Raw genomic sequence first — 243,793 nt, 5'->3', positions numbered from 1 at the left:
TGCACTCGCTTCTGTTCCGATTTTCCCCCTCCCTCCCTCTACTCCCTCCCCCTAGATGGCAAGCAGTCCTATATATGTTAGGTATGTTGCAGTATATCCTAGATACAATATATGTTTGCAGAACTGAACAGTTCTCTTGTTGCACAGGGAGAATTGGATTCAGAAGATAAAAATAACCCGGGAAGAAAAACAAAAATGCAAATAGTTCACATTCGTTTCGCAGTGTTCTTTCTTTGGGTGTAGCTGCTTCTGTCCATCATTTATCAATTGAAACTCAGGTCTCTTTGTCAAAGAAATCCACTTCCATCAACATTCACTTTTATAAGATTTTGAGTTTCAAAAATTTCTCCCTTTATTCCTTATTCCTCTCTCTTCTCCCACCTCTCCAAGACAGCAAGCAATCTGAGGCTATATATATATATATATATATATATATATATATATATATATATATATATATGTAAAAATCATACTAATCATATTTCCAGTCGTGTTGTGAAAGAAGAATCAGAATAAAAAGCACGAGAAAGAAAACCAAAAAAGTGAAATTAGTATGCCTCAATCTGCATTCAGACTCCATAGTTCTTTCTCTAGATGTCGATGGCATTTTCCGTATTGAGTCTTTTGTTACTGTCTTGGAGTTTTGCATTGCTGAGACGAGCCAAGTTCATCATAGTTGATCATCACACAATGTTGCTATGATTTGTGTGTACCGTTCTCCTGGGTCTGCTCACTTCACTCAGCATCAGTTCATGTAATTCTTTTGAGGCTTTTCTGAAATCAGCCTCCTCCTCATTTCTTATGGAAAATAATAGTATTCCATTACATTCTTACACCACAGCTTGTTTAGCTATTCCCCAATTGATGGGCATTCACTCAATTTCCACGTCTTAGCCAATCCCACCACCAATGCATTAGTGTTCCATTTCCCCCTCTTCCTCAGCATTTATCATTTCCTTTTTCTGCTGTTAGCCAATCTGAGAGGTACCCAGGTGAATACCTGAGTTGTTTTAATTTGCGTTTCTCTAATCAAAAGAGATTTAGAGCAGTTTCTCATATGACTATTGACAATTTTAATTTCTTTATCGTTTGTTCATATCCAGTTGGGGAATCTACATAGTTTTGTGGGAGGATTGAGGAAAAACAGAGGGAGAGGAGAGCGGACAAGGATGGGACGGGGTGTGGGAGGCGCCCCTCCTCTCGTTCTCTCAGGCACGCCCCTTCGTCTTCTTGTAGGGCTGCGTCGCTAGACCACGGCCCCGACGCGGACCCGCCCCCTCCTCTCGCCCCACCTGCGCTCTCGGGGCGGGGCCCCGACTGCGCCGCGCTGCGTAGCGTAACGCTGCGCGTGCACGGAGTCCCGGCTCCTGCTGGCCCCTCCCCTCCCCGCCGTAGGTCGGTCGGTGCCGGAGCGGGGCAAAGATGGCGGCTCCGCTCATTCCGCTCTCCCAGCAGGTACGGGGCGGGAGGCGGCAGGGGCGGACCCCGGAACGCGCGAGGTTCGCGCTAGGCTGGGCCGGCTGAAGCGGAGGGCCTGGACTCCGTCCTGAGCCGGGCAGGGCCGGGGCGGGGAGCGCAGAGCAGGCCGGGGCCGTCTCAGGGGAGGTGTCTGGGGCGCGGGCCGGCAGTCTGCGGTGACCCTTTCGGGACCGGCTTGGGCCCTTCCCCTTAGAGGTGACAGACTCAGGGAGCGTGGGCCCGGGGAGCGGAGTGGTGGCCGAGCGCTTGGAGATTCCTTTCAGGCCCGACCAACGTGACATGTCATTCTGGGCGCTGGGGGAAGGAGGGAGGAGGAAGAGGAAGAGGAAGCAGGAGGAGGAGGAGGAGGAGGAGGAAGAGGATTCAGGCCCCCTGAGGAGGAATGCGGGCTGAGGACTCCCTGCTTAGTGAGGGGGGAGACAGTACTTGTATCAACCTGAATGTGAGTGTATGTGAGAGTGTGTGTGTATATGTGTGTGCGTGTATATAAGAACGGCGGCTGGGGCGGGAATGGAACCATTCATTCTCCCCGGGGCTGGAGAGCAGTCTGTCCGGGATAGCCCGGTACCGGTTCCGGCCGACTTTCCGTAGAGACGCGAGCTCGAGCAGCCCGAAGTCGGCCCCAGCTGCTGTGTGAGCCCCTGCCCGAGCTTAGCTGTTCGTTCATACGCTGTCCGAGCCCCGTTTTCGTGCCTCATTGTGACATGGAGGTGACTTGAAGACGGAGCCTGTGGAGCGTACTCTCTCGCAGGCCCCAGAGGGTTGGACAGGCTTCAAGTCTGGCCTCCGAGGGCCGGGAGGGCTGACTTTGCAGAGGCTCAGGCTCAGCGTGGCTCCCGAGAGATGAATTTGGGGACCCTTGCCTGAGTTGTGGAGGGGTTGCAGTCTGCATTGTTGGAAGGAGTTTCCGTTCTCAAACTCAAGTGCTGAAGTTTGCAGTACAGGATGAAGCTTTATTTCTGCGATTTAAACAAATGATAATCCTAGTCTAAAACGACTTCTTTGGACATAATGTCTTTTTTTTTTTTTTTTAAAACATAAAGGTCTTTGACCTTATGTCATGATTGGTTCGTTGTTATTTACCTAGTTTTGAGTCATTTTAATATATACAGAAGAGGTAATGGAAAGAATAGTGAACTGAGAATTAAAAGATCTATGTTTTGCCAGCTCTAAAGTCTCTAACTAATAGCCTAAATGTTCACACTTAATAGATGTAAAGATTGTAGTAAAAGATCTTTAGGGCATTTTCTCCCTCTAACATTAGATTATATTTAAAGTGCTTTAATTACTCTTGATGTGGTACTAGGCATCGTACAGAGAGAGCCATACATATAAACAAGTCCTGCTCACTAGAAGGTATAATCTCAAATACCATTGATAACTATATATATATATATCCAGGAAATAGATGACATTAAAGAGACATAAGTGCACAATAAGTCATAGTGTATAAAAGTGGTTAAAGTCCAGACAGTAGGTATAGTTAGCATGATTATTAAGTTTTAGCAGAACAGACAGATTTGGAAGATTTATCACTGAATTAGTATCATTCAAATTAGTTCTAGGCATTGTATGAGAGAGTATTGAAAATAAATAGGCTTAGATCCCTGCCTCTCTCAAGGAGGTTACAATTTAGTAGAAAGGATAAGAAATAATTAAAATAGTAATACAAAATAGAGAGCACTAAGAAATAACAATTCAGTGTTAGAACAGTTCAGAGGAGATTAATTATCATATGCTAAACTCAGTTTTCTGTGCTGTGTTTTTTAAATATGTGGGTAAAACCTCTAATTTGCTTAGTAATCAAAGCTTGATGATCTTTTCTGTTAGGCATAGGAGATTTAAGACTGGCTAGACAATTTTAACACTGTCTCAGATTTGTGCATTTGATTTTAACCTAACTTATTTGTCAAATACAAGTTCTGAGGAGGTGATTGGGGGTAAATAGGAAACTGGTGAATAACAAACAGTAGCTTGTATTTCCATGCCCAAGCCTCTGGCATCTGACGGTTTTATCTCCATGATCTTTTTAATTCTAATTCATATGGCCGATTTTTCTTTCTTATTTCTGTAGATGCTTATACCTATTGTAATATGGGGTTGTGAGAGAATAAGACGAAACACCTAAAATGCAGAATAACAGAATAATAGTCATTAGAGGCCTGAAAAATCATATGGTCCAATCCCCTACCTGTTGCATTAATATCCTCTGTAATATCTTTAGCAAATGGTTGTGAACACTTTCATAGATTGGGAAATCCCTACTTTTAAAGGCAACATTTTTATTTTTAGATAACTCAAGATTGTTCGGAAATTCTTTTATGTTAAAGGGAAATCTTAAGAAGCTTCCTTTATAGATGGTAGATTAAGTATGCACATCAGTAATGATAACTAAGTACTAAGTGTTTATTATATGGCAAACATTGTTAGGTATTAAGGAGATATACCTAAGGTGAGACTTGACCAAAACCCTGAAGGCCAGATTAAACTTGCAGGCTAACAGAGATACAGCATAGATATTAGTAAAGGCAGATGTGGGAAAAGATTGAGTAAGTCAATTTAAAGTGAGAGGGAAAATTGAGTTGTGAAAGAGATAAGAATTAACTTCACAATATTTCCTTGTCTTCTCCCTTCCCCCATAACTGCTCATTTGCTCTTTTCCTCTTATACAATCCCATGCTTTAGCTCTTGTCAAAGCCCCTTTCCACTGAATCTTCGATTTTCTTCTACCTGCAACTTTATCTTATGCTGAAAATAAATGTGTTATCAACAAACAATAAAGTACTTAATTCCATGCAGCACTGTCAATATAAAGTAGATGATCATGAAGACTTTAAGGTACTTTTGTTATCCATATGTAGGCAAAATTGTGGGTTTTTTTGGGGGGGGCTCATATTTTATTTTGATAATTAAATTGAACAGCTTTTGTTTTATACATATTTCTTGAATCATAGTATTTTATTTTTTTACAATATTTTCATGCCACCTTTCCTTTTTCTAAAATAATCTTTAACTCTGTTGATTTTTCCAAGGAATGCTTCTTGGAATGAAGTGGTGTTTTTTTGCTAGAGTACTGGCCTGGCCTGGGAATAAAGGAGATCTTTATCTTAGAATCAGATGCCTTAGTGTGACTTAAGGCATATCATTTAATAGCCTTACTTAATGTTCCTCTCCTGTTTCACAGGACATGAAAGACTAGTGAATGTGGTATAACACTTTGAGATCTTTAGAAAAAAGGTGTTACTGTAATAAATGCTTGATGGTAACTTCAGTTCACACTCAAGAAAGATCAGAAAGTTATAGATCTAATGGGAAAAGGGGGAGGGGAGAAGTAGATTATTTCACTTTAGTTGCTAACAAATATTTCAATTATGAGGTGAGAAACCTCTTAGATTTCTTGAAACCTGAGTCTCATGACCATTTTCTATCCAAAAGGATCCTATAATTATGTATCTGACTTACTGATAAATAATTCTTTGGCTTTTGATTAATATGGCATCTTTTCTGTATATCACCTAGATTAAACTTTAAAACTGCTTTCTTACATTTTATCCTTTATGCTAGTTAGCTAACAAGATAAAGGGATGTGAAGCTTCTGACTCTGGATGAGATGGTACTATTGATCTCAGAATCAGTTTACAGATTAAGATGCCTCTAATTATCTTGCTGTTCTCACAGACAGACATCTAGATGTCTCTTTGTCACTATTAGTATGAAAACATTTATCCCTATTGTCAAGCTATCTTAACCTTGTAGGGACCTAAGAAATTGTAATGCTTTTGTCAATATGGGGAAACTCTATCAAGTTCTTCATTGGCGTGAATTCCTTCAGCCTTAGTGCTATCACTATTCTATGTTTAGATCCTAAATCAGTTGTATTTAGTTACTCTTTGAGTGTGCATAGTATAGTGATTGATGCTTTGTTGTGACAGTGACAGTATCTGACTTTTAAAGATCTTAAAATCTAATGGACTGGATAACGTAAGGTCATTTTTAATGGACTGGTTTTTAAATTTATATTAAAGTTACTTATTCTTATAGTATCATAAAGGAAGAGAGAATGAGTATTCATCACTGACTGGGATTGCTATATCACCTTCAATAAACTTGTCCCCTTCACTTAATTAAAAAATAAGTGCTTATTTTCCAGGTACTATGATGGCTATTTGGGGGCAAAGACAAAAGAAAAAAGGTACCTACCTTCTGGAGTTTCTAATTAGTTGACAACATGCAGGTGTGTAATTATATACAAATCAAAAAAACTGGTTCTGCCTTTTGGAGGACTAGGAAAGACTTCCTAGAGAAAGCTGAGTCTTGAAGAGAACCATTGATTCCCAGAAGCAGAGATAAGATTGTGGGGGGGAGTATGTTCTAAGCATAGAGGGCTGCTAGTGAGACTGGGGAAGGGAGGTCTTGTGTAGTAAAGCAGGAAAAGGGAGATGATGTCAAAGGCAAAGAGCTTTAAATGACAAACTGGAGTTTATATATGATCTTGGGGTAATAGGGAGCCACTAGAACTTAGTGAAGTGTAGTGGGACAACATAGTATTGTGTTTTAGGAAGATCACAGCTGTGTAGAATATTGAATGAGGAGGTATTGGACTAAGGCTGGGAGATCAGTAAGAAGGTTTCTGTAATAATTCCTTCAAAGGTGAGGATCTGCCTGAAACTGATGTGTGAATGGAGGGAAGGGCATGAGTGAGAGAAACATGAGTGTGGATTTAGAATGAAGGGATAAGAATATAGTTTGAAAACTGGGAATTGTGAGACAATAATTCCTAGTATTTACCATCATATAGAAACACAGATTTGAGAGAATTTTTGTTAAGAAACAGGATGATATAGTGGGAAAAGCATTGTAGTTGGTGTCAGGAAAACTGTCATTGTTTCTTGGCTCCAACACTTAGTGGTTGTGGGACCCTAAACACATCATTTAATCACCCCCAAGCTTCAGTTTTCTTGTCTGTAGAATGTGCATCATTCCTGTTTTGTCTCCTGAAAATGCATCAGTCCTTTGGAGACGGAGGGAAAGAAATGAAACCAGTCTAATAGCCTTTGTATTCATAGCTAAGAGGCTAAATAAGTGGACAAGTTAAAAGATGGTTTTTTTTTTTTTTTGCACTATCTGTATTAGCCTTCTAATTGAACTCCTTATCTCCATATCTCCCCTATCTAAACCATCTTCTAATAGCTGCCAAAATTATATTCCTGAATTATAGGCCTGATCATGGTACTCTTTGATCAAGAAGCTTTACTGTCTCTCTATTGCCTGTAGGATAAAAAACAAACCCTTCTATTTGGCATATAAAAGAACCTTTTACAGTCTAGCTACAACCTGTCTTTTCAGGCTGGTCACACATTGTTCCTTCTCATATATTCCAAACTCTAGCCAGACTCACCTTGTTGATGTCCCCTATACATGATAATTTCATCTCCTGATTTTGTGTCTTTACCAAGCACAGTCGCCAAGCCTAGAATTTTCTCTTCCTCTTACCTCTGCCTTTTAAATCCCCTATGTCCCTTCAAGGCTTAATTCTAATACTTTTTCTTCAAGAAGGCTTTTCTGATTTCTTCTACAGTGTTAGTCCCTTTCCAGGCAAATATCTGTGCATTTATTTTGTATCTTTTTCCTTTATCTGTATATACAAATTGTATCTTCTCTCATCCTCTTTCTTCTTATGAAATTCTCCTTAGAATTTAAGGTCTTTAACAAGCAAAATACTGTTATGTTTCTTAATGTCTAACACTGTAACTAACCTGCTGACTAATTGTACAGAAGCTGATCTGTCATTTTTGTTAGGGGAAGGGAGAGGGCTCTCTGGGCAAGGAAGAATTCATAGGATCATTAAACACTAAATAAATGCTTGTTGATTTTAGGTCAAATACAAAGGGCAAATTTGGCAGTGGATTGAATATGGGAGTATGTGTGAATAAGGAATTGAGGATGACACTCAACTTGTGAACCTGAATACCTGGGAGTCTCCCAATGCCCTGGAATTGGGGGATTTTTTTTAGGGGTGAGAGATAATAAGTTTTGTTTTGGATTTGGCAGTTTGGGATGTTTCTAAGATAGCCAGTGTAAGGGGATAACCAAAAGATAAATGTGCAACTGAAGTGCTGGGAGGAATCATGTGCCTAGAACTGATACGATCACTATTAGTGAGATGGGCAGAGTATTCCAAAATTCTTGGCGCAAATTTATTTATTTATTTTTTATTTTTTCTTTTTTTTAAATAACTTTTTATTGACAGAATCCATGCAGCATTATCCCTTGCACTCACTTCTGTTTCGATTTTTCCCCTCCCTCCCTCCACCCCTTCCCCCAGATGGCAAGCAGTCCTTTACATGTTGAATAGGTTACAGTATATCCTAGATACAATATATGTGTGCAGAACCGAACAGTTTTCTTGTTGCACAGGGAGAATTGGATTCAGAAGGTATAAATAACCTGGGAAGAAAAACAAACATGCAAGCAGTTTATATTCATTTCCCAGTATTCTTTCTTTGGGTGTAGCTGCTTCTGTCCATCCTTGATCAATTGAAACTGAATTAGTTCTCTTTATCGAAGAGATCCACTTCCATCAGAATACATCCTCAAACAGTATCATTGTTGAGGTATATAATGATCTCCTGGTTCTGCCCATTTCACTTAGCATCAGTTCATGTAAACCTCGCCAGTCCTCTCTGTATTCATCCTGCTGGTCATTCCTTACAGAACAATAATATTCCATAACGTTCACATACCACAATTTACTCAACCATTCTCCAATTGATGGGCATCGATTCATTTTCCAGCTTCTAGCCACTACAAACAAGGCTACCACAAACATTTTGGCACATACAGGTCCCTTTCCCTTCTTTAGTATCTCTTTGGGGTATAAGCCCAGTAGAAACACTGTTGGATCAAAGGGTATGCACAGTTTGATAACTTTTTGAGCATAGTTCCAAATTGCTTTCCAGAATGGCTGGATGTGTTCACAATTCCTTGGTGCAAATTTAAGCTAACTTTTAGAAGTACTAAAGCTCCTACTTAAAAAAAATAACATTTTAAATCTTTAATCAAAATTTCAAAATTTCTAATTAAAATTCAACATTGTCACTGTCTGGTGCAGTATATCAGTTGTTCCAGTTGATTTTTAGACTTGGTAAAAAAAAAAAAAAAAAAAAAAAAAAAACTTTCCTCAGCTGCTATTAAATGACTGAAAAGGTAGCATTTGTAATCCTAGCCTTATGATTATCCAGAAGATGAGATATTGATGCAGAATGACAGTTTTGATATGATTCCATAAGAATATGTTTAATGGAGACAGATCAAATGATTGAGGTGGCCAAGCAAGAAGACCTCTGCTGATCCTGTTTGAGAAAGTGTCCTGCCAAAACTGTTAAAAGTCTGTGCATAACAGGATGATAAATTGCCATATTTTGTTAAAATTTAAAATTATATTTTATATAAATCAGTATTAAAATTGTTACTTATGTAAAAGAAACTTATTAAAATTTTTTTGTAAGTTTGTAGCATTCATAGTTTTTTTTTCCCTGAGGCAATTTGGGTTAAGTGACTTGCCCAGGGTCACACAGTGTTGTGTCTGAGATCAGATTTGAACTCAGGTTCTCCTGACTTCAGGACTGGTGCTCTACCTACTAAGCCACCTAGCTGCTCCTATGTTTTTGAAGTTAAAGTTTAAAACTACACTAAGATTTTTGGGACACTCTATATAGAGCTTTGGGAGATGCCCATAGATAGTGGACATGACCTAGATAAATAACTAGCAAAGGAGATGGAGTAGTCAGACAGATAAAATGGGAACCAGGAGAGAGCAGTGTCACAAAAAACTAGAGAAGAGGAAGGAGAAAGTGATTAACAATGTCAAATAAATGCTGAAGAGAAATCACGAAGGCTTAATAAAATGCCATTGGATTTCCTGACTGCATCATCATTGATAATTTTAGAGAGAGGTTTCATTTGAATAATGAGATCAGAAAAGGTCTTTAGAGTTAGAGGAGAAAGAATAATGGAAACATTAATTATAAATTACTTTTGCAAGGAAAAGGAAAGAGAAGTGTGGGATAATAGCTTACCTGGATGGAACTTTAGGCATCTGTGATTTCAATAGTGTGAGGACATATCCTTTACTTTACAGATCACCACTTTTGCCAAGTATTTCATCCCATGCAAAATTGATGATCATGTTTGACCTTAAATTTTCTATAGTGGACATTTGCATACTGGAGGGCTGCCTAGTTTTTCTTTTTACTTTGATATTTTAAAAGTATTTCAAATAATATGTTAAAACCTAAATATTTCTTTTTTTTTCTTTATTAAAGCTTTTTATTTTTCAAAACATATGTGTGGACAATTTTCATCATTAGTCCTTGCAAAATCTTGTGTTCCAATTTTTCCTCCCCCCACACCTTCCCCTAGATGGCAAGTTGTTCAATATATGTTAAACATGATAGAAATATATGTTAAATCCAATATATGCATACATATTTAAACAATTATGTTGCCACACAAGAAAAATCAAATCAAACGAGGGGAAAAAAAGGAAGCAAAATAAAATGCAAGCAAACAACAACAAAAAGATTGAAAATGCTATGTTGTGAACCACACTCAGTTCCCACAGTTCTCTCTGGGTGTAGATAGCCATCTTCATCACTAAACAATTGGAATTGATATGCCCAAAAAATTATCAAATTGTGCATACCCTTTGATCCAGCAGTGTTTCTATTGGGCTTATATCCCAAAGAAATACTAAAGAAGGGAAAGGGACCTGTATGTGCCAAAATGTTTGTAGCAGCCCTATTTGTAGTGGCTAGAAACTGGAAAATGAATGGATGCCCATCAATTGGAGAATGGCTGGGTAAATTGTGGTATATGAATGTTATGGAATATTATTGTTCTGTAAGAAATGACCAGCAGGATGAATACAGAGAGGCCTGGCGAGACTTAGATGAACTGATGCTAAGTGAAATGAGCAGAACCAGGAGATCATTATACACTTCGACAACGATATTGTATGAGGACATATTTTGATGGAAGTGGATTTCTTTGACAAAGAGACCTAACTAAATTTCAATTGATAAATGACGGACAAAAGCCAAAGAAAGAACACTGGGAAACGAATGTGAACTATCTGCATTTTTGTTTTTCTTCCCGGGTTATTTATATCTTCTGAATCCAGTTCTCCCTATGCAACAAGAGAACTGTTCGGTTCTGCAAACATATATTGTATCTAGGATATACTGCAACATATCCAAACATATAAAGGACTGCTTGCCATCTAGGGGAGGGGGTGGAGGGAGGAAGGGGAAAAAAATCGGAAAAGAAACGAGTGCAAGGGATAATGTTGTCAATATAAAGTAATCATTAAATAAAAATTTAAAAAAATAATAATAATTAAAAAAAAAACAATTGGAATTGAAAACCTAAATATTTCTAAAATTTTATGTTGGTATGTATTTTCCTGGCATATAAACTTTCTATATAAAGTAGACTTTTGAAATCATGAATTAGACCATCAATTAATCTTCTTGGAACAATTGCTGTATATTTATGCCTTAATCAAATGCTACTGTTGAAAATATTTTTTAAAAGTATAAAATATAGACCCTGCTCTTTCCTAATCTCTCTTACCTCTGACACCTACTTTCTGTTAATTATTTCCACTTATCATCTATATAACTTGTTTGTCCATATGTTTGCTTGTTTTTCTCATTAGATTGTCAGCTACTTCAAGGCCTGCGTTTTTGTCACTAGCACATAGTAGATACTTCATAAATGCTTATTGACTGAATGCTCTCAAACACGTTATGATCTTTCTGCAGAAAAATGACTGACACATTAATTAAAGGAAAAATGAGAGAAGATCGTTAATAACTAAATTGTGTGGTGCAGACAAGTACTGTATAAGTTCCCAGGAGAGAGCAATTCATAGGAATTGGTTTATAGTTTGGAATAGTTCAGTAGAAGAGATTGGGATTTATTTGTTTATTTTTGGCCTTTCTGTATATCTCTAGCATTATCATATGATCAGTGTAGGCTAAGTAGCACAGAGGTTAGAGCTTAGACCTGGAATTAAGAAAATTTGAGTTCAAATCCAGTATCAGACTTTTACTAGCTGTGTGAGCCTGGACGAGTCATTTCACTTTTATCTGCTTGTTTCCTCATTGGTAAAATGGGAATAAATAAAAATACATGCCTCCCAAGATTGTGAGGATTAAATGATTGTATGCACTAAGTGCTATATAAGTGGTAGTATTTTTTTTTTTTTTTTATTATGGACGGACTTAATAAAGGTTTGCTTTGAAGGAGATTATGGATTAAATTTTGACAAACAGAGGGGAGGTAAAATAACATTCCAAATGTCAGAGAATAAGAATGATCTGTTCTTTCACTGGACAGTGAATGGATTAGGAATAGTGAGAAATAAGGTTGAGTAATTGGTTAGGTACAGTAGGGTCAGATTATAAAAGACCTTGAAAGATCTTAGATTTTGAAATTTATTGATTGAATGAATATTAAAGAATTTAAAGTCTTGAACTGGGAAATGGCATATCAAAATCATTATTTTTTTTTAATTTTAATTTTATTTAATAATAACTTTGTATTGACAGAATCCATGCCAGGATAATTTTTTTACAACATTATCCCTTGCACTCGCTTATGTTTCGATTTTTCCCCTCCCTCCCTCCACCCCCCCCCAAGATGGCAAGCAGTCCTATATATGTTAAATATGTTGCAGTATATCCTAGATACAATACATATTTGCAGAACCGAACAGTTCTCCTGTTGCACAGGGAGACAAAATCATTCTTTCATCTGACAATATTATTATTAATGACTTGAATTAAGCTATTGGGAGTAAAATGAAATTCAAAGGATGAATTTAAAAAGCATTTAAAAAAAATGCTGAGTCTTAGATAATAGAGAAGGAGTAAAGGGGTCACATTTACTTGATACACACTTTCTCCTTGGATTGTCACATCTATTTTGTGAATTGACACTAAGGAAATTGTTATAACTAATTTTATCAATGAGAAAACCGAGGTATATATAAGTTAGGTGATTTGCTCTGGATTAATCACTTGTTGATTGAGTGGCAGGAGCCACATTCTGATCTGGATCTTTCACCTCTCAATTTGGGCCTTTATTCTCTGCTCTGCACGCCCCCAAATTGACACTTCAGGCTGGGAGAGCATTACAGGCAAAGGAATGGTAGGAGGAGTTGCGGCAAATCTGTGTAGGCATGATTCATTGAGGAGGTCAGCCCCAGTGGAGGGCAAAGTTTGTGTAAGCTGAAGTGGAAATAAGATACTGAGCATTTTGGGTGGAAGATCATTTAGTCCATCTCTTTGCATATGAGGAAACTGACCAAAAGAGGTGAAGTGATTTGTTCACAATTAGACTGGGAGTTAAATTGCAGAACCAGGATTTAAATCAAGATACATCAAAAGTTGTAATATTCTTCTCTAAAATGTAATGTTCTCTGGGAGCAGGTTTCTGGAGGGGCTTCTGGAGGCAGCCTTCATTTCAGTTTAGTGTAATCACCCCAAATGCAGCCAGGAGTTCAAGTCCAAATCCTTTCTTGTCTCCTTCAAAGTCTTGTCTCTTTTCCTGGGGCCCAGTTAGCTTTAATAGAGGCCTATCTCTCTCCTTGGTTCCGAGTCCTTTACCTCGGCCAGCTTCAGCCTCTAGCTTCCTCTGAATGTCTCCAAATCCAAAGGTTTGTGCTTCAGCCTCCAGCTACAACAAAGGTGGAAGATGGAATGAATCTGTCTCAGCCTCCAAGAGCTTCTAGTGCTCTTGGCCTTTCTGGCCCTGACAGCTCCTCCTTATATGTTCCACACTGAGTATACACCAATCATTATATCACTAGGAAACCATTATTTGTTGTAGGATTAAATCAGTGCTAAACTATATTTAACCACTGTCTCCTCAATTCCACTTACTTATTACCTTGTAAAAATCCTAACAAAAAGTCAGTGTACTTTGCACTTTAAACATACGATTAAAAAGAGTAGGGCCAAATAGTGAGCATTTTTGTCATTTTGTAGAAGACTCAGATTTGTACAGCATAATTCAACTCTTAAAAAATTATATTTAACATTCGTTTTTTAAAATGTTGAGTTCCCAATTCTCTTTTTCCATCTTTTCCCTCTCTCATCAAGAATGCAAGGAATATGATATTATGTATGTGAAGTCATGTAAAACATTGCATATTGGCTATGTTGCAAAAAAAAAAAAAAGGCAAGAAAAATAAATGAAAAAAGTATGCTTCACTTGGTGCTTTGAGTTAAATCAGTTCATTCTGGATATAGATAGCATTTTTTCTTCTTGGGTCCTTTGGAATTATCTTGGATCATTGTATTGAATAGAGTACTATAACCAACTTTTTCACAATGGATCATTGTTAGAGTATTGCTATTCCTATGTATAATGGTCTTCTCCTGGTTCTAGTCACTTCATTTTGCATCACAAAATGCTGCTATTGACCCACACTTAACACCGTACACCAAGATAAGGTCAAAATGGGTTCATGACCTAGGCATAAAGAATGAGATTATAAATAAATTGGAAGAGCATAGGATAGTTTACCTTGCAGACCTGTGGAAGAGGGAGGAATTTATGACCAAAGAAGAACTAGAGATCACTATTGACCACAACATAGAAAATTTTGATTATATCAAATTGAAAAGTTTTTGTACAAACAAAACTAATGCAAACAAGATTAGAAGGGAAACAATAAATTGGGAAAACATTTTTACAATCAAAGGTTCTGATAAAGGCCTCATTTCCAAAATATATAGAGAATTGACTCTAATCTATAAGAAATCAAACCATTCTCCAATTGATAAATGGTCAAAGAATATGAACAGACAATTCTCAGACGAAGAAATTGAAACTATTTATAGACATATGAAAATATGCTCTAAATCATTATTAATCAGAGAAATGCAAATTAAGACAACTCTGAGATAGCACTACACACCTGTCAGATTGGCTAGAGTGACAGGGAAAGATAATGGGGAATGTTGGAGGGGATGTGGGAAAACAGGGACACTGATACATTGTTGGTGGAATTGTGAACACATCCAGCCATTCTGGAGAGCAATTTGGAACTATGCTCAAAAAGTTATCAAACTGTGCATACCATTTGATCCAGCAGTGTTTCTACTGGGCTTATACCCCAAAGAGATACTAAAGAAAGGAAAGGGACCTGTATGTGCCAAAATGTTTGTGGCAGCCCTGTTTGTAGTGGCTAGAAGCTGGAAAATGAAAGGATGTCCATCAATTGGAGAATGGTTGAGTAAATTGTGATATATGAATGTTATGGAATATTATTGTTCTGTAAGGAATGACCAGCAGGATGAATACAGAGAGGACTGGCGAGACTTACATGAACTGATGCTAAGTGAAATAGGAGCAGAACCAGGAGATCATTATATACCTCAACAGTGATACTGTTTGAGGATGTATTCTGATGGAAGTGGATCTCTTCAATAAAGAGAGCCTTAATTGATCAAAGATGGACAGAAGCAGCTACACCCAGAGAAAGAACACTGGGAAATGAATATAAACTGCTTGCATTTTTGTTTTTCTTCCCGGGTTATTTATACCTTCTGAATTCAATTCTCCCTGTGCAACAAGAAAACTGTTCGGTTCTGCACACATATATTGTATCTAGGATATACTGTAACCCATTCAACATGTAAAGGACTGCTTGCCATCTAGGGGAGGGGGTGGAGGGAGGGAGGGGAAAAATAGGAACAGAAGTGAATGCAAGGGACAATACTGTAAAAAATTACCCTGGCATGCGTTCTATCAATAAAAAGTTAATAAAATAAATAAAATAAAATAATTACTAAAAAAAAATGCTGCTATAAATATTTTTGTATGTGCTGATGCTTTTCTTTTTTCTTTGATCTCTTTGGGATACAGACCCAATAGTAGTATTGTTGGTTCAAAGGATTACACATTACCCAGTATGTTTGTAGTTCCTGTGATAGTGTATAACCTCAACTCACTATCGATTATTCTTAAATCAAAAGAGTATGGACAGTTAGTTCTTAGGCTCTGCAAGAGGAGTCAATCATTGTGAGAAGCATTCTTTCCTTTCAGGCTTATTTGATTTGATTGTCATTTTAGATTATTTTAAAATCATAATAATTCATAATTATAATAATTTATAAAAACAAGAAATAATAAAAATTCAGCACAGCTATTAATTCACAAAAAAAATGCCATATGGATGAAGAGAGCCTGTTGTCCAGAGGATGTGCTACAATTGGATGTATGGCCAGTATGGGTATCCTGAACAGGCGCCTAAAATAGTATTGGCTCAGCCTTGAAGAGGAAGTGGAGACTAGATGACACTGTCTTCGGGAACTTACCAAATTTTTTTTCATCACTTTAGGCTTTCTCTATGAAACAAAGAATTCTCTTTTAAGTACAATAGTTTTCTGGTGATTTGTGGCTGTTAGCCTTGGAATTCTTTAATCTTTGAAACTGATTGTCACTGAAAGAACAGAGGGAGAGGTACCTGAGGAGTGTGACCAACAAAAGAGGAATTAGAAGTGGTGAAAGGCAGAGGTCTAAAAATTCATGTTCATTAGAATGTCCTTGGGAAATGTTTAACAAAATAAATAATAATACTGTACAACATAGATAATATTAATTTGTGTTTTTCTAAGTCAGTATGCAGGGATCTTTTTATTTGAATTTGATAACACTGGTGGAAAGTATGTCATCAGAAAAATACGTGATCAATCCATGATTTGGTTATGTAATAACAAAGGATAACCATTGGATAACCTTGGTGTTCATATCATGTCCTAAGATCTAAGAGAAGATCCCCAGTTTGTTTGGGCTCCCTCTATGACAGATTCCTTGGGAGGACATAGATAGGAATTGCAAAGATGAGAAGGCATGGATGAATTGCCAGTTACATCATAGGATAGAGTGACCTGTGCAATGATATCAATCAAATAAGCCTTTATTAAGCATTTCTTATATGCCAAGCACTGTGCTAAACACTGGGGGTACAAAGAAACTCCAAATACCTGATCTGCTCCCCCTAGATTAATGGGGGAGATAGCATGTAAACACTATTATAAATAAGATATAAACAGAATAAATTGGGGATAATCTCAGTAGGAAGGCAATAAAATTAAAGAAAACTCGGAAAGGCTTTCCCTAGAAGATTGCATTTTAGTTCATATTTGTTGGAAGCCACAGATTCCAGCTATTTCATTCAGAAAGTTCTGCCAACCACCTTCTCCTCCTCCTCTCCCCTTCCCCTTCCCCCCAGCCCAGCTCTTAAGTGTTTAATGATTGATGTGGGGCCACCTTGTGGTTGAATGATAAAGAACATGGCAGAGACTGCAGTTTTTCAAAAGTTTTATCTCATTGTTAGAGTTTAGAATCAGAATTTTACTGTTCCTTTTGCGATGATATTTGTAGTGATCACCTTGTCAAATCACTTAATGTCTCCCAGCCTCATTATTCTCATCTATAAAATGGGGTTAACGATAACTTCTAGCTCCTTGGATGGTTGTAATTATCAAATGAAATAACATGTATAGCCTTTTGCACATATTAAAGCAGTGTGTAAATTCTAGATATTGTGATTGATGTCACTACTTTAAGAATGACAAATTAGTAAATAATATTAGTTTAAGAATTATATTAATATTAGCTTAATTAATTGATTAAATTAATATTAGTTTAAGATTTGCCACAAATTGATTAAATTATAAACAAATCTTTCCCTCCAATGTTGTTAATGGTTTCAGTGAAATACAATATTAGGTAAAATAATGTTTTTTCTGGGTTCTGATTTGAGTTAACTGCTCAGATCCTTACCAATTACCTGATTTATTCCTAGGATATTTGATAAAATGATATTCAACAGGGTTTTGTAGCATATTCTGATCATAAGGAACTAATGTTTTTATGAATCAGCTCTGGTTAGGATATATCTTCATGTAAATACTCCCTCTTTTGGTTCAAGGTACAGCCCAAGTACCATTTTCTACATGAAGTCAGATCGACTTATCAAACCTCAGTATCTCTCCTTTCCTTTTAGACATTTCAAATAAGATATCCTAAAGATATCTTAAAATCATTATTTTTGGAATTGAATTCATTACCTTTCCCTCTAAGCCCTCCCCTTTTCCAATGTTCCCATACCACTATCTTTCCTGTCTCTCATAATCTTGGCATTATCCTGGGTTTCCCCACTCTCCTTCACCCCATATATCCTTGTAGGTTTCCATATATCCAGTCAATTGTTAAACATTTGTTTCTGGCTTCACATTTTCTCTTGCCCTGACTCTTTCCGTCCATTCACTTAGTCTATTGTTTGCATTCACTCCATTCAGGCCCTCATCTTTTGAATAGATTTTTTTCAATAGCCTCAAAATTATTCCTTAGTTCTCACCACTCCAAGTTGTCCCTTAGACTTCTACCTAATTGGTTTCCCTTAAAACAAATATGGCCACATCATTCCACTACTGTCAACTCTCCTGGCTTTCTTAATAAAACCTAGTGTCAATCTAACTCGTCTCCTATAGCAACTCCTCTATTTACTTAAAGCACAGTCCTTCCTTGTTTTTCCACTTTCTCTGCTCATTATCTCCATAATCTCTGTCCCACCAAACTGGCCTTCTCTCTACTTCTAACATATGACCCTCCATCTCTTTATCTTTATGCCTTTGCACTGACATTCCATTCCTGGAATGTACTTCCTTCCTTACCTCTGGTCTTGAAATAGCTGCTTTTCTTCCTTTAAGCCACAGCTCAAGCATCACTTTCTGCCTGGAGCTTCTCTTTCTTTGTCCCTCTCTCTCTCCGACTCCTCTCCCCCTTTCTCTCCCCCTTCTCTCTCCCTCTCCTCCTCTCTTTTCTTCTTTTCCCTCTTCTTCTTCTCCTCTTCCTCTCCTTCCCTCTCTCTCTCTTTCCCCCTCCCTTTCCTTCTCTCTCCCCCATTCTTTATTTCTCTCCTTCCTTTTCTGTCTGTTCCCCCCCCCATCTTTCTCTCCCCGTCTCTCTCTCTCTCCTCAACTCTCTGTCTCTCTCTCTCTCCGTGTCTCTCTCTTCTCTCCTTTCCCTCTCTCCCACATTAACAGACTTGCCCAGGGTCACACAGCTAATGTTAAGTGTGAGAGGCTGGATTTGAACTGTTGACCTGAAACCCCTAGCTACACCTGCTTGGGACTTTTCTCTCCCTCTCAAACTATCTTGTATTTAATTTTGTTGTGTTTGCATATTTATGCTGCATATATTTTTATATGGACTTATTTTTTCATTAGAATATGAACTCCTAATAAGTAGGAATTGTTTCATTCTTGTACTTATATCCTCAGTGCCTGGGATAGTTCCTAGTATGTAGAAGGCACTTAATAAATTCTTACTGGTTGCTAGGGTCCTCCCTTCCTACTTTGTATTTATTTTGTATTTACATATATATATATATATATATATATATATATATATATATATATATATATATATATACACACACACACACACACACACACACACTTGTCTCCCCATTTGAATTGATTTATTCTTTGTATCTATATCTCCAACGTCTAGCATAGTGCCAGGTACATAGTAGGTGTTGAGCAAACGATTTATTGTATAGAGGACATTTTGATATTTACTGATCCAGATTTCAGTAATTTCAGGATTTTTTTCTTCTCACTAGTTTGATCCTTTTGGACTTAACAATGTCTGTGGTTTTATTTGCAGTTTACGACTGGAAATCCATTATATGAGTCTTATTACAAACAGGTAGGTTTGTTTATTTATTTTTAAGTTGGGCTAAATTTAAATTTAGTGCCTTTATTACTCTCATTTATTACTTTGGTTGTCAGTGAATGGAGAAATTGGTGCAGTTGTGTATTGCTTTACTATCTCTCCTCTTTTTAAGAATTATCTCATCAAGTCTTTCTCTTCTGTTTATTGCAGGTAGATCCAACATATACAGGGAGAGTTGGGGCTGGTGAAGCTGCACTTTTTCTCAAAAAGTCAGGTCTCTCAGATATTATTCTTGGAAAGGTAAGTGAAAACTAGATGGTCTATGTCTTTCGAAGCTGCATTTGCATCTCAAAAGACTTACGGCTCTTCCTAGAGAATTGCCCATTTATTTGATGCTAAATTGCTTTCATTATGGTCTCCTCATTTTCTTCCTAGGAGTTGTGCTGATGTTGCCCTTCTGGGCTGGGTCTGCTATTTCTGTCTTAGTTGAATGTCATGATGACTTTACTTATAGTCTCTTTTTCGTCTTAGGGGATTAGAGGGTATAGGAGACAAAGATGAGGATATTCGAAGTTGCTGCCTGAAGAGGTTGAAGATTTTTGTTTGAAGCTACTGGGATGACAGCAGATTTATTGGGATGGTCATTTTAATGCTTCCTTTTCTCTCTTTGCAGATTTGGGATCTGGCAGATCCAGAGGGTAAGGGCTTCTTGGACAAACAGGTATATATATATGCATATATATATACATACATACACATAGGGCAAGGGGGAGAAAGCTGGCAGGTGGACTGTGGTTAAATTAATAGTGCACTTTCTACCACATTTATTGCCTCTCTGTTGCAGTAATTGCATTTATAAGAAAAAGTTATTAAATTGTTAAAATTGAAAAGTATCTTTTGAGACTTTTTAATATGTGTAATTAATTTTCCTTGGGAATCTGCTTTCTATATCATTTAAGAATAGACTATTTAGTAACTTTAACCAGAATAAAACATTAGTAAGGAATTTAAAACTTACAAATATCTTTAGTCTCAAAAATGGTTGAAAATCTCAGGTCAGTTAGAGATACTTGTTTTTTAATCAAAATTAAAATAACTTGTTAAGTCATTATTGCAAATTAATGTGGTATAAGAGTCTGAAATTCTTTATTCAAGCTTTATTTAAAAGTCATTGTCAATCTAGGATATACTGCAACATATCTAACATATATAGGACTGCTTGCCATCTGGGGGAGGGGGTGGAGGGAGGGAGAGGAAAAATCGGAACAGAAGTGAGTGCAAGGGATGATATTGTAAAAAAATTACCCTGGCATGGATTCTGTCAATATAAAGTTATTATAAAATAAAATAAAATATATAAAAATTTAAAAAAAAAAGAAAAAGAAAAAAAAAGTCATTGTCATAGTGTCTTTGTCTTGGGACAAATCCTTTCCCTTGTCTGGGCCATAGGTTTTTTTGTAAATGTTCATCTTATGTAGAATTTCAAAGTTTACTTTCCTTCCTTACAACAAAACTGTATGGGAAATCATGCTTTTATAAGTGAGCAAAGTGAGCCTTAGAAGAGGAAGTGGTTTGGCTCAATTTGCCAGATTTGTGAGTGTCTGACTGGATCACAGGTCTTGAGAGCTCAGGCTTCTTTTCACAATAGGCTGTTGCCCTTGAAAAGAAATGTGTATCTTTAAATTTCCCCCACTTCTCACTTTCTGTATTTCTGAAGTAGTTTAGATTAGTAAGTGTTATGACTGAAATAAGGGTGTTTATAATACAGTAAGGCAATCTGTATCATCCATTTGACAGCTGAAGTTTATATTAAGTTATTATTAGAATAGCGTCTGAGAGAAATATAGGATCTAATACAGGGATCCTCAAACTACGGCATGTGAGCCAGATGCAACAGCTGAGGATGTTTATCCCCCTCACCCAGGGCTATTAAGTTTCTTTATTTAAAGGCCCACAAAACAAAGTTTTTGTTTTTACTATAGTCTGGCCCTCCAGCAGTCTGAGGGACAGTGAACTGGCCCCCTCTTTAAAAAGTTTGAGGACCCCTGTTAGATATTAGATTCTAATATGATCAGCTTGTGAAGGAATAGTGAACTCTTTATATACATGAAGTCACCACTATTTCAGGTAAAAAAATTTTTTTTAAATGGAATCATGTTATAGGGGTGAGACTGCATTGAATTTGCAATCAGGTGATAAAAGTGTGAGTATGGCTTTGATCTTAAACTGATGTTAAGTAACACATATCTCATAGAACTGACTCCTTGGAAAATTAGTGCAGGTCTAAGTTTTATATAGTGCTTTGTAATTGTGAAACACTTCATGAAATGAATAATTTTTATTTTTAATCTATAATATGAAAGCTTAAACTGATTAATAATTTATACTGCATATGAAAATTTGCATTTATTTCAATAGGTTTCATAAGTTTTAGGAGTAGATGATTTCTAAATATATTTTAAAAGTGATATATAATGAACAGGAAAACTACAATTTAGCAAATACTACATGTAAAAAAGCAGTCAGTTGGCATGAGCTAATTTAAGAAGTCCCAGGTAATTTTGCACACTTGTCTGCATTGTTAAAATTAAATTAATTCTGTTGGAAACCAGTACTTGAAGACCACTTACTTGCTCATTTAAAAAAAAATCTGACATTAATTGTTTGCTTACCGTGTGTTTGGATTTGTAGGGTTTCTATGTTGCCCTGAGACTAATAGCATGTGCACAAAATGGCCATGAAGTTAACTTGAGTAGCCTAAACTTGAGTCTCCCGCCTCCGAAATTTGTAAGTGGTTGTTGTTAAAACTGTTAAATGAATTTCACTTTAATGTTTTATAAATTATTCTTATCCTTATAAGCACCAACCTAGGATTTCATTTTTCCCTTCTTGCATCAGCTTTGCATTTTCTAATCTTTTGAGTAAAAACAATAAATTTTCATTCCTTATTTTTAAAAATTTAAATAGTATTTTATTTTTTTCCAATTACATGTAAAAATGACTTTCAATCTGATATAGATTATACATGTATAGTCATGTTATTCCTTATTGATGATAATATTAATAACATTAACAATATTGAGTGGCTACTGACAGCAGACCTTTTTCCTTTTTTCAGCATGATACTAGCAGTCCTTTATTGGTTACACCTCCTGCAGCAGAGTCCCACTGGGCTGTTAGGGTAAGTTGAGCATGGAACCATTGAGCTTCACTTGTCTTTTGTGGGGAATGTTATAGTGAATGTTTTTAAGATTGTTCACAACCTATTCTGGAAATGATGATACCACACAGATATATAGATATATGTAATTTTAATAGTATTTTATTTTTCCAAATACATGCAAAGATAGTTTTCAACATTTATTCCAGCAAAACCTTGTGTTCCAAATTTTTCTCCCTCTCCTAAACCTTCTTTCCTTCTCAAGACAGTAAGCAATTCAATATAGGTTTAAACATGTACAATTCTTCTAAAAGTATTTCCATGTTCATCATGCTGCATTAAAAAAAAAAAACAAACAACCTCAGATCAAATGGGGAAAAAAACAAATGGGAAAAAAGAAAGGGAACAAAAAACCAAACATACAACACAACAAAAGGTGAAAATATTATGCTTTGATTCATTCTCCATAGTTTTCTCTCTGGATGCAGATGGCTCTCTCCATCACAATTATTGGAATTGCCTTGTATCATCTCATTGTTGAAAAGAGCCAAGTCCATAACAGTTGATCTTCTCATAATCTTACTGCTGTGTATACTGTGCTCTTGGTTCTGCTCACTTCACTTAGCCTCAGTTCATGGAAGTTAATCTAGGCTTTTCTGAAAACCAACCTGCTCATCATTTCTTATAGAACAGTTCCATTACCTTCACGTATCATAATTTATTCAGCCATTCCCCAGCTGATGGGTATCCACTCAGCTTCCAGTTTCTTGCTACTACAAAAACAGCTGCTACAAACATTTTTGCATATCACAGGCAGTTTTCACTGAGACATACTTTGTACAGAGTTTTATTTGAGTTAGTTGATTTATATAAGGGAATATTTTTTAAATGCCTACTGTACATATGCCATGAAGTGTGTTAAATACTGAAGAAACAAAGATAGACCCTGCTTTTAAGGAATTCTCAGTCTAATATTAGAAATTCAGTTTTTAAGAAGGAGAGTAGTGAGTGACATTTTTGCAGTAATAGACTAAGGCAACTAAGAGTTATGTAAACTGGGCTTACATAATTCCATTGTTTTAAGCTTTATGTTTTCATTTAATGCTTCTTCTTGGTTACTGAATTCCTGTAACATGTGCCAGCTTATCAGGTCACAAAAGTTAACTGAAAACTTGTGAATGTTTTAACTTTGTTACTTTGTTTTAAAAAAATTTTTTTAAGTTATCTTTTGGCTATCATCTATGTTTCCCAATGTATCTCTTTTTCCTTCCTTTTCTAGAGAATAAAAAGAATAAAAAGAGGTCCTACCTACCCCTTTTTTGCAAGGAAAAAAAGGGAGGTATCAGTTAGGCAGACCTAAGTTCACATTCTTCTTTAGATACTCAGTGACTCTATCCCTTAACCTCTCAGTCCCAATTTCTTTGTCTGTAAAATGGGAATAAAAATAAGTACTTTACAAGGTTGTTCTGAGGATCAAATATGTTGGAGATTAAAAGCACTTTGCAAGCCTTTTTTTGTTTCTCTTTTTCGTTTTGTTTTTTAGTCACGTTTGACTCTTTGTGACTACATTTGGGGTTTTCTTGGCAAAGGTACCGGAGTGTTTTGCTATTTCCTTCTCTAGATCATTTTATATTTGAACAAACTGGGTAAACAAAGCGAATCTAATAGCTATTCAATGTCTGAGGCCAGATTTGAACTCAGGAAGAGAAATCTTCCTGACTCCTGCTCCTGGCCCAACATTCTGTGTACTGTGCCAGCTAGCTACTCCCATATAAATATTAGTAGTTATTAACTATTAGGAGTCTTTCATATTTTTTCTCTTTAAGACCAAGCTTGGACTGTGTAATTTTGGAGCATGCAGTTTCAAGTGTGGTGTTGTTCTTTCCATTTACGTTGTCCTAGTCATTGTTTATTGTTTTCTTGGTTCTCCTTAACTTCACTTTACATCAGTTCCTAGAATTCTTCCCCTGCTTCTCTGTATTTTTTTCACATTTATTGTTTCTTATAGCACAGTATTATTTTATTTGTTATATGTCACAATTTTTTTTTTAGTCCTTAGTCATAAAATGAGTAGACATCATTTTTCCCCCCAGTTTTTTTTTTTTTTCTGCTACAAAAAAGCTGCTATATTTATTTTGGAGTATATGGATCTTTACTTTTTATTTTTGATTTCTTTGGTAATTGCCTACCAGTCAAAGGACATGGATATTTTAATCTCTTTGAATAATTGTTGATTGTTTTTCAGAATTATTTTGGCAATTCATAGCTCTGCCAGTAGTGCATTATTGTGCCTATATTGCTGTAGGTTCCCCCTCTCTGACCCATATACACATTTATTCCTTCCCTCTTTTGTCATACTTGTTGATTTGACTATGAGGTAAAATTTTAGAGTAGTTTTCATTTGCATTTTCTACAAATTCTTCAAATTTGGATTTGGAACTTTCTTTCACATGGTTGTTAATAGTTTGCTATTCTTTTGAGAAATTTTTTTTTTCTGTATTCTTTGATTAGTCATGACTTAGATATTTTGAAGTATTTCTGATTTCATTGATGTTGGTTATTATTGCCTCCCGCCATTTTTTCTCATCCTATGGCATTGCTGTCCACATTCACTTGTGAACCCACTTAGCTTGTAAGTGTATTTGAGGCCTCCTATTGAGATGCTTCATTTGAAAACTGTTTCTCTGTGAACAATCATTCTCACTACATAACCAGTCAGTTTTCTTTAACTGTCATACACAGCCATGCCATTATGTGTTAATGGTATTAATTAATGGTATTAAACATTTATTTGCATGCAAGTTTAGCTCTCAAAAATAATGATGGCCAAGATCTTTTTTTTTTTTTTAATTTTTATTTGTAATCTCTCTAACATTTATCTGGTTTTTCTTAAGTTTTTGGTTTATAGTTCCATTTTGATACAAAAGATGTGACAAGAAAGATTGTATTAAAACTTTTGTAAACAAAATTATGTATTATGTCATTAAATTAGCAGAAAACTACCCTAGCAGACTTCTCTCATGCTTCATTAAAAAGGCAAACCCCCTCCAAAAAACCAACCCATGGGTTAAATAAATTTTTGCTTACCTTTTTGAAGGGGATTGAGAAAGATGCATGGGAGGATACAGAAAAATATTTTTATGGACTTTTTGGTTTTCTATTTTAAAAAAATTTGAGTGCTATTTTAATGGTGGTCTTTAAACTACTATTTTTAATTTAATTTAATTTTTGATTCTTTTACTTTTTTTTGTGGAGGCAATTGGGATTGAGTGACTTGCCCAGAGTCACACATCCAAGAAGTGTTAAATGTCTGAGGCCAGATTTGAACTCAGGTCTTTCTGACTTCTAGGCTGATGCTCTATTCACTACACCAACTAGTTGCCCCTAAACTACTATTTTTAATACAGTAGAAATCCAGTCTTTATTGCTTCTACCTTTTTCCCACTAACTAGCTTTCTTGAAAAAGGAATAGTTGGAGTAGAGAGTAAGAAACTACCATTATATTTGACTTAGATATCATGAAATCTTGAATTCCACAATCAAGAATTTATGACCTGTCATTTGTCAATAACATACAGTATTTCAAAAAATCTCATTCTGTATAAATATTTGCTGTAACTGAGTCTGTCTGGTCCCTGTTTGTTTGATGTTTCTTTTCCTGAGCTTTTCTCAGATAACTATAATCCTGATATAGGAAAAGAGGTTCTCAATGAGTGGGTGAATGAGTTCAGAGACAAGTTTATTATATGCTGTCTCTGCTCTATGTTAACTGAAAGTTAGAAGTGGTTTAATCATTTGAATGATTTTAATTACTACCTATTTTGTAGTTACATCCCCTTCCCCCCCCTTTTTTTTTTTGAAGCAATTGGAGTTAAGTGACTTGCCCAGGGTCACATAGCTAGGAAGTGTTAACTGTCTGGGATCAGATTTGAACTCAAGTCCCCTTGACTTCAGGACTGGTGCTAGTTACCTTTTTTTTTTTTTTTGGCCGTATTTTACCATATTTTATGGTAAAAATGTTCATGTTAATGTAGTGTAGAGCCAAAATCCTTTCACATGTGTTCCTATTTATCCTGATGAGGTAGTCATTTTTGTAGTTACAACCACTGCAACATAAGTTGCTTCTTTCTATGTCATATGGTGAATCAGGTAAGAGCAACATTCTATATTTTTCCATCTCATTGCCAGTGACCTCCCTAATCTGTAGCCATACCTCCAGAAAATTCTTTTCATTCAAGGAAAAAATCTGCATTTGAAGTCTGAAACTGTATTGAGGATATCTTGTGATCTCAGCAAGAGAAATGGTTAGCTGTTAGTTTCTTGTAAGATCTTATTTTTGACACTCACACAGGCACACTTTTTTACTTATTCAGGCTATTTCTTACCAACTAGGTGGAAGAGAAAGCAAAATTTGATGGAATTTTTGAAAGCCTATTACCTATAAATGGATTGCTTTCTGGAGACAAAGTAAAACCAGTTCTGATGAACTCCAAGCTACCTCTTGATATCCTGGGCAGGGTAAGTGTGTTTTGTATCATTATTAGATTATGCAAACAAAGCAAGGGTTCTTTACCTTATTTGTATCAGTCTGGGGAAGTCTGTGGAGGGTCCCTTTCTTGGAATCATTTTATGAAATACAGAAATAAAATACATAGGTTTACAAAGGAAACCAATTATTTTGAAATATGGAAGAAAAAAAGCTTATGGGCCCCCATTAAGGACCCCTACACTAAAGTCTTATTCTGAACATCTCATTATGTCATGGAACTGATTCTGGGTTCCTTAAAGGTTCTGTCAGTGTAGCAAAAGCTCTTGCATGTTTACAATTGGGAAAGCTTTGGGGGGGGGGGGGGAAGGATTGTGTATTAGTTGTTTGAAAATAGGCCTATGCAAGTAAGGAAAAGCTGATTTTTGGTCATGGTAAGACATTCCCATGAAAGTGTTGCAAACTGTCTGTGTCTTTCTATTTTATTTATATAAAAAAAGACTTGAATTAACAATTTGCCTCAAGCACTCACTAGTTATATGACTCAGATAAAGGTCACTTAACCTTTTTTTTCATCTGTAAAACGGGAATAATAACAACATCCATCTTACAGAGTTTTTATGGCAATCTAATAAATATGTAAATCATTTTTCAGACCTTTAAAGTGCTATGTAAATCTTAGCCACAATTGTAATAATTATTGTTATTATAAAGTATGCTTATAAGGCAGTGATACTACTCTATGGAATTTTTTTGTTACTTTATAAATCATATCTTAAAATAAGGGAGTTGGGCTAGATCTCTTTTTTAGGTGTGTTGTTGTTATAAATTACATTTTAATATGATACTATGTTGACACATCCTTAGTGATGAGACATTTTATGTATATATTTTCATATATATGCGTATGTATGTATATATATTTGTGATGGCAAGTACCATCTATACACACACATACACATACACACACACACACACACACACACACATATATATGAGGCAGTTAGGGGGCCAGTAGAAAGAGTGCTGAGCCTGGAGTCAGGACAATCTGAATTCAAATTTGACCCTAGACATTTACTAGCTTTGTGACTCTGGGCATTTAACTTTTGTTTGCCTTAATCCATTGGAGAAAGAAATGGCAAACCATGCAAATATCTTTGCCAAGAAAATTCCATGGACAGCATTGGCATTCTATAGTCCATGTAGTGTTGAAGAAGAATGACTGAACAACCATTACCACCATAACCATATATATTTTTTAAAAAAATGTTTATTTTTACTTTTATTGATAACTTGTTTCCACATTACAGTCATTTCTTAATATTCCCAGTAAGTCTTTTTTGTTACCAAAAGAAGAAATAAATAAAAAGTCATGTAAACCCAACCAACATATCCCCGATGTTTAATAGTGTTTACGTTGCTGATGTGGACTTATATTATTAAAGATTTGTAATTCTTAAAAGCAATTTGCTGATCTCTCTTTCCCATCCTGTTTTCTTCTTCGCCTCCTCTCCCCTTACTTCCTCTAGTTTCACTAGTTGAGCAACTTGGGAAAATTCATGACAGCTCATGGAAAATTCTTAGAAATAGAAGTGAACAGTCTCATTTTAATGTTTTAAGTTGAATGAAGCACAATGTCAAATTCATAGGGGAAAGAATTTTAACACATAACATATTAATGAATCCATCGATCCTGGGGGCAGGCAGAAGAAACCCTTTCAGATGAATCCCCTGGATCCTCACTTGTTGTAGTCTTCTACTGCAATATGAACCTATTGAAGTCTTCTTGCTTCTCTGTTTAGGAATTATATTGATATTGAGTTTAGTTTAACATTATAAACCAAAAAAGAAAAGTTAAGATAAGCTTTTGTGCTAAGATATCAGTGTTGTTAAAAGTGTGTGTTTCTTGGGTACAATTATAATCATGACCAGGTGTTAGGGAGAAAAGGTGCAAAATGCCATAGAGACGAATAGCGAATTTTAAAAGGTATTTCCTTATATATTTGTGTTCTGTATATTTATGTAAAAAGTACTTGTAAACTATTTTGAAATGAGTTCTAATTAGATCAGTATTTCTTACTTCATTATTCATTTCTATTTCCAAATATGAGTTCTCTTAAGTTTTACTAAGGTTTGACAGCTACAGTTCACTCCTTTTATTTGGATTGACCTGGAAAAATTGAATTTAGTGGCCACTAGAGTTTCTGGGCATTCTTCTGCCCTCAAACTCTTCAGGTATGTATCTAAGTGACTAAACGAAAATAACGATCTTCAGAATCTAATGTTTTTTTATTGGTTTTTCTAACTTCCTAATTGTAGGTCTGGGATCTCAGTGATATTGACAAAGATGGACATTTGGACAAAGATGAATTTGCTGTGGTAGGCGGATTTCTTTGTTACTTTTTAAATATATGTGCAAAGGAAGGACCTGTGAAACTTAGGGGTTTCTTGATTTTAATGTTTAGATTTATCCCTTTTTTCTGTCTTTTTTCTTTTTCTTCTTTTAGGGGCAGCAACGGGCCTGTGTAGTGATCCTACTTTCCTTTATTTGGCTGCCTTCTGATATATCTAACCCCTTAATTTCTTCCCACTGCTGCCTTTCCTATCTATCTATCATGTGTCTTATTGCCCTTGCCCTGATTCCCCTGACATCTTTATCATCCTGAGTACATCCCACTTCTCCCAACTTCTCATTTTTCTTCCTATGTTCAGTGCCCTCTTTAACCTATCACTAAGGTTTTGTTTACAGCAATGAGAGGCTTTTATAGAATTAATTCATTCTTTTAAAATCTACATACTAAAGAAGCTATATGCTTTTGGTGGCAATGAGAGGAATATGTAGTCACTAAGTTAGATGATTAGAAGATATAATTCTTAAAATGTATAATATGTAGTAGATTTTGAAGAACTGTCACAGAAATGATCTATAAATTGCATTTTAAAAAAATTCTGATTTAATAACTTGCTTATGATACTAACTATGGCTATCAGTTTGGGTACTCCCTCCCTTGATATGGATCACAGTTGAATCTGAATTATTATAAGCCCCTCCAATTTATCCCTCATAGCCAATCTTATTATGATATAATGTTACATATAGATTTAAACTAAGTTGCTCCTCAGATGACAGACTCTAGATCTGATCTGTCACCAGGATATTCTCTGATCCATTTTTGTTTGGCAGAACCTGTGAGAATTTTGTTTGCTAATACACAGCTTTTGAGATTCCATGGTTAAGGTCATAGTACACTGAGTCAATGGGAGGGGTGTCAATGGAGTTGGTCCCCTTGGGTGCAGTTACTTTATTATCAAAGTTTGGACTGTGTGCACATATCAAGACTTTTTTAAGATAACCTTCAATATCCTTGTGACATAGTAGGTTGGTTATTCATGCTGGCCAGGCATCTGATTGGTACATTGAAGGTTAAAAGAACTTGTAAGAAAAATATTCTTGAATTTGATCTTTAAAAAACCAACTTACATGAAGTATGCCCATTTTTGGCAGGTTCCATTTATTTATTTTTTTAGTTTGTGCTCATAGTACATAATATAAAAATAATTTGGCATAATAGAGAATCAGTCTTGATGGGTGGAAGTCCTGACAGTGACACATATTAGCTGTGTGATTCTAGATGTCAGTGTCCTATCAGCTATTTGTAAGTTATGGATGAGTTGCTGATCTAAGTCAGTGGCAAATGTTTTTACATGGGAAAATCCCAGAACCAAATTAAAAAAAAAAAAACAAAATCCAACCAAAGCATTGTCAAGATCCAAAATTTAATTGTTTTTACTGAGCAATCTTAAAGTTTATAATTTCAGTAATTTGGAAATTAGGAACTCATTTATGGAAATACTTTCAGGACATTGAGTGTTTCATATAGTATAAAAGTAGTCATTTTACTTTAGTGTCAAAATTCCAGCACTGGAGAATTAGTAAATATAGAAAGAAGTTATCCTTTAAATATTTTTGTTTACAGGAAAATGATCTTTAAATTTTAGTTTAGAAGGTTCCTTAAATTGAGGCTGTCAAAGAACCATAAATGTGGGAACTGCTGTCATTGCTGTTCCTTATGTTCTCTTTTGTCTTTCTCTTTGTTGATTGACTTTTATAGGTCTGTTATCATTTGTTACTTGCAGGCGATGCACCTAGTATATCGAGCCCTTGAGAAAGAACCAGTTCCATCTGTACTTCCCCCCTCACTTATACCACCTTCCAAAAGAAAAAAACCTGTTTTTCCTGGTGCTGTCCCTGTTCTTCCTGCAAGTCCCCCACCCAAAGATAGCCTCCGTTCAACTCCCTCCCATGGTAGTGTGAACAGTCTGAATAGCACGGGAAGCTTATCTCCCAAACATGGTGTAAAACAAACCCAGGTAGGTTTTTTCATTTCTAGGTGGTCTCCATGGGAAAGTACTTCCTCTCTGTATTTTTTCCCCTACTTATTATTCTGCCAAGTACAATTATCTTAATGTGTGGGTTGTCATAATTGGATGGTAGAAAAGGTGTTTTGTTTTGTTAACTAAAACATACAATTTTGGTGTATTTAAACACTGTCTCTAATTGCCAAAAGAACAGGCATCACATGTTAGAATAGACTTCCTAAAAATAGAAAGGGAAACTCATGCAACTATGCTTATTTCCTGTGCAAAATTTATCTACGTATATGTGTGCATAGATCTATACACAAAAATGCATATATATATATATACACACGTACATAAACATACATATATACACATATACATACAGACAATACATCGGTTAGGAGTATGCATATGCATATATACATATATAGACCTGCTAAATTTAGTTTTGTGTTCAGATTATATATATTATCATAAATATACATATGTACACAATATATACAGGTGCATGTTTATATGTCATATGTATGTATAACTCTACCTTGTCACACAAGCAAAAGAGATCTCTGTCACAGGCCCCTTCAGTGTGTGTGCAGTCTGTTGTTTGGAAAACTGGTTACTTCTAGGGATCTATCAATCCCCAATCCCTCTGCTGACTTTGTCTCCTATCTCTAAATGCCTCTTAGACATCCCAAACTGGATATTCTGTGTAAACTCACCATGTTCAAAAGTAAAACTCATTTTCTTTCCTTCCATACTTATTCCTTTTCCCCAACTTCTCTGCTGATTACCAGAGGTATTGCTATCCTCCTAATCATACAGACTTACAATCTAGGTGTCCCTTTCACTTGCCACATCTAGTCATTTATCAAGACTAGCCCTTTCTACTTTCATACCGTCTTTGGTTTGTCTCCTTCTCTCCTCTGACCCCACCACCACCCTGATACATCTTACACTTTGAGTACAGATATGACCATGTCATTGTCCCCTCACCTACTATCTTGGTTATTTTCTTCTGGTTCGTCTCCAGTTTATTAGAGTTTCTTCTACAGCCTAGAATTGAGCATCGTAATCAAAATGGGATTAGAGTACATGGTACAATGGGCCTGTCACATCTCCTATTTTCAGATACATACTTGTGGCTTGGAGCCAGAAAAACCTTAACTAAAATCTGGCCTCAGACACTTACCAAATCTCTGTTTTTCCTTATCTGTAAAATGAGGATGGTAATAGCACCTCTTTCCCAGGGATGTGAGGATCAAATGATGATAAAGTGCTTAGCATAGTGCCTGGCATGTATAAACACTATAGAATGTTAGTTTTTATAATAATCATTTAGCAACATGGCTTTACTTCTCCAATAAAAAAAAGTTGTGGATCCTCAGTGCACACACCTCACAAATAGTAGTTTTATTAATTACAAAATTCAGCATTTTATTTGGTGAGAGGATGGCAATGGTGATAGTGTTAAGGTATTGAAAATTCCAAGTAACTGACTTGGGAGTTCATTCTACTTAAAAAGTTACAACTAATCATTGAGAGTATAATTAGAATAAAGACAGATTTGGTCACCAGACCAAAACAAAAGCCTTGGAATAAAAAGAGAGCCATATATTTTAAAGACTTGTAAAAGGAAGGTCCTATCTACCTTAGGTTGTCATTGTTTAGAACCAGTTACTTCAAGAAATTTGCAAACTAGAATATTTAATGAAGTTTTATCATAAATCCTTAATAGATTCAATATAAAGGCACCTTGTGAAATCAATCATCATTGAAGAGAGCAATTTTGTCATTGGTGTTACTGTGTGAGACAAAATTCCAAAATGAATGGATTGTTGGTTTTAGCCAGTGTGTCATTTCTTATCTTTTGGTAATAAAAAGTGTGGATTCAGTGATCCTCTTAAAGATGACTCATTTTAAACTTTTTTTTTTTTTTTTTAAGCCAACAGTGAATTGGGTGGTACCAATGTCGGATAAAGTGAGATTTGATGAGATTTTCCTGAAAACTGATTTGGACATGGATGGTTATGTGAGTGGCCAGGAAGTGAAAGAAATATTTATTCACTCAGGTCTGACTCAGAGTCTTTTGGCACACATATGGTAAGAACTGAAAATCTCTTCAGAAATTTTTTTTTTTTGATTGAAACCTATTTTGGAGTTGGATGTGATTACTGAGAGAGTTAGGTGGGGGAAAAAAGGAAAGAAAAGGCAGTAGCCAATTACCTTAGATAAAATCAAGGAATAATTTAATAATATTTTTTATAGCTGCTACATGAAATTTTAGTGTAAGGGGACAAACTGTTCTTAGTTTTCTGCATAAAAGTTTATAGAAGCTAATGAACTATTTGAGAGTACCCCTTTACTTTTGAAATTACTCTCCACTCAACTCAAACTCAACAACCACAAACATCTGAAAATTTGGGTTTAGGTTGTAATTCTATACTGAGGTAAATTCGAATCCAAGTGAGAAAATTCTCAGGCTGTGATTATACGGTAGTGACATAATTTTTTTTTTTTTTTTTAAAGCAAATAGAGCAGAATTTAGACAAATAAGTATTTGCTTTCCTCAAGGTAATTCCCTTTGGAATTTGCTTCAGATCTGGTTATGCATGAGCTGTTACTTTATAGTCATACCTTTTTCTTGATTTTTGTTTTTTATCTTAATTGATATTCCAGTTCAATTATCTGTTCCATTTGTCTAATTCAGCCCCTTATTCACCCTAATAAAATGAGTTCTTTAAAAAAGGTTTACTCAGTACATATTTCCTCAAGTGGAATCCCAAATGTGATTTTTGAACTGTAGAAGTATCATTGGATAAACGAGCAGTTCATCAGGAGGCATCTATTGAGCACTTGATTTGTCTCAAACTGTATGTCAGGTGCTGAAGGTAGAAAGATTTGAAAAGTGAACTAATGTCTGCTTTCAAGGAGCTTACATTTTGGCAGTGGAATATTAATTCCTGAAAATGACTCTGGAGGCTATATTAAATATATTTTAGTTAACATTTGCTTTATACAGTCATACTGATCATCCTATGGGAAAATCTCTAACAGATTTCATTCAAAATATTTAATTCTAACAGGAATGGGTAATCATCCACCTCTCACTCCTAGCTAACCAGTGCTATCCCACTGTCTAATTATCTTGTTATATAGAGTCTTGTATACTTGTTGCCCTTATTTGAACTTCCTCTTGGTTCTCCCACTAGCTCAGAGCAGTCTACTCTGTACATCTTGCAGTGCTGCAATAGAGGCCTCTTGTTTTTTTTTTGTTTTGTTGTTTCATATAAAAAAACTTTAAGTGCCTAATTACCCAAATAGGTTGCTGAGATGTAGAAGTTTTTCCATTTGAGAATCTTAAAAAGAGAATGGATAATTTATCTTTTCCAGTTTGGAAATGGTTAGTCATAATTTCAGTTTTGTAGTATTTTATGGTTTATAGAATCTTTTCCTCTCAACACTCTGATGAGGTATAGCTAGTGCTGACACTAATATTTTGATTTTTTCAGATAAGGAACCAGATAAGGGGTTTTAAGTGATTTTTCCACAGTTACAGGACTAGTAGTGACACAGTTACAGATTATATACAGGATTTTTGACTTTTCAGTACAGTCTTCCTTTTGCTCTGTGTTGCCTTATTTACTGTTCAAGAACCCAGAGTGTAATGCCAGAGAAACTGAGGCAGGAGAGAGATTAGAGAGTTTTTAATATTTTATTAATGGGAGAGTAAGATTGACTGGACAGGACTCTCATCTCAAATTATCCAGTCAGACAGAGATAAAGATGTACTGGGACCAAGGAATCCATGTTGGTCCCAGGGCTGGAGGAGACTGTCATCCCAAAGAATCCAGCGTCCAGCATACAGCTGCCAGCTGCCAGCCTCCAGCAATGAATAGAGGAACCCCAACTTCTTAAATACCTTTTCTCTAAACAAAGGAAGGGGTAAGAAGTAAGGGAAAACCTCTATCAGGATGGGGAGGCCATAAATCCTAGAAAACCTAGAGACAGGATGTCTGAATACAAAGAAGTAAAGATATCAATGAGATATCTTAGAATATTTTAGAGGGATATTGTAAATCCTTGAGGACAGAAAAGAGTCAGGAGGTCTACTCTCTTGTTTATCTTGCTAATTTATAACCTTTGAACAAATAGTCCTCAGTCTTACTGGGTCAGAGGGGGATTTACAACTAAAGAGATTGAGACAGAACAGTTAAGGAAACTGAGACATGGGAAACTCGTACAGGGAGACTGAATCAGGACAGTTAAAGAGAACTGTGGCATAACAAGAGAACATATAGTTCAGTTTCTTAATGTTTCAGATGAGGGAACTGAGACCCAGAGAAGTCTTAGTGTTGAGAGACTGAGGCCAGGAGTGACTGGCCTCCCTAGTAGAGAAGTGCTAATTAGCATTGCTAAGTGGTTTGTGGGATGCTTTCATTCCCTTCATGATTGTATAAAACAGTGAATTTACATACAGTAAAGAGGACTGTTTCAGGTCCTCTCTCCTACAATGTAGGAGTTACCACTTCACAAAGATTTGTGACTCAGCTTGTTGATAATAACTTACTCATGTGGTTCTGTTTGGTATAGAAATTGATTGAATGAGAGTAGGGGTGCGGGGCAAGAAAACTTCCCTCCATAGTCAGATCAGATTTAAAGGAAGCTAGGTGGCATTGTTTATTTTTCATTTAAAAAGGAGATATTCAGAGGGATTTCTAAATGCACAGATACCTTTAGATGTGTTGTATAAATCGATAAAATTTATTAGTTTCATGCTTCATGAATGATATTCTATGATTAGAGTAGCTGTTAGGGATGGAAATTACTTTTTAAAAGTCTAATAAATGAATATTTGTTAAATATTCACGTGATATAGACAGGGCAGTACCCAGAACACGTGAGATGCTGCTTCCTTTATGTGTAGCCTATAATCTCTAAGCACCAGCCACTGGAGCTAGAGAAATAAACGTCCCCTCCTTGTATGTAATATTCTCTGCTTAAACAAAGACTCTCCTAAATAACCTGAGGTCTTTCAACATCAGGCTCACAATCACAAGTGATGATGGATTTTTGATTTCTTTCCCATAGTAGTGACATAATTAGACATTTTCAGTTAATAGAACCTTAGTCATAGCTTCTCAGTAGCAAGATAAGTAGAAATTGGGATGGGAAAAAAAGAAAATGGCTCATTTCATTCTTTTTGCTGTCATGGTAATCTTTGTGGAGGAGCTGGGTTTTTTCCAAAACACTGGAAGATTGGATTTTTATTTTATATTTATTAGTCATGTTGGATTGATCTATTTAATAAGTAATTGGTGTTTCCACATTTGTGACAGGGCCCTGGCGGATACAAGGCAGACGGGAAAGTTAAGCAAGGAGCAGTTTGCATTAGCCATGTATTTCATTCAGCAAAAGGTTCATAAAGGAATTGATCCTCCTCAGGTTTTGTCCTCTGACATGATTCCTCCCTCAGAAAGAAACACTCCTCTTCAGGTGAGTTTTCTCTTCAGGTGTAAGGGAGACCAGAAAGCACCTGAGCCACATGGGAATGGGGATAAATCCACTGGACATATTTCCTTTCTTCTGCTTTACTCTGTTAAAACTTGTGTTAGTGTGGGTGCTCCTCTGGGCATCAGTTAATCATAATATTCATTGACATTAAGAAATGATTACCTTATTGCATGTTTGGATTTTTTTCTAGGATAGTTCAAGTATTCTTGGATCAGGGGAATTCACAGGAGTAAAAGAACTTGATGATATCAGTCAGGAGATTGCTCAGCTGCAAAGGTATCTCATAAATTGCTTTTAGCATTTTCTCCCTAAAATGTCTCTAAAAGTTATACAAAATACATAGTAATTCCTTGGAAAGATCAAGGAAAAACTATATGTAAAAATGGAAAGTTGATGTTTCTGTTATGTCCTAATGAGTCACTAAATAAGTATTTATAACCATGTGCCATCTTTGGCCTATGACCTATTGCTGTGTGCTAATAGAGATTCAAAGGAAAAAGTGAAACCCTGGATTTCAGGGAACTTGCATTCTATTACCATAGACAAATACACATGATTAATCATCTAAAAAAGCAATAGGAACTGGGATAGGAGAAAGTCAGAAAAGGCTTCCTCTTGAAGGTGGTGCTTGAGCTAAGTCTTGGCATCAGGATATAAAGAAGAGAGAATGTATTAGAAACATAGGGAATGGCTAGTGCAAAAGTATTGAAGTGGGAGCTCTAGAGCATTATGTGTACAGAATAGCCAGCATACTGGTCTCTATTTCTGGATTCTAGAATAATGAAGAGGTTGGGATTAGGTGAAGAGCTTTAGATTCCAGACAAGAGAATTTATATTTTTTCTTAGTGGTAATAGAGAGCTACTTCAGTTTTGAGTAGGGAAGTGTTGTGGTTAGACCAGAACTTAAAGAAAGTCACTCTAATTGGTCTCTGAAGAACAGATTGGAGTAGGGAGAAAGTTGAAGCCAGGAGATCAGTGATGAGGCCGTGACAATTGTCTGGTAAAGAAGTGGTGAGGAGCTAAGCTTGGCTGATGAGTCAAGAGAAAGGGATATATATGAATGATGGTGTAGAGAGAAACAACATTTAGTTATTGATTGGACATGATGAAGGAAGGATAGTGAGGAGTTGAGGATGACCCTGGTGTTGCAAACCTGTGCTGGGAAGGATGCTGGGGAAAAAATAAGTATGAGTTCTGTTTAATTATTGACTCATTTAATGGATTTTTTCAGTGACATCTTTTACTTGAGAACATTTGATAGCCCTCACTTTGGTACACCAGATTCTCTCTGAGGCATGCTATATTTGCTTATAAATCTGTACCAGGTGTATGGCTGTGGATGAAACCTCTCACAGAAATCATGTTATTTTAAAAGTGTAGGGGATCTTAAAATTAACCTTCTAATTCTTATTTGAAAAATGGTGCACTCTTTTTTGCGGGGTAGAAGGTTGGGGTGAAAGCAATTGGGCTTTGCACCTTCTCACCATTGGCCCTTCTTCTCTTTACCTTCTAGGGTTAAACAGAACAAGTGATTTTATTTTCACATAATGACTCTTCAAATAGAACTTTTAAATGTTCTTTTTTCCAAATGTTCCATTTCTATTAAATGCCATTAACGTGAAGTATAACCTCCAGCTTATCAATGTCCTTCCTAAAATGTTACTCTTAGAATTACTACAATAGTCTACAAGTTACCTAACTAGGGCAGAGCTTAGTAGGACCGTCACTTTAAATACTTTTGGCTTCCATTCACACTGTTTCCATCTTCTACATCTTTAAATATAGATTAGAATGGGGATGTAGTGGATCCTTTATAAATAATTGTTGAGTGACTTATTGGGACATAGTATGGACACCCACTTTGCATTTTTACACATAGTTTTGTAAAAATTTTCTTAGACAACCTGTTGTCTATCCATGTCTCCTCAATCTTACACTTTTGAAATTGATTTTTTAAACTCAAGTATAAGATTTTACCTTTATTCCTGTTAAATTTTATCTTATTTGGCCAATTGTTTTAGCCAGTCAATATTTTTTTGGATTCTGACTCTGTCATCAAGTGGGTTAGCTCTCTCTCCCAGTTTGGGTTGTTTCCTTTATTTGATGCACCTGTGATCATTGCCCTTTATCTGAATCTGAAGTGATAAAATTGCTTAACAGTCTAGGACCAGGTTCAGGTTCCTAAGGTGCACCAGTGGAGAGACAATGGATGTGGAGGTGGAAGGGACATCTTGGAATGTCATATTGTCTTGTTATTTTACAAATAATGACTCCAAGACTCAGATAATTGAAATGACTTTTCCAAAATCACACAGGTGGTATGTGTCAGTGCTAAGGAAAACCAGAGCCTGGTTCCATCTCTCACATTCTTTTCACTTCATCGTGCCAATAATTCTTTTGTATCTCTCACATTCAGACAATTTCCAATCTTCCTCATTGTATGATGATTGTTTTTTAAGCTTTTTTCTAAAAGAGTATCAGGTGATAACAACAACAATAATAGTGGCATTTATATAGTGTTTTAAGTTGGCAAAGTTCTTTACATACTTTTTATTAAGTGTTTTGCTAAATTTATAGGAACAATTTTTTAGTACTCTCTTGATTTACCAGTTCAGTCAACCTGTCAAAAAAAGGAAAATAAATTAGTCTGGGATATGACTTACTCTTGATGAAGGCATTCTGTTTCTTCATGATTTGTTTCTTTTCCAAATGTTCAATAATCATTTAATAATATATACTAGAATTTTGCCAAAAATTGAAGTTAGACTTAATCGATTATTTCTCTAGTTGGCAGACTAAATTTTTTTCTTCCTTTTTTTGGAAATTGGGAATATTTACCTTTATCCAATCTTATGGTACCCTTCTATTCTTCATGATCTTTCACATGTTGAGAAGAGCTCAGTAAATTTTATTTTAGTTCTTGCAGTATTCGGGTATATGATTTCTTTTGGTCCAAGTGACTTGAACTCATCAATGGTAGCTAGCTTCTCTCTTACTATTTTCCTCTAATGTCTTTAGTATTAACTTCCCCCTCCCCTCTCCTCCCAGTTCCCTTCCCTCCCTGTACTTTCTAGTCTAATCATTCTCTTTGGAAGTAAATGCAAAGAATTGGGCATCTCTTTCTGTGATCTCTCTAGTCAGTTATCTCACTGACCTAAGAAGAAATCCTTTTTCTCTTTTGATCTTCCTCTTTTTCCCAATAATCTTTAAAGGGACTCCATCATCTGTCAACCTTCTATGGAGCCAAGTCATCATTTCTTGAATGATAAGCGGCTGAATCTTCTATACATATCTGGCTTCTTCCTTTTCAGGAAAAATCTTAACTTTTTTCTTAGCTCCAACTACTCAAAGGTCTTTGTTCTTTTTTTTCTTGTATGTGTTAACTTTTCTCACCCAATCTTTTTAATTTTTTTTTTCAAATTTTCAAATGTAAGCCTTTTTTGTTTGTTTGTTTGTTTTTCCTCCTTCCCTTTCTCCCTCCCTCTTTCCTGCCTTCCTTCCTTCCCTTCCTCCCTTCTTCTTTCCCTTTCTATTATTCTTTTTTTTTTTTAAAGGAGGTTTTCATCTTTCATGATACCTTAGAGAGGGAGAAGCATTCTTCCATTTCCTTTGCCTTTTTGTTTAGGGGGAGACCAGGCTGCCCTTTGAACGTAGATAACATCCACTTTGCTGTGCCAAAAATACAGACACCATTTACTCATTGCAGTTTGCAGCAAAATTCTTGCTTCTGTCCACTTTTCCTGGATGTGATATCCTTAGTCTTTTTCTTGTTCCCTGGCTTGTGGATGTTTTCATTCCTACATTGTCTTTCTCATCACCTTTTGAACATCTGTTAACCTAATAATAACACTGTTTTTTTTACCTTCTCTAATCTTTTCTTACTTATCCTGTCTTACTATCTTCATCTCTTTGAGTCCTTTTCATTGTTTAATTTTCCTCTCTTTGAGCTTAAAATTTTCTCCCTTCTTTCTTTTTAGATCTTTCTGCTTTCATCTTTTTTGAGTCTCTTTCCTCTTGTCTTTTTTCCTTCATCTTTCCTATTTTGAATTTTTCCTCTCTAAATTTAATCTCTGGTATTCTTCACTATTCCACTTACAGCTCTCCAAATAATTGTTACACTTTATTTTCTTTGTTAGTTTTTATACTTCTTTTGGCCTCACTGCCTTTCCCTCAACTGCATCTCTCTGGTGCTCATCAATATATTATTATTATTAATAGTTATGATGATGGTGATAATAATAATTAAAACTTTTATTGCACTTTAAGTGCTTTATATACTTAAGTCATTTGATTTTCACAGAAATACCTGTGAGATGGGTGCAGCTGTGATCTCCATTTGGGGAAACTAGAGCAAGGAGAAATTTAAGTGACTTGGCCAGGGTTACCCATCTAGTAAGTGTCTGAGGTTGGATTTGAACTTGGGTCTTCCTGACCATCTGTATTGTCCCACTCAAGACCTTTCTGACCTGGTTCTGACCAGTGGTATTTTACAAAGGAATTTTTCAGTACAGACAATAAGTATCAAGGAACGAGTGAAAGGTGTAGTGGCTAGTACTTTTGGTGTGGGCCATGATTGTGGGGAAATTTCATGGAAGAGGTAGAATCTAGGTTGAATTTTGTAGGATGGACAGGATATATGGGTAAACCAAGAGGACGAGGAAGAATCTCAGGATACCTCAATAAGTATGTGTTGCTTTACTGAGTCTGGGTGTGTGTTTTTCACTCAGAGAGAAGTATTCCTTGGAACAAGACATTCGAGAAAAGGAAGAAGCCATCAGGCAGAAAACTAGTGAAGTGCAGGTAAGAGCACCTGTGCCACTGCTGAACTGGAGAGAGTCTTTCACTGAGATTGATCCAATAAAATGATTAATTTGGGTTAATTAGTGGCAAGACCCGCTTACCCCATAATGCAGCTGTTTTACTCTCTAGGGGGTGTATACCCACACAGACATGTTTGTTCCCAGATGGGGCTTTGCCTCCAGAGTTATCCTGCTGGTATGACTCCCTCATAGAGCCCTCCTTCTGCCCACACATGTTTCTAGTAGTGTCATTCTGACTGAGCTTCATGCCGGTAGCCTGGTGATTTTGTCTGCCGCTAGGCCCCACAGCAGTTCTTTGGGACTTTTGTGTCACCTCAGCTGCTCCCTTTCTGCTCCTTGCCCTCATGGACTATGGCCCTCTGTGTGAGTGTGGTGGGGGCCAAGCAGATGGCACTTCTCAAAGGGCCCATTCTGGGATTTTTCTGGGTTTTGAGTGGCAAGGGATTTTAGAGGTGCTCTAGTCTTACTTGACATGTGACAGATAAAGAAACTGATGTAAGCTAAAGGATCTTCTAAGTTATAAGTGTCAAGACCAGTCTTCCCGGTTCTTTTGTGTATCCTGTCTCAGCTGCTTGGCTAATTTTTTTATCCTTCATATTTTTGATGCTGCCTTTCCCACATACTCGAATGTTCTCATCTATACAGAAAACATCAGGCCCTTTCATATCCCTCACTTATCCCATTCTTCCCCCTGAGATCTCTGTTTCCATTTACCTCTGCATTTTTTGCTGCCTATTCCTGGGGGAGGGACCCAGCTGGTAGTGCCTTCTCCCACAAGATTGTGGTCTCTGAGCTCCTTGAAGACAGGTTCTATCTTTTGTTCCCTCTTTTTGTCTCTAGCACTTAGCACAGTGCCTACTACCTACTAGGCACTTAATAAATAATTATTAACTGAGTGACTGTTTTCCACTTAAACTATGTATGTGTCTTCCACATGTCTTCTACCATTAGGATGAAAGGTCCTTTAGGGCAGGGACTGTTTCACTTTGTGTACTCATCATCTGGTGCAGGGCCTAGCACGTAGTAGGTACTGAATAAATACTTATTTATTGATTGATTGAGAGTTAGTGTGATATACTGGGTTGGAATGCTTATCCCTCATTGTCACTTCCAGTTTCTTCTCCTACCAGCATTACTCAGTAAACATATTTCTACTTTAATCATGTTGTGAAAGAAGAAACAGAACAAAAGGGAAAACCATGAAAAACAAAAACAAAAGTGAAAATAGTATGCTTCAACCTACATTCAGACTATAGTTTTTTCCTCTGGATGTGGGTAGCATTTTCTGTCATGCATCTTTTGGTATTATCTTGGATCATTGTGTTGCTGAAGAAGAGTAAAGCCAATAATAATTAGCTGATTATCACACAATGTTGCTATTACTATATACAATGTTTTTCTGGTTCTGCTTATTTTGAAAGTCTTTCCAGGTTTTTTGAAATCTGCCTATTCATCATTTTTTATTCCACAAAAGTATTCTGTTATAATTATTTACCACAGCTAGTTCAGCCATTCCCTAGTTTATGGATATTCTCTAAATTTCTAGTTCTTTGCCACCACAAAAAGTGCTGATATAAATATTTTTGCACATGTGGATCCCTTACCCTTTTTTAAGATCTCTTAGGGATACAGACTTAGTAGTGGTATTGTTGCATCTAAAGGTATGCACAGTTTACAGATCTATTTCTTCTTGACATCACTGGCTTAGAGCAGAAAGCCATAATATGTAAAAGATGCAGCTTGTGCTGTCTTGGGCTACTACTCTATTCACTTTGTCATGCCTTGCAGGGATGTGGATGGGCTGCTTGAGGTCTTTGACTATTGGGAAATAAGGGATTTGTTGATTCAGAGTGGGAACTCTGGGTTTCTTCCCAAAGGGATAGAAATGGAGAAAAGTATCACTGTATAGTCAAGGAGCAGCTTTGAGAATCAGCAGGAATGTTGGGGAGAATAATGCTGTTTGTTAGCCTTTTCCATTGAACTCTCTTGTATAGTTAATGTTCCATCATCAAGTCACAGATCCATTTTGGTTTATTCCCAGTGTAAGACCTTAATCTTGAAGTTCTTTTCTTTCTAAGAAGTTGAATTCCTCTTTTATATAACAGTCCTTCAAATCTTTGAATTGCTTTCCTTCTTCAAACCTTAATTTAATCATGGCTTCCAGATTTATATTTTTAAAACATTCATTATGTTATTTCTTAAGTTAGGTATTTTTTTTAAAGTCCCTATAATAATTATCTAATGTTTATTTAGTCTTCCAGTATTTCCTATTGTGAAGTTTCTTTCTAATCATTTTTCTCATTTTTTCATTTTTCATATTCCTCCCTAAACAAGTTCTCAGTGTCTAATATTATTTGGTTCCACAAGTATTTCTTTTTTATTTTTTAATGTTCCTTATGTTTATTTTTAATTTTTTAAAAAAGTTTTTATTTTCCCCAGTTACATGTAAAACAGCAAATTTTTTTTTGGGGGGGTGCTATACATGCAGAGTAATTTTTTTATACATTTCCAAATGAATTATATTGGGAGAGAAAAAAATCAGAACAAAAGAAAAAAACCATGAGGACAGAAAAGAAGAAAGAAAAAAATGAACATAGCATGTCTTGTTTTAAACATTCCGTCTCCATAGTTCTCTCTCTGGATGTGGATGGCATTTTCCATCCAAAGTTTATTGGGATTGCCTTGGATCACTGAACTGCTGAAGACCCAGTTCTGTCAAAGTTGATGATTACACAATTTTACTGTTGTGTACAATGTTTTCATGGTCCTGCTTGTTTCATTCAACATCAGTTTGTATAAATCTTATCAGGCCTTTCTAAAATTAGCTTGTTCATCATTTCTTATAGAACAATAGTATTCCATTAATTTCGTATACCATAACTTATTTAGACATTCCCCAATTATGGACATTTACTCATTTTTCAATTCTTTGCCACCACAAAAAGCTGTTACTAACATTTTTAGTAAAGATATTTTTCATCATTCATTTTTTTATAAGATTTTTAATTCCAAATACTTTTCCTTCCTTTATAATTTCCTTGGAATATAGACCCAGTTAGTGATGCTGCTGGATCAAAGGATATGCACAATTTTATAGACTTTTGGCCACAGTGCCAGATTGCACTCCACAATGGTTGGATCATTTCATAACTCCACCAACAATGCATTAGTCTCTCAGTTTTCCTGTTTTCCCTCCAACATTTATCATTATCTTTTCCTGTCATTTTAGTTAATCTGAGAGGGTTGAAGTGGTACCTCAGAATTGTTTTAATTTGCATTTCTCTAATCAAAAGTGTTATACAGTATTTTTTCATGTAATTATAGATGGCTTTAATTTCATCATCTGAGAATTGTCTGTTCATTTTGACTATTTATCAATTGGGGAATGACTTATACTCTTACAAATAGGACACAATTTTTAATATATTTTAGAAATGAGACCTTTATCAGATTTTTCCCCAACTTTGTATTTCCCTTTTAATCTTGTTTTTATTGATTTTGTTTATGCAAAAAATTTTTAATTTAATGTAATCACAGTTGTCTATTGTGCCTTTTATAATGTTCTCTAGTTCTTCTTTGGTCATAAATTCTTCCCTTTTCCAAAGATCTGATAGGTCAATTATCCGTTGTTCTCCTAATTTGTTTATGGTATCTCCTTTATGCCCAAATCATGCATCCATTTTGATGGATGTTTTTATGTTATTTTGGTTTGGGGTGTGAGATGTAGGTTTATGCTGATTTTCTGACATTATTTTCCAGTTTTCCCAGAAATTTTTATCAAATAGTGAGTTCTTATTCCAGAAGCTGGAGTTTGGGGGTTTATCAAATACTGGATTGCTATAGGCCTTGATTATTATGTCATATGTAGTTAATCTATTCCATTGATCCACCACTCTGTTTCTTAGTCAGTACCAAATTGTTTTGATGACTCTTACTTTATAATATAGTTTTAGGTCTGGTACTGCTAAGCTACCATCCTTTGTATTTTATTAATTTTTTTCATTAATTCCCTTGATATTCTTGATCTTTTGTTCTTCAAGGTAAATTTTGTTATTATTTTTTCTAATTCTATAAAATAATATTTTGGCAGTTTTATTGGTATGGCACTGAACAAGTAGACCAATTTAGGCAGAGTTATTATTTTTATTATATTAGCTTGGCCTAATCATGAATAACTCAACCTTGTTTTAATTTACATTTCTCTAATCAATAGTAATTTAGAACTTTCTTTAATGCCACTAAAGATGACTTTAATTTCTTCAACTGAAAATTATCTGTTCATATTCTTTGACCATTTATCAATTGGGGAATAGCTTGTATCCTTATAAATTTGAGTCAGTTCTCTATATAATTTAGAAATGAGGCCTTTATCAGAAACACTGGCTGTAAAAATTTTTCCCAGCTTTCTGCTTCCCTTCTAATCTTGGCTTCATTGGTTTTCTTTCTGCAAAGCCTTTTTAATTTAATGTAATCAAAGTTATCCATTTTGCATTTCATAATGTTTAGTTCTTTGGCCATAAATTTCTCCCATTTCCAAAGATCTGATATTATAGTAAACTATTTTTTGCTTTCCTAATGTGCTCACTCTTTATGACTAAATCATGGATCCATTTTCCATAAGTATTTCCAAGGTTTTTTGACCTGTTTATCATTTATTAATCAATCCTCTTCCTTTTTTGTTAGGAAGGGTTCATACTTCTATAGCTCCTAGGTATATTGTTTGGGTCCTGATTGACTCAGATTGAATGTAAATAGCTGTCATTTCTGCTTTGCCCAGAAACCTTGAGTGTCTTCCCCTCCCAAATCCATTCATTCATTTTTTTTTTTTTTTTTGAGGGGGGTACACTAGATGAAAGAGGAGATTCTTTGCTTCTACTGCTACCTATCCCTAATCACTGAATGGGTGCAGCCTCAGCTAAACTGAGAGCCGTTGAAGACCTTAGCTTAAAAAGGTCCAGGGCCATCTCCAGTCATCTTCACCTATGTCTGGCCACTGGACCCAAGTTGGAAAGTGAAGCTGGTGATCTGCACAGTCTTGCCTCACTGAAATCCAATTCATTTGCATGTTATGGTATCACATCCCTCATGTCTTGGTCCTTTTTGAGAAAGGACAAATAACAACAACAATAGGCTTTAACATAACATAACAGGTACAACATTTTGATAACAGGACTCTGTAAAAGTATTTTTCAAATGTGTTATGATAAATTTTTATAAGTTTTGAAGATACGCTTTAAGCTTGATAGTGTTGATTTTGATTGTTTTAATACATTCTTCCAATTCAGCTTTGATTTCAGAATGCCTGTCATTTTCTTGATGTAGTTATTTTAAATGGTACTTTTCTTATTATTCCCTGGATTATTTTATTATTATATATAAATGTTGTAGATTTTTGTGGGATTAATTCTGCTACTTTCTAAATTATAATCATTTTACTGATTCCCTTGAATTTTCTACATAAACTATCCTGTCATCAGCCAAAAGGGGTAATTTTGTGTCCTCTTTAGTTGTCTTCATGCTTGAATTTTATTGGTAGCATTTCTAGAACCATGTCAAATGATGGGAGGGAAAGGGGTCAGCCTTGTTGATTATTTCTCTATTTATAGGAAAAGCTTTTTATATTTTTCCATCATATATAATGTGAGTTTGGTTTTTAGATGGGTAATTTTTTTTAATCAGCTTAAGAAATTGTGCTTTTAGTTTTAGGATTTTTCAAGTTTTTAAGTACAAAAAAGTTTTGTACTTTGTCAAAGGCTTTTTTTATATCTACTGAGATAATCATACTTTTCATTCTCTACTTAAGGTATGTTGAATGAATTTTCAGGTTAGTAAACAGTCTAAAAACCCCATTTTCCTAACTGACCATGTCACTCTTACTAATCTCTTCACCTCCTTCAAGCTTGGTTCATATGCTGCCTTCTGAGAGAAACCTGTTCTGAGTTCCCAAATTTTTATTCATGACTTCTCCCTAGTATGCTGCATATTATTCCCATCATAATCAGTAAAATCATTTTGTGTAGATCTTATTTATTCATTTATTGTATTGCATCCTCTTCATATGTCTAGCTCCTGGGATGGGGAGTGGGAGGACAGTAAGAGACTGTCTTACTTTTCTTTTTATATACTTAAGATGGGGTCTGGCTTTAATAAATTACTTGACAGACATCTAGATCCTCCACAATCTGGGCTAAACCACCTTCTTTTACCTGTATAGACTTCACCCTAGTCTAAATAAACATAGTTTATTCCCTGTTCTAGGGAACACAAGAGAGTCAGTGTGTCAGCAGATCTCTCCTGTCTCCTTATGCCAATCTTGACTGAACCAGACTTACTGTGAGTTTTTCTGAAGTTCTCCATCAGGATTTGGTACTGTGCATTTTAAAGCTCTCTTTAGAGGAGCTTTTGTGGAGAAACTCATTGTACTATCTCCTGCTATTCTACCATTTTGGCTCTGCCTCCTAAATCCTCTTAATGCTAGTGCTGTCCTCTGAGATGAACTTCTGTCTACTTGCTTTCATTTTGTATGTACCTGATTGTTTATATGTTCTCACCTCTGTTATGATGTGAGCATATGTTTTTTGTTGTTGGGTTTTGGGTTTTTTTTTGTATCCCCAGTGTTTAGCATATAGTAAGTGCTTAATAGGTGGTTGTTGAATGTTCAAATGAGAGGAGAATGAAAGATGATGTCATCAACATAATAATACTTAACATTTGTATAGCTTTAATTTTTGTAAATTGTTTTACATATTGCTAGCTAATGGAATGAGAATGTGAAAAAGATTTTAGGAAGAAACTTTCTTCAAATACTAGCTGATAAACTATTGAACAGCCTTTCAACTGCTCTTTGTTTTGAAATATTTAGAGCTTTGGAAGTAGGTCAGTGGAGGAGAAATTATATTCTAGATTTTTTATTTTCTCTGTGGCTGAGGGATAAAGAAAAATAACAAAAAGTAAAAACGTCTGGATAATGGACTTTGTGGGTTAAATATATGTAAATCTTTCAGTTGACAATTTAAGGAATTTATAAATTTTATAAATATACTACTGCATCTATTATTTTCCTTTAGGCTATTAAGTTAATTTTTGGAGGCTAGCCCCATTCAATTCTACTTCTGTTAGATCCTTTGCTATAGGATTTCTGCTTTTGCTTTGAATATCAGACTTTACTCCACAAGTTTTCATGTTGGAAATTGTGCCCCGGTCATGGAAACATTAGCAAGATATTTCTGTGTAGATGAATAAAGAAGCCATTTCAAACTTGTTCACTCTGTAACAGATTATGATATTTTCCTTAGGAATTGCAGAATGACTTAGACAGAGAAACGAGTAATTTACAAGAATTAGAAGCTCAGAAACAAGATGCTCAAGATCGCCTTGATGAAATGGACCAGCAAAAAGCTAAACTTAAAGATATGCTAAATGATGTAAGGCAAAAATGCCAGGAAGAAACACAGATGGTGAGTGTTGGCTTGTTTTTGAAATTTTATGTCTCCCTGTTATAAGCTTAATTTTGTATTGGACTAGTTAAACCATTCTATTCTCAGTTACATACTGTATCCTTAAAACAAGGAGAAGGAAAAAGTTAAACTTCAAAAATTATTGATGTCAAAATATTTGAGTCTTCAGGTCCTTCTTTCATTCTGTTAGTGTAAGTATTACCTACACAGTACAGATCACAGGCCAGTCAGCATTATCTTATCTTTTTCCATATTTTCCCAAAAATCCTTCATAGAAAATTTTCCCAGAATACTGGAGAACTTTGTTTTAATCTTAGAATACCAGTTCAGAACTTGCGGATTTAATTTTTTGTTTCTCATTCTTGTAACATGATCAGCCTATATCTTTTTTTCTGATACATGTTTTTGATAGTATCTTTTATTGCAATATACAAAAACTTTATAAAAACATTAAATTTTTGTTACTTATTTTCATTCATATAAAGATATTTTATTCCCATTTATCATCACTGCACATCTTTATTGCTTTTATTGTAATTTTCTTCCTAAAAAAACAAAATCTCAATTCAGGTTTTACCTGAACCAGATTTGAGGATCATACAGAATTAGCAAATTAAAAAAAAAATTATCTACCAACATTTTTCCCCCTCTCAAAACTTTCTTTAAATGGTAATCTTTTGTTGTCTGTTCTAAAGTATAGTCTAACCTGGTATTCAAGCTTTAACTCTGGCATTCAATTCAGTTTGATAGGCATTTATTAAACTCCTACATGCAGAACTCTGTGCTGGATACTAGAAAGAGAAAATTTAAGTAAGAATTGAAGAATATATCACAAAAAATAACCATACTTTTTGAACCACTATCTATAATTCCATCCTAATATTGGGAATATATCATTTAAATCAGTGAATCTTAACATGGGAATCCCTAGACTTAAAATGTATTTTGATAACTTTCAATATAATTGATTTCCTTTTATAATCCTATGTATTTTGTTTCATGCATTTAAAAACATTATCCTGAAAAGAGTTCCATGATAACAGAAAAAAAGTGTAAGGATCTCTATTTGTATTGTTTAGATTCTTTGTGCTTTTTACCAGTTATGTGACTGGGGACAATTCACTTAACTTCATTGAACTTTTGCTTCCTGATTTGTAATATAGGAATAGTACCATCAGTATTATCTATCTGACCAAGGGTAGAATGAAGATAAAATGAGATGTCTGTCTATATGTAGATATACATATAAATAAATGAATGTGGTGAACTTTCTAAGCCTTACAACTATCATATAAATGTAAATAGTGAATTTATTATTATTTCATGGATAGTCATGTTACAATTACAAATGATACCTTTAAGAAATATAAAGTAATTTGGAAAGCCTAATATCTTGAAGGAAGCAAAACCCTAGGTGTGGTGATACATGCCTGTAATCCCTGTTAGATGAATCTAAGACTGGTGGATCTTTTGAGCTCAGGAGTTCTTAGCTGCAATAGAGTTAAATTGATTAACTGTCCACACTAAGTTCAGCATCAATATTGTGACACCTCAAGAGTTGGGGGCTAACATATTTCCTAAGGGACTCAGATCAGGTCAGCAACAAAAATAAGTCAAAGATCTATGCTGATCAGAAGTGGGATAGAACCTGTGAGCAGCACTCTGTTTTCAGTCTTAATAAAATAAGAAGATTTAGCCTTAAAAAAAATTAACCAAAAAAGAAAACAAAAAAAGAATAGCGTGCACAAGGAACACAACTAGGTAAAGAGAAAAAAAATACACAGATACAGAGATAAATGAACAGAGGATAGAAGAGGACAATAATAAACTATGATGAATACATTTTATATTAAAATTCATTTTAAAGTCAAAGACTTAGAAATATAAGTTTATTTTATTGTTTAAAATCTGCAAATTTTCCTTCTAGGTTTCAGTTCTTGTTTAAATAATATAAAAATTTTGCTTTAAAATGATTTCATTCAGCTCTTAGAAGTATATTATAATTTTTTTTCAGATTTCATCATTGAAAACTCAGATTCAGTCTCAGGAATCAGATTTAAAGTCACAGGAGGATGACCTGAATAGGGCCAAAACTGAATTGAACCGATTGCAACAAGAAGAAACCCAACTAGAGCAGAGTATCCAAGCAGGGAAAGTTCAGCTTGAAACAATAATTAAATCTTTGAAGTCAACACAAGAAGAAATTAATCAGGTACATTCACATAATTATACTTCACTCTATATAATTGCAAGGTGGTATTTTATATCAGAAAAAAGTAGTTATTGCTGACATCTGATTTTGAATTTGTGTCATTGAAGTGTGGTTGAAATGGCCCTGGATTTATATTTAAAGACTTAAATTTGAGTTGTAAGCCTTCCTTATTAACTAGAGAACTTTTGTTAATCTCTTGGAGTCTTAGTTCCCTTATTTAGCGTCCACCTTATAGGATGTTGAGGTTAAGTGAGGTAAAGTATGTGAAACATTTAAAAGATGATATAAATGTCAGCTATCACTTATAATCTATGTGACCTTAGGTATTAATAATCGACTTTTTTGGCTCTGTCTTGAGCCTTCTTTTAATTTTTCCTCCTGTTTTCTCACTTGGTAATTCCATCAGCTTCTACTTAGGTGGACAGTTGCAGCAGTCTCTTAATTGATTTCCTTACCATGACTCTTATTTTCTTCCTGGCCATTTTCCACTTAGCTGCCAAAGTGATTTTTATTTTTTTTCTTTTTAAAAATAATATCTTTTTATTTTTCAAAATACATGCAAAGATAGTTTTAAACATTTACTCTAGCAAAACTTGTGTTTTAAATTTTTCTACTTCTCCCTTTTCCCTCAAGTAGCAAGTAATCCATTATAGGTTAAATATGTGCAGTTCTATATATATTTCTACATTTATCATCTGCACAAGAAAAATCAGATCAAAAGGGGAAAAAAATGAGAAAGAAAAAACAAGAAACAACAACAACAATAAAAAGATGAATATACTATGTTGTGATCTAGATTCAGTCCTCATCGTCCTCTCTCTGGATACAGATGGCTCTTTTCATCACAAGGAATTGGCCTGAATCGTTTCAATGTTGAAAAGAACCAAGTCCATCACAATTGATCATCCCATAATCTTGTTGTTTCTGTGCACAATGTTCTTTTGGTTCTACACACTTCACTTAGCATCAGTTCATGCAAGTCTCTCTAGGCCTTTCTGAAGTCAGCTTGCTGATTGTTTGTTATAAAACAATAATATTCCATAATATTCATATACCATAACTTATCCAGCTATTCCCCAGCTGATGGGCATTCATTCAGTTTTCAGTTCCTTGCCACTACAAAAAAGGCTGATAAGTTTTGTACATGGGTTTGGGATTCAGGCCAATTCCAGCAGACTTGTGATGGAAGTGTTAGGCTCCTGCTCCTACTCCATTTATTTGTATTTATTTTTTGTATGTGTATTATATGGAATGTAAGCTCTTTGAGGACTAAGACCTTTATTTTTTTTTTCTTTGTATTCCTAGTGCCTAGCATATTCTAAGTAGTGAATAAATTCGTATTGATTCTGAAGAGATCTGAGAAATTATCTAGACCTGTCTTATCCTGATATGTTATGAAATTCCTTCTAGATCTCTCTAGCATATTGTTGTTTTTCAAATATCTGCCACACTATCCTTTGCTGGGGAGCTCAGTACTTAGGCAGCCTATTCTATTTTTAGCTATCTCTAATCATTAGGAAATGTCTGCTCACATTGATCTTTATGTTTTATTTTCCTTTCTATAATTTCAACCCCTTAATCCTGATTCTACTTTCTAGGTATTTATAGAAAAAGTCTATTCCCATGTCTTTATCTTTAAAATGAAAGAATATGCACATCAATTTGAAGGAGTCTTTAAGAAATGAATTATTTTGAACGAACTTTCAAATTTAGAAGAGCTACTCTTAGCTATTCATAAAAGGAGATATAACATAAGAAAGATGGTACTTTTAGTTCATTTTGGTCTCATTTTTAAATTTCTGACTGTATTGTGAATTTTTAGAATGAGCCTAGATTGTTAGTTTCCCTTAGATAGTTAAGGACAGACCTGACACTTAGTGATGTGTGATGCTTAAATATATTTAAGTCTTTTTGCCCCTTTTCATAGCTTTAGCTTGTCACAATTTCTTTTTCTCAGTGGCCTGAGCTAGGATCAGTAGTAGTAATTACAAGGAAACCTATTTTTTCTCAATGTAAGGAAGAACTTTCTAATAATTAGAATTATCCTACATTTGAATGGGCTGGTAGAAGTAGAGGGAGAATTTAGAGGAGAAGTATTTAGGCAAAGATTTAGCCACTTGTCATATACATTGTAGAGGGAATGATTTTTGAATCGGGTAAAAGCTGGACTACACATCCTGGTTTAGGGTTCCTATCCGTCCTCATAGTCTACATTTTAAGGATTTTTCATAAGTAGGTTGGCCTAGATTGGATGAACTCAACAATTTTTTCCTCAATAAGACTCCTACTTCATATGAAGAAGCTGTTAACATTTTGTTTTCTATGAAAAGACTTGTAAAAAGCATTACTGGCCTTTTCATTCCAAATAAAAGGTGTAATCAAACTCAACATTGGTGAGATGATTACTTACTTGACTCAGTTTTTACTTACATTCAAATTAATTTTTTTAGAGTACAGTTGAATTCAAGTAGTCCCAATTCCATTTTCCCCAAGTGATTCTAAGTGACAAAACCTGGTTATCATCATGGTATGGCGGTGACTCTAACTGGTCCTACCGGGACCTATTGGTCCTGGAAAAACTTTGAGAACTAGCCTAGTATGGATTTGTGTGTCTTTTGTCTAAGAACCAGCCACACCAAGCACAGCCAAAGGGCTGGCCACCAGGTGATTTTTACATTTGGCTGTACCTACTCAAGCAGCTGCCTACTAAAGAAAAGAGAAGTTATGATCTATATCAATTGAGTGAATACCCAGACAGATGAAATCATAGATTCTGAAACTATTACTTTCTAGTCTCAAGTTTTAAAAATTATTTATGTTTCTGTAACTAGCTTTTCTATGAATTAAATCTAAATTGGGGGCTAGATATATAATCATATATTATGTAATAATATATCAATTTCAAAATACATATTTTGCCAACATGAATTTGCTAATGATATTCAGACAGATGTATTTTATGAAGTGAAAGCTGATTAACTTGTGAATCATTTTAGAATATATATGGTTTTCTTCTCTTTTCAATGATCATTTAAAGGATCTAGGGATTTTTAGCTTAGTGGAAAAAGAATGAAGGATGGGCATGATCATTTTCAAATTTTTGAAAGGTTGTTACATGGAAGAGAGAGCCAGCTTAATTGACTTGGAATTATAGAGGAGAATGATATCAGTGGGGAGCCATAAGATGGAACTCAACAGTAAACAGTAGTCTTGATAGCAAAATAGTGTCATGAAAAGAATGCTGGATTTGGAATCAAAGACCTGAATTCTAATGTGATTTGGCTAGTGTGTGACCTTAGTTTTACTACTAAAGTGTCATCACTTACAAAATGGGGCATTGGAATAGTACTCTTGTAGGTCTATTCCAACTCTGTGTCTTATCATTTTCTTAAGAAAATCTAATAGCCAGAGCTATTTAAAAATTTGGACAGTGTCCTTTGGTACTTTGATTTTTCAAGCAGAGACTTCATGATCTTTGTAAAGGATGTAGAAGAGATTCATACTTCAGGTTAGGATTCAACTGAATGACTTTTGAGGTCCTACTGAGATCCTGTGCTTCTTGTCTCTATTTTCCATATTGTTGTGGGACTTGGATCTGAGTAAGAAAAGGTGCAGCCTCGCTTTCTCTTTCAGTTGACCTACTTTGCTTGGGCTGTATAATAGTGACCATTTTCCTTTCGCATAGGCAAGAAGTAAACTTTCTCAACTGCAAGAGTGTCACCAGGAAGCCAGTACAAATATTGAACAGTATAATGAAGCCCTGAATGGAATTCCTGCTGATGGCATGACGAACTTAGCTGATCTCAATGAAGGAGCCACACAGAAAGAAAAAGGCAGTTTTGGAGCTATGGTAAAGGTTGAATAAAAGTAATAATTAAGATTTACTTTTTCCAATGTTAACAGCAAGCAAGTTTATCAATTTGTAAATCATGTCTTATTTTGTTTTTGTAAAGTGAAGGTTTTTGGCTGTGGTCTTAACTTCCATAGCTCCTGTAACCTAGTTTTCATCATTATATTTAGTTTAAGTACTTACTCTGTACTTATGGGTGAGAATGATATGTTAAAAATTGTTTTGAAGAAATGTCACTTGCAATGAAAGTATTTGTATAGTGACTCTCACCAAATGTCTGAGATCCTTCAGTGATTTGTCTGTTTAACTTAGCCACAGCATGGATATTTTCTCTGCTGAGCCTTCCTTCTTACTGCTGCCATGTTTTCTGTGACAGATATTTTCTTCAGAAGTATCATCTTTAAAATCAAAGTTTAAGATAAGATTTAAGGAATATGGCAATCAGCTTTTAGTTATAAGAAGAGAGAGTGAAGTGATACTATTCTTCTCCTGTCTACTCACTCATCTTAAAGAACATACCTAGAGGATTGGGTGGATATTATTATTCCATTCACCTGAAATGTTTGTAATGTTTAAGAACTTAGCACTTTATTTTAAAGCTCATGACTGCAGAGCAGATATCCCAATATTAACTATGTTGGTGTTTAGTTCCTTGTGTTTGCTATTTGGTTCCAAGGATGCTTATTTATATACATACAGCATCCCTAGATAACAACTTTGCCCATTTATTCCAAAGCTTCCAAATATCATTCCTGGGAAGAAACAATTTTCTTTTTAATCTAGTGACTTTTGTGCTGTTGAGGTAAACAGAATGAAAGCAATTGGTCTGAAAGTTTTGGTGGCTCTCATCTCTATCTTACTTGTACTTTTTATGCCACATGCTTTTACTTAATGTTACTACTGACATTCTTTTGGGGTCTAACTTCTATCCATTTCTGGCCTCATTTATTAAGTGATTCCTTCTTTCCTTCTAATAATGCAGGCACTCTTTCCTAAACATGCCTGACATCTTTAAATCTATTTAATTCTTGACATTTTTCTTTGCTGTATAGCCATGCAGTTTGGCTGTATTTAGCAGCTAGGGAGAATTATCTTTCTCTGGTTCTCTTGCACAGTGCTTTTTAGTTTTCCTAATTTACCTCTTCTCTCCAGCAACTGCTTGATGCTCTGACATTCCTTCTGTACTCCCTCTTCATTTTATTTACCAGTTAGCTTTCTTCTTATGGAACTTTCAACATGTGATCCAAAGTATCTTTTAGTTGCTCCACACGTTTTTAAAGGTCAGTATTTCCTCAAAGAAATCTTTATGTTAGAGTCTATAAACATTACTTTAAAAAATTAAATATTAATAGTCATCTTTGTAAATTACATGAGCCAGAAGTTCAAATTTTCTACTGTTCATTACTTGTCCTATGTATTTCCCCCCAATTTTATTTAAAAAATGGCATATTTTATTTTGCCTAGTATTCTTTATGTTAGGTCTTTGAACTGTGGTAATTAGGTTTTAGTCCCTAATACAGTTCATTTTTAAGTATCACTTCTGCAGTATTTTATGAGATTGGGTTCCTTGGGGAAAAAAATTGGAGATGACATGGCAATTAGTGTGCTTTGTAACATGGCCAGTTTTCCTCCCCAGAGATTTTACTTTTCTCATTATTTTTGTTTATCTTTAAAGTATAGCTAAGTTTACATGAAATTTAATTAATCTTGGGAATGTTTATGTCATAAATGTTAAGTAAAAGCTGACTGCCAATTTTTGAAAAAACAACAAAAAATCAATAATTATTGTACAAATACAACTTTAAAAACCTTATTTGTTTGTTTCTGTTTTTTAATAAACATAGTTTGAAAAGGGATTTTTGTTTCCTACAAAATGATGATTATAATCAATCATAGGAGAGGCATTTTTTAATTCTCCTTCAGATTTTGGTTTTAAGGGAATGAATAACTGAAGAAATACATCTAGCATTGTCTAAGCAGAGTTTAATTTATACTACCTGAAAGTTGCTATTTATCCTGTTATTTCTTAAATTCAAGTAATGCCACCAACTCCAAGTGACAGAGGTTTCTTAAAACATCATTTCTTTTCTCTTATCTGATTACACCCTTCACTGAAATTCTGCTCCCATGTCTTATTGTGACATTGGGTCCCACTGGAGACCCTGGGTCTTTGTTGGCTGTGCCAGCAGTACACAAACTCTGCCTAGCTGGGGAATTTTCATCCACGAGCCTGGCACTTGACAAAGCTTCTTGTCTGAGGAATGACCTAAACAAGTGCAAAAAGTCTCATCACTGGAAGGGCTGGTCCCATAGTGACTCATGGAATGTGGAGAGATTACAATATGCAGAGATGTCGGATGCCCCTGCTGAGGACATCCTGAAGCTTTCACGTGATCTGATCCCAAGCATACTATTCTCATCTTCTTTGCACCATTCATTTTGCCCACTTCTAACTGAAAGAAGAAATATCACTGAAGACTTGAGGCTCACTGAAAACCTTACCCTCCTTTCAAGGACCTGCTTCTCTATCATATCCTAGGCATAGATTTAGCATTCTTCTAGAGAAAAAGAAATTTAGTTGATAATGCCTTTGATGATATTTCAAAGTTGTCAGATTACTTTAGAAATGCATAACTTACATCTATAATTAGTGAATTTTTTAGTTCAGGAGAGTTTACTTTTTCCATAATGGTCAGTCAAGTCATCATCAGCCCTTTTCCCTTGCACATAGATGGCCTCATACGGCAACTCATATTTTTCGTTGATAAGTAGACATTGGATAGATCACCTTGATGCATCTCTACATTTAAAAAAATGTTATTTTAATAGCTTGTTAACTACCTAAACACTAAACCACATTACTTGTGCCAATATTTTCCTTAGAATTTTTCTATCAAAGGAACCCAAGAATGCTGATTTACATAAATTACAGTTCCTTGAGAGACATTAGAGATCCATTTCATAATTCTGTCACTTTGTGATCTGAGCACCAAACTGGGGTTTAGTAATCAGGGAATCATAATCCCATATCTGTAGTTGATGGAATGCGGAGTACCTAAAATAACTCAATGTAAATATAAAATGAAAATGAAGATGACTGCCATAAAATAAGTTTTCATTCTTAGTGTTACTGAGCTTTCTCATTCTTCTTCATCATTCTTTGAAAACAAGTAAAACCTTCCAAACATGGTATGGTACCAAAGATTTATTTCCCTACCCTGCCTATTCCACTCCCATAAAATTAAGGCTGTTTTGTTTTTTCTCCCCCTGTATCCAAGAATTTCACTGGATGTTAGCTGAATGTTTTTATTATTTGGTCCTTAGCAGTGTTATACTCATACAGAATCCTTGTACTATTTAAGCATCTTGGGTTCTTGTCTGGGTATATTGGGCAAATAGCCCAAGAATCTGACTCTGATGCCTACCTTGGTAGGCATATTGTTGAAGACTCCTGATAATCTTTCTCAGGTAAGAAAAAAATGTTCTGTATTCGGCAGAGGGTATAGCTTTTGGTTTAAACCCCGGAATCCCAGATTGGGGACAATGGAAACTATTAATTTGGGTAGGGTCTTTTGTTATTAGGAGATCTGATAAGCTGCATTTTAACCAAGCACCACTGAAAACCATATTGCTAGATGGAATTGATTTCATTGTATTGTTAACTTTGTCATAGACATTCTTGACTGACGAAGTTTTCTCTTACCTGCTTCTTATGTTTTTATGGCCCAGCTTTGTACTTGTTAATAATCCTAAGGTTTGGCCAATTTGGATAGTATTTTGGAATTGGGGTTCCAATCCAATGGAAACTAAATAATTCCTCTTGTTGGCAGAATTAATGTTTGTTCTGCTATAATGAAACTTGTCTGTTTTAACTAACAAACAGAACGTCTTCAATAACTAAAATGTGATCATTATTTCTAAATGATGTGCATACTTTATTACTATTTACATTAGAAATTAGCCTTTCATAGGACTTAGAAAATAAAAAAAGTGTACATTTAAGAATATAGATATCCCTCTTAGTTTGTGCTGGTACCTAATATATATATTATGATAAATTCTGATAGTTATAATATTAAAACATAGGTTTTTCTCCCTTTAGTATTGTAATGTAGTTTAGTCATTCTACTTTAATGGAATGGTATTGGGAATTTTGGAAAAATGCTCTGTAAATTGAATAATTTAAAATGAAGATAGCATTCCTTTCTAAAAATCATAGTGGGAAAACCTAAGTTCTTTATATGTGAAAAAAGAGAAAAAACTATCAGTTACTTGAATAAAACCTTACAGATTATCTCTTAAATTTACACTAAGGAAGGCATTTCTTTGACTTTTATTTCAGTAGCAGTTTATTTTAGGATTTTAGTATTTAGAAGGGAACATGAAAATATTTTTTGGAAATTACATTTTGACTGGTTTATAATTTTAAATGATAAAAGCCTTATACTGTTTCTCCATATAATTGTAGGATGATCCATTCAAGAATAAAGCCTTATTATTTAGCAACAGTACACAAGAATTGCATACAGACCCTTTCCAGGCAGAGGATCCTTTCAAATCTGATCCGTTTAAAGGAGCTGATCCCTTCAAAGGCAGTAAGTAGGGGCTAATATATTGATCAAAAGATTATGTACCTATAATGCCATATTTATATAATAATTTTATTCTAAAATGGTCAGATTAAAGTGGAAATTAATGAACATTCTTGATCTAGAGACATGCTTCACAAACTTCATTAGTCATATCCTTGTTAAAAAACAGTAATTCACTCACACAGCAATCTAGCAAAGTTTTTGCTATTGGATTATTGCTTTTCTGACATTTTTTCCTTTCTTTAGCATAGAGCCAAAGATTGCTTTATGTGAGAAAAACAGTGAAGGGTAGAAAAAAGAAGGTGATTTACAAGTACATTCAAGATGGTGTTTAAATTTCTTTTCCTTTAAAGTTTCAGATTGTAGATAAACAGCTCATTTAGGGGAAGGACGAGACATCTGCTAAATTGAGCTTTAGCTGCCTGTTCCTATTAGGAATGAATCTGACAGCCTGGCCTCTTAAGCCACAGGAAGACAGAACTACACTAGGAGCTGACCTCAGGAATGAGTTCTGATTGGCTCTCTGGTTTGTCCTACCCCAGCTTGTGGCAAACAGCCTGCATGCAGCTTTTTAAAACATAGTATTTATATTTGAAAAAAAACATTGTGCTTTTAGTGAGAATTGCTATTTCAAAGCAAAAGAATAAGATGTGTTTGTAGAGAGAAAAACATCTGCGGCAAAAGGAAAAGCATTTTTCTTCCACAAATGGGGGAAGTAGCTAAGGGAAATATGCAAGTAAATAATGTTGTCAGAAGCCTTAAATTTGAGGATTTTTAAATGTCATTTAAACATTTTTTTAATTTAATTTTTTTAATCTTTTAAAATCACCTTTTTAAATTTAGGTGACCCCTTCCAGAATGATCCTTTCGCAGAACAGCAAATAACTTCAGCAGGTAAAAGACTTTTTTACAAGGAATATTTTCATGGAATTTTCCTAGAGTAATGTAGTTTACAGAGTATATCTTTCCTTTGCTTAAACATTGTAATGACCACGTATTTAAAATCAGCTGGAGTCAGGAATTCAGGTTAAGGGAAAAATCTTCAATTTTTATTGAAGTGAAGAGGTGAATAAGGATTGCAATAGCAATATGGGCAAGAAAGATTGCAATAGCAATATGGGCAGCTGTGACAGGAAGCCAGCTAACAGACGGGGATCTGAGCTGAGCAAACCGTCACAATGGCAATGCAAGCAGTCTCTCCTTCCCCTTCCTTTTCCACTCCCTGCCTCCACCCACCAAAATCGTCATTTTCTATACAACACATCAGGACTTGCACAAAGAGTGGGCGGGGCCATTCTTTCTCCAAGCTTATATATTAATAGAGTATGGTCCAATTACTATTTAGCCTCATGTGCTTGGGACCTCAGTGCATCAACTTGAGCCTCAGCCCATTACATCTCCCGCTTTCTTTTGTTTTAGAACACAGGTGGTCATGCCATCCCTGATTCCTCAGGGAGGTCAGAGCCCCCAAGGGGAGGTGATCACACCCTCCCTGACTTCTCAGGAAAAGAGGTGAAAGCACTGAAAAAGAGGTGATCACGACCCCCCCCAGACTTCTCAGGAAGGGAGGTGAAAGCACTAAAAAGGAGATAATCACGCCCTCCCTGACATCTCAGGAAGGGAGATGAAAAGCACCAAAGGGAAGTGGGGGTTGCTAGCGGGTTTCTGGGCTGAAGGGTCTTATTATGCACAAACCCATCAGCATGGGAGGTATTACACAAGCACACAGCAATAACGCAGAGGCTATTAGTGATGACTCTCCCCACAGTCAGTGCAGGCTTGATGTGGTGTAACAAACATGAATTGTACACCCAAGTAACGGTATAACAAACAATATAAATCAACATGGTGTTATAAAAGATTGCCAGAAGTCCTAGAAGGAGAGTATGTAAACAGCAGTCACACATACGCCTTCTTCAGCAGCCAAGAGATAGTCCAAAACCAATCTATTGTCCATTGCTTCACATATCAGGGAATCCAATCATCCCCCCAAGTTTTTGAAGTCCTGCAAAAGTCTTTTTATGTATTAGGGAATCCAATGATTCCAGCAGATTTTGAAGTCCTGTAAGAGTCTTATCATTTTTCAGAAAATCCAATGATTCCTGAGGGCTTTCAAATCTTATGTCTTAAAGGATCCAATGATTCCTGAGGGTTTTCAAATCCTACAACAATTTTATCATGTCTGAAAAAATAAATACCTCCTTCCTAGTTCCCCTAGCAGGATGGCCAACATAAGTCTTATTCAGTTTCTAAAGGAAGCTGAAATTGTCATCTTATCTCCTTTTTGCAGTTTTATACCCCTTCTTGTCCATTTCACAAAAAGGTGAGGAGCAAAACTGCAAAGGAAGCTCCTGATAGCCAGGTGATAGTACTTGTCCATGACAGCCTGGTTCAATGCCACAGAATGTCACCCTTGGACTCTTAGCAAGGGATCTATGTCACTTGTTCATAGGTGCCTCTCTAAATGTTGATTGTCAAAGCCATTATTTTTATGATGCTTTCTGGTTTGTAAAGCCCTTTCTGTAAACAACCTTCATTGAATCTTCACAGTAATCCTGTGAGGTGATCAGGGTGGAGATTGTTACTTCCATTTTATAGATGGACAAATTGAGGCAAGTGATTTGCTCACAGTCTTACAATTAGTATATGATGACCCAGGATTTCTGATGCCAGTGCCAGGACTTTTTCCACTATGCCTCAGAATGTTTGCAGCACAGCTGTGTGCTCTCTTCTTTTCTCCATGGCATTGTTAATTAGTATGTCTATCCTTTAGTGTCCTTATTGATCATATCTAAATTTGCAAGTTTCCTTTTGGTTGGAACTTTAAATATATGTTTTTGAACATTCAGGTAGAGTAGTTTGCCTATGAGTTGCTGTTGTATCTAGCATTTGTGAAACAGTGTTTATTAATTTTCTGTTATTAAATTTTAGATCCATTTGGAGGGGATCCTTTCAAAGAAAGTGATCCATTTCGTAGCTCCGATGATTACTTCAAGAAACAAGTCAAGAGTGATCCATTTACCTCAGATCCATTCACAAAAAACCCCTCCTCATCTTCAAAAGTAAGTGATTTTTAAAGATAGATTGTGTGTATGTGTGTATGTATGTATGTACGTATAAATACACAAGAATAATCTAATGTCTTAAATTGCTTTGCCATGGAGACATGACTAAAGAATAGCGAATGGTTAATATCTTAGGAACAATATTAAACATGAACTCTTTTAAAAGTAGGAGGAGTGTAAGGTCTCTACATCTGATTGTCTGCTGGTTAGGTGATAATGGGCCAGATAACAAACTCTTCAGTAATGTGAGGAGGATATTTGTTGGGCTGTAGCATATTATGACACTGAAATAGTGTGCTTAGAATAAGGTTATATTGGATATATACCTTGATTGTTTTTTGTCATCTTAGAGAAACCCTTTATTGTTAGTTTCTTAATCATTGTGGAATGAGAGTCATTGATTTAATTTTTTTTTCAAGTTAGAGTATTTTTTAGGAAATGCTTTAATGTGGTTAATATGAGGAACATATTAATGCCCGCTCTCCACTGCACCAACTAGCTGTCCCAACCTGATATAATTTTTCAGAAAAGTGATTTTTTTTCTTTGAGGATCTCATTAGCTCCTCTTATCATTTTTATATATATGATCTCTGGAGAGGACTAGCACCTCTGATGTTGAGCTTTTCAAAGCTAGACATCTTTGGTATCTAGCCAGTCACTCAGTTTTACCTGTAGCTCCAGAAAGCTGTAGCCTATCCAGTGGTTGTACCCCTTGGTAAACAGGCAGACTAACTGAAATGGAGAGGTAACTGACAGGCCCCAAGCCCATGGGTGAGCAGTGTGATATCTATCCCAAGCATCTTCTTCTCGGGCAGAATGAATGGATGAGAGCAATGGCCACAGTTATTTTCCACAGTAAATGTGGTATTCCGTATCCATGGTCCCCTACCTCTTCTGTTAAGGGAAGAAGGTGTATTTTCTTACTTTTCTTCTAAAGGACCAGTACTGCTTAACTTTTGGAAAGCATTGTCATGTTTTGGAGCCTTTTTTGCAATCCTTTCCTCAGTCCCAAAATTATCTCCTGACCAAAAAATTCAGTCCTCATTTTTTTTGATGCTTCTTCATCTGGGTTCTCTCTCACCTCTTGATCTGAGAGAAAGCACATTCTTCTAGTTATCCTTTTATCTTTTACCACCCCTCTGTTTCCAATAGTTTCTTGACCTATTGACACCCTATAGAGAATGTTCCCTATGATTCTGTTTTTGACCTCTTTTCATCTTTGTATTGCTCCCTTGTCAGTTCATTCCTCACCTTTAGTTACTAATGTAATACAGGTGACTCACAAATTTGTTTTTTTAGGTCTAGACTCATATCTCCTCCTGTTTACAAGACCTCTCCATTTGGATCCCCCACCATAACCTCAAACTCAGCATGTCCTATGTTGAGCCAACATTCAGTTCTCTATAACTTCTAAATTTGTTCCTTCTTTTGACTTTGCTTTCTAGCAGTAAGTACCTTGATCTTTCCAGTGTTCCTCCCCTTACTTTAAAAAACAAAATTTTCATTTCAAACATAATCACAAACATGAGCATTTTAATACAGAGAACAAAAAAAAGAAGTTTGCATATAAAACCATGAACTTCTATTATGTGCAGTTTAACTTGTTAAAATATTTTTTAAAAAAAGTATATGCTAAATTTAACAAAGTAATCACAAAATTGCCATTGTATTTTTTTTTTTTTTTTGTCCCATCTGAACTTTTTTGTTTGTTTTCTCTTGGGTACTTTTAAAATATTTTATTGTCAGGGTTAGCTAGATGACACAGTGGATAGAATACTGGCCTTGAAATTGGGAGGACACAAGTTCAAATTTGGCCTCAGACACTTACCATGTACTAGCTTTATGACCCTGGGCAAGTCATTGAACCTCAGTTGGTTAAAAAAAAAAAACAAAAAACCCAAAACCCAGAAAACTTTATTGCCTTAATTTCTTTCATTGTTTTATTTTCTGTATCTCTGTCACTTCCAACTCACTTTTCATGTCCAAGTTATAACTAATTCCTCTTGTTTCTAATTCTGTAATATTTTCTGTTCCTACTACCACAACCCTAATGTAGGACCAAGATGTTAGGATTGACCTTGATTATTGAAGTGGCCTCCTAACAAGTCTTTCTGCTTCTCACATTTCTTGCTTCCAGTCTTGTCTTATTTTGAAGCTAGGTTAATCTTTACATATTAAGTTAAACTTGTCTTGATATTAATACTTTTCATTTACATAGGACTTTTAAGATTTGAAAGTGTTTTACATTTTTATATTTGAATCTCACAGTAATCCTGTGGATAATATTAGCCCTATTTCACAGATAAGGAAACAGACTCAGAAAATATACACATACACATATATATATCCAATAATAAATATGGAAGGTGACTGAAGTCAAAGGGAGGGGACCTCTTAGTTTCTTTAGTGTCTTTTGAAATGTCTTCTAAGACAGTTGGATTATTTTTCTGCTTCATCAATAGTGAATTATTTTAACTCCTTTGTGCAGATGCTGTTATGTTGATTGCATAAAGCCCCAAAACATTGAAGTGCCCCTGGAAGAGAACTGTAATCACTCAAAGGAATTTCATATCTCCATCTCTCTTTTTTTTCCTCAATAGTATTTTATTTTTCCAAATACTTGTAAAGATAGTTTTCAACATTCATTTTTGTAAGATTTTGAGTTCCAAATTTTCCTCCCTAACTTTCTCACTCCCCAAGACAGCAAGTAATCTGATAGAGATTATACATGTACAATCCCTTTTAAGCATGTTTCTATATTTGACATTTTGTGCAAGAAAAATCAGCCCAAAAGGGGAAAAACCCATGAGAAAGAGAAAGTAAACAATAACAAAACAAAAAAATGAAAATCTATGTTTTGGTCCACATTCATCTCCATAGTTCTCCCTTTGGATGCAGATGGTATTTTCCATCCCAAGTCTATAAAACTGTCTTAAATCACTGCATTGCTAAGAAAAATTAAGTCTCTCCTACTTGATTATCACATAATCTTGATGTTACCATGTATAATGTTCTCCTGGTTCTGCTCAGTTCAGTCAGCATCAGTTCATGTGCATCTTTCCAGGTTTTTCTGAAATCAGTCTGCTCATCATTTCTTATAGAACAGTATATTCCATTACATTTATATACCATAACTTATTCAGCTATTCCTCATCTGATGGGTATTCACTCAATTTCTTCTTCCTTGACACCACAAGAAGGGCTGCTACAAACATTTTTGCACATGTGAGTCCTTTTTCCTCTTATGATTTCTTTGGGATATAGACTCAGTAGTGACACTGCTGGATCAAAGGATTTACAGTTTTATTCCATCTTTTTTTCCATTGAGGAAAAAGCAAACGAATGAATGTCTGTTGCTTGGATTTCAGCATGCATTTGAATAGACACCATATTGAGCTCTTTGTGTATGTGTATCTATGATGAACAGTGAGTTGAACTGAGTTGAGTAGAAAAAGGAGAGCAGATTGGATTGCTTTAGGGAAATTGCAGGACTCCTTTACTAACCTCAAGCTTTTCGTAAAAGGAACAACTTTTGCAATACTAATATTTTATAGGTGCTGCTAACGGCAACAAGATATGAAATATAGCTGCCTTTGACAAATGAAGTTTCATATTCAGGGCAGTAAAGAGGTGAAGGTGGGTGTGAGTAAATTGTAGCATACAATAAACGAAGAGTTCTGAAGAAATAGGAGGCAGCAGCCAGGATTAGTTGTATCATTAGAAGAAAAGTGGGGCTGGTCCATATGGAAAGAATATGGAATAACAGAAGAGAAAGGTTGAATGATCTACTGGCGTGCATAAGTGTGAGAAGAAAAGAAGGAAGGCCTCTTGGACCCAGGGGTAGATTCCTTGAAGCTAGCTTTTTGGAGAACATGTACAACAGTTGGATAGGAATGATGGGCATGAATAGATTGTGATTCGTGTTGTTGGGAAGTTTGAATTGATAAAATCACAAATGCATATGAGTAGTTGATCGTCTTTGGGAATTATTTCTTTCCATTTATTATTTGTTTAGGAAACTCTTCCCCCCGTTCATAGCTAAGTCCCTGATCTGGTTCTCTCTTGATTTTTGGTAACAAAATTGAACATTTAAGTCATGTATACACTTTGAGCTTATTGTGATTAAATGTAAGCTAGTGGTCTAAACCTAATTTCTGCCAAACTGCTTTCTCATTTTCCCAACTGTTCTCAAGGATTTCTTCTTCAAGATACTTATATTCTTAGATACATTTGTTTCCAAGTCTTTTTTTATTTAATCTGTTCCACTAATCTTAAAATTTCTTTTTAAAATTGGTACCAAATAGATTTCATTATACTTTGTAGTATAATTTGAGTTTTGGAAGTGCTGTTGTCCTCTCATTATATTTTTGTGTAGACAAACTGGACTATTTTATATTTGCTGTCTTTTCTTGTCCCTATGACTTTACTTTTGCCATTCTCCTAATATCTGAGAATGTCTTCTATTTCTTTGCCTGCTGAATTCCTATATATCCTTTATCAGTCAGCTTAAATGCCACCACCTACATTAAGCCTTCTCTGAGCCCTTGTAGGTAATGGTGCTTATATAACATGATTCTGCAGATTTCTAATATAATTTTTCATAAAGGTTGTCTCAAAATATTTTGGGGCATCTTGTATATTTTATCCTAGTTTTCTGTGTTTCATTCAATCAACAGGCATTTGTTAAGCATCTACTATATTCTAGACACTGTGCTGAGCTCTGGAGATATGAAGAAAGCCCCCCAAAAGAATTTTTGCTTTAAGGGGTTCACATGCAAACAACATATGCAATCAAGGTCTAGATGGAAGGAAAACACTAGCAATACTAGAGACCTAAGGATTTGTGCAGAAGAATTTTAGCTAGAATTTGCTAAGGAGGAAGCTAAGAGTTGGAAAAGAAGAATATTCCAGGAACAGAGAATCAGTGAAAATGCCTAGAATTGGGAGATGTAGTTCTTGTCATTTGCCCTTTTATACTAGACTTTATGTTTCATGAGGACATGAAGACATTGATAATGTCTTATCTAAGCTTTTTATCTTGAACGTGTTTTGTATGTAGTAGGCACTTAATAAATGTTCAGTAGATAGGTGTGTTTTGTGATTTTTGCATAATTATCAAGTGGAAGTTTTTATTCCATGCATGTAAAGTCACTAATTGCATTTCATTTTTCCTTTTGTATCATTTAGCCTGATCCCTTTGAAGTCAGTGATCCTTTTTCATCCTCCAGTATCTCTTCAAAAGGAACAGGTAAAAGGGAAAATTTCTTTTCTAAGTATTTCTTTTATTTTATCAGTAACATCTTTTTATCAGTCTTTTATATTTAGAAAGATTATTAAAGTTGATGGCAACTTCTAATCAATTTTTCTTAAGATCCTTGCTAGATAATTAGTTTAAAGTTAGCATTATCTATCTGATTATACCTATCAGTTAGAAGGAGTAAGTTTCAAAAAGAAAATATGCTATTGAGAATATAGTAATAAGATTTTTTTTTTCCTTCTTATGCTTTAGGCATATTGTTAGACCTGCCAAGACTTTTTCTCCTAGCTACCTCAGTTCCCTTTCTTCAGAAAGTCCAGAGTTTGATTGAATGAGAAGTTTGTATTGTTAATGGTGAAGGGCTTGGACTAGTATTTTTTTTTCCCCCTGAGGCAGCTGGGGCTAAGTGACTTGCCCAGGGTCACATAGCTAGGAAGTATTAAGTGTCTGAGGTTGGATTTGAACTTAGGTCTTCCTGACTTCAGGGCTGGTGCTCTATCCACTGCTGCCCCCAAAAGGATTCTTTAAATACTCCTCTTTACTTTTGGGAGCTTAGCTGCCCAGGAGCTAGGCTCAGTTTGTTCATAAAAAGAGATAATGTGTATGAACATCACTATGGCATATTATTCATGACCAGTTACTACCAAGTAAAAAGGCCTGAAAGGCATTAAATAACTTTCAGGCCATATCTTATGGATAAAAGTTTACCCTTTAACTGTTTCTTTTCTCTTTTACCCTTTTTCCCAATATGGTTTATATTTTTCAGTGTGATCAGTTAAATTTTTGCAGAAAATATACAGTTTAAAAAAATTAAATACTGTTATGGTTTGTTTGAAATGAAGATGTTTTTTCAGAGTTGTCTAGAATCTTGTGATATAGCTGAAAGCCATATTTAAGGGGTACCTGTCATAGATTAACTAAAGTAGAAATTTTCAGACTGTTCTTCAGGAAATGCTTTTTAAATTTGTTATAAGGAGCACATAAATATAACTAGATTCTAATTATCTTTCTTTGTGGAATATTTAGGGTAGAAAGCTTGTGGCTTTCAATTTTTCTCAGAAGAAATTTTACAGATATACAAAATTGTTTTCTTGGTGCAACTTACAGATCCCTTTGGAACCTTAGACCCCTTTGGAAGTGGTGCCTTCAGTAGTAGTGAGGGCTTTGCGGACTTCAGCCAGATGTCAAAGGTAAACAGCTCAGTGGAGCATCTTTTCTTCTCTAAAATGGTAGTGTTCTTTTATTGATTTAATATGTGGGATACAATTACATAATTTTTAATTTTATATTTTTCTAAAAGTAAAAATCTTGTCATTGAAGTGTAATAAATGTTGAGAGAAACTGGACTAGACAATACCACTGGAAATCATCTAATCTGTATTTTTTCCTCTAAGCAAAATCATAATATACTTGAACCACTCTGGACGGAAAGGTTCTCTAGCTTTCTATTAACAGATGAAGTAGTTGTTGGTTTTAGAAAGACAAGTTTGCAAAGGGCATGGAAATGCTGATTCTGCTAGTCACAAAGCCATGTCATCACAGACTAGTTAGTTTCTTCCTCTAAAAGTTGGTTTTTCCTTTTCTAAAGTAGAAATATTAATATTTGTGAGGAAATTCCTTTGTTACCTACAAGTTGTAAGTTGAGTTGTTATTATTGCTACTAATGAACTTGTATGTGGATATTCCACAGCCACTCTTATTAACACATCCTAGCCTCTGCAAGTTCTACACTCTAACAGACATGCTTTTGGTATAGGCAGTATGCAGAGCCATGTGCTTTGGTATGGGAGGGGCCTTACCTCCTGGTGTTCACAGAGCTATTACTTAGATCATGATCTCCTTTTTATAGAGAAAACTAAGAATTGGGCTTCACATATTCAATTTCTATCAGAACCTATTTGAATAAATTATTCATTAGTTCTATAAAAATCCCAGTTTAGTAATAAACTTTGATAATGCTGATCCTGATGTTTGGAGACAGTCAACATGACTGACGATCGTCATGGTAACTACTCTGTTCTTAGCCCCTCTCCATTGTGCAGAAGCCTACATGAAAAACTTGTTTGTGCCTATACTAAGTTATGGTAGCTATTGGAACAAAAGCTGGTATGTGTATTCTGTCTCTTGTGGCTATAAGCAGAGGTGTGATTGTGGCCGATTATTTCCAGGAAAGCCTACAGTTTTTTAGATAAGCAAACACCTGCAATAGGTTGTCTGGTAGAAAGTCATCACTAAAGAAGAAAAGTAAAGCCTTGCATATAGATTGGCAGAGAAACAAAAGGATATGCTTTAGGTTTTTTCCATATGTGAAAAAAGAAAAATCTTTTATACTGAAATTGAAATTATTCTATGACTCCAAGTTTAGCAAAATTCCATAAACAGAACAAGGAAATAACATTTTTCCCCCTTTAAACTTTGCTGTGTTTAGTTGTCTTTTCCCAGAGGCAGATCTCTACTGATAAAAGCAGGTTGCATTTGAGAACATTAAGCCCAGATTTCCTGATTTAAGCAAGCAGAGTATTCTGAGAACCTTTCTAACGCTGCATTTGATTCTAGAGTCTATATGCTCTGAGGAGAGAAGAGCAAACTAGAAATTTATTTTTGGCATTTTTAAAGTTTTTACTGCTGTTGTTTTTAAAACTTCTTTTATTTCTTCCCTTGTGATGGATTCTACTTCAAAAGATTTCCTTTCTGATATATATGCAATTAAATATAACAAATGAGTGCATTGATTATGCCTGGTATGTAGTCAGATTCTAACTTACTAAAACTGGTCACTATTACAGAGAAACATTGAGTAGGAATTTAAATCAGAAAGTTCTTTCTGCATAAATTATACCTTTTCCCTTGCAGGGTTTGATTTTAAGAATTTCTGCCACTTGGTGGCAGCAATTTCAAAAGAAGCAGCCTTTAAAAAAATGTTATTTTCAAAGTGCACTTGACTCTGTATGGAGACTCTCCACCGTGACTGTAGAAGTAGAATCATAGGGATTTAGAGCTTAAAGAAACCTTAGTAAGCATCTAGTCTGACCTCTTCATTTTTCAATGAAATGAGGGAATTAGGACCCAAAGCACTTGAGTGACTTGTCTAAGTGGCACAACTGAAGTTAGCATCTCTTTGAGGGAAAAATCCTTTATTTCAAAAGTTAAAGTATAAGATTTTACAGAAAGAGTTCTTTTAAGGGATTGAAAGTCAGACTTTGCTAACTACTAAGATTCCTTCTGATTCTCTTGATTTCCATTCCAGTATCTTTTTTTTTTTTTTTGCTGAGGCAGTTGGGGTTAAATGACTTGCTCAGGGTCACTGAGCTAGGAAGTGTTAAGTGTCAGATTTGAACTCAGATCTTCCTGACTTCGGGCTGGTCCTCTATCCACTGTGCCACCTAGCTGCCCCCTCGTATCCTTTTTTACTCTAACAAGTTAACTGTTCTAGGTATAAGAAATGAATTTTTAAAAGTGACTTATTTTCATTTTTTGAAGTTCTGTTCAGTCCCATTTCAAACTTTTCTTTTCTCTCTGTCTGTTTTCCACAATAGTGATTAGAGAACAAATGTGCATTTGTAATTTTTTTTAAAAAGTCACACTTCCTGTTCAAACGTGGGATTGTGTTCAACTGGGAAAAGTTGGACAGTTTAATGGAAAATTTAATTTCCAACATGTTGCTGTTTTGTTTCCACTATTCCATTAACTCCTAATTGCATGAGAGTCAAAAGCTTCAACTTTCATGTTGCAGCTGTGTGCTGCTTTTGCTCCTTATTTTCTTTATTCAATTTATTTACCTGTTTTTAAACACTTGTTATGTTAAAGGCTTAATCCTGGGCAGTTCCAAAGATGAAAACATAGAAAAACAGAATCTAGATGCTGAAAAGAGACCTCACAAACCATCTAGTTAAAACCCTTCACTGAATAATTTCTTTTTTGATATCCCTAACAAGTGGATATTTACCTTGAATATCTCCAGTGAGGTGGAAGCCTAATGGAATCCTCCCAAGGTAGCCCATAGCATTTTTAGCAAGTTTTTCTTCACTTTAAGCCTAAATTTGCTTTTTTTGCAACTATTACCCATTGCTTCCAGATCAGCTCAGTGGGGCCAAGCAGAGTAAATCTAATCCCTCTACTATAGAATGCACCTTCAAATAATTGAAGATAGATGTCATCATGCTTTTGAATCTCCTCTAGTTCCTAAATATTTCCTCAGTCCTTCTATTGCATGATTAGAGAGTCTCTTCTGGGTGTTATTCAGTTTATCATTGTCCTTCTTAAAATGTGTCTCAAACTGAAGATGGTCCTCCAAACAGGATCATATCAAAGCTGAGTAACATGGTATTGCCCTCCCTAGTCTTCTGTTGCTATTAGTATAGCTTTCTTGAGCCAAGCAGAGCAAGTCTTAATAGCTTTTAAGATGCTTGAAGACAGACATCATGCTTTCTCTAAGTCTTCTTTATCAGTCTAAATGTCTCAGGTACATTTTCAGAATATACTATCATAGTGTCCACTTATGTATATCCTCTAGTGTCTCTCTTTAAAATGTTGTGTCTGGAATAGAACATGTACTCCAGATGTGCTCTGGTGAGGGCAGAATATGCCCTATGGCATTCCCTGTTTGGAATGTCGTTTTTCTCAAAGTATAGCCTTCTCAAACATTAACATTTTTGCCTTCCATGTCATACACTTGATTCATATTCTGTCTGCTGCTGAGTGAATCATCAGTCAATAAGAATTTATTAGATGCTATCTATTAAAGTTTAAATGTTGTTACGGATATCATTAATGTTATTGTAATTGTTACTTCTTGAAAAGGGAAGCTGGGAGTTGTATGACATGTACTCTAGATTCTGAGAGAGTCTATTTCAAAAAAGTTTAAAAGAAGAATAATTAGAATCTTAAAGACTGCTATAGGGGAAATTAGTCCAAGAGAGATGGGAAGTTATAAAGGTACAAAAAAAAATTATTCTGATGTGAAGAAAAAAAGAGTTTCCCAGAGAGATTGATGAAAATTCTCCTTGCAACTCACCAACCCACTTTAGATTTTAAATAAGATGAATAAAAGATGGAAACAAAGACAAGGAAAATTTAAAAAGTGGGGCCCATGGGGAATGGCAATAGTGCTGAAGCCCAGAGGGAATTGGGATTGGTAGAGAAAACAAAGAATCACGGAAAGTATTTTAAAATATATGTTAGGCAATCCATACTCAATTACCAGAAGTGGTCTATGAAAGAAAAACAGTGCTGGAATGCCCTACAGAAGAAATGGCCGTTTACATGGACTAGAGTCAAGGGCAGGACTGTGGTTCTGAGGAGAGATTGTTTCTTGTCCTCCCTTGTACCTCAAATGGGATACTTCAAGCACTATTTGAATGACAATAAAACACGAGAAAGGTGCACTCCTATCCTCCCAAATTCTACAAAGATATAAATGGCTAAATATCAAGATAGCATTTTCATAACTGAATTTATGTCTTTACCAGAAGAATTTGATTGATGCTTTTTATAATTGACAGCTGAAACCAAAAGAACAGTGGACACCTGCATATCCCAGAATAATTGAGTTGTGTTCTATTTTTGAGTGCAATGTAGGGAAAGAGATCAAGGAATGATCTTTGTGCCTGATATGTTAGTAGCTTCAGTTCTTCTTTAAACAGGTGATATTTTAATTGCCAGTCTTTTTCCTTTTTCTTATTGTGGCTCTTTTATTTTGTACCAATGCTATCCCCAAGTTACTTACTGCTAGTTGTATTTAGTTTTGTGAATAAAGATCCCTAAGTGTTAGTAGACTTTGTAATCACTGTAAGATGAATTAAAAAGGACATGAGAAATCTCATTAAGTTTTAAAGTAATCATAAAAATATATGTGTGTAATGTGGTTTCTTGATAGGGGTGGAGTGGGATTAAGGGAAAATATCTGGAACTCAAAAGTTTTAAAAACAAGTAAAAATTGTTTCAAATTTAACTGGGGAAAATATTAATTAAAATAAGAAATGTGTATGTATTTCCCCTTTGTTTATAAAAACTGGGAAAGTATGTACATGTACAAATGCACTGACTTTAATTTTCTAGATGTCTTAATGAGATTTTTTTTGTTTTAGACAACACCTTGTGGAGAACATCTAATTCTCTCTTATACATCTATCAACAATCTCTTTGAAGATGTGGTGGTTGTATTAGCTGTGTCATAATTGTTGAAGTGTAGGAAGAGATTGATCTATGAATGTTTGGGCTTTAAATGGGGCTGCAGAATTTAATATTGTACCAGGAAAAAGAGCTGAGATATGTCCTATATCTGTTGCTTAGCATATTTCAGACTAGTAGCTGTAAAATAATTATATTGGGCTATCTCTTGAACTCCTTTTTTTAACAATTATTGACAGCCACCACCAGCCTGGCTTTACCTAGTTTGTGATGCTTTATGATGACAGCTATAACGATATTAGAGATCAAAATGAATACTGATTTCTATTTGTCTTCCCCCTTACCCCTTGAGGCAATTGGAGTTAAGTGACTTGCCCAGAGTCACACAGCTAGGAAGTGTTAAGTGTCTGAGATCAGATTTGAACTTGGGTCCTCCTGACTTCAAGGCTGGTGCTCTATCCACTGCACCACCTAGCTGCCCCCCATTTGTCTTTAATACTGAGTTTTATCTGTTGTTTTTTAATTAATCCTATGTAATATAATAGGTTACCTCATTGTCCATTTTGACTCATAGTTTACAAGCTGAAATAAAAATCACTTGAATCATATGTTTTTAAAAGGAGGAAAAGAGATGTTTTGAGGAGTATTTTTTTTCTTTATATTCTTTTTTTAATAGCTTTTTATTTACAAGATATATGCATGGGTAATTTTTCAGCATTGACAGTTGCAAAACCTTTTGTTCCAATTTTTCCGCTCCTTCCCCCCACCCCCTCCCCAGATGGCAGGTAAACCAATACATGTTAAATATGTTAAAGTATATGTTAAATACAATATATGTATACATGTCCATACACTTATTTTGCTGCACAAGAAGAATTGGACTTTGAAATAGTGTACAATTAACCTGTAAAGGAAATAAAAAATGCAGGTAGACAAAAATAGAAGGATTGGGAATTCTATGTAGTGGTTCACACTCATTTCTTTGACTTCTTTCGCTTGGTGTAGTTGGTTCAATTCATTACTGCTCTATTGGAGCTGATTTGTTTCATCTCATTGCTGAAGAGGGCCATGCCATCAGAATTGATCATCATATAGTATTGTTGTTAAAGTATATAATGATCTGGTCCTACTTATTTCACTCAACATCAGTTCATGTAAGTCTCTCCAGTTCTTTCTGAAATCATCCTGCTGATCATTTCTTACAGAACAATAATATTCATATAGCACAATTTATTCAGCCATTCTCCAATTGAGGGGCATCCACTCAGTTTCCAGTTTCTGGCCATTACAAAAAGGGCTGCCACAAACATTTTGGCACATACAGGTCTCTTTCCCTTCTTTAAGATCTCTTTGGGATATAAGCCCAGTAGTAACAATGCTAGATCAAAGGATATGCACAGTTTGATAACTTTTTGAGCATAGTTCCAAATTGGTCTCCAGAGTGGCTGGATATATTCACAATTCCACCAACAATGTATTAAGTTTTCCCATATTCCCTCCAACATTCCTCATTATCTTTCCTTGTCATTCTAGCCAATCTGACAGGTGTGAAGTGGTATCTCAGAGTTGCCTTAATTTGCATTTCTCTGATTAATAATGACTTGGAACATTTTTGTTTTGAAGGGTATTTCATCGGTTTATGGTCATCTTGCTAGACTGAAGCACTGATTGCCTTTCTACTTATCATGTATTTTATATTCTCATTTCATGCCTAATGTTTTATTTTTGTCAGTCATGGATTTATGTGGTTTCAAAGAAGTACTTGATTAAAAATAAAATATGTAACATTGACATTTACAAAAATAAATAAAATTTATGTTAGGAAAAAAGTGGATCAGAAGGGATAGGATCTTTGCTCATTACAGATGGATTGAAGCCAACTGATGATAGAAAGAAAGCTGGAGGTACACTACTTTTTTTCTTGTTTTCTCTGCCAATAAGAGTGATGGTAGATTGGATAGGACATAATAAAAATGGCCAATAGGGAGCTAACAGTCAAGATGAATAGTTATATAAGAAACACTTTTTTTTTTTTATGGAGTTATTTCAAAATTTATTTTATAAATTTCATAAAACTTATACAAATGTCTAGGTAAAGTGATGAAATTTTAAAGCATAGATCATAATTTTTACATAATTTTACCCAATAAATATTTACCCAAGCCACATATTTCATCTAGTTAGGGGATTTAACATGTGATCTATTAAGGTAAGTTACCAGAACTTTGTTTTATTCACCTATTTTTTTTAACACAAAATCATATCGAATACAGATTTAAATTTTCCGTAATGTTTCAATGTCTGCACACAAATTTCTAAGAGTTTGTGATTAAAGTAAACAAATGCACAATTCTAGCACATACCAGAGATTAGTGATTGTCTCATGCAATTCTAATAGAGATTCATCATCTAAAATTTAAAACTCATCTTGATATCTAAGGAGATAGCCTTAAGTACGACATTCCAGGTATAAAAGCCAATTACTAGACATTATTCCTGCTTAGCAAAGCTGTAGATTATCATTAAAGTCATCCTTCATTGGGATCTTTGTAACTGCAACTAGTTATCAGAATAACAAGCTTACTAAAAGATACTTTTTTTTTCTTTTGCCTTTCATGTTTATCTTTTGTTTAATTTTTTTCTGTTTCCAAAAGAAGTATATCAAATTCCTCCTACTGCTGTGGTTTTTTTTTTTTTAAAATAACTTTTTATTGATAGAACCTATGCCAGGGTAATTTTTTATAGCATTATCCCTTGCATTCACTTCTGTTCCGATTTTTCCCCTTCCTCCCTCCACCTCCTCCCCTAGATGGCAAGCAGTCCTTTACATGTTGAATAGGTTACAGTATATCCTAAATACAATATATGTATGCAGAACCGAACAGTTTTCTTGTTGCACAGGGAGAATTGAATTCAGAAGGTATAAATAATCCGGGAAGAAAAACAAAAATACAAGCAGTTTATATTCATTTCCCAGTGTTCTTTCTATAAGAAACACTTAATTGATTTATATTAAGCACCAATTTTGTGCTAATTATTAAGCTCAGCCTTGGGAAGGCCCAGAAAAAAATTAATCTCTGGGTCTGCAATCTATTGTAAAGACAAAATGGACGTATTTAAATTTATGTAAAATATTCACAAAATATATACAGCTGCTTGAAAAGGGAATGCATTAATGGCTTGTTTGTGGAGCACAGGGAGATCAGGAAAAGCTTCATTTAGAACATAGGTGTCAAACCTCGGTGATGTGCTGCCTCAGCATTCTCAAGTGGTTGTAAACCAAATAAAAATGATATTGCTAAATATTTAACATAATAACAATATAGTAGAATGTAGACAATGTTATATGATTTTCTAAGTTAGTTTGTATGGTTTATTGGTCCCTTGTTTCTATCTGAGTTTGAAATATTCTGCTCTGTTCAGATGTCACTTCTCTTTCTTTCTCTACCAATTCTCTACCAAGTCAAGTCAAGACAACAAACACTTATTAATCAACTATTCTGTACTAGACACTGTGTTAAGTGTCCAGGATACAGAGAAAGGCAAAAATATAGTTCCAGTCCTCAAGGAATTCTAGTCTAATGAAGGAGACAACATATAAACAACTATATAAAATCAGATATATACAAGATCAACTGGAGATAATCAACACAGAGAAGGTACTGAGTTTATGAGGACTTAGAAAGCCTTGCAGAAGAAGGGATTTTGGCTGACATGTGAAGGAATCTAGAAGAATCTGGGTGCAGATGTAGAGGGGAAACAGATTTAAAGGATTGATTGGATTTGAGAGATAGAATATTGTATGCCAAGAGGACAGTGTCATTGGATTATGGAATACTGGAGGAGAGTAAAGTAAATTAGTAAAGATTATGTCTACTAAGTGCCAGAGACTTATCACAAAGAAAAGCAAAAGACAGTACCTGCTAAAGGTAGAAGAGTGGAAAGGTAGGAAGGAGCTAGGTTATGAAGAACTTTAAAAGTCACAAGGAAGATTTTATATTTGAACCTCTAAGGAGCCACTGGAGTTTATTTAATGGAGGGATGACAGAATCAGAGCTGTGCTTTAGGAAGATCAGGCTGACAATGGTAGCCATTTGAAGCAGGACTAATTAGCTGGCCATTGTAGTCCAAATACGAAATGAAGAGGGCCTGTACCAGACTGATGGCAGTGTTAGGAGAGAGAAGGGAATAAATACAGGAGGTACAGCAAAGGGAGAAATAATAAGTCTTGTTGGCAGATCGGATATGGGAAATCACAAAGTTTGGAGTTGAGGTTGACCCTTAGCTTATGAGTCTGAGTAACTGGGAAGATGTAATGCATTCAGTGGTAATAGGGAAGTTAGGAAGAGGTAAGGACTTTGAGGGAAAGATAATGAGTGAAATTTAAAACATATTGAGTTTAAGATATCTATGGAATATCCAGTGAGAGATGTTTAATAGCAGTTGAAGTTTGAAAATCTGGAAGAGTGTTTAGGGCTTGATAACTAGGTCTGAAAATCATCTAGATAGAGAAGATAATTGAAATCACAGGCACGGGAAGGAGAAGAATTATTGAAGGACACCCATGGCTAGTGGGAGTGAAATGGATGAATATCTAAAAAAGAAGTCGAAGAAGTGGTCAAACACATGAGAGAAGAACCAGGAGAGAGCAATATCAAGAATATGTAGAGAATGAATGAATGAATGCTGCATTTATTAAGCACTTTGTGCAAAGCACTCTGTTAAGTCTTGGTAGTATAAATAGAAAAATAAGAGCCTTCCTTTTCAGCTAACATTCTAAGGGAGGAGACCACATATGGAAGATTTAGCTACAAGTCAGATGGAAAAGTCCTATGGTCCTTAGGATGTGGTGGCAAAGCATATGTTAATGTCTCTTTAATTTCATTTTGCTGATAAAATGATGTTAGTTTCTGATGAACCATTAGATAATGCCAGGGACTTTGATGGCAGTTTTCTTTTTATTGATCTTTAGGAACTGTAACAAAGAATGCACCTGTAGAAGCAGTTCCCAGACTGATTCTCTTAAGGGATAGCTTTTCTCTACCAGCACTGGGCTGGAAGCACTGCTCTGCCCAAGATTGTTGATTTCAGGATCCTGGGCTCTCTCTATCAGGATCTGAGGGGGGAAGATAGTGGTTAAGATGGTGGTGCTGGTGGTCTGATTTGCTTGAGACAAATGCTCTTTCTCTCAGGTTGCCTTGTTGCTTCGGTAGGCTGGCTTGCCTTCCTTGTGTGTAGTGGCAATTAGGAAAGTTGGCTGGCTTTTTATTCAGTGGACTTGTTTCCCCAGATAATGGCTGTGAGAATTGGGTAGGAAAATAAAACAAATGGTTTAAGACTTAAGTGTCAAATTTGAAAAACCCAGATATGGCTCTGAACCAGATTAAAATGTAATTGGGATAAGTTTAACAACAACAACAAAAAAAATGTGTGTGTGTGTACACACACACACACACACACACACACACACACACACACACACACACAATTATATAGATAATGTCCCTTGCAGCTACAGGGATAAGTTTTTCTCTGAATTTGATACCACTCATTTAGGATTTGCTACCTATCTAATTGTTGGTTAGCAGTTGTTGCTGGTAGAGGTAAGCCTTCTTTCTCTTAATATTGATTATGGATCTAGGCTGAAAGCAGATCTGGCTGTTCCAAGAGGAGAGTATCAGGGAGTAAATGGTGATCAGTAGTGTCAGAATGAATCTATTGCTTGATGAAAACATGTTAATTGATTGATTTGCTAATACTATAAAAGGAATTGCTATGAATATTTCAAAATGTGTGGAATCTTTTTGTCTTTCACCATTTTAATATATATGTATAGTAGAGATAGTTCTGTTTTAAAGAGTGTGGTTACTAGAAAATTTTTAATATAATTCTAATTTTGTTTGTTTTTTTCTTGAAGCAGTTGGGGTTAAGTGACTTGACCAGGGTCACATAGTTAGGAAGTGTTAAGTGTCTGAGTCCAGATTTGAACTCAGGTTCTCTTGATTTCAGGGCTGGTGCTCTGTTCACTGCGCCACCTAGCTGCCCCAATATAATTCTAAATTAACAGAATTGTAGAATTCCCCCAATAATGTATTGATATATCCCTATGTTATTTCTGTTTTTTGTCATCTTTGCCAATATGCTAGTTGTGAATTGGAACCTTTGAGTAATTTTAGTTTCTACTTATTTCCCTTATTGGTGTTTTAGAGCAGTTTCTCATAGAGTTGTGAAATTTGTATTTCTTTTTTTGAAAACTAGTCTATATTAATTTGATTACTTGCTCTTGATATTCTATATTTGTATTAATTCTCTCTATATATGACACCCTTGTGAAAGGTATTTGATACAAAGGTGTTTTCCTAATTGAGTTACCTTTCTTATGTTATTTATGTTGATTTTGTAATTGTAAAACTTTTTCAGTTCATGTAATTGAAATTGTGTTATATCTTTTTGGATCTCCTGTAACCCTTGTTTGGTGAGATTCTTTCACTTTTGCTTAGTTTTGCTGAATTACATTTTTTCCTTCTCAAATTTTTTGTTGTTACATAGAATAGCTTAATGGGCAGGATATAAGAACGTTTATTCAGAATTTAAAATGATATGAAAACAAAAGATATTTAAAAAAAAGAATTTTTTGTCATCCATAGTTGTGAAAGCTGTCTCAGTTTTCCTAAATTTTTTTGATAATGTGATCTTTTAGATTTAAATCAAGACTCCATTTGGAAATTCTCTAGGCATGTGGTGTAAGATGCTAATCTAAACCCAGTTTTTGTCAAACTGCTTTCCAATTTCCCCACAAAGTGGAAACATGCCTTGCACATAATAAATGCTTATTAACTTTATTGAGTGATGTAAGAAAGAATCAATTGAATTACTTGGCCTGGTGGTATTTTTCAATTTTCAGTTCTTGACTCATGGAGCATTTTAAGATAAGGCCAAAACTATTTCTTCTGATTAAGTATCATTTTTGAAAATTTTAAATGAATAAAATAGTTGTCTCTTCTTTATTTTTAAAGAGCATTTTTTAAAGCCAAAGTGGTTTTCCTTAACTTCTAAAAATTAGAAGCTTTACTTTAGGCTTAGATTAAATTACAAATAGTAATGCAGTGATCCTTTTGGTCCTGAATAAGAGATCATTTAACCTTATGGCAGGTCCAGAAGTCTGTAGATTGAATTTTTTGAGATTGAAGAGTCAATCAAATAGCTTGATTTGATCTCTGTTGAGCACCTACTTTGGATAGAATACTGTATTAGATACTGATAGGATATCTATATCTATATAAAATAATTAAAACAATAACTATGATGAAAATAACTCTTTCTATTAAACTTTATCAGAACTCTGCCTCCATTCATATCATTATGCTCTATATTGGGTATGATAAAAATAGGTCATAAAAGGAAAGCTCCTTGAGAGCAGGTGCCGTTGTGAGACTATGACATGAACAGAAGTAAATGTAATATGAATGAAAATATTGTAGGAAAATGAAAGAAAGCCAAATAAATTGCTTTAGGAAAATTTTAGGGGAAAAGAGCACTTCAAATTAGGGAGATTGTGAAAAGCTAGATAAAAATAAAATATCTCCTTATTTCTGTGTATACTCCTCTTATAGGTGTATGGCGTGTTCCCCCATAACCTATACCTAGGGCACACACATCTCCTTTTGCTGGATATGGTCTTGGATTCCTTGTTGTCTTTGTAATCGGGACCATATTTTATCTAAAGACATTCCTAGGATATCTGCTAGACTGTGGATATTATGTATCCCATTTCAACCAACTTCTCCCTACTCCCACTCTAGGACACAGCATTTTTATTTAGGTGATATTTAGGTGAAATTAGGTGATTTATTTAGGTGAAATGATATCAAACCTTGTTTTTCCTCTGAGGCCCAGTTTAGATATGAATTCCTCATATGCTACCTCTTCCATGAAGTCTTCCATGATTTCTCATCTACTTCCTCACATTAAAACTTCCCTTTCAACTTTGAGAACAATTTACTCTTGAATCCCTTTTGTCAATTAATACATTGTCTTGTAAAACACACAGATAAATAGCTATAGTACATTCTTTTAATAGATTATACATTTTTTTAGATTAAGAATTATTTCTTGGCAAGTAATTCCTAGTATAATTCCTTAGCATATTTAGCAGAAGTACTTATGAATATCTGTTGAATAATTAAGACAACTTTGAAAGAAGAAAAACTTGCAATAAGGAAATAGGCAACTTGTGATAGCAAGAGATTCTAGAGGTTGGGAAGATCTTTGGTTCATAGTCTGTGTAGAGGATCTTCTTTTTTTTGGTGGGGGGGAGGGTGGATGAGAGACAGTTGGGGTTAAGTGAATTACTCAGGTAGCTAGTGTCAAATGGATTTGAACTTAGGCCCTCCTGACTCCAGGGCCATTATTCTGTTCACTAGCTGCCCTTATCATTTATTTTTAAAAAGAACATTTACATCAAACAGCAAAAGACCTAGAATTTTAGTGCCCTTATCCACATCATAGAAAAGTTCTGGAAAGGGACAGAATAGAATATTCTCATGTCAACCTGGAAGTGACTTTAAACTGTTTCATTCTAAGCTTTGTTGTATTAAAATATCATTTGAAAAGCTTAGCAATATACCATAGGAAAAAAGTTGACGTTTAAATATCAAGAAATCTGGTAAACATGTATACTTAATGATTTTAACACTGTGGAATATTAACTGAACAATCCCTGCAGCAAACCTAGTTCTTTTCGATTGTAGTTCTAAAGTGCTCCTTTGTCTTTCTTTCACTACCACTACCCTAACCCATTCACTGAGGGCAGACTTGGAAGATTCCAACAAGCAAACATGATAGTTGTGTAAAGTGGGGCTAAAAAAGCAGACCAGAATTAGTCAAGTGCCGAAGAACCTTGAATGACAGGCCAAGGGGTTTGTATTTTATCCTCAAGGCTTTTAGGAGCCATTGAAAATTTTCGAACAGAGATCTGGGGGGTCTGACGTCTGCATTAGTAAAAGGTTTCCTTAACAGCTGTGTTGAACTCGACTTGTCACATAACAAAGTTGTGATTCTAATTCATTCAGGAATTCTCAAAGGGTAATCTCCTTGAAGACAGGGACAACACTTCCTTTTAATAAATGCTTGTTTTGTTGAATCTAGCACAATCCCTGTGGTGCTCACTTGTTTGTGAGAGAAAAGAGCCCTCCAGTCCTGCTGCTGATTGAGAAAAATGGTTAACCAGATAAGAGGAAGGCCAGAGTAGTACTTGGTGACTACGGGCACAGGTTAATGTCAGAAACTGAATGGTCTGGGAAAAGAATAATCAAGAAATGACCATTGAAGTTGGCAATATAGATATTGCTAGTAGAGCAAGCAGTTTCAATAGAGTTTGGACAGGCCTCTTCAGCCTTTCATTATTCAACAGCAAATATTCAACATTTATTATGACCTTACCATGTGCTCAGCACAGTTTACAGATATGGAAAGGCTTACTTCCCTTCAGGAACCTTAAATGACAACCACGTGGAAACAACAAATAGACTCGACCCAATGGCCTGGGTCTCCCATAAGAGGGGATCAGTAAAGAACTGATTACGTGTATGATTGATCTTCATAATCTTTATTTGAATTGCTTTTCTCTATCTCCCTTTCATTTCCATTTCTGCAGTCCACCCCTTCTGACCCTTTCACCTCCTCTTTTGGAGGGGTGGGATTCTCAGAGGACCCTTTTAAAAGTAAACAGGACACTCCTGCTCTGCCACCGAAGAAAAATGTTCCTCCCCGACCCAAGCCACCCAGTGGTAAGTATGATGCCTTTTTCTGTCATCAGTTTTCCCCATTCTTCTTTCATACTTCAGGAATAAAGGGAAAGTAAACTAAGTCTCTTCTTATTCACTCAACTTCTCTAATTCCAACCTCAGAGAAGTCCAAGAGCAAGTTCAAACTGAGGTTATTTTATTTGGATTTGCAGTTAAGTTGTTTTAATTTTATTTCAGCCATATGGAATTGAGTTTCCTCTAGAATTCTGAATTTATAATGCCTTCGAAATATAGCCTATTAATTCTTTGTTACTGAAAGTTCATTTTTTCTGGCAGTTTTCAAAAGAAGGCTGGATGGCTACTTGTTTGGGTTCTATAGAAAAGATTCATATTGAGATAGATGTTTTCCTAGCTAGCCTTGAAGGTCCCTTCTAGTCCAGAATGCCCAGAATTCTCTGTGAAATTTGTCACAGAAGCAGAAAGGGGAAACTTTTCCTAGCAGAATTGTCAGCTAGTTTAGAGACTGTCATTTACCTGCCTCATACTAGGCAAAGCAGTTTAAAAACATGATCTACTTTATGATGGCATAGATCTCACAATTTGCTTGTTCAGATCACAGTCAATAGAGTAGAATCCAAATCCCTATTTTTCCTCTCTCACCCTACTCTCCAACAACAGCAAGTCTTTTTCTTCTGCTATAGTCTCTTTTAATTATTATTGGTATAAAAATTATCAAATTGTGCATACCCTTTGATCCAGCAGTGTTTCTATTGGGCTTATATCCCAAAGAAATACTAAGAAGGGAAAGGGACCTGTATGTGCCAAAATGTTTGTAGCAGCCCTATTTGTAGTGGCTAGAAACTGGAAAATGAATGGATGCCCATCAATTGGAGAATGGCTGGGTAAATTGTGGTATATGAATGTTATGGAATATTATTGTTCTGTAAGAAATGACCAGCAGGATGAATACAGAGAGGCCTGGCGAGACTTACATGAACTGATGCTAAGTGAAATGAGCAGAACCAGGAGATCATTATACACTTCGACAACGATATTATATGAGGACATATTTTGATGGAAGTGGATTTCTTTGACAAAGAGACCTAACTAAGTTTCAATTGATAAATGACAGACAAAAGCAGCTACACCCAAAGAAAGAACACTGGGAAACGAATGTGAACTATCTGCATTTTTGTTTTTCTTCCCGGGTTATTATACCTTCTGAATCCAATTCTCCCTGTGCAACAAGAGAACTGTTCGGTTTTGCAAACATATATTGTATCTAGGATATACTGCAACATATCCAACATATATAGGACTGCTTGCCATCTAGGGGAGGGGGTGGAGGAAGGGAAGGGAAAAATCGGAACAGAAATGAGTGCAAGGGATAATGATGTAAAAAAATTACCCTGGCATGGATTCTGTCAATATAAAGTAATTATTAAATAAAAATTAAAAAGAAAAAAAATTATTATTGGTATAACAATACCATGTAGGTGATCCCTAATTCCTTCCCCCTCTTCATCAACAGTGCTTTCCTATGTCATCTGTTGGCCATGTGACAGGATAATCACTCTTTTCATTTATACAAGACATCTTGTTTGCTACAGTGGGGAATACTGTTTTCATGCTAGCTCAGGTGGCTTAGGGAAGAAAGAGTAGAAACCTCCAGTAGTTTGTTCTTTCTTTGCGCCAATAGCTGTGAAAGTATGTTAACAGGGAGAGTTTGGCCACATGGCTTATTTTCTAAACTTGGTTGTGAGCTGGGAAAGACAGCTGTTTGTCTGGAATTGACCTGGATATTTAAATTTGTTTTTAGGTTAATGTGTACCAGATTCACTAAGGGGATCTTAGTCTGTATTTTAAGGGATCTTATGTCCTGCTGTGTTTTGCTCTAAGCAGATACCCTACAAGTAATGTGTTCTGGCCTCTTTTTTGGAAGTTGGAGGGTGACTAAAATAAATAGTGAAGAATCTTAAGACTGCCATCTAAAGATTAGTTAAAAATTTTGCCTTTAAAGGAGATCCTTGGAAAAGGAATATGATTAGTGTCTTAGAATATCTGAAGGCCTGTAGTATGAAATAATAAAAGCTGTTATTCATATGGCACTTCAAGGTTTCCAAGATCACGTGGAGTATGAGGCAATTAAATGCAATATGAGTCTTTTCCAGGGCCATGCAAGTATTAAGAGAAGCATACCCTCAGGTTTCCTCTGATTCCATATTTAATGAGGGGGATAGCACCATATTCTGCTTATCTCCAAAGGGCCAAACTAGGAGGAACAGGTGCGAGTTAAAGAAGCACCTGCTTGTACTCTTCTGGTGTAAAGAAAAACTTTCTAATGATTTGAGCCGTTCAGAAGTGTAATGGGCCTCCTTGGGAGGTTGTGGGTCTCTCTTCCATAGTGGTATTTGAGTAAAACCTTGGTTTGTTGAAGATGGAAGTCTTGTTCAGGTACAAATGGGAGCTCTCCATCTCCAGCTTTTTTTACATGCAAGATGATACCCAAACTTCCCCAAGAATATAGGTGATAATTGGCTATTAGTCTACGGAAGTTTCTTTGACCTCTTCACGTCACTTATCTTTTGGTTTTCCACATCTTCCTTACACTCAACTCATCCATGCTCATTCTCTCTCTCCCAGCTCTGCTCCTGAAACTCTGGGCTTCTCTTTCCCTTTCCCCTCCCAAGTGCCTTCTCACCATGGAAATGCCTCTGTCCCTGTGTTGCACCTTCTTCTATCCCTTTAATGAATTTTTACTTAGAACCTCCATTTAAGGAAATGCCTAGGCTAGCTTGCCATGCTTGCTTCTCTCATAATTCTACTTCTATTTTTAACCATTTGGGGTAGGAATTTTTCTGAGCGACATAAATAATTTTCCTTCTTAAAGGGAAGATAATGGGTATAATTTCATTTTTTATCGATGGTTCTTGGTAATTGTTAGGAATCAGATTCATAACATCATAAAGCTTTTCAGCTGTTTCTGTTCAATACTGTGATTGTCCACATTTCTGGTAGTCTCCATCTCATTTTTCTGCTTTGCTGCCTTTAATTTACTATTGGAAGACAGTTCAATTCAGCTAAATTTCAGCTTACAAAACACTGTCCTTAAAAACAATACTTTGAGATAGGTAATATAAATTTCATTATCCCCACTTTTTAGATAAAAAAAAAAACATAAAAGTAGCTAAATAATTTGTTCAGTTAGTTGTCAGTATTAGAACTGAAGTTTATGTCTCATGTCTCAATAACAACTCTTGCTATCTTATCATACTACCATTTGATCAATAAATATTAAGTGCTGTCTTTGTGTGAGATACTGGGCTTCATATTGTGAAATAATAAAGAAAAGGTATGATATATTCCAGACCCTTTTGGAACTTAACAGTATAATAAGTTTGGTAAGAATTACATGTGATTGAAGAAATCATTGAAAATCTACAGCTCTGATTTTGTTCAGGTTTTTTGACAGCTATTTTCCTTAATTCTGGGTTTAGCACTATGTTCAGATAGTTTGAATTTGTGAGGGATGTTATAGATGTGTATTCAATGCAATTAATATTGTTGAGTTTTCAGTTGGTTTCCAACTTGTTATAACCCCGTTTAGGGTTTTCTTGGCAAAGATACTGGAGTTGGTTTGCCACTTCTTTCTCCAGCTCATTTTACAGGTGAGGAAACTGAGGCAAATATGGGTAAGGGACTTTCCCAGGGTCACATAGCTAGTAAGTGTCTGAGGCTGGATTTGAACTCAGAAGAATAGTTCTTCTTGACTCCAGGCCTGGCATTCTATTCAGTATGCCACCTGGCATTAATACTTATCGAACAAATAGCTACTAAGCATTTGGCACTGTATTAGATGCAAAGAATCTAAAAATGAAAGAGAAAGAGGAGAGAGTGAGAGTGCACAAGCACATTTTGTAAGTGCTTACCTCATTCCAGGTCCTGTGCTAGGGGTTGGGATACAAGTACAAGAAAACAAAATGATCAAGGGAGTGAAGTTTGTAGCATTGGCTGATCTTCCTCAAGAAATGGCAGTCCTGGCCAGGAACTCACAAGAACAGGCTTCAGAACAGTGTCATTGCAAGTAGACAGGGCAGCTAGTGGGGAAGTGGAGCAGTCTAGACAGTGAACTGAGCATACTTCAGGTCCTTGAAATTCTTATCTCTAGAGTTTTCACAGCTCTCCCCATGATTTCAGCATCATCCCTGCTGGGTGGGTTTTTTAGCTACATTCTCATCACCTGCTCCTCTCCATACTTGGCTCCCTTCTCAAATCTCAGTTTCTAGGGGGTCGTGCTGTTGCTGCCTTTTTTTTTTTTTTTTTGCTGAGGCAATTGGAGTTAAGTGACTTGCCCAGGGTCACATAGTCAGAAAGTGCTTCCCCGGGGGTTATGCTCCATTCTCCCATACCCCAGTCCCAGTCTTGCCTGTATCATGTATCCAGTGGATAATTTGCCATCAAAAGCAAGGAGTTTAGAATAAAGTAGATCTGATAAGAAATATAAAAATAAGTATAACATTGCCCCAACCATTGTTATTTCAAGTATTTGATAAATATTTATTCATTGATTAAAACATTCTAGTTAAGGTCTACTGTAATATCATTTGATATTTATTTATTTCTAACACTGTTCCATGGATCTGCATACATTGTTTTGTTACTTCGTAGCCTTAATGCTTCTCAAAATCAGTTATGATGAAATGAGTGGGGAATGGGGAAATAGAGATAATCATTATAATTCCCTATTTCTGTTAATTGCACTACCATTCTGGTTAGTCACCCAATCTCAGTAGCTCATTTGTCACTGATTTTTCCTTACTCAGTCAATGTCAAGCTAATTCTGTATCCTTAATATCTTGTAAGCCTTTTTCCTCTTTTCCACTTTATCTTATTGTATTCAGCTTTAATTCCAGTTTTATGTCTTTTAGATGATTATAATAGCCTTCTAACTAATCTTTTTTTATCTATTTTCTCCCTTTCCTTGGTCCATGGTATTTCCCAATTCAAAACATCCAGTAGTTCCCTATTGTATACCATACCAAAAATCTCCTTGGCCTGGTCTTCAGTATGCTTCACAAGCTGACTCCTGCCTGCCTTATTACATACTATTCCTTTTCTCACTCATTATATTCTAGCTAACGTAGGAGACATTCTCTAGGCTTGTATGAATTTTTTCAGCCTCTCAGGCCTTTACACATACTATCCCTCAATCTGAAACAATCTTCTCCTCAGATTTCTGCCTTTTCCCTTCCTTCAGGACAGTTCCAGAGTTAGCTGGTCTGTTTCATTAACCCTTTTCTGTTCTTCCCCACAGGTTCCAGTTCCTCAATTTTGTGTCATTGAACCTTTTTTGAATCTCTCATTTTGTTTGAACATCTTCTATTCACTTATATTATTACAGCTTGTATCTTAATCATTAGTATGCTTTTCTCTCTCTTTTCCGAGATTGCAAATTTCTTGAGAGCAGAAATTCTATTGATTTTCATCTATGTATCTTTAGTACCTAGCACAATTAATTATATATACTAGAGTGTTAATAAATGTTTGAATTGAATTGATTGTGATAGTACTTAGAAGTGGCCTGCACCTTTATTATTAAATTCTCTTTCTTATACTAGATAAATTATTTTGGCCTTTCCACATTGATCTCATTTTATAACTTTTTATTCATTTCATGAAGAGAGGCAGTTTAAGTTAATTGAAATTAGTTTAAGCCTGGGATTCAGGAAGCTTTGATTCTCTTATTTCTTCTCAGTAATTTTTTTCTGTATGGTATCACCATATAAGAAATAATCCTCATTCCTACTTACTTCACAAGGATGGTATCTAACATAAATAAAAAGACTTTAACCTTTTTATTCTTCAATTTCCTTTGCTGTAAATGTAAATTGTTTTTTTCTCTATGCTCAATTGAACTACATTACTTTTAAAAAATAAAAATAGCCTTTTAATTTTCAAAATGCATGCAAAGATAGTTTAAAATATTTACCCTTGTAAAACTTTGAGTTCCAAATTTTTCTTTCTTCCTAACCTTCCCTAGAATGGGAGCTCCAAATTGCTCTCCAGAATGGTTGGATCAGTTCACAATTCCACCAACAATGTTCCACCAATAATGTATTGGTCTCCCAGACTACATTACTTCTTCTTTTTTTTTTTTTTTTTGATGGTGTTTTATCAATCTTTTTAATTCATTTTTTTCTTTTTTATTATAGCTTTTTATTTACAAGATATATGCATTGGTAATTTTTCAGCATTGACAGTTGCAAATCCTTTTGTTCCAACTTTTTTCCTCCTTCCCCCCCACCCCTTCTCCGAGATGGCAGGTTGACCAATACATGTTAAGTATGTTAAAGTATAAATTAAATACAACATATGTATACATGTCCAAAGAGTTATTTTGCTATATAAAAAGAGTTGGACTTTGAAATAGTGTATTATTAGCCTGTGAAGGAAATCAAAAATGCAGGCAGACAAAAATAGAGGGATTGGGAATTCTATGTGATGGTTCATAGTCATCTCCCAGAGTTCTTTCGCTGGGTATAGCTGGTTCAGTTCATTACTACTCTATTGGAACTGATTTGATTCATCTCATTGTTGAAGAGGGCCATGTCCATCAGAATTGATCATCATATAGTATTGTTGAAGTATATAATGATCTTCTGGTCCTGCTTATTTCACTTAGCATCAGTTCATGTAAGTCTCTCTAGGCCTTTCTGAAATCATCCTGCTGGTCATTTCTTACAGAACAATAATATTCCATAATATTCATATACCACAATTTATTCAACCATTCTCCAATTGATGGGTATCCACCTAGTTTCCAGTTTCTGGCCACTACAAACAGGGCTGCCACAAACATTCTTGTACATATAGGTCCCTTTCCTTCCTTTAAGATCTCTTTGGGGTATAAGCCCAGTAGTAACACTGCTGGGTCAAAGGGTATGCATAGTTTGATAACTTTTTGAGCATAGTTCCAAATCGCTCTTCAGAATGGCTGGATATATTCACAATTCACCAACAATGCATCAGTGTCCCAGTTTTCCCACATCCCATCCAACATTCCACATTACCTTTTCCTGTCATTCTAGCCAATCTGACAGGTGTGTAGTGGTATCTCAGAGTTGTCTTAATTTGCATTTCTCTGATTAATAATGACTTTTCATATGGCTAGAAATAGTTTATATTTCTTCATCTGAGAATTGTCTGTTCATATCCTTTGACCATTTATCAATTGGAGAATGACTTGATATCTTATAGATTAAAGTCAATTCTCTATATATTTTGGAAATGAGGCCTTTATCAGAACCTTTGACTGTAAAAATGTTTTCCCATTTTATTGCTTCCCTTCTAATCTTGTCTGCATTTGTTTTGTTTGTACAAAAACTTTTCAATTTGATATAATCAAAATTTTCTATTTTGTGATCAGTAATGAGCTCTAGTTCTTCTTTGGCCAGACTACATTACTTCTAACACTATTTCTTACTGTGATCCTGTAGAGTGCTGTGAGCTGCTTAGACAACAGGCTTTGTAAATCTAGCATAATATTGTTTTATTATTGATACAGTAGGAAAACTTGTAGATTTATTTCCCTTTGATTTTCCTTTTATAATAGATGTAGTGACTGAAATGTTCTGTTCATAAGAGGTAGATGTGGAATCCACAACATCTTTTGTCTTATATGTTTCTCAGTAGTCAAGAATTCAAACTAGAAATAGGCAGATTCCAGGGTGGAATTTCATGAGGGACACTTTGCTTGTGGGTTTTTATAAATGCAAATATTCTTAATACTAGAACATCCTATTTTCCTTAGTGCATAGTAATTGGTTGTGATGTCAGATCTGATATATTTTGATGAAAGTTCAGTGCCTCCTGTGGACTGTAATCCACATATATGGTTTTAAAACTTGATCTACGATTCTCAGGTACCTTGCCCAGGCGCTACTTTGTTAAGGTGATTGAAATGCAGACATTTTGCTTAAATAAGCAGGTTAATCATTATTCAGCTATCTGTAAATATATATTTAACTACAATTTCAGATTTGACAAATTGCTGCTGAGGAATCTTGTAGGCTTTTGTATCAGATTCCATTAAACCGTATCTTTTAATTTGGAAAACTTCAGTCTTTGTAACAGTTATAAGTTTTCATGAGTATACTTATCCTTCCTTCTCCCTATGCAGTGGACAGTAAATGGTTATAGTTACTTGAAATATGCGAATACTTAGTATCTTATGAGAGAGAGAAATGAATATTGGAGAACTCCAAATAGCAAACTTTGAGATGGTGGTAATTTCCTTTGATGTCATGATCTCTGCTTAAAGTCTACAGTCAAAACGTATTAAGCAGTTAAGCAAGGAAATACACCATGTAAAAACCCACCAATGGATAATGTTGAAACATTGTTTTCATTTTACTTCTATCAAAGAAAAGCTGACAAAGTGTATTTCAAATTTTTAAAAATTCATACAATTTGAGTAGTGCAATGTGTGACCATTCTCTGGCATCACTGACAAGTATGAATGACATAATGCCAAGAACTGAGAAGGGGCAGGGAGAGGATTCTTTCACTGTTATTATTCATGACCAGAGGAGCTAGGGTGGAGAAGTTTATATCAAATACACTCATATATATGTCTCATACTTCTTAATAACCTTATTCATTCATAAATTACCTACTGTGTCCAGAGTTTTGTACTAGGTGGAGAAAATTCAAGGTATTTTCTTTGTTATCTTAGCTTGATTTGATGAAAGAGGGATCAGCCTTTGTGTAGAGGAAACAGAGTGATACTGAGTTTTTAAAGGATCTAATGAAATGAGTTTGAGAAAAATCTGATGAAAATACTCTACAGCTTCTTTTTCTCTGACTTTAGCTTGATTTCTGAGAGAAATTTTTAAGGGGTTAGTGGAAATAGTAATAGTCTTGGATTCAGAGACTTGGGTTCATGTTCTTATTTTGCCATCTTTGTGACCTGGGATAATTCATTTGACCTATCTGAGCCTCAGTTTTGTTTTAAAATGACAAAGATAACATTTGTACTCCTTATTGGACTGCTGTGAGGTTCAAGTGAGATGATCACATGCAACCCATTGTGAGCTGTAAAATGCTGTACAGATATGAGTAGGTATTATTTTTTTTATTTATTTATTTTTTAAAATAATTTTTTATTGATAGCACGCATGATAGGGTAATTTTTTACAGCATTATCCCTTGCATTCATTTCTGTTCCGATTTTTCCCCTCCCTCCCTCCACCCCTTCCCCCAGATGGCAAGAGTCCTTTACATGTTGAATGGGTTACAGTATATCCTAGATACAATATATGTGTGCAGAACCGAACAGTTTTCTTGTTGCACAGGGAGAATTGAATTCAGAAGGTATAAATAACCCGGGAGGAAAAACATAAATGCAAGCAGTTTATATTCATTTCCAGTGTTCTTTCTCTGGGTGTAGCTGCTTCTGTCCATCTTTGATCAATTAAGGCTCTCTTTATCAAAGAGGTCCACTTCCATCAGAATACATCCTCAAACAGTATCATTGTTGAGGTCTATAATGATCTCCTGGTTCTGCTCATTTCACTCAGCATCAGTTCATGTGAGTCTCGCCAGTCCTCTCTGTATTCCTCCTGCTGGTCATTCCTTACAGAACAATAATATTCCATAACGTTCATATACCACAATTTTGAGTAGGTATTATTGATTACACTGTGGTTGGCAGATAGCAGCGGTAGCTGTGTGCTAAGAGCATGTTGACATAGTTCCTACCCATCGGACGCTTATGTTGGGAGAAGGCATAAAATAGCCCACCTGTATACACCATCTAGACCACATACACCCTTTTAATTAGTGTTTTTGTTTGTTTGATTCAGTTAGATTTTTACATTTTGCTTCTTTAATACTTCCTTAGCTAAAAAAAGATTGCTAGAGAAAGCATTTGGGGGAAGCTGAGACTACTTTTGTGCAGTCATCTTCATATGGTCACACACAGTCTTCTTCACTATGCTTTCCTCAGCAGTTCTGTGGGCAGGGAGAACCAAGTACAACTCCTTTGCCTTTGGTGAGCCTGATTTTTCTCTTCTGTGTCATATAAGCAAATCATTTACTGCTGGGGAGAGCACCAGCAGTGGTAACGGCATCTCCATTTTATTGAGGTTCAGATAGATGACATGCCTACAACTATGCCTTGAAGGGTCTTCAGGGGCGGGACCTAAGTGCAGGCCTTTTGGCTCCAGACCACTCTTCTTAGCAGAGTCCATACTGCTTCTGAGCATACCAAATATGATTTAGTGTAAAATCTTTGATTTGAAAGCACTCAGGAAGACACTTGGGATTGGTAAATTTTTTTTTTTCTGTGCAGAATAGGCTTCCACAATATACAGTAAATGTGTACTTTGTATAAAGGACTGGTGCTAGATGCTAAATGACAGTACCTTACAAAAATAGGTAGCTGTGTGATTTATGATGTATCTATCTTATCTTATTTGATCTTCATAGCAACTCTGAGGCAGGGAATAGGATTTGTTATTTTCATCTCACAGATGAGGATAATGGAGCTCTGGCAGAGAGGTTGAATGACTTCCTGTAACAAGGTGGGTGTCCCACAGCCTTGAAGTAGCAGAACTGATGTCAAATCCAATGTCATCTCTTCAGTGTTATCTCTGGAAAAAAATTCATGGGTTATACCAGTTTGCATGTACCAAAACTAAGCTTATGTCCCTGGCCTTTATACAGTTTACATTTTGTACTTCCTTTATAGAATCACAGTATTCAAAAGGAAAGGAATATTAGACATCAGCTGATTGAACCTTTTTCTTTGACAGATGGGGTACCTGAGATCCACAATATTAAATTCTTTGACCATAGTTAGCCAGCTGCTTAGTGGTAGCCAGGATACTTAACTTAAGGACATCTTATTGCCCAGCTCAGGATCCAGTTAACTACACGTGCTGCAGATTATTGTGCTTTTCAAATTTTGTGGGAGTGATTTAGCAGGTTCCTTTGACTTAATTCCTAAGAACTACAGTATTAGAGGTTATATGTCTTTTTCTGTAGCTGAAGATGCTACACTTAAACCTTTCTAGATTTTGAAGCCTGATCTTAGTACCAAACTTTACAGAATTTCTTGCAACAAATTGATTAACTGTTTTACTTCATGGCTTCAGTGGCTGACTTTCTTTTGGTGGGCAGGTGGACATTTTGTCGTTGTGATTTGCATTCTGTTCTAAGTAAATTTTAAGCAAGCAGGCATTCATTTTTCATTATTTGTTTCTGCCAGACTCATTGAAAACGAATACCTAGCAAGCCTCCTGAAACCTGGCAGTTAAACTTAGTACACGTACAATTCTCTCAGGTAAACAATGATATATTTTCTGCAACGAACTACAGATTGAAATCAGTCAGAGTTCACCGCTGAATAGTTTCTAGGTAAAAGTTGTTGATTTGCAAAGAGAGAAACAGATTTTTTTTTTAAAGTTCAGGAAATGGCTGTGTGGGTGTCAGTGATTGGGTTACAGGCAGAATTCAGTCCTTTAGTGCTGTGATATGGGTATCTGGCTGCACTGGCCCCACCCTTCCCCACTTCCTTCACACAAAACCTGGTGCATCTCTCTCTCTTCTGTGGTTTGGGTAGTACAGCAAGCCAGTGACATTAGTGGAAGAGCCTCGACCACTAACCATTAAATAACCTTTAACCTCCACTCCAATTTTATTATCAATATATTGCTTCTAATGACCTTTTAACCCTAACAACTCCCTAGAAGGACATTTTTATAAATTTTTATACAAGAAATCTACTATGAAATATCTGTTTGCATTATTCACATAAAATATACTACCAATAACCTGGCATCCTTATTCATTGTAAGTGGTGATCTACAAAATACAGTTTTTCTAATAGGAAATACGTCCTGACTTATGTCTTTGTAGTGCTTAATTAAATTCAGGGCATTTTGTTGCTGAATTTAGATGTTTTCTTTAGGGTATGGTTTTGTATCCTTACTTAAGTAAATCATATTTCCTAAGCCAACAATAATGTCAGTAATTAGAAACTTGTTACAGATCACATAATTGATTAATGATAATAGTTATCAATGTTAGTTAAAATCAACTTGAAACCAGAATAGTCAGCAAAGATTTAATTCTTTTTTTTTTAATTGTTCTTTTTTGGCCCTCTTGTTTATTGCACAACTGCTTAGAAATTGGCTTCTCAAGTTTTACCATGTGGTTAATGCCTTTACACCCTCAGGTTAGGCATTTTAATTCGTTCCCACAATGATTTAAAAAAAAAATAAGATTCTAAGTTGTGGAAATAGAAGTAGAAATAATTAACCTCTATTTCCCATGACACTTGGTAGAATAGTTAGGAAATTTTTTTTTGTTGAGTCATGAATGAGTATTAGAAATTTGATCTTTATAATAGAAATGCATGTTTGAGGGAAGCTTATAAAAAATACATTTAAACGAGAGGTTCTTAATTAGCCTTAGGTACTGATCTTGAAAAATATTTTGACAACTATTTCAACACAATTGGTTTCCTTTTCATACCTACATATTTTTGTGCATTTAAAAAGATTATTCTGAGATGGGATCCATGAACCTCATTGGATTGCAGGGGGCCAATTATAAAAAAAATTAACTACCCCCAACCTAAATAGATGTTTATTTAAAAATTATTATTCTCAGAAAATCCTTAGAATCCAAGACCTGAAATTTTCAGCTGTCTTCAAGAAAAGTGTTTTCTAGAAGTAGGACAAAGTGCTCTTTCATCATTTTAGTGTCTCCAGTTAATTATACATGACTGATAACTGTCTGGGGTCCTACATTAGTCCTTGTTTTGAATTGTGGAAGGAGTATAATTCCTTCTTGGGTTTCCTCTGGGGAAAAAAAAAACCCCAACAACCAAAAAACATTGATAGAGGATCCTTCTCTGCATAGATAATTGTGAATTAAAAATAGAAACATTTGCCTACTTTGATATACACCCACCAGAAAGAACTGAATGAGTAGGAGTTTGATAACATAGTCATCACTAGTGAGCTCTAGCTGCTGCCCAAACACGAAGAGCTTAGGCTCTGAGAATCAAGGGAGTCCTGTTAGTCTCTGTGATTAGTAGGTTCTTGGGCCAGAGACCCCATTCTGTCAATTACTGGCTTGCTCCACCCCAGTGACAAAGAAATTTTTAAAATACCCTCTATTTATTTATCTGTGAAGATGCTATTCCTATCTTCACCCTAACCAGTAGAATATGAGTTCCTCAGTATTGTAGAGTTCCTCTATAGCAATAGAAACTGATAGACTTTTCCATTGAGTAAGTAGCATGGTATGGTGGAAAGATCTTTTGCTGTGGTGTCAGAGCACAGGGGTTCATATTTTTCTACTCTCCTCCCTCATTGTCTGACTTACTTGATTGGATAAGTCATTGAATCTGCCTTAGTCTCACATTTCTCATCTGTAAAATGAAATGACTGATTTAGATAGATGCTCTCTGAGCTACTCTGAGCCCTATATCCATGCTAGTATAATTCTGTGTGTAGAACTTAATAATAAATTATTGATCGTGAGCAAGTCTATTTACTTATCTGAGATTCAGTTTCCTTATAATCTAAAATAGAAATAACACTACTTGTTCTTTTTAACTTTACAGAGCTTTTGTAAGGAAAGCATTTGAACTTTAAAGCATTATTCAGTTATAGTTAGCAATCATCTTTTCCAGTTCTCATGTTTTACAGATAAGGAAACTGAGTCCAGAGAGAAGAGACTTTTTCAATAAATGTAAGTTGCTGTTCTTGTGGTCTGTGAGTCAGCAAGAATTCTCTTAGACCTTGGGTAGGATGATGGAAGAAGGAGAGCATATACAACTAAAGATCCTTCCTACATTCTGGCCGTCAAAAGATAGTGATTGTGAGAAGCAACTCCTTTTTGATTTCCTTGCATTTTCCTGTGGAAGAGCAATTAGATTTATTTTGCTTAGCCTCAGAATAGAATCAAGGAATGACAAGAAGGCAGATTTAAGCTGAATATGAGGAAGACCTTTCCCACACTGTAAATGAACTTTTCAGCAGTGAAATATACCACCTCAGAGAGAGAACAAAAGTATATACAGGGGAGAAAATAAGATGGAGGGAAATATAGATAGTAATTACAACTGTGAATATGAATGGAATGAACTCTCCCATAAAATGGAAGTAGGTAGCTGAGTGGATTAAAAACCAGAATCCTACAATATGTGGTTTACAAAAAATACATTTGAAACAGAGAGATACATACAGTGTAATGGTAAAAGGCTGGAGCAGATTTTATTATGCTTCAGGCGGAGCAAAAAAAGAAGGGGTAGCAATTTTGATCTAAGATAAAGCAAAAGCAAAAACAGATCTAATTAGAAGAGATAAGGAAGAAAACTATATCTTGTTAAAGGATACCATATACAGTGAAGTGATATCGTTACTAAATGTATATGCATCAAGTGATACAGCATCCAAATTCTTAGAGAAGTCAAGTCACTTAAAAGAAGAAATAGACAGCAAAACTATACATCCCCTCTCAGAATTAGATAAATCTAACCACAAAATAAACAAGAAAGAAACTAGGGCGGTTAATAGAATCTTAGAAAACTTAGATATGATAGACCTCTGGAAAAAATTGAGTAGGGATAGAAAAGAATATGCTTTTTTCTCAGCAGTATGTGGCACTTAGACAAAATTTGACCATGTATTAGGACTTAAAAGCCTCACAAACAAATGAAGAAAGACAGAAATAATAAATGCTTCCTTTTCAGATCATGATGCAGTAAAAATTACATTTATTAAGGGCCAGAGAAAGACAGACTAAAGACCAATTGGAAATTAAGTAATCTAATTCTAAAGAATGAGTGAAATGCACCATGTCCTCCTATAAGATAGAAATTCTCTGTTATTGGAATTCTGCAGGAAGAACTGGTATATCCCTTGTTAGTCTGGGGAGAGTATTCTTGATCAGGAATTGGTTGGACTAAATTAGACTTCTCAGTTCTACTCGTAAAATTCTGTTTCTTGGATTCCTTTTTCCTTCCTTCAAAGCAAGGTATTGGCAAGCAACATGGTATGGTCAAAAGGTCATTTGCCTTGGTGTCAGAAGATATGAGTTCCAGTCAGTCCCATCTTACTTAACTCCTTGTTTGATCTTGAGCAAGTCATTGAACTGCCAACAAGGTGGTCCTTTCCTATTTACACCATCTCTTTCTTCATCCTGAATGTTCACTCTTATTAAAAACATAGCATATAGTAAAATGTAAAACAGCTTTTTAAGGTATCATTCATATCTGTAACTCCTATTTATCACATCCTATCTAAGGCTGGGGAAAGCATCTTATACCTATTGACAGTGATTTTCAAAGCATTCTGCTTTTAGAACTTGAGAATAGAGACTGGTTTTTGTTTGAGGCTTTGTGTTCCCCCAGTGCCTTGATTCTTAAGCCAGTGTCAGCACAGAATAAATGTTCAGATGAATCTTCTCAGGAAGGGAAAGGGAACCCATTAAGTCTTCTCAGCTGCCTCCTAGTGAGAGCCTTAGAACTTTCTGGTGGACACCTACCAAAAAAGTCAAACTGAATTTCCCACCCTCTGCTTCTGTTTCTCAGACAGAATTTATATTATCTTTTAAATGAATTTGTGAAACTTTGGCATTTTGTACACATAGCATTTCTGTACAGTTAGTTTTTACTATAGAAAATGGCAAGATTCTCAACTCAGTGCTTTTATGACCACATGGTAATTATTGTAGAATTCATTATTTGGATTCATTGGCTTATGTTAGGAGAGAAGAGTGAACATTATGAGATGTCTGCAGAAATTGGGCTAATCCCAAAGTATTGAATGTGAAATATTGACAAACTTTGAGATTTTGAAAAATAAAAGAAAGACAAAACAACTTGGGTCTAAGACTGAGTACATCATACTGTGATTTTGTTGTGAGAATGCATTAAGTTGTTTACTGGTAGTGTGATCACTCTCCTTCCTACTCCTTTTCTATACTATATGATTTCTGTCATGTTTTTGATTACTATATGTAACCCTTTTGTAGGGATCTTTGGGAATTTAAAATTTTTTTACATTTATTAAGTGCCAGTGATATTGTCCAGAAATTTTGATGGAATGAAGGGACAAAAGGCTTGGTCATCTTTTCTCAAGGATTTTGAACGAACTTCTTCCTGTTCCTTTTAAATATATTAAGTTGATTTTTTCTTGACATTTAGTAAATATTTTTAGTGGAAAAATCTCAACATTCTGATCACTTTGAACCTCAAATTTTATCTGATCAAGTCATGTTTTAGTGCAGCTTTGATCTCTCTTGGCCATATTTTTATGCATATACCAACATAAGGTGCCTGTCATATGCTCAATCCGTTGCAAATGATTTAATGTTTCTTATCAGATATTTGCTTTGCTCACATTAAAAATGATTGATTCTTGGTTTATGCACTCATATATAAACTTTGGGAATCTAAAAATATGTTACCAAGAGTGAGCATTTAAATTATAAAGCTGTTGTGCTGAACGTCTGGTGATCAGCACACACTTATTTACTCCTTTTTTTCTACACTGAATTTTTTTAAAGGAAGAAGAGTAACAATATTTATATTTATATTATATAATATAATTTTACTATTATGTAATATTAAAATAATTGTAATTTAATATAATTTACATATTTATATTTATATATAATTTAATATACTTTCTATTATATAATATAAAATAATGTTTTTATGTTATAATTTATATTTAATGATTTCCATTTATGATCTTATTTGATCCTAACTTAATTCTATTTGAGGTACATAGTAGAAATATTATTATTATTACCATTTTACTGATGGGAAATCTAAGACTAAGAGAGGAAAAATAGTCAAGGACATATAGCTAGTGAATGGTAGACCTGGAATTTAAGTCTAGATCTTTGACTTCAAATTTGCTATTCTTGATACTATACCTCTGTACGTAAGCAATGTAAACTAATCCTCCCTGTGAAGGAATCCTTTTCCCATTTCTAACAACTCCCTTGCAGCATCGTCTAAGTACCACCCAGTATCACCTGTCATTGGCTTGATTTTCAGAAGTCCTGACAGTTGTATGAGAGTTTGGGCATCCTGTGTTGTGTAGGATAAATGACTTGGGGGAAGCAGCTGGTCCAGCCACAAACCAGAAATTCCACTTGTTTTTCATTCTTTTGCTTTGATCTTTCATTTTTAAAAAAATTGCTACCAGGTAAATTTAGTAAGTAGTGTTGGTCCCGGGAGTTTCTCATTGGAATATGCATGTGTGTATAAATAGCACATTTGTGTGTATATGTATACATGTATATTTCTATACATACACGTGCATTTATTCAACATTAATATAATTACTTATAGATGCATGTAAACCTTTTTAGTTCTTATCTCTTTGATCTTTGCTTCAATGGTATTTATTAACATCATTTGTAAAACTTGTAATACACCAAAAGTTTTTCTTTCCATGTCAAGTAGTGGTTACAATAGAACAGAATCTATGGCTCAAGTTATTGGCCTTTTTAATTTCTCACAAAATAAGCAGAAATTGTATCCTGCTAGGTATAAGATTTCCTGAAAAGCATTCTGGGAAAGCCATATTTAACTCGTGTTAAAACACAGATCCCAAACTGTTCATTTGGAAAGTGCATTTATACTCTTTTAATGATATTAACCTTTTGAGTGCCAGAGAGTGATCACTATTTAAGAAAATCAAGAAGTAAAAAATTAAGATTTTTACCTGGGGTGGAGTCTGAGCTTTTAACAGCATTTAACCTGCGGTAAACCATTTTGTTCACATTGTTTTTGCTAAAGTAAGTCCTGTGTGTGGTTTCGGTGCACCGCTTGGGTAACTGCTGAAACTGCTGTGGTTTCAAACTAACTTGTCTTCTCTTAAATCTTATATACTTTTTATACTGTTAATGAAAACTGTAGCATGGACATTCAGAAAATAATCATAATCATGGGTATTACCATCAGAATCAGAAAAGTAGTCCTTAATTCTCCAGTAACTTAGAAGGCTCTTTTTTTTTTTTTTTTTTTTTTGCTGGTTTCAAATACAGAAGGGATGGATATTTCCATTTATCCTAATAAAACTTCATCTGGTACCACATTTTAGCGCTCATTCAGAAGAGGGCAACCAAGACAAGTTCATAAAACAGTCACACATGAGGATCACTTGTAGAAATAGGTCTCTTTAGCCTAGAGTAGAAAAGATTTAGATCCAAATGGGGGATGTGAAAGCTATCCTTCCCATATCCCAGTTCCCATGAAAGTGGGACTTAATTCTATTTGGCCTAAAACTGAGATCATTGATTTGAGGGACAGAGATTTGGGTTCAATATGAAGAACTGATAAATAATTAGAGCTGTTAATAATGGAATGGAATACCTGGAAAAGCACTAAGTTTCCTATCTCTGGGGATGTTCAGGCAGAGACTAGATAAATACATAGAGAGACTGTAGAGATTTTTTGCATCACTTAGGTTTTGGACTAGAATACCCTTTAAGTATTATAATATTATAATACCTTCCCAGTTCTACAATTCTGTGATTCTATCTAAAGTTGAATGTTAAAGTTAAAACTAGTCATAAAGTTAGTAAATTTGCTAAGTAAAGTGAAGATAGCAAAATTGTCTTATTATATACATATTGTTATTGAAACATGAGTTTCAAGAAATATGAAAATTACTAACAAGTTAGCAGGAGTGTTTACATAAAAATAGGAACTAGATTGAGAATTTTTAAAAATGTAGTATCTAAAAATAATCAGCATGTGTGCAGAGTGAAGTAGGAGACTTGGATGAGAAGGTCCATGGCATTAATAGATATGTACTTCCTTTTGCAGAAAATTTGTTGTTTTATAATAAGCGCACTCTATTGCAGAACCAGAAACATCTCTAACACTTTTTACACTGGTTAAGTCCATCATAGTCTTCATGCAAAACATTAAAAACAGACAAACGAGAAAAACAGTTTTTACTTTGAAAACAAGAGGTAAACAGTTGGTGTGCCCTGGTTTCACATTAACAAAGTCATGATTTCCAAACAACAGCGGTTTCAGCAATAGAGAAAAACTAAGAGAAGGCAGTTTTTGAAGTGAGCAGCTCGTTTCATCTCTCTGATAATCTGCCTGGTTGTTAGAAACCTCAGTTTGAAATGCTTCTGAGTGGGGTACATTTCAGCATCCATCATCTTTGTAATGACAGATATTCAAAAATCTCAGCTGAAATTTGATCAAGAACATATTTTGGAAAGTGCTTTTAGCACTTTAAAAAGTGGCTTTTAGCCATATAGGGATGGTGGAGTTCTATGGCTAATACCTCTGTTAGGTCTTTTCTGTGTCTTAAAGAAGCCTTTGCCAGCTCACAGGAGGCAGTATATAGAGGCTTTGATATTGGGCTTGCAATCCTAATTTTTGATTCTGATTTTGACACTAGTTATGTTACTTTGGGAAAGACTTGTCACATCTGAGAGCCTCAGGGTTCTGGGCATTCAGAAGAGGGTATAACTACTTACCCAAAGGCCCGTACAGCTTCTTCTAGGGCTGTTGTGAAGAGGAAAAACTTAAGGGATAGAAAACACTTTGTAAATTGTACAGCGCTATATAAATGTCATTTGCTGGTTTTTATCATCATTTATTCCCTCCTTGTCCAGGTATTTAAAGAGACCTGTTTGTGTGTACAAAGCATGAATTTAAGGGCTCTCTGCCCATGGCTCTCAGCTTGGAGTACTGAACTACAACCAAACCCTCCATGAAGTTCTACTTCTCAACAATAAAACTTCAGCAAACATTTCTGAGTTTTTTAGTTTTTTTAGTTTAGCTATCAGGCCTTTTTAATTTAATTTAAATTTTTTTGTCTGAGGTTGAATTTTAAAATTTCATTTTGGGTAACAGGAAGTATCAGAGTGGGGAAGAAGGGGTGGCCATAGTGGATGGCTAAACTAGAGAGGATTTCCTTCTCATTTTCTCCCATTATCTCCTCTTCAGAAACTCTTCTAAAAGCTACTACAGACCCAAGTAGTCCTCTTGATCTATAGGGGAAGTTGATTAGCCTATCCTTAAACCTTGGAATGTGTCTCGGAATGCACTAGATACCTCTTCTTTCCAGGAGGACAGTAAGCTCAGTGCTACAGATATTTGAGAACTATGACAGCAGTTTTGTTTTTTTCATATCAAGAACGATTCAGGCTACATATGAAAACATCTAAGTATTAGATATATCGATGTCTAGTTTATGCGACTTATTGACAGAGCCAGTGTTTGTTTTAATAAAAATACTATCAGCCTTGAAATTGGACTACACATTAGTTCACATTAGATTTACTTGTGCATTTCTATAGCCAAATAGCCTTTTTAATGCCAGTATGTTTCTTCCTTCCTTTAAAATACTCTCTTTAAAATATTTCATTTTAGCCTAAAAAGTTTAAGTTTTAGGAAAGACACGAGTCAATTTTGAATCATGAGCATAGCAGTTTTTTTAAAAGCAACATTTATTACATAGGGCAAAGGCCAACTTGAGAAGATTTGTCTTAGAAGTAGCCCAAAATACACTTTGCTATAGCCTTTAATACAGCATTGAAAACTGCATACTGCACTCCTCAGTTCTCTATCCCAGCATGTTCTGGGTCCTAACAGCTAACTAACTGTCCAGTGGGCCAGCAGAGAACAAGAATGCTTCTTGGTGCCCACAGCCTGAAATTTTATAAGCCTGAAAGGATAGCCAATTACACAGTTAATCTTGTCTCTCTGCTATGCTATTAAATTTTTTGCATTCAGAAAAATGAGTTAATAACAATGTGGCTCATGTTTATAATGCATTTTATTAAGTATTTTTCTCACAATAGTCCTGTATAAGTGTTCTTTCCCTCTCACATAAGAGAATGTTTAGGAATTCAGTAGCTTGGGTTCAAGAGTTTTGGGTTCAAACTTAGTTTTCTAAATCTCCATCCAGTACTCTTTCTTCTAGAACATAGCACTTAAGCTGTTTAACTTCTTGTAGATGTTGGGATCAACAGAGGCAACAGCATCAATGTGCTAAAGCAGAACTGTTGTCAAAAGTTTCTTCTCTAGCTTGGCAAATCTGTGACATATTTATTTAAAATAAGGGTGTCATATCATTGATTGGTTCAGGGATATTATGAGGAAATTAGAATTTTATTGGGTATAAAAATATTTCAACTTTTACTTTAATGCTTGTAAAATTAGATACCTGCTACCACTTTCTACTCACCAGTTTACACCATAACTTTGTTGCTCCCTAGTTTCTTTGCAAGACCTCTCTTTGCTATCTTCGTCAAGAGCTCCTCTGTTCTACTCAGGTCTATGGTGATGACAAGTGTAAAGGTGAATAGGCAGGTAGGAAATGTAAGTCACAGCCTGGGAAGCCTTGAACCCTGCTGCATTTTGGCTCCTTTCCTTAGAACAGAATAGGAATTCGGGGGGAGTGTGTATTGGAAAGGACAGACAGATCCTTGAGGGCAGTTGGGAAGTCCCAACCTCATCCAATGCTCTGCTCAAAAAAGACATTAAATTGGAGATGGGGAGAAGGAGAAAAAGAAGGATGCAGTGCAGGAGATAAGAAAAAATACATTTGCAGAAAAAGTTGGAGAAGCACTGGAATATTGGAAATCTAGAGCCCAGAGAGAGAAAAAAGACAAGGGAAACAAAGAAGAATCAAAATTAGAAAAGACTTTGTCTCTGGATCCTAGTAGCTATATATTTAATACAGAAAATGTATACCCCATTGTGAACCATTGCTGTGCACATACTCAGTTCTATAAATGTGATTATAAAGAATGAAGAAAAATGCACTTTCTTAAGATTTTGGAGTCAGGCCCATCAGTCTTCCTATTCCTCACCTATTATTGAGATGAGAAGTCTTTTAATAAAATGTACCATAATGAAATGAAAAGCATAAAGGAATCTGAATCCCTCTCCCCTTTCCCTCCCAAACTAAGTATGGGTACCAGAGAAGACAGTTATTGGGAGAGGAACCCAAACTTTGAGGAACAGATGGCCTATTCTTGAGTGTGTTTCCCATAGATTTCACATGGATCCATTTCTTCCTCAACCTTATAGTTTCTACCATAACAAAATATAGTCAAGATTGCTTTAGCAATTGTGTGGGATGTGTCACTTCCTTGGAGAAGTCACTGATTCTCATTGAGAATTACAAAGATGAAAAATAATCATTCTTAACTTCTGAAGGCTTGCAGTCCAGTAAGGACTAAGACATATATACAAAGAATTGTGATACAAGGTAGAAATGGGTAATTTCATGGAATATGTTAATAGAGAGGGATGAAAGATTTGGAGAAGGAGAAATCACTTTTAATGGGAGTAGCTGGAAAGCCTTCATGGAAGATGTGGCCTCTGAGTTGACTTCTTGAAGAAGAATTCTGATGGTTGGAGATCTGAAGGGAAGTCACTCTTCTTTAAGCTGAGCGTTGAGGAAAATAAACAAGTATAATAAACTCTTTGGAAGTTTGGGGTCATATATAACATGTGATTAAAAACCACCAATCATAATGATAAACTCAAAAACAACTGACTAATAATATCTTCAAAACAATAATTAGCCTTGGGAACAAGAGAATAAATCACAAGTATATTTTGCCTTGTCCAATGCTGTACAACACTTTTGTTATTAGATATTAAATTATGTGCTAGTGAGGATTCATGTTTTGGTAAAAACATTTGGTTTGGATTATGTAGGTTCTGGGGTTCCTTCAGTTTTGAGCTGGTGATTCTGTTCACTTAAATAAGATGAAGCTGAAATTTTACATAAAATTTACATAAGCAGAAAATTTACATAAGATTTTACAAATCTGGTAATTTGCTGACCATTCTTGGATACCAGCTTCAGTGCTTTTGTGTATGAAGATGATGATACTGACCCTCTTTCACTAGAAAGCCACTATACATTTGTCAGTGATGGAAATGAGTTTGTGCTTATCCATCCTTAGCTCTGGCCTGCTTCTTTACTTCCATTACTAGTAGGCTGCTGTTATTGTTATTGTATTGAGCCATTTAATAATAACTGATATTTATATACAACTTCAAGGTGTTTTCAATTGCACCTATGTTATTTCATTTGATCACAATCCTGTGACAAAGGTAGTCGAGTTTTGGAAGATAGTGGAGTTTGGTCTATACCTGTGATTTCATTACTGTGGCCAACTCCCAGTATGAAAACTGTTTCTACCAGTGCACATCAGCAGCTCATTTATAAAATAGCCATAGAGAATTAAGTAACTTCCAATAATTACATTGCTAGTAGGTGCCAGAGACAGGACTTTAACCCAGATTTTCCTGGTCCAATAGTCATTGAAAGATGTTAATAACCCATTACACTGGGCTGTGTTTACTATATAGGTGTTTTTCGTCCCATTTTAAAGATGAGGAAGCTAAGGTTGTGACTTGCCCTTAGCTACAGAGTGGATAAGAGTCTCAGGTTTAGTTCTGCTAGGAGACTTCAACAAGTCTCTTCCAGCCTTTCATTTTAAAGATGGACAAAGGCCTAAAGAAGTTAAATGTCTTGTCCAAGATCACCTAGGTCAAATGGGACTGAGCCAAGGGTGAATCTCCAACACCTCTGGTGCCAAATCCATCTCATGACTTCTAAGTCTAGCACTTTATAACTTGACTCCTTTGTTTCACTTGTCCTGGGATAGACAAGGAAGTTGAATGTTGTCAAGTATCGTGGCTCAGGGGGAAATAGCATTGCCTTTGGAGTCCCAAGATGACAATTTTACTCTTGGCTCTTTTTTATTCCCCTAACATTAGGCAGGTCATTCAGTCTCTCTAGGCTTAGCTTTATTTATAAAACCAAATGGGACCACATGATCTCTAAGGCTATTGGATCCTAAAAATGTTAATGCTGGAAAGGAGCCTTAAACACACGTATAACTGAGAGTCAGATTTAGGAGGGACCTTAGACCAGAGTACATCAGAAACAGAATAAGCTTGGGAATGGAACATATGGAGACCCTGGAGAATGCCTAGTCTTTTTTTATGTATAAGAAAACAGACCTAGGCAAGGAAAAGAATGTTTTGCTTAAACCACATTAATTAATGGGAGAACCACGCAATCTTTTTTGACATCCAGTCCATCTGACATACTGCCTCCCACACTGTTCACTGAGACATCAAGAAGAAAAATGTTTTAGGTTTTTTCCCTCCAATTGAACAAGTATTTATTAAGAACTTATTATGTGTAGGGTGCTTATATTTGTCACTAAAAATACAAAGTAAAAAAAAAAAAAATGAAAAAGAACTCCATCAGGGAGCTTACATTTTTCAGTACAATGAAGAGATAACTTAAGGAAAAAAAAAAAGAACGCCTGTTGTGCCCTGTTTATTAAAAGCCCTTGATTGCTCCACCTCCAAGGACAAATTCTCTTACTCATCGAATTAGGCAATCAAGAAGACAGACTGGTAAAAGAAAAACAAGAACATTTCAAATTGAGTGGGGCTCATTGGACTTTTCTGAAGAGTTACCACAGATATTTAAAATTAACATTTGCATGTAATTAACCCAGTCTACCTATATAATATAGAAACTAAACTTTGTTTTGATTGTCAATAAAAATTCATGCTCTTAGTATCTTTTTCTCTTTGATCAGAATTCTTGCTGCTCAAATTACAATGTCTTTACTAATCTTGCAGCACTAAAAATGAATAATTTTTTTCTAGTTACATAATTTTTTAAGTGATTCCCTCTTTTTAATTTTCTCATCAAAAGCATTAACAGAAGTCATCCTACATTTATTTTGCTTTTATTATTCACAATGAAAATGGGGTTGTATGACTTTTTGTTTCAAAAGTTCCTGAGGGAAGACAGTGATACTGAATTCTTTTGGTGATTTTATAAGTTAAATCATATGAGATGACTTCTACAATTATTTCAAAAAGGGGAAAATGGCTTCAGAGGGGAAAGGAATCCAGGGCTCTCCAACTCAGGGCTTTGCTTTTTCCATGGTAAGTAACCTATATATTTTTTCTCCTTTTTTTCTCCTAAACTTTCCAGGTAAAAGTACACCTGTAAGCCAGCTCGGGTCTGCAGATTTTTCCAAACCCCCTGATCCATTCCAGCCATTTGGGGCTGACAGCAGTGACCCGTTTCAAAATAAAAAGGGTTTTGGGGACCCATTTAGTGGAAACGATCCATTTGCTCCCTCCTCTTCAACTCAAACTCCTAAAGACTCTTCCTTGGGTTTTGCAGACTTCAGCTCTGTAAGTTACGTTCATTGTCTCTGAGCCAACCACTTTCTGCTCCTCGCTTGCAGCAATCTTTTGGGTTTTTAGTTTTTTAAACTGCAAACCTGCTGTCACTGGCTTGTGTCTCTTAATACTTCATGCTGTTCTCATCATTATCTTGTATTTCTATTTCTGTAAAAAAAATTGCTAATAAAAAAATCGCTGTGAATTTGACACTACTTTAAAGGAACATGTCTACTATCCAGTAGGGTGGGAAAACAGGTCTTTTAATGTTCTTTGTTAGAGCATCTTTGTATTGTTTTGTTGCATGAAAGGCCATTTTGTATTTGAGTTTTGAGAGCCAAGATGTAAAACCCTTCAGAAGTTTTCATATTTTCAATTCAAATCAATAAACATTTATTAAGTGCCTGCCATGTGCCAGGCACTGTGCTAAGCGCAGTTGAATAAATATATATTGGGGTTTTGTGGTCCCCTGGAAATTTCTATAGTAAAGAGAAATTTCTATTGTTTGTTAAAAAAAAATTCTGATAGTCCTTTCACAGTATGTTGTGCACAACCAATATAAATTATAAAGACCTGAACTGTGAAGTCTGATTAGCAAAAAATGATTAGTGTTCATAAAGTGTCCCAGTTATGTGTTACATCAAAAACAGAAGTCATTTAAGAAGAACATTCTAAGATTCTCTTAGGAAATTATTATCAGAACATCCATATTTTATTTCATCAAGGAATCTCTAAGGGTCTTTTAGCATAAATAAGTGCCTTTTCAGAAATAAATGTCAGAATTTTAAAAATCTGACTTTGTTTTAAGCATGGACAGAGAAAATATTTAGGATTTTAAGACTTTGTATATTTAGTCAACTGATTTTTCACTGCCAGTTCTTGTACAACAAAATTTCTTCTTTTTTTTTGTCCACATATTAAAATAGGTTTGATGATATGTTGCTGTCATTTAGTCCATCAAAAACAAACAAAAAAACCCTTATCTTTTAGTATTTCAAGGATCCATCATTTCATCCTTGCAGGTGCTACCTTCTCCAATGTAGATGAAAGTGTCTAACTACTTCTTGTGGCCAAAAATAGTAAAAAAAATTTTAGGCAACTCCAGGATTGTAACTCTTTCAACGTAAGTAGGCTGATCCTCAAGAGACATGTACAGTGTTGTGCTCTTAGTCTACCCAGCCTCCTACAGCCAGCTGGAGCTCATGATCCAGAGCTCAGGGTTATTTCTTTGTCATGATGCGGTATCAGAGGCATCCTTCAACAATCTATATTTATGAATTGTAAAACATTAGTTGTGAAATTTGTGATGTAGAGATGTTTGATTCATGGACTATCAATTTTTAGGCATGTTTTGTTGGCATATTAGTATATAATAAACAGTTCACTTTTTAAAAACCAGATGTGTTTAGGTGTAGTGCACCTTACATACATACATATCTTTTTCTTAGTGTATTTGAGATACTTAAGCTACTGAAATTATCAGAGCATTTGGCATTCTGTAAATATTTTATAACTTGAGTTAGTTAAATTCTGTCTGGTTGGTGCTCACTTCAACTCTTGTGAATGTATGCAAAATGGTGACATTGTTAATAAAAGTCAGAAACAAAACTTGCTTTATCTATAGTTTCTTGACTAGCACTTAATTTCTTGTAGATTTTTTAAAAAGAAAGAAACAGATATTCAGTACCCAAGAACATTCTTGTATAGTGCAGAGGGTAAGTTGAGTTCTATGGCAATTTTAGAAAAATGACTGATTTCTATAAAAGGCTTAGCTGTACATGCTTCATTTGGTGGTTGTTCATTTTTGGGAAGCCCGAGAATTCCCAAAATGTCCCAGTTCTCATTGGCTCAATATTTGTCCATTTTGACTAGTGGCCTTTTTTGGCTTATCCAGAATAGATGAAGCAATCTCAATAACTAATTACCTTTATTTTAAGAAAGGGAGCCTAATTTCTGCTCAGCGGGATTTACATACCACATTGTTTACTGCTAATGGTTGCCTTTCCATCTTTAAACACTCATTTTTTTTCCAGAGGAAATCATCAACTAGCAGACTCGGCCCACGGACATTGGGAGAGATGATTTGATCTACTGGTGTGGTTTGGTTTTGATTTTTTTTTTTCCTCATTCAGTTGCACTGTAATCTTAAAAAGATTCCAGAATGTTTGCTTTTCAAAATGGAGTATTTTTTTCTGAATGATAGCAAATTTCTTCATACTTTGAAGAGACTTACAATTCAAGAGGATCTGAGGACTCCTTTCTTTTCAATAGTTCAGGTTGGAACATTTAATCTCCTGAGTAGACTGTAGCCTGTGTGAAGAATGACTCTTCAAACCTGTGTCCCTTTATAAAATGGTGGAAACTAAATAGCTGTAGTAACTCATATTTTCAGCCCTTTATGGCTTATTCTCTTTTTATTTTTTCCATTACCTTCTAATGGTTTTATTGAATGTTTTTCAAACATTAAATTCTTTTGTTATTTCAAGCACAAGAAATGATGGCTAAGATAACAGGAGCCATATCCAGCACATTGAAAATGTGGCTTTGTTTGGAATTGATGTTCTTGGGATAAAATGTTAAGAATTTCACTTTTGCCTGAAAGAAGGATGGTAAATACTTAAGTTTGGTGAATCTAGACTTTTGTTTTTCCATTTATGATGCCCCATTTGGCTTCACCTCCCCACCCCTACCCCCAGTGAAAACATTTGCCTTAGTTCAGGTGCTTTTAAATACTCTGAATGTATAAATGATCTGATCAATTCCAGTAAAGTGTTTATTCTAGGAATAGTTGCTGGTGTTATTTACTTTGATTTTTAGTAAGTAAAATACCATCTGTCTTTGGTATTTCTTTTAAAAAAAAAAGATAAAAAAAATAGATGTTAGAAAGGAAGATCTGTGGTTTGGTAACAATGGCCTTTTCCCAGAAGTCTGCTTTTGGAGGAGAGGAAATGTCAGATTGGCTATGTTGTATCTTTCATTATTGACAATTGGATAGCACTTTTTTTCTCTGAATGACTGATATCGTTGAGAAAAAATATTTTCACATACTCTCTCATAGTAAGGAAGCTAGTAAGATATTAATTATTTTAATACAGTGGTGATTCTGTTGAAAGAGACAATATGATACTGTGGAAATGAGTAAACCCAGGATTGAGATTTAGGAGACTAAGAGTTCTTAGTTCTTTCCGCCATCTAGCCATAGGACTGTGGGCAAATCCAGGTCCTTCTCTGGGCTTCAGTTTCCTTATTTGTAAAATGAAGGAATTCAACAAGATGATCTTTCAGCTCCTTTATAGTTCTAATGGTGTATGGTTGCATTTTTTTTTTTTTTAAAGATGTTGCTTAACTCTTGGTAGTAAGGGAATTTTAGTTTTAACTAAGTATGTTATTTTTTGATAGGTGGGTTCCCAGAATTGTAATAAAAGACAGCCTGATAATATATTTTAAATAACTCCTTAGCAGCTTGAATTCTGCATGCAAGGAGGTAGATATCTATTTTCTTGTTTCTGACTCAGTCTTTTAACTAGATCTATCAAGGTCTTCATAAATGTAAGGTTCAAATCTGGTAAACGCATGAGATGCTGTGTAGTGTGTGGATCACAGGGTTAATGGTTACCTGTTCTAAAATGTAAAACATTGAAAACCATTGAAAGAAATGAGAAACCCTTCTTTAGTCTTCCAAAATATAGTAGATCTCTCTTGAATAGATACACACCACAAACTGGAAGTCTTCATTTGGAGGCAGGGAGTAAGAATCACCTTTGGTCTTAGGCTGATCATTCACTTAAATAGTTTGCAGTTGTGATGATGGTGATAGATGTATTTGAATTAAAAATGAATGCTCCTAAAATGTGATGTCATATTATCAACTCTGAAAGCAAAGCCAGGAATATAGATAGTATGGTCTGGTGGTAAGGGCATGGGGCTGGAAATGAGAATACCAAAAGTTTTTGTCCTGGCCTTACCTCTAACCTGTGGTGTACCCTTAAAACAGATCTTCTCTACCCCTCACTTTGCTCATCTGTAAAATTACTGTTTATCAGCTAGGTTGAATGAAATCATTAAACTTAACAAATGCCTACTGTATCCCTTCCAAATCTGAACCTCAATGGGTCCCTGTCAAAATTAGCTCTACCTCTTAGCAAAGATGACTGACAGCATAATCCAATCATTTCTGTGATTATTATCTTTTCTTGTTGACCATACAACATTTGCTAAGTTGGGAGGAATTAGCAAGACCTCCGAAGAATAAGTAGATTAAATTCATCATACAGATAATCAAGTACCTAAGTTTGAAAGCATTGTGGTAGGTGCTATGGGAGCATAGAAATATGCAGAAAGCTACAAGAAAATTACTGTTGGTTCCTTATGCAGGGAATTTGAGATAATGAGCATTTTCTTTAATAATCTGCTGTGTGTAGAGGATTGTGTGGTGTGGAGGACTGAGGCTAACTACTACTATTAATTTTTGAAACGTTCATGCAGAGTATCTTTCCCCCCAAAAATTGTTAAAACTTAAAATACACTAAGACTTTTGGGATACCTTCTATTGATTTGGCATTAGAGAGAGAGGATTTGAAAATTTCTATTCCCCCTTCTCTTTTACCCTCTTGGATTAGACTATTTCTGTGAAGTGGACTCATTTCTCCAAGCCCCTCCTTTCAGTGATGAGAATATTCAGGGAATTAACGTAAACCCCATTTCCTTAGCTACATGCTGTTTTATAAAATGACATAGTCAAATTAGAGATATTACTATCCTTTCAATTAAATGATGAGATAATAGGGGCTATCAGAACAAATGGAAGCATAAGCTTTTTGTCCTCACTTTATTGCAAAATTGCTGTGTTTCCTTGAGCAATTTACCTCAGTATTGAACTAGATAATCTTTTAAGACTTTTCTGGTTCTGGCATTCTACAAATATAACCATGATAATTATATTCATGGTGAGTGTGTGTATTTTACTTTATTTTAAAATATATTAATATATTTCATTTTTATATCACTTTAATTTCTGAATTGATACCTGTCCCACCCTTATCCAATGAATTTTCCCCTGTAACAAAGAGTTTAAAAAAAAAAAAAAGAATGGAGGAAAAAAACTTCCATAAAACTAAACAGCACATCAACTAGGTCTGACAGTATTTGCATTGTTACATGGGGTGTTTTTTTTTTTTTTTTTTTTTTTAATAGCAGAGTTGCCCTGGATTATTTGTTATTACCTGACCCTATAACATTTTTACTTTGGAAAGAAACTGATCAATCAGTTGATATCATAACACAAGAAAAGCCAGATTTTAAATTTGTTTCAAATAAAGCCTCAGAGATTGTTTTTAACTTTTATTTTAAAGAATTCAAGGGGCAGTTAGGAGGGGCAGTGGATAAAGCACCAGCCCTGAAATCATAAGGACCTGAGTTTAAATCTGGTCTCAGACACTTAACACTTCTAGCTGTGTGACTCTGGGCAAGTCACTTACCCCCAAGTGCCTGGGGGTGGGGGGGAGGATTCAAGCCTTTAAAAAAGTGCATGTTATATTTCAGTGGGACTGTTCTCCAGCTTATTGGCTTTTTAATGATTTATTTAAATTCTTGAAACTTAACAGTAAATTAGGAAGAAATGATGATAGCATCACACTTGAAAGTATTCATAGAAATCTTTAATGTGGAAGCTCATACGTGCATTTTATGAATGGAGCCATACTCCAGCCAAAATGGCCTACTGTTTCTGTGAAAAGAGCCTCCAGAACAATAAGTAATATGGACCAGCATTCCTAAGTGTAGCCAAGAGGCCTCCTTGCACTATATCCATGTGCACACATCCTTCTCTATTTCCACAACAAATGGAGCTTCTGACTTGGGAGAGGAGCAGCTCAGTGGGGAAAATATTGGCAGCAGTGATCATATTTAGGGGGATTCCTTTTCTAAAGCTATTTATTGGCATGAGGTCGAGGCCCCAAAGAATTATCAGCTTGAAGAGTTGCTGGTTTGGAGGGAAAATTCAGTGCCATATCATGTAGAAGAGAAATGAAAGGCCTGTGGGTTTCTGGTTTCAATCCTCGCATAAAACTTCGGTCAGTGATGTTTCTCCAGCCTGTCCTGGAATACTCCTTATTGAAAATGATTATACTCTGTCACCCATGCTTCCCGCTAGCATTTGCTAATATATGCTGTTTTCTCTGCACTGCAAATGCTTCTTCCCCACCTTCCTTCTTCACCTCCTAGCATTTGACTTTTACCATCTTGCGTATATGTTTTGTGGGAGCATCAAGAAATGTCTCTAGAGTTTATTAACCAAAGTTCCATTTTTATTTTTTAGTTTGGAAATGAGGAGCAGCAGCTGGCGTGGGCCAAGCGCGAGAGTGAGAGAGCAGAGCAGGAGAGGCTAGCTCGGTTGCGAAGACAAGAACAGGAAGACCTTGAATTGGCAATTGCACTCAGTAAGGCTGACATGACAGACTCTTAGAGGCAGGTCTTCAGCAACCACACAATCAAGGCAAAAACTGTACACAATCCACCAAAACAAAAACAGGGGCTTTTTAGCCAGAGTCCACAAATCCCTGTTTTCTGTGGTCACCTAATCTCAGCCACTTTTAAGTCAGAGCCTCTGTAGAATGGCTGGCGCTAGAAACCTGGACTCGGTGTGGCTTTGTCGAGTGTCAAACACACTGCAAATACCGTACCATCCCTTCTCCATTAAGGTTCCTGCGTGTGAGAAATGTCACCCACGACTGCAAGGTCCTTCCTGAAAGCTTCTCTGTGACCCGGATGATGTAACATTTGCTGCTGCACTCGTGAATCTGACCTCCATCCTGGGAAATCCATTGCTGTTGCTGAGGCCAGTGCTATGAACAAGGCCATCCCAGTCCTCAGCGGAAGAGGTTAATCTGAAAGGGAATTGTTGTCTTTTCCTTAACGCCTCTATACTCATAGGATACAATCAATATAAAATAATCCAGAGCAAAATAGCATTTGGAGGGCAGAGCCTTTCCTGGCCACAGGCATTCTGCCCCTTTTCCCCACCTAGCCTCATTCAGTGGTTCCACTAAAATATAAGACAGTATTTAAACAAGACATTATGAGGGATAATTAATTTCAAATGATGTCATTAGTGGGCATTTGAATGATGTTAGGGCAGGGTTTTATGATGTGATAGTGGGATTCAACCGCCATCTAGCAAAGACATTATTGCAAAACATCATTGACTGAAATAATGTGATGTGGGGTATGCCTGTATTCCTTTTATATCAGTGAGATGTGACTTAGGAGATAGAAAACTGATTATGTATGCATTAGTTGTATAAAAAATTAAGTTTGAATGATTAATATAAAATATTTTGAATACAAAAACATGAGAATTGTTTTTATTATTTAAACATTGCATAAAAATTAATATTTCTATGTGATATTTTAGTTTGATTCTGATGCAGTAGATTAAAACTTTTCTCATTATAACCTGCCTTTCTGAAACAAGAAATTTTAAATATGCCTTGTATCTCTAAATGAAGCCAATTTCAGGGACTTATCTGTACTGCCATGTTGGGTAGGATGGGTAAAATACTCCAGAAGAAACAACCTTCTTAAGTTGTACCCCAGACACATACAAAAATCTCCCATGTAGTCATTTAGGCTGCTGAATACCATTTTGTTTTGTTTTTTTTAAATTCTAGCAGGGTAGACTATGTGACCTCATGCGTATTTCTGAGTGCTTTGTTTCTGTATTTTCCTATTATTACATAGGCTGAACATTTCAGTTTAGTTATTAGCAAAAGATAATCAGTGTTTCTACAATTCTGCTATAAAACCATTTCAAAAATTTCCCATGTTTTGAATAATCTGAGGCTACCTCAGATTATTCAGCATTTTACCTGGAGTAGCATAATAAGGCACTGGTTGAACATTTAAATGTGTGGAAGAAGCAGACAGGAAGTTTTGTGGACCCCACAACTGGAACCAATAATACTATAACTAGGTATCATTCCTGTTTCTTGTGTTTCCTGGAAAGCTAAAGAACTCTTACAACTTCACTTGTCCATTGGAATTCTTTGAGGATGATGTTTAATGTCAATTTATAAAAGTTATAAAAATTAATTTTCCAGTAAGTTGCCTGAAAGCTCATTAGCACTTAGAGTGTGTTTGGGCCGGGGTCTCACTGTGTCATGTTCTTTGTCTTTCTTTCACAGTGAGTGTAGTGCTGTTGTATCCTTTCATGCTATAGTCCTATTTCAACTGTGTTATATTGAATGCATTATCATAGGTAGGAAAGAATTCAGATAGTTGTAATGTTTTATGTAAGAACTGCTTTTTTTAGGACAGGCGGTTTTGTTCCCCAGTCTTGTGTTAGTACAACAATGTGCACAACTGGAAATGTGCCATAAATGTAGATTTACATCCCAGACTCCAGGAGGCTGTCATTGATAACTAGGACCAGTTGTATTCTGGCAATTCTTTCTCCCTGAGCTGAAAATTCATTGATTTCCCATCAGATCAGTGGAATAAAATATGGTCCCCAAAGGGGGCAGAAAGCCTTTCATTTTAAGTCTAGTGGCCTCATTTCTTATGTTTGACTTATTTGAGCAATAAAAAGCCATCACAGAGCATGGCCCATGCTCAGGGAAGGCTTTTGGACCTGAGTACTTGCATCATCTCAGTGAAATGCATTCTAGAGAAAGTCACCAGATGGTTTCCTTTCCTTTTTTTTTTGGCAAGGCAATGGGGGTTTAAGGACTTGCTCAGGGTCATACAATTAGTAAATATTAAATATCTGGGGCTAGATTTAAACTCAGGTCCTCCTGACTCCAGGGCCAGAGTTCTATCCATTGTGCCATCTATTTGTCCCACCAGATGGTTTCCAAACTTCATGGCAGTCTATGAGTCTTTCATCACAGTCAGGAATTCAGGTTAAATGTTTTGTCTAAGACATGTACTCTTGCTGTATGTCCCATAGAAGTCATTGTGTATCAATAGAGCAAAATCAAAATCAGGTATCAGAAAATTAAGTGAATTTTCTTTCCTCTTCCATCCTTCTATTCTCATTCAGGACCTCTGATCTTATAGTCTTAGGCTGATTGCAATATCCCTCTAATATTTCTTATTTTTGCTTGCTACATAAAGATCTGTTCTTGAAACTTATTGCCCAAGATTGAAGTTTCCAGATCTAGAACTATAGGAATCTTAGGGTTCAACCAGCCCCTCTATTTGTAGATGAGACGTTTGAGGCCCAAAAAGAGATAAGGGGCTGGCTTAGGATCACTCAGGTGGTAATTAGGTGAAGCATGTCCTTTACCTCCAATCTGTCACTGTGTCTGTCCTTGACAGCGTCTCCTTTTCTTCTGTGACACTTGTTGGAACCTCATGAGGTGGCTGCTAATCACCAGGGTAGTCTGGCCCACGGCAGGGCTCTCTGGCACTGTGGTGTCCAGCTCTTCCCCAAACTGAGAGGGACCCCTGTGTGAGGAATAAAGGGGCAGCTTTCTAAGCCAAAAGAATGGAAAATGATGGGTTCTTCACCAACTCCCATCCCATTCACAACCCTCTAGTAATAGTAGAATCCTTTACTTGTTAAGTAGCAGAAAATGTTATTGTGGTTTTGGGAGTGCCATATATAAAACAACATGTGAGAGGTAAGATTGTTTTCAGATTGCCTGGCTAAATTACTAAAAAAGTAAACTAAGGAAACAGTTGTTTGTTGGGAGTGCTCCAGAGGGAAGGGCTTTCAAGCTCTGGAGGCTCCGAGACCCCAAGTTCTCTCACTCACATTGCATTTGACTTAACAGTATCACAAGAACTTTCTCTCTGTGATTTCTTATCTTGAATCAGGCAATTAGCCAATACTGATTACCTTTGATATGCCAAGCATTGTGCTTAGTGCTGGAAATATGGGCACGAAGAATCAAGCAATCCCACCTTGCAATAAGTTTGCATTTTAATGGAGTTTTCACATGTTTGAATGGAGTTTTGATGGGAAGAAGGGATTAGTTTTCATAGATTTCACTACCTTAGAGCTGGGAGCTATGGGGAAGGCCATCCAATGCAACCCAGACTCCCACAAAAATCCCCCTCTAAAGCATACAAGATAAGTGGTCTTCTGGCCACTGATTAAAACAAAGAATTTTTAAATAAAAGAACCCATTGGCTTTGAAGGTTGCCCATCCCACTTTCAGAAGGCTGTCATTATTAGGAAGATCATTCCTAATGTGAAGCCTGAATCTGACTCTCCTACCTCTTATGCCCCCTGGGACCTAGTGTAACAGTCTAATCGCGTTTCCACAAATATGTGAGAGTAGCTATCATTCCCCTTTCCTTCAGAAACCTCTCTGCCCCCATTCCAAATCTTCTCTAGTTCTCACGACTGACCCTCATGCAACATGACCTCAAGCCCTTTCCTTATCCTGAATGCCTTCCTCTGGTTGCCTTTCAGGTCAGCAATGACCTTCCTAAAATATAACATCTCTAGATGATGTATATCTGAGTAGGGCAGTGGGACTGTCACCTCCCCTAGTTTTGGATAATTGTGCTTTGACTACAGAGGACAGAAATAGGAGCAAAGTGGCAGGAAGGCAGATAGCTTAAGAGGAGGGAAAATTTCCTAACATTCAGTTATCCCAAAAAGTTTTCAACTGAAGGCTGGGATGGTGGGGATGAAGTAGGATGGGGTTCTTGAGTCCAGGTTGAAGATATGAAGTTATCTTATAATGTGTTTGATCTTGGACAAGTCACTTAAACCCTCTGGGCCTCAGTTTCCTTATCTGCTAAAAATGAGGGGATTTGGATTAGAAAAACTTCCAAGGTTCCTTCCAGCCCTTAAGTCATCAATCAGTGTTCCTCGGTTCCTAAGAGATGAGCTGTCATTGGCACCCAGTAATCTTTTTGGCTTCAGGATCAAAGAGCTCCGTGTAATCTATAGGCAAAAGCCTCCCTGGTGATAATCACTTGGATATCAGTATCAGTCCAGACAAGACAACTCTTCTGAAATGCCTCTGGCCTAGGAAACAAATGGCAAAATGCCCTTGTTCCTTATTCATTTTAGAAAAGCAGCTCTGTTTCCAAACAACATTATGGCTTATAAAGCTCTTTCCTATGAAGGTTGGAGCAATCATTGTTGCCATTGTATAACTGTGGAAACTTTTTTATCCTGATTGCCCTATATAGATAGGTTAAGTGACTTGTCTAGGGTCGCACGGCCAGTCTGAACACTGTTCAGGTCTGAACTTGAACTCAAACCCAGCCCTCTGTCCAAAAGTACAGGGCTTTTTTCCCCCTGTGTTGTTCAGGCTCTGACCAATGATGTTTAACTCCCTATTTGGATGGTCAAAAAGCACCATCAGAGCCAATTTTAAAAGGCCATTGTAATCTTGGAACAGCCATGGAAAACTATTTTTAAAACAGTACAGGAAATGTTGGGGAAACAAAGACTCTGACTCTCAAATAATAGAGTAAATATTTCTGTCACCTTATCAGATCATATCCCTTTAAGCCCCATGACCTCTTTCAGGATTTTTGCCACAAAAAAAGGCTCAAAGTTGCACAAACTGTATCATGTACTGTTGGAAATATCATAAAGGGAAACATTTGTGTAAATATGGAAATTTGATCATTATCACATTTTTCCAAAAGAAATTAAGGAATATGGTTTCTGTTAGTCCTGTTTATTGATTTAATGGATTTTTAAAATCATGTCCTTGTTTGAGTGAGTTTTGACATTCCATGCTTTCCACACTTAATTTCCCTATACATAAAACTGTACTTCTATGGCAGTCTTTTGTAGCTTGGGAAATCTGATCATTTAAACTGACATTGCTCTCTGCAAAGTTAATAATGATCTCTTAATTGACATATTTAATGGCCTTTTCTTAATCCTCATCTTTTTTGTCCTCTCCATGTAGCTTTTGATATTTTTTTCTGTGTTTTCAAAAGACTTATTTTCTACCAGTTTACTTCCCATTTGTTTAACCTATCCTCAATCTCCTTTGTTTTTTATCCATCCATCCAAGGTTCTGTCCTAGGCTCTTTTTTCTTTTGTTTTGCATAATCTCAGTGATCTCATTAGCTATCAAAGGTTCAATTATCATGTCTTTCAGATGATCCTCTAATTCATATATGCTCCCACTCTCTCTCCTAAGCTCTAGTCCCACTTCATAACTGCCTACTGGATATTTTGGATTGGATGTCTAAGAGATATTTTAAGGTCAACATATCTACTACAGAACTCATTATCTTTCCCCCCAAACTGCCCTTTGAACTTCCCTGTAGTGTCGAGGGTACCACCATTTTCCTAGTCACCCAATTTCAGATGTCTCTGTATGTTTATACGTGGGTGTGTGGGTATGTAGGCGTGCAATGTCCCTTTTGCTCCACCCACGTGGCCACTTCCCCGGGTTGGGGTCCTCCTCGCTTCTCCCTGGACTACAGCAATAGCCCTTCCTTAAGTCCCTCCTGACTTCCTCCATCCATTCTGCTGCCAAAGAGATTTTGCTAAGGTCCAGGTCTGACCATGTCATCCTACTGCTTCGTTGAGTGAACTCCACTGACTTCCTGTTAACTCTACTTTCAAATATAAAGCCTGTGTTTGGCTTTTAAGCTCTCACAGACTGACCCCTTCCTGCTTTTTCAATACTCTTACACTTTGTGTACTCCTACACTTTTGATATATCTACACTGGCCTGTTTGCTGTTTCTCTCCTATTTCAGTGTTTTTTTACACTATTCTTCAAGCTCTCTCATTTTGTCTGGGTTTCTTAGTTTCCACAGCTTTCTTCAATATTTAAATCAAATCCCACCTTATCTAAGAGGCCTTTCCCAATCCCCCAGCTGCTAAGGTTTCCCCCTCTGAGATTATCTTTCCTCTCTTCTGTATATTTCTCATATGTCTATGCACTTAGTCATATACATGTAGTTTCTCCCATTAGAATTAGTAATTGATCTGAGAGCATGGACTATTTTTGCCTTTCTGTGTATCCTCAAGGCTTCCCAAAAAGCACTAAATAAATGCTTGTTGACTGATTAAAGTCATCCATTGAGGTGGTAGCAGAGTGAGGATCTGGGGCCCAGGCTGGCTGACTTCCAGGCTCATAACGATGTGTTGTGAGGTGCTCATAACCCCAAGGCCATTTGCAGTGGGGCTTTCTGTGACTTAGCTAACGCTATAGAAAAAGGGCACAGACACTCTTCCTTCCAACTCCCCCTAAGGACTCTAATAATTTTCATGTTCTAAACAACATCGCATCCAAATTCTCAAATAATAGCTGACATCTGTATAGTGCTAGCATGGTATGATTGATAGATGTGGGCTTGTAGTTCCATAGACTTAAGCCTGAGTTTCTGGCTTCAGATTCTTCATCTCTGCAATGGCAGTAGCACCTGTCTCACCAGATTGTTGTGAAAATCAAAGGAGATTATACATGTAAGACATTTGGCAAACTACAGAGTTCTGCATAATTGAAATAAAAATGGGGTCAGGGTGGGACAGGGATTGCATTGGTATGGAGGACTTCCAGTGAGGCAGGCTTCTGCCAGCACTGACCAGGAACTCCTGGGCAACAGAAAGCCTCTGAGCATTCCCAGATACTCCCATTGAGAAGTCAAGGCATTTGCCCAGAGGCATTGAGCCAGAATGTGTCAGACGTGAACAGTTGGGTGCACTAGCTGTTATACCACACTGCCTGCTAATTTTAAAAAATGAGATAACATGAGATAAAATACAAATGTAGCAAGTAGTATTGTTGTGGTTACTTTTATTATCATATTATTATTATTATATGATTTTTCACAATACCTCTGTGAAATAAATGATGCAAGTATTTTCATTCCCATTTTGTAAATGAGAAAATTGAGATTCAGAGAATTGTATGTGTCAGGACTTAGATTCAAACCCAGGCTCTCTGACCTCAAGCCTCTTGCATTTCTCCCTCACTAAATTGCTTCCCAAATTCACAAAGAAGCAGTTGAACATGAATTGGTGACTATAGCCCTGTTTTTCTGTTCAAAATGACTGGATGCAGGCCCACTGGAGACAATTCAGTGGGGAGGGCACCTTGGTACCATGGGTTTTAATTTCTAATCTTTGAGAATAATGATGGCTTGCTTGCTGTTGGGTCTCTTATCCCCTCCTCCTACAGGCACACACACTGAGGGAGTATGTAGGGAGCATGGATGAATCAGCCCCTTGCATCAATTTTTACCCTGATCTTTTTACTTTTATGTACTTCACATTATATGTACAGCCATAGGTAGACAACCATACAACTATAGGTATATACAACTGTAGACATAACCTCTATGTATATAGCCTACATATAAGAATGTAAATAGACACATATGCATCCAAGAAAATGTGGAGAAAGGACAATCCTAGAATGTAATGTCTTTGAAAGGAAAAAAAAATACATATAGATTTAAAGATATATATTGACAAATAACATTACTTTATAAACAACATTCAGGTTTGATACAGATCAGATTTAGGGGACAAAGTTTAGCCTATATTTTGTCATGTAAATATAGAGACAAGTAGAACTGTAGATTTGGAATTAGACAAGAGATTGATTAGCGAGATGTGCTCATCAGCTAACTTCCTTGTCCTTCAGTTTTCTTACTTGGAAAATAGGTCCAGTGATAACTCTAGGCACTACCTCAGATTGTTGATATAATGAGTACTTTGTAAACTGAAAGTAAACTCCTTATTGTTATGCATATACACATGTCATATGCTAGTAAATACAGCCTACTAGTTAAAATTGTCAGTCATCATCCTGTGGTAATATCTGAGACATCTTCTAGCTTTTCATACAAAAGACTAGTCAAATCATTTCACAAATTGTCATATGGTCAAATAAATTCTTATTGAAGTAAAGCCATGATGTGACACATTAAAAAGCAATAATACAAGAGGTTAATATTTTTGTAGATTGTGACATCAAGAGTTGAAAAGGGATCTGAAATCCTTCAGCCCTCATTTTGCAGACAAATAAACTGAGGCCTAGAGAGGGAAAAGGACTTTTCAAAGAGCCTTGCCACACAGATATTTAGTGTAGACCTCGTCTGGGAACCCAAACCTCCCCACTTTCAGGCTGGGCTCTTGGCATTTCACTACAGGAACTCGATTAATTTGGATTGGATCTGTCTTGGCAGCTTCTCCTGCTCTATTTTGAAGGTTATGGAAGTCTTTAGTTGTGAAGTTGTGGATGCCTTGACATCCGTCTCTGTCTTCCTTGTCATGTACCTTACTGAAGTCAAACACTGATCAAATCGGGGGTGGGGGGAAACTGATAGTTATTGATTTTTTTGTCCAGGGTCACTCAGCTTTCCTCTTCAACACATCTAACTTTCATGATTTCTTTCTTTTAAAGTACAGTGGTTGCATTCTGTCTTCACCATTCAGAGCCTTAGGGATGGATCCGCTGTTTCATGTTGTTGGTATGGTAAATGAAGGTCTATCCCTTCAAGGGCCATCTGGCCTGACTATTGAAATCCATCCTGAGCCACTGATGTTCTGTTCATACGTGAGGCTTTGGGCTCTAAACTCCACAGAGAAAACTTACATTAGTTCTCTTAGGAAAAAAATACAAGTTCACCAAATCTTTTTTGGTTCCAAAGAGTTATATTTACTTATTTCTTTTGTAATATTTTTCATATCTTGCTCCTGTCACTGGTACTGTTTATATATTGCTAGAATAATACAGTTTGGCCCAAGTTGGGAGAGAATTTTCTCTTTTCCCAGAAAAATTACTGGAGAAGAATAGGATATAGAGTGAGAAAAACATTGGATTTGGAGTTTTAAAAAACCCAACATTTAAAAAGACCAGTGTTTGAATCCTGGATCTGGCTTGTTTAAAATTAAGCAAGTCACTTCCTTCTGTGAGCCTCAGTTTCCTCATCTGTAAAATGAGGATAATAATAAACTATCTACCTCGTCTGGCTCCTGTCAGGAAGGCACTTTGTAAACTCTAAATCTTCCTAGAACTCCAATAGAAGAGGATCATTTATTTTCTCTGTTTTGTTTTCTGGATCATGGATCACCCCCTAGATTATACTGCTGTCTAATTAATTGTCAAGTCAGATGAATGTGATTAGTTTAGCTATTGAGGGAAATTTTGATTTTTTTTTTTTAAGGTATGTTTCCCCTCGAAGAGTGTGGATAGAAGGCAACCATGGAGCCAGGAAAACCTTAGTTCAAATCCTAAATGTGACATAGATTTGTTGTATGACCCTGGACAAGTCACCACACCTCTCAATGTCACTCTTGTAAGATTTTAAATTGCAGAGAAGGTGCTGGTCTGTCTTGGTGAACTTGCCAATTTACTCATTCAAGAATCCCCCATTTGTCCATTCCTTTTCTAGTATATTCCTGTTTATTTATTAAATAGTCATTTGTTTAGCATGTCCTATATATAATCACCTATGCTTTGGGTGATTAAAAAGAAAAGTTCAACTCAACAAATAGCATCTACTTTGTGCTGGGTCCTGAGTATTCACCAGCAGAATAAGACAGCATTACTGGCCTCAACAGGCCAAATAGTGGTGTTTAGGGATGTGCATATGTAATTATAATGCAAACCAGAGTAGATTAATAAGCAGAAAATCAAGTCCCAGAAAGTCAGATGAATGAGGAATCCCTTTGAGGTATGTTCAGTGGAGGAGAAGGAGGTGAAGGAGAGAAAATATTGTAGAGATGCTTGAATTGGAGTTGGGTCCTGAAGGATGGGGAGAATGAAGGTGGAGGGAGGTCCCAATCAAGGCTGACAAATAAGCTTGGTTTCCCTTAATGGTACCTTCTGGTCTGGACAATCTTAACTTAACCTTGATTAGGTAGTTTAAGTTATCAGAATCAATAAAGGTAGCTGACTTGTCTACTGCAATTACAATATTCCTTAACAGGAAGCAACTTAGTCTGTTTTTAGCTTTCTTTCTCAAACCAAAATCAGTACTTATTGATAAGACCACAATATTCCTCCCACTCTCATTAATTTTCTTATTTTTATAACTGTTTCATCCATGTTTGGGAGTTGTTTCTCCAAAATACCATGAAACTAGCCAATCCCTGGAGCAGAGAGAAGCTTCTTTGGACACCTCTCTCTCCTTCTCTCCCTCCACTTAAGCGTGCTTAGCCCTTCCTTTAGCTTGCAACTGTGAATTATTTAAAATAAAAAATTTTTAGGCTTCTGGTTCTGTGCTTCTCTGAGGTTGAGAAAGGCCAAGGGGGGAAGACTTATTTTATGTGGCCAATCCATCTTGTTCAACAAACAGTAGCGTAGTTAATTTTTTTCTCTTCATTTATTCTAGACTATTGTTTACAAGGTAGAACTCTGAAGAGTGCAGAATTTTAGATGGAGAATATAAAATTTTAGACAGTCTCTTAAAATTTCTTCAAGCTCTAGAACTTTTTTTTTCCTATTCTGTTTTCTTCTGGAGCAAGATTCCCTATTAAATGCAATTTATTTTTCTGAAATATGAAATATTTTCCTCACTTCTTCAAATCTTGTTCATTTGAACAAAGGGTGAGCAGGTGAATCATTTCAAATTCTCTGATTTGCAGTTCATCTGTTTGGCCCTCCTGTAATAAAGAACTAAACATGACTTGTAAGCTAGTAATATGAAAATAGAATAATTTAAAATGCCATTAAAACGGGGCTCTGGCTAATCCATCTTGTCAATTTCCCCTTACTGATTTCATCTGCATCCTATTTAAGGTGAAATAGAATTATAATAAAAATTATTTTGAAGTACAATCTCTTCCATGGTAAATTTCACAATAGTGCTACAATCATTCATTCCTCAAATATTTAGAGTACTTACTATATGTGAGGCACATTAATTCCTTGCTTTTGATGAATTGACTTGTCTACTATAAATTACTGTCAAAGAGGATGAAAAATAGGAAATCACTTGTCCTGAAATTCACTAATGTATCCAAATATGTATATTATTGTAGTTATATTTATCCTTTAAATATTGTCTTAACTCAAAATGGGAAAGAAGTATTTGAATTTTACCCCATTTAATGTGTTTATTGTTTAATATAAAAAAGAAATGTTATTGTTTAATATAATAAATGAAAAAGTTACTTTTTTTTTGGATTGGTGAGATTCTGTAGTCTTTATGTTGTCCTCTCATTGTGGGTTCTTCAAATAAATTGCAATTCAGCAGTGGTTGCTGGTAACCAAGAATTTTGCTCTGAAGACTCTCCTATGAGAGCTGCCCCAAGTAACTTTCTTAAGCTCTAAATTGCTGGGAGGTTGCTGACTTGAATTAATAGAAGGAGTATCCTCATTCAAGAATAAAATCACAAATCCAGTTCCTATCTCTTAGGGGGAAGAATATGTGAATAAGGAATGTCCCACGATTTTACTACTATAGGGAACTAAGATCAGTCGATGTAGATTACATGTCAGTGATTTAGTTGATAATTCTTAAGTCTCCCAGTCTGAGGAAAGTACATAATAAGTGATTTGTCCAGGTCTACACAGCCAGCAGATGTCAGAGTATAGATTTGATTCCAGGCCTTCCCGATTCCAAGCTCAGTACTCTGTCCACCATGATGCACCACCTCCAATGGGGTGTCCCAAGAGGGAACACTTCCTAAGGAGTTAAGTTATCTAAAAAATAGGAAGGGCTGTCTCAGGACATTGTGAGCTCCTTGTCACAGGAAATGATTGCAAGGTGATTCGATAACTAATTGATGATATTAAGAGGAGACCCCTGCTTTAAACAGTGATAATTTTCACAGCCTCTCCCAACTATGACAGCTCATGCTGGTCTGATCAGCCACCATGGGACACACTGTACTTTGACTCCAATATAGTGAGATCCTTTTGGTCCTCTTGGAGAATAAAGGGCGACCACCAACAACTTAAATCATTAATAATCATCATAATAACACTTATATAACACTTTAAGGTTTGCAGTGTCTTATTTGATCCCCACAACCACCCCACGAGATAGGTACTATTATACATTCAGTTTATTTATCATTATACTTATGTATTATTATATATACATTTTACAGATGAAGAAACTGAGGCAAAGATTTAGGATCAGGATTTGAATGCAAGTTTTCTTTCTTTTAATTAAAGCTTTTTATTTATAAAACATACGCATGGATACTTTTTCAACACTGACCCTTGCAAAACTTTCTGTTCCAAATTTTTTCCTTCTTCCACTCCCTTCCCTAAATGGCAGGTAGTCCAATACATGTTAAATATGTTAAAATATATGTTAAATACAATATATGTATACATATCCAATCAGTTATCTTACTGCACAAGAAAAAATTGAATCTAGGGGAAAAAAACTGAGAAGGAAAACAAAATGCAAGCAAACATCATCAGAGAGAATGAAAATACTATGTTGGGGTCCACACTCAGTTCCCACAATTTTCTCTCTGGGTGTAGATGGCTATCTTCATCACTGCACAATTGAAACTGGTTTGAATCATCTCAATGTTGAAGAGAGCCACGTCCATCAGAACAGATTATCGTATAGTCTTGTTGCTGTGTATAATGATCTCCTGGTTCTACTTACTTCACTTAGCATCAGTTCATGTAAGTCTCTCCAGGCCTCTCTGAAATCATCCTATTGGTCATTTCTTACAGAACAATAATATTCCATAATGTTCATATACCACAACTTATTCAGCCATTTTCCAACTGATGGGCATCCACTCAGTTTCCAGTTTCTTGCCACCACAAAAAGGGCTGCCACAAACATTTTTGCACATGTGGATCCATTTTCCTCCTTTAAGATCTCTGGGATATAAGCCCAGTAGTTACACTGCTGGATCAAAGGGTATGAAGAGTTTGATAACTTTTTGAGCATAGTTCCAAATTGCTCTCCAGAATGGCTGGATGTATTCACAATTCCACCAACAATGCATCAGTGTCCCAGTTTTGCCACATTCCCTCCAACATTTGTCATTATTTTTTCCTGTCATCTTAGCCAATCTGCGAGATGTGGTGGTATCTCAGAGTTGTCTTACTTTGAAATGCAAATTTTCTTGACTGCAAGTCTAGCACCACACCAGCTAACTGCTATTCAGACATCTGTGATTTTGTGGGTGCAATCTCTTCCTATCTGCCCAAATTTCCTTTTTCCTACAGTTTGATAGATAAGGTTTTGAGAAATTTCCTGGCCAGACAGTTAGCTATCAGGTTGCTGACCAGGTAACAGCTGTCTCCAAACTTAGCCAGAATGATTTTTGGACAACTCCCTTCCCAAGCATAGTTTCTGAGGACCCAAGATCCCTTTCACACCACAAGAAAGCTTCAGAAGGACAGTAATTCCATAGAAGTTTCAGTTGTATTGTAACCAATAGATAAATGAAGAAAACCTTCAATTATTAATAATTCATTAATTATTATTGTATTAATAATTAATAAATTAAGAAAACCTAAAATTAAACACCTCTTTTGTGCCATGGACTTTACTAAATGTTTTATTATCTCTATTTTAGATTTACAATAACCTTGACAGGGACTATTATTTCCATTTTACACTTGCAGAAACTGAGGCAGAGGGAAGTTAAATGACTTTCTCAGAGTTTCACAGCTAGTAGTTGTCTGAGATCACCTGAGGTTTTTCCAGCACCAGCCCTGTATCTGTGTGCCATTTAGCTGCCTCAGTGCTCAAGGCTTATACAATTAGACACTTGCCCTTAGGTGACCAGGATATTAGGCAAGAATGAACACAGGAAAAATTTATTACATAAACAGGGACATTCCCTTCCTCTCCCCCAACCACTAAAGGTTGACAAGACTGTTATCAATAGACCCTTGTATTGTAGCTAAAAGCTATTAGAATGAAACATTATATAAAAGGAAAAAAAATTGTAGACATCTGAAAGAATAGCTTGATCTATATGCCTTTTTACTTGAGAATAAATTTTAACCAAATTGAGGGGCAGTGAGGTGGTATAGTGCAAGGTGGACCTAAATTAAAATCTGTTCTCAGAGACTTACTATCTGGGCAAATCACTTAAGTTCCATTGTCTCCAAAAAAAAAAATTAAACTACATTTTAATTTTAATACAGTCTATTAACTGTGCAACATTCTGTCTCCAGAGCTTTGCCTTGTATATATTCTTTATCTCTTGGAATGCCTGACAGATCCCTTCAAAGCTCAGCTGAAGTACCACCTCCTACTGGAAGCCCTTCCTGATACCCTTCCCAGCCCCTTGAATTTTTAGTGAATTAGTTCCTTCATCAAATCATGTGGTATCTATTTAGCTGAGCATATGTTCTCCTTCTACCCCCCAAACCTCATAAACCTCTAGATAGCAAAGACTTTTCTATTTTTGTCTTTTCCCCCAGCTCCTACCACAGTGGCTGTCAAATAGTGAACACTTAAGTGTTTATTGAAAAATAACAACTGATCAACAAGTATTTATTAAGTGCTTATTGGCCAGGCACCTTGCTAAGTAATGGGCCTACAAGTATGTTTGCAAAATTTGCAAAGAGCTAATTGAGGAAACTTAAAGCACAAAGGGAAAGTTGATGAATTCAAATATAGAATGAAGTTAATTGCAAAGTAGTTGAAGGTGGAGGGTAGAGGCTAGACTAGTTTCTGAAGGGATCAATAAAGGCTTGCTCCAAGAAGATGATCCTTACATGAAATTGAATGTGAGGGTCATATAAAATTTGGCAACAGTAAAACTGAATCCAAAGACCAAAGATTGATTCAAAATCAACCTTGTAATGAATACCAGGTGTATTTGGCAGTGCTTGCTTGTTCTTTCTTAGTTCTGAACACATAAGATGTACTTTGCACTGCACATGCATGAATGCTGCCAGAAACACCTTGATTTGGATTCAAGATGAAGTTGAGTAAAATTTGGGGGGGGGGGGGCAAAAAGGGGTTGTGAGTGGAAGAAGTTTTTTATTTCTTAAATAATAGCTTTTTATTTTAAAAATATATGCAAAGATAGTTTTCCCACATTCACCTTTGCAAAACTTTGTGTTCCAAATTTTTCTCTCTTCCTTCTCCTCTTCTCCCTCCCCTAGTCAGCAAGTAATCCAATATATGTTAAATATGAGCAATTCTTCCATACAAATTTGTACAGTACTTCCACAATTATCATGCTCCACAAGAAAAATCAGATCAAAAAGGAAAAAATGAGAAAACAAAAAGCAAGCAGAGAACAACAAAAGGTGAAAATACTATGTTATGATCCACATTCAGTCCCTCATAATCCTTTTTCTGGATGCAGATGGCTCTCTCCATCACAAGTCTGCTCATTTCACTCAGCATCAGTTCATGTAAGTCTCTCCACGCCTTTCTGAAATCAGCCTGCTGGTCGTTTCCTCGGAGTTAGTTGATTAAGGGAATTATATGATCAGATAAAAAAGCTTTAGGAAAATCATTTTGGCAGCATTGAATAGGATGGACCGGAGTGAGAAGAGGTTTGAAACTGGGAGATTAATTAGGACGCTGTTGCAGTAATCCAAGGGAAAAGTGATGAGTCCTTGAACTAAAATGGATGAAGGGAGAGAGGTAAGGGGGTCACAAGTAAAGTAAAATGTCAAGATTTCACTATTGATTGGATACTTGTGGAGACAGTGAGGAGTGCAGGACAATTCTGAGAGCTTAGAAGGATGATAGGGAAGTTTAAAAGGATTTAGGGAGAAAGATAAGGGATTAAGTTGTAGACAAGATGAGTTTAAGATGTCCCTAGGACATCCATTTTGAAATGTTCTAAAGACCTTATACTGAAGGTCTTCAGGTCAAAAGATTGGCTAATCACTTCATTAGGAAGATCAGATAGCTGGAGAAGATTCATTCATTCTTCTTGGTAGAGGGTTAATGTCAGGTGACCTTTGGGAGATCCTCTCAAACTTAAGATTGGTTCTGTGAATGTGCTGTTTCTATTACCTCTGGCCCAACTCTCTTCCTTCTGCAGGTATCCTTGGAATCTGAAGCCACATTAGCCTCTGTTCAGATTCTAGGGGATGGGGATGACAGTATGGGCCCCCCTCCAGAGACCTCCCTATATCCTGTAAGAATAGAGCTTTAAGATCCTCCCGTGAGAACTTTCCATTGCCATCTTGGTACAGTGGTAAACTTGTGAAATGTAAAAACCCTCATTAGGTCAACATTGCAGCAAGTACAAAAGATGTTTTTGCTATCTCATCAAGGTCCCCCCCCCTCTTTTTTTTTTTTTTTTTTTAAGGAAATGAGGTAGTTGTAGTCTTGATATTTTGCATTCAATTCAGTTCTAGAATATTAAAAACACTCTTAGGATCAGGGATTCTGGAGTCTCTAAGAGCAGTTTATAAATAGGCATTTAACTATAGCCCTGATTATTAGCACTCATTCTTCTTTCCTGAACTTCTTGGTTTTTGGAATTTTGAAAGGCTACATTTTGACTCCTTTCTCTGTATTTAGAGGAAAGCTGAATTAAAGGCCTATTTCTGCCTTTTCTGAACCTCTCTTTACTGAGGGGTAAGGTAGGGATAAGCCTACTTGCTCCCTTTAGCTCACAGAATTGGGGCAAGGATCCAGTGAAATAATCTTAGAATCTCAGAGTTGGAAGGCTAACCCAGGAGCCAAATAGCTCAACTCATGACTATAAAGATTCCCTCTACTATACAACTTATCAAGTCTAGCCTTTGCTGAAAGCCTCCAATGAAGGGAAACCATGGCCTTCCTAAGCAGAGCATCCCATTGTTATTATTGTTATTTGTCTTTCTTCTTTTTTTTTTTTTTTTAATAACTTTTTATTGACAGAACCCATGCCAGGGTAATTTTTTACAGCATTATCCCTTGCACTCACTTCTGTTCCGATTTTTCCCCTCCCTCCCTCCACCCCCTCCCCCAGATGGCAAGCAGTCCTTTATATGTTGAATAGGTTACAGTATATGTCTTTCGTTTTTGAAGAGAACATGAGGAGATGAATGCCATGATATGCAAGTAAATGGAATTTGAGGGAGGGAGGGCTGTGCAAGGTCACCAGCCTTAGTTTCCCCTCTGGAAACATGTGGGTCCAATGGCAAAGTACAGATCAGGACGCCAGGAAATGGTCCTGAATGCAATGAGGGACCTTGGCCTTTTAAAGTAAAACTTTCAACAGGTCTCAGTTTTGGAAGCCCTACTTGTTAGGAGGGGCAGTGATCATGGGAAATGGGAAAGGAGTGTGTGGAGGGAGGCCCAGAAGGGACTCTGTGTGAATGCTCAGAGGCAGGAGATTATATCTTGAGGTGAACAGTTGGCAACCCTCTTTGTAAGGAACATAGAGTGTCCAAAGGGGAATCATGTGAAGGAGGGCAAAGCATGTTGAAGCTAGACTAGTGAGGTTTAAAATTCCAGGCTGAATTTGTATTTCTTCAGAGAGGCAATTAGTCCCTGAAACTTTTCTTTTGGAACAGGGGAGTGATATGATCAGACCTGCATGTTGCCTCCCCAAGCCCCAGCATAGTGCTCTCCAAAGAGCAGATTTTCTCAAATCAGCAGTTAAATGGCTCAACCAAGGAATGAAGTGTCCTGGTATCGGGAAGCTAGTGGGCTTTCCACTGGATAGTGCTTCGGTTTCAGACCTTACTGGTGCCATTTTCTCTCAGGACTGGTCAAGATAAAGGCATGATTTAATTAAGCCAAATTAAAATTAAAGGGGGAAAAATCAGAAGTTAGTGCAAAAGAGAAGAAAAATTTAAGGCTGTGGCAATCTACACTCCCAAATAAGGGTGTCCAGTGTCCTTTGTGTTGAAGGACATCCAGCATTTAGTACAGTGTCTGGCACATAGAAGGCACTTAAATTTTATTGACTGAAATCTAGAGTTGGAAATGTTCACCTCTCAGGAGCACTGCAACAAAGGCACTAATTATGGATCAGTGGAAAACATATTAGTATTGGGGTCAGGAAATGTGAGTCTGAGTCATAATTTGTACATTTACTAACTGTGGGATCTTTAAACTGTTATCACTTAGCCCCTCTGTGCCTCGAAACTTTCTCATCTATATCTCACAGAGTTGTGAGAAAAGTATTTTGTCAACATTTAAGCGTCATGTAAATATAAATAAGGGCAGATGATTCTACCCACTAGATAGAACACTGGGCCCCAAGTTCAGATTCAGTCTTACTGGTTATGTAACCCTGGTCAGATCATTTACCCTGTCTCAGTTTTCTTATCTTAAAATGGGAATAATAATAATAGCACCCACCTTTCAGGGTTCTAATGAGAAGCACAAGAGTTAATACTTGTAAAGAGCTTTACAGACTTTAAAAGTGCTTTGCAAGTGTTAGCTATTTCCATCATTATCTTCAATCCCATTTGGAAAAGGATTTGGAGGGAGAGGTTCTCAGAATCACAAAATCCTAACTGAGGATATTCATTTTAGCTACTAGACATATGTATGATCTTCACAACATCCTTGACATGAATAATTCTGACTTTTCCTCAATTCAATTCAGTTTAAAGATCCCACAATAAAGCACTACTGTTTTTGCCTTCAAAGAAGGAGCTTAAGTTTTCCTTGAAAAACACAGAAAGGGACATAGTGTAGACAGATAATAATAATAGAATAATAATAGCAGGTATTGACATGTTAACATTTACAAAGTATGTTCTGTTCATCATTGCATTTGGTTCTTGCAACAATTCCATGACTTGGGTTTTACAGGTACTGCATTGATGAAGAAACTGTCTCAGGAATGTAAGATGCCTTGAAAAAGGTCACATAACACTACTGGATCTGTATCATAAAAGAGGAAAAAGGACCCACATGTGCAAAAATGTTCTTAGCAACTTTTTGTGCTGGAAAGGAATTAGAAATTGAGTGGATGCTCATCAATTGGGGAATGGCTGAATAAATAATGTTATATGAATATAATGGGATATTATTGTATAAGAAATGATGAGCAGGTAGATTTCATTCCAAAAAGCCTGGAAAGACTTACGTGAACTGATGTTGAGTGTAGTGAGCAGAACTAGGTGAACATTGTAGACAGTAACAATAGGATTGTGTGATGATCAAGATGTAGGTTTTCTCAGGAATATGGTGATCCAAGACACTTGGGATGGAAAAATGCCATCTATATTCAGAGAGAGAACTATGGAGATTGAATGTGGATTGAAGCATACTATTTTCATCTTTTTGTTTGTTTGATTTTTCCTTCTCATGATTTTCCCCTTTTTGTTCTGATTTTTTTTTTTTACAACATGATTACTATGGAAATATGTTTAAAATTTTTGTACATGTGTAACCTATGTCAAATTGTTTGCTATCTTGGGGAGGGAGGAAGAAGGAAAAAAAAATTGGAACTCAAAATATCACAGAACTCATTGTTTAAAACTATTCTGATGTGGTAAGAAAAATAAATAAAATACAATTAAGAAAAAGGTCACACAGATAATAAGTGTCAAGCCAAAAATGAACAATTATAGGGAACCCACTACCTCACAAGATGCCCCATTCTTTTTTCTAGTAGTTCCTAGTCCTCCCATAGCCTTATTTCAAGTCTCTTTCCTATCTTCTGGATATGTCATCCATTTGGTCTACCTTGTTCCTGACAATTGTGGTGCCCAGAATTGGACACAATCCTCCAAATGCAGTCCAATCAAGGCATAGGAAGAGATGTTTATGGCTTTTTTAATCTTGCGACAACATAGAGTTGGAAGAGTTTGTCTTCCAGTCACAGTGCAACAATGGTTCTGTAACACAATAAGAAATTATAAATTTGGAATGGCACCTTTATGCCATTGGAATGAAATATAAATATGGTTATGGAAACACCATAATCTCCAAATCCTTAAATTGAGGATCATTTGAAAAGTAGTGGGGGTTACATGATAGGAAGTTGCAGGCTGCAAAGTACTACATGAGAATTTACATCAAAGAAGTAAAGGAAGAGTTGTTATCTAGAAAATACATGAATTTTCAGATGAAAAGCCATTTCTAGTCATATGAAAAAATGCTCTAAATCACTTGATTAGAGAAATGCTAATAAAGACAACTCTGACATACCAATTCACACCTTTTAGGTTGGCTAAGATGACAGGAAAAGATAATGATAAATGTTAAAGGGGAAGTGGGAAAATTTGGACATTGATACAGTGTTGGTGGAGTTGTGAATTGATCCAACCATTCTGGAGAGCCATTTGAAACTATGCCCAAGGGCTATCAAATTGTTCATACCCTTTGATCCAGCAGTGTCTCTACTGGGCCTGTATCCCAAAAAGATCATAAAAGAGGGAAAAGGACCCACCTATGCACAAATGTTTATGGCAGCCCTTTTTGTAGTAGCAAGGGACTGGAAACTGAGTGGATGCCCATCAGTTGGAGAATGGCTGAATAAGTTATGGGATATGAATGTATGGAATGTTATTGTTTTATAACAAACAACCATCAGGATGATTTCAGAAAGATCTGGAGAGACTTACAGGAACTGATGCTGAGTGAAGTGAGTAGAACCAAGAGAACATTATACACAACAACAACAAGATGATGTGATGATCAACTCTGATGGATTTTTCAACAATGAGGTGATTCACGGTAATTCCAATAGACCTAGGATGGAAAATGCCATTGGCACCTAGACTATGGAGACTGAATGTAGAGTATAAGATAGTATTTTTACCTTTTTTGTTGTTGTTTGCTTGGTTTTTTTCTTTCTTATCTTTCCCCCTTTTGATCTCATTTTTCTTGTGCAGCATGATAAATGTGGAAATATGTTTAGAGAATTGCAATGGATTGCTTGCTGTCTAGGGGAAGAAGAAGAGGGGAAGGAGAGAGAAAACAAAGTTTTGCAGAGGTAAGTGTTGAAAACTATCTTAGCATGTATTTTGAAAAATAAAAAGTTATTAATTAAAAAAAAAACTAGATTTGATATTAAAAAAAAAAAGATGATGTGTGACCAGGAAGGCCAGCCACGGAATCAAGAGTAACAGATAGATCAGTCTAGATGCTGAAAAGTTGCACAAGATGAGAAAACATGAAAGTCCTACAAGGGAATAAGAGTGGTGGGTGATAATGGAGAAAGGTTATTTCTTTGATTCAAGGAGAAGATTCAGAAATGTAGGCAGAATGATTTTGAATATTTGAAGGACTGTTGTATGTGGAAGGAGCTAGGTGTACACAGTCTCCAGAGCATTGGACTTGGAATCAGAAAGACCTGAAATCAAATTCAGTCATTTTTTCAGTCATTTCCAACTCTTCATGACCCTCTTTGGAGTTTTTTGGAAAAGATGCTGGAATATTCTCCTCCAGGATATTTTAAAGATGAAGAAACTTGGTGAAGTGACTTGTCCAGGATCACATAGCTAGTAAGTGTCTGAAGCTGGATTTGAACTCTTTTTTACATATTAAAAAACCCAAACCATTCATCAACATATCCCTGTTGCCATATTATCCTTTTGATATCCCTTTATTCTTGTTCTTCTTTGTAGTTTTTTGTTTTTTTAATACAAAGATTTTTGTTTATTTATTTTTTTAAATTCCAAATTCTCTCCCTCTTCTTCCCATTGGAAAGGCAAGAAAAGCAAAACCAAAACCCTTTACAAATATGTAATCATAGGGGCAGCTAAATGGCGCAGTGGATAGAGTGCCAGCCCTGAAGTCAGGAGAATCTGAGTTCAAATTTGATCTCAGACACTTAATACTTCCTAGATGTAGCTGTGTTGATCCTGGGCAAGTCACTTAACCCCAATTGCCTCAGCAAACAAAACAAAACAAAAAAACCCACATATGTAGTCATGCAAAACAAATATCTGAATTAGCCATGTTCCCCTTGAAAGAAAGAGAAGTAAATATCCGTTAGTCTGTCTTTACAATCTTACCAGTTTTCTATCTCAAGGTAGATAGCATATTTCATCATGAGTCCATTGGAGCTGTGTTTGTATCAGTTCAAGTAAGTCTTCCTAGGTTTTTCTGAAACCATCTCCTTCATTCCTTCATAGTCATATACCACAATTTGTTCAACTGTTCCCAATAGATGGGCATCCTCTCAGTTTCCAATTCTTTGCTGCCACAAAAAGAACTACTATAAATATTTTTGTACAAATGGCTCCTTTCTTCCTCTAATCTCTTTGGGATATAGACCTAACAACAATATTGCTGAGTTAAATGATATGCACAGATTTAGAGTTTTTTTGGAGATAGTTCCAAATTGCTCTCTAGACTAGTGGATAATTTCATCTAAAATGCATGAGTGTACCTGTTTTCTCACAACCCTTAAGCAGTTATCCCTATCCCTTTTCCTTATGTCTTAGCCAGTCTGATGGTATGAAATTGTACCTCACAGTTGTTTTAATTTGGATAATTCTAATTAGTGACTTAGAGCATTTTTCCATAAATCTATTGATTGTTTTGATTTCTTCTTCTGAAAATTGCCTGTTTAAATACTTTGAACACATCATTTAGGCAGTGGTTCTTAGTCTTATAGAATTGATTGAATTCCCTAAATATTTGACAAATGAAACCTTTATCGGAGAAACTTACTACAAAGATTTCTCCCTCCCCCAATTTCCTACTTTTCTTTTAATTTTAGATTCATTGGCTTTGTTTGTATAAAAAGCATTTTGATTTTATGTAAATCAAATTTATCCATTTTACCTCTTGTGAACCTATCTATGCTTTATTTGGTCATGAACTCCTTCCCTATCCATAGATCAAATAGATAATTCCCTGCTCAACTACTTTGCTTATGATAATCACTCTTTTTGTCTAAATTATGCATTCATTTTGAGCTTATCTTGGTATACAGTGTGAGATGTTTGTCTTATGGCTAGTTTCTGTCAGACAACTTTCCCAATAGTTTTTGTCAAATAATGAGTTCTTGGCTTAATAACTGGGTTATTTAAATTAATCAAACACTAGGTTACTGTGTTTATTTACTTCTGTATATCGTGAAGCTAATATGTTCCAATAATCAACTGCTTTATTATTTAGGACAAAATTGTTTTAATGATTATAGCTTTATAATATAATTTGAGATCTCATACTTCTGGGCCTTCTTTTTTTTTTTTTTTATTGATTCCCTTGATATTCTTGACTTGTTGTTCCTCCAGAGAAATTGTGTTATTATTTTTCCTAGATCTATAAAGTAATTCTTAGTTTGTGTAGTACTAAATAAATAAAATAATTTTGGTATTAGTCTTGGAATTAACATTTCTCTATGTACATCTTTATTTGTGTGAAAGATGTTTTTGTATTCATATGGCTCCTATGTATGCCTTAGCAGGTTGTATGTATTTTTTTTGATGGTGTTTCCCTCATTAGATTGTGAACTTCTTGAGAGCAGAGATTTGTTTTCCCCTTTCTTTATGTCCTAGAATTTAGCACAGTGCCTGGCATATAACAAGTATATACCAAGCACATAATAAATACACACTGACTGACAGTGACAAGGGAGATGAACTGTTGTCCAGAGGAATAGCAAAAAAGGCCGGGATTGCTGGAGCATAAGAGTATATGGGAGGAAGTCAAGTTTAGGAAGATTGGAAAGGTAGGAGGGCTTTAAATGTTTCTGGTAGTCCACAAAGGGGAGAAACAGTACTAATAGGGGGAGATAGCTATAGGGAGTCAGATTTCAACTCAATATACAGAAATGCTGAAAATGAGAGCTGTCCAGCAATGCTGTCTCAGAAGACAATAAAGTCTAGAGGATTCTTGCTTTCAAGTAGAGATTAATTAGATGGTATCTGAGGCCCCTTTCAACTGTAAACTTTTCAGAATTAGAGAATTTACGACTGGGAAGTGCTTGATTCTCTGATTATTTGGCATTTTGCTTTAGAAATGGGTAAACTTTGTTGTAAATTACCTGGAAGATAAAGTCATTGAATCTGATACCCACTGTATCTCCCCAGCAGTGACTGTCTCTGAAAGTTAAGTAAGATGACGTTAGAGTACATTTTTAATCTGAATATTACAGATGTTTCCTGATGATACCACAATAAGTTAAGTGGTTCAGGAACTCTCTGAAGAGGAAGAAAATGCCTGGAAGACCACACAGAGGTAGCTACTTCAAGGAACATGCCTTTGGGGACCAATCTGCCAAAAAGATTTTTTTTTTTTTTAAGTTTCAGCAGTAGGTTCTGCAGATATCAAACCAAAAGGAAAGACTGCCAGCAAGTAAAATTAGTGTGAGCCAGGTCATTGGTACTTTGCAATAAACCTTTTAAGTGATTTTTTTTTCTCTTTGAGGATGCTACCCACTGAAGGACCCTGCAAAATAGCTGGGTATTCCTGTATGAAGGGCTGTCAAAAGAATTCCTGTATTGCTTTGTTCTAAATAAAACCCAAGTGCCTGACTTGTCCTGACAAAGTCATGTCCCATTAACAGGAAGTAAAACAACGAACGTAAAAGCATCCCCTGAGAATTGTATTTTCTTTGCCTTCTGCCTCAACAGGACCTGCCACTTAGGAAATCAGCAGGTCAGAGGTGATGGTGACCATTGCACTCAGCTGGATGCTGTGGTTTGTGAATTCAATTTAATCAAATGCTAGTCCTGTCTAGTGTTATTAGCACTGCAAATGGTGCATCAGTCTTTGCCTCTAAGACATCACCCTCAAATCCTTTTGCATTGTTTTTTTTGGGGACTGTAACAACTGATTTGGAACATATTCACATTTCTATAGGTGCCTTATTTTCTTTTGCTTTCTAAAGCAAATGAAATGTCATTATTTTTAAAAATTAAAATATAAATTTTAATTAAATTTTATATTTTTTCAATATCAAACATTTTATCCCTTTCTTGTTAACCTCCCCTCCCACAATGGAAAAAAACAAACATGACAACAAAAACAAAATCTCTTGTGACAAGTAAAATGTCTCATTTTAAAGGAAGGCAGAAAAGTGTGGTAGAACAAATAGTAGACATGTCAAAAGTTCCTGATCAGAATTTCAACTTAGGTACTTACTGAATTTTGTGACTATGAAGAAGTTTATTAGATAGTGAGGTCCTTGAGATCAGGGACTATTTTTCAACTCCTTATTTCCCCAGCACTTAGCAAAGTGCCTGGCACATAGTGAGCACATAATAATTGCTTCTTGACTGACTTTTCTGTTCTTCAATGTCCTAATCTGTAAAATGGGAATGATACTCGTAATGCCCATTAAAGAAGGAGTTGTAGGGGAATTGCCTTATAAACATTAAAAAAAAAAAAAAAAAAGTAAGCTCATTATTCAGAGAATTGTTGTTTAGTCATTTCAGTCATGTCTTAATCTTTATGACTCCCTTTGAGATTCTCTTGGCAAAGATAATAGTTTGCCATTTCCTTCTCTAGCTCATTTTACAGATGAGGAAACTGAGCCAAACAGGGTTAATGGCTTGTACGAGGTCACACGATTACTGAATATCTGAGACCAGATTTGAATTCAATTTTCCCTGGCCTCTATCCACTGGATTGCCTATAAAAATAATGATAAAGAATACAACTACGTTATGTTGAGCTTTGCTTAAAAAGCTCCTTACATGTAAAATTTCACCACAATCCTGAGAGGTAGTTGATCAGACTGTTATTATTTTCATTTCAGAGATAAGAAAATGGAGGTTCAAAAAAAGTTGTGATGGGTTTAAGGTCATACAATTAATAAGAAACCAGGATAAGCCTGGAAGTCACGTTTTTAGATCGAATATTCTCTACCTATACCAGACATCCTTCCAACAGCTATTTCAAAGCACAATTGCTTGGAATTTTAAAATTGATTTTTAAAATGCATGAAGATTTAGTTTGAGAATAATGAAATACCCCTGTTCTTGATCAAGTCAGCCCCTCATTGTAAAGTGCTTTGCGATAATCATCAGGTGTGATGGGTGTGAGCTATACCCTTATACCGCAAGCTGCCATCTACTCCTGAGGGTGACATGTCTGAAAATAGAAATGAGGCCTAAAAGTTGCTGAGAAACCCAAATTTTCACATTACCCTGAAATGAATTATTTTCTCACAATTTTAAACTTGATAGTGTTCTTAAGATGGAAATATGTTTTATATATATAATTGATATCACATTGTCTGCTTTTGTAATGGATAGGGAGGGAGAGAGTTAGCGACTCAAAATTAAAAAAAAAAAGTCATAGATAAATAATAAATTGGATTTGATGGTGTTGCACGCATCCCTCATTTAAGCAAAGAAAAGATTACCTCTTTTCCTTGAACCTTTTAAACATTTTCTTAACCATCCCTGAAGCTTTGAAGTCTATCAGTGGGCTAGATTACTGTGCTTATCCATTTTGTGAAAGAAAAATGCTCTGTTTCTCCTTTCAGACAATATGTTCTAAGGCCCTTTCAGGATCTGACATTCTATATTTTAAAGATTCTTTTAGCTCCTATATCCTAAAGCTTTTCCCCAGCTCCCAGCCCAGGTCTGATATTCCTTGTTCTATTTTTCTAAACTTCTTACAGTTCTTATATCCTATATTCTAAGGAACTTTTGAGATTCTATATTCTAAGAATATCCTAACATCTTATAATATTCTAACATATTATACTATTCTAAGGTCTTTTCCATTTGTGACATTCTAGATCCTAAAAGCATTCTCAGCTCTGACATTCTGTGTCATAAGGTCCTTCTCAATTCTGACATCTTATGTTCTAAGGACCCTCTCAGCTCTGACATTTTTTATTCTAAGGGCCCTCTCAACTCTGACATTCTATATTCTAAAAGTCCTTTCCCTCTCAATCCTGACATCTTATAATAGTCTAAAGATTTTCCCAGTTCTAACATTCTAGGTTCTAAGATCAGGTGGGAATAGTTGGTGCAATAATTACAATTTTGGATGTGGTGTCAGAATGATCTGAGTTCAAATTTGGCCTCAGACACATATTGACTGTGTGACCCTGGACTTTTTAAGCCTCAGAGGCTAAAGATGAGAATAATAACAGCACCTACCTTCCAGGGTAGTTGTGAGGATCAAGTGAGATAATACTTTTTAATGAGCTTTGCAAATTTGAAAGATTAAATCAATGCTAGCTATTATGACGATGAAGAATCTGCTCTTGCTCAGAGTTAGGAAGAGGAAAGAAACGTCATTCAAAGAATCTTAAAATGGTGATTGGTAGTAATTCCCCCCAGAGTTCCTCTTGTTGGCAATGCTAAAGGCTGACAATTCTGCCTCACTTTCTATCATAACTTGTTTTGTAAACCAGTGCTATTCCTGGCAATTTCAGTTTCAGTATTTTAAAAACTTAATTTAAATAATTGTATCTCATCTGAAAGTGACACACAAGTTTATTTTTAAAGATTTATTGTATTTTAAGTGTAATTTTATATAATCTCATAACTATATGCTGCCCCTCCTCCACCCCCATGCAGCTCAGATTTTTTAATAGACCTAATGAAGGGGGAAAATTCTCACTAAATCAGAATACAATCATGAGAAAATTACAATAATTCAGATGGAAGGAAGACAGAGATTAAACCTTACAGAATTAGGAAGAAAAAATACAAATCATTTGGATAAAGAATTATAGGTGTTGTAAAGTTCTGAGTTGGGTAGAATAGAATTCTGAATTTGAAGCCAGGTTCAGTCTTTGAATCCTGTCCTGACTTTTAATAGCTACAGTGATCCTGGACAAGTCACTTTAATTCCTTCTTAATTTTCTCATCTTTTAAATCAGGATAACAATACCTTCAATGCTTACTTAACAATTTGGTTCACAATGAACTCATGGTAAATGCATTTTTAAAATCTTGTAAGTAAAAAAAAAATGACCAGCAACTCTTTAAGACCATCAGTTATGAAGGATTTGTTAATCCATATTGGTGAAGAGAATTTCCACCCTGGGACTTCCCCTATACTGGTGAAATTACAGGTCCAGCCTAAATAGTTTTTTAAAAATTAATTTATATTATCTTTTGTTTTAACTTCATCTAAATTTATTGCTGTATCTCCTCCTCATCCACACTCCCAGAGACCCCTGCCAAAAACAAAGAACATTTTTTAAAAACAAAAGAAAGAAGCAATCAACAAAAATCAGCACCATCCCCGCCCCAAACCCAAAAAACCCAACTCCAAAGTGTATGAAATGTGCTTATATATGTGGGACTTTGATCCCCTATAAAGAAGCAGAAAGTATTTTCTCATGTATCTTTTTTGGGACTCTGTTATTTTGTAATATAGCAAAGCTCTTTATAAATACTGTCTCATTTGATGCTCCTAATAACCCTGGTGATATGTGCTGTTATTAGAGATGAGGGAAACTTAAGCAGATAGAAATTCAATGACTTTCCCAAGATCACACAGTAGTTCTGTGGCAATTGCTAGTTCTGTTTCCCCATAGCTATAGTTGTGTAGTTTATTTTTTTGACTCTGTTTAGTTCATGTAAAATCTTTTCTTGCTTCTCAGCCTTCATCATTAATTGTTGTTTCTTGTATCATAATAATATATTCCATTACATTCATGTGCCTAAATAAATTATGAATGAAGAACTTTGATTTATGACACAGAAGGGACACTAATTAGATGAAAATGTTATAATCGGAAAATCAGAAAAACATCAGTGCTGGTGGGACCTTAGAAATGATCAGAACTGGGATGAGATCTTCAATCATCCAGTTCATTTCCCTTTGTTTAAATCAAAGTCCAGAGAAGCATAAGAGTTCCTTAAGTTAACTCAGGGTCACAGAGCTAGTTTACTCTAGTTTGCTGACCATGGTACTCCCCAATTCCATCAACTTCAGTGGCTCCATTTTATGTCTAGGATAAAAGATAAACACTTTTTTAGTCCTTTAGCACCTGGTCTCTGTCTATCTTTCCATCCTCCTTATACTTTATTCCTCTTTCTGTCTTCTCTGTTCACACATACCATTCCATCTTCCATCTCTGGCTGTCCCTCTTTCCTTACATCTGCTTCTTGGAATCCTAGACTTCTTGCAAGACAACCCAGACATTGCTTTCTATGTGAAGACATTACTCCCCCCCTTAAACTAACCTGTATTTATTCTACATATACTTAGAGGACTTATTTCCCCCAGGAGAATGTAAGTTTCTTTTTTTTTTTTTTAATTTTTAAAGTTTTTTATTTTCAAAATATATACATGTATAATAATTTTCAACATTCACCTTTACAAAATCTTGTGTTCTAATTTTTTCCCTCCCTTTTCCCCACTCCTTCCCCTAGATGGTAAGCGATCCAACATATGCTAAACATGTGCAATTCTTCTAGACATATTTCTACAGATATCATGCAATATAAGAAAAATCAGATCAAAAAGGGAAAAAATGAGAAACAAAACAAAGTATAAGCAAACAACAAAAAGAGCAAAAATACTGTGTTGTGATCCACTTTCAGTTCCCACAGTATTCTCTCTGGGTGCAGACGGCTTTCTTCATCACAAGACCATTGGAACTGGTCCAAATCACCTCACTGTTGAAGAGAGCAGTGTCCATCAGAATTGATCTTTGTATAATCTTGCTATTGCTGTGTATAATGATCTCCTGGTTCTGCTCATTTTATTTGGCATCAGTTCATGTAAATCTCTCCAGACCTTTCTGAAATGATCCTGCTGATCATTCTCATAGAGCAATAATAGAATGTAAGCATCTTGGGAGCAGGGATTGTCTCTGCTTTTGTTTTTATGGTTTTTAATGACCTAGCACTTGACATAATATCTAATAACTTTTGTGGGTTGATTAGTGTCAGAACAAGAGTTATTCATGGCAACACACACACAGTTATGAGGCTGGTTGAGGGGAGCTTAAATGGTCCCATCTCCCAAAAGTGACTCAATTTCATTTAAAAAAGAAAACAGGGTCTCTAAAGTTCAACAGGAAGCACCCATACCAAGATCTTTGTGATTTGTGCCTCTGAGCCTTCATGTGAACCACAACCAAAGTCCAGAGAAGCATTGCTCCTGGCTATCAACCACTCTGTATTATCTTAAGTTTGGGTGACCACTAGCAAATTCCCCCCAAATAAAATTGCAGGGAATAGACAGACATGATGGACTGAAGTGAAAATCTGCATATTTTATTATAAGGATAGCTATTAGCAAAATCAGAAGATTTGTAAGGATGATTTGGGGGAACAAAGGCTAAGGCTAACAGGTGCTCAGTGGACAAAAAAGACAGTTGTAGTAAAGAGTACTAGATGAGGAATTGGGACTCTTAGGTTATATAGTTCTTGCTTTTTTTTTTTTTTTTTTTAAATCACCATATGACCTTGAGCAAATTTCTTAATCTCTTCCAATCTGGTTTCCCTATCTATTGAAGGAGGCTGGATGAAACAATCTCTAAAATTCCATTCACCTTTGACATTCTTTGAATGGTTCATATGACTTCTTTCCCCAACCCCACCCTTTTTGTTTTTATCTGACAGCTGAGAGGATCTGAGGTTGAAAAGGCATGGCCACTGGATTGTGGGCTAGAATCTAAAACTAAGCTTTCCACCCCTTCAGCATGAGTGCAGGCTACAGACAACTCCACTCTGCTCTACAGTCTGTTTTACAACCTTCTTCTAGCCATGACTTTTCCAATCCATTGCTTGGATCTTTTGAATCAAAGTGCAAGACTTTACATTTGTCCCAATTAATGAGCATTTTGCTGGAGTCTACTGTGTGATTTTAAGGAAAGAGAAATTTTTACCAGTGGATTTAAGCACAATGAAATTTAAATGGAATATATAAGGATAAAATGGGATAAAGGCAATTGGGTGGTCTATTGGATACAGCACTGAACTTGGAATCAAGAAGACCTCAGTTCAAATTTGGCCTCAAATACTTCCTAGCTGTGTGACTTTTAGGCAAGTGCCTTGCCCTCTATGCCTCAGTTTTCTCATTTGTAAGAAGGGGATAATAATATATCCTAGGATTGTTGTGAGGATCAAATGAAAGAATTAATGGGACAGTTTATAAACTTTAAATGATACTGAAGTAAAATAAATGTAAAATCTTGCACTTTTGTTGGAGGAAAAAAAAAGAAACCCAAAAAACAAACATATAAGCACACAACAGGAAAGTTGTGGCTAGATAGCAATTCTTGTGAAAAAGACAGGGTTTTAGTGGACTTTGACCTCAATATGAGTCATCATTATATACTACATTAGCTAAAAAGCTAATAAGATAGTAGATTGTATGGACAAAATGTAGGTGGTACAGTGTATAGAGAGTTGATCCAGGCAAATCATTTAATCTCTACTTTTCTCACTTTCCTTATCATTGAAATAAACATAATAATAGCACCTCCCTGAAGGGTTGTTTGGAGGATTAAATAAATCAAATAACATGTATGTAGTATACAATATACATACATATATATATATACACACATATTTTTATATTTACACATATATAAGATCTTGTTTGTACATATACAAATATACATGTGTGTATGTGTATGTATATGCATATGTAACTAACTTCATTATATATGTGTATATATAGTCCTTCCCATGCCATAAAGCATTGTAGAAATGCTAGCCATTTTTCTTCTTATGTAAAGAGTCTAGATTGAGGGAATCCTGTAATAGTTTGGTTCTACTCTGCCCCTTCATAATCCATCTAGAACACTACATTCAATACTGAATGCAAAATTTTTGGAAAGGAAAATCAGAAGTGAGAATTTGTTCAGATTAGTGAGGGTACTTGGAAGTATGCTATGCAAAAAAACGGTTGAATGAATTGGATATAGTTAAGCCTAGAAGAGAAGGCTTAGGGCATTAGCGTAGAGGGCAAGAGTAGCATGATAGCTATTTTCGAATTAGAGAAGCTTTTATGTTGAAGAGTTATTAGATTTCCAGTGGCTTGGATACAGTGTGTTTTCACATAGATGTTTAATAAGTGTTTGAATTAAATTGAACTAGATTGGTTCTGCTTGGCCCCAAAGGGGGCACTAGGCCCAGTGGGTAAGAAGCTAGAGGGAGACCAAATGCAATTTAGAAAAAGGAAAAACTTACAAGCAATCAGAGTTGTCCAACTGTTACTGAAACTCTCAAGCAAAGGTTAGAGGACCACTTGTGATGGGGAAAGAGGAGATGACTTAATGTCTCTTCCATTTCTGGGATGCTGTAAATTGAAGCTTTGATCCCCATTATGCTATGACTCCTCCTGGGTTATTCCCTGTCCCCATGGAACATATAAATTCTGCCTGACATAAAACATGTTCCTTAAACATTATGATGGTTCTTCTAAGACCCCATTACCAATACTATTTTTTTAAAAAATAGGTAGATTAAAAAGTTAAACTTGTGATTGGCTATTTAAACTTTGAGAGTGAGTTTTGAATCCTTTTTTGAGAATCTATTTTGCTAGAGAGAAACTTGAGGACCCTGGGGGCGTTTACTTTATTTTATTTTTGCTAGGCAATCAGGATTAAGTCACTCCCTCAAGGTCATACCGTTAGTGTCAAATACTGGAGGCTGGATTTGAACTTAGTCCTCCTGATTCCTGGGCTGGTGCTCTATCCACTTTCTTCCTTGGACCATTTAAGCAGGGATTTTTGAGTCAGGGACCCTGTTAGCAATCTGGTGAAACTTGTGGACATCTCAGTATTATAATACATGGGGCTGCTGGAAAAAAATATATTGGAATATAGTTATCAAAAATTAAAAAAACAAAAACAAACCCAGAAGAACAGAAGTTCCTGGGCTGCAAGTTAAAAATCCCTGCTGTTTAAAAGCAGGATTATAGTGCCAGGAGATAGGGGGCTTTCAATTTTTTCAGCTTTTGCCATCAACTAGCCTTCTACTTGGTGGAAGTAGAAGATATTCTCTGCCAAGAAAACTGCAAATAGGGTCACAGAGAATTCAATTTATGTAAAGAGGAGACCTGTCCAGCCATGTTACCGTTCAGTCGTTTTTCATCCTGGAAATGGTTTGCCATTTCCTTCTCCAATTCATTTTACAGATGAGGTACTGAGGCAAACAGGGTTAAGTGACTTGTCCAGGGCCTTTTCTGCTAGTAAGGACAGAGGCTGGATTTGAACTCAGAAAGATGAGTCTTCCTGGTTCCCAGGTTCCCAGGTTCCCATCTGTGCACTATGGTGCCACCTAGCTGCCCCTACTAGCCATCAATCTCCCTGAAAGGCCTTCACAACATGTAGGAAGATGAACATCAAAGGCTAACAACTGTCCCAGCTGGGAACACATTGTCCCCATCACTAAGCACATCACAGGCTGTCAGCAGCCACAGCAGGTTGTGGAAATATCCCAAGCATCTTTGTAGCGCTCCCTTCCTGTCTCTCCTGAATTTTCAAATCCAGGTTCAAAGTTTCCAAATATTTTCCTGGAAAACTAGGTTTACTGGACATTCAAATAAAAACACAGGAAAGGAAATAGAGGAACAGCACATTAAACCATTAAAAAAAAACCCTCATGGAAGAAAATCTTCCATTGATGTTCTGCTGGGTGCTTCCTCTTGCCATGAAGAGGTTTCTGGATTTTTGGAAGACTCTCCCTTGGAGCATAATTTCAAGCAGGTCTCATGCAGGCAGAAAGCGTTTTAGTGGAGGTCTGGTAACAGAGCCTTCTGTTCTCTGAGCACCAGTCCAGCTACAGTGAAGGGGAGGATCCTCCTGGATGCCAGGTGACATGATTCGCCACAACAGTCCATGAAAAGACCCATCAAGATACAAAGGGCCCTAATGGACATTGATGGAGGAAGTGATTCATGTAGATAAAATCACTGATTGTGGGCTTGTGCATGGAAGAAAATTGAATAAGCAAAAAAAAAAAAAAAATCCACAAGATGAAATAATTGTATTCCTCCTCTCAACCTCTTGTTATTAAAAAAAAAATCTATTTGAGGATTTGCTAATATATCTGTTTTTGATATTTATATTATATTTATTGTTCAGCCATTTTTAGTTCTGACTGACTCTTTGTGACTCCATTGTGGGTTTTCTTGGCAAAGATACTGCAAGAGGTTTGTCATTTTTTTCTCTGACTCATTTTACAGATGAGGAAACTGAGGCAAATAGCATTAAGTGATTTGTCCAGAGTCTCATGGCTACTAAGTGTCTATCTAGCACTACCTAGCTGCCCCATATTATGCATAAAAACTGTTATTAATTTATGTAAAAGCGGTGTAATATCTCTGGATGCAGCTGGAACTTAAGGGAGGGGGAGAATGTGAACTCAGTTAGGAGATTTTTAGGCAAATGTGGAAAAAAGGTAACTAGGAAAGGGCATAGATCAATTGGAGGGTACATTGCATAATTGGGCACAGGGTAGGGAAAGGGCTCTACCTTAGGGCAATGCTTTCTCTGACATCTGCAGTAATTGGCATTGTTCTGGGAATGAGGCATGGTGGTAAAAGAGAATCTATGGTACAAACTCTACAATATAATGACAGGAAGTGACTAAAGGGGAGACTCAATGCATGCCTTGGAAGTTTTGATTGCATGAAGAATAGAGATGATAGAGAGAGGCTAGATAGTGATATGAGGTCATGAATCAGAGAATAAGGGTCTAGAATTGATAGAAAGGATGGAAATTGAAGAGAATGAAAGACTTTTTTGGAAATTGGTGTAAAAAATAAAATTTAAAAAAATTAAGTGAACAGTACTAGTTGAAGGGAAGGAAAGGAAGAGGGAATTTACTTAACTGAAGGAAAAAAGGATGTAAGAGCAAAATTATATAATCAGATAAATTCAGGAAAGAAAAAAGAATTAATAAGCAAAATCCCAAAGGGACAAGGGTAATAAATAAAAAGAAGAGATCAGAAATTAGAGGAAGAGAGCCACTGAAAATAAGATTTCAAAAAGAAGATTAAAGTAACTGAAGGAACATCATAATGTGTTTAAAGCAGAAGAGGAGGGAAAAATCACCCTTGAAAAAGAAAACCAAATTTACACTCACATGGGGAAAAATATAAACTTAATTCATAACTTTAAATGTGAATGGATTAAACAATCCAAAAAAATGAAAAAAGACTGGCTAAGTAGATAACAAAATCCTATAATCTTTTGCTTACAAGAATCACATTTAAAAAACAGACATGCACAAAATAAAACTGAGGGACTGAAAAAAAATTTACTATGCATCATGTGAATCCAAAAAAGCAGGAGTTGCAATTATGCTATCTGACAAAGCAAAAAATAAACATTCAAAAAATAAAAAGGGAAGGAAACTATACTGCTGAAAGAAAACATAGACAACAAATCAATATCAGTAATAAACTTATATAGTCCAGATGCCTTAACTTCTAAATTAATCAGGGAAGCTATAAGAAAATATGGAATAACACAATAGTGACAGGAGATTTCAATATCTTTCTCAGTTTTAGATTAGTCTTAAGAAAAAAAATAGACAGAATGATAATCTAGAATTGAACAAATTGCTAGAGAAGCTATAGCCAAATTGGGCAGCAAAAGAATATATATGTATTTTAGCACCACATGGAAGTTTCATAAAATTGAGAGCTATTGCAAACAAAGGCAAAAATAGCAAATGCATTCTTTATAGACCATGATGTGATAAAAAAAAGAAATTAGGGACTGCAAACAAAATACACAGATACAAATGTAGATTTAACAATAAAATCCTTTTTTAAAAAAAGAATGGGCAAAAGTAATCTAACTTTGTGTTTGCATCAGATAACTCATCTTTCTATTCATGTTAGGGAATTCTTAACCTGAAGCACGTGAACTTAAAAAAAATTTCTGATTCTGAGAAGAGATCCCTAGGTTTCACCAAACTGAGCACCAAAGGAGTCCATGACAAAAAAGGTTAAACTTTTAGTTTTTGTAAAGTCCATGGCATACAGTTTCACATTTGATCCTTTGTAACACATTCCATTTGAATAGGGCTAGGGAAGACTTCTTGTAAAAGATAGGATTTTAGTTTAGACTTAAAGGAAGCCAGGAAAGTAAGCAGTCAGAGGAGAGGAAGAGCATTCCAGGCATGAGGGACAGCCAGAAAAAATTCCCTGAGCCAAAAATAGGAGCATCTTGTTTGTGTAACTGCCAGGACTTAAATTATCTCTAAGGCCTCTCTCAGTTTTAAGGTACTATTGTTCTAATGATTTTTAACAGAGCATGAAGCAGCTTAGACTATATTAAGGAATAATATTTGTTTTCATTTCTAAGAAAATAGAAAGTCAAGGGGAGATAGGTCATGGAAGTGGATGGAGCATTAGTTAGGAAGGCCTGAGTTCAAATGCAGCCCCAGACACTTATTAACAGACACTGGACCAAGTCATTAAACTCTCCCCAGCTTGTTTCCTCATCTGTAAAAAAGGGATAATAATAGCTTCTCCCTCCTAGGATTGTTGTAAAGATCAAATGAAATAATATTCTTATTGTGTTTTGCAAACCTTCAAATGCCACATAAAGGCTAGTTGTTGTTATGGGCTCACTTGAGCTCAGACTTCTTGACATGATCCCACCTACCTCATATCCAATATTATTGGACCCAGCCTGTCTTCAGCAGTAGCACCTTCAAGAGAGGAAGCCCAGTCCTATTGACTCAGAACTAGTCACTGGTCTCCAGTGGCACTCAATATTGCGTTTTGGCTTGTGGCCAGTTTCCCTTAAGAGTACCAAGATCCAGATCTCCCCTTAGGTAATTACATTGCTTTACCCTCCTCCCTTTCCCCCATCATTTCAGGTATATCTTATCTTTAGCCTGATTTTGCAACCTTCTTTCAAAACAGTGTACAAGGCATTCTCATCACAATCACTCTTTTGACTCTGGTTGGCTAAGGGCTTGTTTTTCACTCTTATAATATCCCCAGTTTCAAGCAAGTACCTTGAAAATACAGAGAACTAAATAAATGCTTGTTGAATTCAAGGTGCCCTGGAAGTAAATTCATAGACTAGGATTGACTGCAGCATAATCTGCACAGAAACCCAGTGTCTAGATGGTGTGAGATAAAGAACTGGGTTCTACTATATAGACTTGGGAAGTTGTTTCACATCAGCTTCAGTTTCCCTATCTGTAAAATGGGCACTTGCCTCAGAGTGTTGTTTAAGGATCAAATGAAATGACATGTATCATGCTTTGCAGACCTTAAAGTCCCTTTCTGCACATGCTGTTACTATCATTGGAAGGAAGCCCATTGGAGTAGAAAGAACTCTGGGTCATAGCTGAGATTCAGATTCAAGTCTTCCAGGCTCTGTCACTTATGAGCTTTGAACAAGCCCTTCATGATCCTTAGTCTCTCCATCTATAAAATGAGGATGATGATACCTGAATTACTGGCTTCACAGGGTTGTGGCAAAGCTCAAACTAGATAATCATATACATAAATCATTACATAAATAAATGTCAACTGGTGTTATTATGAGATGAATGGGGTTGTATAGCTGGCTGTCTTCTGCTAAAGAAAAAAATGTTTAAGCTTATTAACACCTTGATGGGCCCAGTGAAGTCAGTTTTAATAACGATTGGAGCTGACCTGGCATGGAGAATGTCTCTCTTTCTTTCATCAGCATTTTGGAGAGGACTAAAGAAGAGAGGAAGGCAAAAAAAAAAAAAAAAAAAAAAACAAAAAAAAAAAACAAACTTCCGTCAACAGGTGTTTGGTTTCAGGGAGCTGAGTCAGCAGAGGATAATTGCATGTAAAGATTTTGCAGCGTCTCTGTTACGACTGATCCTTCCAGATTATGTCCTTTTGTCTCTGGATGAAAAATATATGAGTGATGTTATGTAACACTCTCTCCTCTATTCAACTGGAGACACTTAAGAAAACAGAAACTCAACATGAGTTTCATCCCCATTTTAGATGTGAATTTAATGAAACTCAGATGTAGCAAGACAACATGTTGGCCAGAAAACTTGGCAGGTGCAAATTGAAATCAGCTAGGAAAATGGCCTTAGGCAAAAGGGTTGAGTCGTCTTCCTTAGATTGTGGCCTGAATCCACTCGAGTGGGGAAACAGAACTGCACTTTGATTGAAATTGTACAAGGTTAGAGCTGAAATTCTGTAGTCATCTTTGGTTCATCCCTCTTACATGGCTCATATCTAATCAGTCACCTAAATCCTGTCCATTTGGCATCATTTTTTAGATTTTGACCCCTCTTCTTGACTCCCACTCCCACTGCCACAGCTCCAGCCCTAGCCTGGGCTATTACAGTAGCTTCCTGCCTCCTCTCTCCAACCTTCAGGCCATCCTGGCTACTGCCACTAGAATCATCCCAGAATTATCTGATGATTCAGTAACCCCCTGGGAAGAATTGCCTGGACATTTGGAGCCATTGAGCTCAAAATCTTCAGTGACATCGTGATATTGTATTATTTTCCAAATCGTCTTCAGATTCTTATGCTGGCATTCAAGGTCCTCCACAAGCTGACACCTCCCCATTTTTTCTACCCTTATCTCATATCAATCTTTACCACATTCACTATACCCTAGTCAAACTGAAAAACTCTGCCTCAGTTCATGACCTGAAATCTCACACCTCTGCCTTTGGTTTTGCAGATCCCTACGTCTGGAATACTCTCTGTCTCTCCCCTCTTTGCCTGTTGGATTTCTCTCCTGCCTACTACCTGTGTTGGAGGAGGAAATGGCCAAAAATCCCTCTAGTATCATTGCAAAGAAAACCCCACATAGGGTCATAAAATCAAGCACACTAGCTGTGTGGGCCAGCTGCTCTCAGGCTCAGTTTACTTATCTGTAGAATGGAGATAGTAACATCTAGCTCTTAAGGTTGTTGTGAGGAACAAACAAGAGGATATTTATGAAACATTTGATATGAGCAATTGTTGTTATTGCTCATCCTTTAAGGTGTAACTGCAATACCACCTTCTTACCAGGAAGCTGCCTATGATCCCCTTGCTAGTAATGACATCTCTCCTCAGGTCTGATAGAGTTTTATAGCTCCATGATGTAGTTAAATATAATTTGATAAGCATTTATTAAGACTCTTCTATATTCAAGGCACTGGAGGTACAAAGACAAAAACTACAGGATCTTGAGATGTGGTAGCCTAATTTAAGAATTCTTCTGTATCCAATTTAACAGATGAGGAAACTGAGACTTATGGTTAAATGATTTGCTCAAGATCACATTGACAGTTAAAGTCAGAAATGACATTTGAAGCCAGGTCCTTGGACTCTAGAATCTGTAATTTTTCCATTATATGTTGCAGATTCTGCCTTCCAAGGAAACTTACGTGTGTGTAATGTGTCTTCTAACATTTGTGCTGGTGTGTTATGTCTCTACTAGACTATGAGTTCTCCAAAGGCAGGGATTTTCTATTTTCCCTAGTACTCAGTACAGTGTCAATGACACAGCTGTCAATGAATAAACGTGTGGCTTATTACAGCACAGAAAGTTAGAGATGGAAAGGATTTTAAACGGTCGAATGTCAAATTTGGGTGAGACTCTAGAAATTACTTGGCCTAAACTCATTTTACAGATGAGGAAATTGAGAGAAATAAGTTAAGATTTGTCAGCTAGTAGCAGAAGTGGATTTAGAACCTAGATTTTCGGACACCCCTAACCCCCAGGTTCACTGCTTTGGGGTGTGCTCTTTCTTTGGTGTTAGGATGACATTACAGAGATAACAACAGTAAATGAGCCAGGACTGATGAAAGAAAAACCCAGTTTCATCATGTTCTAGGGCCAGTGCAGGACAAGAGTTTTTACATCTCAGGGGTCACATTCTGAAAACATATTTGCAAAAGAAGTAATAAGAGTAGAGAGATTTTTTTTTTTAAAGAAAAACAAAAACCCTAAGAAGAGGAAGTTGGTGGAATGTTGATCTAGAAAGTTGAATCAAATGTTAATTTTCAATTTCTGCTTTCTGAAGATTACTTAACATACTCATCTGCCTTCACAGGTTTTATCTAGGGGACAAGGGAAGGGAGGAAATCCTTAGGACTGTTGCAACACGATGTATGATTATTTTAAAATCTGCTGTGCGATTTTCACTTTCTGGAAACAAATTGTGCAATTGCTAGGAACTAAGGTTTCCAGGGTTTTTTTTCTTTTTTCAAAAATAAAGATGTGTTGAATTAGCATTTTGAAGTATGCAAAACCTCAAGAGTAAAATGTTCTTCTGTATCAGTGATCTAGTCCCAAGGCAAATCTGTCAGACAGAGGTGACACCTCAAAAAAAGTTTCAGGGGTGGAGTAATTTAGTGATGGCTAGTGCATTTAGCTTAGATTTAGGATGCTTGAGTTCTGAGTAGAAGCCTTTTAGTAGAAGTCTTAACACCAATGGAATATGGAGAGGGGTACCCATTTCTAAAGGCAGTTTGTAGTAGAAAGAGAGTCAAAGGATCTGGGTTGTAATGAGGGATCTGCTCTTTTTTATACAGGTGACTTTGGCCAAGACATTAAGAAAGGACCAGAGAGATAGCCCTTTCACAATATTGGATATTAAAACATATCCCCAAAAGTACACCCAGACAGTAATGTCAAATTGTATTTAACAATGCTTATGTTTCTATGTTCACAAGATAGTATATGTATTCAACACGATCAATGTGAAGAATCCTGGTTTAATCTTTATCAGTGGAAGGCAGCTTAATAGGGAAAGAGCCTTGGACTTTTGGAGTTCTGGGTTCAGATTTTAGCAGACCCTTTGTGATTTTGAGCAAGTCTCTTTATCAAACCTTCATTTGTAAAATGGGGATGATTCTTGTTCATCTTCTCAGAGAAGATGTGAAGAGGCAATTGTGCCTCTTGTGAAGATGAAGAGGCAATAATGCATGAAGAATTTATCAATTACGGGATATCAAAAGTGTCAGTTATATTCATTGATTTTAAGATAAGCAATTCCTATAAAGAGGGTTTTTACAATACCTTCCTTCATTAAAACATGGACTCGGGACATGTAAAAATTCATATGGCAAGGAAGAAACTGAGTATATTGGAACAGAAAATCCCGAAGGACTGAATCACTTCTTAACTGAAAAGCTTAGAGGATAACTTAGAAGCTACCAAAATAATACAAGGTAGTTGAAGTAGTCCTTTTTTTAAGACCAATGGTTTTGAGGGTTTCGTGTCAGCTAGGTCACCACTTTCCTCTAAGCCCTTGGGAAAAGAAGGTAATTGATGTATGAGACAGCCTTAAAATAAGCCTCCCTGGTTACAGAAATGCAGTGTTTAAATTTATAGGAAAAACCCACATTGCTTGCTGGCACACAGTCACCACAGCTGGAAAACATTGAGACTATGAAAATAGCCCTGTACAAGCCCAACCCAAACTGAGTAACTAAAACACCATTTCTAAAAAGGTAGTAAATCTTGCCGGTTTCTTCCCACCTCCCTCTAGGTTTCATCCTTTTTTTTTTTTTTGGTTACTAATCCCATCCCTCCCACCTCCTTCATTCCACATTCAGTGAGAGGCTGGTACCAACTCACCCCGAGAAGCAGAAGTGTACCCAAACTGCCAGTATTCAAAAAGCCAACTCTGAGTATGCATGGAAACATTCTTTAAAAGATGCAAAACATTTGTTTTTATTATTTTTTTTAAAAACTGAGAGATCATTTTCATATAAAACAGAAACAGGCAAAAATGCCCATTTGTCCTTATATTTACATTATTACAATACTCGCCAAATATTTACATTATTTAACATTTTAGGCAGTAAAGTTAAGGCTATGTTTCTTACAAGGCATCAAGCCCTGCACTAGTGTAGACCATGGCTGAGAGTGTAAGAATACTATTGCACCATTTTGAATACAAAATTCGTCAAGAAGTAGGAAATCTTCTCAAACCATGCCTTTTATCGAGATTGGCCATAAACTGTCTGATTGAACAGTCACTCAGTCCCACTGGGGTCAGCGTCAGGAGTTCCAATGCACAAACCTCTTTTTATGGTTGTGGTCAGGGTCCAGTTAGGGAAAATGCCCTATATACAAGTACAGTCCTGCTGGACTCTAGCCTTTCACAAAAGCCCAATAAATACCAGTCACATTCTGGGAGAAAGGAGTTCCGAGAGGTCCCTGGCTCAAGGCTCAGCTTGTAGTGCCAGCTACAGGCTTGCCGGGGCTGGACCCCAGTTACATATGCCTCTTCATGTGCAGGGCCAGGTGGTCTGAGCGGGAAAAGGCTCTGTCGCACAGGTGACACTGGAAGGGCCGGTGTCCCGTGTGTTTTCTGTAGTGCCGGGTGAGCTCATCTGACCGGGCAAACTTCCAACCGCAGCCGTCCCAATTACAGTGATAGGGTTTCTCACCTGCCAAGAGATGGGACGGAGCCGTTTAGAGCATTACAGATACCGGGGGCTACCTGCAACCTGGGCACCCCCAGCCACACACTCCTAACCTTAACTGCACGTTTCCCCTCCACAACTTCCCCATCTACGCTTTGCACCAAGTTCCCCTCTCCCTTCGTCGCCCCTGACACGAATTACTTTTAGAAATGGGGAGGTGCGGTTAATAACGCATCACCCATGCCCCTCCCGGGTTGCCACCGCCTCTCCCGAGCCTTTCAAGACCGTGGTTCCAGCGACAGGCTGTCTCCTCCGAAGCCCTCCTCTCCCCACTCTTCCACACCGGGGAACCCCTCCCCCGTGGGGACTTATTCATTCTATGCCTAAGATATGTCCAGTCTTCCCCGCTCCACAAAATCCCCCTTACAGTGCCCCCCGCCCCGGGCGCGTGCGGACGGGCTGGAGGACCCGGAGACATAGCATACACGTGCCCCCTGCTTAGCCCGGTTCCTCGTCTGAACCCACCTGTGTGCGTGCGCAGGTGCGCCTTGAGGTGTGAGCTCTTGGTGTACGTTTTCCCGCAGCCCGCGTAGCTGCACGTGTGCGTGGCCGTCCGCTTGCGGGGCCACGAGCGCCGGCCGCGCTTGGGCTTGGTCTCCAGTAGCTCCAGAGGAGAAGAGGGAGGTGTGAGCAGCCCTCGGGCGGCCGGGCCTGTGGCGGCAGCCCCCAAACCCAAGCCCTCGTCAAAGAGCCCGAAGGGGCCCGCAGGATAGTGCAGCGGGGGTGGCCCGGGGAAGGCGGCGGCGCCGGCTGCTGGGCCGAAGGCGCCCGGGGGCCCGAAAGGGCGCGGTGCGGCCAGCCGCGGGTGGTCTTGGAGCGGGCTGCGGCCGTCGGGGCTGAGCGGGGGCGTGTCAGGGCCCGGCCCGGGACCCAACATGCAGGCCCCGCCGCCCTCCCGCTTCACGCAGCGCGGTGGCCGGCCCAGGGCGGCCGCGAAGGCGCCGCCGTCTAGCTCGGGCTCAGCCTTGATGCCGTCGGCGAAGGCCCCGAAGGCGGACGGGGCCAGGAGGAAACGGCCCTGGAGCGCGCCCGGGGCTGGGGTCGGGGCCGGCTGGGGCTCGGGCGCCGCCGCCAGCCCGTAGGGGGGCGGCTGCTGCTGCTGCGGTGGGGCCGCGGTCGCTGGGGGCTCCGGGTAGCAGCCGGGGGGTGGCGGCGGGTAGAAGGCGGCCGAGGACTCGGGGGCCGCGGCACCCTCGGGGCCCAGGCCGTCCAGGCCCATGGAGAGGATGAAGTCGAGCACGCTGTTGAGGTCCTCGTCAGCGCCGCCGGGCTCGGGTTCCGTGCGGGGCCAGCGCTGCGGGAGGGAGACACGAAGAGGACCGGTGAGAGTGGGGTCGAGGGCACTCAGGGTGGGGAGCGGAGGGGGCGCGGGGCGCTCACTCACCTCCTGGAAGCCGCGCTCCCGGCACGGGCTGGCGAACGTGGAGAAGGACGGAAGGATGGGCTCGCTCAGAGCCATGGCCGCCGGGCGCCCGGACGGACTGACAGACTGAGACCGACGGCCCGACTTTGTGGGCGGGAGAGCGAGTGAAGGGAGTGAGGGGAGCGAGAGTGTGTGCGGGGCTGCCCGGCTGTTCCTGTCACCGGTGGACTGACTGACTGACAGGCGCGCGCGCGCCGAGCCGGACTCACTGACGGACAGAATGACGGACTGAGCTGCGTTGGGGCTGACAGGGCTGTGAGTGGCGGCCCCGGGGCCCGCCCGAGCCTTATAACGCGGCGCGCGGCGGGTCGGGCCAATGGCAGCGGCGGCGGAAACGCGTCCCGGATGGGGACGAGCTCCGGGCTCAGCCTAAATTTAGCCGCAGTATATAAGCCAGCGGCGGCCGTGGCCGCAGCGGCTGCGGACCAGAGCCCGGAGCTCCAGCCTGGGCCCCGCCCCCTTTCTGCTCCCCCCGCCCCTCCCGTCTCCCGAGGCAACGGTGTCAACAAGCGAAGCCTGCCGCGGCGAGCCGGGGCGTCGCGTCAGCGTGACGTGTATGGATCCCCCCTCCACCTCCACCCCGCTAGGGCTTTCCCGACTTTCGCCTGACTCCCCGCCCCCTCCTCGGGGCTCGGATGAAGGGGAGTATCGGAGCGAGAAGCCTCCGCCTGCGACTGGGGACCCTAGGAGGCTAGAGGAGGCTAGAGGTGTACTGGGTTCTGGGGCCAGGAATGGCCCGGCTCTCTGTAACTCTGTAGCCCCTGGGGCAGGGGATCCTTCCAGAGCCTTATCTACCTTATCTTATCTGATTTTCCTAAGCCCGTGAGAGTAGGTGCTGCTTATTAACTCACTTTCACTGATGTGGGAAGCTTTCTCTGAGAGGTTAAAGAGAATTGTCCAGGGTCACAAAGTTACAAAGTGTTTGACTCCAGCACCTTATCTTAGAGATCTAGTTACTTTTCTCACTGTAAGCACTTTAATGCTTAGAGATTGTGTCTTTCTGCCTTTACATCAACCAGATCTTGATTTGAAGAAAGACAAGGTCTTCTGTTTCATGTCATTTTCCCAATTGTTTAGGAATCAGCAGTAACTCCATTGCCTCCCCACTGAAGTTCAGTTCTTATCTTGACAGTTTCCAAAATCTTGTCAACACTGACTTCAGTCCACCATCCACTTAGCTGTCATTAATTTTCCTGGAGCTCAGGTGCTACCATGCCATTGACTTATTCAATTAACCCTACGGATTCCCTATCACTTCCAAGCTCAAAGAAGAAACTAGAGATGTTTAGCCTAGAGAAGGGAAGATCTGGGCCTGGGTGTTGGGGAGCATAATAGCTGTTTTCAGTTATTGAAAGGGCTATCATATCAACTGTGAAAGACAGCTATAGTGATCCAGGGCAATTCCAAGGGATGTTTGATGAAAAATGTTATACATCTCCAGAAAGAACTGATAACCTGTGAATGTAGATGAAAGGGGGCAGGGGTAAGAAAGAGATAAAGAGAAGGAAAGGGAGAGAAGGAAAGAGAAGAGAGTCATATAGTCAGTGGCAGAATTGAGATGGTTCCAATGTTCTGATTCTCTATCACAGCCATTGATGTCCCTCCAAAAGAGTAAGATTATAAATTATGTTTAAACCACATGAACTGAATCTTTCCAAGAATCAAGATGGATGAGTATATCCCTCTTTTCATCAAGATTAGCATAAGCATGATGATGATGATGAAGTTGAGAAAGTAGAAAACTGACTTGTACTACTACGAAGCTAGTTAGTGGTAGAACTAGTACAGTTATCTAGATCTTCTGACTTCAATAGCCTACCATCCTTATTCTGGCTTGATCTAATTGACTTAGACAGCTCTTTTTTTCCCCCACATCTCTTTTTCCTCTCCTCTTATTAATTTTTAAATTCTGCAGTTTGGTTTCTAACCTAATGATTCAAAAGCAATGCAATTGCTTTATCTAAAGTTATCAATGAGCTCTTCATTGACAAATAGCCTTTTCTTAATTTTTCTCCTCCTTGATCTCTCTACAGCCTTCAATGCTGTTAATTTGCCTTCTCCATGATTTTCCTGTCTCTTAGATGTCTGACCTGACTTGCCCTAGATGGGAACAGCTAGTTTTTGAGGGTGGACATCCCCTTCATTAGGTTCTTGAATGCTGTTTCCCTTCTATAAACATGATTAAACATCTACTGTATGCAGAGTTCTATTAGGGAGATACTATACAAGATTGAGATAAGAAAGGATCTTATAGTCTCTTAGAATGTTTAAGAAATGTACATTCACAATGCAGTATGCCCCAGAAGTCATGATCTTTTCAGTCTAATTGCTAAATCTTTTAGATCATGTCTATTTGGATGTTTTTTTTTTTTTTTTTAATATGACAGAACCCATGCCAGGGTTATTTTTTACAGAAGCATCCCTTGCACTCACTTCTGTTCCAATTTTTCCCCTCCCTCCCTCTACCCCCTCCCCCAGATGGCAAGCAGTCCTTTACATGTTAAATAGGTTACAGTATATCCTAGATACAATAGATGTGTGCAGAACCGAACAGTTCTCTTGTTTCACAGGGAGAATTGGATTTAGAAGGTAGAAATAACCCGGGAAGAAAAACAAACATGCAAGCAGTTTATATTCATTTCCCAGTGTTCTTTCTTTGGGTGTAGCTGCTTCTGTCCATCCTTGATCAATTGAAACTGAATTAGCTCTCTTTATCGAAGAGATCCACTTTCATCAGAATACATCCTCAAATGGTATCGTTGTTGAGGTATATAATGATCTCCTGGTTCTGCTCATTTCACTTAGCATCAGTTCACGTAAGTCTCGCCAGTCCTCTCTGTATTCTATTTGGATGTTTCTTAAGGCTGTGTTCTGGGCCCTCCCTCCTACTTTGCTTTCTTCCAAAATATAGGTTTGATCATTTCCTTCCCTCTCTCCTTCACTAAACTTCAATGTATATCTGTTACTCCTAGGATCAAATAAAAAAATCTTTTCTTTGCCTTTTGAAGCTCTTCACAACTTGGCTAATTCTTTCCTTTCTCAACCTGAATGTTTCTTGCACAGGACACTCCATTTTCTAACTTCATACCTTTTCATTTCATTCTCCCATACCAGGAATTCTTTCTTTCCTCATTCCTGCCTTCAGACTTCCCTAGTTTTCTTTAAGACTCAGCTAAAAATTCTACTATCTATGAAGCCCTTCCTGGTTGCTATTAATACCAGTGACTTTCTTTTCAGATTTCCTCCAGGAGATAATTGTTTGCATATTGTTTCTTCCATTAGAATGTGAACTCCTTGAGGGTAGGGACTGTTAGGTGTTTTGTTTTTTTTTTTAAACAGTGCCTAGAACTTAGTAGGTACTTAATAAATGTGTCGAGTTAGTTGTATTTTTATTGATGCTGTTTGTTGTTCAATCACATTCATTTCTGAAATTATCCTTCTCCCTCCCCTACCCAGAGAGCCATTCCTTCTAATAAAGATTGAAAAAAGAGAGAAAGAATGTAAAAGCAGTTTACATTCTGATATCGTACATGTTATTGTACACATTAACTAGCATATGCAGATTTTCATACCCATAACTTCATACTACTGTGGTGGAGAAGAGATATATTTTCCAAATTTTCTTCTGGTTGGGAGCAATCATTATAAATATACAGTATTATTTTAATTTTTTTGTTATATATTTTCATTCATTTAATATATTGTTTTTGCTGCTTCTGCTTTCTTCACTATAAACTTCACCAAATCTTCCTTTGTCTTATTTCTATTATACAAGTGAAGTCATGTAAAATATATTCCCCCATTTGCCATTTTGCAAAAGAAAATGGGAAAAATATGATTCAATCTGCATTCAGAGTTGAACATTTCTCTCTGTGGAGGTAGAGAGCATTTTTCTTCATGAATCCTTTGGAATTGTCTTGGATCATTGTCTTGATTAGAGCAGCTAAATCTTTCATAAGTTGATCATCCTTCAAATATAGCTATTTCTGTGAACAATGTCTTTGTGATTCTATTCACTTCACTTTTTAATCAGTTCATATAAGTCTTCACAGATTTTTTTGAAACTATCCTGCTTGTTGCTTCTTATAACATATTAGTATTCCATCACAGTTATCTATTGCACCTCATTCAGCCATTCCCCAGTTGTTGGGCTTGCCCTCAACTTCTAGTTCTTCGCCACTACAAAAGAAGCAACTTGAAACTCTTTTGAGAGCTGTTTGTGCATATCAGTTTGCTCAGTGGGAAATAGCTCTTGGTCATATATTAGTGTTAATTTCATATATAGTTTGGATATTTAACTTTTTTTTCCCCCCTGAGGCAATTGGGGTTAAGTGACTTGTCCAGGGTCACACAGCTAGGAAGTATTTACTGTCTGAGGTCATATTTGAACTCAGGTCCTCCTGACTTCAGGGCTGGTGCTTTATCCACTGCACCACTTAGCTGCCAATTAAAAAAAAAATGGAGGTATAATCACTTGTATTTAGGTCAGGGTCCCATTTTTAATTTATTATGAGCAATGATGTCAAATATCTACTAGTAATAGTGTATAGTTCTCTTCCTAATAAAACAGGCTGCTTCTTTTGCCTAGCCTTGTCGAACAATTTGAAGCTTTATTGAGTCTCTCCTATGGATAGTTACTATCATTTGGTCTGGTATAAATTGCAATATCAGAAAACCTAGATCTGTTCTCTTTCAGATCCCTTCCCAAATCAGGGAAGAAGGTTGAAATAATCATAAGCGCTCCCAGAAGACCAGGAATACCTATGAGGAGGTGCTATAAATTGCTTTTAAAAAACCCCGACAAACAACTAAAAAATAATGGGCAATTATAATATTGGCAGATCAGGGATTTCATTCTGTGGAAAAAGTGGGATCTTAATGAGTTGGTAGGATTTTGGAGTTAGTATATACAAAGTTAAATGAGACAGTCCTACTCTCATAACCTTTATAGTCTAAGGACAATATAAGATAGTATCATAAAGGTTATAAAGAGATAATAAAAACAGCCAACATATAGCACTTGACATACATCTGTCTCATTTTCTTCTTACTTCATTTCTATGAAGCAAGGGCTGTAGTGATCCCTGTTTTACATAAGAGGAAACTGGGGCTTTGGAAAGGGTAAATGCCTTGTCTAGTCTTATACTGCTAGGTAAGTTTTGGAGGCAAGATTCAAATCTAAGGTTTTCTTTTTTATTTTAGATTCTAATATAAGTATTTTATTGGTGCAATCTCTCCCCAATCATACACACATACATTCACTCCCTCACATACAAATTAGATCTCTTAAATAATAAATACATTTAAGCAGAACAAAACAATATATGTCATATCTGACAATATATGCCTCACTCTACATCCATAACCCACTGTCTCTGATGAGAGAGAAGTATATCTAATGAGGTCGTGACTGAGGTCTAATGTCTTTCAATGTTTTAATTTACTTTATTGTGGTCTTTGTATAAACTAATGTCCTTATTCAACTGTACTATCACAGATGTAGGTTGTTTCTGAATCTAGGAATCTACTTACATGTTGTCCCTTTCAGAATTTGTGGTAGTTGAGAGAAGGAAAATAATCTCTACTGAAATAATTGGCTTAACTAATAAGATGAAATTTAATTCAATAAATACAATTTTGTACTTAGTTATTTTTTTAAAATGCATAAATACAAAATGGGTGGGGCTTGCTTAGGTAGCAGTTTGCCTGAAAAAGGTCTGGGAGATTGTAGTGATTTTCAAGTTCAATATTAGTCAGTGATTCAATATGGCAGCCAGGAAAAAAAAAAAAAAAAAAGCAAAACAACAAATATGAGGTCAGGTTGCATTAAGAAAGAGTAGCTTCTAGGAAACTATAGTCTGGTTAGGTCACAACTGGAATATTGTGTTCTAGAATACACACAGTTTAGGAGAGACACTGATAACCTTGAGAGGGTCCAGAGCGACCTTAACAACCAAGATGCCAAAGTCTGTGTCATATGAACGTTATTTGAAACTGGAGAAGACTCAAGGATAGGATGAGTGCCTTCAAGTATTTCAGGTTTTATGGAAGAAATATTAGCCTTCTGCTTAGAAGGAAGAATAGGGAGAAATGAGTAGAAGTTACCAAGAGGCAAATTTAGTTTTGATATCTAGAAACAATTTTATGACAATTTTACCCCTTAGTTACCTATAAGTAGAATGATGGGGCAGCTAGGTGGCAGAGTGAATAAAGCATTAACCCTGGAGTCAGGCAGACTCATCTGAGTTCAAATCTGGCCTCAGACACTAGCTGTGTGATTCTGGGTAAGTCCTCATCCCTGTTTGCTTCAGGTTCCTCATCTGTAAAATGAGCTGGAGAAGAACATGGCAAATTGCTCTACACTTTGCCAAGAAAACCCTAACTGGTGTCACAGAGAATAAAACAGGATAGAAAAACCACAAATTAGTGCAACAGGTCTCTTCTCATTAAAGGTCTTTAAGGTGGCCAGTTGGCCACTTATATTGTGAGAATTCTTTTTTGAATCTGGGTTGAATTATATTTTGAGACAGAACTTCAAAGTTTGTAGGGCCTTCAACACTAATATAGTGCAATCCATACTTCAAAACCTAATTTCCCTATTTACTAATAGACATTGTGATTCTCAGGGAAATTCCTCTAATTTTTTGTGGGGATGAAGGACATGTGTGACTTCAGTTCATTTTTTTAAAGGCTTGGGGTCTTAGCTTGATATGAGTCAGCGGGATGACATGATAATTAATTCTGCCCTAACAGAAATGTGTTGTTCACATATCCACTGCCCTAGTCAGACCATATCTTTTATATTATAGTGACCTGGAATATATCCAGAGAATGGTGGCCAGAATTGTGGGACTTGAAATCGAGCATGGTATCGGGGTCAAAAAAACTGGGGATGTTCAGCTTATAGAAAAGACAATGGAGTAGGGGGAGGAGTATGTATTTGGAGTGCTGTGTCATGGAGAAGAGGGATTAGGTTTGTCCTGTTATTAGGAATAATGTGTGGAAGTCATAGATAAGCAGATTTTTGGCTCAGTTGAAGGAAAAATTAATAATCATAATTGTGCCAAAGGGAAAAGTCATTACAGAATGTAATGAGTTAGTTGTTAGTATGTTTATTACATTAAATTATGAGCTCCTTGAGGGGAGGGACTGCTTTTGTCTTTGTGTTCCCAATGCTTAGTGTAGTAGTTGGTACACAATCGGCATTTAATAAATGCTTATTTACTTGGAGCTTTTCAAGTGAAAGTTGCATTATTCTTTTGTCACTGATAACAACAAAAAAAAGATTCTTGTTCTGATCATAGGATTGTAGACATAGGCCCAAATGGACCTGAGAGTCATCAAATATTGAGGCCCAGAGAAGTTATATCTTATCTGGACTCACACAGCTTGTAAAAAAGCAGGGAAGGGATTTGAATACAAGTCATTAGACTTTTTCCACTGTTATACCATGCTTCCTTAGATACTCTTTTAAGGCCCTTGCAGTTCTGAGATTTCATGGGAAAGGACACATCTGTCTGGCAGGGAGATTGGTTTCCCAAAGATATGATGTTTGAATAGGGTCTTGAAGGTGGGGTGACATGATCACTCTCTTCACATATGTAGAGGGTTGATAGAATAGAAAAAGCCACTTTTTTTACTTTTCCTCAGAAGATAAGACTTGGGGTGAGGGGCTGGACGGAGAGAGAAGTTAAAGTTCAGTTTTGTCTTAATATAATTGAAGATCTTCCTGAAAATTCTAGCTATTCTGATTTGGGAGGTAGTAAATTAATTATAATTTTTCTATATGTTAGTGAAGGCTGAATTCCAATAGAATGTAAGTTCCTTGAAGGCAAGGGACTTTTTCTCTTTAAGTCCTGTGCTCTAGGACCTAGCACAGTGCTTTTAGCTTCCTAAGTTCCTAGGAAAAGTCTTTTGAAAAATCAAATTAAGAAAAAATGAGAGGAAGAGGAGGAGAATGTAACATCACTTCTTGACCTCTTAAGGCAAGATCAAGTATAAAGGTGAATTGGATTTGGGGGGACATTGGAGAGAGAATTCATCATTCAAATAAGAGTTGAAATAGAGGACCTCCCTGGTTCTTTTGAGTTGGTCAACTCATAGGATTCTACGACTTGATGGAACCCCCTTTTTAAAGGGGGAAAACTAAGGCTTAAACTTAGAGAAAACTAAGGCTCATACAAAGTAAATGTTGGAGGTAGAATTTGAACCCAGATACCCTAAATCCAGAGCCAAGGCTCTTGTGGTTACTCTGCCATAGTTCCATAATTCCATGTAGTGGAAAGAATCACTTTGAAAATCTAGAGACTTGGGCTCTACCCCTGACAAAGAGAAAGTCAAAAACCATTTATTAAGTGTCAACTATGTGCCAAGCACTGTGCTAAGCATTGAGGACACTGAGGCAAAAGATAGTCCTTGTGCTAAAGTAGGTCTTAATCTACTGGGGGAGATACCATGTAAATAATTATGTACAAATGACATTTACGGCATAAATTAGAGATAACAGAGGAAAGGTAGGTTTTATTGAGTACTTGAAGGAATCCAGGGAAAGTTGGATGTGGAGATGAAGAGGGAGAGAATTCCAGGCATGGGACAAGCCAACAAAAATTCATGGGCCAGATAGGATTTTATATTTGACCCTGGTGGTATCTAATAGGGAACCGCTGGAGTTTAAGAAAAGAAGGAGGTGATGTGACCTGAGCTTTAGGAGAATCACTTCGGTGGCTGAATGGAGGATGGATTGGAGTAGGGAGAGACTCAAGGAAAGCAGAGCCACCAGCAGCTAAATAGTGTAATAGTTCAGGCAGTGAGGCAATGAAGAGCTGGACCAGTCTGATGGCAGTATCAGAGGCGAAGAGGGGGCATATTCAGCAGATGCCACAAAGGTGAAATTTATAGGTCTTGGCAACAGATTGGACTTGGGAGATGAGAGAGACCATAAGTCTCATGATTCTAAAAGCTAATTGTTCTGTGATATTTCAGGATTCTTGAACATTTGCAAAATTATCATAAATTTTAGTTCAAGTTCAGTTCAGCAATTTAGTGAATATCATTCACATACAAGGTACTGTTTTAAAGCTGTACAGAATGTCATCCTGCCTTCAGGATTATTACGACCTAATTGATGCCCCTTTCTGTTGCTGGGTTCTCGTCTCATCACTCTAGTTAAATTTTATATGTTTTGAGATCCCGCTATAGTTACTGTTACAGTACTATTTTGCCCCCAAGTCATTCATATGCTTCTGACCAGAAGTTACAAAATTGATTTCTCTGGATCCTGATCATCTCCCTGAGCTCTATATCTTAATACTTTAAATTCACATGTGCAAACTGAGCTCATGATTCTTCCCCTTACTATCACCTTAAATTCTTCAGTGTCCTAACCTTCTTAGGGTTTCTATTCTTGTTTCTATTGATGATGCCTCATTATGAAACCTCAGTCCTCATTGACTTTCCTGGTTTTCCCTTTCTCTCTTTCTCCCTGGAGTCAGTTGCCAACTTTTGTCAGTTCTCTCTTTCTCTTCCCCATTCCCCTATTACCACCTGTGACTACCCTATTTTAGGCTCTCTTCACTCCTTCACCTGAATTATTAGAATAAAACTGGTCTCCCTGCCTCAACTCTCTCCCCACTACACTCTGCTAGAGTAATTGCTTTAAAGCAAAAGCCTGCCCTGATCCTTCTTTATAAGGATCATCCCACCTTGGCCTGTCATTTAAGGCTTCAACCTCTATCCTTACCCCTTTCTCATACTCTACTTTCTAATCTATTCACAGCTTCCTTGATCTCATTCTCTACTCAATCTGACCCACCCCAGTGTTTATCTTTGCCAATTCCTGGATTGATTTGTCTTCTGCTCCATCTTTGCTTGTGAAACTTTTTTCATTAAGGATTTAAAACATGAAAAACACCCTTTTCTTAAGTCTTACTGTCATCATTGTTAAGGGATGTCCTTCTCCTTGACTTTCTCATAGCACCTTCTAGGAGATTTCTAAGTCTACCTTCTAATTTATTTTATAATGATTTGTGTTCATGGCTTACCTTCCTCATTATGACGACTCCTCAGTGGGTGCAATCTTGACAATCAGAATGAGAACTGGGGTGTCAGAGACATATAACATATGTAACATGAGAGACTATTTCTATACAAGCCACCAGTGTTTATTAGAAGCAAACATTTTGTTTGCTGGTAATCACTTGGGGGTATCTTGTCCAGCACAGTCCATAGCTGTGCATATAAATGTTTGTCAGGCTGAATTCAAGGCCAGCATGGAGGACCCCACTCTATAAGGAGCCAAGATTCCAGCTGAACAGAGATTCTGGTTGACTGAAAAGAGAATGACAGACACAGCTGGGAGATGAGTGCATGCTGGACTGTGTTTTTTTTTTTTCCTCTCCCTTGCTTATGTTTACGCAATTCTTTTTACACAACTTATTACCAAATACTTCATTTCCCATATTGCAAAGAAAGTTGGCAGCTGGGTGCTTCTGGAGGATGGGCTCAGACAAGGCAGGGAAGGGCTACTGTTTATTTGTGTCTTATCATTGGTAACCACCTGGAGGGGTAGCATTTTTGATCTCACAGGGCCAAGTGCAGATGAGCAATGGGATTTTTCATTTCCCCCTCATTGTCTTTTGGCTTTTCCTTATGTCTTGAAATAACATTTTGAAAGGAGAAGGCTTGAGAGAAATATCGGTTCAGCTTCTATTTGCAGTTTTTTCCTTGCTGTAGGGTTGTCTTATTATGGTCCCCATATTGCTGATGGGTAAGCTGAAGCTCAGGGATTTGTTCTTTTTACTGAACTGTCATGCTTTTCAAAAGATGGCTTATGAATTTCTACAATAGTCCCTATGTCCTCACTACAGCTTCCAATCTCACTTTTTGTTATCAACAGTTTAAATATTGAGGAAACAAGCAGTTTGAATATCTGCCAAACCAGATGTGGCATAGAATTATAACACTGAGGGGAAGAGAGGGTGCAGTTTGGTTTATTGTTTAGGAAAAAAAAAAGGACTAGATTTGATTTCATAAGAATCACAGAATTTGGGAATGGGAAAGGATCTTGGAGGCCAGTTGGTCCAACCCTTACATAAAAGGAATTCCCAGTCAAGGGAGTGATTTGACTGGAGATCCAACTGTGTACAACATAAATCTGAAGCTGGAAGGGACTGCCAGAGTCATCTAGTTCAGCCCCCTCACTTTAGGGGCAGAGCGATTAAGAGGTTTGTCCACAGTTACAGTGACATAGATAATGGGAATTCAACCTCTGACCCCAAATCCAAGGCTCTTTTCAATGAATCAAGAAAGTTGGGTTCCGAAGAGGTGGCTGCTCTGAGTTCAAATCCCAACCACTTATAGCTATGTGACCATCAACAAGGCACTTTACAAGCACCATCCTGGGTCTCTGTTTCCTCATCTGTAAAGTGAGGATCATAAGTACTTATATCTTACTAGTACCTTCCCTCTGAGAATACCAGTCTCTCCTGCGTAGATTTTGTTTGTACATTCTTGCTTGAATGTTTCCCCTATTAGACTGTGAACTTCTTGAGTGTAGGGATTATTTTTGCTTTTCTCTGGATTCCCAGTGCTCAGCATAGTGTTTGGCACACGATTAGTGTTTTATAAATGTTTTTCAGTTTGACTCATCAGGTTATTCTGTACAAAGTGCTTTATGAGTGGCTAATGGAAAGAATAGTGAATTTGAGCCCAAATGACTTAGGTTCTGTTTCTGGTTATATGACCTTGGGTAAATCACTTTAATCCTCTGAGGATCAATTTCCCTAACTGTTAGAGGGAGCCAATACTTGTACTACCTGTCTTGCAAGGTTGTGACAAGGATCCACCAAGCTAAGGGATATCAAGACCTTTGTAAATCATAAAATTTCCATAGCAATGTCACTTGGATGTTTTAAGAATGATATGACTTTGTTGGCAGGGCTATTCTTTCCACCCATGTAGATTTTAGGCTTTCCCCAAATGGTCTTTATGAGTCACTTGCGGCTAAAGACACTTGTCCCCCAGATTCTGATGGTGCATTTTTCTATATGGGTCCTCAGAGGACAGACACATTTTGTCGCTAGATTTGTTCTTGAGCCCTAAATCCCATTTTAATAGTACCTGCAGGAGCAGAAGCTGCCCTGGGATAACATTTGGGAACTCAGGTTCACAACTGATCTACAATAAGTCATCAGAATAGGAGGACAGTATTAACTGGGACCTTCCTGCTCTCTCCCCCACCAATTATTATACTTGCAAAGTCATTAAACCTCTAAATCTTTGTGGGAATTTGAAAATTTTTGAGTCTTGCTTAGAATGATTTTGTGAAATTGGATCTAGTAACGAGTTAGAAGAGATTTTTCCAAATCAGATGTCTCTGTTCATATTCCATCTTGGGATCTAGAAATATCCTAGCAGGCATATCCATACATGTTTCTGTGGATATGTATTCACAGCCAAAGATGCAGTTGTTGGGTTTTTTTTTTTTTTTTAATCATCTAAAAGTTCTATCTTACTCACATCTTTTAGATTCTTTGTCATCTCCTTCCTGTTTCACAGGCACTGATAGAACTCACTCAGCATTGTTTTCTGGTAAGTCATTTGTTTCATCAGCCTGCCTGAACTGTCAGATCTGCCTCCTACTCCCCGCAGGGTCAGGTACCAGGCTGAGGAGTCCCCTTTCCCTCAGTTTTTCTAACTGAACCTGCTGACCCTCCCTTAGCCCCACCCCTAGTCTTTCTTTTCTTCATATTTCCTGCATTGGACCTCTGTCACTATCTGAGGCAAACTTTATAAATAAATGTTTATGACTAATATGGAAATACGTTTTGCATGACTACACATGTATAACCTACACCAAATTGCTTGCCTTCTCACTGAAGGGGGAAGGAGAGAATTTGAAACTCAAATTTTTAAAAGCAAATTTTAAAAATTGTTTTTATGTGTAATTTGGGGGAAAATAAAACATTAAATAAATAAAAATAATTTGTGCTCTAAATAAATGTTCATTTAATTTAATTGATTCTTGTCCTTTTTGATCTCATAGAATCATAGCTTTCAAACTAGAAAGGATCTTAGGGATCTAGTCCAACTCCCTCACTGTACAACTGAAGAAACTGAGATACAGAATGGACACCTGCACTTCCCTCTGCAATATTGTGTTCGCTGCCATGTGACACAGTTTAGGAACGGTATTGACAAACTGGAGCTGATTTAGGGGAGAATGGTCAGGTCTGTGGTGATTTGAAGGAGCCAGGGATGTTTAACTCAGAGAAAAGAAGACTCGAGGGTTAGAGGGACAAGTGCAAACAATGGTCATTTAAGCATTTGACAAATTTTCCAAGTCACTAAGTGAAATGAAAATTAAAATAACTGAGGTTTTTTCATTCCCTGAAAATTGATGAAGGTAACAAGAAATGCAAACACTCATGTTGGAGAGGATGTGGAAAGGCAGGCATAGAAATACATTATTGGTGGAACTGTCAATCAGTGTAGCCATTCTGAATATCAGTTTGGAATTATGCAGGAAAAGTGACTACATTGTCCCTATTCTTTGACTCTAAGAAGGTTAAAACAGAAAACAGAGAAACAGAGAATTTAGAAAGAAATGATTGCACCTCATTCAGGGAGTCAGTGACTGAAAAAAAGAACTGTGGTGTATGAAGGTAGAGAATTTTTTATTGTGCAATAAGAAATGACAAATACAAAAGAGTCAGAAGAACAAAGGAAAATTTGTATGAATGAATATAGAGTGAACAAGCAGAACCAAAAGAACAATAGACACAGTGACTCTTAGCTGTGAATGAAAAGATCTCTGAAAGGAAGGCAAACTCTGAGTAATTTGAAAAACCAATAATGGCCCTGGGGAACTGATAATGGAACATTATCAATCTCCTTCAACATAGTTAATCTGTCAGTCAACAACCATTGATTAAATATTTAACTAAGTGCCAGGCTCTGTGCCAGATGGATACAAAGAAAGGCAAAAAAATATAATTCTTGCCCTCAGGGAGTTAATAGTCTAATGCCGGAGGTCTGGGGGGACAACATGCAAATAACTATGTACCTTCTCTCTATATACATATATGTGTATAGAGTGTGTGTGTGTGTATGCAACATGCAAATAACTATGTACCTTCTCTCTCTATACACATATGTGTATGGAAAGGTATGTGTGCAACATGCAAAAACTATGTACCTTCTTTTTATGTGTGTGTATTGTTGTTGTTGTTTGTCCTTCATTCTTGAAGGGATCATGACATCAGGGAGGTAATACTATGATATGCAAGTGAATTGGCTTTAAGTGAGGTAGGACTGTGCAAAGTCACCTGCCTCATTTTCCCCTCCAGAGCCATCTAGGTCCAGTGGCAAGATAGAGATCAAGTATTTCTTGTGCAGCACAATAATTGTGGAAATATGTATAGCAGAATCTCACATGTTTAACATATATTGGATTACTTGCTGTCTAGAGGAAAGGGTGGGAGGAAAGGAGGGAAAAAATTTGGAACACAAGGTTTTGCAAGAGTGAATGTTGAAAATTATTTATGCATATGTTTTGAAAACAAAAACCTTTAATAAAGAAACAAAAAAGATACAGATTAAGATGACTGGAGATGGCCACACATATACACACACATGTATATATATGCAACAAGCAAATAGCAATGTACCTCTCTTTATATGTGCATATATACACTTGTACATATATATATGCAAATAAGAATATAGTTTATCTTTATATGTATATATGCACATCTATACTTACACATATACACACACATGTGTATATATATGCAACATGCAAATAGCAAAATACCTTCTCTTTGTATGTATATACACCTGTACTTACACATATACATATATATGCAACATGTAAATAACTACCTTTTCTTTCTCTGTATTTGTGTGTGATATACACATACATATATACATATGCATATATACATGTGTATATTTGTAACATGCAAATATTTTATGTGTATATAAGCATATTAATATGCATACACATAAAAAGATAATTTCAAAGGAGATACTGCTGGGAAAAAGGAGGAACACTGGGAAAGGTGTCCTGTAGAAAGTGAGATTTGAGCAGAGAAACCAGGAAGTAGAAGTGTGGAGGGAGTTACATTCTAGTTATGAGAGACTGCAAAGGTGTGCCGTTCAGGGATGAAGTATCATAAATGAAGATCAGCAAGTAGACCAGTAGGGCTGGATTGTAAGGTTCGTGGAGGAGGATAAAATATCATGAGCTTGGGCCCAGGTGATTGATATCATTAGGGCTGATGCTGTATAAACTGGCATATGTGGTCTGTGCATTGAATGGTTTTGCTTAATTTTGTTACCAGGAAAGATTCAATCTGGAGGATTTTCAGAAATGTCTGGCATGTAATGGCAAGAGAACTCAATAAAACATTTTTAAAGAAAGACAAAAATTGGAACAACTCCCTCAGGAAGCAGCGTATTCTTGGATGCTGGTACCATGAGAGGAGAGGTCTGATAATGACTTACTGAGAATTTTGCAAAGGAAAGACCTCTCTTGGGGAGAGCTGGAAAGTGGTCCCTTCCCAGTTTTGAGATTTCACGATTCTACTAATTTCATATAACTAAGTGAAGTTGTAAAAAATACTGGACTTGGAGTTAGGAAGAGCTGAGTTAGGAAGAGCAGCTCAGACACTTTCTAGCTGTGTGATCATGTGTAACCTTTCAGCCTCAGTTTCCTCATCTATGAAATGGGAGTTATAATACCATCTACCTTTCAGGATTTTTGTGAGCCTAAAATGAGAAAATAACATACAACACTTTGCAAATCTTAAAAGTGCTATGTAAATACTAATTATTTCCCAATATCTGATATGTTTTTTTTTTTTTTAATTCAGTAGATATTTGTTTAAACCAGAAATCTTTTGTTACAGGCTTTTCAGTAATCTGGGTCATTCCCAGAAGCTTGTAATAGTTTCTTTGAAAAAGGAAAACATGTGGGTTACTCTAGTCATTTTTTTCTTTTTCAGTGTTCAACTATACTTGACTTCCACATGGAGAAAAACTGTAGGAGAAGCGCTTTGAGTCTTCAAGTTATGCGTAAACATGTCCCTGGGACTTCATTATTGCAAGGATCATTTACAGGCATTTCATTTCTCAGGATTCAGACTTTTTCCCCAGCTCAAATTACCAAAAGCAATTGGACCTCATCATAGCCTAATTGCTGACACATGTCCTTGTTTACATGGAAATTGAATGGTGCACAAATAAAAATTTGTCCCCAGAAGAACATCGGTTTTTCACTTCTCCTAATAATTTTAAAACCACAATCCAGCTCATCTCCATTTGTAGTAAAGGAGGGGGAAGAAATAACAAACCTGTTTTAAGGCAGACTTAGTGTTAGGAACAGAAGAGCATGTTTTTTATAGCTAAGAAATGAATCTAGAGTGAAAGCGAGGACATGAGGAGAATCCAGATCCCTCCTTCTCCCCTATCTGGAGCAGCATAATCACAGCTATAATACACCAATGCAGTTAGCTATTCATATTGATGATTTCTAATTAAGTCAAGTTCTTTTTTAGTTAAATATTCCAGAAGACAGATAAATTTCATTTCACTTTTCTGCTTAATAACTTGGGAATAGGGTCAGGAGGAAAAATGGGCTCACTATTATCAATAATAAAATGGAGATAGGTAAATGTTTTTAATTTTGTTTTCATTTAATTTTATCTTGTCAATTTAAAAATAAAACAACCTACCTCTTTTCCTCCCATCTCTCCATTTCATTGAAAAAAAAGAAAAGCAAGATCTTTATAATAAGCCTACATAGTCAAGCAAAACAAATTCTCACTCTAGCTCCAAAAAATAGATGTTGCATAACTTCAGAGAGCCAAGATGGCAGAGTAAGCAGTATTACCATAACCCTCTCATACTCACCTCTCAATTACTATAAAATAGTGCCCTGAAACAAATCCTAGGTAAAATAATCTTTTAGTCTAAGAAACCTGGAATTTGAGCAGGAAAAGTATTTCTCACTTAAGTAAAAGAGGGACACAGTCTAGAACAGGGAAGCATCACAATAAACTAGTAAGAAGCCTCACCTCAGCAAACCAGCAGGAGATCCTGAGCCCCAGTGTGGGGTTCACCAGTGTAGTGGAGAGACAAATATCAACACCAAGGCCTCCTTATATGGGAAGCCTCAGTATATCGGGAAAGCCTCTAGCAGACTCAAGCTCTGAGAAGTAAAACATGCTTCACTACCCCCAACAAACAATCTCCAGCAGCTGGAGAAAGATATCTTTTTCCCCCCTTCCCTTGTGAGGGATTGAGGATTTCCCCAAAAAGACTCCCACATGCTCCAGTGTATGCTGGGGAGACCCAGAAATATCCCTCAGGCATTAACTCACCCCAGACACCAGCACTAGCATCCAACTCAGAACCTGGTAAACTGCCAGACCCCCTTGGTCTCAGCAGCTGCAGTCACACTGTACTTCACCCCCTCAGGGCAGTGCAAAAGAAGCCTGAGATAGTGCAACATCCATCCTGGGAGCAGAGCTCAAATTTAAAAGAAAGGAAAAAGGTCAAAAAATATAAACACAGAACAAGATAAAAGAATCTGATCATAGAAAGTTATTATGGTGACAGGGAAGATCAAGATACAAACTCAGAAGAGGACAATGACAAAACACCTGTGGGCAAAAAAGAAAAACAGGAAGTGGTCTCAAGCCCAAAAAGAACTCATGGAAGAGCTCAAAAAGGAGCTTAAAAATCATATGAGAGAAGTAAAAGGTAAACTGGGAAAAGAAATGAGAATGATACAAGAAAATTATGGAAAAATTCAGCAGCTTAGAAAAAACAACCACTAAGAATTCACCAAATGGAAAAGGAGATTCAAAATCTTCTGAAGAAAAAAGTCACAATTAAACAAATGGAAAAAAAAAGCACAAAAGCCAACTGTGGAAAACAACTCCTTAAAAGTTAGAACTGGTGGGCAACTAAATGGATAGAGTGGATAGTAGATAAAGTACCAGTCCTGAAGTCAGGAGGACCTGGTTTTAAATCTAGCCTCAGACACTGAACACTTCCTAGCTGTGTGACCCTGCGCAAGTCACTTAACCCCAATTGCCTCAGCCAAAAAAAAAAAAAAAAAGTTGAGATAATGAGAATTAACCAAATTCAAAAGAATGAAAAAAATAGAAAAAATTGTAAAATACTTCATTGGAAAAACAACTGACCTGGAAAATAGATCCAGGAGAGACAATGTCAGCATCACTGGATAGTGATATACTTTTCATAGTATGAAAGCCATAATCAAAAGGGGGACCTGGACAATATCTTTCAAGAAATTATCAAAGAAATTTACTGCCCTGATATCCTGGAATCAGAGGACAAAATAGGCATTGAAAGAATGCACCTATCACCTCAGGAAAGAGATCCCAAATAAAACTCTAAGGAACATTACAGCTAAATTACAAAACTACCAGATCAAGAGAAAAAAGAAAAAAAACAATTCAAATATTGGAGAACTGCAATCATGATTACATGTGACTTGGCTGCTGCAACATTAAAATATTGGCGATTATGAAACATATTCTAGAAGGCAAAGGGGCTAGTACTACAACAAAGAATCACCTATTTGGTGAAATTAAGCATACTATTTCCAGGGAAACATGGCTATTCAATGAAGAAGGATTTTAAGCTTTCATAAGAAAACCAGAATTGAATAAAAGATTTGATCTCCCAAATCAAGACCCAAGAGAAGCCTAAAAAGGGGAAAAGAGAAATGACAATATAAGGGATTTAAAGTTTTTATCCTTATATGGGAAGATGATACTTGTAAATTTTAAAAATTTTACCACCAATAGTTTAGCTAGAAGGAATATACATAGGCAGAAGGTACAAGTATAAGGTAAATTAGAGGAAATGATATAAAAATAATTAAGGGATGAGAAAAAAAGAATATAGTGGGTGCAGAAGGAAGGAAGAAGTAGAATGGGGTAAATTATTTCATATGCAGAGGCATGAAAAGCCTATTAAAGTGCAAGGGAAAATGGAAGGTGGGCAGTGGGGATTATGTGAACCTTACTCTCATTACTATTGGCTCAAAGAGGGAATAATAAACACTATCATTTGAATTTAGAAACTTATCTTATTTTACAGGAAAGTAGGAGAAGAGGATTAAGTAAAGGAAGGGAAGATTGACAGAAGAGAGGACAGACTTGGGGAAGTGGTAGATAAAAACAAAACACTGTCAAGGAAGTGAAAAACAGAGTGGATCAAAAAAAAAAATCCTACAATATGTTGTTTACAAGGAATACTTGAAGCAGAGAGAACAGAGTAAAGATAAAGGTAAGAGACTGGAGCAGAATATCTTATTCTTCAGCCAAAGTTAAAATAAAAAGCAGGGGTAGTAATCCTGATATCAGACAAAGCAAAAGCAAAAACTAGACAAAATTAAAAGAAATAAGGAAACTACATTTGCTAAAAGATACCTTAGGCAATAAAGTAATATCAATACTAAACATATGAACCAAGTGTACATCCATTTTCCTTTTTTGCTTTTCATTTTTTTAAAAATAGCTTTTTGAAAAAAATACATGCCAGGATAGTTTTCTCAATATTCACTTTTGCAAAATCTTCTGTTCCATATTTTTCCCTCTTTCCTCTCTTCTCCCTTCTTCTAGACAGCAAGTTATCTAATATATTCAACAACAGCAAACAACAAGAAATCAAAGCTATCTATAGGCATACAAAGAAGTACTCTAAATCACTTTTGATTAGAGAAATGGAAAATAAGACAATTCTAAGATACCACTTCACACCTATCAGATTGGCTAATGTGACAAAAAAGGAAAATAATAAATGTTGGAGAAGATGTGGGAAAATTGGGACACTAATGCACTATTGGTGGAGTTGTGAACTGATCCAACCATTCTGGAGAGCAATTTGGAACTATACCCAAAGGGCAACCAAATTTGATCTATTCATACCACTACTAGGGTGTATCCCAAAGAGAGATCATAAAGAAAAAAAAGGACCTACATGTGCAAAAATATTTATAGCAACCCTTTTCATGGGAACGAAATATTGGAAATCGAAGGGATGCCTGTCAATTGGGCATCAACAAATTGAACAAGTTGTGATATATGAATGTAATGGAGCACTATTGTGCAATAATAAATGATAAAGAAAAGATTTCAGAAAAACCTTGAAAGACTTATATGAACTGATACAAAATGTAATGGGCAGAACTAGGAAAACGATGAAAATAGTACTGGCAACATTGTGTCGTAATCATTCACTATGAATGGCTCAGCTCTTCTTAGCAATACAAGTGATCCAAGACAAACATAAAGAATTCATGAGAAAAAAATACTGTCCACATCCAGTTAAAGAATTGATGGATTCTGAATGTAGACTGAAGTATAATTTTTTCACTTATTTTACTCTTTTTAGTGTTTTTTCCTTTTAATCTGTTCTTTCATAACTGTGACCAATATGGAAATTTTTTTTCATAATAGTACATGTATAACCTGTGCCAAATTGCCTACCATTTTAGGAAGCGGGAAGGAAAGGAAGAGAAGGCAAAAAATCTTCAACTCAAATCTTGTAAAAATAAATGCTAACATTTTTACCATGTTTAAAATATATAGGATTACTTGCCATCTAGGGGAGGAGGTGGGGGGAAGAGGGGAGAAACACAAGGTTTTGTAAGGATTAATGTTGAAAAATTATCCATGCATATATTTTGAAAATAAAAAACTTTAATAAAAAATGCTAAAAATTGTCTTGACATATAATTGAGGAAAAAAACCTACTAAAAAAAATAAATGTTGCAATTTATGCCACAAGTCTGTCACCTCCCCTTCAGGAGTTGGGTAACCTATTTTATCATTGCTCCTCTGGTTATTGAATTGATCACATCAGGGCAGCTAGGTAGTACAGTGGTTAGAGTGCTGAGCCTGGAGTCAGGTAAGACTTGAGCTCAAATTTTGCCTCATTTACTAGCTGTGTGACCCTAGGTAAATAACTTAGCCCCTGTTTGCAAAATGGCATAATAATAGCATCTACTTCCAAGAATTGCTATGACAATCAAATGAGATAAGAATTGCAAAATGCTTAGCACACTGCCTGGTGTATAGTAAGCACTATTTGAATGTTAGTTTTTTGTCTTTATAATATTGTTCTTTTATACATTAGTCTTCTGGTTCTATTCATTTCACTTTATATAAGAATTCCTAGCATTCTCTGAAAGCATGATAGGTTCATTTTTCTTTTTTGATCTTGGAATTCTCTCTAGAATTTTTTCCCTATTGAACTCTTACCTTTTCACCAAAGATATAGCTCAAATACAGGATGTTCCAAAAGTCTTAGTACAGTTAGAAACTGTCACAGCTTAAAATTTTAAACTGTCAAAAACCTTAAATTGCACTGTCTTACTTTGTTCTGGAAGTTTCCCCTAATGTCTCCAAGTTTGAGTTCATCATGTATTCTATTCTAACGGGTATAATATTTATATTCACATCTTACCAGTCGTACTAGACTGCAGGTGTCTTGAGCAGACTCTTCCCAATCTCTTATTAAATTCTTCCCCTTACATCTCCACCCCCTTCAAGAGATTATGTAGGAGCCACCACTGCCCAGCCTTTCCTGAAAATCCAGCTAGAAGCCATCCCTCCCTGTGTGATTTCTTCACTGTGATCTTTTGCTTGTACCTCCCACACTCTAATTTTTGTTATAATTATTCAGGTACTTTTTGTATCTATCTTAGCAGACTGTAAGCTCATTGAGGGCAAGAATTGTGTCCTGTTTCATCTTTATATTTTCAGCACCAGTTACTGGATTAAACTTTCTCTTTCTTTTCCAGTGCCTGTTACACAGTAGGCGCTTCATAGATATTTGTTGAATGAATGTTGAATCTATAAGATTCCATAAGGGGAAGAAGGGGAAACAAGCATTTGTGTATGCCACGTACTCTGCTACATGTTGTATACATATTATCCTATCTGATTTTCCCAACAATCCTCAAAAATAGTACTGTTATTATTCTCATTTGGCGGTTGAGGAAACTGAGGCAAATAGTGACTCATTCAGGGTCACATAGTTATTAAGTGTCTGAAGAAGAATTTGAATTCAGGTCTTCCTGATTCCAGGCCCAGTTCTCTATTCACTATACCACTCAGCACATTTATTTAATGTGTAGAAAAATTTCTATTTTGGAAGAAGTAGGAAGACCACTTGGAGCCTTCCTCCAATTGGGCCAGCTCCAGTTGTGATTACAGCCTGGTGCTTAGGTGCTCAGGTTTTATTAAAATTGGGACTTTTACAGTGGTTCCCAGTATCTCAAACAAAAACATTAGCCTTTCTCCCAAGAAGGTGAGGTAAACCGAGGACTCCATTTGGACTGTTGTTTTAGGCTGGTTCGTTGCTGTTGTGCAGAGCTCCTTGCTCTTGAAAGAGAGAAAAAAAATGTGCAAGAATTAGGCAAATTCACTTTATGGGATAACATGGAAGCAATGCAGTAGCAAGGAGCCATTGGGCCTGGGACCTTGGAGCCCTAAATGTTTTGTATTTCCTTGGGGAAGTCTTGCGTGCCAGGCTGTACTGCCCACTGCCTGAGAGTTTAATTTTTGGTGCCACATTTTAGGAGGAAACTATGCAGCATGATATAAGTGTGAGTTGTTATCTGTATACAAACATAAAAGATGCATTGATAGAAGGATTTTCTATATTAAGGGTTCCCAACACGAAATCCAATCACAGGTCCCAAGACCAAAGAGTCTGGCTGCTGATAAGTGTATCTTAAGGCCATCCCCACCAACAGTCAATATTTGTGAAAGAATTTGTAGGGCTAAAGACAACTGTCCCCTTTTTCTTTGTGTTAATATGTCTCTATTCCTGAAGCACTTTGTACTTTTTGGCACTTAAATATATAACATTTCTTATACTGTTACAGTTTCATATGTGTAGGTCTTGCTCACCATGAATAATAAAATAAAATAAAATCTCCTTGTAAATATGGGCAGGGTCTTACCACTTTTTGTAATGTCTATGGCAGTGGTTTTCAAACCGTGGTTTGAGAATCCTGGGGTGGAGTCTGTGAAACCCTTTCAGAAGGTCTGCAAATTCAAAATTAGTTTTTATTTCTAATATGGTAAATATAAATATACCCACATAAACAAAAACTCTTTGGACAGATCCTCGATAATTTTTAATAGTATAAAGAGATTGAGAACAAAAGTTTGAAAACCACTGCTCTATGGGACTTAAACATAGTGCTGAGCACATACTGCTTTGATATAAGATGGGGAAAATATGAAGAGAGCAGTTTGAGTGAAAAAAAAGACTGGGTGTTCCCAGGGGACCACAAGCTAAAAATGAATCATCAATCAGACCTAGTGTGGTCCTAGGCTGCATTAAGAGAAATATATTGTTACTTACATAAAAGATGACAGCCTTATTTAGTTTTACTAATCTTGTCAGGTTACATCTGGTTTATGATGTGGAATTTTTTGGTTCCACATTTTAGGAGGAAACTATAAAACATGACATAAATAAGATTTATTATCCACATAAAACATAAAAAGATTCATTTCCCTACACCAAATCAAATCATAGGTTCAAGATAAAAAAAAAAAATCCTGTAATAGCTAGATTCCAGTAAAATTGTAAAGTGAAATTCCTTCACTCGGGTGCTTGTGATTAAAGTGCATGGTAAAATCCAAAACATCCCATCAATGTGAAGTTGTTAGGTATCATGTCTTACCATCTGACCAATCTCTCCTATATATGTCAAGATTGCTGTGATCTAGCTGTTTTTCACATGTGATCTCATCTTTTGATCCTGGGTCTTTCTATTGGTGATCTTCCATTCCTGAAGGGCTCTCTCTCCTCACCTCTGTCTCTTGGTTTCCTTCAAGATTTAGTTCAAATCCCATTTTCTGCAGCAAAGACAACAACAATAATAATAGCGCTTATTTAGCACCTACTATGTGCCAGGCATTGACTGTGCTCCAGTTATTATCTCATTTGGTCCTCACAACAACCCTGTCACATCACCAGCCTCAGCCACTGACAAGCTCTAATCTGGCCCTCAAGAAGCTCTAAGGTTAGGACCATGTACAATATTCCTTGACCTAAAATCAGGGCAAAGATGCACAAGAGACTAAAACAACCTAGAGCCATGTGCTAATGGCTTCATGTCAATCCCAGTTAGGGAACCAACATTTGGTGTTGATACTCTACATCTCAGTGACGTCAGGGTTATGAATGTTTGAGCCTGGGTGAGGGAAGGTCCCATTCATTTCCTCCTACATGAATATCAGCAATATCATTTGCCCTCTGAGTTCAATCTTCTGAATTATAAGGAAGAACTATTGTATACTTCTGTGTGAGAAGGGGACATTGAGGATGGGTATTTCCCTTCTCTCTTCTGAATATACTTAGTCATTCAGTGAATGGATTCATATTTAAAGTATTAGGAACAATAATACATCCTATGCTGCCTTCTAATGAGGGATGTGCTCTTTCTTGTGTACATATATGAAATCCCTGCGGGAGAGTAGGTTCAAATTTAAAGTGTTCCATACAATATATTCCTTATTGCCTCACAATAAGGTTCTTTTGTACAAAGACAAGATCCTTGGAGGACAGTGGGTTCAGACTTGATATGGCAGTGGTTTTCAAACCGTGGTTTGAGAATCCTGGGGTGGAGTCTGTGAAACCCTTTCAGAAGGTCTGCAAATTCAAAATTAGTTTTTATTTCTAATATGGTAAATATAAATATACCCACATAAACAAAAACTCTTTGGACAGATCCTCGATAATTTTTAATAGTATAAAGAGATTGAGAACAAAAGTTTGAAAACCACTGCTCTATGGGACTTAAACATAGTGCTGAGCACATACTGCTTTGATATAATATGGGGAAAATATGAAGAGAGCAGTTTGAGTGAAAAAAAGACTGGGTGTTCCCAGGGGACCACAAGCTAAAAATGAATCATCAATCAGACCTAGTGTGGTCCTAGGCTGCATTAAGAGAAATATATTGTTACTTACATAAAAGGTGACAGCCTTATTTAGTTTTACTAATCTTGTCAGGTTACATCTGGTTTATGATGTGGAATTTTTTGGTTCCACATTTTAGGAGGAAACTATAAAACATGACATAAATAAGATTTATTATCCACATAAAACATAAAAAGATTCATTTCCCTACACCAAATCAAATCATAGGTTCAAGATAAAAAAAAAAAAAATCCTGTAATAGCTAGATTCCAGTAAAATTGTAAAGTGAAATTCCTTCACTCGGGTGCTTGTGATTAAAGTGCATGGTAAAATCCAAAACATCCCATCAATGTGAAGTTGTTAGGTATCATGTCTTACCATCTGACCAATCTCTCCTATATATGTCAAGATTGCTGTGATCTAGCTGTTTTTCACATGTGATCTCATCTTTTGATCCTGGGTCTTTCTATTGGTGATCTTCCATTCCTGAAGGGCTCTCTCTCCTCACCTCTGTCTCTTGGTTTCCTTCAAGATTTAGTTCAAATCCCATTTTCTGCAGCAAAGACAACAACAATAATAATAGCGCTTATTTAGCACCTACTATGTGCCAGGCATTGACTGTGCTCCAGTTATTATCTCATTTGGTCCTCACAACAACCCTGTCACATCACCAGCCTCAGCCACTGACAAGCTCTAATCTGGCCCTCGAGAAGCTCTAAGGTTAGGACCATGTACAATATTCCTTGACCTAAAATCAGGGCAAAGATGCACAAGAGACTAAAACAACCTAGAGCCATGTGCTAATGGCTTCATGTCAATCCTAGTTAGGGAACCAACATTTGGTGTTGATACTCTACATCTCAGTGACGTCAGGGTTATGAATGTTTGAGCCTGGGTGAGGGAAGGTCCCATTCATTTCCTCCTACATGAATATCAGCAATATCATTTGCCCTCTGAGTTCAATCTTCTGAATTATAAGGAAGAACTATTGTATACTTCTGTGTGAGAAGGGGACATTGAGGATGGGTATTTCCCTTCTCTCTTCTGAATATACTTAGTCATTCAGTGAATGGATTCATATTTAAAGTATTAGGAACAATAATACATCCTGTGCTGCCTTCTAATGAGGGATGTGCTCTTTCTTGTGTACATATATGAAATCCCTGCGGGAGAGTAGGTTCAAATTTAAAGTGTTCCATACAATATATCCCTTATTGCCCCACAATAAGGTTCTTTTGTACAAAGACAAGATCCTTGGAGGACAGTGGGTTCAGACTTGATATATAATAGGTACTGATGCTTCTCTTTCACCCAGAAGCCCAGAGCAGTCCATTGTACTTATTTGCTAGCAAGGTTCAAGGAAAAGAACCTTAGCAGCTTTGGGGCAAGGAAGAAAGCCTTCAAGAAAAAGCAAAGTGAAAAAGGCTATCCTTTTCTGTGTAAGCTTAGTCCCTGCTTCTTCACTGATTTGTCATTAGGGCTCTGAAGCCAATGAATAAACTCCTCATCACTACAGAACACTGAATCTTCCATCCTTCAAGGCTGGAAGCTGGCTCCCGACACTTCCACAAGTTGACTTGGTGGCCAGCAGAGATTATGGGGCTTGCCCTGCATAACGCAGTGAGAAGGGAGGTTCTACACTGGAGTTAAGGACCATTCCTCAGGTTCTTCATGACAGATATGTATAGATCTCTAGTACTGAGCACTTGTACTGATGAATAGGAGGCATTTTTAATACTTTATGATTTAAATACTTAATGACTGAGAGATAGGGTATTGAATCTGCACTTCAAAGACAAGTTCTGTCAAGACACTCAACTCTTTTGCCTTTCCTAATCTGTTAAATAGAAATATCTACACACACACACACACATACACACACACACACACACAAACACACACACACATTCCAGATGGAATAAAATCTATTATTAAAACCACTGATGCTCAAAGTGTGATCCAGGGACTCCTGGCATTTCCCAAGATTCTTTCAAGGGATCTATGATGTCAAAACTATAATCATAATCCTAAAATGTTTTATTTTCTATAGGTATTGATATTTGCCACATTAGAAATAACCAAAGAAATAAAAGCTTTTTGAAGGGTCCTCAATAATTTTTGAGACTGTAAATGAGTTCTGAAACCATAAATTTTGAGGACTGCCTGTCTAAACTTCGACATGGTGCAGTTTAGAAACCTCACCCATTGATGTATGTATAATGGACTAAAAACTTGCCTTGATTGGACCCAGAATTACACTGGAGGAATACAGATTGGATTACCCTCAAGGAAAATACCAGAATGAAGGGGAACTGATAAAGGACAAGTCAACGTTAAATGATATTAAGAAGAAGGAGTCAAGTATGAGGCTGAGATGGCTATAAGCTGCTTGGTCAGCAGGATCTCCAATGGGACCACAGAACCATCGAAGTTTCAAAATTAGAATCCAATCATCCCGGCTTCTAAGGATCTTGTGAATGTGCTGGATAAACCTAAGGAGGCATTTGGGAAAACAGTAGCCATAAAGACAAGAAATTGGTTATAATAATATCTATGAATTTAGATGAGAAAACAATGGCATTATTATACTTACCAATCTCTATCTGAAACTTAGCATCCCCTTCCATTGTGAATAGAGGCCACAATTACAGTCTTATTAACAGCACCTAAGACTTTGTCACAGAGTTTTAGAAATCAAAGAGAGTTTAAAATCCCATTACAGTTATTGCACATATCTTGAAATATCATTTATGCTCATCACTACATTGCAATTACTGTAGTTATTAAACCCAGCACTAAATCGGTTATAAATGGAATCTTCCTGCCTTCTCACAGCCTGTACCCACTATAATTGGTATCCTTTGTGATCCTGTGTATTTTATTTTTGCATTTACAAACATCATCTGAGTCGGGGTTTGTAGACTGTCTAGGGGGTCTTTGAGTCAAAAAAGTTAAGAAGCCCTTGGCTAGAGGGACGGGATGGGAAGTGCAGCTCTAACATTATAGAGCAACATTATAGAGCACATTCCACCATCCTTGTCTTGCTTTTTCTATTCTAATATAAGCTCATCCACAGTCTACATCACATGGTCCCCCAGGTTTGCAGCTGCCGGCTTTGTTGGCTCTCCACCCCCAGTCCTGGTACAGAAACCTCCCCACGACTCAAAGACTACAACACTATGTAATTCTTTGGACATTACATATTAATAAGAAAATTCCAAAGTCATCCGACCCAAGGGAGTATTTAATGCAGAGATTTTTATTGTTTATCCCAAACAATGAGTTATGAACCACAGAAGGGCATGTCAAATAATTGTTCTGTGCACAGCAAGAAAAATCAGAAGAATGAATATCCTAGTGGAGTGACTCAGAATCCACAGAGCCAATTCATGGCAACGTAAAACACACACGGGGGGCTATGACTCATCATGCTGTAATGTCACACTTGTGTAATCTTCCAATGTACATTTTTTCCCCTGTTAATAAAATATTTGTTAAATATATAGTGATATGAATTGGCCAATAAAATGTTCTCGGATGATTTTACGAAGATTGTGTGCTTGCTAGCACACCCAGGGCGGGAAGGAGTAATGGAATTGTTGACAGTTGAACAAATTTAGGAAGGGCTAGGACAGTTTTTAGGGCAGGCAGTAAATGCGTCTGTGAAATTCCAAACCTGTCCCGATGCCCCTGGCAGCCGGCAATGCTGAATTAAGCTTCTATATTTACCTTGCACCCTGGAAAGCATATTGTGCATTTGCTTCTTCCAAAGAAAGACTACATTAATCGAGATGAAATGATTGGGCCCCTGTCTCTAATCTTCTTTTGTCTGCTAACATGTTAACCTGACCTGCACAGTAGGGTGAGTCCCACATAGTGAATGGGAAGCAAACTTATTCATGTTGAAAGTCATTAGTTGCCTGTGAACCTACTCAGAGTATGCTGTTATCTTCTTTCAACTTTATTACCCCTGGGCTGCAGCTATTCAGCTTGTTCTCTGTGAAGCTCTTCCCTACAAACCCTTTAAGAAGGAAATTAGAAATTGGTTTCTCTTGCCTTATGTGGAAGGATAGGTAAGAGGTGGTTTGCTCCCTGGGGAGACCTTGTAGCCTGAATAAGAAAGCCCATATGAGTTATCGACAGACGTCCCCCATAGGGTTGGCAGAGCTGCGCTTCTAGAATTTTTAGCTGACTTTGTTGTTGTTATTCTGTCAAGTCAAAGGGAACCTGACTTTTTAATAGACTAATCAACTGGCTTAACCTTGGTGAATCATATGTGGCTAACAAAGGGTGCGGTGTGCCCAAAGGTAACACAACAAGCTGGCAAGGCAGAAATCAGCTCTGCTGTGTGGACAGAGGCTGGGTAAGTACCCAGTCACACCTTGGCTGGCTGGCTCCGGCTCCGTGAATCACTGGGAAAAGCAAACAGGAAAAACCTCTTGGTTTATGGGTGGGCACAAAAGATCTATGCTGTAATATTGCCCCTTTCCCCCAGCTAACCCTCCCTGCAATGTTCTCCAGAGAAGATAGTTATATGGGTCTGACTCAGTCTCATTGAAATTATGACATTTGATGGTCATTATAGAATCATAATTCTAGAACTGGAAGGGAACACAGAGGCACCTGTCAAACAAACCCTTTCATTTTATAGTTGAGGAAATGGAGGCTGAAGGGAGATTGAGTTTTGCCCAGAATCACAAAGTATTCGTCAGAAGCGGGATTTGAATGCGAGTGCTTTGCCTCCAGACTCTGTGAGCTTTCCTGGTGTACATGATACTTACCATGGTAGCAAGTGCTGGACCAACTGTTCCAGAAACTGGTCGCTGTTTCTCTATTTGGGAAACAAAAATCTTCCTCATCTTTTCCACCAGAGCCTCTAAGGTTCTTGGTAGCTTCATATGAGAGAGAAGGGAATAATATCTGGGTTTTAACCTGCCAGATATGGACAATAGGGGTGTAATTAAAAATGTTAAACTATAAACATTATATATATGTGTGTGTGTATGCATATATGTATGTACACATACACACGTGTGTATATAGACTTAGTCACATGTATGCTTATGTGTATAATTATATATGCACGTGTACATATATTCACACCCATACACTTATACATAAAATATATCTGTGTATATGTATACACATTCACACATATATGCATGTGTATGTGACATACATACATACATGTGCATATGGACACATTCATATGCATGCATACATATATGTATCCACACCCATACACCCTCTCTCACACATACACAGTGTACAAATGTGTGTCTTTTCTGATTTCAGAATCGTGGGAAGTTAATGTTATGAGGGACCTTACAAATCATCTATAGATAATTCTATAGATGAGGAAACTGAGCCCCAGACAGACTGATCTGAGATCAGACATCTGGTCAGTATGTAAGCTGGGACGATAACTGAGATCTTCTGACTTATGGACCAGTATTCTTCCCACAGCTTGCCCACTATAACTGGACTAAAGTTTTTTTTTTCCTCAATTTTGTGCATGATGGTCAATAAACCTGTATTTTCTCTATTCTTGTTAGAAAAAGTGTTGTGTTTCTCAGCAATTTGATCAACTGACACATCAGACTAGCATTGTTCCTGATTGTAAACTTCTAGAGGGATATAGCTATCTAAATTATTTTCAATAGTACCTCAGGACAGTGCCATACAAAAACCCAAACCAGTATATGGTGCGGTTAGTACAACTATGTTTAAGAGCTTGAGGGAATGATTCCTTGATTTATAAAAACCATTATCCATTGGATTTACAAAGCAGGGGGAAAAGACTACCTTGTTATTACATGGAACATATTTCAAAAATAGCTCTAAGCTGGTTTCATATGAATTCAGAGAAAGGAAAAACCAAATCATTTACAGATTAAATGTCACAAAACAAACAAGCAAACCCTCAATTTGGAGCCCCTAGATGCTGCCCTATTGCATTGTATGATTAAGAAGTTCAAAAGTTTTGGTATCTCTGGTGAGTGAAATGAAAGGGGTCACTAGTATTTATGTAGTACTTGACATAGGATGTCTCATTAGAGATCCCTGAACAAGAAAGGCAGCTTGTTGAAGTGGAAGGAGTGCTGAATTTAGAATCCAAGGTCCTGGATTGGAATCCCAGCTTTTCTGGCTCTGAAATTCTTCTTTGGTAAAATGGAAGGGTGGATTTTAAGTTCTCTTCAAACTCAAAATCCTACAGCCCTAGGAGACAGCAGTGATTATTATTATTTTTACAGATACAGAAATTGAGGCTCAGAGAAAGAAAGTGACTCCAATGACACAGTTTGTGAGAGGACAATACTGGGACTAAGATCTGGTTTGCCTAGTTTGCCATGGGCCACAGAGACAGAGTTCCACCTAAAAGGTCTTTTATGTTCAATTCAATTGAATTGGGGGTTTTAGTACACTGAAAGATGACAGTGGGAATAAACTCTCTGGGTAATGACAAAAAAGCTAATTTAATCCTGGGCTGCAATAAGAGGGGTCAAGGAAATGGAAGAATTGCATATGTTTAATCTATAGTGGATTGCTTGCTATCTAGGGAAGGGGAGAAGGATGGAGGGAGAGGAAAAATTTGAAACATCAGGTTTTGCAAAGGTGAATATTAAAAATTATCTTTGCACATATTTGGGAAAATAAAAAGCTTTTAATAAAAAGGTCAAATCAATGATGGGGTGAATCGACTCCAGCAGAAGGCCATGTTTCAGGGACCCACTTGCTATCAGGAACATGGCCTTCTGCTGGGGTCTATTCACATCATTATCCAAAAACATTTATTAAGCACCTACTAGATGCCAGCTGACAGGTTAATTTGTTTATGACCAAAATAAGGGATGTGATAATCCTGTTCTGTTCAAATCAGGCCACATGGGGGGTGATAGTGCTGTGTTCAATTATAAGCACAGAATTTTAGGAAGGCTGTTGAGAAACTGAAATGATGACCCAGTGAGAATCAGATAGGCTTGAAGATCCTGCCATCTGAAGATCCATAGAAGGATATGGAGGATGGGGGATGACAAGGTGGAGAAGAAAAGAAAGAGTTCCCCCCACCCCCCCCCCCCGAGGCAATTGGGGTTAAGTGACTTGCCCAGGATCACACAGCCAGGAAGTGTTAAGTGTCTGACATTTTTGAACTCAAGTCCTCCTGACTTCAGGGCTGGTGCTCTGTCCACTGTGCCACCTAGCTGCCCCTCTGAAAGACTTTCAACGGCATTTACTTTGCTTTTCTTTGCTCTAAGGGCAGAATGAGGAGTTATAGGTAGGAAGTGTAGTTCCATGGTCAGATTAAACTTTCTAAGGACTCCTGAGAATGGAATGATTGGTTGTTTTGGCAGGTGGTAGGTTTCTTCTAAAGGAGCCCAGCCTTCTGATAGAAGAAGTTCCTGGAAAGATTGAACAGCTGATTGTAAAGAAAGTGGAATGGTGGGCCCCACGTGTTGTAGAAGCAGAATAGACATCTCTGGCTCCTTCTCTCCAAGGGAAGGGAAGCAGGAGGTTGGGGCTGGAGGCTGCTACTCTGTGAAGATGGGGTACCAGGACAGAATTATCTCTATCTGCTTCCTTAAATATTATGAGTCTAGGGGATGTTATTGGGATCCGTTTAACTTCTGACTACTTTTTTGGGGGACAAGGGTGAGTTCCATGTTGAAGGCTTGGATCTTTCCCATCTCATGCCAGGTCCACAGTTAACATAACAAATACCAAAGATACTCTCTTTGATACCTGTACCAATGTCCATTGATTTGATTGTTGTTCAATTGTTTCAATTTTGTTCAACACTTTGTGACTCCATGTTGGGGTTTTCTTGGCAAAGATACTGGAGGGGTTTGAAACCGAGGCAAACAGGGGTAAGTGATTAGCCCAGGCTCATACTACCAGTAAGTGTCTGAGGCCAGACTTGTCAGATCTTCTTGATGGATTCAATGATAGTTTCAAGCCTGGTATCCAGATTTTTAAAAAAAAAATTTGTCAAGGTTTTGTAGTAGTCAGTGATTTTAAAATTTTGTCCCTTTGACCTGTTTTCCAAGTTGTAATGAAACTACATGTAGTAAACTCATTCATATTTTTCATCCTTTTGACTTTTGAATAATTTTTGTGGTCTCATTGAATCACTGAATCCAGATAATCTCATTTTTTTTCTTCCAATTTTCCCCCTACTAGTCTATTTTTCTTTTTAAATACCTTGCTTTATTTTTTTCCATCTGACACAATGGATAGAGTATTGGTCTTGGAATGTCTTTGTGTGTTCATCTGCCCTCAGATACTTAATTCTGCTTCAGTTTCCTCATCTGTAAAATGATCTGGAGAAGGAAATGGCAAACCACACCAGTATCTCCATCAAGAAATTGCCAAATGAGAATAAAGATGAGTTGGACATTATTGAACTGACCAAATCACAACTTCCTGACCCCAGATCTGACAGCGATTTATCCATGGCAGTCCAGCTGTCCATTGGTATGGCATGCTGGGTAGGATTCCCTTTTTTGGACTTGCCAATCAAGGGTCTTCTAATCAACTTCAATATTCAAGAGAAGCCAACCTCACTTCAGGTTGCTGAAGGAGAAGATTATGGGAAGACAGAGGATGAATGGAGCAGTCTGTCTCTTTCATGTCCCTCTTCCTAGATCACTACTCTAGAAACTTCGGGGAGTTTCCCTTTGGATGAGATCCAGGACCTCTCTTGGTTGAGCAGAGTTATCTCGCTCCCAGTGGGAGAACTCTTGCATTCTGTATTGTCTAGTATGTAGTCTCCTATTTATATCTTATTTATTTATATCTACTACTGGTTTGGATAAAGGGGTTTCTATGTGTGTTAATTGTGGAACTGGCATTGGCAGGGAAAGGGGTCAAGACTTTGATATGGAGTTTGGGGTCCCCTGCTCCCTAAATGACTAATCAAGTTAGATGGACCCCTCTCATTCCCTTAGACAAACAATATTTGAAACACACATCTATCCAGGGATCCTATCTCTCTGTGGAAGCAGAGTGATCTTCCCTCAACTATATGGGAAGAATGAACACTCTCTTGGAGAAGCATGTGGAAAGAAGCAAGAGATGTCTGTTTTGTCTCCCTTTGAGTTATACTGCTAACTTCACTAGATAATGTGTGACTCTCCACGTGTTGGACTCACACTTTGTGCACTACATGTGGACTCTGCATTTTCAGAAATATAATTTTTGGTTCGTTATGTTTTACAAGATATTATGTTGGGGAGGGTGCACCTAGATTTTCTTTTTCTAAAATCTGGGACAATTTACTTTCATAAATTCTACATTTCTTTTGTACATTTCTCTAGACTAGCCATTATGTTTCTAATGGAGCTTCTGGACTCCACCTTTAACCCCACTTTACTTCAGGTATTTCTTGTAACTATAATACTCCCCGCCCTTCTTTGCTATAAATCTTGTTTAGATTTATGGCATAAAATGAGTGTAAATTGGACTTTTTTCTTACCAACAGCCTTTTGCATTTGTAAGCTAACAATATTTAGTGGGAAACTACATGAAGCTTTCTCTTCCCTCCATCTTTGACCAACCTTCTTCTCCCCCCCTCCTCTTCCCCCCCCCTTCCACATGGTGAGTCTTAAGGCAATCTCCTTTTGTCTCAGTTTTTTTGGAGTCTTTGAGTGAAAGTGCCTTGTGAGCAAAAGCAAGGCTTGGGAAAATTCCTTTATTTAGAAAGGAAGTTTTTGGCATTTTCCTGTGGCCTGTTTTATTTTTGAATTGAGATTTTGCCTTCCTATTCTGGAAAAACTTTTTTTTCCTTTTATTTTTTCTCTTCATGAGAAGTAGAATTACTTTTAGATGCACAATTTTGTTTCTTTATGATAATATCCTGGGAATTTTTTGTTTTATTGTTGTTGCTTTTTTTTTTTTTCAGGTTTAACTAACTTATCCTAACTTAGCATCATTCTACTGTTATGAAATTTATTGATTTGTTGAATTTCTTAAAAGAATAAATTTGATTGAACTTGCTATATATTGATATATGAAAAAGTCATCGTTACTGTTTTTGTAATTTGAATTCATGTCTTTTGCTGTACTATTGTGTTTAAGCATGATATATTAATCCAATATACCATTATTGCTACAAAACCACATTTATTTGGTCAATTGCACTAATATTTGTAAATTAATGTGAGCACATATGGAACATTCTCTAGAAAAAATAAGAGCAAAGATATTTGAGGAATAGCCTCACTTTTGCATTTGAAAAGCATAATAGTAAAACATTATTCCTTGGAACTTCAGACTTTTCTGTCCTCTAAAGAATGCTTAAGGAAAAAGTCCTTTTAATCAAAGGAGGCATTCCTACCAAAATATTAACTATTACAATTATTCCCAATATACATTATTATACTCTCCTTAATCTAAGAGTAAGAAAGGCCCTAACCTGCTGTGTATTACATACCATAGGCCAAAAATTGGTATTCTCTGGACATGAAGCTTGTCCCCTAGGAGAACAATACTTGGAGATTTAGGTTGGACAGGCAAAAATGTGTCAATTCCATTGGGAATGTATACAAACTTTGGCTGAGATGTTTAAGGGGAGGGCAGATCAAAAGACTCCTATGTTAATTGTCTTTAATACTATACTGAAGGAAGAAAAAAGACCTATTGAATTTCTCCTTCAGATGGAGCATTGTTTGAAGAGATGGATGCAGTTAGAACCTGTGGACTTTGAAAATTCAGGAAAAATTACACTGCAAACTGTTCTGGGCCTTGGTATGTGACCAACGTCAACAGAGTGATACAAACACAGAAACCATTGCCAACAATGGTTGAGATGAGACAGATTCTCTGTAAGTCTCAGTCTCAGCAGAGTTTAGGGATTCTTGAGTGGGGGGCCATGAGAGCAAAGCAGAATAGCATCATCAGTGCTATGCTGTATTCATAACAGCCTGAAACAAACAGGTAAGAGACAGAGTACTTTCTTGAAGGTTAGAGGATCAAGTGAATAGAGGGCACTATCATTATGGAAATGGAAAGTCTAGTATAAGAACACCTCCCTCAGATAATCATCAGAGTAATAGACCAAACTTTGTTATAATTGTGGACTAGATGGCCATACTTAAGTTGGATGTACTGGCAAAGAGAATGGAGCCATTAGTTATGAAGAAGTTAAACTCTTTTGATTTACTGGGTTGGGGCCAGGAAAGGTCACTCTGGGTCCCCAAGGACAATCATGTTGACTTCATTGTCAATTCTCTATGGCTCCATCCCACCTGGATTCATAGGACCTCATACAAGGATGATGGTAAATTTTGAGAAAGTGAACTGCAATGCTGTCCTGAACAGTTGGTCTCAAACTACCATTATTTTTCAGTCTTCTTATGACAAGTATTTGGGCAAATCAGTTTCTTCTTCTGAAGCAAATGGCAAACCATTCCAGTATCTTTATCAAGAAAATGGGGTCACAAAGAATCAGATGTGCCTGTAAAATTATCAAATCACCACAACACATTTGGGTTCCTACCTTTGATGCTTCTGATGTGGTTTGGACTTGATGATTTGAATGATAAAAACTATCCTTTCTGGTATATACTATGGGAGCTTAAAATTCACCAAGGAAATTGCTGGTGGACAAAATAGTAGATGCTCTGTCTCGGTATGTCCAGACCCTCCAGTAATCATTAGAGGCTCAGCAATGATTGGAACTCATTCTAGTCTTTTCAAAATTCTGGCAGGATACTACAAGTAATAAGCTGGGACCCCAATACCTGCACACTTAGACTGTTTGTGTAGAAGTTGACAAGAGGGTAAAAGTTCCAGGAAAGTTGAAGGATAGGTTGAGAGTGGAATTCAGCAAAAGAATGGGTGTGTTTGCACTATGGGTTGTGCTTGACGTGCCACCCTCAGAATCCAGCTTACTGATTCTTAAAGCATTCAGAGAGATATCTAGGATATCTATGTCTATGATGGAGAATCTCAGAAACTATATTAAAGAAATGTCCATTAATGGCATCATCACAGAATCCAGCAATCCTTATACTTCCCCCATAATAATGACGCCTAAGGAAAATGGAAAGGGGATTTACGTTAATTACTGAACTTTGAACAGAAAGACTAACATGGACCAGTACACTCTACCACAGGCACAAGGTAACCTGGACCATCTTCTAGGCAGCCACTGGTTTTGAGCCTTACGATTGTATAGTGGATCCTACAAGATTCCTAAGTTGGAGGATAACAAGGAAAAGATTTCTGGCTTCTCCAGATAGGGTCTCCATGATAGTTGATGTTGCAAAACTAAGCCATACAAAGTAATTGAGAAACTGGGCAATTTACCTGTTTACAAATTAGCCCCAGAGAATGGACTGGACTTTATTAGGACAATTCATTACAACTTCCTATTGCCATAGACTTTCTTTGTTTCTTTCTTTGTTTCTTTCTTTGTTTCTTTGTTTCTATGTTTCTTTCAATTGGAGTTAAGTGACTTGCCCAGGGTCACACAGCTAAGAAGTGTTAAGTGTCTGAGGCCAGATTTGAACTCAGGTGACATAGATTTTCTAAGGAGCAAGTGGAGAGAACTGATGGACATACCTACGAAAACACTTATAAAAAGACTGTCAATTGTATCCAGACTTTGTGATTCAGAGATGGGAACTGAAAGGTATATGTAACTTCCAGGGAAGGAAACTATCACAGAATAGCTCCTTTCGTGTCTAAAACTACTAGAGACACTCTCCAGGGTTATAGGTTGAGCCCAAGGATCTTGAACATTCCTATAGTCAACTGGTATAGTTGCTAGACTAGACGTAGATACATGTCTAAAATAATTCTGATAGTCTTTGATATCCTTAAATTCTAGATGGTCTTTGAGATTCTTAAAATTTTTGAGATGCTACAGTTCTATGGATTTAGGTCTTAGGAACATCTAAATTCTATTTCTATCTAGCTCTCTACCAGGTCAGTCTTCAGTTTCCTTGCAAGCATTGCAATAAGAATTGAAACAGAAGAGTTTTATTAAGATTCCCCTGCAAGTATCAGGCTTGAAATAAGCCTTGAAACATAGAATAGTTTTATTAATGTTCCCCTACACGTTTCAGGCTTGAAATAAGCATTGAAACATAGAATAGTTTGATTAATGTTCCCTTGCAAGTATCAGACTTACAATAAACATTGAAACATAGAATAGTTTTATTAATGTTTCTCTACAAGTATCAAGCTTGCAATAAACATTGAAACATAGAACAGATTTATTAAAAGGCATGTATAGAACTAAACCAAACAAATAAAAAACACCACCTCACATTGAGGATTGTACAGCCTGTTCTTGGTTGAATCTGAAGCACCAAACTTGGCTCTGGAATAGAAGGGAGGGGAGTTTACTTCCCTCTACCTTTTCCCCATTCCCTAGTTGACAGCTTGGGTTCTACCCAAGCCCAAATCTTGAAGCTTTTCCCTCCTCCTCCTCATGATTCTTTCCCAGCAGCCCCTGCAACAACTAAGGACTTTTTTCATTCTGCCTAAAACATAGGCAAAGGTCAGCATAATTCCCCTCAGAACTGTTTCGAGTCTTTGTTTGTGAATCTTCTCTTTGCATAAAATGAATTATTTTTCATTTTTAGATTAATTCTCCTTTAAACATATGCAATAAAAATGCATTTTTATTGGACATAATAGAGATTAGAAATATTGCATTTTAAAAAAGCATGCATTTAATGAATAATTGGCATCGGAGACTATTGGCCTTGGAGCCAGGAGGACTTGGATTCTAGTCCTGTCTCTGACACATCCTGGCTGTGTGTCTCTGGGTAAGCTACTTAATCTCTCAGGGCTCTGGCAATTCTCTAACTAGATGTGGAAGTCAAAGCTTTGGTGGAGGGAGTTTCCTCACCCAGGAGTTCTGTCTGGAAAACTCATCTTCATGGTTCAAATCTGGCCTCAGATATTTATTAGCCATGTGACCCTGGGCAAGTCATTTAATCCTTTTTTGCCTCAGTTTCCTCATTGTAAAATGAGCTGTAAAAGGAAATGGCAAACCACTGCAGTATCTCTGCCCCAAAAACTCCAAATGTGGTCACGATGAATTAGATAGGATTAAAACAGCTGAATAACAACAATAAATCTGGATTCATGTTTCCCTATGATAGCATGTAAGTGCCTTGAGAACAGGAAATTTTTATTTTTTGTTTTTGTTATTGTATCTGCAGTGCTTGATAATAGTAGCTGCTAGTTGCCGGAGTAAGATTATCCACTTATGATATCAGGTGTTGTTTTTCTCCAAGAGAACCATGATATCAGGGAGGTGATGCCATGATATAGTGAATGTGCAAAGTCAAGAGCCTTATTTTCTTCCCTCCTAGATAGATACACACACACACACACACACACACATACACACACACGCAGTAAATGTGTCTATATGCACATATACACACATATGTTTGCCATTCTGTGCCTCATTTTTTACCCAGCTTTAATCATTGAATGGGCATTCTCTCTGTTAAACTGAGAACAGGGAAAGACCTTAATTTAAAAAGACCAAGGTCTCTCACTACGTTTGTGGTTATCTCCAGTCATTCTAATCTAGAACTTGCCCCCAACCCAGATTTTAGTTGGCATTTTTTATGAGGCTATTCTTTATTTCTTTGTAAATTACACTGGAATTATGGCTTGAGCTTGCAAAATGTTTTCTACCATGATATTCTTGCTTAAAAGTAACTCACTATAAATTCTTTAAAATACATTGATATTCACTAGTCAGCTCCCATTGGTTTGTTACATATGTAATTACACTGATTATGTCCAAACTATGAAGCTCTGGGGAAAGATGTCATTTAAAATTCTTCAGTGGAATAGCGATAAGGAAGGACCCAATGTAAATGTGAAGATTTGAAAAACAAAAGTGCTATCTGAAGAAAAATAATGGATGGCCCACAACTCCTAGTGTGACTTTGGGAAAATTGATTCTTTTGTTCTGGATCCCGTTCTCCTCCCATAAGATAAGAAGGTTGGACAAGAATACATCTAGACTCCTTTAACTTGGATGCTGTAATGATTTGTGATTGGAATCTTCAATCTTATCTTTTCACATGACTTGAAGAGCATTACAGTCTGGGTATCTTAAATGACCATAAGCCTTTCATATTTGACATCACTCAAGACTGTTTTGAACATTCTGCTTTGAACTCTCCACTATTTCTTTTCCCAAAGTGGCTACTAATTGCATTTGTGTCCAACTTTCATTTAAATTTAGTTTTTTCTTAAGACTTACCAGAGAAAATTTTTCACCAGACTCAATTTTAGAGAAAATGTTAGAGAATACCAGAAGTCAAAAGATGTGGGTCTGAATCTTGGCATCTTTAATTACTAGACCTGTTCTTTCTGAGTCTTAGGTTTTTCATCTGTAAAATGGAAGTGATAACGCTTGACCAACTTGCCTCATAGAATTGTTCTGAAAGAAATGCTTTGTAAACTGTCAAAATGTTAGCTAACGTTTTTATTGCTAGCCTCCTGTCAGACTCAGCTCTCTTAGCTATTTAAAAAAAAGGAATCATAATACTTATCCCATTTGCAAGGGTGGTAGTAGGTAAAGGACTTTGTAACTAGAAATATCTCTATAAATTCAGTTCAGTAAACTTACTAAACTTTACTGCATGCAAAGAATTTGTTTGGACACTGGGGAAGATATACAAAGATGAGTAAAATAGTACCTGCCTTCATGGCAGTTCTTTGTGGAACTTACAGTCTCGTTGATTGGTTGTTGTCCTTCACATTTGAAGAGGACAAAAATAACATCACTATATCGGTGTCAAAGTATAGTTTGTCTGATTGTGACTAATGAGACCAATTATGATGAGGTTGCTGTACCACAAATTGGGCATGAGTTTTTGGGGTAGAGATATCTCTAAATTTGTACTTTTCACATTTTTTTTTGAGCTGTTGTCATTCTGCTTTGCTCAGAGAACACAAAACCTTCTTTGATGAGGGTATACCATACTAGGCGGGTCTGTGCCAGCATTTCTCATGTCTCACAATCAACCCCAAAATTATTTAGAGACTTGAGAGGTTCTTTGTACAGCATCTTCTGACTTCTGAGTGAGTGCTCACCTTGTGTAAGTTCTCAGTAATCCCACTGACAAATTCCCAGATAGTGGGCACAGAAGATAATAAAGGCATAAGAGAGGCACCAAGTGGTATGTGACTTCTGAGGAGGAAGGAAAAACTTTTCAATTTGGGCACTAAAAAAAGATCTTTTGGAAGAGATGATACAATTTAAAAAAAAAAGAAATTTATATAGACCTTTAGTGCTTTAGATATTCTCTCATTTGTTCTTCATGACTGAAGGGCCATTCCTTCAGTCAAATTGAGAATATGGAAAGATCTTAATTTTAAAAGGCCAAGGTTTCCCACTGCATCTAGGGCCATCTCTAGTTGTCTTGATCTAAATTTTGCCCCTGAACCCAGAAATCAGGTGGCATTTCTTCATTCTTCATTCATATGTAAATTATATTGGAATTATGGTTTGAACTTGTGAGACAGGTGTTAATAACTCGATTTTACGGAGGAAGAAAATGAGACAGATAATGGTTAACACAGGGTTTCATGGGTAGTAATTAATGAAGCAGAATTGTCATTCAAGGCCTCTTCATTTAAGGGCTAATACTCTATTCACTTTGCTACCTATATTCATCTCTCTCTTCCAATCACCCACCCCTAAAAGAACCATTTTTGAAAACCTCACAATAAATATACACAGTAAAACAAAACAGATTTCCATATTGATCATATCCAAATGCATACGACTAGGTGGATTTCAATAGACAAAGACAGAAATGCAAGTTATCATCAGCTATTAGCAGGCTTTAATAGGAGCAAATAGCTAAGAAAAAATTCAGTTAATTTGCTTTCTCCCCACATTCCTTCTTAATTCTTCCCAAGGTCAGGAAGCTTTCAGCAAACCTTCATTTCTAGATTCTTAATGTTCCTACATTTGAGGTTATTTCTGACCTTTCTTTTTCTCATTTCTCAGACCTAGTCAGTCACCAGGTCCTGTCTCCATAGAATCTTTCACATGTGTTCCCTTTTTTCTCATCCCGTTGCTATTAACCTGGTCTAGCTCCTTCCTATTACTATCCTATTGAAACTATTGCAAAAATCTTCTAAGTCTTCCCCTCTTAACTCTCTTGGCTCCAATTTATCATTTCTAGCGCTACCAGAATCAAGTTTTTTCACTCACACAGGGAGCCCAGTATGTTTGCCTTCTGCTCAAAAAGTCCCAGTGGTTCCCTTTTGCATCCTAAGTAAGGGTCTGACTCTTTTCCCTGACATTCAAATCCTCACACAGACTGGCACCAATTAGTCAACTAGCATTTATTAGGTCTGACACTATGCTAAGCACTGAGGAAAACGCAAAAACAACAGTCCCTGGCCAGCAAAGAGCTGACATTTGAATAGCGGAGACAATCAGCAAACAACTATATACATACAAAATATATAAAGTAAAAATTAGAGGTAATCTCAGAGGGAAGGATCTAGGATTGGTAGAAGGAGAGGGGGACTAGGAAAGGAACTCCAGCAGAAGAAGGTGGAATCTGAGCTGAGTCTAAAAGGAACTGTGGCCATCACCAGTCATTCTGACTTTTGTCCTGCCACTGGACTTTGATGGAAGAGAGACTGCGGCTGATGACTTGGTACAACTCTTCCTCACTAAAAATCTAAATCTTGAGCAAGTCAAGACATGATCCCATGATGTCATCGGTTCTTTAAGAGGAAATCACAAATTGTGCGATGTATTGTTATAGTTCCCTGCTGGTTTATAAGAGTTATAAGAGTTCTGAAGACTGAGACTTTATCTTATCTAAACTTGGTGTCTTCCCCTAGAGCCTGGCATAGGAGCCTACATACACTAGACATGTAATATATGTTTATTTTGATGATCTAACATTTAAAAATTTTAAAGAAAATCTAACCACTTAATTCTGTGGGTGTGAAACTTGTTTAGTCATCTAGAGTGAGCAGGTTTGATTGAGATTTGATCTTTACCCAGAATGGGGTACTTGCCTTTATTTCAAGGTGAGGCTCATGTAATGGAAAAACTTTTGGAGTCATTGTTTCTATATTTTGTTCCCATCTGTAAGGTCACGTGCCTCATGTGTATGCTCTATCTGCAATGCAGTTCTGGGAAAATATCAAAGGACAAAAGTTGACTTGGCTAACTAAAATATCCTTCTGAGATTTCTTCCTGAGCCGACTTTCTCTGTTTGAATACATGGAAGTGTGAATCAGACGTCTGTGGCATTTGGAGAGATGAGTGAGGTATCATTTCATGAGGCATACTTTATACATAAATCTGATCTCATTGGTCTTCCTGGGGACCAGTGTTCTGAACAAATTTAGATCTTTTGTCGTTTGCTCATTCTTTTATAGGAGAGAATTTCTCAAGCTAGTTCTATTCACTCTTATTCATGGTGGAAGGGGCATCGAGTCCAAGAGTCAGCTCCCTTTCCTGCAAGCTTAAGGATTTGATTGGATCTTAGATCTGCTGCTTACTAGCTGTGATAGCAGAAGTGACATAACTAGCTCCATCTGGGTCTCAGTTTTCTCATCTGTAAAATGGGCTGGATTATTGGCACCATGGGAGAGCCATATGCCCCAGTGAGCCTCTCGCTTGTGGGATTTTGCAAAAGGGCACTCCTTGGAAGGAATCTTGGAAACATTACTCTTAGATGAGATTTTATTCAGTAGCAAATCATAAGCTATAAGCCAAGCGTCAGTTTTCTGTTCAGTTTATTCCTAAGGTCTTTGAGACCCACTTTGTACTCCATTTTAGGCACAAAGGACTAGTCTCTCCCCTTGGCATAACACTGCTGTTACCATAGATAGCAATTCCCAACAGCCTGGCAAAAATAGCATAAAATGTTCTTTGAGAAAGAGTGATATAATGGTAAAAGGCACGAAATTTGGTTCTAGTTCACTGGCCTCGTGTTATTACTGAGGGGCAAGTCACAGCGACTCTCTGGAACTTAGTTTTTCTCTTCTGTAAAATCAAAGAGCTATTATATTCTGTGCTACTTGAGGTCCTTTTATCCCATCTGACTTTGCCATTCTCGGTTCTACATTCTCAAATTCCTTTTAATTCTAATATTCCAAGACCTCTCCCGACTTTGACGTGCCATATTCTAATGTTCCTGTGCACTGTTAACATTCGGGATTCTTTTTTTTTTTTAAAATAACTTTTTATTGACAGAACCCATGCCAGGGCAATTTTTTACAACATTATCCCTTGCACTCTCTTCTGTTCCGATTTTTCCCCTCCCTCTCTCCACCCCCTCCCCCAGATGGCAAGCAAACATTCGGGGTTCTTAAGAATCCTTCTTACTCTGATATTCTGCAGTGGAAGGTCTTTGTTTTAGTTCTGAGAAGTTCCAATGTTCCTCCAAGCTTACTATAAGCTTATAGTAAGAATCAAACATTTTTTAAGTGGGAACTTAATACTTCATCTTTGTGAGTGGAGTGAATGATTCTGCTCATGATGGCAGCATGTGAGTTACAAAGGGGGCGTTCAACCTGGGGCTTGAGGTGGAAGCTGGCAGGTCTGGGTCAGATTTCTTGAGAGCAAACAGTTCTTTCATTTTTCCAAGCTTGTCCTAACGGCCAAAGCACATTTTCCTTCTCAGGGAACATGATATTGTTTGAATGTTGCCCTCCAAAGACATGCCTTGCAAGGGTTTGCCCCTGGTGCCCGCTTCCAGCAGCCTAGTGGCTTTTTTGAAAGCACTGTGGGATCACCACAGAAATTCCCTCTGCCTGAATTCTTCCACCTAGACTCAGTAACCAAAGCCTTGTCATCTTTTTCATACTGAAACTGGAGTAATAGATATGGGGCTGTGGATGGCCTTGGACTCAGCACCAATTCACATTCCTTTCCTTTAGCTCTAGCTCTAAGGGGCTTTGTGGGCTGTGATTTCCAGGCTACAGAGAAAGGTAACTGCTCCCTGGACATTTCAGGAGTTTCCTGTCAAAAAAAAGAAACTCATATTCAAAACACAAGGAATGTTCCCTTCACACACACCCCCCAAACCTCAGTAGCCCTACATTTAATATTCACAATAGTTTTAATGTATTTCAGATCAGCATTAGGAAAAATGTCTCACAAGTAGAGCCTTCCATATATGAAATGGACTGCCTTGGAAGGAATGAGTTCCCTGTCAGTAGAGGGGAGTTTTCAAGTAGAGACCAGACGAACACTTGTTTAGAATGTTATCACAGGCTTGGTGGGTGGTATACACCTGTAATCCTCCCTACTTCTAGGGAGGAAGAGGCTGGAGGATCGCTTGATCCTCGGAGTTCTAAGTGGCTGAGACAATTGGGGTCTGCGCTGTGTGGCACCAGTGTGGCATGTGGGGGGCATCAGGATGCTAAGCTGGTCCAGGACAGAAACAGATTAAAAGCTTCTGCCAACCAGAGTGTGGTCAGGCCTGTGGGTGCCTGGACAAGATAGAAAGATCTTTTGTCAAAATTTTTTATAGGGGATATTCGTGTGATATGTTGGCGCTTGTACTCTATACCTTGGAGGTCCCTTGCAAATTTGTTTGTTTATAATTTTATATGATAGGAAGGTGGAACATGTCTAAAGGTGAAAGGTCTCAGTTGAAGGAATACAGGATATGTAGCCCAGAGAAGAGAAGTTTGGGATGATATGAGGGATGGGTGGAACAGACGTTAAAGTGATATGGGAAGAGGTATTGGATTTGTTCCAGAGGGCAGAACCAGGTACCAAGTGTAGAAGGAGAATGGTAAAGCAAGCTGCCTTGGGGGACGTAGTGAGCTCCCCATTGCTGGATAACTCCAAAGTCTGGACCATTATCCAGTTTGTATGTTGTAAAGAAGATTCTGGCTTGAGCATGATGAGTCTCTGGGGACTCTTTTAACCCCCCTGAGAGTCTATGATTGTGTAGTTTTCAGGTCTTTTAGAAAATGGGGCAGCCCTCAGAATCCCGAGCCAGCAAATTGGCACCCTTTCCCCAGTGAAGCTTTCCTATCTGAGGATGTGTGATCCATCCATTTCTTTGGTCTCAACAGCTGCCTGTCTCAGAGCCCACAATGGAGGAAGAGACTTAGAGAGAGGAGAAAAAAAAGAGATGTGTGTGTGTGTGTGTGTGTGTGTGTGTGTGAGAGAGAGAGAGAGAGAGAGAGAGAGAGAGAGAGAGAGAGAGAGAGAAACAGAGAGAGACAGACAGACAGAGAGAGAGAGAAAGAGAGAGAGAGAAACAGAGAGACAGAGAGAGACAGAGAGAGAGAAAGAGAGAAAGAGAGAGAGAGAGAGAGAAACAGAGAGAGACAGAGAGAGAGAAACAGAGAGAGACAGAGAGACAGAGAGAGAGAAAGAGAGAAAGAGAGAGAGAGAGGGAGAGAGAGAGAGAAAAAGAGAGAGACAGAGAGAGAGAGAAACAGAGACAGAGAAACAGAGAGAGAGAAACAGAGAGAGACAGAGAGACAGAGAGAGAGACAAAGAGAGACAGAGACAGAGAGAGAGAGAAGGAGAGAGAGAAAGAGAGAGACAGAGAGAGAGAGAGAGAGAGAGAGAGAGAGAGAGAGAGAGAGAGAGAGAGACGGAGAGACAGAGAGAGAGAAGAGAGAGAGAGAGACAGAGACAGAGACAGAGAGACAGAGAGAGAAAGAGAGAGAGACAGAGAGAAAGAAAGAAAGACAGAGAGACAGAGACAGGGAGACAGAGAGAGAGAAAGAGGACACATACAGAGAAAGAGACAAGACAGACAGACAGACAGAGCAGGGGGAGAGAAAAAGAGAGATACAGAGAGACAGAGAGAGACAGACAGACAGAGCAGGGGGAGAGAAAAAGAGAGAGACACAGAGAGGGACAGAGACAGAGAGATAAATAGAGAGAGAAAGAGAGGGGGGAGAGAGAAAAAGAGAGAGAAAGACAGAGACAGAGACACAAAAAGAGAGAGAAAGAGACAGAGAAAGAGAGAAGGTAGGGAGAGAGAAAAAGAGAGATACAGAGAGATAGAGACAGAGACAGAGAGAGAAGAGAAGAGAGGAGAGGAGAGGAGAGGAGAGGAGGCAGAAGCAGTGCGTGTGAGTGAGAGGGGACCCTCAGCAGCCTTTATATACCAGAGTTATTTTTAACCCTGGCCTCCATGCTTATTACAGCGCTTCCTCTCTCAGACGCTCAGGAAGGCCCGTTTGGCTCTGTTTCCTGCTAACATGCGTCCCTGGCTCACAAAATCTCTGAGAACAACAGGCCTGAGACTGCTTGGCTCCATGAAAAAAAACTGGCCCCTTTTCAAGTCCTGACAGAAAACCTTTGAAAGCGCTGGATGCAGGCCAGCCAACGAGCGGATGAAGCTCCTATATCAGTGACAAGTTAGCCTGAAACAGCACCGAGCGCGCCTATGTCAATAGTCCCTTTCCACACTGACATTTTTAAGGGTCGAAAACATGTGGTCCTGCTGGCCCACTCTGGATGGAGAGAATGTTGTTGTTATTGTTGTTGTTGTTGTTGTGTGTGTGTGTTTTTCTTTTTAAAATTTTCCAAAAGCAGGTCTTTGAGGAAATAGCTTCCTTGTTGAAGTGCTTGTACTTTTCTTCTTGGAAACAGGACAATTCTAAGTGAAGTTTTTTCCCTTCCTCAGCTAAGGGACCAGAGAGTTCCTTGGGCTTTCAATTCCAACTGGAAGCAAGCACCTACTGTGTGCAGAGTGCAGGGCTGTGAGGAGAGATGCAAAGTTGGGGGGAGATATGAGTCGTGCCCTCCTTAAACTTGCAGTCTACAAGAAGACTTTATGTGTCATCTCTTCCTCCAGTCCCCCATCCCCAGAATGGAAGCTCCCTGAAGGTAGCACCTGGCCCAAATTGGTCACTTAATAAATGCTTGTCTTTTGATCGATTGGTGGAATGCTAATAGAAATAGCTATAAAAGTAACTTACGATAAATATAGGTTCAGGATGGTATAGATAGTGTCAGGAAGATGTGGATTCATACAGACCTGGGGAAAGCATTTAACCTTTTAGAGCTTTGAGGTTGTTCTAAGCCAGAGGGAAGTTCTTCCCAGAGTTCCTATCCTGGTGAAGTCACAGGTCCAATCTCTATGCTTATTCCTGTGATTCTTTATTGGAGAGGTGAAAACCTAATGTAATGTGAGGTCCTAGGAAAAGTATTGATGGGGGGAATGGGAAGGCTTCTTGGAGGAGGCCACAGTAGGGCTGAACTGTAAAGAAAGGCTTGTTTTTAGTGTGGACCAGGGAAGGGAGAAGGTAGGGGACAGCAGAGCCCCTCCTGACAGGGAGGAGGAGTGGAGGCTTCAGGGTGGGATCATAGGAGAAAGACCACACACACACACACACACACACACACACACACACACACGGTTTATGCTATTTTAATTTGAGGTTTTTTCATTTTTTTCCCTTCCTCATCATAGTATTACTAGGCTTACAAAGTCAAGAGGGAAAAAAAAATTGCTGCAAGAATCACAAAAAGGCAGGGCTGGAATGTAAGGAATATTGAGGCTGAAATTGAACTAAGAATATTCCTGATCCAAGTCCAGTGTTCTACCCTCTACACCACACTGCCTCTCCAAGAGCATCTGGTCCGAACCACTCCTGATGAGGAATCTCTGACACGTTGGTGACATAGAGTCATCCAGACTATGGCAGGGAACTTACTGTCTGCCATTGGAGACAACCTATTCCACTTTAGGACAACTATGATTGTTAATCAACACGTCAATTCATCAATAAACATGGGTAAAGTGACCATGGGCCAAGCACTATGCTAGGTGCCGAGGAGAAAAAGAAAGGTAAAAAGCAGCAGCCCTGCTGTTCAAATCCAGCCTCAGACATTCTTATTGACACTTGCCAGCTGTGTGACCCTGGACAAATCACTTAATCCCCATTAAGAGATAAAGAGGAGAGAGACAAAGAGAAAGAGAGATTCAGAGACAGAGAGAGAGAGACACAGAGACAGAAAGAGGAGAGATAAAGAAAAAGAGAGAGACAGAGAGATAGAGAGAGAGACAGACAGAGAGAGATAAAGAGAAAGAGAGATTCAGAGACAGAGAGAGAGACACACAGAGACAGAAAGAGGAGAGAGAGATAAAGAAAAAGAGAGAGACAGAGAGATAGAGAGAGAGAGAGACAGACAGAGAGAGATAAAGAGAAAGAGATTCAGAGACAGAGAGACACGAGACAGAAAGAGGAGAGAGAGATAAAGAAAAAGAGAGAGACAGAGAGAGGGTGAGAGAGAGAGAGACAGACAGAGAGAGATAAAGAGAAAGAGAGAGACAGAGAGAGGGTGAGAGAGACACAGAGACAGAGAGAGACACAGAGACAGAGAGAGATAAAGAGAAAAAAAGAGACAGAGAGAGTGAGAAAGAGAGACACAGAAACAGAGAGAGATAAAGAGAAAGAGAGAAACAGAGAGAGAGTGGGAGAGACACAGAGACAGAGAGAGAGATAAAGAGAAAGAGAAAGACAGAGAGAGTAAGAAAGAGAGACACAGAGACAGAGAGACAGAGAGAGATAAAGATAAAGAGAGAGACAGAGAGAGAAAGACACAGAGACAGAAAGAGGAGAGAGAGATAAAGAGAAAGAGAGAGAGAGAGAGAGAGAGAGAGAGAAAGAGAGAGAGAGAGAGAGAGAGAGAGAGAGAGAGAGAAAGCAGAGGAAGAAGGGGAGGGAGAGATAAAGAGAAAGACAGACACACACACACACACACAGAAAGAGAGACAGGGAGAGAAATAGAGTCGGAATGACAGAGATACACAGAGACACAGGGGAGGGGTAAAAACAATTTTGAACTCAGGGAGGTCATATTTGATTAGGGGAAACAACATACAAATGACTATATACATATAGAGTGTGTACAAATGTCCATGGGAGATAATCTCATAGGGAAGGTACCATCATGTCTTTCTTGTAGGAAGTGGATTTTTAGCTCAGATTTGAAGGAAGCCTGGAGGTTGAGAAGGTGAGCCTCCAGGAAAAAAAGGAGTTGAAAGATAAACTTTATATGTGAGGATTGTCCAGAAATACTGGATTGTGAAGGGAAGTAAAGTGTTAAAAATCCTGGGAAAGTAGGAGGGGTCCAGGTGGTGAAGGACTTTAAAAGCCAAATGGAGAATTTTATATTTGATCCTGGAGTTTTAGGGAGTTACTGGTATTTATTAAGGAGGGAAGTGATCTGGTTAGATTTGTTCTTTAGGAATATCATTTTGGCAGCTGAATGGAGGGTGGGTCTTGAAGCAGGAGGACCCACCAGTAGAATATTATCATAGTGGGAGGTGATGAAGCCTTTCACCAGGGTGTTGGCAACGTGAGTGGGGAGACTGGTTGTTGTATTTCATACTGAAAAACGACCAAAATGACATCATTATGTTAGAGGTAAGGAACAGGGTGTCCCACTGTGGCTGAGCAGACCCATACGAGTTTGGAAAGCTCCACCACGTCAGGCACAAACAGTCCCTATGAACATTTTGGGATGGAGACGTCCCCAGGTTTGCACAGCTCACGTTTCTTTCTGCTCTGCCGTTAGAACCTGGCTCTTTCTTCGGTGCAGGCTCGCTATGCTGGGTGGTCCTGTGCCAGTGTCTTCCCTGTCTCACAATGGAGTGCAGAGAGCAACTTAGTTGGGTAATAAGAAGCATCAGGGTCCTGGCCTTGGAGTCAAAGAACTGGATTCAAATCCCACTTTCTGTTCCACAGAAGCACATTTTCCTAACGATCCTTATTACCATCTTATAACAACATGAAGCGGGTATATAAAAGCGGTATTAGCAGGATATAAAAGAGATATTTCAAGGATAGAATCAATAAGACTTGCCAACTGATTAGAGAGAAGAAGAGATTTCAGAGTCAAGGATGATACCTGGATTGTGTGTCTGAATGATTTTTTAAATTGCTCTTCAATATGTCTTCAGGATCCCATTTGGAGTTTTCAAGGCAAAGATACTAGAATGGTTTGCCATTTCCTCTTCCAGCTCATTTTAAAATGAGGAATCTGAGACAAACCAGGTTAAGGGACTTGCCCAGCATCACACAGTTACTTATGTGTCTGAGACCAGATTTGAACTCAGGGAGATGCATCTCATTACCCTGACTCCGGTCCTGGTGCTTTATTCACTTTGCCACTTAAGCCCTGGCCAGGAAACTTGAGGACTGATAATAATAGGTAGCATTTGTATAATGTTTTAAGGTTTGCAAATTACTTTATAAATATCTTACTTTGTCCTCATAACAATCATTTTACAGTTGAGGCAAAAAATTTGAACTGAAGTAAGCAGATTACGTGACATCCCCAGCGTTACATAGCTAATAAGTGTCTGAGGCTGGATTTGAACTCACCTCTTTGTTCATTGTACTCCCTACTTGCATCATGTTGGTATCTTTGATGGTCATAAGGATTGTTAGGAAAATTTCCTTCTATGGAACTGAAAGTGGGATTTGATTCCAAGGCTCCCTGACTTCAAAGCCAGTACTCTGTCCAGTGTACCATGATGCTTTTCATTACTCAAATAAAAATTTCTTAAGTAATTTTTGAATCTTAGAATGTAAAAGAACCTTAAAAATTCATACCCAAGGCCCCGTCAGAAGACAGTGGAAATCAAGAGTCTATAATGTATTATAATAACTGGAATGACTGAAAGTAGCAGGGCATTTTCCTCACCACCTCCTTGAATTAATAGCACAAATAGTAGCCTCCTTGTATAGTTAAAGAAACACAAGATAGGGGGAGGGATTTGTCCCATGATTATTCAGCTATTAAATGTCAGAGCTGGGACTCCAGAGGGTCTTCTGACCTGAAGTTATGAGCTGCCAAAATTAACCTTTGGCACACATGCCTCAGATTGGTCACTCTTACTCTAAATCTCTCATCCCTTCCCATCTCTTCTTGACCTCCATGAACTGAACCAAAATGGTCTCTCTTGGCTACTTATTGCATGGCGCACAATCATTCTCACACCTGCAATTTTGCTTTGAGTGAAATCCTCTAGTAGAAAAGAGTTTGGTTAAAATCAGACTAAAATGATGTCAGAGTCAACCTGGTTATCTTCTGATATTTAAAAAACCCCTCCAACTATCCCCCCTTGCCTCATTATATATTTGTTTTAAACATTCATTTTTTAAAATTTTGAGTTCCAAATTCTTTCTCTCCAGCCTTTGTGAACTCCCACCCATTGTGAAGTCAGGCAATATCATATCAATTATACATGTGACATCATGAAAAATATTTCCATGTTAGCCATGTTGTAAAAATAAAAAAGCAAGAAAGTGAAAAAAATATGCTTCAATCTGTACTCAAAGTTCATCAGTTCTTTCTCTGGAAGTTATAGCATTTTCCATCACAAGTTGTTTGGAATTGTCTTGGATCTTTGGACACTTTTAAAAAGCCATGATTTCATTAGTGCAGGTGATCCCCCTGCCAAGACAAGTGACAACCATCTCTCTCCACTCCCTACCCAACACTGATTTTGTGCACTTCTCACCTATGATTTTTATTTAAACCCTGAATCATAAAATTAAAGGATCCCAGAGTAGAAAGAGACCTAGGTCATCTAATCAGTGATCATCTAGCCTCCAATTAAACACTTCCTAAGATGGGAAACTCATTATCTTCCAATTTTCCATTTCATTATTGGACAGCTCCAATTATTAGAACGTTTTACTGAACCTTCCTTTATCTTCTCAACTATAACTCTTACTTCTTAAAGCCAAGCAGACTACATTTAATCCTTTTTTCATGTAATAGCCCTTAAGCGTTTATTTTTTTTTTTTTTGAAGGGTGATTTTAGATGTGCTCACATACATAGAGATGTGCTCACACTCTTGAAGTCTTTTCCAGATTAAATGCTCCTAGTTCCTTCAAATGATCGTTACATGGCATGGTTTCAAATGGCTTTAGCATCTTGAGTTCCTTCCATTGGAAACCGACCATTTTATTGATTTCATTCCAAATGCATGACACCCAGTGCCATTGGAAGAACACTGATTGGTGTTGTCACTTGAGCAGTGACAGAATTTGTTATCATGGAAGATATTTGAAGTCTGATCCCTTTTTGTTCTCTCCCTGTTCCTCTGTTCCTCTATAGCACTTGTCCAAAACATACATATTAGTGGATCAACTTCCTGGGTTGCTCATCTGGTTGTGTCTCACAGAATGGACAACACGGATTTTTCCTCTGTTTTGTTTTTTCTAACGAGTGATTAGGCTGATCTTTTTCATGCTGCTATAGAATTTCATTGATGGAATAGTGTCATATTCTGGGCCTTGCTGTAATTTACATGATGTTATCAGGGGAAAAGAATATTTAAGAGAAAAAAGTAATACTTTAATTAATTAATTTTTCTGAGGCAAATCTGACGTGCTCAGGATCACACAGCTAGGAAGTGTTAAGTGTCTGAGACCAAATTTGAACTCAGGTCGTCCTGACTTCAGGGCTGGTGCTCTATCTACTGCACCACGTAGCTGTCCCATAATACTCTAATTTAAACTTTAGACTGTCTGTCTTTCATTGGTGAATAGCTTTGGCTAATTTACACCCCTGTCAAATGCTCCCACCTGTCCAGTAGACCTCATCTTTGTGAAAATTTCTATAGATTGTGAGTTCCCTGAGAATTCAATCTGAGTTGTTTTTTCTTTTCTATACTCCCAGTGCCAAACGTGATCACCAGTACCCAGGAGATGCTGAATAAATATTTGCTGATTTTAATTGGATTTCCTCTCTCATTTTAAGAGTTCATTTTGATGATACAGAAGATATGAGACCCTAAAACAATGAGATTGGTGAATTCCATTGTGTCCTTATCTTGTACAGGGACCCATAGTGCATCTAGTTTTTGTATCTGTGACTCAAAAAGTTTTTTTTTTTTAATGCTTTTTAAAGCCTACTCTGCTAGGATTTGTCTTCATAATCTTTGGGACTTCCAAAACCTTTCTGTGGGGAACACTTGGAATTTTGGGCAAAAAAAACAAAGAAAGACCTTAGAGTCAGAAGATCTGGGATCAAGGCTTAACTTTGCCACTGGCTAGTTGGCGTGATCTCAGGCGTGGTTTTCCCTTTTCTGGACATTGGTTTTATGACGCCTAGTGTTGTTTTTTCTTCCCATCAGTAAAATGAGGATAATGATACTTGCTCCACCTAGCTCAGAGGGTTGTAATGAGGCTCTAATGAAATAATGTTTGTAAAAGTGCTTTGCACATGGTTAAGTGCTCTATAAATGTCAGGGATCATTTCTATGATGTCCCCTGCTCCGTCCAATTTATTGGAAGTGCACTAGTCAGAAAAGCATCTTTGTAACTTATTTCTAAATAAATGACTTTGTCTGGCTCAATGTATTGATAAGAGATAGGTGGGGTGGAAGAGAAAGAGCAGCAGATTAAAAATCAAGAGATCCAAGTTTTGGTCCCAGCTTTGCTACTACCTGTGACCTTTGTGAGTGCGCCCACAATGAGTACAATGAGGAGGCTGGATTAGACGTCCCCTGGATCCCTTCCAGATCTGGAGTTCTGTGTTCTAAGTGAGGACCCTCCCAGCTCTGACCTCATACAGTGGGCCCTGGCTCCGGGAAGGCAACAGCTGGAGTCTGCTTAGAGAGATGAGAAACACACACTCCGAAAACAATCAGACAACAATGCCAGATCATAAATAAATCCAACAAGCATTTAGTGCTGACCATATGGATTCTGTGGTAGGGAAACAAGCATCGATTGATAGCAAGGGTACTCGCAAACTCAGGGGGCTTACAATCTAATAGTGTTTATAGGTTCATAGACCCATAAACCTAGATCTGGAGGGGACCTGAGAGACCATCAAGTCCAATCTTTCTACAGCTGATTTAGTGTGAAAGGAATTGAGGAATTTCAAGATGGGTTAGAGTCAAGGGCATGCTCGTAAATGTTTAACAACCAGTTCCGGAATTGGTGACTGGGGGATGAAATGTAGCAAGGTGCACTTTTAAGTTTAATTGGTGTTTATTAACATTTTTTTCCATCACTTTCTGTAAGTGATAACACAATCAAATAGAGATAGAGCTCTTAGGCCACATAATTGATTTAGAAAAGCACAAACTAATGTTATCTAGGTGGTGTTTTAATTTATTTTGTCAAACATTTCTAAATTACATTTTAATCTGGTTAGGCTGCATTTTCAAGTTTTGTAGGTTTTGAGTTGAATACTAGGCAATCAATGAACCAATAAATCAATCCCTGAATTGTAGGTTTGCCATTTCTGAGGTATAATTGCTCACAATGAATATTTGACAATCCAGAGCCAACAGCCGGGGGTTGAAGTGATCAGGGAAAGTTTCCTTAAGTGGATGAAATTTAATCTAGATCCAAAATGTCAAGTAGGCAGAAGACAGTTGCCATTCAGCCCATTCATACTATAACTAATACCCCACAGTTGTATGGTTTTAGGAATGGAAACCTAGGGCACACTGCAGTGAATAGCAGTGTTGCTTAGTGGAAAGTGCCCAGTGCTTAGCAGCAGTACCTGGCAAATAGTCGGCCCTTAAATAGCTGTTTATTAGTTAAGTGATGCTGTTATTGGCTCTGGTGGAGGCAAGGAGTCTGGCTTTGAATCCTGTTATGCTTGTGAGACACTGGGCATGTTCTTTAACTTCTCTGTACCTCAGTTTCTTCATCTATAAAATGAAGTTGTTGAATGAGATCAGGGTTCTTAATCTCTCCTATAGCCTGGACCCCTGTGGCAGAATGGAGAAGTCTACAGACCCCTCTCAGAATGTTTTTATATGCATTCAATAAAAATACATAGTATTATAGAGAAAACAAATTATTTTGAAATATAGCTATCAAACTTTTTTTTTTTTTTTTTTTTTTTTTTTTTAAGTTCCAGCCTCCAGGTAAAGAACCCCTGGAATCGCTACTCTCCAGTGATCCTGGATCCTAAGATTTCTGTTGGGTTCCAGTGACTGTTCAGGCTCTGTCCCCTGATGCTTCAGAGGAAAACAGTTGGGAAGGGAGGAAGGGTTGCTGAAGTCAATTCTGAGTGCAGAGGAAGGCAGCTGCTGGGGGGAAGGGGGATGGGGAGAGGGAAGGACCTGATCTGATAGGGAATGCTATCTCGGGGATAAGGGACATTATTTTAATTGCAAAGTTTATAAGTTGCATCTAAATTTATCACAGAAACAACAGAGGAGCCAAAAGTTATTTATTGTCATCCTATTTCCAGTCTGACCTAGCAGCAGCTTAACCCTTTGTAGCCTGGCTGGAGGAGGAGTGGCAATCACAGGCTGTACAGATGATTTCCCCTATTTTGTTAAACCACTAGGCTGAGGAGGACCTTGATAAAGATGGGGAGGGGGGAGAAAGGTATCACCATGATCTATAGTTACGTATCACTTTTGATATTCCCTAGCAGACTTTTTGTTTATAATCATAGTATGAACTGGATGAGAGCAATTATTGTTCTGAAATATGTTGGTCATTGAATGTTAGAGCTTGGGAGGACCTTAAAGAGCCTCCTGTTGAAGGACTCCTAACGTGGGTTGTGTCCTGGACCCCTTGGTCAGTTAGCCTGGGAAAGCCTATGCAAAAATCCTTTCTCAGAATCATAGTTAACTGCATTTAAAAAATACATAAAATTACAAAGGAAACCCACTATATTGATACAGCTATCGAAAAATTTAAAGAAAAAAATCCACGGGCCCAGGTGAAGAACCTCAATGGTGTCACACCCTTATTTTGTTATTGTTGAGTCATTTCAGTCATAGCTGAGTCTTTGTGACCTCATTTGGGGTTTTCTTGGCAGAGATATTGCAGCGGTTTGCTATTTCCTTCTCCAGATCATTTTACAGATGAGGAAACTGAGGCAAAACAGTGTTAAGTAACTTGCCCAGCTTAGTAAGTTCCTGAGGTTGGATTTGAATTCAGATTTTCCTGACTCCAGACTTGGTGCTCTGTCACCGCACACCTTAGCTCCCCCATTCCTCATTTTACTTTTACATTCTTCATTTACATTTTACTTTGCCCGGAGAATAAATGACTGTAATGGTGGCTATACAGGTACTTGAACTCTTGTCTGACTGCCAGTCCTCCACGTGGGAAATGGAGGTTAAGGGAAGTGTCAGATCACACGGAGAGTCCATAGTCACTCCCAGGTCTTCAAATCCAAGGGTCTGTCCATATGAGTTTCTAGGGATTTGATAACACCAGGCTTTATTAATTTTTTTTACTGCTCTCAAACAGAATTCCTCCCTTTTATTTAATTTTTTTTAAAAAAAATCCAAGCAATCAGTGAAGTCTTGTGTCCTCCATGTATATTCCTCAGGACCAAAAGGAATTGTATCCCTCCCTCTTTCTTATTTCACAGAACCCAACCCCTCTGTAGGCATAGAGGTAGGTGGGAGAGTAGAGAGTAGAGAAGAGGGACTAGATTCACTTTCAGTGATTTAAATTGAGGCTAATAAGTGATACAGGGGATAGGCTGCCACAGTTGAGTTCAAATCCTACTTCTGACCAACAAATCCTACTGGCTGAATGACTCAGTTTCCTCATCTGTAAAATGGGGATAAGAATGACATCTATCTCACAGACGTCTTGTGGGGATCAAATGAGATGCCTCATGTGAAGTGTTTTGCAAACTTTAAATTACTTTATAAATGCTTGCGATTATCATTATTGTTGTTGTCTTTGTTGTTATTTGGTTATCATGTGACTATGATCAAATGGCTTAACCTCTGAAAACCTCAGTTTGCTCATACCTACAAGACAGGTAATAATATTAGGAGTGTCTACCTCCTGATCTTGTTATAAGGTTCAAATAAGATAATGCTTATAAAGAAAGCATTGTGTAAGCTTTAAAGCGTAAAATCCATTTTAACAATTATACAATTATGTGTAATAATAATGATGTCATTTTAAATACTTAAAAATTAAGACTATTAGTGATTAAGGCTATTAAGTTATTAAAAATTTTGCTCTATTAGAGATTTAAACTGCACTAAGACTTCTGGGACGCCCTGTCTCCTTCAATGACAGATGCTTATTGTATACAAAAGGAATTCATATGGGAAGAGACCTTAGGATGTGAACCATAATGCCAGAGCCAGCAGAAGGCTTGGAAATCACTAAGTCTGACCCCCTTCCCTTCTTTCTGCAGATGAGGAAACTGAGGTTTGGAGGCAGAAGCAATTTGCCCACAATCACCCAATTGGCAAGTGGCCAAACCTGGACACAAGCCCGGGACTAGGGGGTGACACGCAGAATGGCCCGTGCTCAAGCAGGAAAGCTGTTTGTTGCTCAGAAGAATTGGAACTAACTTTGCAGCTAACCTTGAAGAGGGCTGGAGCTCACTGTTTCCTCCAAACAGCTGAAATGATAGCTTGCAGCTTCTAAAATAGCTTGCTTCTCGACCGCGTCCTAGAGCGAGCCTAGAGCCTTGGGGCCTTGTGGTTAGCACAGTGGGGGTTGTGGTGGCAGAATGAGAGATCCCAATCCAGTTGCATGGAGATAATAAACTTCAAAGAAAGTGAAATGGGTTTTTTTTTTTTTGCCCTGATTATGTGAAAACAAGAACGTTTGTCTTTCTTCCACACTTAACCCTCCAAAAAACCCAATTTCATTGGACCGAGTTAAAAATAACTTGTTGCATCAGGACCCGCCAAACCACTGCATCATGTCAGAAGGCGAGCTAGGAGCTGAGAAATCCCCGAAGTGTGCAGCAAAGCCCTTTTAAGGCTGTCGGTTCCAAAGTATTTTGGTCTTCTTTATCAGACCAGTTCTGCCCCAGCCCGGTTAGGTGTTAGGCTGAAGATGCAGAGCAGCAGAGATTGAAGCAGAGTGGGCAGGTTTGTGGAACAGACCTCATTTGTAAAAAATGCTCTTTATTCAGAATGAATAACACCCTCACTCAGTCATCAAGCAGGTGGACATGTTGCTAGGTAAAGAGAAAAGGGGACATCTCCTTTCAGTAATGGAGGACTTGACTCTTGAAGGAGAGGAAAAAAGAGAATTTTCAGGCAAGCAATGGGTGGCTGAAGCTGGAGGCATCCACGTGATCATGAGCTGGCTGCCCCTTTTTATCTGTCTTTCCCCTCCTGCCTTCTGGCTGTGGACAACAAGAAGTTCTCCAACATGTAGCCTTGAATGGTGACCAGTTTAGTTAACACCAATTGCTTCTTATTAAGAAAGCTTTCTTAAATAGCCTGGCACCCCGTGGTCATATTCAGACTCCTACAAGCTGTTAAGATTTGTCATGCATTTGACTGTGGCTCACGAACCCCTATTTTCCTATGAACCGCCTTATAAACAACCAGCATTCATCCTATGACATGACAGTAAAACCAAGGCATGTAACAGTAAAAATGAAAGCTCTTGCCACCAAATTCTAAAATAAGACTTCTTCAGCTTCCAAGCAATGGAGGTTTTATCAGCGTGGCACTGTAAGGAATAGACCAGGACAGACAGGTTGGAGAGTCCACTCTCATCCCTCACTGAGTTGTTCCATCATCAGGCCATAGAACCCTAGGCAAGGATGAAGGGGTATTAGTTTCTGGCTCTGCATCCATTTTTTTTCCTCTTTCTTCCGACATCATCCTTGAAATTTCTTGTGTCTCCTGTCTCAAGAAGGTGAATTGTAACTCCCCCCCACTTTCAGCCAGATCCTGGACATGATAGGGTAGCATTATCACTTGCCATGTTCTGTCCAGGGATGCAGTTCCCAAGGAAAACATAGTCTGCCTTAGTTTATACCCAATGCAAGATCACCTAGTGGAGATTCCCTTTTCCTTCACCTTTTCCTTTGGTTCTTTAACCTGGATTCTGATCCTTCCTTCCCACCTCTCTCCCTCAATTGTCCCGTAGAGCAGTGACATTCAAACAAGTGGTCTCAGAAGCCTGATGCCCATAGATTCCACACTTATTGTAGTTTGTTCTTCGTTTTTGGAGAGGACCAGTGACATCCATGGGCTGACGTCTTGACTTGTGCATGAATTGGGTTTAAGGGAGGCAGAGCTGCCAAAAACCATCAGCCTCAATTTCTCTTCCAGAGTCATCAGAGTCCAGTATCAGGAGGACAAAAGTCACGACCATTGGTGACGGCAGGGGATGCCGAGGATGACCTTGGCGTCTTTGAGGTCCAACCAAGCCCTAAGAACTCCATACTGCCTGCTTCAGATGCCTTCATGGCTTTTGGAACAAATTGTTCTCGTCTACCGATTCCCACTAGAGTAAGTCTTCACATGCTTGGCAGATGTGTACTTGAGTAAATATCCTCAACCTGGTTTAGCCTGCCTGACACGATTTTAGCATTGGCCAGGCTACAGCTTCTTGGAACAGCTTTCTTGGTGGAAATTGGGGCACAGGTAGATATCAAAGATGGATGACCAGCCTTCCACACTAGAGGGGCTAGACTTCCCTGAACGCCCATACACCCCATACAGTGGCTATAATGTAACTCAAGACAGTTTTGACCCCACCTTCTGCAAGGAGATTGTCCCAGTGCCCATCACTGCAAATGCCTTCCCTCCAAGTTTGCCTTCCATTTCCTTTATATCTGTACAGTTTGCATCTTGTGTTCCTCATTAGATGCTGAGCTTCTTGAGGGTAGGTACTTTTTGACCTTTCTTCACATCCCTCACTCTTTGCTTTTGCAAAGGAAAAGGCAGACAAAAGCAAACCAGGGTTTTATTTATTATTTTGTCTGTTGTCTAAATTTGAAAGATTGATGGCCACACAGGCACAGACTGCCTGGAGGGCATATTCTAAGTGTTTAATAAATGCATGTTGGCTGACTGTTATCACTGTGTAGGAATGCAAAGAACCATGAGAACCCAGATCCCATTGGATCCTGTGGACCACCCCAGAGCTTCCTCTAATCTATGGTAAATCTTGTGGTGGAGAAAACAATGGCCTGGGTGTGAGTCAGGAGACAAGGGTTTGGGGCTGATCTGGAACCAATTAAATTTTCATTCTAAGCATTACACTAGGGTTTGATTTATTATTTTGTTGGTTGTTGACATGAGAAAGTGATGGAGAACATATTAATAATTCAAATTAAATTTTAAAATGTGTCGTATTTTTGGAGAGCTGGTTGTTAAATATTTACCAGCACATTCTCCTTCTACCAAAGCAATGGTGATCAGCCCAGTTCAATTGATAATACCAGTTCAGTTGATAGTACCAACTATTTCCTTTCACTCTGGAGGAACTTCTTGGCTCCCCATTCCTGGTACTTGAGGCAATTTGGGGCCTAAAGTCCATTAGCATGGAAGGGTTTTACATATGCTCTGTCATGTGAGGGTGAGTCTAGCTGAATGTGGACAGACTTGGACCTAGAGACTGCCTACAAGAGGGTAAGCAACTCACAACAATCCAAAGGAAATGAAGAACATATAGAGGGTGGAAGCAGTGCCTCTAACAATAAAGTATAAATCCTTCTGTTTAACATTTAGAATCCTTTACCAGGTCCAGGTTATCTTTCTAGGTTCACTGTCCATGATCCCTCCCTTCACATATTCTCTGTGTTCTAGGCAAATTGGCCTCTTTACTAAAACAAATGACATTAAATTTCTTGACTCTATTCTTTTGCCCGTGGGATGCATCCCTGCATTCTCTCCTCTTAGAATCCTAAACTTATTTTAAAGTCCAGTTCAAGGTGCCATCTTTTACACAAAGCCTATAGCCTTTTTCCTTCAGTTGTTGGTACCCTCCCATCCCCAAATATATTTTTACTTTTTTTATATTTTAAAGTCTACATCCATCTTGTTTCCCCTTAATAGAATGCAAACTCCTTAAAGGCATGGATTATTTTGTCATTTTTATCCTTGTATCTTTAGCACTTAGCAAGTCAAGACAAGAAGCCTTTCTTAAACATTTACTATATTCATTTAGTACTGTTAAATGAGAAGATGCTGGAAGAAGCAAAAACATTCCAGGTTCTCAAGGTGCTCAGTCTAATGCTAATAGCCAAAACAGAAAACAAAATACATGCTTGATAGATTGGAAATAACCCCAGAAACAAAGTACAAGCATTAAGCGGAGCTCAGGCGATGGCTTCTTGCAGAAGGTGAGACTTGAACAGAGGCTTTAAGGAAGCAGGGAGAAGCAGAGATAAAGAGAGAGAGCATCCCAGGTCAGGGAAAAGGCTATAGAACAATGCATAATAGGTACTTAATTAAATGATTGTCAAATGAATAAAATTAGGGATTGTAGAAAGAGAAATAAAGAGAATTTGAGGTTACAGAAACTATTTTGAGTTGATAGGTCCTAGGTGCCACTGGGACTGGAGATGTAGATTTGGCCATCATATGATTTAGGATTGGATTTGATTATCTTAGAGATAATACAGTTTATGCATTCTTAACTTTTTTTTGGTTTCAAAGACTCCTTTGGTGCTCACTCTGGGGAAACTGATGCATTCTCAGAAGAATTTTTTGAAATGCATAAAATGAAATACATAGAATACACAGAATTCAATTCTATTGAAATAGAAGTTATCAAAATATATATATTTTAAAAAAGAACCAAGTTGATTCTAGGTTGAGTTTCTTCTCTATGCAACTTCATAGAGCTGCAAGGGCAGTCAGTCCGTGCAGGGATGAATGGAAATAATCATTTAGCAGATCCACAAAGAATCTGTACCTTCGGGGCCATCTAATGAGTGCTACCAGGAATTTGAATGTTTTGTGTTTCTGTATGTTTTCATGTGTAATCTCCATCTTTTTTTTCCCCCTGAGGCAATTGGGTTTAAGCGACTTGCCCAGGATCCCACAGCCAGGAAGTATTATTAAGTGTCTGAGATCAGATTTGAATTCTGGTTCCTCGCGACTTCAGGGTTGCTGCTCTATCCATTATGCCATCTAGCTGCCCCTGCTCTCTCCATTTTTTGTGCTGTATATACTTTCTTGGGGTGGGAAATCTGTTTTAGCCCTCATACTATATCATTGCAAAAGGAGAGTCTATTACTTACTTTTGTGGAACTCCTAGATGTAAGCCATAATTGAGCTTTGAGGGATTTCTCTAGAGTAGTGGTCCTCAAACTTCTGTTCTCAATATCTTTATCCTATTAAAAATGATTGCGGATCTGTCCAAAGAGTTTTTGTTTATGTGCTTTATAGTTATAGATAACATTAAAAATAAAAACTAATTATGAATTTGTAGACTCTCTGAAAGGATTTCAGAGATTCCCAGGATGCTCTGGATCAGACTTTGAGAACCACTGCTCTAGAGTTTTACTAAGGGTAGGAGCAGAAATAGAGAGAAACCAATCCCTTAGTGGATTAGGATCAAACCCAGTCTTTGTAAACCTACAGAACCCTTTGAGAGGAAGGGGGTAGACCATGGGTGGCAGATTATCAGAAGGGTGATTGGGAAATAAATAGAAGAGGAAACAGTGATGATCAAGAGCTCTAATAGTTTCATCCAAAATGGCTCATACTAGACTTGTCTCGTTTTCTTTTTTGGTAGGGATTATGAAGCAGCTAGAATAGGAGAATGCAACAGATAGAATTCACTTTGATTTTAGCAAAGCATTGAAAAATGGATTAAAGTATTAGATAAAAGCTCTCATGCTACTCTTTTGGAAAAGATGGAGATACCTGGAATAGAGGAGAGTATAATTAGAGAGATTCCAGGATTCAGAACTGATTCAGTGGACAGAACCAGAGTTCTATTAATGAGGCTATGCTGGCTTAGGAGAAGGTCTTCCATAGAATGCCTTAGGGATCCACTGTACTTGATCTTGTGTTGTTATGATTTTTAATCAGTGACTTGTTATTGACCCTGGCTTATCAAATTGGTAATGCAGGTAATGATAACAGTATATAGATCATTGGCTTCCTCCCGGGATACCTGGAATAGAGGACAGTATAATTAGAGAGATTCAGAACTGATTTAGTGGATAGAACCAGAGTTGTAGTGTTATGCTGGTTTAGGAGGAGGTCATCCTAGAGTGCCTTAGGGAAAATAAGTGTATATCACATACCTAGATAAGTATATCACATACCTAGATAAGTAGGTGGTGATAACAGTGTAGAGAACATTGGCCCCAAGGGCTGGAAAACCAGAGTTAAAATCTGGTGGCAAATTCTTTCCAGTTGTGTGACCTTGAGCAAGTCATGCTACCTATTTGTCCTAATTTCCTCAACTGTAAAATGAATATTGTCTTAATACCACCAACTCTCACTGGTTATGAGGATATAATGAAATTATATATATATGTGTGTATATATATATATATTATATATATGTATATATATATAAAATGCTTAGCATGGTACCTGGCACATAGTAGGTGCTTAATAAGGGCATGTTTCCTTCCTAATAACTCTGAAATTCTGTGGTTTTAAAAACCCAGTGCTTGTTCCACCACTCTACCACAACACCACATGGAGATGAGATTTGAAAACCTGGGATTGAATGAGTTTCTGAAAAAGTGAACTCAGAGTGCAGGACTTTGCTTTGAGAAGGACTCACAGCTAGGAACTAGGAAAAGGAATCTGACCCAAAAAAGTGATCAAAGAGATAGATCAAGGAAAGTGCAATAGCATGGAAACTAAGAGGAATTCAAAGGATAGTGAAATTCATCTGCAGATACTCCGTACCTCCTCATTTCTCATTTAAATGTGTTGTTTATGATTGCAGTGCAGCCTCATGCAGTACATTTTGGCAATGATGAATTATGGTTATTTGACATTTTTAGTTAGCTGAAGATTAAAAGAAAATCTTTTTTTTTTTTTTTACTCTTCCTGGTAAACTTATGTAAGGCCTTAGTTCTCTATTGTGACTTTGTAAAGACAAATATAGTTGAATAATTCCTTGATGATTTCAGGGTTTTATCCTGGGTAATTATTCGGAACATTAGTTATCACTGAACAGCTGTAAAGCATTGGTTATCACCCCTGATGAAGAAGATGGGAAAAAAATGAAATGATGCTAAATGCTAAATGTCTTCTTCATCTCAGCTTTTTAAATAAATGTCTTGTATTTGCTATAGAATGCCAGATTGCAATGGGACCTTAGAACATATTGCACAGAATGTCAGAGCTGGAAGAGACCACAAGAAATAGAACTGAAATCAAGCTCCAAATTTTGCTAATGGATCAACTGAGGGCAACAGAGTTTACATTTGTCTTTTCTTGAAGCAGAGCACAAAATAAAATTCTAGTTTATTGGAGTTTCTAGTAATTAGGTTTAACAAGATTGAAAAATTCAAAAATGAAATAAAAATGATAACAATCTCATATTTATGTGTTGTAGTACTTATCAGCTTTTAAAGCAATTTTTGTATTTGAAACAGACTTCTGAGTTGGAAGAAACCCCCAGAGGGCATCTGGTTTAACCCAACTTCCCCCTTACATCCCCTTCCTGAAGCATACATCCTCTCTACAATCTCTGGGTCTGGAGAAAAGGAATCTTTAAGCCTTTGGTTAAATACTCCAGGGATTTGGGAGTGGGGGTGTGGAGTGTGAAGATTCACTACTATTTGAGATAGCCCATTTTGTTGCTCTGCAAAAATCTTCTTTGCTGGTAACTTTCTGCCGCTTTGTCTTTGTTCTTAATTCTGCCTTCTAGAGCCAAGGAGGACAATTTGAATCCTCTTCCCATTAGCAAATCTTCACATATTTAAAGATATTGATCATGTGCTAAGTCTTGTCTTCTCAAGGCTAAGGATCCTTAATTCACAACCAATTCTGATCTTTAATTCTTTATTCCTGGTCAGGGTCTTCTGTATATATTCCAATTTTTCAATGTCCTTCCGAAAAAACAACATCTAAAACTAAACACAATATTCCATATAAGATCTGACCAGAGTATCATATATAAGACTATCGTCCTTCCCACCTTTCCACCTCCCTACCTTCCCATCCCCAGCTTGAGACACCTTTGTTCTGAATGCTGTTTCCATCAATGAAACCTAATTACTCATTAGCTCTGGTGGCTCCCACATCACACAGTTATCTCCTGTTGACCTTGAAGTCCACTAAAACCTCAAGTCTTTTTTATATTAAACAACAAAATTAAAAAAAAAAAAACTCATCATGCTGATTTCCCTTATCTATTAGGAACTTTACAGTAGCCCCCATAACTGAGGCAGGATATAGATTATTTTTCTTTATTTTATAGATGAAGAATTGTAGAATTTCATTGTTGGGAGGGTTCTCAGCAATCAATGAGCACAACCAATAGTCTAAAAGAATCCCTTCAGCAATATAGAAGTAATTAAAGTGATGTAGACCAGGGCTTCTTAAACTTTTTTCACTCACACTCTTTTTAGTCTGAGAAATTTTGGCCTACACTGGATATATAATTATATAAAATAGATGTACAAATCAACCATTTACTGATAATAAAACATTATTTTGTGGTCCCTACATCCAGTTGCAGAACCCCTTATGTGGTTGTGAACCACAGTCTAAGAAGCTGGGCTCTAGTGAATAGAGGGTTGGACTTTGAATCTGAATTGGTTTCTTGACTCAAGCAGGGAAAATCACCTAATCTCCTATCATCCCAGTCCATAAAAGGGGGGCCAAAAATAGAACCCATCTCCAAGGGTTGATATGAGGATTAAGTGAGATGATATATGTAAATCACTTTGTAAACTTTGTAAGTGTTAGTTATTATAATATCCCTACCCAGTAGTCATCTAGCCTCTGTTTGTCGGTCTCCAATGACTGGGCTCTGGAGGCAGCCCACTTCACTTGTGGACAACTTTTAACTTAAATGTATCCCCTGACGCCACCAGACTCCTGGATTTATCCTCTGGGACCAAGTAGAAAAGGTCTAATTGTCTTTCCCATGAAGTCACTTCAAATATTTAAAGATGACTACCAGATACCAACCATGTCCTCTGCATTTTCCCTTTTCCAAACTAAATATCTTTTGTTCTTTCAATGTGTGACATGGCGGTAACAGTTTTCAAAATACTGGTTGCCCTGCCTTGAACATTTTCCAACTGGTCAGTGTCCTTTCTGAATTGTGGCATTGAGATCTGACCCAGTATCCAGTGGAGGTCTCACCAGGGTAAAATACAGAGAATTCAAGGTTCTAAGAACTTGTAAGTTCCTCCAGGTCAACGATTTGTTGTTCAGCCAGTTCAGTCATGTCTGACTCTTTGTGACCCCCTTCTTTGGGTTTTCTGGGCAGAGATACTGGAGTGTTTTGCCATTTTCTTCTCTGGCTCATTTTACAGATGAGGAAACTGAGGCAGAATTAAGTAACTTGCCCAGGCTCACACAGCTAGTATACATTTGAAGTCAGATTTGAACACACATTTTCCTGCCTCTCCACCTGGTGCTCTATCTGTTGTGCCACCTAACTGCTCTGTCCAACCATAAAATGACATTAAAAAAAAAAAAACCCAAACTTTTTATTATTCTTTTGTTTTTATTTTGCCTAAATTTCCTCTTGAATTCTTCTTCTTCCTCTTCCCAGAGAGTCATCTCATAAAACCAAGATATTTCAAAATGTAAATACGAAATTTAATTTTATTAAATTTCCTCTTTTTTATTTTTCTGTTGGAGTTAAGTAACTTGCCCAGGGTCACATAGCTAGGAAGTATAAAGTATATGAGGCAGAATTTGAACTCAGATCCTACTGACTCCAGGGCTGATACTCTATCCACTGCACCATCTAGCTTTCCTTTTAATTTTATTTAAAATATCAAAGAGAAAAAAACCAGCAAAATTAAACAATTCACTGAAAAGCTCTGAAAATATATTCAATATAGGCCTCCTGCTTGTGCAGAGTAGAGCAGCAGCATTTTCTTTTATCCCTTCTGTGGGACCAATCTTGTTCTCTGTAATTTTGCAATTATCCTTTGGTGAATGTTGTATGATTGTTATTCTTTTTACAATATTATGGTCATTGAGCATGTTGTTTTCTTGGTTCTTCTAACTTCACTTTGCATTGTTTCATATAAATCTTTCCATGCTTCTCTGTATTCAGATTTGCTCTTTTAAAAAATTATATATTTTTTCTGATTACACATATTACATTAATTTTTTAAAATATACATTTCTTTATGAATTATATTGGGAGAGAAAATCAGAAAGGGAAAAACCACAAGAGAAAAAAAGCAAAAGCAAAAGAATGAACATGTGTTGATTTACATTCAGTTTCCATAGTTCTCTCTCTGGATGCAGATGACGTTTTCTATCCAGAGTTTATTGGGATTGTCTTGGATCACTGAACCACCAAGAAGAACCAAGTCTTTCATAGTTGATCATTGCACAATCTTGCTCTTATTAGGTATAATTACTAATTCTGCTTGTTCCCTCAGCATCAATTCGTGTAAATCTTTCCAGGTCTTTTTAAAATCAGCTTGTTCATCATTTTTAAAAAATAGAATAATATTTCATTACTTTCATATGCCACAACTTGTGCAGCCATTCCCCACATGACGGACTACTACTCATTTTCCAATTCTTTGCCACCACAAAAAGAGCTGCTAAAAATATGTGGGTCCTTTCCCTCCTTTATGATTTCCTTGGGACACCCAACAGTGACACTGCTGGATCAAACCTTATGCCCAGTTTTATAACCCTTTGGGCATAGTTCCAAATTGCTCTCCAGAATGGTTGGATCATTTCACAATTTTATCAACAATGTATTAATGTCCCAGTTTTCCCACATCCATTCCAACAATTATCATTATCTTTTTGTGTCATCTTAGCCAATCTGAGAGGTATGAAGTACTGCCTCAGAGTTATTTTAGTTTGCATTTTTTTTTTTTTTTACTGAGGTAATTGGGGTTAAGTGACTTGCCCAGGATCACACAGTTAGGAAAGGTTAAGTGTCTGAGATTAGATTTGAACTCAGGTCCTCCTGACTTCAGGGCTGGTGCTCTATCCAATGCGCCACTAGCTGCTCCAGTTTGCATTTTTCTAATCAATAATGATTTAGAGTATATTTTTTTAATAATTACATTTTTTAAATTTTCAAAATACATGCAAAGATAGCACATTCATATTCCAAATTTTTTTCCCTCCCTCATCCCTACTCCCTTCTCCTAAACAGCAAGCAATCCAATATAGGCTAAACATATGTAATTCTTCTAAACATGTTTTCACATCTATCATGCTGCACAAGAAAAATCAGATCAAAAAGGAAAAAAATGAGAAAGGAAAAAAAGCAAGCAAACAACAGCAAAAAAAGGTGAAAAACTATGTTGTGATCCACATTCAGTCTCCATGGTTTTCTTTCTGGATGTGGATGGCTCTCTTCATCACAAATTTATTGGAATTGGCCTGAATCACTCATTATTGCAAAGAGCCAAGATGTCACAGTTCATCATATAATCTTGTTGTTGTTGTGTACAATGTGCTCTTGGTTCTACTCACTTCACTTAGCATCAGTTCATGTAAATCTCTCCAGGCCTTTCTGAAATCATCCTGCTGATCATTTCTTATAGAACAATAATATTCCATTACATTTATATATATATATATATATATATACATATATATATACGTGTGTGTATATATATATATATATATATATATATACACATATATATACGTGTATATATATATGTATATATATATAATTTATTCAGCCATTCCCCAATTGATGGGCATCCACTGGGGAATGGCTGAATAAATTATATACATATGAATGTAATCCACTCAGTTTCCAGTTCCTTGCCAATACAAAAAGGGCTGTAGAGCATTTTTTCATTTGACTATAGATGGCTTTAATTTTATTGTCTGAAAATTGTCTATTCATATCATTTAGCCATTTATCAGTCGGTATTTGCCCTTTTTTCAGAGCTGTGGTATTCCCCATTCATGTATCACAAATTTTTTTTTATTAAAGCTTTTTATTTTCAAAACATATGCATGGATATTCAGTTCTCAACATTATCCTTTACAAAGCCCTATGCTCCAAATTTTCCCGTCCTTCCCCCCATCCTCTCCCCTAGATGACAAGTAATCCAATATAAGTTAAACATGTTAAAATATATATTAAATACAATATATGTATACATATTTATACAATAATCTTGCTGCACAAGAAAAATCAGATCAAAAAGGAAAAAATGAGAAAGAAAACAAAATTCAAGCAAACAACAACAAAAAGAGCGAAAATGCTATGCTGTATCACAATTTTTTAGCCATTCTCTAGTTGATGGGATTTCTGTTGTTCATAAGATGTCAATACCTAGAATTTTAATTTCTGTGATGTAATATTGTCTGATATGGCTATATCTTAGATATGAGGCATATATATATATGTGTATATATATATGTATATATATATATATATAAAGCATGGGTCTTACAGAAGACTTTTCTGAAACAAATATATTTTTTCTATTATTATATTTTCAGATATTCTCTTCCCTGGGTACTCCACTTCTGACCCCCAGATCAAACCAGACCAATCCACATAGCTGACAATGAGTAAAGTCATTTTGTTAATAATGATTTTTTAAAGGAGGACGAGAGAGGTGATTTTTTGTCATTCTAGTGAAGAGTAATTATGATAGCAGGCATCCTCCAGTCCCTAAGAGGAAAGCTAATTGAATTGGAATTTTAAGCTTAGACAAGACAGGTATTTGTCTATCCATGTGCCGTTTAAAGGCAACACAAGCTGGAGAAATGCCATCATCTATGCCCTTTTCTCTCCTTCCCTTGTCCATTCATTAGGCAAAATCAGGTTAAAATGAACATCAGTGGATAAAAATTAGGCCAATTGGGGCTCCATGTAAGGAAAAACTTTCTAATAATTAAGACATTCAGAAGTGAAGTGGACTCTGTTGAGAGTTGGTAGACTCTCCCTTCCCCAGGGGTTATTACTGTCTTAAAACATTATTGATGTTCTTTGTTCCTTTTTCATGTCTTATGGGCCACTCCAATATTACAAATGAGTATAATTAAGCAAAAACAATTAACACCATCAGATATCATATCTGTAAAGACATGTTTTCACCTCTAATCCATTACTTTTTTGCTAAGAAGGAATACTTCTGAAATCATGAAGGGTCATTGAATTTAGTAGCAGCACATAGAATCCCCATGTGATTTGATCAAGGCAGAGGACAGCAGGCCGGTCATCATCTTTATTCTAGATAATAGAAGTCTGTAAATGTAACCTAAACTCTTGTATAGTCCACTAAGACCCTCAAGTCTTTGTCCCTTGAACTGCTGTCTAGCCAAATGCCTGTAAATTAGCCTAAGGCCTTTATTTTTTATTTTTAATTTCTTTTTAGCAATAACTGATAACAATACCTCCCCAGACCTTGTTGTATCACAGGGTCCTTGGAGAAGCTCAGATCCATCATGTTGAGCTGCTATAGAACTTTGACCAGAAGGGATACACTGTCATATTGCCTCAATTTGGAGAATTGTTTCCTTAGCAGATTTACATTCCCCAGTGATGATTGAGAACTGCAGTTAGGGGGTAAATTTGAGAATATTGTAGAGAGGAGGTTTTGAACCCTAGAGACAAAGAGTTCACCAGAACTCAGAGCATTATGGGCTGGTGGAAAGAGTCTTGAACTCAGATGTGGGAGATCGAGGCACCAAGTGACTTGGCTAAATAACTTAAACTCCATTGCTCAGTTTCCTGATTTGTGAAATGGGTTTAATAATTCTAGCCTGCTTCCTTGGAAAGGCTTCTGGGAGGGTCAGATGAGACAATGGATATGGAAAGATTCCGTGCAAATTTGAAGAGGTTTGTTTGTTTATTTGTTTAACCGACTGATCAGCTTCTCCTATGGAACAGGTTGTACTCTGCATGTTATCTGGAGAAGAATGGATCTTCAGTCATTTTCAAACAATAGCTTGATGGACTTGACTGATAATATCAACTCACATTTCTGTAGCATTGTGTACTTAAAATATTTTTATTGACAGCTTTTGTTGCACCTTCATTTCTAAATATAGTCTCCCCTCCTCCCCCCCCCCCCCCCCCAGTTCCTTGTCATTCCTTGTAACAAAAACTTAAAAAGATTAAAGGAGAGAAAAAGCATCTTGGCAAAAAACAACCAATAAATCAAGTGTCTGCCAGCGCATGTCATATTTTATACTCAGTCTCTTATTTCTGCGAAGAAAGGAAAAAGGTATTATTTTATCAAACCAAATCTGTCCTTAAGACACTTACTAGCTGTGTAACCATTGAGCACATCACTTATCCTCTGTTTGCCTCAGTTTCCTCAACTATAAATTTGGTATAATAATGGGTTGTGATGGGGAACAAATGAAATTTGCAGAAGTGCTTTAAGGCACAACTCCTGGCACATAAGAGATGCTATATAAATGCATCTTCTGTTCCCCTTCCCTCTCCTTCAAGCTCAGTCATAATCATTAACTAAGTTTAGTTTTGTGTGTTTGTTTTGCCTTTATATTGTGGCAGACTTTGGGTGTATTGTTTTCCTGGTTCTGCTTACTCCACTCTGCACAGTTTATATAGGTCTTCCTATTCTTCTTTGAATTCTTCCTTGTCCTCATTTCTTAAGGTGCGCTGACATCCATGTTCCACAACTTATTTAGCTTTTGAATGACCATTTATTCTATTTCTGGTCCTTTGCTGCCACAAAAATTAGCCCCTTATATTTTATGATGTGTTCTTTTCATAATACCCCCCTTTGATCTGTAGGGTAGTATTCTTCTCCCACTCCCTCCCTGTTCCCAAATTTTAACATTAAACAGACTCAGAGGGGTCCACAAGCCTGCTGACACTCACTCTGCTAGTGATTAGCGGAGCCAGGACTCAGACTTAAGATTTCTGTCTAGTGATTTTTCTGCTACAAAAGATGCCTCTAAAATATCCCTGGATGCATCCACTTTCCAGATTAAGCTAGTGGGTTTAGATTAATGCTTCCATTATAGGAAGGCAAACGATGGTTCTGGCCAACATCAAAGAATGTTTTTTCCCTCTGAAGGCTCAAGATGAGCCAAATTTGGCCAACTACTCTGACAAGGGCCCTGGGGCTTCGCCACAAAGTGTATTCCCCTTTCAAGGGGCCATTCTGAATGTAGAAGCTAAGGCAACTGTGGCCGAGCGCCACCATAATGATGTTTTAATTAAAAAGCTATACAATAACAGACTCAATATAAACTTCCAAACCTTTCAAGCCCAAATTATCCTGGGCAAAGACCGGCTAGGGAGCGGGGCATTTTTAACATTCCCCACTCCCATCATTATAGTCCAAGAAGCCACAGAAATACCCCATTCTAAGCCAGGAATAGTTCCTCCTTTTATTTGGAAAGAGAATTACAGAGGCAGCGATTGGGAACTGAGGCTTAGCTCTGAAAGCAGGAGCAGGCCTTGGTATTTTTATACACAACCATAACCACAGCCTGGCCATCACTCACACAGGCCAGGGTAAATGGGGCCAGCTGCGAAAATACTCAACCAGAGGTTGAAACACAGTGTCTTTCTCTTCTCTGCTTTGAAGGTTGATTGTGCTATTTCTGTTTGGAATATTATTTAAAGTCTGGATGGCTCAAGAATCCAGCAGCTGCAGGCTCGACAAATGCCTACTGTGTTCCCCAAAAAGGAGATCGCTTGGGCCTCCTTACTTACTTTTGTTGCAGAAATATTCATAAACAAGGCAGAGCTGGTGGCGTTCCCTGGCTGGGGAGGTTCCACAACGGGACTGACCTGTCTTTTAGGATATCCAACTGTCATTCCCTGGCTGGGGGGGTTGGGGATTCCACAACGGGATTGACCTGTCTTTTAGGATATCCAATTGTCATTCCCTGGCTGGGGGGGTTGGGGATTCCACAATGGGACAGACCTATCTTTTAGGATATCCAACTGTTGTTCTCTGGCTGGGGAGGTTCCACAACGGGATTGACCTATCTTTTAGGATATCCAACTGTCATTCCCTGGCTGGGGGTTGGGGGGGTTCCACAATGGGACAGACTTATCTTTTAGGATATCCAACTTTCATGTAGCAATATCAGCTCCCTTTTAGGGCAGAGGCTCATGAAGAAGGATGGAGCCCTTATGAGCTGTCTTGCCAAATTAGCCTCCTTGCCATTCCTACCCTGCTTGTTCTGTCCTTCCCTCCTCCATTCCTTCCACTCTCCCCTCCTTGTCTGGGACAGACTCTTTCTACATTTCTTCATGTTGAGAACCTTCTCTTCCTTCAGGTCCCAGCTCAGATACCACCTTTATCATGAAGCTATCATGATCCCTTCCTTCCCAAAGATGGAGGTGCCCACACTGGCAATTTCACTTCCCTCTGTAATAATACCTAGCATCTGTAAATTGTTGTATAAAAGCTTGCTAATTGCTTTATACATATTTATTTCATTTGATCTTCACAACACCTACAAGGTAGGGAATGTTATTATCACATTATAGATGAGGAAACCTTGTCTAGTGGAAGAAGTGACTTCTCTAAGGTCATATAGGTATTTGAGGTGTGATCTTAATCCAGATCCATCCTTTCTCTTGTATTAGAATTATTTGTATAGGTCTCATTCTAGACTATAAGTCTCCTGTGGATAAATTACTGTTTTTCTTTTTCTTTTTTCTTTTCTTTTCTTTTTTTGGTATCACAAGAGCCTAGCACAATTCCTGGCATATGGTTCAATAAATGTTGCACTGAAGATCTTCTTTCAGAAAACAAAAACTTTGATGTGTTTTACTTTAAGAAAAGCAAAGGATTTTGTTCCTGGCAGTATTCATGAGAAATCCCACCATTCTTTAAAGGAAGAAAAGACATTATTGTAAAGGGTTCCAATTCTCTTGCTTACACTGTAGTGCCAGTGGAAAAGGTGCTGGATTTGAGATCTGAGGACCTGAGTTCAAGTTCCAGCCCTGCCACCTAACTATATGACTGTGGGTAAGTTGCAACCTCTCTGGGCTTCAGTCTCCTGCACTGTAAGGTCTGGAAGGTTTGACTAGATGGACTTTCAGCTCCAAATATATGATCTTATGAGAGGAAACATAGTCACAGAAAGACTATTGGGCTTGGAATTGGATGCATGAATACTGCTTGTACCCCTTAACTGGCAACATGTTCTTGAGTAAACCTCACTAGTAATAGGAGAATAAGAATACTTGCCCATCTCTAGGCCTCTTGGGGTTTGTCGTGATATTAAATGATACCTGTATATGTGCTTTGAAGCTATAAAATTCTGTAGAAATGGGAGTGGTTATTGTTATCATTACCCTACAGAGTGAGGAAAGAGTTGTGGGGCAAGAATTTTTTTGGATCTTGTTCCATTTGTCCTTGTCTTGATATTGGATCTTGACCGTCCAGGCCACATTGCTGGGTTGGTAAAGAACTGTTCGATTAAATATTCAATTAAATATCTATTGACGCAAAGTCCCTAAACAAGTATCTTTTTGCTTAACTTAAAGACAATTAATTAAAAACCCCAAAATAAATTTATGTTTAAACCAAAATGACACTTCTGGACAAGGTAGAATTCCCATTTTGCTTGGAAAAGTTTAAAAAGTACAACTTGATGTTGCCAAATCAAACTCCCTTTCCTGGACCCCTCCCAGCTCTGATATTCTTGATTCTAAAAGCCCTCCCACTTCTAACATTCTGTGTTCCAAAGAGCCTTCCTGATCATCTGATATTCTGTGTTCTGTGGAACCCTCGAGTTCTAATATTTTCTGTTCTAGAGGCCCCTCTAAGCTCTGATATCTGACCTTCTCCGCTCTGATGTTCTATGATTATAGGCCTGTGGTCATGTAAGTCAAAATGACCACAAAGCCAAACCTTTCCAAAGGGCAGATGTCAGGGAATATCAGAAGAAAAAAGTTAGATTGTTGTTTTTGTGTCTCTTTCCCCTAAAGATCATTCTTGTGACCCAAAGGAAGCAGTTTCAGTTTTGCTCTACCCCTGGAGGTCTGATTCAGCCAGACCTAGCCACTCCTGATAGAAAATGACCTTTTGCAAGCCAAGTCCAGGAGCTGACCTTTTAAATCTTGCTTTCAGTTGCTTTGCCATCTTCAAGTGAAAAGTTAAACAAAACAGACCGTTTCCTGATTGAAGGGTGGGGCTTGCTACTTTTTCCCCTGTGATTACATAACTTAAAAACCTGCTTTGATTTTCAAATATTTTGGCCTCAGAGTATAAGTAAATAGACAACATTCATTCCACAAGAGTAAGCCTTGTGTTGTTCAAGGGACTGGTGTCCAATGGTAAGTCCTAGGTATAGGGAATCAGTGATAGCTACCAACATGTGGTAATGTTTACTCAGCTGATTCTCCAAGAGTGTTTGATCTAATGGACCATGGGAGTAGAGAGGTCATTATCTTAGCTATGATATGGTCTATAACAATTTAATTTAATTTAATAAGCATTTATTGAGCACCTACTGAATACAATGTACTGTATTAAGTGCTGAGATTATACAATATAAAATATCCTATAAAGAAGACTGGGCTATTAAAGTATTTACCCATCTTGTACATAAATATGGAACAAAAGGCAAAGAAGAGAAGCAGACTAAGGATAGGGAAAATATGATAATTCTTTGCTGAGAAAATCAAGGAAGGCTTCATGGAGGATGCAGCACCCCTTTAAGAAAGGAAAAAGAATTCAAAAGGGTGGAAATGGGATGGGAACATGTTCCAGGTTTGGGGAAAGGGCTATGCAAATGCCCATAGATGGAAGAGGGCAGGACAAGATCAGGAAAAGTGAGCAGCTTGGTTTGGATGGAGTGGAAAGAATACTAAGTTGAAAGAGACAAAAGTTAGAGAGTACAAAGATGGAAATGATATTGGAGTCTGATTGTGAAGGACTTTTATTCCTTAAGGAACAAAAAACCATCAACAGTTTTTGAGCCAATTCAGGCCTCAGGAAAATTACTCTGGCAGCATATGAAAATATATTCGAGAGAAGGAAGGCTGGAGGTATTTAGTGAGGAGACTGTCTAGGTGAGAGGGGCAGTGACTTGGGCAGCCCAGCTCAAGGGTCAATGAGAATTAGTACAAAGGTTGACCCAAGAAGACTTGGCAACCCAATGGGGAGAGGGAGGCTTTCAGCACTGAAGATGACCTTGAGGTATCCTTTCCTATGACCCTTTGTGGTAGCCCAGAGGACCAGGGCCTCCTAATAGGTATGCCCCAAGCTCTCTTTTCATGCTAGGCTCCAGGCTGGCATCCACCAGCAAGCCAAACCCACTCTCCTGACGGATGCCAGGGGCCCTTTGGTTTCAAAAACAAATGATACTGTTCACTTTGGAAGAGCAAATACCAAATCTGGCCAAAAGGAGCTGTTTTTATTTTAAGCAGGTAGATTTTAGAGTTTCTAGTTCTTTCCAACAACCTCCTGGGCAAGTGGCCTAAGGAGATGGATGATTTTCCAAATCCCAGAAGATCTGTCTGAACATAACCTAGGGGACACATTCTGAAACCCAGGGATCTGGGAAATTTGCCTAATGAGGAAAGGCAGTGAGCATGGGGAATAAATTATGAGCAAAGACTGAGAAGTATGTTTAAGAAAGACCTAAGATTTACTTCCCGAGGAACTGAGAATTAGAATCAGTTTTCATTCCATTCAGTAATAATAAGAATTGAAATTTTAATTGTGCTTTAAGGTTTACAAACCACTTAATGTGTATTTTCCTTACTTGAGCCTTACAATCATCCTGGCTGGTAGGAATAGCAAGATTTAATATCTCTTTTTCGGATGAGGAAATTGAGATAAAGTGAGTTATTCAGGCTCATACAACTAATACGTGCCAGAGATAGACCCATGTCTTTCTGGCTCTGAAATTCAGTACCTCCACAGCAAGTCATTTAACTTCTCCAAGTCTCAGCTTCCTCATTTATGAAATGGGCACAATAGTACTTCCAGTGATTGCCTCCTAGGATTGTTTTGGAGCTCAGATGAGATCATGCTTGTAAAGTTCCTGCTGTTATAATAGCTCATTTTTGTGCAGAGGCTCTACAAGGCAGCTCATTCCACTTTTGGACAGCTCTCATTGTTTGGATGTTTTTCTTTATGTTAAGCTTAACTTTGCCTCTCCACAACTTCTTTCAATTTCTCCCAGTTTTGTTCTTAAGTGCCAAGTCAAACAAGCCGTAATCCCCTTTGCACATGATGGCTCTTTGAATACTTGAAGACAGCTCTTGCCTCCCTGTTAAATCTTCCCTTAAGGCAGGCTTCTGAAATGATGTTCTGGAGGCCAGGTCCCTATCCTGGTCATTTTTCAGATGAGGAAACAGAACTCCAGAAGAAGTAAGTGATTTCCCTAATAAATAGCAGAAAGGGAATTGATAATCAGGCCTCTGGTTCCTGATCCAGCACACTGCCATACTGCCATGCTGCCTCAGGAAACCTGGTTTGGCATCCAGGATGGGGCATTTACTAGGCGTACAAGCCTGATGGAAGCCACTCTACATCTTTACTCTGCATCTGTATAATGGGGATAAAGATGTTTATACTGTGCTATGGTGGTCATAGAATTCACAAACCTATCTTCAAGTAATCTATAAATCAGTAACAAAATAATCAATGTATTCAAAATACTGCTACTAATAATAACTAGTAATTATATGGCACATGAAAGTTTGCAAAGCACTTTACAAATATTATCCAATAACCCTCAGAGAGAGATATTATCTTTGTTTTACACATAGGGAAAGTGAGACAGACAGTGTTTGAGATTGGATTTGAAATCAGGTCTTTCTGACTCCAGGTCCAGTACTCTAGTCACTTGCTGCACCATCTCCCTATTCTAGCAAAAATTTCATCTCACCAACATTTACTGAGTTCTTCCATGTGCAGATTTCTTTATTGGGCAATTGTGATGTTACATGTGATGATGAAAAATGTTCCCCTGCCTCAAGTACACTGATTTAGCAAGGGGCTAAGGCACATACACAAAAGTAGCAAGTTAAACTGAATAAGAACATAAAAGACTGAAAAGAGATTAAGGAGGGAGGGATCATTTATCAATAACATAACTGATTTATATCATGCTTTAAACCAAATTTACTCTAGTAAGGGAGATCAGCTAAGTTGTCTGAGAAGAAATGACCCCTGAACTGGAATCTTAAGGAAGAGAGTGATTTCAAGAGGTAGAAATATGGAGAGAATTTGTCCTAAATAACAATAATAGTTTGCATTTATCTGGTACTTTAAGGTTTACAAAGTGACAAATATTATTTCACTTCATCTCCACAATAATCCTGGAAGGTAGATGCTAACACTATCCTCATTCAAAGTTGAGAAAAGTGAGGCAAGCAGAGATTAAGCCCAAGTTCACAAAGCTAGTAAAACCACAAAATTATCTAGAGTCCTCTGGCTATGGGAGGGATCATGAACAAGGTCACAGACATGAGAAAAGGCAGATTGAATTTGAGAAACAACTAGAGGTTTGGTTTGATCAGGACAGAGATTATGGCAAAGGTGGCAGTGTGGTAGTTTGAGATGAGTCTGGAAAGGTAGTTTTGAGTAGACTATGAAGGCTCTTTAAAGGAAAGCTGATGGGTCTAAAATTTATCCTTTTGGCAATAGAGATTTTTGAGCTGGAGAGTGATCAGATATGCATGAAGAAGGTGATTTGGTCACTACATGAAGGAAAGAGGAGGTAATAGTTTCTTACAATAGTAGGAGTAGTACAATGAGGAGGAGAATTAGGATAGTAGTAGTCAAAATAGGAAGTTGTGGGTGAATGGAAGAAATATAGCAGAGACAGAATCAATAACTCTTGGGCTGAGTGAACAGTCAGGGATGGTTCTAAAATTATGATTCTGAGTGACCAGAAGGATGGTATTTCTTTTAAAAGAAATGGAAAAATTAGACTCGGGGGCAAGTTTTGGGAAAAGATGATAGATTCAGCGTTGGATTTGATGAGATTGATATTCATTGAACATGCTGTTGGGGATGTCCAGTAGGCAGCTGGTAATTGGAGCCTGGAGCCTAGGAAAGAGTTTGAGCATTGATATAGGATTCTGAGAATTATATACAGAGAGCTATGGGGGTAGATGGAATTTGAGAGAGAGAGAGAGAGAGAGAGAGAGAGAGAGAGAGAGAGAGAGAGAGGAAAAAAGGGAGGGAGAGAAAGGGAGAGAGAGAGAGAGAGAGAGAGAGAGAGAGAGAGAGAGAGAGAGAGAGAGAGAGAGAGGAAAAAAGGGAGGGAGAGAAAGGAAGAGAGAGAGAGAGAGAGAGAGAGAGAGAGAGAGAGAGAGAGAGAGAGAGAGAGAGAAGGAGAGAGGGAGGGGGGAAAAAGGGAGGGAGAGAGAGGGAGAGAGAGAGAAAGAGAAAGAGAGAGAGAGAGAGAGAGCAAGAACAAATAAGGAATATAAACATTAAGCAAAATGAAAGGAAGAAAAAGAACAAAAAGAAAAAAGATTGAGAAAGAACAGTCAGAGAAATAGGAGAAGTGCAAAAGAGCAAAAAGAAAAAAGATTGAGAAAGAACAGTCAGAGAAATAGGAGAAGTGCAAAAGAGCATTATGTCATTTGTTCTTCATTCTCATCATGAGGGGATATCATGTCTTGCTCATGAACTAGATTTAAATGAGACAGAGATGTGCAGTCACCAGCTTAACTCTCTTCTCCAATCATCAAAGTCCAGAGGCAAGGCAAAAGTCAAGACTATCGATAATGACTATTTATCACGGGATAAAGTAAATGAACTTGGCCTTTCTAAATTAAGATTTCCAAGGAAGATGAGAGTATGGATGCAGCATGTCATAGTACATAAAGTGTGGAGCTCACAGTGACAAAGACCTGGGCAACTCACTCACTTCTCATAGCCTGTTTTCTTACTGGTAAGTTGAGAGGATTGGACTAGATCAATTTTAAGGTCCTTTCCAGGTTTAAATTTATGATTCACATGACTTGTAGAATTCAAGGAGGATGAATATTGAGAGAAACCCATTGATGACTTTAAGAGAGCAATTTCAGTCTCCCAGCAAAGTACAAGGGATGGAAACTTGTTTGCAAGGAGTAAAATGCAGGTGGAGGAAATAAAAGCAGTGAGAAATTTAGCAATTTAAGGGAAGGAAAATCCAAAGATCATAGCTTGGAGGAATAGTAGGTTTAAGGAAATGATTTTTTTTTAAAGGACTGGAAAGCCCTGAGCAACTTTTTATATAGAGAGAGGTAGATGAAAGAGTTAATGTCCTCTTTTATGCTTTATTTATACCTATGGGACAACTGTCTTAGATAACAAAATCTGTGGTTTTTCAGCTGGGACTCCCATTAAGATTTAGAGGGTCTGAAGCTGGAAAGCAGGAAAGAGAGAGGTCTGGAAGACGGAAGAGGGTCATTGTCCTGTGGCTCCTAGGGCAGCTGAGATCAGAGAGATGATTCCTTCAGCTTGGGAGCTGGAAGACCTTTGCTTGTGCCTGAACTTCCGGAATTCTGTAACCCTGTACCCTGTGTGTTTAGAACATTCGCCACGTTCCTGTCATTTCCTTCCATTGTCTCAGAGGACAAGACAAAAAGAACTTGTAGTTGGCTATTATAATTAACTGTTTCGTCTTCAGTTGTGCTGGTCTTTCCCCAATGGGATAAGCATGTGTGTGGGGGTATGGACTGGAACTCATAATATATAAAGGAATATAGAGTCTCACATTTGACTTCTGGACTGAAAAACTTCATGGACTTACCATGGAAGGTCACAGATGACTCTCAATATCCCTGGGGGAATTCAGTACAACATTATTATTTCTATTTTACAAAAGAGGAAAGTGAGACTTATTCTCAGAAACAGCCTCCAAACTTCAGTCTAAAGCAGGAGTTCTTAATCTTGTCACCCATTTCTCTGGCAGTATGCTAAGACCAGACTCCTCCTTAGAATAAAGTTTATTACCTGCAATAATAATTGAAAAAAAAAATCAAACTTACAGTAGAGTTTAGGGAAAATAAAGATGGGATTTTTCCTCCATTCTAAGTTTAGGACCCCTGAAATCTATTCAAGAACCCCTTTTTTATGGACCAGGGTAAGAATCCCTGATCCAGAGTTTGAAGGACTTCAGTGTTCAAGTCCCCCTGTGTTTATTTACATACAGACAGCGATGACTGGGTCTCTGCCATTGAGGAATTCACGGCTTAAAGAACAATACAGCACTTTGGTGATTGAGGGCACCATTGTGTGGTATGGGTCATGGGTAGTACAGAAGTTGAGAGCAGGAAGGAGTCATGATGAATTAGAGTAGTCAGAGAAGGCTTGGGGGCAGGGGGCAATGGTGAGACTTGAAGGTGGTAGAATTTGAGAATTATATTTCTATTGGTCTGTGTATCTGTTTTAGACTTCATATGTTTTTTAGAAGTCTTAAAGGTTGGGACTCCCCCTTCCCCTTCCACACCTCTATGTTGAGACATTATCTCTCTTCCTAGTGTCTGATCCTAGAGAAATCAGGGCTTAATTATGTCCAGAACTGCCTGACCATTTTGGAGAAGACTTATTCACTAGCCCTGTATGCTGTCATGGGTCCTACCAAACCATGTGGCCCTGGCTCTTTTAAAACCTCTGTTTCTTCCTCTGTAAAATGGGAATCTAATTCTCCTAACCACCTCTCCCCCTATCCCCACTGCCCCGACTTACACATGGTTACTAGGGAGCAGTTAAGTGGCACAGTGAATAGAGCACTAGTACAACTCATCTTCATGAGTTCAAATTTGACCTCAGACACTTACTAGCTGTCTAACCCTGGGCAAGTCTTTACCCTGTATGCCTCAGTTTCCCCATCTGTTAAATGAGCTGGAGAAGGAAATGACAAACCACTCCAATGTCTTTGCCAAGGAAACCCTAAATGGGGTCACAATACCACTGATGCTATTGAACAAAGACAACACGGTTGTTGTGAGAAAATCCTTTATAAGTTTGTCCTTCCTATGGGATTCAAGCTTTGGCTCTTCACTGCAACAAGACAAGTCTTCTATTTCTTCCTAGTCAATCCTGTCAATAATGTCAAACTAATGGAGAAAGGGGGGGACTGTACCATACATAAGGATCTTGCTTATTAACTTAGTTGTAAAATGTAACATTATTGAGATTTTATTGTACTTATACTTATTTTGTGAAATATTTCCCAATTATTTTTTAATCAAGTTTGAATGGCATTTGGGAGTATTGTGGGCCACTTTGGGAGTCTGATACTTTTACTTTATCCCACTTAGCACAGGGGCCATTCTAGACCATTCCTCAAGCCTCTCACTTCCCTTCTGTCCCTCCTTTTCTGCTTTAGCTGCCTCATACTTCCCAAAAGAACAGGGGCCAGTCTCCACAAACTCCTTCTTCTCCTAATTTCATATTCTTCACTTTCATCCATTGAAAAGGTGGCCTTTCATGTCCAGACCAAGCCTTATATATGCATCTTTAATCCCATCCTCTCATCCTCGAACACATCTACCCCATTATGGACCCACTTTTTCCAGTCTTCAATTTCTCCCTATTTATTGATGACTTCCCTGATATATTCAAACATTCCCAAGTCTCCCTTGTACTTAAACAAAACAAATCCCCCTCACCGGATCCCATTATTTCTGCTGGATATCATCTTCTATCTCTCCTCTTCTCAGCTAAAGTCCTTGAAAAAAGCTTAAGTACAGAATCTCTGTTTCCTCTCTACTCATTCTGTTGTAAGCCCTCTGCAGTCTGGCCTCTGACCTCATCACTGAATTGAAGCTGTTCTCCTGGCCCAGCTTGGAATTCCTGCTTCTGAGACGGGTGCATTGCCTGAGCCCAGAAGTGCTGAGTTGCAATAGGGCTAAAGCTGATGGGTGTCCACACTAAGTCTGGGGCCGAAAAGATGACACCATAGGGGTAGGGAGATGCCCAGTCTGTCTAAGGATAGGCCAATTGGCCCAAGTCAGAAACAGAAGCTTCTGTGCAGATCAGAAGTGGTTTGGGGCTGTGAGTAGGTGTAGAGATTGGGGAGACAATCTCAAAACCCCAAACCTGCCCTCTCTGAAGTTATCAAGAATTTCTTAGTTGCCAGACCTAATGGTTTTTCCCCAATCCTCATCCTTTGTGACACCTACACCATTGAGCATCTTTTCTCCCTATGTGATTTCTCCTTTCTAGGTTTTTTTGATACTTCTTTCTCACTTCTCCTCCTTTCTACCTGACTTTGCTTTTTCAGTCTTTTCTGCTGCACCTTCATTTGTAACATGTCCACTAATGGCAGTATCCCCCCAAGACTGTCCTGAATTGGTCTTCTTTTTTTATTATGAATACTCTCTCTCTCTCTCTCTCTCTCTCTCTCTCTCTCTCTCTCTCTCTCTCTCTCTCTCTCTCTCTGTCTCTGTCCCTCTTCTCTCTCCCTTTCTCTCTGTCTCTCTCTCTCTCTATGTTTCTCTCTTTCTTTCTCTGTCTGTCTGTCTCTTTTCCTCTCTGTGTGTTTCTTATGTCTTTTCCT

The 243,793-nt window shown here is 37.3% G+C and overlaps 2 protein-coding genes across 8 annotated transcripts; one reads left to right on the top strand and one right to left on the bottom strand.

The window, feature by feature from the left end:
• The first annotated feature begins 1,078 nt into the window (after window positions 1-1,078).
• Window positions 1,079-116,473, top strand: EPS15L1 (epidermal growth factor receptor pathway substrate 15 like 1). Of its 6 annotated transcripts, none has more exons than XM_051972076.1 (24): window positions 1,082-1,455; window positions 19,231-19,276; window positions 19,454-19,539; window positions 19,913-19,960; window positions 21,931-22,026; window positions 22,358-22,420; window positions 26,792-26,917; window positions 29,205-29,264; window positions 31,023-31,256; window positions 33,190-33,347; window positions 36,584-36,740; window positions 36,949-37,034; window positions 41,486-41,558; window positions 48,874-49,035; window positions 51,050-51,247; window positions 54,933-55,097; window positions 59,566-59,692; window positions 60,533-60,583; window positions 62,621-62,751; window positions 67,942-68,002; window positions 69,119-69,201; window positions 83,796-83,928; window positions 108,933-109,138; window positions 115,443-116,473. In XM_051972076.1, exons 1-24 carry the CDS (start codon window positions 1,423-1,425, stop codon window positions 115,587-115,589), a joined length of 2,730 nt encoding a protein of 909 aa, XP_051828036.1. In that variant the 5' UTR covers window positions 1,082-1,422; the 3' UTR covers window positions 115,590-116,473. The 6 variants fall into 6 exon arrangements, with proteins under 6 accessions (XP_051828040.1, XP_051828038.1, XP_051828039.1 ...); XM_051972075.1 differs by having other exon boundaries at window positions 54,933-55,103; XM_051972078.1 differs by lacking the exon at window positions 108,933-109,138 and having other exon boundaries at window positions 1,080-1,455; window positions 54,933-55,103; window positions 115,443-115,535.
• Window positions 116,474-157,365: 40,892 nt separating this feature from the next.
• KLF2 (KLF transcription factor 2) lies at window positions 157,366-159,890 on the bottom strand. 2 transcript variants are annotated; one of them, XM_051972074.1, is made up of 3 exons: window positions 159,536-159,882; window positions 158,617-159,445; window positions 157,366-158,115 (listed from the first exon to the last, which is right to left on the bottom strand). In XM_051972074.1, exons 1-3 carry the CDS (start codon window positions 159,608-159,610, stop codon window positions 157,940-157,942), a joined length of 1,080 nt encoding a protein of 359 aa, XP_051828034.1. In that variant the 5' UTR covers window positions 159,611-159,882; the 3' UTR covers window positions 157,366-157,939. The 2 variants fall into 2 exon arrangements, with proteins under 2 accessions (XP_051828034.1, XP_051828033.1); XM_051972073.1 differs by having other exon boundaries at window positions 158,617-159,890.
• Window positions 159,891-243,793: the final 83,903 nt, after the last annotated feature.

Source organism: Antechinus flavipes, chromosome 1, assembly GCF_016432865.1.
Source record: "Antechinus flavipes isolate AdamAnt ecotype Samford, QLD, Australia chromosome 1, AdamAnt_v2, whole genome shotgun sequence".
NCBI lineage: Eukaryota > Metazoa > Chordata > Mammalia > Dasyuromorphia > Dasyuridae > Antechinus > Antechinus flavipes.
This window is presented reverse-complemented; position numbering and strand designations above follow the sequence as displayed.

Bases quoted from the DNA above. Each gene is read 5' to 3' on its own strand.
- EPS15L1 (XM_051972075.1), top strand. From the start codon at position 1,423: ATGGCGGCTCCGCTCATTCCGCTCTCCCAGCAG. The intron at 1,456-19,230 runs GTACGGGGCGGG...TTTTATTTGCAG, and splicing joins TCATTCCGCTCTCCCAGCAG to TTTACGACTGGAAATCCATT. The intron at 19,540-19,912 runs GTAAGTGAAAAC...CTCTCTTTGCAG, and splicing joins CAGATATTATTCTTGGAAAG to ATTTGGGATCTGGCAGATCC.
- KLF2 (XM_051972073.1), bottom strand. From the start codon at position 159,610: ATGGCTCTGAGCGAGCCCATCCTTCCGTCCTTCTCCACGTTCGCCAGC. The intron at 158,116-158,616 runs GTGGGTTCAGAC...ATCTCTTGGCAG, and splicing joins GCACCTGCGCACGCACACAG to GTGAGAAACCCTATCACTGT.